Below are 285,938 nucleotides of genomic sequence, written 5' to 3' on the forward strand. Positions count from 1 at the left end.
TCCAGGCTCAGTTTTGAGGAAGTTCAGCCTGAGATTTAAGCTTTACAGCATCTCTAGATACCCCATCACTAGAGTGTCTGGGCACCTGACCAGCATCTGTGAACTAGGACAGATTAAGTGACATGCCCAAGGTCTCACAGGAAATCTGTATCAGAGTCACAGATCTGTGTTGTCTCGGTCCAGTGCCCCAAGTGCAGAATGCTCTTGGTGTGGAGAAAGTAAATAGGGAAATGTTATTTACCCCTTCACATAACACAAAAACCAGGGTCACCCAATGAAATTAACAGGCAGCAGGTATAAAACAAACATAAGGAAGTACTTCCCACAAAGCACAGTCAACCTGTGGAACTCCTTGCCAGGGGATGTTGTGACAGCCAAAAGTATAACTGGGTTCACAAAAGAATTAGATAAGTTAATGAGGATGGATCAATCAATTGCTATTGGCCAAGATTGCTATTGGACACAACCCCTGCTCCGGGTGTCCCAAAACCTCTGACTGCCAGAAGTTGCGATTGGATGACAGGAGATGGGATCACTCGATAATTGCCCTGTTTGGCTCATTCCCTCTGAAGCGTCTGGCGCTGGCTACTGTCAGGTGACAGGATCTCATTGGTCTGACCCAGGGTAGCTGTTCTTATATTCTTCCTCCATTTGCTTTTAGCTGAGTCTGACACCAACAGGATTTGAAGACTCTGGTGCCCAGGCCCAGGGAGCCTCAGCACGGTATTTGGCCGCCTTTCGTATTGTGCTGATCTGGTGGAGAGGTTGGACTTGGGACTCAGAGCTGGCACGTGCCTGGAGCGGAGGCCTCACAAGCCCAGCGCTGTCGGTGCTCTGCTCAGGCCTACAAGGCTGCTGCATCGTAGGTTTTGGTCTGGCTGCTGGGCTGGGCCTGGGCCTGTTAGCGCTTCGGGTGTCCCAGTAAAGCAGCCTCATAATGTTAGGCACATGGGCAGCTCCTCTCAATGGGCTATTTAGGAACGGGCATCCCCATTTTACTGATGGGGGAAACCGCATCCCAGCAGGATTTACCACAGGTCACCCAGCAAGCCAGTCAGCCCAGGCCTCCTCACTCCCATGCTCACGTTCTAGGCATGGCCATGCCCGTGTGCACCACCTGGGCTGGCATAGGGTGGCTGGCCCCTGTGAGTGGAGCAGGTCCTACGCATGCTCCCATTTCGGCCAAATAGCAGGGCTGCCCAGAGGATTCAGGGGAGCTGCGGTGCTTGTACTCACCCCGCGACGGTCCGGGTCTTCGGCGGCATTTCGGCAGCTGGGGGCCCTTCAGTCGCTCTGCGTCTTCGGCAGCACTGAAGGCCCCCCCCCCGCCGCCGAAATACCGCCGAAGACCCGGACCGCTGCCGGGCCAGGGCTCGCGGGGCCCCTGCAGGGTCCAGGGCCTGGGGCAAATTGCCCCACTGGCCCCCCCCTCTGGGCAGCCCCTGCCAAATAAGAGGGCAGGGCAGCCGCTGGGGCTATGCAGGGTTAAAGGGAAGTGGTCCCTGGTGAAAGGCTGACGGGTAGCAGAGGGGTCGGCCAGCGGATCTCCCTGAACTAGAGCCTGGGGGCTGGACTGAGCTGTGCACCAGGGCAGCAGGCCTCCCTGCTGGTGTCTCCATCCTGGAGCCAGATTGCTGAGGAGGAGGGGAAGGGGGCAGGGCCGACGGGCTGGCCTGCCTGAGCTGAGAGGCTAATGGAACAGGGGGACTGATGAGCGGATGAACTCCCAGCAGAGAGGCTGGGAAAGGCAGGGCTGCACGCCAGGGGTGGCTCTCCTGGCAGGACGGAAGAGGAGTGCAGAAGAGCCTGGGTGCGATGGGAGACGCGGGAGTGCGGCACGTGCTCGATGTGGTGGGATTTGAAGGCCGCTCTGCGCTGGGTGGTGACTAGACTCTCGGGACTCTTGTTACAGCTCATTTGCACTGTGTGCGTGTAACGAACCGGCCCCCAGGAGGGCGTTAAGGAGCCTGTTGTGGAGTCCTGGGGGGCCTGAGATGGGCCGTGGGCTGGTGGCATCCACCCTTAGGACCCCCACTTGCAACGGGGTGGGGCAGGGCTCGGGGCTGAGGGGAGATCAGTCACTGGCTGGAAAGCCAGAAGCTGCGAGTCCGCTGCAGGGCTGGAAGTGCCTGGGGCGAGCACCCTGGGGTATGGGAGAGGCCCGGCTGTCTGCCTGGAGAACGCGCTCGGCGCTGCAGGGCTGGCGCCGGGGCTGTTGTGACAGACCCAGGGAGTAGATGTGGGCGTCGCAGACCCAGCGCGTGAAACACTAACAGGATCTGCCAACAGCATTGGGGGTGGCCCTTGCTTCTCGGGGCGTCATTTGAATCCAGGGCCACTAGCTTTGGCCACACGGGGGTGCTGCAGCCTAAAGAACGTCGCCGCGGTCCAGCAGCTCATTGGCAGGGAGCCGTCCGCTCAACGTGCTAGTTCCATAAACAATCCCTCACCTTGAGACGCAGATAAACACATTGATGGCTCAGCGAGAGGCGCATTGTTCAGAGCCGCTGCCGTCTGCTTGTTAAGAAGATGCACGCGGCTCATTTGAGCCCTGCAAAGCTGCTGGAGGAAGAGAAACAAAATCGCCTTTTATAATCAAAGACACCTTCATGGCCCCTGGAAATTGCTTTTAGCAGCTTGCCAGGCTGTGGCCTTTCATCTCCTCCCGGCGCATGGCTCTAATCTCTGCTTGGGCATCCTCACGTGCCACGCTAAGCAGGGGTCGCCAGCGTGTTGCTGGGGAGCAGGCCATTCTCACAGCAGAAAGCTAATGCACAAAACCGTCTTCCCCACCAGTGTTTTCTGCCTCTGCAGTGTGTTAATATTCACCAACTTCCCGGGGGGATTTGGCTTGTTTATTGTTGCAATGGTAGCATGTTCCTGGAACCCAGGGGGTTCATTTGATTGTCTCCTCCAATTAAACCCGTCCGCCTTAGAGTTTAAGGCTAGAAGGGACCGTGAGATCATCCAGTCTGATCTGCTGGAGATCAAAGGCCATTCAGTTTCACCCAGTTCTCTGCATTGAGCCCGATAACTTGCGGTGTGGCTAACGCACGTTGCCGAAAGGCAGCCAGTCTGGATTCGAAGTCATCAAGAAATGGTGAATCCCACCACGGCCCGTGGGAGTTTGTTCCCACTCTCCCTGGTGTGTGGCTTCGGCTTCCAGCCACTGGGCCTTCTTCTTTCTTTGCTAGATTAATGAGGCCTTTAGGCCCCAGACTTTTCTCCCCAGGAAGGTGTCTGAGAGGTGATCGACTAAACACATCGCGATCATTAAGTCTCTCACTGTGAGACGTTTCCAGCCTTCGAATCATTGTAGTGGCTCTTCTCTGCACCCTCTCCAGTGTTCCAACATCCGCTTTAAAACGGGGCCTGCAGCTTGGGACACCGTATGCCAGTTCCGTCTCACCAGTGCCGAACCCAGGGGTCAAATCCCTGCGTACTCCTGCTCGCCTCCCATTTAGACAGCCAAGGATCGCATCCGCCTTGTCCATCCCAGCCTGGCCCTGGGAGCTCAAGTTGAGTTGCTGTGCACGGTGGCGCCCTAAATCAGGGGTGGGCAAACTACGGCCCGCGGGCCACATCCGGCCCATGGGACTGTCCTGCCCGGCCCCTGAGCTCCTGGTCCAGGAGGCCAGCCCCGCCCCTCCCCCACTGCCCCCCCTCCCCCGCAGCCTCAGTTCGCTCGCCCCACCACCGGCGCAAGGCTCTGGGCAGTGGGGCTGCGAGCTCCTGGGGCAGCGCAGCTGCAGAGCCCGGCCTGACCCGGTGCCTGTGCTGCGTGGCGGCAGCAGCGTGGCCCGGCTCCAGCCACCGGTGCTCCAGGCAGCGCGGTCAGGGGGCAGGGAGCAGGGGGGTTGGATAGAGGGCAGGGGAGTTCGGGGTGGGGGTCAGGGGGTGGGGGTTGGATGGTGATTGGGGGGAAACGGGGTTGAATGGGGGCAGGGGTCCCCGGGGGCAGTCAGGAAGGAGGGAGGGGTGGATGGGGTGGCAGGGGGGTCACTACTTTCCAGGACACAGTCCCCCGTGAGTAGCGGTGCTCTGCATCCCGTGTTCCTAGATGTACAACTTTGCATTTGACTATATTAAAATGCATTTTGTTTGAACGGGCCCCAGTTACCCAGTGATCCAGATCGCCCTGTATGAGGCCCTGTCCTCGCCATCGATCTTTGGGTCAGCCACAGATGTTAGCAGCAGCAATTTGCTATTTACTTCCAGATCCCTGCTGAAAATGTTGAGTAGCATCAAGGCCTAGTACCGATCCCACAGAGCCCCACTAGAAACACGCCCATTCGATGACTATTCCCCACTGACAACTGCTTTTTGAGATCTATCAGTTAGCCAGTTCTTAAATCTATTTAACCTTGCTCTACTGATGTGCTGTAGCGCTAATTTTTTATCAGACTGTTGTGCGTTACCAAATCAAACCCCTTACAAAAGCCTAAGTATATAACATCGACATATATTTATACAAGGTGTAACTAGATTTGTCAAGAACAAATCATGTCAAACCAACCTACTCTCCCACTTTGCCAGGGTAACAAGCCGCGTGGCTGTGGGGAAGCAGTAGATGTGGTATAGCTTGACTTTAGGAAGGCTTTTGATACTGTCTCGCATGACCGTCTCATCAGCAAATTAGAGAAATGTGGCCTAGATGAACCACTCTAAGGTGGTTGCACAACTGGCTGGAAAACTGTACTTTGAGAGTAGTTACCAATGGTTCACAAACAAGCTGGAAGGGCAGATTGAGTGCCTGCCTCCCTGGCCAGTATCTGATTCTGTTCAATATCTTCATCAGTGATTTAGGTAATGGCACAGAGAGGACACATATAAAATTTGCGGACGATACCGAGCTGGGAGGAGGGGGTGGGGGTGCAAGCGCATTGGAGGACAGGATTAGAATTCAAAATGTTTTTGACAAACTGGAGAAATGGTCTGAGGGGGCGGAACTGGGTGGGGAAGAGGTGGGGTGGGGCTTTGGGGAAGGGGTGGAGTGGGTCAGGGCTGGGCAGAGCCGTGGGGGGGGGGGAACATCCCATGGCAGATAGAAACTCAGTGCCCCCCACCCTCCTAGGGACGGCCCTGGGTGGAAGTTACAGGCACCGACTTCCCGGGGAGCCGGTCAGAAGCTGTCAGTTCCTGAGCACCTCCTGCAAGGGGCTGAGAGCCCCTTTCTCATGGCCCATGAGCCTTTCTCCTGGCCCTGGGCCTGCATCACTGAAGGCAGTGGGAGAGCTACCCTTGCGCCCGGCTGAACAGGGGACGTAGCAGTTCAGTGTCGAGCCACCAGCGTGATCTCTGCACCCACAGCCCTGGGATGCGTCTCCGAGGGCCACAGCGTGCAGGGAGCCACCAGGGATCTCACCCACATGCCTCCCCCTGAAAATTAGCTCCCTCTGTTCCTTTCGCAGGGGGACTCAGAGGAACAGAGAACTCACGGGGCATCGCTCTGAAATGCTGCCAATGCACAGACAGCAAGTGTGAAAAATCAGGATGGGGGCAGGGGAATAGGAGCCGATACAAGAAAAACACCCAAAAATTGGGATTGTCCCAATAAATCGGGACATCTGGTCCCCCTAAGGCCACCCACAAGCATTTGAACATCATGAGCCAGGCCTCAAAAAATCAGCAGCTTGGCTTAGAATCGTGAGGGTTTTTTTGTTTTTAAATAGTAAGTGTTGAGTCCGTTTGTTTGCCGTCTGGGTTCTGAGCCTTTAGTGGGTCGTGTTTTCCAGCTTTTTCCTTGACCCTCACAGGCCTGTGACTTCATTTTTGGCCTTAAAATGACAGCTATGGGGCTCACCTGATCACCTGAGTTTAAGGAAACCCTCCGGTACTGTGAGAGTTGGCAGTGCTGGCTTCCTTTACAGCCTCCCTGGACTAAGGGCCCAAAGGGAAACAGGGAAATTCAGGAAGCCTCTGACTCAGCATGGCCCTCGTATTGCCTTGGGACACAAAGCATTTTGCAAACGGGAAACAATACTCTGAAATGCAGCCACTTCTGGGCTGCTGCGGAACCAGTTTAACGCTGCCCAGCCATTGAGAACCCGAGGGGAAGGCTGTTAGCTCGTTGACGCTGCTGCAGGAATTCTGAGCTGGAGAAAATGGAGAGTGAACTGGGGATGCAAGAAGGCGCAGGGAGTTGTTCGTGCCGACAAGTGTTCAGGACCTTGGTTTTCTGTCTCGTCAGCAACCAGCACCTCCGACAACTCTGCGTAGCTGGGTTTGTTTGGCGATGACTCAAAGGACAGCGCGCCACCGATTGACCCAAACCCAAAGTCCTCCAAGCAAGGCTCCCCTCCCTCTCTCGTTCCTATCACCGTGATACAATACATTCATAGTGCACCTCTGACGGCCTCACCTACGCTCTGCCCATGGAACCCAGCTCCCTCCCTAGCCGAGCTGGGCAAAAAACACGGCAAAGTGCCTTTCGTCATCAATAGAGTCGTTATTGGTTGTATTTATTATTTTAATTTCCAAGGACTTTCTTTAATTCAAAAGAGCCTGGTGGTGGCAGAAGTGGGATGATCTGCCCCCACCTCCCCAGGCTAGAGAGCTAGAGAGCTGCTTAAGCCCTGACGAACGAGGTTTCATATCCCTGCCAACGCTTCGTAGCAACTCGGCGTACTCCTGCTCCCCCAGGCCCTGCTGGAATCTCGCTGCGTCCTTAACCTCAGCAGTTCCCTCTGTCCCAGCCCTGGCCCTACGTCTAGCCCTAGACTAGCTCACGCGACCCGGCATTACTGACCTGCTCTTCCTGGGGTTCGACTCCAGCCATTTCTAGAGCTTTGCTCCGCACGTGCAGCGGGGTAGGAGAGAAGGACGTCAGCGCCACCAGGGCTTGTCTACACAAGTTACTGCCTGGCAAGCCAGGGTGTGAATCCACACCGCGCTGTCAGGTCGTGCCACCGTGCGCCATGACGCGTTCCATGACTCCGCTGCGCTGCAGCCGTGCCCAGAGGGGCGGGCTAGCTGGGGCCTGTAGCTTCACATCCTGGCTCGTTGCATGGTAACTTGCCATGTAGACAAGCCCTAACCCCCCCCGCACCCATTTAAGGCCTCATTTTTCGAGGTTTCTAACACGCATTGGTTATAATTTTCCACTGCCTCAGGGGCCTGAATAATTGGACTTTGGGCGAGCGCGGTATTTGCTGTTACATACAAAGAGATCTATTGAAGAAAAAAGTCCCAATAAAATTTTTTTTATAACCGCTGGACAACATGCCTGAAAGATTTGTTCTCAAACCGACATGCCAGCTGCAGTGCGTCCCGCCTCCCGCCGCAGCTCCGGGGACACGGCTGTATTTCTCTTTGCCGGCTTTCCTTGGCTTGGATTTGTAATATGCTGCAAAGGTGCCTCGAGCCCTGGGTAGCAGGGGCTTTAAAGCTTTTGCTGAACTGCTGTAAAATAAACATGTAGACTACAGGAAGGGGTGGGGATGGTATAAAAATCAGTGCCTCGGTTTCCCCGTCTGTAAAATGGGAGTTAATAACACTTAACTAAGGCCCAGAGGGGAGAAATAATCTGCCCAAGGTTACCCAGCAGGGCGGAGCTGGGCATAGAGATCTGGTTGCCCTGAGTCAGTCTAGTGCACTGTGCCCTAGCCCCCATGGCCGCCCGTAAAGCTGCCCCCGTGTCTTGCCTCGAGAGACTCTGTCTGGCACGGGGGCTGCCTCTCCCCTTGGGGCTGTGCGGTGCCCGGCGCACGGAGTCCTGCTCTGTTGTGATACAGTTAAGAATAAGCAAAGCCGAGTGTCAGAGCTGAGGACACACCTCTCTTCTCACTGACAGACGCCGCCTTTCTATGGCTGCGGTGCACGGTGCTGGGCAGGCTGGGGAAACTCTCAAATCAGGGGCCAGGTGGGACATTTCCCTCTTCCCTTTAATGCTGCTCTGAGAACCTTTTCCCGTTTCCTTTCAAGCCGCTCAGTGTTCAAGGTGGCAGACGCGACGCCCCAGTTCAATTTACAAGGATCTCTTTGGGCTCGGTGAGTTTCCCCACCCTCCGAGCGTGCACGGCTGAGCTGATGGCATCCCCGTCCAGCAAAGCCGAACGCTGCAGCGTCTGTTCTACATCAGCATGGCTAGCATCTGCAGAGTAACATGGGTGGATCAGACGGTTTGGCCACGCAGGTCGGAGTCAAGGTAACATGTCTTCCTCCTCCGGGACACTGAAAACCACGTCACAGAGGGTCCCATTATATGGGGAGAAGGGCACTGGGCTATCTAAGTGGTCACTAAAGAAGTACTAAGGACCATGCATAAGCCATCAACATGATATAAACTGTAGCCCTACTTTGCTGTAGTACAGACCTCTACCGCTTGAGCTAAAGGAGTAAGTGTATGATCTGTTAGCAGTAGTAGGCTGTTATCCTCGGTTGGACCAGCCTTTCGAGGGAGGTGCGACGGTTGGCCATTGTGTTGTGTATAAGTAAATACCTTTATTGTGCTGACAGTGAAGCTACAACTCGGGATCCAAAAGCACAGTCCCTAGCACAAAAAGAACAGGAGTACGTGTGGCACCTTAGAGAGCTCTAATAAATGTGTTAGTCTCTAAGGTGCCACAAGGTCTCCTGTTCTTTTTGTGGATACAGACTAACACGGCTGCCACTCTGAAACCAGTCCCTAGCACCTGAGCATCTGCTGGTGGTAGTGGTGGTTGTGCAGCTTTTTTCTCCTTAAGACCTCAGCCACTGCATGACAAGTTATACACCTGAGTCTGTCGTCGACCCCACAGAGGCCAGCAGTGCAGGAAACACTCTGGCCAGATTTGGGGGGGTGTGTGTCAAGGAATGTGCAGCACTTGCCTGCTCCCTCAGAAGACCAGCACTGACATGGGAGATGCACCTGCCTGGGCAGAATCACTCCAGGTGGTCGATATGGAAACCTGGAATTCCCATTCGGTGGGACACGTTCCCATTAAACACAACCAAGAAGTTCTGAATTGTAACGAGGCCACATGGCTCACCGACAACGTTGTTTGGGAAAAGAATGGTTTGGGGGCGATCGAAACGTTTTGTTTGGATTGTGACTTTTGGCACTTTATTTTTATATTCTAGTTTAGAATATATGTTGGTTTTATATCGGGTGTCTAATTTGTTATGGGATGAGTAGCACTGCAACTGACGGTAAACCGAGTAGATTGCTAAACAAAAAGCTGTTTTAAAATTAAAGTTCAAAATGTTCCATTCTGATTATTCCCGCCCCCCCCCCACAAGGCATTTTGTCTATATCCACAGTTCCAACAAACCGACGTCGTCCGAGGGACGGACATTCCACTAGACAAGCAGCAAAGAATCCTGTGGAACCTTATAGACTAACAGACATTTTGCAGCATGAGCTTTCGTGGGTGAACACCCACTTCTTCGGATGCAAGTAGTGGAAATTTCCAGGGGCAGGTATATATATGCAAGCAAGAAGCAAGCTAGAGATAACGAGGTTAGATCAATCAGGGAGGATGAGGCCCTGTTCTAGCAGTTGAGGTGTGAAAACCAAGGGAGGAGAAACTGGTTCTGTAGCTGGCCAGCCATTCACAGTCTTTGTTTAATCCTGAGCTGATGGTGTCAAATTTGCAGATGAACTGGAGCTCAGCAGTTTCTCTTTGAAGTCTGGTCCTAAAGTTTTTTTGCTGTAGGATGGCCACCTTAAGGTCTGCTATTGTGTGGCCAGGGAGGTTGAAGTGTTCTCCTACAGGTTTTTGTATATTGCCATTCCCAATGTCTGATTTGTGTCCATTTATCCTTTTCCTTAGAGACTGTCCAGTTTGGCCGATGTACATAGCAGAGGGGCATTGCTGGCATATGATGGCATATATTACATTGGTGGACGTGCAGGTATTCACCCACGAAAGCTCATGCTGCAAAACGTCTGTTAGTCTATAAGGTGCCACAGGATTCTTTGCTGCTTCTACAGAACCAGACTAACATGGCTACCCCTCTGATACTCCACTAGACAATTATTCACCCATCCCTGCGAGAAGCACCTCGGGCGCCTGAGCCCCGGGCTCTCCAGGGGGCTGGTTCCTGGTCACGGAGCACTAAGCAGAGCCGGGCGCCTACCTCCAAGAGAGGATCAGGGCTTCACTTCCCCGCCCCCTACTCGTCAGCATCTCCTATGGGCTAGCTTAGGTGGCTCCTTGCCTTGGGACCTGGCTTTTCGACACCCCACTCTCCCCCCATTCATTGCTCAGGAGCCGGGCCCGCACTCAAGTTTTGTGGCTCGCAGTGTTGGGCCAGTGATTTTCTAGGCACCTGAAGGTCGGGAACCGCCAGGCTCAGGCGCTAGGCTTGCAACATCTAAGTGCCTCTGTGGATCCCACCCAAGAGTCTGTTCATGCAAATATCCCTGATCTAGAATCAGCCAGGGGAAACCATTGAGGAAACAACTCCTACCAGAGTTACCTCCTACCTCACCGCTTTCCATTGTGCACCACATCAACCTCTCTAGGGTCTGAAACAAAGATTATGAGCAGCTGCTTCTTCAGCCACAAGATCTGCCTAAACAAAGGGAACATTGGGCATAAGAAGAACTGCTACAAAACCCACCCTGAGATGTGCAATACCTAGAATCACCAGGCGGGGGCGCCAAGCCACTTATTTTAGCTCTTGGGGAAAAAAGCAGAAACCCTGAAAGCTTGGTGGGGAGAGCGCAGTGTGTGCATCTCCTCTGCAGCAGACCTCTGCGGCTCTGAGAACGCTGCGTGCAGGGAGTGCAATAAAGGTGCAGTATGCAGAAAACAAAGGGGTTGCATTTTCAGAGCTCCTGGCATGCTGGGGCTAGGTCAGGCCCTGGCCCTAAGCCCAGCACTGGGCTGTTTCCTCTTTAACGGATCATTGGTGTGGTTCACCCCAAGGCTGTTAAGGGACTTGACCCACACAGTGTGGATGCAGATCTGCCTGGGCGCACAGGTTAGGGACGGTTGGAGAGGAGGGTTCATGTCAGCCCCGGCTCCGGTTGGCATGTGTCTCAGTGAGGGCTTTCTGAGAGGGCCACTCATTAGCTGCCTCCTGCACTCGAAGCGCTAACCCCCTTGGCTGATAAATTCACAGCGTGATCATTCTCCATGCAGAGGTTTGCAAAATGAATGGGGGGGGGGAATCATTTCCACAGCCCAGGGGAGAAGAGCAACACAACCTATTAAGGCTCCAGCTCTGAAAACTTCATTAATGCTTATTACATAACGAGACTCTTCAGTTCATCGCAAGCTTTGCAATAACTGGAAATCCTGTGTTAAGCTCCCCACAGACACTGCAGCCCCTGCATCTCCCTGAGCCCTTCGCCCGGGTTTTCTGAGCAGGAGAACACGATGTGGCGTGTAGCTCTGTGAGGCTTCCCCTCGGTTAATTTGTCTGGATTAACCACGCACGCTCCTGTCTGTGCTGAAGGGTTTTAGGGAAAGCCCCTGCCGGAAATTGGATTGTTCAGCTTATTTTATAAGAGGAAAACTCTTGGTCCTGATTCCCCAGTGCCCAGCACCTTGCCCGGGTCTATCCACCAGCCGCTCTGAGCGCAGTGTGCTACAGCTGTTGTGATCTAGCAGTTTTCCACCCCCCAACGGCCTGGGTGCAGATGACCAGACACAGCTCAGAGCACTGGACCATTATTCTCTTGGTCCATGGCCTTGACTGCTAAACTCGCTCCAGTGGAGCAATGACCTGAACATGACGTTGGTGCAAGTGCAGGATAAATGCATGTGCCAGGCTGCTTCTCACGCCCTCGTGCGCTGCACGTTGGGATGTCTCGGCTCCTTCCCTTCCCTGGGAGCTAGCATTGTTTCAGGCTTGTTCCGTTACAACCAGAAGGCGTGAGCAAGCCACAACGGGCGCCTGCAAAGGCTGTGAATGTGGCAGATCTGCTTGTGCTGCCGGACGTGGTAACACTGGCGAATGCCCAGAGATAGTCTAGTGACTCTACTCACACTGCAGCACGGAGACAAGCCAGGACTGCTGGGTTCTTAACTGCAGCGCTGTTGCTGCTTGTACTGGGGTTGGGGGTAACTACACCTCTCTTGGGGGCGGTGTGTGTGCATGGCTTAACCCTTGGATGGTTATAAAGTGCTTTGAGATCCTGCTCTCTTAGTGGGGCGGCTGGATGCCACAATGCCTAATTTTTCGGCCTAGTTGGGCCAACGGATAAGGTCTTGAGAAAATCTGGCCTCTTATTCTGTTGCGTTTGGAAAATGCCATCCCAAATCCTCTTGTGTGAATGAAAAACCTTCTTCAGCTAAGAGCTGCCTCCTTCACACAGACGTCCTTAGAGGAAGAGAGAACCTTTTGCAGGGTGTGCGTGTGGAGGTCTATTCCAGCTCTGCCACTGAGTGGCTGTGTGACCTTGGACATGACACTTGCCTCTCTGAGTCCCAGGGCCAGTGCACCCTGCTTTGAGGTCCCCCAGCACTGCCAGCCCACAGGCTTCAACAATCGCCAGCTATTACCAGAATGAAGCGTTTGGGGTTCTCTTTCTTTGCCCTCTGCTGCCCGAGCCATCAGAGCGCCCTCACGTCACGCTGGGCAGCTGTTCTACCCACCAGGGCTAGAATCTTCCTTGTAAAAGAAGAAATGAAAGCAGGGAGTCCCGTGCCAGGAGCTGGCGCTTTTCAGAAAGAAGCCTAAAGGTCCTAAGGCTAGAAATATAATGGCAAGAGATGGAGCCATCAGCTCCTGGAGGGGGAGCTTGTGATCAGCTACAAAGGCCAGGGAAGCCGTCCTGCCGCCCCCCAGAAGCAGTCGGATAGAAGAGGACAGAGCAAGATCAGCTTTTACACAGACAGGGAGAGAGGACGCTGACCCGTGACCCCCAGGCCGAGCATGCTTAGCAATGTCACGCCCAGAGCTCTTCTGGAGGCAATTCAAACCTTCCAAGTACATCCCTACTGTCGCCCTCCTCCCCTGCACTGAGCCAGGGGTCAAAGAGCCTGCATTTTATAGGGCTCCAGGCTCCGCCCCCTCCCTTCCCAGCATGCTTTGCTAAAAGGAGGTTGACACGCAGCCCTTTCTTTCCCCCAAGAACGTGAGCCTGCTCTGCGCTGTGCCTTGGCCTGTTTCTCCTTATCTGGAGCACAGAGCCAGGGGCTGCTTCCAGGGCTCCTTTTCTGCCCCAGCCTGGTGACCAGACAGCAAGAACGAAAAATCGGGACAGAGTATGTGTGTGTGTGTGTGTGGGGGGGTAATAGGTGCCCATATAAGAAAAAGCCCTGAATATCGGGACTGTCCCGATAAAATCGGGACATCTGGTCACCCTACCCCAGAGAGAAGGGGAGCCCCAGCTCCTCCCCGCTGGGCTTCAGCTCTGGGGCTCTCCTCCGCAAACGGGGAGAACAAGCCGGGTTTGTTGAAAGCGCGGTCGCTCCTTCTGACTTCCCGGTGACTGCGCTCCGCCCCACGGCCAGGGCAGTGCGCAGGGGGGCTCTGGGAGGCATTGCAATGAATGAAACACTATCGGGGATTTGCCTCTCCCCACTCCCTGGCTCAGTGTTCCCAGGGCTCCCTGCTCCCCATCTCCCCTGGGCTCTGCTCCCCAGTTCAGTGTTTGGGGAGACCCCACCTTTTCTCTCCCTGCTTTGAGCAGTTTTTCTCAGCATGGTGGGGAGCGTGTGGACTAGATGCCTGCTGAGGTCCTGTCTGCCCGACATTCCCATCGTTCTGTAACTCGCTTGTTCTCTAGGTTTCCACTTTCATAGCTACGGTTCTCACACCTCAGTGCCCGACGCTTGGCTCCTACCTGGGACTGGCCAGATTTCCAGAGCTTCTGAGAACCTGCAGCTCCCACTGACTTCAGCAGGATCTGGGAGGTTTCAACACCTCCAGAAACCAAGCCAGTCTATCTCGATGCTCAGCTATAGGAGCCTAACTTCAAGCCTTAGGTTAACAGATGGATGGACTTTTAGAGCCAGAAGGGCCCATTATAATGCTCTAGTCCAGGGGTCGGCAACCTTTCAGCAGTGCTGTGCCGCGTCTTCATTCATTCACTCTGATTTAAGGTGTCGCGTGCCAGTCATACATTTTAACGTTTTTAGAAGGTCTCTGTGTCTATAATATATAACTAAACGATTGTTGTATGTAAAGTAAATAAGGTTTTTTAAATGTTTAAGAAGCTTCATTTAAAATTAAATTAAAATGCAGAGCCCCCCGGACCGGTGGCCGGGACCCAGGCAGTGTGAGTGCCGCTGAAAATCAGCTCGCGTGCCGCCTTCGGCACCCGCGCCATAGGTTGCCTACCCCTGCTCTAGTCTGACCCTGACGTAGCATAGGCCGGAGCCTGCCTCGAGTCCATAGGTTCTCGCTGAGCTAGAGCAGAGCTTCTAGAAAGACACCCTGGCTTGATTTAAAGATGTCCCATGATGGAGAATCCACCAAGTCCCCAGGGAAGCTGTTCCCGTGGTTTATTACTCTCACTGTTAAATTTGTGCCTTATCTCTAGTCGGAATTTGTCTAGCGTCCACGTACTAAGGTAAAGAGCCTTCGAGTTCTCACAGACCTTCTTCCCAGGTAGGTGCTTATCAACTGATCACCTCACCGTGTTTGGGGTTTACTTAGCAAAGCTTTGCATTCTAACACCATTTTCTTTTTTATGGTAATTGAAGGATATTTTTAGGTTTTCCCCAGAAAGTGTGTGAAATCCATTAGACGGAATTAGCTGTTTCTTTTACACATATCATTTATCTCCCTTGCCTTATGCTGCCAACTTACCACAGATTGTCACCTCCCTCCTGGACCCGTAGAAGGCAAATCAGTTTTTCTTCTCTTTAAACAGAGAACTATTGGAGGCCACCTGACAATGATAAGACTTGGCACTCATTATCCAAGGCGCTCCAAGGGCTTTGCACAGAGGAGTGAATGCGTTCTCACAGCTCTCACATCCATTTTAACAGATGGGGAAAGAAAGGGGCCGAGACACCTTTGATCTTGTAATTAAGATGCTGAACTGGGACTTGGGAGAGTTGGGTTCAATTCCTAACTCTTCCACAGCTGCCCTTTGTGACCTGGGGCAAGTCATGTGATTGTTCTGTGCCTCAGTTTCCTCATCTATAAAACAGGGATAATAATACTTCCCCCCACCACTGTTTTTGTCTCTGGGGTGTGGAGACTGTCACATACGTGCAGCGACTAATAACTTTCACACACTGTTAATTTAGCATCCCACTAGAAACTTTTCTTTTAACTGGCTTTTAAAAAGCAGGTGGAGGGAAATTCTGGTGGGAAGACTCCGGGCAGGAGGGAACACGAACAGTTACAGCAGTTGAGCTTCTGTCGGTGGAAGATGTATGACCCCTGGTGGGTTTGTGCCTCTCTCTTAACTGAGAGCCCTGGGTTTCCCCTGCATCTGTTGTACAGCTGCTTTCCAGTCCAGGGACTGTCGGGACACACATCTGAGACAAGGTGGGTGAGGTAATAGCTTCTGTTGGTGAGAGAGACAAGATTTTGGGCTCCACAGTGGGAAAAAGACCCGCGCCTAGCTGCAGTGTAGACGTACCTGTTGTGCGCAGAACCAATAGAGTCTGCATGGAAGGGAAGGGATCTGTAATGTAGAAAGAACCTTTCCCTGAACAGCGGGTGTGAGCCCTTAGACGTCACAGTGATGGGCCATGGAGAAAGCCCTCAAGCCAATAGCCTGGGGCCAGAATTCCTCAGTTGTGCTGCTGGGGCAGAATGTCCTAGTGGTTAGCACAGGGGTTTGGGAGCTGGGGTTTCTGGGTTCTAGTCCCTGTGTCTGACCTTATAACACAGTTATGTGTAGTGAGCAGGAGCTTGAAGGAGGCAGCTGCATCTAGGGAGCTTGTATAAGGGAAACATCTGGCTAAGGAGCTGCAGCCAAGCCCAGACAGCTGCATGTAGAGGAAAACAGCAGAAGCACTTGCTGGACAGGGTGAGGAAGGCTGCCTTGTGGGAAGCAACATCTCCCCTGGCACTACTGCAGAGTGGAGCAAGGAAAAAAGGCAGGGCCCCCTTTTTCTTTTTATAGCGAATAAAAAAGGCCTGGAACTTTTTTTTTTAAAGTTCTGCTGACCTGGTTTCTCCCAGAAGAGTCTCGGGAAGGCTGGAGAACCTGCAGGGGGTTCTGACCTTGCAGGTGTCAATGAACGCTGCAAAGGGGAAGCTATTTTTATTTTGAGCCATGAATGTTCTTTGCGTTCCCATTTAACTCAACCCCTGTGAATACACTTGGGAGAAAGATCTTTGTTACAGATCCTTTGTTCACACCCTGGCCCCTTCGATTAAGAGGAGAGAATCCTCATGCGGCTCCCAAGATGTCCAGCAAAAGGTGGCTTGAGATCCCTAATGTACAAAGTGAATGCACCTATTCAGGCACAGCCAGCCCTCTCTCTCCTCTTGCCAGACTGCCCGCGAACCTCACTTGTGTGGCCTCCACTTACACGTGTGCTGGAGTCTGACAGCCACAAGCACCCTGCTAATGAACGCTCCCCTTTCCTCACCCTCACGATGACCCAGCCGCGCCCCCTGCTCTGCTGTCTGATTATCGGACAGAGCTCAGGCTCCAACACTACCCTGCCAGCCTGGTGGGCACTGCATACTGGGGCATGATTCAAGGCCCAGCAGCAGCACCTCCCCCTCAGGACCCAGACCCAGATCTGTGCCATTTCCTGTGTCTTGCAGTGAGGTCTCTGTGGGTTGGACCCCTGCATCCATGGAGAGCCTGTAGCTAGAGCAGGGCCCATGCGTCCTTCCTCCCAGGTAGGTACTTGCAGCCCGTGTTCAGGTCACTCATTGATAAGCCCTATTCATAGCATTAAAGGCCAGTCTATTGCAGACCAGAGAACCCCACGTCCTTCTCCCGCCCGATACTGAGCCCCACAATTTGGGGTTGGCGCAGCTTCCATACAGGCAGCCAGCCTGAGCCTGGGCTGGACAATGGCAAGAGATGAAGAATCCAACACTTCCAGTGGGAATTGGTTCCGATGATTAATCACCCTCAGCGTGAACAGTCGGTGCCTCCTTCTCATTGGAATTTGTCTGGCTTCAGCTCCCGGCCATTGGTTCTTCGCTAGGTTAAAGAGCCACAGAGAGGGAGAGGGGGAGAGCCTTAAACCAGTGGTTCTCAACCAGGGGCCTGGGGCAGGTTTCAGGGGGTCCGCTCAGCAGGGCCGGCATTAGACTCGCTGGGGCCCAGGGCAGAAAGCCGAAGCCCCACTGCACGGGGTGAAGCCCAGGGTCCTGATCCCCACCACCCGGGGCTGAAGCAGAAGCCTGAGCAACTTAACTTCACGGTGCCCCCTGTGGCATGAGACCCGGGCTGGGTAATTGCCCTGCTTCTACCCCCTAACGCCAACCCCGGCTTCTATATGCAGGAAACCAGGAGCGGCGCCAGGGTTTCTGGCGCCTTAGGCAGAATTCGAGGGGCGGGATTTAGTGCGCTCCCCTCGGGGCGCGTGGGAGCTTCCGGTTCCGCTCCCGTCGCACCGCCGAAGAAGGACCCTCCGCCGAAATGCCGCAGGCGACAGCGGCAGTCATTGAGCTGCTCAATTGCCCGCCGCTGTTTTCCGCGGCACGTCGGCAGAAAGTCCTTCTTCGGCAGCGCGACGGAAGCGGAACCGGAAGTTCCCGTGCGCCCCGGGGGGAGCGCACAAAATGCCGCCCCCGAATCCTGGCGCCCGAGGCGACCGCCTAGGGTCGCCTAATGGAAGCGCCGGCCCTGCAGGAAACCAGCTGTGGCACAGGTGGGCGGTGGAGTTTTTATAGCACGTGTGTGTATGTGTGTGTGGGGGGATGACTCAGACAGAGGAAGGTTGGGAACCCCTGCTCTTAAACCCCGGGTTTCCAGACCGCGGATCATTCTCGTAGGTCCTCTCCGAGCCCTCTCCGGCTGTCCGCACGCACCGTACGCCCAGCTGGCCGCAGCAGCAGGCCTGTGGCCCGAATGGCCAGTGTGCCAGAGGATGGGGAAAGAGGGGGGGTCGTTACCAGAGCCAGTCGAGGGCGGTGCTGGGTATGGGGCTTGGGAGCCTTCTCCGCTGCCAGGGGGCTATTTTTCACACAGTCTCTCGGGGATGGGGAGGAGATTAGGGCCCCTGCTTAGGACTTTGGCAGTAGCACAAACCCAGCAGGGGGCTGACGGGAACCTCTCTCCGTGGGGAAGGGGGGTGTGGGTGATGAATTGTGTGGGTGTTGGATTCTACCACTTTGCGCCCATTTTGTATCCCCAACCTGGAGCCATGAGCTGTTCCCATCCGGCGCCAGGGGACTCAGGTTGCTGCTTCTCTTCGACAAACAAGCCGGTGGCGCCGTGTAGACACGGACCCCGCCCCGCTCCCTGCCCCCGCCTCGCCCCCCGGGGCCCGGCCGGGGGAGCGGAGCCCGGGCCGAGGGGAAGCCTACGGTAGGGGGCATTGCAACCCCTCCGTCCGCCCCGGCTCTCCCCTCTCTCCCTCCCCCCGCGCAGGGAGGGATGGAGGCGGATCAGGAGCGCACGCTTCCTGCCGGGGGACGCCTCTGATGCTCGCAGGCAAAGCCGGGGGCCGGCAGGCAGGAAGGAGACGCGCAGCCCGGCTGGACTCGGCGATCGCAGCCCCAGCAGCCGGGAGCGAGTCCGGGCTTCGCCCCGCCGCCGCCGCCCCGCTCCCGCCGCCGGCCCGGGCTCGGCAGCTGCCGGGTCGCATCGGGAACAAAGGAAACTCGCCCCCCCCCGCCGCCCCTCCCGGCATGAAGATGCCTTGGCTGGCGCCGGGGCCCCGGGCGCTCGGGCAGCTCCTGCCGCTGCTGCTGCTGCTCGGCCACGCCGCGCTGGTGAGTGACACCTGGCCCCGGGCAAGGGGGGGGGGCGTGTGTGTGTGTGGGGTTCCTATCCCCTCCCCCAGCCCCGGGGGGATCGACCCCTCCCCCGCCCACCCACCCCGCCCACCCCGCCGGCAGTTCCCTGCCCCCCGGCCCCCGCCCCGCTAGGGGATCATCATGGTCCCCCCCCCCGCGGGTGCGATTGTTGCATGACAAGGAATGGGTCCCCCCCCCCAGGTGCCAGGGCCGCGCTGGGACGTTGATGGTGAATGTTTGTGCCGTGGTTGGTCTCCCGCTGCGGTGCCCCCCTCCCCGGACCCCCAGGGGCTGCGGCCGGGCCGGGCTGCATTGCCAGGAACAAGTGGCTTCGCTGGCGGGTGTGGCGGGTGCATCCCCCCCCCCAGGGAGCAGCACCGGCGTGTCTGCCAGGAGCTGCGAAGCCCCGGGATGGGGGCGGGGGGGCGGCCTTGGCTCGTCCCGCACGCGGGTTTGGTGGAGGCGCTGGGGGGGGGGGGGCGCTGATGTATGCGGGGCCATTGGAAGGTCACAGGGAAGCAGGGGTTAAAAATAACCCTGCGGGGGAGGGGGAAGGGCCTGGTGCTGCCCCCCCCGGGGGGGACGGTGGGGGGAGAAAGTTGCTGGTTTTGCAGCACGCACCGGGTGGCTCCTCACGGAGCTGCTGCGGGGATGCAGGCGCCGGGGTCTGCTCTGTCCCGGGCACTGGCCCCGCCTCGCCCCGCGGCCCAGATTTCCACGCGCGGGGGGGGAGCGAGACTCCGCAGATCAACGCGCCCGGGCGAGCTGCGGCGCAGCCCCCGCGAGAGCCGGCTCCGGCTCCCAGGGGTGCTCCCGCGGGCGGTGCAGGCGCTGGGGGCGGGCTCGCCGGAGCAGCAGGTGGAGTCCGTGGGGCAGGGGGCAGCGGGGCGGGTTTTAGGGGCAGGATGTGGGCGCTAGGGGTGCGGGGAGCAGGGCCCCTGGGTGCTGCTTTAGTTATCCTGTTGCAAGTTGAGTTCTCCTTCCCCCATGGGTCAAAGTGATTATTGCCACACCCTGGGCCTCCTGCTGCCTGAAAGCCACAGGCCAGGTGTGGGTGTCAAACCCAACCCAACCCGCGCTTCGCAGATAGCCTGGCACCCAGCGAGCTCCAGGGAAGCCACAGGCTGGTGTTTTCCTCTGCATGGAGGCAAGTCACAGGGACTGGCTTCTTGCCCATAAACGACCCTGTCCGTCAAACAAGAGCCACCTTTCGCTATCTCCATGGAGAGTCTCTTGTGCAGTAACAGATTCTTTTAATGGGTCGGAGGTTGGCAGGCAAAGCTTCGTGCTCATTCATTCCTCCGATCATTGCAAACGCTGGCAAAGAGGGGCACTGGGGGAGACTGTGGGAGTCACAGAACTAGGGCTACTTGGAATGAATGATCCCGACTAGCAGAGACTGCCACTCCTCATCTCCACCCCTGGCGGTTGTTAAATATGGCCCCTTTGTGTGGTATTTTCCCAGTGCCTGTGTGGATTTCAACAGAGTTTCTAGCAATGATTTTGTTTCTCAAAAGAGACAGATGCAAGTTTTCCCCCTAATGAGGCCGGTGCGCCTGATAGTGAATATGCAATAAGGGGCATGATCTATTTGTGTGAACCAACCTGGGCTATAAATACTCCACACTAAGAGTGGTAAAGACAGGCAGATTCTTATGCTGAGTATCAATAATCTATTAAGTTGACCAGCACATTTTGCTATTGATCTGTGGCAGACTTGGTTAAACGAACAGCTTTATTATTTCACTGTTTACACACTGGCTAAAACGTTAGTTTCGCTCCTGGAGTCCTGACTACTTCTGTGTGTGGGTTATGGAAAGAGCTGGCTCAGATGTGGGCTCAGCACTCAGCTGAACCATGTTTGGGTGCTTGCATTTGACAACAGGACCAAGCGGTAGGTGATTGTAGCCATCTCAGAGTGGATTTTGTCAGCACAATCAGAGCCTGGTTATAAAAGATCTCACAACCTTTCCCCTCCCTGGCTCAGCTCTGCCCTCCAGTATCGCAGGAGCTCCCCCACACTCCCTCTCTGACTTTTGATGGTTAGTGATGTTTAGCTCCAACTTCTTACATGTTGTTTAATCCACAGAAAGCTCGTCACTAGCAGGAGACCGCAGACTCCAGGTGGTGGTTGCTCCATGTTTGATGGTAGCTCTTAAACAAAACCTGTTTCACACGCCTCTGGTGACCCACCTTAAGGTGTGTCAGAATTCTGACCTCTTTGCGAGAGCTTGGAGAGTCTCTTGTGGCTGAGGAGAGACAGGGCTTGGCTGTTATGGGGGATGCTTTCTGGAGGTTGCTGGGCACAGACAGACCCTGTGGTCCCCTCTGGCTCCCTAGCTCCCAGGCTGACTAGCACAATCGAGTGGCACCATTCGGTGCTTGTGAGCCTGGTCCAAAGTGCCGCTTGAGCACGTGTGCTGCCGCCATGGACCCAAGCAGTGGGTGCTGTCTCCCTGCTGGATATGCCGACACTCCTCACCCGCTCTCCGCAGCCTGATGGGGCAGATCCCTGCTGCAGGGTGGATCCGTCCGTGCCAGAGGAGAGCAGGAACCAGCCAGTCGCTATGGAAGCAGCTCACCTGAGTGAGCATGCTGGGAAATTGGTAGATTTTTTTTGGACGGTGAGGGAATTACGGGATAGCTCCCAGGGAATCATGGGACAGTGGGAGTCTGACCTCTCCTCTCCCTGCGGTCCCCAGAGGGCTGGGTGTAGCTGTCCGGATTGCACCCCTATTTGGAGCAGAGCTGGGAGCCGTGGGGCATGTGCCCCCCAGCCATGGCTGTTGACTCACAGGTGCAGCCTGGGCACAACCACGTGTATGGGTGCACTGATTCCTGTTAGCTACAGTCCAGAGACTGCACCTTGTTAAGCACAGAAGTGGTCACAGGGGCTCCCTAAATCCTGGCCTGGATTTCACAGGCATGGAAGAGAGGGCTGACTACACACCCGCTCTTCACCTTCCAGTGATATTTCCCTTTTCCCTCCTACCTGTAAATTTCAGTGCCCGATTTCTCCTGTTTGGGCTTTGAGTGGAAGGACAAAATGGCCATTTGCTGACATCAACCAATTAAAATCGGAACCTTTCAGGCCTAATTACAGTAAATGCAAGAAAGGATGTTAATGCAAGTTAGCAAATGTGTTAATGGGGTATTAATAAACCCTTCAGGTTGATGGTGCTGGCAGGGAAATGGTTAATTGGGGGGAGTTTCTCTTCTCCCTTAAATTCCAGTTCTGTAAGAGATTATTTGCCGTCTGTTGCCTGGAGCCAGTCAGTCCTCTTTGCCTGTCAGGAACGGTCTCTGTTATGGGCTCTGGGCTCCCCCATCTCCGGCTCCCCGAGGGGACTGAATCAGGGTTGCCGCTCTGGGCTGTCTGGTGAGATTTGAAGCTCTCGTGTCACTGAGGAGGTTGGGGTGGGATGTGCTGTCTTGAATCAGCAGCGTTGCATTGAATCCAAATGTCGTCACCCTGTTGTGACACAGGGTTGGGATGGGCCAGCATCTCGCTGGCTCTGAGACAGATTTGGGGAGCTGACTGTGGCCCCCGAGCTCCAGGCCAGGTGCATCCCCCGTCCCAGCACAGCATGTTCCTGCCGGATCCCCTAGCTAGCATGTGAGGGTCTGTTTGCATCTATTGTTTGCATGCGTTGGGAGCGTGGTAAGGAATGTCGGAGCGCAGCCATTCCGGGTTTGCTCCATGGGGGGGCCGGTGGCAGTGGGGGGCTGCCCAACAAAGCAGCAGTGTACTGGCTTCCAAACGCCTGCCACTCGCTGCTCCGGACTTTGGAACGACTCGTGTAGGCAGGGAGCAAAGATCGGGCCTGTCTGGGTGTTTGGGTGGGATGTCCTCCCTGGAGCCTTCTCTGGGGGTTACAAACAGGTCCCCCTGCAGCCCTCCCCAACCCAGCCCCTCCTTGGCACCGGAGCAGGGCTGGCTGTGAGGGGGCTGCTGTGAGCAGTGGCACCACGGGATGGGTTCTGGGCGGTACAAGGGTGGGGCACAGCAAAGGGGTCTCTAATGCAAAGCTCCAGGCGAGGGAGGTCCCTCTCCAAATGGGAGGGGACCCGCAGCGCATGCGTCTATCATCTTCCCTCCCGAGATGAACCCCAGAGCCTGGCACGCCCACCCCATGCCCAGGTCCTCTCCCTGGCATAAACACTGACCCCTGAGCTCCTGGGGTCTCACCACGCTAGCCTGCATGGGAGACAGTGCAGGGGCTGGGGGCTGCAGCAATCTGGGCTGCGGCGAAACCCATGCAGGGTGGGAATGGGGTCCAGAAGGGACAGGGTGTGAGGTGTCCGTTAATCCGTGTGTGAGGTGGGGCAAAGGATCCAGCAGCCTGGAGTGGGCAGGAGCTGGGGGATCATTCACACCTGTGACAGGTGGGAGGGTTTATGATGCGTCCCTGGCTTTTTTTAGCCAATCCGGAGCTCTTACTTGCGCTATGGCAGGTGCCGATGGGAATGACCGACCCTCCCTCCCCTGGGGACTGTGTAGCAAGGAGGGACGGTTCCCCCTCCCGCCCCGCCTGGCTGTGACTTGAATGCTCACGTTGGGCTTATCAGCATTTACTCCCCATGTGAAAATAGCTGCGGCGGCTAATCCATCCCTGGCCGCGCTCGCGCTCTCCCCAGGCGTCCGGCCGGTGCCAAGCGGCGCTGGGAGCAGAGGGGGGCGTGTCAGGTGCGATGCTTCTGTTCCCAGGCAGTTCGCCAGGCTCCCTCCGTGGGCTGGGAATGTGGGCGTTTCTGGGATTTCTTGCACCACTGCATTGGGGTAATGAGAGGAGCGCCGGGATGTATCCACAGGCATCCGAACACTCTCCCATGCCATCCAGGGCAGTGTGAAGTTGCATAGGACGACCAGCTGCACCCCTGGGTTTACCATCATTGCCCTGCACCTCAGTTTCCCCCTTCTGTCCCCCAGGGCCGTGGCCTATTGCTGGCTCTTGGTAGAGGGTTGCTGATGCCCTGCTAGAGAGCTAAAGGAGAATGGGCACCGCATTCTTGCCCAGGTGAGAAGATGCCAAATGCAGCATCTGGGCCGACAAGCCAAGATCTGGGCGGCGTGTGTGTCTGTCCATCTGTCTGCAGGGGAGAAGGCTAGCGGCAGCTGTGCTGGGGGGAGGCCTGGGGTAGAGTGAAGACAGCGGACGAGATGAGGGCTGGGTGGTACTGGGCTAGCTGTGACTGTGAGGAATGGGGGGACGGGGATGCTCCCAGTAGGTGGGCAGGGGAGTGTGCTGTCATAAACTCGCCACTTTTCCTGCTGTGCTTTTAAATTACCTAGAATGAGTCAATGTAGCTGGGAAGCCCCTTGCTGCTAGAGGGCTGTGCCGGGAGGGGAGTCCCTTGGCAGACTCGGCTTAGTGCAGAAATGGGGGAGAGCCTCTGCCAGGATTCTGCGCCTGTTAGCAGAGGCGTAGTGTGTGCACAGCTGCCTGGCAGCCCTGGGCGGTAGTCCCCCAAAGGAATGTGTTTAGGAGTCCAACTCTTTCCCACCGGGTGCTGCTTCCCCGGGATGCCCAGCTCTCTGTCCTGCAGAACCCCGGAAGTCAGTCTGGGTCAGATGGGGCCATCTCCCTCCCTGGGGCAGGGGGTGTTAGGTTGGAAATACTCGGTTGTTTTAAGCAGGCTCCAAATTCTCACGTATCCCAAACTTGGACTGCTGTCATAGAAATTGCGATTCTCAGTCAAAGCCATGGTCCATCCAGCCCAGAGTCTGTCTCCAACATACTGCAGAGGAAGGTGCAAGAACCCCACAGGAGGCGGATGTTCCTGCTGCAGGCACTTCCCGTCTGTCTCAACGTATCAAATTAGTAGCCACTTAGGACTGAATTGTTGCTACGTTGCAGTCCATGGGCACTTGGAACTTGAAGGCATTAGCTGGGGTGGATCTTGGATCCACCTCAAAAGCATGTAAGGGCTCTGCTCTTGAGTTAAAGGAGAATCACCACTAGCTGTTAGCAGTGTGGGGCCTATGGTGCACAGTTAAGCAGTTCTGGTTTCAGCCAGTAGAGGGCAGTGGTACATGAACACACATATACAGAGTTTATTATATATGCACAGGAGGGTCTTGAATCCTACCTTGTTTCTTGGAATACCCCCCCCGGACACTGATGCCCACCCTGCACTTGCTCTTTGGACAGGAAAAGGGAAGCTGATTTGTGTCCTGTTCTTCGCTACCTCTGTCAGGAGGAGACAGCAGCCATCCTGACAGAGGGGCACCTGCAGGGCTGCGTGGCTCCAGGGGCTGAGTCTGCTCCCTGGATTATATACACAGACGTGGCCAAGAGCATACAGAGTGATTGTTTCTGGGGGCCCAGCTTGAGACATCTCAAAGGGGCAGGCTAGTCAGAGAGACTGAGCACCCGCCCTCAGGAAAATCAGGCTCATTTCAGAGGCTTCAGGTTGAACACCCAGAATTGGTCACTTATGAAAATCCTGGCCATTGTGTATAGGGGGGAGAGTGTCTAGGCTTGGCAACAATACAAATGAGTATTGAATCCGAGGGACGTGTTTTGTAACACGGTGCCTAGACTCTAGTAATGAGCACGGCAGCAAGTGGGGTCTGGCTCACCCCAGTATCCGGTGAGACCCAAGGAGAGAGACGCGAGTCTGGTCCTGTGTTTGCTGCTGACCTGGCTCAGTTTCCCTGTCTGTGAAATGGGTCTGATAACGTGTGTTGAGGTTGCCAAGCGCGTTACTGCAAGGCGCAAGCGTTTCTCACCGCTGGGGGCTGCAGGCTGGTCCCTGATGCGGTGCTTTGTTTCCATTAACAACCCTGAACTCTGCAGTGAAAGCCCAGCCCGTAGCACTAACTCCAAGATAATCATACCTGGCTCCTCTATAGTGCTTTTCACCAGCATTTATCCTCACGGCACCCTGGGAGGTATGAAAATGCTGTGATCCAGATGGGGAGCTAAGGATTTTCAGTGGGAGTTAGGCGCCTAAATACCTTTGAGGTTCTGGGCCTGAGAGGCTAAGGGACTTGCCCAAGGTTACAGAGGAAGTTTGTGGCACTGCAGGAAATTGAGCCCAGGTCCTTGGCTAGTGCCTTAGCCACCAAGGGGGCTTGGCTGGGAGAGGGGACTGCGGCGGAGACATAGGTCTACAGTCCCCTCTAGGGCACCAGCTCCAATCCACCCGCCCAGTGTCACGTTTTGTTGCCTCGGCAGATTGTAACTCCAGCCTGCGGCTGGGAATGTGGCCCCTGTCCTGAGGGCTGCTGTCGCTTGCAGACAGGACAAGGGCCGAATGGGTCGTGGAGCTTGGCACAGAGGGGTGGGCAGGGATGGGGCCCGTTGCTGGAAGGGTGTGCGGGTGAAACTTGCTGTGGTGCTGCCCGGGAACAGAGGGCTCCAGCCGCTGGCGTGGCTGGCCTGGTCTCTCTCCCCATAGCTCCCAGGGGGAAGGGCAGTCCTGGGACTAATCCGTGAGGGGAAGAGCTGAGCGCTGGGACGCAGAGGTGTGGCAGTGACGGGGTTTAACAGGCGAGGAGGTTGGGAGAGCTCGGGGGTTCTTAGCCAGGCGGGACTATCGCCCGGTCCGCGGCCACCGCGTGGCTTGGGGCTGTGTGCGTGTGTGCAGCAGGGATCTGGCTATGACAAATCAGGCAGGACACAGGCAGGCTCCTCCTGAGATGCTGCGCTCCAGGGGCTGGGAGACAGGTTGCCTCCTGGTCAGTGCTGCCATCCGGCTCCGGTCTGTTGCTGTCCAGCTGCGAGTGTCTGTTGGCATTTACGCCCAGCCAGGGATCTCCACGCTCGCCTTGCTGCAGAGACGCTGGCGTCTTCTCTAAGGGGCGTTCCCGGAGTTCCCTCCCCAAATGGTCATTAAAGATCAAGTGAAATAATACCCAAGCTGCAGAGAACCGGGACCCCCCAGCAGCTCCTTGTAACACGCCAACGGCCCCTGGCGAGCAGGGTTATCGGGCTCTGTGGTCCAGCGGTGATGGAGAATGAATGCAGTGAGAGTCTCCCAGCTGAACTCAGGCCCTGCCCTTCTTTCGCTTTTTAAAACCGTTTCCTTGTGTTTCACAGAGAGGTTTGCGGGTGAGCAGACGGGTAGAGGGAGGCGGGCGGCGCCGAGGCAGGATGCGGGCGCGCCGGGCACTGCTTGCTCTGCGTGGGGAGCCCTTGGCTGGATTGTTCCTTTCGCTCCAGTCTGTGCTATCGACTCTTCACTCTCATAAGCACTAAACTCATCCAGCTTAAACAGAGAATTTCGGAAGCTCGATGTATGGAGGGGAGTGGCTGGGTTACAAAGTGCTTATTTATGTATTTTTAATGCCCTGTGAACCATGGTAGCTAGACACCAGTGTCCCTGCCCCCACTTAGCAGAGGCAGCATGGGGGAAGCAGGGGGAAATGTCCTTGCAATAACAGTGTTTGCAGCGGTGTTGGATAAGCATTCAGGAATCTCCTAGGGGATGGGTTGTTTTTCCTTTGATCTCTGTGGCACGATGGCCAAGTTCTCTCTCTGGCCCCAATTCAGGGAAGGTGCTTAAGTCTCATTGACTTTGTGCCGTGGACAAATAACTTCCCGTCTCGGTTTTCCCTCCCCCGCTTTGTGTGCTGTATCTGTTGGGATTGTAAGATCTTTGGGGCAGGGACTCTCTCTCTGTGGGTCTGTACAGCGCCTGGCACAACGGGGCCCTGATCCCACTTGAGGCCTCTGTGTGCTCCTGTGATGCAAATAATAATAAAGATGACATTAGCCAGCCCTTACGAAATGAAAATCAGAATCTCTCTCCCGCTCCTGGGCTGGTTCAGTTGCCAAGCTGAGAGCACTGGCCTTTCCGTTAGAGCAATGCCGTTCTCGCGAAATCCTCCCCAGTGCTAAATAAATCCTACCAAGAAACGGGCGCTCTGCAAAGGGCTGGCCTGAGTGATTGGAGTGCAGCCAGCTCCGTTCCCCCTAGGCAGGGGGAGGGGAAGTGAATGCTCCCGAATCCACACAGGGGAGTCTGTCCGTGTCTTCCCAGCTCGGGAGTCCCAGTCTGCTGCAGCCTCCTTACTCCAGAGGCTGTAACGAGTACCGGTGCTTGTCAGATGGGCCTTCTGTAAATTGAACTGGAAAGGTCACCGCTCGGCAGCACGGCTCCCCCCGGTTGGTGCTGCCACCAGTTTGCTCCCTCGGGCCATATCCAGTGAAAATGGTTATCTCCTTAATAGGTTTCAACTCCAGCATGTTGACTCTGCAGAAGCTAGTTTAATTACGCCCTGCTCTGGGGCCATTACTGGTGGCCGCGAGAGCTGGTGGGGGGAGTGTGTGGAACCAATAGCCTCTTGTGTGAAAGGAGAGTCGGCTAGGATGCATCGCCCAGCAGCTGAGCATCCTCGCCTCCATGGCTCCCTTCTCGCCGCGTCCTCTGTCTCCACGTTGCCTGGGAGAAGCCTCCGTCTAAAGCAAAGCAAATTCTTCCTAGCTGGACTCCCCGTCTTCACCAGAGCTGAATGTGGTTCCCTGCTGTTTCCCATTCCGGCTAAGGGAGCTGTTGGGTTATTTCAGTTTGGTTCTTCAGAGAGGATGGTTTAATGTTGCCTGCTGGGTGTGTGTCTGTCGATGGAACCTGGTGTCCTTCCAAGCTTTCCTGGAGGATGCCCTGGTGAATAATCAAAAGCTTTGGCCCCTTGGCGAGGAACCGTATAGAATATCTTAACTGGCAGCATTTTCCCTTTAAACATGCAAAACCAGGCTTTGCCTCCAGGGACTCGAGAAGGTGTCTTGTACCAGGGTGTGAATTTGTGGGGGTTGCTGCGTGGATGGGTGAGCAGCATTTGGGGGGTGACTCTGGAGAAGGACAAGACAGCCTCTGCCTTAAACCTGGAGATGTCTCTGCCCATGTCTGGGTTTTAGTGCCGGGGAAGGGTGGAGACCGAAGTCCCTTCTTTATCCAGGAACCACAGTCAGGCTGGCTTCCCTTCCGGCGCGTGGAGGGGTCAGCTCTGGAAGGATGGGGGATGTTCAGCCGCCGGGACTTGTTCGCTACTCGGCCTCTCCGAGTGGCAGCAAGGAGGCCAGTTAATGCCGACTGTGATGATGGTTCTTAAGATGGAGGCATGAGGCTGAGAACACCCTGCCTCCTTTCAGGGAGGCGATGATTTGAACTAGTGTCCGAGAGGCGAAAGTCTCTGCACCTTCCCATCCCCCCATCCCCAGAGCCATCCAGGGGCTGGTCTACGCCGGGTAACAAACGGAGCCGAATCAAAGCGGGACACTTCTGTACTGACGTAGTACAGCGGGTATGCACCAGCACTTTTCACCAGGATGTAAATACCGCGACGGGAAGGTGTGTCTGCTCCGGGTTGGAATTTAGGAAGACAGAGAGACCCCAGATAGCCAAGAGCCCAGTGGTTAAGGTACTTGCTTGGTGTGTGGGAGACCCAAGTTTAAGTCCTTTTTCTGAATCAGGTAGTGCAGGAACTAGAAGTTGGATCTCCCACATCCTAGGGGGTTGGACTAGATGACGTCCTGAGGTCCCTTCCAATCCTGATTCTATGATTCTAGGCAAGTGCCCAAATGGTGCTATTTGGGGTGGGGAGTTCTGTGTGTGTGTCTCTCTCTCTCTGCTTTATTTTATCACAAGAAATGTAGACAGTTCTCTGGTTTGTCCCCTTGCGGACCGGGAAAAACGATTGAAATCACACAAATGTTCCCAGGTCAGGAAAACTGTTTCTCCCCCAGCCCTAGAAATGTGTCTCCCCGTACAGTGTGAATTACACCCCCCTCAGTTATTTCAGTGTAAGTTTGCCTGAAGCCCCCTGCTTCCAGCTATAGAATTGCAGCATCGTCACCTGTCGGATGCCGGGAGACAAAACGGGGTGTAACAAGCCCCCTGTTGTTCCTGCACTGAAAGCTGCAATGTAGCATGAGAACCTTTGTAGGGATACCATCACCGCTGCAGTCCATCATGAAAAATGATGCTTTGGATTTCGTTAATTTCGCTCCTCCAACAGCCCTTTGCCTGGATCCTGCATGGTGGGTAGATGAAATATCCTTTAACTACCTGAGTCCCTGCTCTGGCTTCACTGATGATAAATCTCCGAGGGAATTTTAAATGATTATGTGAGATCTCAAACCAAGGTCCTGACCACTTTCAGGCATTAAATCTTCCCTGGCAGCCTTCCCAGCCATGGGCCACATTCCAATATGAGTAATTACATTCTCTTTGCTGAAATTTCCCCTGCACTTTAAAATGGAAACATTTTATTCTTCACTTCCCTCTCCTGAAAATACCCATTACGTAATGTTACTGTGTGCTGGTAAACAGCCGCTGTGTTCCATCCCAGAGAGGGCTGCATTTTTGTGATGCGTGAAGGGATTTATACACTTACAGCAGTGGTCTATCCAACCTTTTTACACACAGGATCACTTTTTGAATTTAAGTGCAATCCAGCATCTACCCCGTCCCATCCCCAAGGCCCCACCCGGCTCACTCCATCCTCCCCTCTCTCCGTCGCTCGCTCTTCCTCACCCTCACTCACTTTCACCAGCCTGGGGCAGAGGATTGGGGTGCAGGAGGGGCTATGGGGTGCTGGTTCTGGGAGGGGGGTCAGGACTGGGGCAGGGGGTTAGGGTGCAGGAGGGGGTATGGGGTGCTGGCTCTGGGAGGGGTCAGGGCTGGGGCAGGGGGTTAGGGTGCAGGAGGGGGTATGGGGTGCTGGCTCCGGGAGGGGTCAGGGCTGGGGCAGGGGGTTAGGGTGCAGGAGGGGCTATGGGGTGCTGGCTCTGGGAGGGGGGTCAGGGCTGGGGCAGGGGGTTAGGGTGCAGGAGGGGCTATGGGGTGCTGGCTCCGGGAGGGGTCAGGGCTGGGGCAGGGGGTTAGGGTGCAGGAGGGGGTATGGGGTGCTGGCTCTGGGAGGGGTCAGGGCTGGGGCAGGGGGTTAGGGTGCAGGAGGGGCTATGGGGTGCTGGCTCTGGGAGGGGGGTCAGGGCTGGGGCAGGGGGTTAGGGTGCAGGAAGAGCTATGGGGTGCTGGCTCCGGGAGGGGGGTCAGGGCTGGGGCAGGGGGTTAGGGTGCAGGAGGGGCTATGGGGTGCTGGCTCTGGGAGGGGTCAGGGCTGGGGCAGGGGGTTAGGGTGCAGGAAGGGCTATGGGGTGCTGGCTCCGGGAGGGGGCTAGGGGTTGGGGTGCAGGCTCCCAGTTGGCAGCGCAGAGGGGCTAAGGAAGCCCCGTGCGGCTCCCGGAAGGGGCCAGCGTTCCCCTGTGGCTCCTGGGGGGCGGGCACGTGGCTCCACATGCTGCCCCTCTCTGCAGGCACCGCACCCTGCAGCTCCCATTATCCACAGTTTCCTATTACGATCGACTGGGAGAGTCTCCAGGATCGACCAGTTGGTGACCAGGGACCTACAGGATAAATTTCTGCTCTCACAAAGACCGCAGAGGAGTTGCACTGGCACATTGGGGAACAGAAGTTTGGCCATGGCCTGCAAAGTGCGGAACGGAAGGCACTGCAGTTTGTCAAGTGCCATCACTATTATTTATGATGTCTGTAAACTCCGCTATTAATGAATAGTGGGAGACCCCATTCGTGCCCTGGGCTTGGGAAGGAGCCTTGCACAGGGCTGGGAGTTGGCAGTTCTGTACGCCATGTGGTGCTCTGGGAGAGAGTGCAGCCTAGCGGGTTGAACAGGGGAAAATTAAGTGTTCGGATTCCTGGGCTCTGTTCCTAACTCCCCCTCTCACTTGCCATGTCACTTTGTGGCCTCAGTTTCCCCATGTGTAACAGGGGAATAACTGTTCCCCTGTAAAGGGCTGTGAGATCCTGTGGTGGAAGGGGCTGTCTGAGCGACTGAGTGTTCTGTCTAGTGATGACATTTCATGTGGGGCACAATGAACGGCGCTTCTAGTCTTTTCTCTTCATTTTCCCTGCCAGAGCAAGGCTCAGAGCTGATACGATTCCCCTTCCAGATGGAGCCTTGGAGAGTCCCGTTGCCTCCCTGAGTTCTCTCAAGACTGGGCTCTGACTCTCCCTCCGGTGCAAATATCTACAGCCAAAACGAAATCAGTTGTGAACCTGGAAATTCGTCTGAGAGATCTGCTCCTGAGGTTGTCTGCTGCTTCTGGCCAGTGGCCAGACACAGGCTGTCCCGGCTGTTATTGAAGGAGCTGCAGTGAAATGGGGAGTTTCACATTTTTGTCTCGATCAGGGAGGTATTTGTGTAGTGTTTCGTGCCTTTCCGTTCTTTCCAGGCCCCGTCGGCGTTGCATTAGAAAGAGCTTGTTGATGGTGGGGGTTTGATTTGAAGCTGGGAATCCCCATCATCTGGGAGCCAGTGCAAAGGCATCTGCCCTTGGGTAGGGAGCAGGGGGCTGATTTCTGGTCTTGCAGCAGGTCAGGGCTGGAATGGAGCCCAGGAGTCTCCCTCCCTGCTCTAGCCTCTAGACCAGGGCTGGGGAAACTTTTTGGCCCGAGGGCCACATTGGGGTTGCAAAACTGTATGGAGGGCTGGGTAGGGAAGGCTCTGCCTCCCCAAACAGCCTGGCACCCTCCCCCTATCCCCCCTCCTACTTCCCGCCCCCTGACTGCCCCCCTCAGAACCCCTGATCCCTCCAACCCCCCTGCTCCCAGTCCCCTGACTGCTCTGACCCCTATCCACACCCCCACCCCTTGACAGCCCCCCGGGACTCCCACACTTATCTAACCCCCCAGTCTCCTGACCACCCCTCAGAACCTCTGACCCATCCACCCCCCAGCTCCTTGTCCCCTAACTGCCCGCTACTGGGACCCCCGCCCCTAACCGCCCCCTGGGACCCCACCCGCTATCCTGCTCCCAGTCACCCGACCCCTATCCACACCCCTGCCTCCTGACAGGCCTCCCGGGACCCCATGCCTATCCAACCCCCCCATTCCCTGCCCCTGACCACCCCCCAGAACCTCCACCCCATCCAACCACCCCCTGCTCCCTGTCCCCTGACTGCCCCTCAGGACCCCCCACCCCTTATCCATTCCCCCCGTCCCCAGCCCTGGCCCCCTTACCATGCCACGCAGAGCAGCCTGTCTGGCAGCCGCGCCGCCTGGCCCGAGCCAGACACGCCGCCGTGCTGCTCGGCAGGAGCGCGCCATCCCGCTGCCCAGAGCGCGGCCCGCGCGGCTGCGGGGGAGGGGGGACAGCGGGGGAGGAGCCGGGAGCTCGAGGGCCGGGCAGGACGGTCCCGCGGGCTGTAGTTTGCCCACCTCTGCTCTAGAGCCGCCTCCCATAACCAAGGAGGCCCAATTCGCAGGCCTCCTCCTTCGTTCCTCAGGACCCAGGAGCTGCGGTTTGCCGACTCCAGGGCAGAGCTGGGGATTCGGAGCCTTTTCTCCCCTCCCTGCCCACTCCTGGCGTCCGACTTGAGCGGGGACAGCGGTAAGGAGCAGCGTCCCGGCACAGAGCCTGCCGGGCCTTGCCAGAGAGGGCAGTGCCGGGTGAGCACTTCGGCAGAACTGGACGCCGGGGAAACGCGCTGGCTTCCGTGAGCAGGGAGGTGATTTTGTGCGCGCGGGCGGGCTCGCCTGTGCCTCGGGTGCGTTGCGTGGCGCTGGGTTTCGTGCGTGGGAAATACAGCCTGTAGTAAAGCAGACCTAGCGCTGCTGAGAGTTGCCATTCCAGGAACCCGAAGCTCTCTGGTTAGCCGCCAAGCAGGTGCAGGAGGGGCAGCCTCAGGGCATGGTTCTGTCACCCCACCATGGTGCCCTGACTCGATCCCAGGATGGGGCAGGGCGGGAGGAGAGATTTCCACCTCCTTGACCCGCTCAGTCTTTGCCCTCTCTGCTGTTCCGCCAACCGTGTGCCAGCTGGTGTGAGGTTGGGTAGAGACGCTGAGGTGCGGGGCAGAGAGTGAAGGTGGCTGACGGCGGCAAGGGAATGTGGGGGACGAGTGGGAAAGGAATTAGACTGGGATTCAGGGCTCCCGACCCCGTCTGCCAGCAGCGCTCGCTCAGCCGTTGCGCCCCTTGGGCTCTGCTGTTCCCTGAACCAGAACCTGGCAGAGTTTCGTGCTTGCCTGTCTTGTAGGATTTTTGTAATCTGAAGCCGGCAGATTAGCCAGGCCCCGCCGTACCTGTAACCGCATCTTTGCTTGTATTTAAAGTGACTGTGGATTTCGGCCACTGAGCAGAATCTGCTCCGTCAAGATTTTGCCGTCTCTTTAAAAGAGGCTAACGAGGTGTAACTGGAGCGCATGTACCCCTGGGACTGTGCTTGAGCCCTGACATGCAGGAACCCTCGCTGGGAGCCAGAGCACTTCCACGGCTTCTTCAAGCCTTAACCTTTTTGCTCAGGTTGCCAAGAAAGCGTCCGGGTCCTGCCAACAGATGGCCCCAAGGCACTGGACAGAGGCCACCAACCAACCATTTTGGAGCCACTACAAAGTTGGTCTGGGTTCAGCCCAGCCATTCCTGGTGCCCTGAGCCCTCCAGTCTCCCAGCAAAGGATGGGGGGAGGCAGTGGGGGAGGTTTAGGTTGGATAGTAGGAAACACTATTTCACTAGGAGGGTGGTGAAGCACTGGAATGGGTTACCTAGGGAGGTGGTGGAATCTCCATCCTTAAAGGTTTGAAGAGGACACTCTTACCATCGGGCAGGCAAGGTAAATCCTCCTCCACCCCCTTGTTAGAATAACCCAGGCTGGGCCAGTCTGCCCAGGGGAGCTGCCCCCTTCCTTGCTTCCAGGGGAGACAGAGAGTTTCCGTTTAATGCACAGATTCCCCAGTCCCTCTGCCCTGTTCTATCATGGGCTAAGGAGGAGGATGTCCCTGAGGTCCCCTGGCAAAGCTACTGGTGGCAGAGGCCTAGGGTGACCCACATGAGCCTTTCCAAACTCAAGGAGCTGGGAGCTGCAGGGCTCAGCCTGGCTTGAGATCTGGGCTGGATGCTTTTTAAGGAGCCTTGAATTATACATGTTGTTCTGTGCATGGCTGCGAGGAAGCAGAAGGAGCAGGCCGGGGATGGCCCATGGGAAGATGTATTATTTAAGAGGCAGTAATATTTTTATATAGATCTCGGTAGACTTCGAGCCAAGACCCACCCCCTTCTCCTTCACACTTGGACAATTCCAGCATTTTAGCAAACCTCACCCCAAAGACAAATCTTTGCACTGAGAATGAGAAATTCTGGCCTCCCAAAGATCTCTTTGGCTTTCCCCAGAAAGTTATAAGCACCTGGGAAGAGGATCTTGGAATGAAAGTCCCCCCAGCCCCATCCAAGGGTATCACTGTGATAGCCTAAGGGCTGTGTGTGAGATGTAATAGACGTTGGGCCTAGTTCTCCTCTTGGACTGGTTTTACACTGGTGTAGCTGCATTGCCTGCTACGGAGTCACTCCTGCTTGACAGGTCTCAGATCAGGATTGGGTTTGAAAGATGCAATCCAGATTGTAATCCAGATTGACTCTCATGGACCGTACTACCTGTGTGGGCCGGTGGGTTGGAAACCGGATGAGTTGGGTTCTGACTGTGACCTTGGGCCAATCACTTCCCTGCTCCTTGCCTCCACACCCTCCCCCACCCTTTATTTCGTCTGTAAGCTTGGGGGGCAGGGACTCTTACTGGGTTTCTACAACGCTGAGCACCACCTTGGCTGGAGCCATCCAGGCCCTACTGAAATGTAAAGCATTAGCCCCAGCTCTGTGGGCAAGGCACCGAGACGAAGCCCCTGCCCTTACGCTGACCTTAACGCGCCTGCAGATCAGAGAGGGGCTTGATTTGGTGGATCTTGGTCCAAAGACCCTCGCCACAGTAGCTTCTGAGGTAGACAAGTGCCCTGCACTCCTTTGGGATCCTGGTATATATTTGCACCAAATCTGCCGACTACGCCTATCGCTGGCGGTGAGGCCAAGTTGGCTGGTTGGGGGGTAGGGGTGGGGGGCGGCTGTGTGTACGTTATGTTACTAAAATGGGATCTGCCCTAAAATGCCAGGAATCAACCCCCTGGGCCTGGCACTGCTCTTGCTGGGTGACAGTTCTCTTGATTCTGCTCTGGGTTCACCCCAGCGTAAGAGGCGATGGGAGGCAGGCTGGAGACCCTCACCCGGTCCCCTTCCCATGGCCCCCAGCTGGGATTTCTCCCTTTGCACCGTCTGGCACCCATTGCAGACTGGCCCAGACAGGGGCTTAACTATCAACTTGTCACTTTAATTACTAAGAGCAGAGATTAGCGGTAACCTTTCCACAGGTCTCAGCTGTTTGCTTACATGTATCTGTTAGCGTTTGGCTTTAGACTGAGGGAGAGAGACAAACGCAGAGAGAGCGAGAGTGCCGGCGTGATTCCCAGAGAGGCAATATACCAGGGAAGGCCTGGGAGCGGAGGGGCAGTAGCTGCCGGCTGAACTCCCTCAAACTCCCCCCAGCCCATCCTACCCTGCCTCCTATAAGCTCTCCACAGTGTCCGTCTCAGTGCCGGCTTTGCCTGTTGGGCCTACTTCAGCGCGTGCAAATGGTGACTCCTGAACACAACTGCCGGCTCCCGGCATCCTCTCCAGGACGGGCGGGTTCTCCCATGACGAGACCCGCAGGGCTGCTCAGCAACTTGTCTCTAGGCATGGAGTGCGCTGGTCACTGGGTCTTCTCATCCCAGAGCCTGACCTCCCAGCTCAGCCCCTCAGCTAGCTTGGCCTTGGCCATGTGCTGCTGACGACGGGTCTCTCCAAGCGGCTGGTGCTTGCTACAGGTTCTTTGGTGCCTCCAGGTGACGACAGGAATTTGGTGACCCTCTGTGCATTGCCTGATGCTCCCTCTTGACGCCCCAGGAGCCAGCTGGGAGCTGGAGCAGGTCTGTCTGGCCCAAAGCCGTGCACACGAAATCCGCGGAGACGGGACTGTTACTGGGGCAGTGCTGATGCTGCTGGAAAGCGCATTAATTGAGTGAGATGAAAGGTAGACTCGGACCCCTCCTTTCTGGTGCTCTTGGGCAGTCTTGCTCAAGCTGGCCTGGCTGTATTGTCCACTGCAGCTGCCTTTTCCCATCCTGAGGGGTCACCTTGACCTGTTTCACCCTTAACTTTTTTGGGGTAAGTTGGAGCAATAACAGGTTCTATACCCAGAGTCCACCGCAATCCTGCGAAACCAGGGCGGAGGGACAGGCTAGCAGAGACAGACTGGGGCTTGGCTCCGCAGTGAGGGGGAGAAAGGCAGCGGAAAATGGATCTCCCTTTCAATCGTTTCAAATTCATCTTGGATGCAGTCCAGACAGGGCTATTTGAGACGCTGGTGTGCGTGCATGTGTGCGTGCGTGCGTGCAGGCTCCAGGAAGAGAGAAACCCAGAGCACAGGCTTCCCTTCATGTTGTGAGCTTTGTAGGAATGAGCTCGTCCCTTGCTGATGTGGAGAGCTGCGGGAAGGTCCGTAGGGTTTCTCTTGGACCGGGCGGAGGGCCGTCCATCGGCATCTGCATGGCTCCTTGCTGGGCAATAAGAATGATCCATCTACTAAGAAGGAACTGTCGCTGCCTGCTGCCCTTTTGTGTGGCAAGTGGAGGGAAGTCAGGTCAGAGCCGTCCCTTGGGACAGCTCCCCAGAAGGGGTCACCCAAAGCCAGACAGGCTGGTTTTGAGGAAGGTTCCTTTGGTGCCCTGTGGCTAGTGTAGTACTAAGGGGATGGCCCTACTGGGGCTTTGGGAGAGGGGTTTCTCTGCTTCCCCTGCAGCTCTGGACTGCTCCAGGAAACACCCCAGGGGCTCTGGGAATTGCAATCAGGTTTCTTGTCTAGCAGGACGCCTGGGTTATTACGATGTCATTTGCTTGCTCAGGGAAGTGGAACTTGTTCAGCAGTCGGGGTTTGCTGTGTACGCCGAACTCAGGGATTTGCCTCTTCCAAATGCCACGTCAGTGCAGCTAGGATCCTCGGCCGCTGACCTTTCCATGGGCGGTTACATTTCCTCCCGACACGCGCAGAGAGCAGGGCGACGGGGCTCTCTTCTCCACACCTGCCCTGCGTGTCGGCGAGCGCCGTAGGAGCCTCGGGCCCCGCAATCCGCGGCACTCATCCAGTGACTGCACACAACATAAATCTAAACCACACGATCGATACCAAGCCTCAGCCCAGGTCCTAGTGGGATGAGATTCCTCGCCACAAACACACTGTCCTTGCTGGCCCTCGCTGCTGGGTCAGAGCGATCAGCGACCCCCTTCTCGTCCCTTGGAGGGTGGAGATGAGCTGAGGTATGTGGAGGAGTCACCGCTGGGAAGGCTGCACAGCTGCCCTCTATCATGTGCCTGTTATGCGCGAAGGGGTGTGCAGTCCCCAGCGGGGTCAATCCAGCATGGCTCTGCCCTGGTGCTAAACTATTTGATAAGGAAACAGGGAGTAAAGGGAGACCGTGGTGGAAATAAGCACAATAGACTCATTGAGTCACTCACCAAGAGTGCCGGGGCCCTCTTAAATCCGTCCGGGTCCACCCTCTCCCCTGCCCTCGGCTCCTGGGGCATCTGCTCACAATGTGGATTAAGTGTAATTTAGTTTATCTGGCCGCTGATTCTTTCAAATCTACTCCATTTAGTTTAGGGCGTTAGACTTTTAATCTGGCTTTAAAATTTTAGCCAACGTCAATGTAAAAATGTGGTTTTTTGCAGGGCGGGGAGTGGGTTGGAGTGGCAGCTGGCTCCTAACGTGATACTGAAAAACTTGTCTCTGTCTCCCTGGTGTCTGTATATTGGACTGGTCAAGCTACGAGGGGCGGGATATGGGAACGGATGGAAAGTCTGATCCTTCGCTTACCACAGGCAAAGCTCAGATTGATTTCAGTGGGGCAGGATCAGAGCTAAGACCCTTGGACCAGGCTACACGGGCCTCTGTGTGGTTTCGAAGTGTCACGTGAGCTCCTCGTTTTCCCATATTAGAGATACTATTGTAATGTAATACGGTCCGGCAGCTTGGAAAACTACAGCTGTCCTGTCCGGTGGATCCCACTGAATAGCACTGACTCTTATTTAAAACAAATGAGTTCCCATTTCCCCTCATTTACACCCTATTTCCTGCAAGACAGGTGGGATTTTAAGGCCTCAGAACTCTCTGTGTTTACTAAATACAAAATTGCATCCAAAAAAACTATGCTAAAAGAATATCAAGTTTGCAAAGTGAAGCACTCACAGGCCAGGAAATTCTGCCCTCTGTGGGTATGCATGTCCTAAATTACACGACCACACGGTTGTTTTCTTGCAACCCCATCTTACGCAGTACACTGGCAGGATGGCAGACACCGAATGGGCAGCTGCTCAGTATTTCCTTATCCCATGCACTGTTCCCTGCACGCTATCCAAAGCCTTCTCTGAAGACAGAATTATTAATTTCCTCCTGGGCTTTTCTGCGGGGCTTTCATCGCAGTATCTCAGCGCTTTACAAACACGAAGGCATTTATCTTCCCAGCACCTCCGTGAGGAGGTTTTATTAAACCCGTCCTACACATGGGGAATTGAGGCCCAGAGATTAAAGCAAAAAGTGTTAATTAGCCTTGTGTGCCCAATTTTGAGATGCGTCAGACCTGATTTTTCAGAGTATTTAGCATTTTATAGCACTTAATGTGTTCCAAGCAGAATTCCCAGTTGCAGTTGTGAGTACTCAGCGCTTCTGCAAATCGGACGTTGCGTGTCTCAAGCTGAGTTCCCAGTAAATGAGGAACTGACAAGCCTCCGGGGAAGATGATGGTTTAACTGACTTGCCGAACAGCAAATGGGAACTCTGTGGCAGAGGCAGGGATAGCATCCAATTCTCCGTGCCCGTATTCCGTTATCCGAACCATGAAACCCGAGGCAGGAGCCGTACAGACAACAACCTTCACTGCCCAACCTTGATTCATTCCCAGAGAACACTCTGTCCTGTTCACCGAACAAGCAGTGTTCTGTGATCATGTAGTTAGAGACCGTGTCCTAATACAGATGCATGAGCTGGCTGCACGCAGGTGGCATTTTCCAACTTTTGGGTGCGTGACTTTGCAACTCTAATGTTCTTTTAATGGAATTTCCTAAATTAAAAAAAAACATTAAAATTGAAAAAACAAACAAATGTAATCAAGTGGAACTATGCTGACTCCTGACATGGGTCATCAGCGCGGTTGGGGTCTTTACAGACACAGCACAGTTCTCTGCTACTTGTAGCAGTAGAAGGCTGTTATCTCTTATACCATCCTTCCCCTAGAGCGACGTCCTGTGCCAGTGGGTTTCACAGCTACCGGCTGGCAGCAGAGGAGTGTAGGGACTCGGGAATAAACTGTTCTACACCTGCATCTGGAGGGTAGTGTTCTCTAGTAGTTACAGACCTTCCTGCCCCTGTCTGCCTGAACCCCATCCCCACGTTAGTTCGATTAGGGGCCTTAATTTCCTTGGTTTCCTTTGAAGATCTCAGCCTGGCACTCGAGTCCCTGACCCCTCTTTAGGGAAAGCTGGGGCGGGAGAGGCAGTGAACACAGAGCGCTTTTGTGGAAACACATAGATCTTCCTCTGTTAATTAATTTGACATTTATATAGAGCCTCTCATGCAAAGATCCAGCGTGCTTTGGCAGCCCTCGCAGGCAGGACAGCGTATGTAGGCAGGGTGCCCTTTGTATCAGCTAGCGATGCAGTGATGCTCCACAGACGTCCGGGCTGGAAAGGAAGAACAGTTCTGTCCCCAGCTCCAAGTGCAAGAGAAAGAGCAACTGAACGGGTGCGGCCGAGTGAAATCCTCGTGCTGACAGCTCGCACGCGCCTCTAGCACCGGGGGATCAGGGCGGCGGTTGGGTTCTCATCTGAAATACAGCAGCTGCGGCAGTCTGACCACGCGGGACTGGGTCAGTGCTAAAGCAGAGGAAAATGACCCCTTCACTGAGTCACTAACACCATGTTCAGTAGCAGGCAACTGCTTTCCCAGGGAGCGTTAGAACCGTCGGGTGAGAAGGGACTGCAAGAGTCACCTGGTCTAACCCTCTGGCACGAGGCAGGATTTGTTGTGTCTAAACCATCCAGCCTCCTTTGGAAAACCTCCCGTGAAGGAGCAAGGTGCCTCCCCCTGGTCTATCTGGCTGTGGTACTTAGATGGCTCCATCACCATAGATCTGGCCACCTCCTGCCCCCCTGTGAGATGGGGCAGGCTATTATCTCCACTTTACTGAGGGGGACACTGAGGCACGTAAGCCAGGGTCACACAGGGAGTCTGACAGAGCAAGGACTTGAACTGAGGTCCCCTACATCCTAGGTTAGCGTCCTGGACCATCCTACCTGTCTTGCGTTCGTTAACAGACCACACCTGCTCTGCCCCAGGCCCTGAAGCTGAGGGTCAGAAGCCCAGCAAGGTTCCCTCTCCAAGGCCGTGTTGTGTGATGCAAGATCTTTCTCTTCGGCAGACTAGGCGGGATGCCGCTTGATCTGTTTATGCGCGTGAATCGCCGCCATCCCCACAGTGTCTGAGCGATGCATTTAAAGATAACAATAACCGGCACAGTCGCTCTCTTTCCTCCTTCCCAGCCTGTCGGAGAAAGAGCTCCGTTCGTTTACAGGGGCAGTTTTAGGGCTGCTGAAGCCATTGCAGGGACGTAAAGCTTCCTTCCTCAAGTGAATTGCAATGATTGAGCCCGGGGGTCGCTCGGCTCAGGTCTTTACCTAGTAGGGTGGGGCAGGATCTGGGTAGGGGCCGGGTTTGTTGCCATTGCTATTTGGACACCGAGAGCATGGAGGAACCTTAGGCTGCACCCAGCTTAATAATCAGAGGGCAGGTACCCTCGTTAGTATGTCTGTGTGTGTGTGGGGGGGTTATACAGGAGGCTGGTTTTCTCTTTTCACCAGCATCACCTGGCCCAGCTGCTGCGCTGCACCCAGGTACAGATCTTAGCTCAGCATCGGGTCTCCAGATTCCACTGCAGCGGCTGTGACCCCTGGCTCCCTTCCCCCTGCTGTACCCAGCCAGGAGTGGGGGGAGCCCATCCCGTCCCCACCCCCACCTCGCCTCAACGCCCCTCCAAAGTGCAGCTGGAAATAGCTTTACATTTTAAAGCCGGCCCATAAATATTTGACAGTCCCTGCATCCAGCGCATTGAAGGGATATTGCCATCTGATGGCTTTTTAGCTGGTGTCTGTCCTGCGGCTGGTAGCTCTATAACGAGATCTCAACAGGAAACCATCTCGGTTCCACGCCATAAAGATTAATCAAAACAAGCTGAATGGGGGCAAGGGGGAGGGAGGCAGGGGCTTCTGCAACAATCATTTTTATTTTCCTGGTGTGCGGCTCCAAAGGCAGATAACTAGCAAGGAACGGCCAAGAGGGATGCGTGTCATGGGGAGAGCTAGCCCAAAACTCCCGTTGGGAGGAGCCCAGGAGCACTGCCAGCTCTGAGCGTCCAAGCATCATGATCGAGGCCCCAAGAAATCCTGAGATTGACTTAAAAATCATGAGGTCTTGTTTATTCATTTGTCTTCTTCCTTCTGAGCCTTTGTGGGGGGGGGTGTGTGTCTCATTTTCCAGCTTTTCTCTGCAACCATGAGGGCTAGAACCATTGTATTTAAATGAAAGCTGAGAGTCCCACATAATCACGTGACTCCAGGAGCTGGGCCTTTAAGGAAAAACAGCCAAGGAGCGGGAGTCCCGTGATACAATTGCAAGTGCCGGCAACACTAGAGGAGGGGATGGCGTGCCGGCATGGCTGGACAGTTGCAAACTGAAAGACTGGGAGCAAGATCTTGCTTTGCTCTGGCGCTTGTTTCGTTACTTGTTTGCCCTGTGGTAGCATCCAGAGGCCCTAGGGAAGATTGGGGCCTCGTGGTGCTAGAACAAAGGCATCTGAAGCCCGTGTCTGAACAGCTCTTCGTGCATTAAGGCTGGCAGCCCAGCCTCTGCCAGCACCTCGGGTGCTGGTTTGTGTGAAGCGATCCCCTGGCTGAAACGAAACCGGACTGAGAATCCCCCAGCTCATGTCGCGTGAGAGCCCTCAGACCGGAAGGGCTACCAGCTCACTAGTCATGGCCAGTGGGGGCTGGAACTGAAGTGACGACCTAGAGGGGGAGGCTGCATTTCCCCTCTTAGCCTCCTGAGTCGTGGGAGTGGGACATAGGCAGAGTCCAGGGCGGGTTGGTGAGCTGAGCAGGGCCTGCTGAGGCGTTAGCAGCTTGTGGATCCCCCTCTGTCTTCTGCCGTCCGTCCGTCCATCACTAGAGACGGAGGGAGGGAGGGCAGCTCGCTCCTCGGAGCGATGCTCAAATGAATCCAAGGCCTTGGCTCCAGCCCAGTGGAAAAACCCAGAGTTGCCAGGTATTTGTTGATGAAACAGGATTATTTTACACAGCAAAGCTTTAATCTGCTGCGGGGAGTCTTATCAGAGCAAAAAGTTCCCTTTTTTGGAGTTTGGAGTGAGCGGCCCAAGGCGGAGAAGCTGAGCACAGGGAGGAGTGGGCAGCCCAGGCAGTGGGGGCAGCAGCAAAGGCAAAAGCCCACGCTAGGTTTGATCAGTACCCAGCCAATGACGAAGGCAGGTCTGGGGCTGAGGCCCTGGCCTGGGGACCGGGGCTCAATTCTGGGCTCTGCCACAGACTCCCCGGGTGGCCTTGCACAGGTCATTTAACTGCTCAGTGCCTCAGTTTCTCATCTGTAACATGGGGATAATGATGCTTCGTCCAGCGTCCCACCTCTTCACCTGCCTGGGCTGGTCACACAGGAAGCTCTTCGGGGCAGGGATCCTCTCATTACGTAGCCCAGTGGGGGCCCTGCTCTGAGTGGAGGTCCGTAACAGTGACTGTAATGCAGGTTCTAGGTCTACCTCTGCCTTGTGCTTGAGGCCTGGTGCTTGGGGGGTCCCGTTGCAGCGGCGGGGTCCCGTTGCAGCGGTGGAGGCCCGGTGTAGCGACGGGGGCCCAGTGCTGCAGTGGTGCTTATGGTATATTTGAGGGGGTTAGTGGTGGGGGCCAGAGCAGGCTGGATACAGTAAAACTGGACTGGGGTTTATTGCCTGGAGGGGACAGTTCATGTGGCCGGTGGCTGCAGCAGTGGGGCTAAGGCCCTGGCTCTGCTCTGGTCTGTCTGAACCACAGTGACCTGGGCGAGGGAAGGGCTCGCTTGTGGCTCTGAGGTTTCGGTGACTCACCCACCAGACCTCCCTGCGCACACGCACGGCCGAGCCATCGCTTCCCTGCCTGGCACCCGGGGAACAGGATTCCCCGCGCTCCTGACCCGGCCGTTGCGACATGAAGCAGCTGAGCAGCAGCTGGGCACGTTGCGCAGAGCAGAGGCCAGTGGTTCTCACTCAGGGGCCCGGGAGCCACTGGGGGGCTGCGAGCAGGTTTCAGGGGTCCACTAAAATAAACCAGAGAGCAGGGCTGGCGTTAGACTCCCTGGGGCCCGGGGCTGAGGCAAAGCCTGGGGCCCAGCACCCTGGGATGAAGCCGAAGCCTGAGCAGCTTAGCTACGCAGGGCCCCCCCCGGGCAATTGTCCGGCTTGCTACCCCCCCTGGCTTTTATAGGCAGGAAAGCCGTTGCTGTGGCCCAGGCGGGCTGTGGAGTTTTTATAGCATGTGGGGGCCTCGGAAAGACAAAGGTTGAGACCCCGTTTTAGGGGCCGGCTTCGCTGCGGGTAACGCGACTCCTCTCCGCTTGAGTCAAAGCAGCCAAAGTGAAAGGAAACTCACGCTGCTGTGTCCCCATGGGCACCGCCCCGCCTCGGCGGGCACGTCCCCTGGGGCTTAGGCTGCAGTTCGCTGAGGTGCTCTCTGAATCCCTTCCCAGTGAAGGGGGCGGAGAACGTGTCTGGCCTTCCTGGCACACGGGGGGATTGTGGGAAGGCTCTGGAGGCAAATGGCGCTAGCCAGCATCCACCGGCAGCATGATTGTGCCAGCAGCTGACTAGCTGGGCTCCCTCGAGCGGTAGCCAGTAGCCCCAAGGGGCCAGACAGACAGGTAGAAACCTGACCCCACTCAGGTGAAGGGTTTAGTGTGCAGATGGGACTCGAGTTAGGGGCAGCACTTGAATTATAACTCCGGTTAACTTTGCAATGACAACAAGCCCTGGGAGGGGTCCCCCTTGGTCCATGATGTCTCCTGCCCTGCTGCCCCCAGGTAACGGTCTGCCAGTGACACAATTTACCCAGCCTTCCATGGAGCTGTGTCCTTTGTGCAGGGCTGGCTCCGCTCAGGGCGGCTGAGACTAGGGCTCGCCAGTCACTGTAGTGGCTCGTTTGCTGGTTGGCGTTTCTGTCTCTTCTGTGGATGCTTCTGAGCCTCTAAGCCCAGATCAAGCTACACCTTGGAACGCAAGGCCACCGCTCCCCGATCCTCGGGGTTTCAAGCTGGTCTGGCCCCTGTGCACTGAGCCGTTGAATGATGCATGGACAGGCTTGGCGAGGGGCGGGTTTTGCGTGCGTTTGCTTGGGCTGCAGTCAGCTAATTTGACCATGTTTATTTAAACACGCTCTGCAGCCCAGATCAGAGGAGCCTGTGGGCTTGTGGCTGGTGGAGGGGAGGAGAAGAAATTCTCTGGCATAATCAGGATCCTGTCTCTCCTTCCTTACACATCGTAAAAATAAACCCGCGGCGAGAGACGTTTTAGAACAATATTCCATTCAAAACGTGCGCCCGGGCCCCCATCCGCCGGCCAGTTCCTGGTGACGGGCTTCCCCTCCTCCACTTGCAGATCTCTTCCCTCCTGTCTAGTCTCGCAGGGCCCCCCGGCTTTAGAACCCAGGAGGGTGAGCTTGTGGGGGCTTGGATCATCTGGTTCTGGGGCTGTGCCCATGGCTGCGGCTCCTAGGTGCTACTGGAAACGATCCTTGGTGTGGATGGGTTTGAAATCCAAGCGCTCGGATCTCACAACGAGGGGCACTGTGTAAAGACTCGCATGCAGAGCAGCCTCCTTCTGTGCAGGGGACGTGTCTTGTTTGTCGCCCAATGCTGCGGAGACTCGCGGCTCCGGAGATCCCCGGTTCATCCAAGCTCGTGGTTAGCTAAGCACCAGTATGTGCTGGTTGAATGGACGTGAGGGGCAGGGTGGCTCAAGGAATTACTGTGCTCCAAGCAGAAATCAGCTGCTTCCTCCCCAGCTGTCTTGAGGTGTCCATCCAGAGGTTTGGTCAGAACGGGGCGGGGGTGATTGTAGCTAAGCCAGGATTTTTGCGTGGCGGGGCTTGGCACGCCCATTGCAGCTGTGGAGTCCCTGCAGTCCTGTCTGGCAGGTAAATGTTAGCCCCATTTTAGAGATGAGGCAACTGAGGCCTGGAGAGTGGCAGTGACTTGTCCAGAGGGAGCTGGTGTTAGGGCTGCAGCGGAAACTCACAGTTCCACTCTGCCATCCCTAACCTGGGGCTGCTAGAGCCTCTGGTGTCTTCACACCTCCGCAGCAGTGGGGGTGGGCATGTTGTTCGAAGGGTTTCTTGCCAGCTCGGTCTCGGAGGCTAGTCCTGTGTCGGGTTTGTGCTGCTGGCTGATTGCCGCCATCCAGGGGGCTGGACGGTTTTGTTCCTGTGGAGGCTTAGCCTGGCTCGAGAACAGAATGCAGCCCACGGGCACCCCTGCTTCCTCCTGCCCCACACTACACTGGCCTGAAAATGCTACTTCTAACTGCCTAGAAACAGCACCTCCAGCTGGGAGACCATCCCACTGCCCCGTCCCCGAACCTTGTGTTTCCACTGGGGCTTTTCCCAGTGCGCTGCCTCGCCACGATGGCGGAGCTCGCTTGGCCTCACCACCATCATCTCTTGGGGGACCCCTTCCCATCATGCACCTGTGACCTCCCCTACCTGCTCAGGCCGCCTACCGCTGAAAGGGGACCTTGGGAGAGAGGCCCCAGGAGTGCCCTAAACCAGCCCCTATTCTCATCTGCTTCTGGATCCCTCCCCGTTTCCTGTCCTAGCTCAGCAAACCCTCCAGCAAACCCTTTATGACCAGTTCCACCTGGAGGGCCCAAAACCACCCCCCTCCCTTCAGGGCAGTGGAGTTTTTCCACCAAATCGGTCCCCAGACGCGCTGAGTTCCTGGAGTTGGTTTACGTCTCTGATGACTCCTGGGATCCCCCCAACCCTGCAGCCCTGAGATCCTCTGCCCCCGACCTGGCCCATTTCATCAATTCCACAGAGTTTATGGCCAGAAGGGACCATTAGATCATAGTCCCTCTCCTGTCTAGCACAGACCAGGCAGTGTCCCTCAGATACTCCGGTATTAAGCCCAGTAACTTGGATTAGACTAAACCCTTTCAGCCCTCGGGAGACACAGTGGCTGTGTGCCACAAGCAGGAAGCAGCCGAGGGCCCTGCAGCCGCCAGGCGTCGATTAAGTGAGACGTGTCCAGGTGATGCCAGCAGGTGAGCCACCCCCCATGCTGCAAAGGGAGGCACCTCCCTCCTCTCCCCCACGCAAGATTCCTCCCCATCTGATCTGGGGGGAAATTCCTTCCTGACCCCCCCATCTGGTGATCAGTGTGACCCTGAGCATGCGAGACAGCTAAGAAAAAGGATTCTCTGGACCACCTCCGAGCCCGGCCCACCCCATCTCAGCCCTTGATCTCCCTTGGATTCTTTGACCATGGGATGTTGCTCCAGGAAGAAGGGTTGCTAGGAAGAGATGGAATTCGCCTAACGAAGAGAGGGAGGCAGGCTGGCTAACCTAGTGAGGAGGGCTTTAAACTAGGTTCGCCAGGGGATGGAGACCTAAGCCCGGAGGGAAGTGGGAGACCGGGAGGAAACAAGGAGGAGGGTGCAACAGGGGAGGCCTCTTAATTCATCCTGAGAAAGCAGGGCAATCGGCTAGTTATCTTAGGTGCCTGTACATGAATGCAAGAAGTCTGAGAAACAAGCAGACAGAACTGGAAGTCCAGGCACAGTCAAGGAACTCTGATGTGATTGGAATAACGGAGATGTGGTGAGGTAACTCACATGACTGGAGCACGGATATTAACTGTTCAGGAAGGCAGGAGAGGAAAGGTGGGGGAGTTGCACTGTATGTAAGAGCAGTATGACTGCTCAGAGCTCCAGTATGAAACTGGAGAAAAGCCTGTTTGAGAGTCTTTGGGTTCAGTTGAGAGGTGAGAGCAACAAGGGTGATGTCGTGGTGGGCGTCTGCTATAGACCACCAGGCCAGGAGGATGAGGTAGATGAGGCTTTTTTTGGAAAACAAACAGAAGTTTCCAGATCACAGGCCCTGGTTCTCACGGGGGAGTTCAATCACCCCGATATCCACTGGGAGAGCAATACAGCAGTGCACAGACAATCCAGGAAGTTTTTGGAGTGTGCTGGGGACAACTTCCTGGTGCAAGTGCTGGAGGAACCAACTAGGGGCCGTGCTCCTCTTGACCTGCTGCTCACAAGCAGGGGAGAATTGGTAGGGGAAGTAGGAGTGGGTGGAAACCTGGGCAGCAGTGACCATGAGATGATGGAGTTCAGGATTCTGGCAAAAGGAAGAAAGGAGAGCAGCAGAATACAGCATGCAGGGGTGTAATCGGGAAGGCCAAGGCACAACTGGAATTGCAGCTAGCGAGAGATGTTAAGAGTAACAAGAAGGGTTTCTACGGGTTTGTTAGCAACAAGAAGAAAGTCAAGGAAAGCGTGGGACCCTTACTGAATGGGGGAGGTTGCCACTAAGTGACAGATGATGTGGAAAAAGCTGAAGTACTCAATGCTTTTTTTGCCTCAGTCTTCACAGACAAGCTGGACGTGTACAAGTCCATGGGGACGGATGCAATGCGTCCAAGCGTGCTGAGGGAGTTGGCTGATATGATTGCAGAGCCAGTGGCCATTATCTTTGAAAACTCGTGCTGATCAGGGGAGGTCCTGGACGATAGGAAAAAGGCTACTGTAGTGCCCATCTTTAAAAAAAGGGAAGGAGGAGAATCTGGGGAACTACAGACCGGTCAGCCTCACCTCATGGAAAAATCATGGAGCAGGTCCTCAAGGAATCCATTTTGAAGCACTTGGAGGAGAGGAAAGTGATCAGGAACAGTCAACATGGATTCACCAAGGGCAAGTCATGCCTGACCAACCTGATTGCCTTCTATGGTGAGATAACTGGCCCTGTGGATACTGGGAAAGCAGTGGACTTTAGCAAAGCTTTTGATACGGTTGTCTTGCCAGCAAGTTAAAAAAGTATGGGCTGCACGAATGGACTATAAGGTGGATAGAAAGCTGTCTAGATTGTTGGGCTCAATGGGTAGTGATCAATGGCTCCATGTCTAGTTGGCAGCCGATATCAAGCAGGGTGCCCCAAGGGTCGGTGCTGGAGTCGGTTTTGTTCAATATCTTCATTAATGATCTGGAGCATGGCGTGGATTGCACCCTCAGCAAGTTTGCAGATGACACTAAACTGGGAGGAGAGGTAGCTACGCTGGAAGGTAGGGATAGGGTCCAGAGTGACCTAGACAAATTAGAAGATTGGGCCAAAAGAAATTGGATGAGGTTCAACAAGGACAAGTGCAGAGTCCTGCACTTAGGACGGAAGAATCCCAGGCGCCGCTACAAGCTGGGGACTGACTGGCTAAGCAGCAGTTCTGCAGAAAAGGACCTGGGAGTTACAGTGGGCAAGAAGCTGGCTATGAGTCAGCAGTGTGCCCTTGTAGCCAAGGAGGCTAATGGCATATTGGGCTGCATTAGTAGGAGCATTGCCAGCAGATCGAGGGAAGTGATTATTCCCCTCTATTCGGCACTGGTGAGGTCACTTCTGGAGTACTGAGTCCAGTTTTGGAGCCCCCCACTACAGAAAGGATGTGGACAAATTGGAGAGAGTCCAGTGGAGGGCAACAAAAATGATTAGGGGGCTGGAGCACATGACTTATGAGGAGAGGCTGAGGGAACTGGGCTTGTTTAGTCTGCAGAAGAGAAGAATGAGGGGGGATTTGATACCTGCTTTCAACTACCTGAAAGGGGGTTCCAAAGAGGATGGAGCTCGGCTGTTCTCAGTGGTACCAGATGACAGAACAAGGAATAATGGTCTCAAGTTGCAGTGGGGGAGGTTTAGGTTGGATATTAGGAAACACTATTTCACTAGGAGGGTGGTGAAGCACTGGGATGGATTCCCTAGGGAGGTGGTGGAATCTCCTTCCTTAGAGGTTTTTAAGGTCAGGCTTGACAAAGCCCTGACTGGGATGATTCAGTTGGGGTTGGTCCTGCTTTGAGCAGGGGGTTGGACTAGATACCTCCTGAGGTCCCTTCCAACCCTGAGATTCTGTGATTCTATGATTCAAAGCGCCGGGAGCCGTTCACAGCGGGTGGTGTGGGCTCCTGGCCGTCACTCGGCACAGCGCCGCCATTGAAGGTTTTCTGTGCTGTGTCACCGGAGCTCCCTTTGAAGTTGCCCTCGGTTTTTTCCTTCCTGCCCTCAGTGTGGCTGAGGCCGCGGGGCTCGGCAGGCAAGCGCAGGCCAGGCACACATGCAGGAAGGGCCGGGGAAGCGGAGGGAGGCACAGGAAGGGAAAGGGGGCAGGAGGTGTGGATGACATAGCCCAGGACTTTTACCGTCTCTGCTTCAGATCCCTGGCGAGCTGACGGGGCCCGGCCCCGGCACGGTGAATTTCGTCCGTTGGGAGATGAAAGGCCCTCAGTTTCGCTGGGGGTTGTTTGCTGACAGCTGCTGCTGTTGTGCTCGGTTAGGGTGAACCCAGTCCGTGCGGACTATGGCCTGGGGCTCCGTGTGCCACCAGTCCCACAGTGTTGGGGATCAGGGGGAGGCTGGGGTGGAATGAGTTTGTCTGGCCTCAGGCCAGTTCCTACTGGTCTGTGGGAAATTGCCCCCATCATAGCTGGTGCTGACTACGCCTCTCATGAGCTGTCTCAGCTGGGAAACCAAGAACTGGCCAGGCCAGGGAGACTGAGCTCCTCTCTCGGCCCACGCTGCCACTCCCCATGCTGTAGCTGCTCTGAGTAGGGAGAGGCAGTGTGCCTACTCAGTGGATAGAGCACTGGATGGGACACTGGAGAGCTGGGTTATGTTCCTAGCCCTGCCACTGGCCTGCTGGGTGACCTTGGGCAAGTCACGTCACCAATCTGTGCCTCAGTTTCCCCATCTGTAAAACGGGGATAATAATTATGACCCTTCCCCCCCCGTAAAGAGCTTTGAGATCCATTGATGGGCAAGTGCTACATCAAAGATTAATGAATAATTATTATAGGTCTCTGGGGCTGTCAGTCCAGCCCCTTTTAAATTCCCGCAGTGCAGCCTGTGGCATACAGGATGCAGCATCGTGGAACTTGCATGGGGCGCAGCCAAGCCCCTCCCTCTGGTGCTGGCTCCGAGGGGCCACTGACTCCTGGCACCAGGACACTCCAGGGTATTTGCTGGAAGTGTTGCAGGCCCAGCAGGGAACCTTCCTGCCATAGGGAGGGTCGGGGCAGAGCTGGGCCCGGCCCTAACATCCCGATGCACGAAACGTCAGCCCCCAGAAGACAGCAGCCTAAATGCTCCCTCGAGGGACGTCTCTGGCCTTGGTTCCAGTGTGCTCGCCCTGGGTTCTCTCTCTGTAATTACCTTGGCAGCACTCCAGCGAGCTCAAATTGCCCCCGCCCTGTCTGCCGTCTGGGCTGAGTCTATTCCCACCGCCTCCCCTTCCTCCCTCTGTGCAGCTCAAGCTGCAGAAGGGGTTCAAGGGATTCCGTGGCCCCAGGACACTGCACCAGCAGGCACTGCGCCCTCGGGAGTGAGGAGCCCCTTCTGGTCCTAGCTCTGTCCCGGGGCTGCAGGAATCCCTTCCCCGGCCCTGATTTCTGCTGCACCCAGGCTGATCCAGGGCACGAAGTCACCTAAACTCTGCCCCGACAAACTGGAAGCACGGCACATCCATGCACCCACACGCGGTGCTGCCTCAAGGAAAATTGATCTCTCAGCAGGATCATCGCTATCTTCCAATGGCGCTGGTGAGCGCTAATTGAGGCCTAATTACTGATGAGTGGTTGCTGATAGCAGCCAACTGCCCCACTGAGTTCTCTGCTGCTGCGCTGTCCTGTGCGGCTGCTCAGAATCCATCTGCCGCACCTGCTGACTGATTTCCCCAGGTGTTCCCGTTTCAGAGCAGGTGGCACTTCCATGGCACCCATCCTTGGAGGAATGCGTAGCTCTTCAGTAATAGCACGTAGCACTTGTGCAAAGCACTTTCCGGACATTAACCGGGCCCCGCAGAGCCCGCCCGTGACGCTAGGTCGGTCGTTATCCCCGTTTCCTGATCAGGAAACCGAGGCACAGAGAAGTTAAAATCGAATTGAGTCAGTGGCAGCGCCGGGAATAGAACCCAGGAGTCCTGACACCCAGTCCCATGCTCGCCCGCCTCTCAGCATGGCATGCTGGGGGTTGCAGTTCATCGGTGGTCTTATCTGCATGCTTTTCCTTTCTGGCCTGCTACTGAAACAAAGTTGGAAGTTCACTAAGGATCTTGGCTGCTTGAAACGAGATCGGGTGACCTTTGCTCCAGCTTTCGTTCCACCCCTTGAGCTCCTGCCACGCAGAGATTGTGCTCAGGCTCCACTCCCAGGGTGTGCAGCGTGTACTGTACGTCTGGCCCTGGCTGGATGGATCAAGCTGTCATGGAGCAGCACCATGGCAATGCGATGAATATGGCTGACCCTATACCTACCCACTAGGTATCGCTACCCATTGGGTGGAAAGAGTGAATTCTCTGCTAGGTGCAAGCGAGGGCAAGTGTGGGTCTGTTTGGGTTGGAATCAAAGGATTGAATGGAAGCCTCAGTGGCCGGATATCAAACACCTAACACATCCCAGGCAGCTGAAGGTGTGAACACAGCATGGTTGGAGCAAGAGACAAAGGGAACAGAGAGGTGTGAACAGATGGTACGTGAGGCAGGTGCTGGGAACAATGGACAGGGACAGAGGGAGCAGGGATCTGGGGCCCTGGCTCCTGCCAACATGAACTCCGTTTTAAGCGGACCGTGCCCATGTTCTCCGAAGGACTCTTGGAGGCTGTATTCACGGGGCTAATCAATGGCACGGTGCTTTGAGAAGGCTGCTGGGTGTCGCTGCAAATGCTGACTGAGGCGCATCGTGGCCTGCGCAGGGAAAGTCACTCCCAGGAATCTGACTTCAGCTGGACTCGCTGCAGGAGCCACAGAGAGAAATAGCTGTTGGCGCTTGGCGGCCCCGTTTTGGAGCTGTTGAGGCTGTGGTCCTGCCCTTGTGGGTCTCCAGGGTCCAGGTTACTCCCAAGAGCCTGTGTAAAGCCGGGACACAGCCCAGGTCCTGTGAATTCGTGACACGTGCTCAGAGGGAGATTTGGCTGGGGGAGGGGGGCGCTCCATCTTGCCTGGTGATACACGTGCTGGAGCAATAGGTGCGGAGGTGTTTCGTTCATCCCACTAGGAGCTCCGAGTCCACGAGAGGCCGGTGGGGTGAGCTCAATATCTCTGCTGCCCGGGGAAATCCCAGCGGAGTGTGTGCGCTTGTGTGAATGAGAGAGAGACAGAACCCCCGTTACCGGCGTAATTTGGCACCCGGGCCCAGGGCTCCTGACAAGCACAATAACAGGCTGTTCTCGGCACCCGGCCTCCTTAATTGGTTGTTTCTGTTTGTGACGGAGCTGAAAGGAGCTGAGCCTGCCCGTTTATCTGAAGATAATTGGTTTGGGTGCTGCTCGGAAAGCAGCAATTAGGAGCCTGGGAGAGGGCTGCATGCAGGCTGGTGGCATAATCACTCCCCGTCTGGCTCGGGGAGCCTGGCTGCACACCAGCCTTTCTTCCTGAAGCTTTCCCACCATTGCAAACGCCCGCGCGGGCGGGAGAGTCCACGCAGACGGGCCGCAGGCGTTTCAACCGCTGGGCTCTCCCCCTGCTCTGAGCAGGCCCAAGCTCTCCCACCAGTGGGGCTGCAGCATCTGCATCTGGGCTGGGAGATTTTGGGGGGGAAAGCTGGGGTGGTTACGGCCAGAGGGAGCTAGAAGATGGGAAACAAACCCCCCCCCCCCCGGTAGCTGAGATTTCTGCCTTACTGCTGGACGTGCAGCAGAGCTGGCTGTCGGCAGTGGAAAGCTCTGTCCCCCTTTGCCACAGCAAGGCAGCCTTGGGCAGGTTAGAAGGCAACGTGGGGAATAGATTCACACTTGCCTCAGATGGGGTTGGGCATTCATATTATGTATATCATGGTACACCTCTACCCCCATATAACGCTGTCCTCGGGAGCCAAAAAATCTTACCGCGTTATAGGTGAAACCGCGTTAGAGCGAACTTGCTTTCATCCGCCGGAGTGCGCAGCCCCGCCCCCCCGGAGCGCTGCTTCACCGCGTTATATCCGAATTCGTGTTCTATCAGGGTACAGCTGTCGTCCCGAAAGGCCCCATTGCCACAGCACCTAAGGAGAGGCAGCCCCTACCCCAAAGAGCTTCCAGGGTAAGGAGACAAAGGGGCGGAGAGAGGAAGTATCATTAGCGCCACTGCCCAGCGGGGTCACTGAGGTTAAGTGACTTGCCCAGGGAGGCAAAGGGAGTCTGTGGCACAGCTGGGAACGGCACTTTGGCTAATGCCTGGGCTCACCGTGCGGTGCGGGGGAATATTGGCATTGCCGTGTCAAGCTGCTGTGCCGCCGCGCAGCCCTACACGGGTACGAGGGGGAGGCTTCCCAGATCAGGGCGCTAAGAGGCTTGAAGGGGTGGGGGTGCTAGGGGTGTGTGCGGGAGGCGGGAGGGCACGGGGGGCTCTGAACGCAGGGCATCTGCGTGGGCGACATGCCGTAAAGGGGCTGGGTACGGTTCTCCTTGCCACTGATAGGAGAAAGAGCTGGCTCGGTGCACCCCACCCCCGCCTCACGGTGCCTTCTGCTTGCCCTTCATTTCCACGCCTCTTGTCCTTTCCTTGGTCTCCCTCAGGCCCCCCCTTTTGAAGTACACTTGTTGCCATGGGAACGGTGTCATTGATGCAAGAGATGCTCGGTGACATTCCCAGGTGCCGTGGGGAGCCGGCATCTCTCATCGCTTGAAATGCTGCACCCTGGGGTGTGAAGCGGGGGAGCTTGTGCCACAGATGAGGTCATGTGCGGGTGGGGGTGGTTCTGTCCCTCCAGGCCGCAGACACCCCCTCGCCCCCCCTGAGTAAGTGGGAGGGCACTTACGTGGGAATTGGGGTTGGGGAGGGTTGTCCCCCCCCAGTGCATTCATCATGCACTTTGTGAACTCCTCAGCCCCACACCCCAGGTCCCCACCATTATCCTGCAGAGAGCATGGCCTGTGCCGCGCTGCCATGGCAGCTCTAGGGCCCATCTTGTTTCCCCCACCCCCACCCCCACCCCCTCCCCTTGCTCGCAGTGCTGCTTTTCCTTTGTGGGAGGCAGCAGGCTTCACGCCTGTATTTGCAGCCCCCGGCTCTCAGCGGACAAGCTGTCCTCCCAAGTCACTGGCGGCGACTCCTCGATGAATCCCTTCCCCGTAGCCTGACGGACTTTGTGTCAGGGACTAAAAATAAAGTTGGGTTGTATTTTTTCCTGGGAGGTGGGTGAGGCTGAGTCACGCACGTGTATATGTTGTGTGTGTGGCTCTTGCGTGTGTGTATGGTACGTTTTATGGGTGAGGCATGTGTGCATTTTTTGCATATCTTGCGCACGTGTGTATTGTGTATTTTGTGTGCCTTGGGTGTGTGGTTTATGGGTCTCTAGCATGTGTGTCGCATGTGGGTCTCTCTCGCGTGTGTGTGTTGTGTATTTTGCATGCATTGTGTGTGTGGTGTGTGGCTGTGTTTAACATCACGTCCCCCGCCCCAAACTCTTAAAATGTTTCACGCTGCCTTGTGAGCCCTGCTCTCCATTTGGGCACCCGTCCCTGAGCATCCTGGGCACTGCCCATGGGCTGGGAGCTCGCTTTGCCATCGCCTGTTTGCCTGGAGATGGCAGAGTGCCAGGCTGGAGTGCGCTTTGGAGAAATAATTATGAATCATTGCCTTCCGCGCTGTAATCTGGTTCATTCAATTTGTTCTCCACTACTTTCCCACTCGACTTTAATTTGGATCTGACTTGCCTTCCTCCAGGAACACGCTTTCCTTGGATGACTCTGGGCTTCCCTCTCTCCTTTCCCCGCGTGTTGGGTTATCTGGGAATTATTGATGAAAGATGAGCTGCCCCTCGCCCTGCGCTGGTGTGGCGCTCGCGTGCTCGGGCCTAGCCGGGAGATCCGACAGCTCCAGGTTATACCACGTAATGAGATTAGGCCGTAAAAACTCCCTGGCCCGCCTGGGCCCCAGCAATTTTTTCTGCATACCCAGTAGATGAAAAGCCAGGGCTGGCATTAGGGGGTAGCAAGCAGGGCCATTGCCTGCGGCCCCACGGCACAGTGGGCCCGCAAAGCTCAGGTGCTCAAGCTTCAGCTTCCACCCAGTGCGGTGGGGCTCGGGTTTCAGCTTCAGCCCCAGACCCCTGTGAGTCCAGCGCCGGCCCTGCTCTCTTCCTGGTTGAGAACCATTCCCTACCCCCTAAATACTCCCAACCAGGTGCCTCCAGCGCTTAAAGGCACAGCGCTTTATAATCCCAGGGAATGCTCAATAGGCAGAACATTGCCGCAAGAGCTGGGCAAACGGCTTGTACCAAATCCCGCGTTCCTGATGGCTGGGCCGTTTCCTTGGGAGAGGGTGTTTCTGTTCCAATCAGTGCACACGGAAGAGGGAGATTCTGGCTTTTCCACCTGCTAGACTAATCACTGGCGGAATCGACAATCGTGAAATCCACAAGCGAAGCCCAAGGTTATCATGCCAACCGCTTTGCTCTGGATCTGAATGATAGAAAGGGTGCAGGTGGGTTCAGAGGCAGAAGATCCATCCTCGTCGCCAAAATATTGTATCAAGCAGGCACAGTACTAACAAACTTCAACAGGACTTTATTTTTAAAGCGGAAACCTCTTTACCAAGCTGCTGCTGCACCCTCTGTAACTCTCACTCTGCCTCCTCAACTCCTCCCACTCCTTCCTGTTTCCTGTCCTTTCAGACTCCCAACAGCCAGTGCTCCCAGTTCTAATAATCACAAGCAACATCTAAACACCACAACTAGCACTTTTGTTGGTAAAACTTTTGTCGGCCAGGGGTGAGAAAAAACACACCTCGACCAACATAAGTTTCACCGACAAATGTGCCAGTGTGGACAGCGCTATGTTGGCAGGAGATGGTCTCCTGCTGACATAGCTACCGCCGCTTGTTGGCAGTGCTTTAATTATGCTGGCAGGAGAGCTCTCTCCCACCAGCACAGAGCAGCTACACAGGAGACATTAAAGCAGGGCAGCTGTAGCTGTACAACTGCGATGCTGTAAGGTTTGTAGTGTAGACAGAGCCCTAGGTGATATTTACCTGTATCTTTATAAATGATAAAATGAAACTTGAAGGTTTTTGACGTGCGGGCGATAGCCTGCTCTTTTCTCTTAGATGTAGATTTAGGCTTGGCTTAGCTGAGGGTTAGAATCTTTCACCTCTTCATCCTTGGATGGCCAGTCCAGGAAAGTGAGCAGGATACAATTTTGGGTGTCTTTAGTCGTTGTTGCATGCCTCGCCCTTTACACGCACAGATCCAGCTTCCCAGGTGGCGAGATGGGTGGTATCAAGTTAGCTCCGGGGGGAAATGAGGCACAGAGAGATTGAATGTTTACAGAAGGTTAGGCTTGTGGCAAGGACACTGGACTGGAACTCAGGAGAGCTGGGCTCAGTTCCTGGCTCTGCCACTGATCCCCTGGATGACCTTGGGCAAGTCACTTAATCTCAGTGCCTCCATTTCCCCTCTGCACACTAGGGATCCGCCTCCTTTTCTCCTACTCTTGACATGTCCATTTAGACTGGAAACTCTGTCTAGGCAGAGAGTGACTCTTTGGCCCCGGGTTTAGTCAGGGCTTCTAGACGCTATTGTCAAATAAATAAGGAAATAATTGATTTCTCTCAGGACCCTGAGGGGCAACCGCTGTCCGAGATCAGGACTCGGAGCTCTCGGATCCCAGTCCGGTGCTCTGATCACTAGCCCATGCGCCTTCCTCATCCTGCATTAACCCTTTCCTGGGGGCCTGTTCAGGGGCACAGCTGCAAAGTTAACCCACAAAGGAGAAGTTTGTCAGCCCTGCCCACTCCATGCCTCCCCGGAGTATCCCAGACAGACTTCCCATTGGATTCCCATACAATCTGCCCACCCCCGCCTTTGTTCCCGTGTGGGGACTCTGTGTATGTCGAAGCATCTGCTGCCAGGGACGCGGAACGGCTGCACCTCGTAGAGTCACAGATTCCAAGGCCAGAGGGATCATGGGGATCACCAGTCTTGATTTAAACACGGTCAGTGATGGAGGCTCCCCCACGAGCCTGGGTAACTTGTCACACAGGGGCTGATCGCCTGCACGGAATGGACATAACCAGGCGTAGCAGACACCCTGCTCTGCAAACCGGGCGCCGGGACCCTCGTCAGCCCTAATGCATGCAGGGGCCGCTCTCGTTGCCTTCAGTGGAGTTGCACCCGCTGGGTTGAATCCAGCTGTGTGTGTGTCCCTGTCTGTCCGTCTTTGTGTCTGTCGCAGGATCTGCCCCTTCCACCGGGAGCAGCTCTACCATTCGAAGCAGGGATAGAAGTGGTGCTGGGCTGGCCTGGCAGGACGTCTCCTCCCTCCGTGCCCGGCTTGTGCCAGCTGGGTCCCCTCCCTCTGGCTGAGCCGCTCCCATCTGGACCTCTCCGAGTGCTGAGTTCAGCTGTTCCAGCTGCTGGCTGGGCTGGGCTGAGCTCCCGGCTGGGAGAAGAGTCAATCTGAGCTACCTGCGGCTGGGAGCCGAGGTCCCCTAGGGGGTCCAGGACTGCTGGGTTCTACTCCTGGCCCGGCCCCTTGTTGCAGTCTGACCTCGGGGAAGGCCCTTTTCTCAGTGCCCGATGTGTAAAATGGGGCTGATCCTCCCATCCGGGCCGCTCCGTTAACTTCTCATGAGGCACCTTTGGATGAAAGGTGCCCTGGGTGTGCCCAGTAGCCAGCAGGCCTAATGACCGTGTCCCCGGGTATCCACCTGCTGCCACGGCGGATAGCCGGCCCAGGCCCAGGCCCAGGGGATGAGGCCGATCAAAGCGGTGCTTTCAGAAAAGGAGCCAGGCCATCTTGCTCGCAAAGGCCTGTGTGTGGCAAGCCGGGCAGTGCAGATCTGCTCTGTGGGGAGGGGACACCCCTTTACTTCCTGCTCCAAGGTCTTTCCAAGTGAAAAGCAAAGGCCAGAGGAGGAGGAATATTCCCCCCTCCCAGCAATGTGGAGTTTAGGCGCGTGGGGGGGGGAATTGCATTAACAGAATTCATGCTGCCAGGCTTCAGCGGGAAGGGGATCAAGCTGGCAGCGCTGGCACTTACAGCAGCTAATTGGATAAAAGGAATTTTTCCTTGTTTGTTACATATAGTGATGGGGAAGGGGCTGGCTGCTTGGTGCCCTCAGAATGCCCTTCCTGGGCGCTCACCCGCCCTGGGGGAGTCTAGGTAGGTGGCTTTGTGACTGCTAGGCGGGCTAGCTCCCATGCGTTCCGGGCCACTGAAGGAAGTGGCTGCCTGTACTCTCCCATTGGCTTGCACAGCTGCATGGGCCCTGGTTGGTGCAGGCTACATCAGGGCATTGTGACCGGGCGATCTCTGGGCAGGGGTGGCAGCGTGTGTTGGCGTGTGGGGGTCTGGGGAGGGTGCAGGGCTCTATACAAACCCGGGTTTGTGCATGCGTGTGCCTCTCCCTGCGTGTCTGTGGGCGTAGCCGCCTGTCCCAGCTGGGCACTTGCGCCAGTTACAGCCCGTCTCCTTAGCCGCTCCAACGCTTCACAGCAGCAATGACCTGGTCACAGGCATGCGCCTCCCCTCCCAGAACCTGCCTGGTCCCTGGTGCCCCTGGGCCGGAGGGTGATTCTCCGGAAGGTCAGAGAAGTGCCAGACTCTGCCCTTGGCATCCCTCTGGCTCCCTGGCTGAGTCTCACTCTGGTTATGGCTGTGTCTGCATTATCACCGGCCACTGTTGGAAGCACACTGCCGCGCAGCCCCCTCCGCCCGTTAGCTGTCATCAGCCTGTCTGCGCTCTGGGGGGGGAGCATTGGCTGCCCTGGTGCAGGGCTAACGCCAAGGTGATGGGATGCCCTTAAAGGGACAGTCAGGACACTTCGCCTGCGCCAAGAGCCATGTAATCTCCCATCTCTCCCAGCTTGGCCTCAATTCCCTTGTGCGGCCAGCCACAAAGATGCTAAGAGGCTCCCTTTCAGGGGAAGGTGGCCTTTGTCGTTAGGACACAAGACTGGGAGTCAGAACTGGGTTCTAATCCTGGCTCTGTCACCGGTTCCCGTGGGCCCTTTAGTGAGTGTCTCAGTGCTTCAGTGCTACTGTAGAGAGCTGGTGTGTGTGTGTGTGTGTGTGCTCCTACTTCTCCTATTTGATGGAATGAGGACTCTGTGTGTCTTAAGCCCTATACTGCTAACAGCCAATGGTGATTTCCCATTAGATCAAATGGCAGGGGGCTGTGCCCCAGGGAAAGTTAGTTCTGAGTTGCATCCTCACTGTCATTGTGAAGTTCCGAGTAGCCACAGCATGTAGTGCAGGAACAGCTGTGAATTCCTCCACTGGCTGCAGATGTATAACCACCCTGGCCCAAAAGGGGCTGTGGGGGCTGGATCATTAACATCTTTTAAAGCCCAGGCATTCCGCTGTTCCCCAATGGAAGTTGCTAGGACAGGGCAGAATGTGGCTATGGTAGAGTTTGGGGATGGTTTGCAAATAAACAGCGTGTGTTTGTGCCAGCAACATCCCCAAACCCAAAATAGCCCTGTGAGAAATAGATCCTTTGCGCCTTAAAAATAACACGGCTAAGAAAACCCCGCCTCCCTGAACTCTGTCTGCAGGAACCTTGCTTCAAATGCACTAAAATTAGAGAGGAAATTGAAATGATCACTTCTGTGGAGGGAAAGCAGCAGGTGTGGAGCGGATGCGACTGAATCAAGTAATAACAGCCTCTCTGCTGTGCATGCCTCATTTCTCGGTGCCCCAGCCCTTCTCCGCTGAGTGCTTATTTAGCGCCTTTGGGTACACAGGGGCATCTGTGTGTGTTTGTTCTCACTCCGGGCTAGGAGAGCCTTCCTAACCAGAGAAGCCGCTCTGCCAAATGGACATTGTGGGCTTCCTTATTTAGCGCTAACACAGATTGGGGAAAAAGTGGTTTTCTCCATTTACAAATCCCAAGGGAACTTTTCTAGCTGCCAGTGGTTCCAACCCAGCCTGGGATCTGCAAACCCATCTGGGTTCATTCTGTCTGTACAAGGAGTGACAATGCCGGGGGAGAAAGTACGTTCTCAGTGTTAGAGCAGGGGACTCCGGACGCCTGGCTTCCGTGTCTGACTACACCACTTGCTCACTGCATGGCTTTGGAGAAGCTGCTCAGCTTCTCCATGGCTCAGCCTGTAAAACGGGGAAGTTGAAACCAAGCTCCCTGCGATGTAGAGAGGATTCATTTAGGGGTGTGTGTATAAAGTGCTTTGAGATCCTCAGGCAAAAGGATCGCTCGGGGGGTAAAACAATCTTCATTCTGTGGCTGGACTGTAACTGACCTGCCCGCTGGGACGTGAATCGGAATCGAATCCAGCTTCCATAGCTGTGTGGACTCCACAGGGCTTACAGGGGTAAATGTTTGTGCCAGTCAAATCAGCAGCTCCAGGATTCGGAGACACGGATGTGATGAGTCAGGAGGAGCTGTTGTAACACAGCGATTTTCCTGTCCATAACTGCCCCGGAGCTCTCCTTTGGGGGCATGGTGGGTTCCACACACCCCGCAGCCCAAGAACTCCCTGCGAGATGCAGGTCGAAGCCCCGGCAGAGCCGGGAGCAGCTCGGCGGTTGTATGATCAGTCGCTGAGGCCGGGGGAGGACATCTGTAGCACTGTCACAGGCAGCCCCATTAACTGGTCCTCGGGCCATCCATCCTTGGGCTCTAACCCCGCAGCTCAAAGGGGCTGCTGTGGGTGAGGAGCCAGGAGCACAGGGTCGGCCGGGGGGGAAGGGGGGGGAACCACTTGTTTTCATCAGGCAGGGGCTGAATGAGGGGTGCCCGGGGGTGAGGCTGGGAGGTCGGCTCTGCCTTCTCCCCTGGCAGGGGCTACAGGTGGCCACCTGGGGATTTTAGTGCCCCGCTCTCCCCACAACTGACTCTCATACTGCATCTCGGAGGGTCCTTCCAGGCCTCAAGGGCTGGGAAATGGCTGTATGCTGTGTCCACACAACTAGCTTCCCAGGCAAATGGGCATTCCCCCCCCCCCCATCCCATCCCCCCCCATCCCATCTTTCGGAAGTATTTTGTTCTGAGAATCTGATGGATTATAATAAATGGGTGCTGTAAAGTGGACAGGCTGTCAGCTATTAGTCTAATGCCAAGCTCCCAGATCCTCCGCGGTCTGCTCCTCTGCTGGGGGAGGGGTTCAGTTCGTCATTTGTGACAGTGCGGGGGGGGGGGGGCTGTCTCACAAGGAGGCTGATGCGAGTTTTCAGCTGGTGGATCTGGAGACAAGGGGTTATTTATTCGCAGTGTATTTCCCCAGGAAAGTCTTGTGGCGCCTGATTCAGAGTGGAGGGGTGTGTGTGTGTGTGTTGTATGTGTGCGTAAGGTTGTAGTTTATTTCCCCCAGGGAAGTTCAGTTCAGATGCCTGTCTGCTTTTGGTGAGGTTCCTGCTTTTTCTGCCAGGTTTCCAGTCAGAGAAATGAGGCAGGAGGTCAGGATATAGTCCCAGTGTCTGAGTGAATCACTGGGGGTATTACCCAATTTCCTCCCGGCCCCTGACCTCTGAGATCCCTGATCTTTGCTCTGAATTCCTACAGCTCCTAATCTGAGCATTTCGCCCTCCGATAAGCCTTTCTCATTACCACTCATTCCAGAGCAGAACGTCGAAGGGGATTTCTGTAACGTTTCCTTGGTCTGAATCTCATTCCTTTAAAAACTGCTCCTGGGGTTCAAATATCTGTACCTACATAATGGGCCAAATTCCCCCTTTGTGTCACTCCGGTTACATCAGTGGCATCACCCCAGGAATGGCCGCTGTGTGTGAGGCCGAACTGCGGCGGGGTGCTGCTGAGAACCCACTCACTAAACGATGTCTCCATCCCATGTGCTAATTTCCCTGCTGTAAGCAAGTGATGGTTGCTGGCTGTCTCTGTCCCAATATAGTCCCTGCACCCCAGCCTTATGCACTGCCCTTTGATTATCATCCATGGAGCGGCATCTGACCCTAATCCGGTTCCCCCTGCCTGGTGTGTATGGCTAGGCAGGTACCACAGGCAACAGGAACGAGTTAGGTTTTCAGAAGCTGCCTGCAACTATAAATATCTTGGAGAGCAGCAAAATCTCCCAGGGGTTTGGTACTAAACATCATTCTCTGCCGCATGAAAGCATCGCCATGGAGAACTGTTGGTTGGGGTCTCGCCGCTCCCTGCCTCCCTGTTAAAGAAAGGGTGGAGGAGGAAAAGAGGGTAGAGCGGGAGAGGCGTGCAGGAAAACCGTTGTGTACAGTAGGATCTGCAGAGGAGAAGTCTCTCTCACGTAGCCAGTGGTACGGCTGTGCGAAGGGCCGGGGATGTGGGGAGGGTCTCGCACGATGAAGGTGGAGACTCTGTGCTAAGCCCAGAAGAGGAAAGATGGTTTTACCTCTTCGCCAATGGAATTCTGGGCTGCTCTCGGGGCAGAGACGTTCCCCCGGCGTAAATTAGAGCAGCCACTGGGGTCTCTAGTTTACAGCAGCCTCCCAAGGCTCCACCCAGAATCTCTGTAGCAGGAGGCAGTATGGAGAACCCCTGCCCCGTGCCTGTCGCACCAGGACTTGTGATTGGCAGCCCTCTACTGTTCCTGCCCACTCATGGTAAATACGTGAGCACTTGGCAGGGCTGCTCTGCTCCTGCAACATCCCTTGCCTGTCGAGTCCTGGCCTGCTCCACATGGCTCTGTGAATGCACCGGGGTTCTGCTATTCCGGTCCTGGGGAACACACACACACGTGGATCTGACTGTGCATCTGGGACACACGCACGTGGATCTGACAGTGCACTTGAAACCTGACCCACCGCACCCCCGCCAGTGAAACTCCATTCCGACCTGTACCTTCCTCCCCAGCCGTTCAAGTCTGTGACCCCACGTGATACATCTTGATCCTGACCTGCAACACCCCCTTGCTATTCTGGGTTGGAGCCCTCCTTGCTTAGCCCTGCTCAGTCATGACCTGTTGTTCAGTCCTGGGCTTTTCCTTCTGGGTTTGCCACTATCAGTAAATTTACTGACTGAGAGTTTTTTAAAAAGAGACAAAAAATTTACAGCCATTGAAATCTGGCAGAGAAATTTATATCTCTGTAAAAATAGGAACAGTAAAAAAAGGAACAGTTAGAAAAATACGGTTTTTCCCTTTTATTCTGGTGTAAATTCCCAGCCCCTCTGAGCACTCTCCATATGCAGCCGGGATTCACAGAATTCTTTTTTTATTTTTTAATTCTGGAATGATTGAAAACAGTGGATTCTGTTTCTAAAAACAAACCCACTGTGACCAGAAGCAGCAGCCATTACAAATCCCCCAAATTGCTTTCGAAACTTAATTTTGTGGATTGCGTGAGCACTGTCAAAATGTAATCTGGGTTTAAAATTACAGGGCACCGGAAAGGGTCATTGCAAAACCAAAAAAGACTAGGATCAGCGAGCAAAAATGAAGCTGGCTAGTACCTGCTGAGTGGGATTAGCATGTCTTGTCTGTCTCTGAATAAGAAGTGTGTGCGTGTTTGACATTCATATAGAATCTCAGAGAGCACACACACACCACACACACACACACACCATACATACACACACACACACACACTCTCTCTCCCTCTCCACTACAGGCCCCATAAGTGAGAGCACAGGTTTTAAGACTGCCCTAGCCCGGATGTTTGGTTTTACTGCAGCATGGTTAGTCTGGTCCCTACTCCAGAGGATCGTGATTACTTTACTCCAAATTCTTTAAGGGGCAGAGCTTGTTGCCTCGTTAAATGACTCCTCTTTGCTGCCCCAGCTCAAATCGGCTTAGGGCTCTCTCTTATGATACAGGTCACTGCAACAGCACCATGGCCTCGTTGCGTATCACAGGGCTGGCGGTGTATGCAGCAGCTGGACTGAGGGAGGATTGCATTGTGGGCAGTTATTTGTATTGCGGATGGCAGCTCCTAGGGACCCAGGACTGTGTTGTGCCAGGCGCTGTACAAAGAGAACAAAGAGATGGTCCTTGTCCCGATGATCTTACAATCTAAGTATAAGACAAGAGATCGGGGATGGAGACAGACAGAGAGACGGATGGGGGAACCCAAGGAGACAAGGAGAGGGCAGCAGTGTTCCCTCTGATTTTTCCCACCCATGTGCAGAATGACTCATCACATAACAAAATTCATGTGGTGGGGGTGGGGCCAAGGGGTTTGGAGTGTGGGAGGGGGCTCAGGCAGGGGCGGCTCTATGTATTTTGCTGCCCCAGGCATGGCAGTCAGGCGGCTTTCGGTGGTATGCCTGCAGGAGGTCCGCTGGTAATGCGGATTCAGCAGCATGCCTGCGGGAGGGCTGTGACCGCCAGTGCTGCACCATCGGCAACCCCGCCGCCAAATTGCCACCGAAACAGCGGGACCGGCGGACCTCCCACAGGCATGCCGCCAAAGGCAGCCTGACTGCTGCCCTCACGGCGACCGGCTTGGTCGCTGATGCCTGGAGTCGCCCCTGGGCTCAGGGCTGGGGCAGAGATTTGGGGTGGGGCTCCGGCTGGGGGTTCGGGCTCTGGGGTGGGGCTGGGGGATGAGGGGCTCAGGGCTGGGGCAGAGGATTGGGGGCAGGGGGTGGGGCTCCGGCTGGGGGTTTGGGCTCTGGGGTGGGGCTGGGGATGAGAGGTGCAGGGGGGTGCTCCGGGGCTATGGCAGGGAGAGAAGGTTCCCCCCAGCGCTCTCTCCCTGCAGCAGCACCTGGGATGGGGGGTGGGGGGAAGGCGCCTCTCCCTGCCACAGGAGCTCTGGCGCTGCAGGATAGGCGCCCCTCCCTCAGTCGTGTCAGGTCTGGGCTGCAGGCTGAGTTGGGGAGGGGGAGGGGTGCCCCTCCCATGGCAGGTTGGGGGCCGGGCTAGGTGGGTCGCCCTCCCCTGGCTGCGGAAGGTCCCCGCTCTGGGTGTCCACACAGCTTACAGGGAACGTATCTGGCCAGCACGTTGGGCAGGTCTCAGAGCAGCAGCAGCCCAGCTGCAGTCACGTTTTGGGTGGGCATCACAGCAAAGGAGAGTTTGCAGGAGGAGAAGGAGGTGGATTTGCGGCTATTTACAGGAGCAGCACGGGAGAGAACCCAGAGGTGTTTGTGGGACATTTTCCGAAGTGGGCCATGGACACTGGTCTGATTGGCAGAGTGGAGGCGGGTGTTGACAGCTGGATAGTGAATGAGAGATGGGTGGGGCTAGCAACAGAGGCAGCGATTCCAGCCAGTGGTTTCTGAAGACTCCGGGAGGTGGTGACAAAGTATTTTGCAGATTGTCCATGCGGCTGCGTTCCTGCACTTTTGTTCAGCCGCCAGCCGGACAACAGACCTCCCTTGATGCAAGGTTCAAGACCAGCTATGCTTAGTGCCCTGTGGTCCAGTTCGTCTCGCTGTATGAAAGGTCACATAACTCATGCATAGCGTGATCTGCTGACATCAAATAGGACGGAAAGCTTGGTTCACTGGCTGGTTGTTACTTAAACATCACTTGGAGCCAAAAGAGGAACCTTAAAGGGAAGGAAACTGATGAGCGGAGTTGTGTGACATAGGGAAAACCTTTTCATGATGTGCGCAGTTCTTGCTTTAGGGAGATTTTGCATCTGTAAAATTTTTCCTTATTTTGCAATATTTTGTCAAAGCAAATGGGTGGTAGGGGACGTGTGGAATGCCGTATTCAGTTTATGGTGAAAATTGATCTTGGTCTAACTGAAATGTAGAAAATGTCCCCTTGAAAAATAGGGCCATTTATGAAGGCAAAGTGGCCTGTTTTGACCTGAAGATATGTGTGATTTAAACCCAATAAATGAAAACACCCTCAGCTTCTTGCAGCTGCTTTTGTCAAATTGGGCCATTTTCACAAAATCACAACGAAAAGCAGTCAAAGGCTCTGAGGTTAATCCAGTGTTTGCTTGTGACTATTTCAGTCTTGCCAAGCCCAGGCATTTCAAAATCATCAGTCAGGCCTCCCCAAATCATGAAACTTTAAGAAATGATAAAATTTGGGTTCCTTTTTGTTGGTTTCTGAGCTTTTTGGGGTCACATTTTCAAGCTTTTCCCTGTAATCTGGAGGACTAGAAACTTTAATTTTTTTTAACATGAAAGCTGATTATTCCGGCAGATGAGGCTTTAAGAAACCCCCCCAGTATTGTGAGACTTGCCATAAAATCATGAACGTTGGCACCAACTGCTATTTTGGCCTGGCTTTACATGGAAATCCAGGGCTCTTTTCAAAGGGGGAAGGGCCGGGTGTATGGTAAATCAAAGAGACCACTTTGGATTTCAGTGAGGAATTTGAAAATCAAGCTCCCAGAATCCAGCCTTTCCCTGAAATGGGTAAAAGTGACATTATCTGTACTTGTTACCAAGAGACTTAATTAAAAAAAAACAACCCAGTGACTTCTATATTCTTTCCAAGGAAAACTAGTCACTGCGCGACATCCTCCACTCCTTACCCAAGCGGACCAGTAGCCATTAGTGGAATGAGCTGTGTGAGAAAGGGAGAGCAGGATTTTGTTCAGCTCTCCAGCTGCAGCAGCAAGCCAGATGTGGTGGTTATTAAGCTGTCGTAATTTGGTGCCACCCACGTGCTGTGGATTTTGCCCCCTATAGAAATCTGGCTCCTCCTCAAACTGCAAAACCATGTAGCAAAGGAAGAAAAGACTTTACTTTCTTTCTAATGGTGCTAACAGGGGGCTTTGAAATGCTGCCGGTTGGATGCAGTGACAGAACTCCCTGACTCAGCCAGCCCCAGAGGACTGTTATTTAGGGGGGAGTTTACAGGCAGACAAGACGCCCAAGAGCTTTGGAGTAAATCTAAACATCTGAATCGCTGTTTGTCTCGGTCAAATTATGGCTCTGGCGAAGCCGACCGGCCCAGGGGAGGATGGTCACTGCTGAGCAGTGCTGCCTGGTGACGTAATGCCTACATGAGCCACAGGAGAGGCGGGCCTTGCTGTGCCTTTAAAAAGGAGTGGCCAGTGCAGCCAGTGTGAGGGAACAGGGCTCTGCTCCTACCCCAGATCCTCCCCTCTGGGGAGGAGCCGAGTTCAGGATGCATGAGGGAGGCTTTGCCCTGTGTGACTGCACCGCCCCTCCCCCAGAATCTTAGCTCCCAAGTTGCACTGGGATCCGCCACTGTCCTTACTCCAAAGCCTGGCCATGCCTCTGCTTTAAAGCTGGGTTTCATACTTGGTAGCATCTCAACCCTTTGCAAAAGTTGTGGGGGTGGGGGTGGGGGGAGTGTTATTTAAAGCTCCTTAGTGAGGTGCATAAATTAGCACCTGCCTTGAATACAAGGCACTGGCTGGGTATCCACACAGCAGGGGCTAAACTTCCCGCCATGCACAGGGGTCAGTGGGAGGATTCACTAGGTCTGGTCTCTCTAACATCTGGGTCAGGCAGCAGGAAGGGATGATGCCCAGCAGGTCGCTATGGAAATATTCAGGGCCACATGAGGCCTCGGGCATCAGCCAGCTGGAGTGTGTGAAGGTCGGGGGCGAGGGGTGTCTTCCAGGGACTCTGATGGAGCTGAGGAGGGATGTGTGGGTGGGAGATCGGATCAGGGAGTGGCTGCATCGCTTAGTCTCTGTTCCCGAGCCACTGACAGAGCACCCTGCTGTCTCCTTTGCTCACGGGCAGCATCTGGCAGCGAGGAGGCGCTGGGCCCGTCACCGCGTGCCGGGGAGATATGGCTCCCACTTGTCACCCATTAGGACTGTGTTTCTATTGTGCCCGAATAATGCTGAGGCCACTGCAGTCACTACAGCACGGTTCTGGCCCCGGGGGAGGCCCGGGCTGTGCGCTCGAGCAAGGCTGCAGGGAAAGGCTGCAGTCAGCCGCTGCTCTGTACCGCAGCCTTGTTCCTCAAGGACATGGGGACGGGAACGTCTCCCAGCTGCCCTCTCCATCCCCCATCCGCTCGCAGGCGCCACACGTCAGGCCTCGCTGCCTGCCAGGAGCAATCGGGCTCCACACAAGCTGCCTCCGTGCCAAGTCCTTCCTGCATAGCTTGGTCCTTTTTTCCTCCCCACTGCTCTCCGGGTCCAGATGTGCATGAACCACTCTCGCTTCTCCCTGCCTTCCCCCCTCCTCTCTCTCTCACACACACACACACACTCACACACACACGCTACTCCCATACCTTTGCACTACGCTGTTCATTTCTTCTGTAAATACAGCCTCAGCAGGCTGCGAACTCACACCCCTGTCAATCATTTGTGCACCTCTTACTGGTTTCCCATCTGATGGCTGGCGGCCGCCTGTGTGAAATGAGCTGGTGGGTCTCAGCGTGGTTCCCAGCGGGCTCTCAGTGTAGGGCCAGGGGTTCTCTTGGCGGTGTGGTTAATCCACCTCCGCGGGAGGCGGTAGCTGTGTCAGTGGGAGAGGCTCTCCGGTCGACGGAGCGCTGTCTGCACCAGGGGTCAGGCCGATGTGACTGCATTGCTCACGGGGCGGATGTAGTTACACTGATGTCAGTTTGTTGTGTAGACCTGGCCTAAGGTCTGAGTTGGGAATTGAACTCACACCACCGGAGGCCACGGCTGCACTATAAACTTCCATGGGTAGAACTGTGTCGCTCAGGGATGTGAAAAACCCACACCCTGAGCGATGCAGTTACACCGACCTAACCCCTGGTGTAGACAGTGCTATGGCAGCTGCAGGGCTTCTCCCATCCCCATAGCGACCAGCTCTCGGGGAGCTGGATTAACTGCGCCAATGGGAGAAGCTCTCGGGTCGACCTAGGAGCGTCTTCACTGAATCGCTACTGTGGCGCAGCTGCACCCGTGCAGCGTTTTAGGTGTAGACGTGCCTGGAGTGCCAGGCCAGCACCCTAACAACAACCAACCCTTCCTCTCTCTCTGCTTCACCCTGTTGTCAGATGCCTCACGTGCGATTTTGCTTTGGTCTTTTAAGGCTTCCAAGGAGCAAATCTAAATCCCCAGCTGGGGAAGGGGGTGACTGTCGTGAAACTCCTTTCAGCTGAGGAGGGAGATGGGTGCTCACGAATCGGAGCGTGGAAGAGGAACAGCTGTTTCACTATTGGCCGTGCAGGTTTGCACTGGTTGGAAGGTCTGACAGGCCTGGAGACAGAAGGTCTCTAGTCACAGGATAGGGACGGGATGGGGGAGCAGCAGGGGAAAATTGCCCCTGGCAATTGTTCAGTGATCACACAGTGCTGAAGGTGCTTGCAAGAGTTCTGCTTACTTCTGTATCTGGTGCCCTCCCCTTCTAAGTGGCTGGCGTCACATAAAAAAGAACTTCACAATACCCCCCAGGCCTGCTTCCTGGGAAGCTCAGCCCTTAAAGAAACAGTCCCCATTACCACATCAGGGCGCCCCACGTCCGTGTTGGAGGGACCACCTCTAGGGTGGAGAGGGGAAATCATTCTGGGACTAAGGCTGAGATTGTAGCTTGGATATTTTTATTAAAAGTCCTGGACAGGACCCGGGCAATAAACAATAAATCACGGAAGCCGGAGCCCCACCATGTGGGGCTGAAGCCCACAGCCTCTGCCCCACTGTGGGGGACAGAATCCTGGAGTCCCACTGCCCGGGGCTGAATTATTGGAGTTTTCAGGAACCCGCGAAGGTCTCATAAAACCACAGAATCCGTGACCTCCTTGAGAGAGTCGTAGCCTTACCCGTGACCCAGTCACTCCTTAGGCGGCCAGCAAGAAGGCCAGTAAGAGCAATCACGTTGTCCCGTGTGAGCGTGGGGCTGGTGTGGGACGTGGACATGACTGACCTGGACTGGCGTCTCCGTGATGAGGACCAGGCTCTGCGAGGAACTGGATTGACACCTACCGATTCTTTCCACGCAGGCCACCAGCCAGGCATTAGGAGCTATATGGTGACTGGATTCAGACCAGTGCCCTAGAGACGGAGGTCCCCATGGCTCCAGCTTTGAAGCCCCTGAGGCCTCAGGCTCCTCTGATGACTGCCCAGAACTGGAATAAAGTGAATGGGGAGCAGTGTGCTTGCAAAGGTGGATTTACTCCTTGTCCCCGGAGAGGCGAGGGCCGAGGGGGCTGGAGGTGTCATCCCTCCCCGGGGGTAGGGAAGAAGGGCCCAGCTCCCCTGGAGCTCTGGGAAGGAGGATGAGAACATGCACCAGCCGAGCCTGTTGCTGGCGCACAGTTTACCCAGCTGCATGGAAGCTCAGCTCCATTGACGAGGCAGCTGAGTTCTCCCTGCGCGGCCGCTCCAGGCGCCATGAAAGGAGGCTTCTGCTGTGAGTGGCATTTAAGTTAAGTGATAAGCTAGCTCAGGAGAACAGGAAATTAAGCCTTTCTGTTTTCTACCTACTCTGGTGACTCCACACCTGACAATGGGGATGTGGTTCTCAATTGCAGATTGCAGCCCCCTGGCTGCATGGAATTGGGTTTCAAGAGGCAAGTAAAATGTCTTTGGTTTGGTTTGGTTAAACGTCCTGATCTCGTTATGCTCTCTGCCCTGCCAAACCTGGGAGCGGCAAATGATTTCTCTCCCTCACCCTGCATGAGATTTTGTTCCCCTTTAAGCCAAGAGCTCCCGCCACCCCCAGAGAAAGCATTCGGGGACGGTTGTGGGCGGTAGAGTATTTTCCAGACCGGGAGCCAAATTAATTTGGAACCAGATGCTTCGGGCTCGATTCCCAACAGAGCTCGGCACCCACCCTGCTGAGACGCTCCGAAAACCCAGCGCCTTGTTTTAGTGCTTGAATTGGAGTTCAGCTCCTGACTTGGACAATACCTAGACCTCAGCCACCAGGCGTGGTCGCAACCCCCTAGCATGGAGCAGTGAAGCTGTGGCAACACGAGCAGTTGCCCAGGGCTCTGGGCAGGCTTGTAGAGTGCACGTTGAAGCTCCTGCTGCTGAGGCTGCACCATTCCAGCACCCTCGCCAGTAGGGTGACCAGACAGCAAGTGTGAAAAATCGGGACGGGGTGGGGGGTAATAGGAGCCTATATAAGAAAATGCCCCAAATATCGGGACTGTCCCAATAAAATCGGGACATCTGGTCACCCTACTCGCCAGCGAGATGAGTGCTAGCTCAGGTACGTTGGCTGGCACTGCAGTCGTACCCAGGGGTTGCAGGCTAGACATATCCACAGAGTTGCAAGGAAATTGCAGCTCCCATGGAAGTCATTTGGGCCTGTGGCCATCCAGTGCCTCTGAAAATCAGGCTCAACGTTTGTACATGTTCACAGTCTTGCTAACCTCCTTGCTCCTGTGGTGCCAGCCCCAGAGCAGCAGCTTAACAGGGGCAGAAGGATGGCGTGGGACTCTGGAAACCTGGGCTCAGTTTCTGCTGTGCCACAGCCTCTCTGTGTGACCTTGGCAAAATCACTTAATAGCTTAGAGTTCTCTATCTGTCCCATGGGGATAATAGCAGTGGCCTGGCTCCCCGAAAGGCTGTGAGGATAAATGCATTGGATTGTGAGGGGCTCAGATACCATAATGGAGGCTACGTACGTACCAAACAAATGTTGTGTTTACACTATTTGCCAGTCCTCTCCTGCCTACGTAGTGGAAACCATTGGACATTCACTGGGGGCTTCTCAGCCGCTGGTCCCTGGGCCAAAAGGGTGGGTCAGGAAATCACTGCACACTCTGCCAACTCAGAGTTCCTCTGGAGTTTCAGCTGGAGAAGTTCCTTGCCGCTGACAATTGCACTAGTATATAACGATCAACCGGTGAGACTCACTGCTGCAGGAGTCTTTTGGGACAACGTTTATAGCTGGGTTTTGAGAACAGCCTGGATAACGTTCATGACCATTAATAAATACACTCCTGCTAAGATGAGGGTAACAAAAACGGGTGCTGCAGGGAGTAAGCTCCTTGCTGAAGGGGTCAGGAAGATGTTTTTCCCCAGCTAGAACTGTACAATTGGCCGGGTGCATTAATCCCCCCACCCTCTTTCTCTGTGTTGGGACTGGAGCCCACATACTAGGTTATTTGTCCAGCTGGTTTGGCAATACCTGTGTCCAGACCCAGAGGCAGCTACATTTCAGTCCAGTTCATTATAAAAACTTTGCATGGTTCTAATCAGCCCTCCTGATCTTATTTCTAGCTCACTGTGTGGCTTACGGGGGTAGGGTCAGGTGGGTCCAGTGCGTAGGGCACCAGACAGAGTCGGGAGATCTGGGATCTAGTTTCAGTTCTGCCACTGACCTGCTGTGTGACCGTGAGCAATTTGCTTCACCTCCTCGTGCCTCAGTTTCCTCATAGAGGGAGTGATGTGGCATCCTTTATAAATGTTTGTCCAGTGCTTTGGGAACATCAGGTGGCAGGAGCTTCAGAAGGGTAAAATTAGGGCTGGTTGAAAGTTTTCCAGTGGAACATTTTTCCATCCGAAAATTCCAATTAATCAAAATCTAAACACATCCCAGGAGCTCATCAGTTTTGCCAAAACTTCATTGGGGGGCAGGGGGAATTGAAATGAAACATTTCAATAAGGTTGAAATGTTCTGTTTGGGCCTTACTGTGATGGAAGGTTTTTTCATTTCAAAATGACTTTCTGTTCTGAAATGTATTTCATCTTGTAGTATAAATGTTTCTTATAGTTATTATCAACTGTAATATAAAATAAACAAATGAAATTAAAAAAAAGTTTCGATTGACTTCAAATAATTTCATTTTGCGGGGGGGGAGGGGGGATTTCAAACTTTTACGTTTGGCTCCAATTCCAAAGAAAAACAAATTTGGAAATTGGGGGCTTTCTGTGCAATGATGAAGTGTAACAGTTATACAACAAGAAATAGATTCCAAGGCCAGAAGGAACCATTGTGATCACCTCGTCTGACCACAGGCCATAGGACTCCCCCAGAATAGTTCCTAGAGCAGAACTTTTAGACAAAGGAGGAGAGCAGAAAAGAATAGTCCAGAGAAGACAGCGTCCAGTCCCATCTGCAATATCCTCATCTTGTCTCGATGAGGCAGCAGATCCACCAACGTTTGTCTTTCTGGGACTTAAAATGCAGGGTGGAAATCTTAGACATTCCCCTGGAGGTGAAGCTTCTTCAAGACTTTAAATCCTTGCCAGTGCAGGAACCCAGAGCTACCAAACTCCTCCCTGCTCAGGTGCCTGCTCAGAGCTGGCTAGTGCAATGCAGACAATAGCTTGTGAAATGAATATTGGCCTTTCTCCCTCACCGGCGTTTCCAGCGCCATTTCTAATACAGACAGTGGAGTGAATGCTGCACAAACGCCTGCAAGTGAAATGATGCTAATTGGCAACGATTTATTATTTTTTTTAATGGAAAAAACTGTATGTGTACAGAAGCAAGTTGGCTCCTTTGGTTGTTAAAGGCAGTAACGTCCCAGAATCACTGGGATGTTACATCACCCGTGCAAAAAACCTGCTATAAATTAGAACTAGCGTGTGTGTGCGCACACATTGATACTGTGCCGTTTACCTTCTGAATGGCTTCCAAACATTCATTGCCTCGAGAACATCCCCATCAGTGTGGTAGTGAGCTATTGTTCCCTTCTTACAGGTGGGGAAACTGAGGCACACGGTGGTTACGGGCCTGCTTTTCAGACATGCTGCTGAGCAGCTGCAGCTCCTATGGACTCTACTGAGAGCTCTTGGTCCTTTGCGCTTCCAAGAAGCAGGTCCTGAGTTTGTCTGAGGCCACAGAGCACGTCAGCGTCTGTCCTGGGAGTAGGAATCAGGTGATCCAGGCTCCCAGTCCTGTGCTTGAACGAATAGATCTGTCTTCCCCCTAGACAAAGAGACAGTGTATAGAGCTGTCAACTCGCTGCAATGGCCGTGTCGCTGCTGTATGGAAAGTGGGGGATGCCCAGGTTGCTGCTATGCGTGAATACCCCGACTGTGCCGTTTTGAAAGCAGAGTGCTGCCTGCCGCTGGGCTCCCAGCTGTCTGAATGAAACTTCCGGCTGACCCTTGATCTGAGAGGGGTGGCCCAGACTGGCTCTATGCTAATCAGAGCTCTCTGGATTGCCTAGTTTGGGCCTGATCCTAGACTCATTGAAGCTGCTGGCGGTTTGGCCTTTTATTGGGGCAGGATCTGGCCCATTTTAAGCCTATCACCTAGTGGAGGAATGCAGATCCTGGACGTCAGCTGTCTCCCCCATGCAGGTGGCTCCAAGGGCGCAGGGAAGTTAACCACAATAGCGATTTTCTGGCTTAGTTTAATCAAGTTAAAGCTTAACTTCCAAATGAAATCAGAAAACGGCACTCTTACTCTGGATTAAATTTGTCTACACGGGGAGCTATTCTGGAGTAGCTACAGCACTGGAAGGCCACACTCTACATTACAATTTCCCCATGTAGATAAAATCACCTTCTCTGGTCCTGGATCCCAGACCGGTGAGCCCACGCAGCCTGCCAACAGAAGTGACCTACAGGGCAGCAAGTGCTCATTGGTGAACTGCCTAGACAGCCGTACAGACCCAGCCGGTCGAGCGCCTCCTCTCTACGCTCCCAGAGGGTCAGCGAATGCACCCCTTGCAGCTCCACAGTGAAGCAGGCTGGGGAAAGTAGGTCGTGTGGGCAGGCTTTGTCCTACATATGTAAATCACGTCTATTTACGGTCACTGGCGTGACAGCAGGATCTGGTCTCTCTCCCGGAGATGCTGCCCACTCCCTCGTTCCGTCTTTGGGTGCAAGTGGCTTGTTCTGTGGCCATCTCAGGCTGGGTGTGCCTCATGCTTTGCAGCGTGGTGCGTTCACCGTTCCTGTTTGCTAGCATTCAGTACTGAATGTCAGAGGATCAGCGAGCCGCTGTGCTGTGTGGTGTGAAACAAACATGGCACTGGGGTTGTGTTACATCCACATCACTTGTCAAGTGCAGCTAGAAGAGCCAAGGGAATCACTAGTGACCAGCTACCAGGGAAGCATCATTAGTGCTAGGGCCTGGGAGTCAGGACTCCTGGGTTCTGTTTATGCTTGTGCTATTTGCTCTCAGCGTGACCTTGGGCAGCTCACTAGAGTAGAGCCAGGCAAATGTTTTTGACTGAAGCTTTTCTTTATTGGGGGGTGAAAAAATGCAAATTCCAGTGGAGCGAAACATTTTGCAAATGTACGTCAATTGGGCAAATTGTGTCGGTCGAAAAAACCCCAAACCAAACCACCATTAATAACGTCTGAAAAAGTTTAAACAGTTTGCTGTGACATTTTGGAAATGAACTATGCTGATTGTGGGTTTTGTTACCTTTTCCATTTATTTTTTGTTAAAAGGAAAAATAAAAAGCTCAACATTGAAACAAAAAATTTAGTTTGACCTGAAACAATTCTTTTCGAATTTTCAATTTGCTGGTAATTTTGAAAAGTCTCATTTTCCTGTCGACCCCAAACCAAATCCTGTTTAGATTTTTTTTTCTTTTTCAAAATTGCCCCCAAACCAAAAAAGACATTATTTGCACAGCTCTAATTGCAGGGGAATGGAAGGCTCTGGGCTCTTGATTCACTATATAACCCAGGCGCCCTCTTATCTCACAACGGATGCCACCGTTGGGGTGGAGTGCTGGGGAGAGGATACAAGACCTGGGCTTCCACTTCCTGAGTGGAATGGGACCTTCTACCAACTTATTTAGATACTTACCGTGTATACTCGCTCATTAGCCTGTTCGTTTATAAGCCGACCCCCCCAAGACGGTTAGGTAAAAGTAGCAAAAACTGTATGACCCTTTCATAAGCCGACCCTATATTTCAGGGGTTGGCAAACTTTGGCTCCCGGCTAGCAGCTGGCAGGTCGGGACATCTTGTTTACTTGGAGCGTCTGCAGGCACGGAGCCCCTCAGCTCCCTGTGGCCGCGGTTCGCCATTCCCAGCCAATGGGAAGCTGAGGGGCTCCGTGCCTGCAGATGCTGCAGGTAGACAAAACAACAATGTATTAGATATTCAATTCAGTGATTCCATAGAGTTTAAAATCATCACATTTTGGTGTAGACCCGTTTGTAAGCTGACCCCCTTTGCTCTTTGATGCGTCACTTTTTTACCAAAAATATTCGGCTTATGAGTATATACGGTATATGGCCTCTGTCACCTCGCATCCTAACAGAGCAGCTTCTTGGTATCTCAAATAGCAATTACAATCACAATCATAATCTTTCTCCTGCCCAGTTAGCAGCTGAGAGCCTGTTTAGTGTATAGTCTCTCACTAAGAATGCAGGAAGACTTAGAACAAACTTCCCTCTGCTTTTCATAGCTGTGTTGGGCAGGCCACCTTTATAGCCCGATGATACATTTGTGACCACTTAGGACAGAGGGCTTCTCCACCGCAACACAGAGGAGCAATTCTGGTTCCACAGAGCTGTTGGCAGGCGCAGAGCCAGTGTCAGTTTTCCCATTTGTTGGTGTGGCTCTTTCTCCCGGCAACAGGGAAGAGAAAACCTTTAAAAAAAAAATGGCTGTAAAAGCAAGAAACTTGGCAGGGGGACTCGGCAGCAGATGCGTTATCTGAATTCATTCTTGGAAATTGACTAGATTTTCAAGTTGATGGTGCCCCTTTAAATTAGAGCAGGATCATTCAACAGACCTAATTCATAGTGGAGTCCCTCTGAAAATAACAGACGGCTCCAGGCTGCTAACACGTTTGAATTTGGCAAGCGCAGCATCTTAATCAACATCCATTAAAATGTCCATGACAGCTTTGTGGAGGGGGAGAAAAAAAACCATCTTCCAGCCAACGATATGTGAGCTTCAAAGGGAGTGTCTGACTGTCAGGGACAGGGGTTTGCAGAGCTCCAGCCTTGGCTAATTACTTGTAATTAACCCCAACAGGAGCAGGGAAAGGCCCAGCCAGCAAGGGGCTCCCCCCTTCCACCTCCTCCCCAGCACTTTTGGGGAATCTGCAATGGTGGAGGGGAAATCTGTATTAATCTGCAGCCAGCAGAGCAGCGCCCGGCAGCCACTAATGTATTCCTGATTAATCATTATTAGGAGGTTCGTTATCCAGTGCGAGAACAGATTGGGAGGGGCGAGGGCCCTCAAATAATTAAACTGCAAGTTTTAGGAGTAGATATTAGACAGTTATTGCAGCTTTCCTTGCCAAAGCAAATGAAAGCTTTTCCCTTTAATGCTTGTTAAATATGCTGCTAATTAAGCCTCCCTCTCTGTCTCACTCATTCTTATTAATTCCCATAATTTTGTACGTTTCTTTCCCTTTTTTGTCACACAATATGGCAATGCACCATAAATGGATTCTGTAGCGTGAGCACATTTTAATGAAACTCCCCATGCAGCTCTTGTGAAAGGGTTAAGTTGGGGATGCCATTAGGGTCACACCTGCACAGATTCACATGCACCTGGTACACCTGCCAAGCCTGTGTTTGCACCCGCATGTAGGCGGGAAGTGGTGGCTGCAATGGGCGTGTTTTGCTGAATGGGACTGTTGCAACCACAGCAGAAAACGTTGCTCTGTAATTCCACAGGAACAGCACTGTTTATAGGAGAGCAAGGAGGGCTTTCAGGGGCAGGCACTAGACTGGGACTCAGGAGACTGGGGTTCAGGTCTTGTCTCTGCCACAAAGTCATTATGGAATCTTGGGTGAGTCACTTTCTGTTTCCCGTCTGTAAAATGAGGCTGTTACTCCTTCCTTTGTCTTGTCTAGTTAAAAGCAGCGACTGACTGCTGCTCGCTACGCGTTTGTACAGCGCCTAGCGCAATATGGCCCTGATATCAGCTTGGCTTTCTGGGTACGACCATAAAATGATTAATAATAATGCTTCCAAATAGCCTCTGTGTGGGAGAGAGTGGTCGCGCTGTGGGGATCTGTAGGGGGAAACCAGGCAGTTGTGTTGGGCTTTGTGTATCATGCGGTTGCCAGGACCATGGAAATGAACCTTTGGGTCGCTTTAGACACTTCAGCTGACCCTGATGAGACTTCTTCATAATATTTTATGTTTCGTTGTTTATCATTTTAATTACAGTCTTGTTTTGTGGTGCTTGTTACTGTACAGGGCTTAAGGGCACTTGGTGATGTACTGTGTGAGTGAAACCACCTTGTGGAAGCTAGAAACTCAAATTCATTTCACATATGTGCACTGGCTTTGGTTATTGCAGGGCGGCTCCGGCGGGCTGGGGCTGCACCGACTGGTTTGCTCAGGAGCACTGACGGTGCTTCCCCACCCCCCACCCCTCTAAAGAATCACAAGGTCTTTTCCAGACGAGCTTTTAAAATGAATCGTGGAGTCATATGTTTGTAGGTTGGGAGCAGCCGCCTTGTCCCAAACTTTAAAGCTCTGTTGTTATCAAAGCACCGGTGTTTCTTGCAGATAAGAGGAATAATGGGGTGGGCAGAGGGTTTCCAGTAGGAAGATGCCTTCTCAAAGGGCTGTGAGAACGCAGGCATCCGGAACTGGCTGTGAACTCTGCTCCTTCTCCTCGGAGTCAGACTCCTCTGAATTTAAAGGTGCCCAGCTAGATTCCTTTTAGAAACCCACTGGGGCCAAACTGTTGCTCTCCAAACTGAGGGTATCTCTGCATTGCCAAAAAAAGGTGTGTTCTTAGCTCGGGTTACAATAGCAGTGACGGCAACTCGACTTGTAACTCGGGTCCGCAGCTTGCGTCCACCCCAGGCTGCCCTCCAGGCTTTTAACTCGAGCTGCAAACCCGACTGAAAAGCCGGCTCCAGGCACCAGCCCAGCAAGCAGGTGCTTGGGGCGGCCAAGGGGAAGGGGCGGCATGTCGGGCTCTTCGGCGGCAATTCGGCAGCGGGTCCCTCGGTCCCTCTCGGAGGGAAGGACCCGCCGCCGAATTGCTGCCGAAGAAGAAAGCGGCGTGGTGGAGCTGCTGCCGATCACAATTGCGGCTTTTTTTTTTTCCCCGCCGCTTGGGGTGGCAAAAACCCTGGAGCCGACCCTGCTTAAAACCCTGCGTCTTCACTACTGTTTGAACCTGAGGTAAGAGCATGTCTGTTTTTGCAGCATCAACATACTGTTAGTGACCTTCCTAATTGCCACCACTTCAGTGAACCCAGCAGAAAAAAACGGATTTCCTTTGAGAGCTGTCTCTGGCCTGAGTTAAAGGGGCAAAAACTTCTCACCATCCTTTGGTAGCCGCAATATGGAATGACTTGGTTAGCGTGAGCCCAGCTAGCACTAGAGCTGGGCAGACAGAGACGGGAGGGCTTGTGGATATTTTGGTGGCTCCCTTTTCCCAAAAGCACCAGGAAGGCTCTATCAGTACCTAGGTTAAGGTGCCAGTAGATGGTGCCCAAGAATATTAGCACAGTTCCTGGATTCTGTAGGACCAATAGCACTGGTTGTGCAGGGCAAATGCCTTCCTCTGGCAGCTCTCTCGATTTTCTTTTCACCAGTACGCTCCTGAGAGTGGACGTGGGTTCGCGCGATTATCCTGGGAAGTGCATTTCAGCAGAGCTGGGTGGGAAACAGTTTTCCTGTCTTGTGACTATTTCTGAGTTTGAGGGTTTTTCCCGTCGCGAATCGAGACCAAAAAAAAAAAATCAAAATCTCAAAAATAGTTGTGATCCGAACATTTTTTCCCTGTGTTTTGGGGATAATGTTGAAACATTTTGATTCGCTTTTGATCCTTTTTCTTTTTAACCCTTTTCAGTCTAATTAGCTTAAATTCTGAAAAAAAGTCATTTCATACCAGAAACTTGTTTCAACACCATCAGAACTTTTCCTTGATGTTTTTTTGAGTGGAGGAATTTGTCGAATTCGACCCCGTTTCATGACATTTCTGAACCACTTAAAGGAGGGGAAAGTGATCAGGAACAGTCAGCATGGATTCACCAAGGGCAAGTCATGCCTGACTAACCTAATTGCCTTCTATGATGAGATAACCGGCTCTGTGGATGAGGGGAAAGCAGTGGATGTGCTATTTCTGGACTTTAGCAAAGCTTTTGATACAGTCTCCCACAGTATTCTTGCCAGCAAGTTAAATAAGTATGGGCTGGATGAATGGACGGTAAGGTGGATAGAAAACTGGCTAGACGGTCGGGCTCAACGGGTAGTGATCAATGGCTCCATGTCTAGTTGGCAGCCGATATCAAGCAGAGTGCCCCAAGGGTCGGTGCTGGGGCCGATTTTATTCAATATCTTCATTAACAATCTGGAGGATGGTGTGGACTGCACCCTCAGCAAGTTTGCAGATGACACTAAACTGGGAGGAGTGGTTGATACGCTGGAGGGTAGGGATAGGATACAGAGGGACCTAGACAAATTAGAGGATTGGGCCAAAAGAAATATGATGAGGTTCAACAAGGACAAGTGCAGAGTCCTGCACTTAGGACGGAAGAATCCCATGCACTGCTACAGACTAGGGACCGAATGGCTGGGCAGCAGTTCTGCAGAAAAGGACCTAGGGGTTACGGTGGACGAAAAGCTGAATATGTGTCAACAGTGTGCCCTTGTTGCCAAGAAGGCTAATGGCATTTTGGGTTGTATAAGTAGGGGCATTTCCAGCAGATCGAGGGATGTGATCATTCCCCTCTACTCAGCACTGGTGAGGCCTCATTTGGAGTACTGTGTCCAGTTTTGGGCCCCACACTACAAGAAGGATGTGGATAAATTGGAGAGAGTCCAGCGGAGGGCAACAAAAATGATTAGGGGGCTGGAGCACATAACTTCTGAGGAGAGGCTGAGGGAACTGGGATTGTTTAGTCTGCAGAAGAGAAGAATGAGGGGGGATTTGATAGCTGCTTTCAGCTACCTGAAGGGGGGTTCCAAAGAGGATGGATCTAGACTGTTCTCAGTGGTAGAAGATGACAGAACAAGGAGTAATGGTCTCAAGTTGCAGAGCGGGAGGTTTAGGTTGGATATTAGGAAAAACTTTTTCACTAGGAGGGTGGTGAAGAACTGGAATGGGTTCCCTAGGGAGGTGGTGGAATCTCCTTCCTTAGAGGTTTTTAAGGTCAGGCTTGACAAAGCCCTGGCTGGGATGATTTAGTTGGGTTTGGTCCTGCTTTGAGCAGGGGGTTGGACTAGATGACCTCCTGAGGTCCCTTCCAACCCTGAGATTCTATGATTTCCATTGTGATGAATCAGCATTTTGGACCAAAAAAAATCCTTGAAAAATTCCTGATCATCTCCAGATTCCAGGCTTTTGCTGTGGCCCCTTTAACAGCAAAACTGTGAGGTTGGTTCCAGGAGGAACCAAAATGCACTTCAGAGGGAGGCAGGAATAGCTTGGAAAGGTGGAAGATGAAAACAATCCCATGTGGTTTAGCTGACCAATGACACAGCTCAAACATGGAGCGCTCATGATTCCAGTGACTTCTTCACCAAGAGCTGAGATTGGTTTGTTGCCCTAAACGTTCACTGATTTGTCAAACTCACAGTCTGTTCCCAGGTGATTGGCCAGTGGTGGGTGGAGTGGGGTAAAGAGGCCAAATAAAATGGTTCCTTGTGACTTGTTAGCCTTGCTGTCCACGGCACAGGGCAAGGGGAACGGTCTTTTCCTCGGTGCTGCACCTGAGCCACGGACTTCAGACCCGGGTGCCAGCACTATCTAAGCCTGTTCAGATCTGGAGCCCGTTCTGAAGTGTTGCCTTCAGCCCCTTCCTTGCTAGCGCCTGCTGGGACCCCTTACCTGTCTGCAGCACCACTTCCCCACGAGAACGTGGGCATGTCTGCAGCAACATCCTGTCCATGCCCTTTGAAGCCCAAGGGAATTCAGGGAATGACACCGAGTTCCTGCTTAAAGAGGCTCTCGGCCGGTGGGGAGAAAGGAGAGATTTTAAGGCTCCGGGATCTGTGCATTGCCCCTGTGCGTATCCCGAGTTCAATACCAGCACAGTTAATTTAGTCTGGTACCTCCGCTCCTGCAGGGAAGGAGCAGCTGGCTCCAGTCCATGGGCTTTAATGCCCGTTTCCCTTTAATTTCCAAGGCTGCAGGAAGGCTCCGTGTGCTGGGGAATGCATTTCCTTCGCTCCTGACTCTCAGCAGGGACCTTCCTTCCAAACCCTTTTCTCCTCAGCTCTCTGAGATGTCCCAGGCTTCCTCTCCTCTCTCGCCAACTGTCACTCTTCACAGCTCGCCGCTACCAGCCCATATGCCAAGTGCCACTACCCAGGGACCTTCCCAGAATGCCTTGTGTCCAGTCTCTTCGCACCTTCCCTGTTGGTTATGCTTTCCATCACTGCATTCTGGCTGGAGACGATGGGCGGAGGGACGGCTGCAGCCTTTGTCCCTGCGAGGGCTGCGTGGCTGAGACCCCAGCCTGTCCAGCTGAGGGGGATGGTGTGTGTCAGACCCGGACTGGAGCATCCAGATCCTGCACTGAAGGAACCACTCGCAGGGCTGGGAGGAGAGGCACAGGGGCAGGTGTCTCTGCTGGTCTCTTTGCAGCTGTTTTACGTGCAGCTCCCGTCCCTGGGTTTCCTGTGGGATTTGCTGGGGGTGGTTGGAGGTGTTAGAGAGATGAGAGGGAGACGCAGTCAGGGAGAAATGATGGGGCAGCTGGTGTCAGAGATGTGGCTTTGGGGAGCCCAGTTCTCCCTTCTAGTGCCTTGACCATGGAACAAGGGAGACTCGGCGCTCTGACATGTAGTGCCAGCCGTGTCCCAGTGCCGGCCCAGAGCAGGGTGGGCGGGAGATGGAGCGTGGGGTATGTGGCTCGCTCAGTCTGCATGCGTAATACAGAAAAGGTGGTGTGACAGGAGCAGATCCTGTCACGTCGGCTGGTGCCCTGCAGTGTTGTAAGAGATGAAGTGTGTGTGGGGAGGAGGGCAGGCAAGGTAAATCTCCCAAGGGCACCAGCTCACTTGTGGGAACACGGCAGCTACCGGTGCTAATCAGAGGCCAAATGGGGGGTGGGGTGGGGGAAGGGCACAAAAGGAGGAGGAGTGTCTCCCAAACTCCCAAACTCCACCAACCAAAAGCAGGCCCCCCAGTAGATTGTTCAGCTCTTCATATACAGCCTTCTCTCTCTCTCTTCTCCCACGCTTCGATCAGCAGTGATGTGGCTAACACTTGTGGCCTTGTTGTCATTAGGCTTCATAGTGAACATGGTATGAAAATGAGTGGGGGCAGGTCACACCCCTCCCAACCTTTGTTTCAGTCTGTCTGCAGACTCAGGCAGACATCAGTGGACCGGATAACCCTTGACTCAGGGTTTGAAGGTTTTCGTCACAACCGCGAGGGCTAAAAACCTTTATGTTTTTAAATTGAAATTAAAGTTTAAATTCTGGCGCAAGGAGATGTAGCCACAGTGGTGGAAAGCGTTGGTTTGCCAAGCCAGCCTTGTTTGACCCTCGGCCCCACTGTGGGACCCATGGTGTCTAAGGGCTAGATAAGTGCATAATGCGACTGCAAACGGCATGTGTGGTACGAAGAGGCGTGCAGTAGATTGGAACTTGGGGGCCTTGGGGCCTTTTGGTTGTTGTTAATGACGTGTATTACACTAGTGCCCTGACCAAGGGCGACGCCGAGTGTGCTCGGCGCTGTACGAACCCGGCCCTGCCTCCCAGAGCGTGCGTTTGACCCAGCGTGGAATCTATTCATGAGGCAAATGCCGGCGGTGGATGAGATCCCCGGGACTGGCTGGGACCGGGTGTACCCACGGCGGCGCTAGCCCAGAGGGGACAGGCAGGCCCAGCTACAGCAGAGCGGATCCTGTGTCCTGCACTGTTAGACGCAGCAGGGACGGCCGTACACTCTCCCATCCGAGTCCGGTGAGGCTTCCTCTGACCTCCCTCTGCGGCTAGTCCAGGGGTCGGCAACCTTTCAGCAGTGCTGTGCCGAGCCTTCATTTGTTCACTCTAATTTAAGCTTTCGCGTGCCAGTCATACATTTGAACGTTTTTAGAAGGTCTCTTTCTACAAGTCTATAATATAGAACTAAACTCTTGTTGTATGTAAAGTAAATAAGGTTTTTAAAATGTTTAAGAAGCTTCATTTAAAATTAAATTAAAATGCAGAGCCCCCCGGACTGGTGGCCAGGACCCGGGCAGTGTGAGTGCCGCTGAAAATCAGCTTGTGTGCCGCCTTCGGCACCCGTGCCATAGGTTGCCTACCCCTGGGCTAGAGGTTATGTGTGTGACTCCTTAGTCCTTCCGTTGCTCCCCCGATGCCTTCGGCTGCTGACGCAACAAGGATCTCTTGCATGGTTTGAGCTGACGATTAGCGTGACGGGGGCTGGGTTCCCAGGAGCTGCAAGTTTCTCACTGCCTCTTTCTTCAGCGAGTGCGGGGGGCGGGGGGGAGGGGGCACTTTCACACTGGCTGGCTGCAGCCCAGTGGATTTATGGGGGATTGATTTACACTTGCCTGGTTTGCAGTATTTTTCGGGGATGTCTGTTTTTCCCTGGAGTCCATGGGGGAGGGTGAGGAAAGGGGGAAGGATTGTGGAGTGGGGCAGCCCTGTGCCACACTATGCCCCCATTATACCCTCCATCTCACCCCCCTGCCAGCTGGGCAGGGAGCAAGCCCGACGCAGAATCCCTGGCCGTCACCTTCCTTTTGATAACCGGGTGCCTTGAACCTCGCGCCCTGGGTGAGCCCCCAGATGCTTTCTCACGCCAGTCCTGCTGTTGGGAAGAGCTGGGTTAGGAGCCACAGGGCTCCTCTCCTTAGCATCCCTCCCCCCACTTCCTTCATCCCTCACCCCACTTCCCACTCCCATTCAGCAGCTGATCGCCTCCTTGCCGAGATGGCAAGCAGCCAGCTTGTCCGTTGTTGGAACAAATTCTTTGAATGGGGGAGTCCAAGGCTCCAGACAACTGCATCCGGCCCTCCTTCCCTGGCCTGGCGGGCTCTGCGGCTTTCGGTTCCCTCTGACCATTCTCTCTGCCTCCCGGGACGCTCTGGGGCGTGGCAGTTTGGCAAAGCCCCTGGGATAGAAAGAGAGGGTTGGCTGCTGCCAATGAAGCAGGGTTGTAGCTCTTGAATGGGCAGGAGGGTGGCCAGGCCGCTGGGAGGGGATTAGGGGATTCAGTGCTGGTGAATGGTGCTGCAGACACGATTCCTCTGTCAATGGAGGGGGCATTGGCTCCCCTACGGTGGGCCCCCACCATGTCTTTCAGAGACCCCCTTGAGGGGAGCCAGGGAATTCAGTCTGGGCTCAGCTTCCCTACCATGACTGCCAATAAAGGGGCCCACTGTAGCAGCAGGCCCTGGTCCACCTGCAGCTGGACTGAGACCCACTAACTCATCTCCTGTAGAAAGCCACTGCCCAGCCATCGCTACCTACATCATCTGTGCCGGGGGGTTACAATATTATTCAGCAGTAACCTGTATGGGGGGAAGGCAGAGAGCCAAACCTGGACCCGCCGTAAATGCATTCGCAACCTCCAGAGTTCAAAAGTCATGAGGCAGGCCCTGAAAATCGGGAGAATTTAAAAAAAATAATTTGGGGGGCTTTTTCTTTCCTTTCTGGCTTCTGACTCTGTAGGTCACACTTGTCAAGCTTTCCTTTTCTCTGCAGCCACGTGGGGTAGAAAGGTCTCATGCAATATCTTGAGTCTGGGAACTTGCAGAAAAACACCAAATATCATTAGAGTTGCAATCAGATCACAGGAGTTGGCAACACTTGTTTAAACGGGCCCAACCCTATTCACTCCGCTGCAGCTGTGCCTGTTTACAGCAAACATCAATCTTCAGAGCACTCAGGGTTATTATTTAATGCTTCCTAGATTGCAGGACGAGAAGAGACCATTGTGATCATCTAACCCGCCTTCCTGTACAACACAGGCCAGAGAACTGCCCCCAAATAATTCCTAGAGCAGAGCTGGATTTAAAATGGTCAGTGATGGAGAATCCACCATGACCCTTGGTCAATTGTTCCAGTGGTTCATTACTCTGTGTAAAAAATGTAGCCTTATTTCCTGTCTGAATTTGTCTAGCTTCTGCTTCCGGCCACTGGGTAATGTTAGACCTTTCTCTGCTAGATTGAAGAGCCCAGTATGAAATATTTGTTCCCCATGTGGGCACTTACAGACCATGGGCAAGTCACCCCTTAACCTTCTCTGTGTTAAGCTAAATAGATTGAGCTCCTTGAGTCTATCACCATCAGGCAGGTTTTCTAATTCTTTAATCATTCTCATGGCTCTTCTCTGAACCCTTTCCAATGTATTAACATCCTTCTTGAATTGTGGGCACTAGGACGGGACACGGTTCTCCAGCCGTGGTTGTCCCAGTGCCGAATACAGCAGTAAAATAACCTCTCTGCTCCTAGTTGAGATTCCCCAGTTCATGCATCCCAGGATCGCATTAGCCCTTTTGGTCACAGCATCGCACTGGCGGCTCACGTTCAGCTAATTATCCAGCGCGACTCCCAAATCTTTTTCACAGTCACTGCTTCTCAGGGCAGAGTCCCTCACCGTGTAAGCGTGGCCTGCAGTCTTTGTTCCTAGATGTACACACTTACATGGAGCTGTATGAAAACGCATATTGTTGACTTGCACCCAGCAGATTGCTCCGAATCAGTGACCCGTTCTCTTCATTATTTACCACTTCCCCTCACTGCATGATGTAGCAGCTCCCATGTCAAGGTCTCCAAGCTCTTTATACCCATTCTGCTCCCGCTCCCAGGAGACAGGTTAACAATCATTACCCTGTTTCATAGATGGGGAAACTCAGCCCAAAGCGGTTTAGTGATGGAAAATCTGCATCACAGCCGCTAATCCCAAGGCGCCCGTCTCCCCGTCCTGTACAGCAGCGGCTCTCAACCAGTCCAGGCGACTGCACCCCTTTCAGGAGTCTGATTTGTCCTGAGTACCCCCAAGTTTCACCTCCCTTAAAAACGACTTGCTTACAAAATCAGACATAAAAATGCAAAAGTGTCCCACGACACTGCTACTGAAAAATTGGTGACTTTCTCATTTTTATCATATAATTATAAAATAAATCAACTGGGCTATAAATATTGTACTTACCTAGTATATGGAGCAGTATAAACAAGTCATTGTCTGTATGAAATTTTAGTTTGTACTGACTTCGCTAGTGCTTTTTATGGAGCCTGTTGTAAAACTAGGCAAATCTCTAGATGAGTTGATGGACCCTGGAAGATCTCTGCACACCTCCGGGGGCACATGTATCCCTGGTTGAGAACCACTGCTGTACGGTATGTTAGCAGCAGAACCACCCTTTGGTTACCCATTTTGGCCTTCAACACCCCGCTTCCCGTTTCTCCCACCCGGGCACCCTAAGCTGATCAGAAAGCACCTCCTGGCAGAATGACCCAAACCCTCCCTGCGGATGAAATAACAATTTGGTCAATAACAGGGTGAGAATTCAGCATCCCCATTGAGTTAAGGCCTGGGCAGGAAGCGCTCACCACACAGCATATCTATGAACGATCTCTCTCGAGCTAGCCGGGGGGGGGGAAGGGGGGCTGCTTTAGCTAGGAAAGGTTAAGAGCCCTGCACACCCATGCATAACAGCCTCTGCTCAGGGGAGTCTGCCAACCTGTACTGCACCAGATTCACTCTCTGTCAGATTGCCAGGGGCCACTTAGCTGGAACGGATGGAGAGGTGACCGCTGGAGTGAAAGCCTATTAATAGTCACAATAAGAGGTTGTGGGGTTTTCATACCATTTCATTCTCTGGGATCAGTTTAATTACAGTCATTTAAAAGCAATCAAAAGGTGGCAAGAGGAATATTGAAACTGTAATAGCTGGGAACTGATTGCTCCTGTGATTGGGGCGGGGGTGGAATTAGAAAGCCAATGCTATTTTCTTTTTTCACCCCCTGTCAAAGAAAGCTGGCTAACTAGCAGAGAGCTGCTTTTTTTGTTTTTAATGAAGTGGCTAGGACCAGATCCTCCCTTGTTCTCTTCATTTCAATGGGAGCTAGCCTGGGTCCCACCAGCTGAGAATCTGTCCCGCTGACATAGGAGGCAGAATGAGCTTTAGATGCGCAGAGCCAGCCAAAGGTGCATTGTGCTGCCTGGAGTCCTGTTAAGAAATGGCTGCGGAACGAGATCTAAAAGCCAGGTGCCCTTGTTTTTGTATCAGGAGGGGAAAGGAAGTCCTTAAGGAAAGAACAGGGAGAGGTGGAGCCGCTCTTGTGTTAGAGGAGAACAATGCACCAAGGCTTTCCCTGAGTCACGGGCTGCCAGAGATGATTCTGTTCCCAGCCACTTCCTGAAGGAAAGGTATGAAATTAACGGGGTGGAAACGCGCTTTGCAAACCTCTCTCACCTCATGTGACGCAGGCACCACTTTAATTAGTTCCAGCTAATACAGTTGGTCCAATTTGCAGCTCCCCAGTAGCTTCTTCGATCTACGTATGTACAGCCCACATCACCCCACGACATTGTTAATGGAGCCAATCCTCAAGCCTGCCCCTTGGTGGGAGGTAACAGTCTCCTCCTTTTGAAGGTGGTGAATTGAAGGAGGGTAGGTCCAAGGTCAAACCGTGAGCCTGTAGCAGAGCTGGGAACTGAGCCCCACTCTCCTGAGTCTGCTTAGCCTCCGAACCACGAGACCATCCTGCCTCAGCACGGTGGGAAAGGGCCCGTTACTTGACTAAAGTTACGAACTGTATCTACGCTGCAATCAGCTCTGTGATCCGCAGTCAGATCCAGACTAGCTCAGGTACTTCTAGACGTGCTGCAGTCACACCTCCGACGGCAGCGGAGACACGCTCTGAGTTATACCAGGCTGGGTGCGGATACAAGCTGTTTCGATCCAACGCTGTCTGTGACTGTAGTGTAGCCAGGGCCTCCGGGACTGGCCACGCTTGCCCGGAGCTGGGAAGAGGTTTCACGCAGTGCTTGTGAGGCATCCCATAGCCAGTGTCGGCAGTAATGATGTTTTCCTCCTCTTGCCGTGGGGTGGCACAGGGCGATTTTCAAGCCCTGAGTCAGTTCGCACATGATGGGGAAGACGAGGAGTCATGCGGGTGGAAGGCCGAACATTAAGCAAGTCCAGGTTTAAGGCTGGCAGGCTCCAGCCTAGTGAAGACACGTTATCCCGGGGCAGAGAGCTCTCTAAGGGCTCGTCTTCACTGCAGCGTTAGCCTGGGGTGTCTCCTTAACCCTTGTCCCATCCATAAACAACCGGCTCTCCCAAATGTGATGCTTTACACCTGAACTCAACTGGGCGAGACCCTGGGCTTTGCTTACCCTCAGGCTGGTGAGCCACCACTTTGCAGCAAGGACGCAGGCGAAACCGTTCAGACGCTGATACCCCTCAGTGCCTTCCCCCGGTTCCACCCATGTGAAGGACAGACGTGTTCTCCCACCGGGAAAGAACCCTAGAGCAGCCTCGTTTATTGCAGTGCTAAGAACCATGGGTCTTGCCCTCAGAAACCCGAACGACACACACAGCAGAGAGGACGCAGTCACTCGGGCAGGCTAGGCTAACCCGGCGTTCAGAGCCAGGTGCTGATCGTCCAGGCGCACTAACTGTACGACGACAGAGCTGCTGATGGCTCTAATTTCACATTTTTATTAAGGCCTCAATTTCCATAACTCTCAGAAATCCAGCGGCCTGAGACACGAAAAGTTGAGGACCCTCTTTTAGAGGAATACGGAAAAGCCATCTGAGCACTCGACAGAATAAAGGAGCCCCGGGCCCAGGCTGACTGTGACGACTGCGGAGGAGGGGGAGGATATAACGGTGACTCCCAGGCCTGAACCATGACGAACTCTGATGATGTAGGATCCCAGCCTGGATACATGAATCATTTCCGTTACCACTGCAATCCAGCCACTTCTGGGGTAGGACGTGGCAGCTGTTTAGGACACTGCAGCGCCACTCACTGGTGTAGGATAATCAGTGGAGAAGCATCCTGTACCCATCTGAAGCTGCAGGAGGAATTTTATGGACTCAGAAAAGAATATGCACAGCGTGGCTAGGACAATGGTATCTTGGTCCATGACGAGGTGCCCATGCAGGCCAAATCATTAATATTAATGATGTGCTCCAGCTGTGAAGAGTGGGGGAAAACTTTAGAAGCCCCCCTCACTGCTCTAACTGGCACCTTTATTTTCATTTCATAGCCCTTAGCTAGAGAAAGTCGTACACCTCCCCGAGCCTGCAGCAGCCGTCTGCAGCACTGATCAGTACAGTCCATTCCCCAGTACTTACCCCAAGAAGTTTTAAATGCCCCGTGCGAAGGAGCATCCCCCCTGCTCCGTTTTTCTTGGTTTATTGTTACCCAGTGTAAATAATACCCGGCTGCAATGACCATCATGGCAAAGCCACCACTGGGCATTTGAACTTGGGACATCCAGAACTAAAAGCAGGAGCCGCTCTATCTTGGAGAAGTAAATCCCATAGCTGAGAACTGTAGCAGAGCTGTATCTTTGGTGGGCCAGGCACAGATGGGGACATGTAACACAGTGCAAAGTGGGGGACATTTGTCTCTTGCGAATCCATCTGCTCCTTGTTCTAGGGCTAAATACAGAAAACGCGGCCACATGAGCACAATTGGCACTAGCTATGGGTTGCGGAACACGGCATGAGTCACCACTGGCTGTTTATAGGAGGGGAAGGGAGCCTGTAATTCCTTTAACACCAATCAGTCAATCCTTGGCTATTCAAGGTCTCCTTCCTTGGGGCTCTCTGGCACCAGGGGAAAATGCTTTCAGATTTCCCCTTTTTCTATAATTTTACTGGATGTTGGCCAGGTGTTTAATCATAGCTAAGGTGGCCTGTATTTTTTCACATTCTCCATACTGCATTGTAATTATTAGCCTCTTGCTGGTGCAGTAACGTCATTGTGGTCGTAATTAGGGAAGGTAAAACTGGGGGATTTTTAATACATAAATGTGGAGAAATGTGCAAATAAATGGAATCAGTGAGTGGGGGTCTGCTTTGCTCTCCGCCTGTGTTCTGGTCAATGGTCTCAAGTTGCAGTGCGGGAGGTCTAGGTTGGATATTAGGGAAAAACTATTTCACTAGGAGGGTGGTGAAGCACTGGAATGGGTTCCCTAGGGAGGTGATGGAATCTCCTTCCTTAGAGGTCTTTAAGGTCAGGCTTGACAAAGCCCTGGCTGGGATGATTTAGTTGGGAATTGGTCCTGCTTTGAGCAGGGGGTTGGACTAGATACCTCCTGAGGTCCCTTCCGACCCTCATCTTCTATGATTCTATGATGTCGTAAGCCAGGGATGTCTCTCAAGCTCTTCTGTGTCATGACTCCCTTTTCCAACCCTCCCATCAATGGCACCTCGTCCTGTTCGTTCTGCAGAGTGGCCACAGAGCCCCTGTAATAAGCTAAGCAAGGTCAGGCTCAGATGACCTGCTAAGGGTCACTCAGGGTATGTCTACAATGCAATGAAAAACCTGCGGCTGGCTGCAGGGGATACGGGAACAAGGAACGAGGGTAAAAATGTACAGGGGACATCAGCTCTCGTGCCTCAGATATAAACCAACCCCTGCTGGGTGGGTAAGGATGAGACCTCTTCCTGCATCATTGTCCGGCATGGGCATGGGGATGGGGATGGAGTTAACCCTTCCTGTACTGGTGGTCCTTCTCCCCAGTCCATGCATCAAAGAGCCCACTCCAGCCACTGGATTTCAGTCCCTTTCTCTTCAGGGCACCAGTTGTATTTCTTTCAATTAACACAAGTTTAACATCTCTGCTGTGTCCTTTCCCCCGACCCAGGGTCTTCTGCAGAACCTGCCTATTCCCTGCAGTTCTTACGCTTCACAGGCCATCTGTCTGGGAGCTACGGTGAGTCTTGTTACTCCCTTCTCCTTCCTAGCCTCCTCCCTGCAGGAGCACCCTTCCCGGGCCATCTGCTTGGGAGTCTGGTGTCAGCTGGGTTCTCTCCCCTGACTCAGGACCTTCCTGCTCCCCGCAGCTCTCACTAGCAGCTGAGCTACTCATTGGCTCCTGTGATGGCCTGAAGATCACTAGGACGTCACCCGGTCCCTGGTCTCATGCCATCAGCTGGGAGGCAGATGATTTGTCACACGTGGGGGTATCATAGCGTCTGCTGGTCACTGCTCGGCGGCGCCTCCCTATGGCGCATCTGGGGAATTAGCTCGCCGCTGTCCGTGCCCCGTCTGGCTGCCGCTTCCTTGCCCCCGGCACTCGCGCTGCAGCTGTTCTCTTGCTCATCAGGTGCTGCAGGGCCTCTCCTTCGCGGCTCAGCCCTCCGGCCAAGTCACCATCGTCCTCCCCTTCTGAGCTATTATCAGTGTCGCCTTCCTCAAAGTCTCCGGCAGCCTCCAGCTCCGCTGTGCTGACTGCGCCTCCCCCACAGTGGCTGGGAGGGGAACCTGGGCCCACCTTCAAGTCCAGGGACCCTCGACCCAGCAGCTCAGACCTTACTGCTGCTTCCTCCCCTGCCTCGTCCTCTCCCTCTCGACGGCAGGCTCAGCCCTGCTCCAGCCTCAGCTCCTCGGCTTTGCAGAAGCCCCACCCGTTCCTGCCTAGGTGGTTCTCCATCGGTCTCATTGCTCCCCAGTGGGTGCAACCTAAGGCTAATTGGTCTCTCCTGCTCCTTTAACCCCATCACCGGGGGCTCACCCAACTCCTGGGAAGGGCCCTCTCACCCTGCAGCACCCTCCCTCTGAAGGAGCTGGTGTCCGCGCTATCTGAGACCGGAGACCGGGCTAGATGGGCCCCTTCTCGCGGCAGTTCTGGTGCTAAGGAACCACTCGCTGCACACTCCAAGCTTGCTGGCCAGAGTACAGGTCTGAGCCAAATCCCTCTGAAGTCAGTGGAAGAGTCACTTTGACCTCCGGCTCGGGGCTGTTTGAGCGCATAGAACTGCCTGGGCCAGCAGGAACCAGCTGGAAGAGGGGAAAGAAGGAGTCTGTCAGGCTGGGGGAGTTCTCTACAGGACAAAGCCTCTTGCACATGGGCTAAGCTTCTGCCTACCTGCTTGGCCCCACTCTTCGCCGGCTCCCCGGTCCGGGGGATGATGCTCCGGCTGTTTGCCGAAAGTGACATTAAGCTGCAGCTTTAATTCCCTTTAATCCTTACAGGCAGGCTTGCGCTGCCAACTGGAAAACGCCGGCCCCTTCCGCCTCGGTGTTGGCGAGCCGTCAGCCGGACAGGAGGTTAAATGCCTGCAGCACCTCTCCGGCAGGCAGGCGCTAGGATCAATAGCAATTGGATGGGGGTTGGGACAGCGAACAAATGGGCCCTGGGAAGAATCGGCTTAAGGAGGAGCAGCCTGCAAAGGGAGGAGGAGGAGGAGGAGGGTGGGGATAGAAGGGGATAAATGGCCATTCAAGTATCTTGGCAAATAATAATTAAAGTCTGGGGCCTTCTCCGGACCCTGGGAGCTTTGATGCTTGAAAATGGCAACGGATTCCCAGGCATCGCTATTGAGTGTTAATAACCCCGAGCTCAGGATGTTTAGTGGGCTCTGTACTCACGGGCTCTGGGTTCAGTTCCTGGCTCTGCCACATACTCCCCGTTTGACCCTTGGCAAGTCACTTAGGATGAGAGTCATGGTGTGGAGGCACAGCTCGGGGGGAGGAGGTGAAATGGCTCCTGGAGGGGCTCTGAGTTATATCAGCCCCCTCAAGGCTGTCAGAGGCTTGTGGTACAAGCCACAATGGCCGTAGTGGGATGTTCTGTGTCCCCATCGCTTGCACAGCACAGGCCTGGGGTCAGGAATTCGCCCCTGGCCCCTATATACCAGCACAGTGTTATAAGGGGCCAGAACAAGGGACAGAATCTCAGGTCCTGCCTCCTTGGGCCTCTTCCCTGCCTTGTGCTGGTTGCTCCTGGGAGAAACTCCCCATCCTGCGGTGAGCCCCGAAGGCTGGATGTAACCACGGGTGGCTTTGGATTGAATTCTAAGCCTGCAGCGGGCAGGGGAGAGGCGGGCCATGGAGGACGTGCAATGGGTCCCTGATCTTGTCAGGGGTCTTCAGTTGCCCCAGTGCTAGCAGTGACTGATCATAAACCCCCAGAGGGGTGGTTGTATCAGCCCCTCCCTCCCTTCTAGAGCTGCTGCGCCTACGGGGCTGCTTTTCTATAGGAGGTTTTGACAAAAATGAAGAAAAAACGATTCATTTTTGTTGAACTTTTCCCTAGGAAAGTTTGAATTTTTGGTGAAAACTCAAAAACTGCCATAAAGTGCTCCAACAGGCGTAGCAGGTACATCGGTCTCAAGCTGTTCCCATAAGGGTAGGGGAATAAGCTACAGCACCATGAATATCAGTGTAACGGTGTCCACCGTCAGGGCTGTGCTGGTGTAGATACAGTGGTATAAAATCACCGCCCTAATCACCATGTCTGTACCAATACAAACACTGTGTGCAGGCCAGAGCTTAGGGTTTTATGCTGCCCATCACCATGGTATCTGAACACCTTCCATGTATCATCAGTAACAACAGCAAAGTCCCGCGTTGGCGTCATTGAATCTCTAGCACTTCTCCCTTTTCAAGTTTAAAAAAAAAAAAGAAATCAACTCTGCTTGGTGGGCAGTTTGGGGGTTTTGTTTCGATTTTATCAGTGTTTGGGTTTGGGGGTGGCAGTGTCATGGCGGACAGGCCTGTTCAAAGAGGGAGGTTTTGCAGTGATTCCCAAAGACAGCCAGACTCTGGATTTGCCGGATCCCCTCGGGAAGTTGGCGCCACAGCTGGCCTCCCCGACAGGCTATGCAATCTCTGATCTAACTCTGCCCTCACTGATGTTGTCGGGAATCTTTCCAATGAGAGCAGGCAGGCTGCTTGTTTTGGAGAAATTCCCCCTCTGCCAGAGCAGGGTGCTGACAACTGCTGAAAGTTAACCTGGGGTAGAGCTGCATGGAGAGAAAGGGCTAGGAATTGGGTAGTGTCCCTTTAATTAGCTTGGGGAGCCCTCGAGTGATGCATCCTATGTTCTGGGCTTTGGAAGCCACCAGAAGCCAATCAGCACGGGCGTGTGTTTGCAGCCAGGCCTGGCATGGTTGGGTACAGCTAGCAGGGGCGGCTCCAGGCACCAGCATGCCAAGTGCGTGCTTGGGGCGGCAAGCCATGGGGGGCGCTCTGCCGGTCGCCATGAGGGCGGCAGGCAGGCTGCCTTCAGCTGCATGCCTGCGGAGAGTCCGCTGGTCCCGTGGCTTCGGCGGACTTCCCACAGGCTGCCGCCGAATTCGCAGGACCGGGGACCTCCCGCAGGCAAGCCGCCGAAGGCAGCCTGCCTGCCGTGCTTGGGGCAGCAAAATACCTAGAGCCGCCCCTGACAGCTAGTCACCACGATCAGTTGGGACCCAGCCGTGTGGTTTCTGGCTAAGGACACAGCACAGAGAGGGCTGGCTGATCTGCAGGGAAGATGGGGGTGTTGGTCCTCCGTTTGGCTTTGCACACTTGCCATTCCCTTGCTGTCACTCTGGGATCAGTGTGTCACTTTTTTGCTTGCTGGTCACACCCCTTGGCGTGAGCTCAGGCTGACTTCCAGGGCCTGTCTCCCACTCTCCGCTCCCATCACCGCATGCAGATATATTCCGATGGGTGGATCCAATGCTCCAAGCTGCTCCCTGCCTCCAGCATCAGCCACGCACAGCTCACCCAGGGCGGGGATTGTTCTAATCCCCATGCGCTGATACCCAAATGATTTCTCAGCCCGTTAGTGCTGATTACCGTACATCGTGCTTTGCAGTCGCTCAGCGCTCTCCAACTGATGACCCTAAAATGCCTTGAGAAGGGCGGTCAGTATCATTCCTCTCAAGCAGGGAGGTGAAGTGACTTGCTCAAGGTCGCATGGCAAGTTAGTGGCAGAGCCGAAAATAGACTTTAGGAGTCCTGCATCGCTGGTTCGTTCTCTGTCCGCTGCCAGACCGAACTCCCACCAGCTGGAACTCCAGGGGAACTCAGGAAGACACAAATAGTTCTCCGCACTGAAACAGGCCAAGGACATCCCGACTCTTGCTGGGAGTTTTCAATGACCACAAGCAGCTAGGGACCTTAGGTTTATATTTGATCTGCAACGGCACACTCAGCAGCATAGCGCTTCCTAGCACTGGCTCGGTATTCATTTCTGGGGCTTTAGCATGTTGAAGTATTGGACTTTGAAGAAATCCACCCTGAAAATGTAAATGCGGACGGAGGGAGCAATGGGGTAGATTAATGCTCATCCCTTCGGATAAAATACAAGCTTGGGAAGCAGCCAAGCTGTTGCCCCGGGAGCTCCCTGCGCTCTGTAACCGGGATTCATCACCTCACAGACGTGTATGGCCTCTCTCAGCATGTCTGACTAAATCTGCGCCTGGGGAGAGCCGGGGAGTCACAAGCACCAGCCGGGGCATTGGGCCGGGAAGGCCGGGGAAGGGCTGGCATGATAGGCATGTTGGAAGAAGTGTTGAGTACATGAGCAGCACGGGGGGTCTTTTCACTGCCCTAGCGAAAGGAGGGAGGAGACCCTGATACACTCAGATGTTCTCTCCCATTCTTTATCCGTCTAGGCGCACAGAAGCCTGTTGTTATTAGCATTATGGTAACACCTAGGGGACCACCAACCATGAGCAGGTCCCCACTGTGCTAGAGGCTACAGAATGGGAGCGAGTCCCTGCCCCAAACAGCTTACAATTAAAGGAGACAGCCCAGAGAATAAGGTAAGCTGCAGAATGGGGACGAGAACCTAGCGCTCCTCATTACTAACGTAGTGCCCCCTCCCAGAGCACACTGCTGCCCCAGGCTGGTTGGGGATGGCGCAGTGTCAGGTGTGAAATACAGAGCTGTGACTCCCTGCAGTGTGAGTCTCCAGGCACAGAAGAGAGAGAAAGTCTCCTACTAATAACGGTGTGCAGATCTTTCTGATGAGCTGCAGGCTGCTCTTCGTGTACTAAAGAGACCAGCTGGCATTTTTATGAGTCAAGGTTTTCCTTAGACCAAAATTTCCCTCTCTTTCCAAATGTGCTTAGCTGCTGACCTCCACCCCAGAGTTACTGCGCTTTGGCGGTGCTGGGTGAAGCCTGCTAAGGTGGGATCCTTCAGCATTTAAACTCCTATATAACTGCAATGTAGCAATTACATAGTTAAGACTACAGGAGGAGTTTTTTCCTTCTGACCTCTATTTTTGACCCCTTTCTAAACTTTTATTACAAAAAAGGAGAGGAAAAAAAACCCCCAAAACAACCTTTGGCCTAAAATTTCTTCTGCTTGGTCAAAGGCCAGGAGTGAATCTTTCAGGATTGCTTGAAGTCAGTCGTCCCAGCCTTTGCACAGTTGCAAAGTTCAGGAAAAATGAACCCACTTCTGACCCACTTTCTGATCTGCATTAGATCAGAGGCTTTTGGATAGTGACTCGGAAGCCAGCCTGCTTCTAAGAGCACAGTTATATAAAATGTTACTGCATCTTATTAATTATCTGTTAATCAGGCTTTTGAGTCACCCACGCGGAGGACAGCTGTCCGGCTAACGGCAGTTTCGTGGGCTAGAACTGTGTGTATGAAAGCAGAATAAGAAAAATAGCCACCCTTTACATTTTCAAAGTACTGCCGACATTAACCAGATAATCCCCAGTACCGCCTGTGAGGTGGGGAATCAGTATTAGCCCCATTTTACAGATGGGGAAACTGAGGCATAACATTTGACAGCAACACTTCCAAAAGGGGTCTCTGTTTCTGGGTGGCTTGGTTTATTGAGCACCCACCTTGAGACACATGATACCTGATTTCCAGAAGAGCTGAGCACCCATAACTCTTGTTGTTTTCAGCTGGCGTTGTGGGAGCAAGGCACCTCTGGGAACAGGGCCCTGGGTATCTCAAACTGTGTGCCCCACAGTGGAGTCCAGTCCAATCTACTGTGAATTCACTGGCATGACAAGTCACACATGCATTGCCAATGTAGGAAAAACGCCGTCACTCACAATTAGAGGCCACTTGTGAAAATTTGGCCAAAGTGGCCAATGGCTACCCAGTGAATCACAGCTGGGCTCTAGCTTCCAGCTCTTTAATTTTCTCTCCCCTATAGATGCACAACACGTATGAAAGTATATAGGTGTGAGTGCACATACCTACATATGTATGGAAAACAGCTGGTTAAAAATAAGATGTGTTAATATGAGGCATAGACAGAAAGAATCTTCTCTGATGTAAAACAACAGAAGCAAAAGCACCTGGGATCCAAATTCAGCATGGTCGACCCCCAAGCAGTCAAAATTCAGCCTACAAAATCATGAGATCAGTTTAAAGATTGTGAGATTTATAAAAATAACCAAACATTTGGGTTCTTTTTATTTGCCTTCTGGGTTCTGAGCGTTTAGGAGACACTCACGTCATGTTTTCAAGCTTTTTCCCTGCAATCACAAAGGCTAGAAAGTTGTCATTTAAAAAAAAAATGAAAGCGACATTCTCATATAATCACCTAACTCCAGGAGCTGGAGCTTCAGAAAAAAACAAATAGTATCATGAGAGTTGACAACATGTCATGATATTCTCCTTTGCATTAGTGCTTTGCGAACCTCGGGAGGGTCAGAGACTGGCCTCAGGGTTGTGAAGTGAAGATTCTCCATCACTGGCAATTTTTAAATCAAGATTGGATGCTTTTCTAAAAGATCTGCCCTAGAAACTATTTAGGGGAAGTTCCTTGGTCTGTGTTATGCGGAGGGTCAGTGTAGATGATCACAGTGATTCGGTCTGGCCTTAAAATCTATGAAAGCCTGGCTGCTTGGAACCTGGTCTGTCTGTCTGTCAAACTAGGCTGGGGAATTGCCCGAGAACCAGCCAGCTCTCTCAGTCTTTCTGGTGTCCCCTGCACCTGAGTAAACCAGAAAGATCAGAAGTGGTGGCTGTGATGGGTTCCTGCCGGGATGCCACCTGGAACTGGGGTACCACTGAGCCCTCTGACCCCCCAGCCTGGGCTCCCTCTCACACTGTCCTGCTGTGACAAGCTGCAAAGCCCTCCAAGTTCCAGGCTGCACTTTCACCAGCATTCACACAGGTAGGGACACACCCAGCTGCAGTTTCATGCAGGCTCTCTAACCACCAGCTTCCCAGCCTAGGACTCCAGAGCAGCACCGTCCTGGTCATATCTGGCCAGTCTATGGGTTTAACACCCGGTCCCTCTTCTCCCTCAGTGTGAAGAGAACAATACACACTTGTGGTAACCTAGCAGATATTTTCCCCAAGCACTCCAGTCAAAGCTCACTGCTTTAGATAAAACAAAACAAGTGTATTAACTACAAAAGATAGATTTTAAGTGATTGTAAGTGATAGCAAATGGATCAAAGCAGATTACCTAGCAAATAAACAAAAATGCAAACTAAGCTTAATATACTAAATAGATGGGCTCTGACTAGCAGATTCTCACCCTAAGGGATGGTACAAGCAGGCTGTACTTGCTTACAGCTTCGAATCCCCAGGTCTTTCATTCACAGGCTAGAAATCACTTCAGCCCTTTGATCGTCACTTCCCCCAGTTCAGTCTTTGTTCCTCAGTTGTTTCCAGGAGTCGTTTTGTGTGGGGAGTGAAGAACAACAGGTGATGTCACTCCTGCCTTATATAGCTTTAGCATATGGCGGGAACCCTTTGTTTCAAAGCTTGGTTCCCAGACCAGTTTGTGGAAAAACACTGACATCCCAAGATGGAGTCCAGCATCATGTGGCCTGGTCACATGTCCTTGTAGCGTCACAGCAGCCATTACTTACAGGCTGTTTGGAGCGTTCTCAGGAAGGCTCACCCGGTGGGAGATAACATTAGAATGGCCCTACTGGGTCAGACCAAGGATCCATCTAGCCCAGTATCCTGTCTTCCGACAGCGGCCAGTGCCAGGTGCCCCAGAGGGAATGAACAGAACAGGGAATCATCAAGTGATCCAGCCCCTGTCGCTCATTCCCAGCTTCTGGCAATTGGAGGCTAGAGACACCATCCCTGCCCATCCTGGCTAATAGCCATTGACGGACCTGTCCTCCATGAATTTATCTCGTTTTTTGCACCCTGTTATAGTCTTGGCCTTCACAACATCCTCTGGCAAAGAGTTCCACAGGTTGACTGTGCGTTGTGTGAAGAAATATTTCATTGTGTTTGTTTTAAACCTGCTGCCTATTAATTTCATTTGGTGGCCCCTAGTTCCTGTGTTCTGAGAAGTAGGAAACAACACTTCCTTATCTACTTCTCTACATCAGTCATGATTTTATAGACCTCAATCATATCACCCCTTAGTCGTCTCTTTTCCAAGCTGAAAAGTCCCAGTCTTATTAATCTCTCCTCATGTGACAGCCATTCCATACCCCAATCATTTTTGTTGCCCTTTTCTGAACCTTTTCCAATTCCAATATATCTTTTCTGAGATGGGGCGACCACATCTGCCTGCAGTATTCAAGGTGTGAGTGTACCATGGATTTATATAGAGGCAACATGATATTTTCTGTTCTATTATCTATCCCTTTCTTAATGATTCCCAACGTTCTGTTCACTTGTTTGACAGCCCTTGCACATTGAGTGGCTGTTTTCAGAGAACTACCCACAATGACTCCAAAGTCTCTTTCTTGAGTGGTCACTGCTAATTTATACCCCTTAATTTTATATGTATAGTTGGAATCGTGTTTCCCAATGTGCATTACTTTGCATTTATCAACATTGAATTTCACCTGCCATTTTGCTGCCCAGTCACCCAGTTTTGAGAGATCCTTTTGTAGCTCTTCACAGTCTGCCTTAGACGTAACTCTCTTGAGTAGTTTTGTATCATCTGCAAATTTTGCCACCTCACTGTTTACCCATTTTCCCAGATCATTTATGAATATGTTGAATAGGACTGGGCCCTGTACAAAGCCCTGGGGGACACCACTATTAACCTCTCTCCAGTCTGAAAACTGACCATTTATTCCTATCCTTTGTTTCCTATCTTTTAGCCAGTTACCGATCCCTGAGAGAACCTTCCCTCTTATCCCATGGCAGCTCATTTTGCATAAGAGCCTTCGGTGAGGGACCTTGTCAAAGGCTTTCTGAAAATCTAAGTACACTATATCCACTGGATCACCTTCATCCACATGCTTGTTGACCCCCTCAGAGAATTTCCCTTTACAAGAACCATGTTGACTTTTCCTCAACAAATTATGTTCCTCTGTGTGTCTGACAATATTGTTCTTTATTATTGTTTCAACCAGTTTGCCCTGTATTGAAGTCAAGTTTACCGGCCTGTAATTGCCGGGATCACGTCTGGAGCCCTTTTTAAAAATTGGCATCACATTAGCTATTCTCCAGTCATCTGGTACAGAAGCTGATTTAAATGATCGGTTACAGACTGCAGTTAGTAGTTCTGCAATTTCACATTTGAGTTCCTTCAGAACTCTTGGGTGATACCATCTGGTCCTGGTGACTTATTGCTGTTTAATTTATGAATTTGTTCCAAAACCTCCTCTAATGACACCTCAGCCTGGGACAGTTACTCAGATTTGTCACCTAAAAAGAATGGCTCAGGTTTGGGAATCTCCCTCACATCCTCAGCCGTGAAGACGATGCAAAGGATTCATTGAGTTTCTCTGCAATGGCCTTATCGTCCTTGAGTGGCCCCTGCGGTTGTTTAGCAGGCTTCCTGCTTCTGATGTACTTTAAAAAAAAAAATTGCTATTACTTTTTGAGTCTTTGGCTAACTGTTCTTCAAATTCTTTTTTGGCCTTCCTAATTGTATTTTTACACTTCATTTGCCAGAGTTTATGCTACTTTCTATTTTTCTCACTAGGATTTAACTTCCACTTTTGAAAGGACGCCTTTTTGCCTCTCACTGCTTCTTTTACTTTGTTGTTTAGCCACAGTGGCTCTTTTTTGGTTCTCTTACCATGTTTTTAAATTTGGGGGATACATTTAAGAGATTTCACTTTTGGCACGGTACCCTTTAATTTCTGTTTATCTAACCTCCTCATTTTTGTGTAGTTCTGAAATTAATGCTGCCGTGTTGGGCCGCCGTGGTGTTTTTCCTACCACAGGGATATTAAATTTAATTATATTATGGTCACTATTACCAAGCGGTTCAGCTATTCACCTCTTGGACCAGATCCTGTGCTCCACTTAGGACTAAATCAAGAATTGCCTCTCCTCTGGTGGGTTCCAGGACTAGTGCTCCAAGCAGCAGTCATTTAAGGTGTCAAGAAACTTTATCTCTGCCTCCCATCCTGAGGTGACATGTACCCAGTCAAAATGGGGATAATTGAAATCCCCCATTATTATTGATTTTTTTATTTTATTTTAATAGCCTCTCTAATTTCCCTGAGCATTTCACAGTCACTATCACCATCCTGGTCAGGTGCTTGGTAGTATCTCCCTACCGCTATATCTTATTATTAGAGCATGGAATTTCTATCCATAGAGATGGTACATTTACGGTTTTTACTTCATTTGATTCTGCGCTTTCTTTCACATATAGTGCCACTCCCCCACCAGCAGGACCTGTTCTGTCCTTCCGATATATTTTGTACCCTGGTATTACTGTAAGCTGCTCCTAAGACCTGTTGTTTTTCCTAATGGTCCATTCCCCTGAATAGGCCAACCAGCTATCTAGACTGAAAGCATCTTGTCTAGTAGGTGTTACCCAGGGGTAACTACATTTGTAATACAGATACATAGTCAATAGTCATAACTTCGGATACAAAAATGATATATACATACAAATAGACTAATCATATTCAGCAAATCATAACTTTTCCAATGACATCCTACATGACCCACCTTGCATAATCTGCATCATAATTATGCCATAGTCATAGCATCATAATATCACTATGAAGATGATGGGGGACAGTGTGACAATGGCATTCTCCATCTCCCCGCCCCCTCGTGTTTCAAGCAGAAAAAAAAGAAGGGGAAAAAACCATAAAGATGGACCTGAACTGCAGTACCCTGAGCTGGAACCCCTGAACTTGATTTAGGGTGGAGGGAGGTGGTGGTTTGAAATCTGGGGCAGAATTTTGCAGCTGGTGCCTTTGTAACTGGCCACCCGCCCCCAGATCTAAATCCACCCGGGGTTTTGGATCTGGATGTTGATTTTATACATCTCCCCTCTGATACAAGGGGCTGCATGAAAACCGTGGGCTGGAGCTTATGGTGCTCCGGGTCTGGATTTTGTGGCTTGGGACCGTCTCATAATGTTAACTGAACTTTCCCCTACTTAAGGTTGAAGTGACAATGGCAGGAGGGTGAGGTCAGAGGTTTCGATTTTTATCCTAGTGGCTTTGCCACTGCCTGCCTGGCAGGGGCTTTTCCATTGCTCGGGTACCCTAGCAAAGTTACAGCTGAGAAATGAAGATACATCAAATATTACATTCCCGAGAGGGGATATTTACTGTTACCAGTCCCCAGAGATGCAGGATGCAACTTATTAAGACCTCTGGGAATAATAGAGTTTTTAAACAGCTCTCAAGGAGCATCTGTGCGTTACCCCGTCTGCTTGGTGTATGCACACAGCAAGCACACACACTGAAATTCCCAGCATTGGCAAAGTGCCTGGGAGCATTTTAAACTCCCAGGCAGCTGATCCACTTCCCTTCATGCTGAAAAACTCCCAAGGTTTTGTGTCTTACTCGTGTTTTTGCAATGAAGGCTTGAGGGCAAACATGTCTATGACTCGTGTGAAGGGCTGTGATGGGGCAGCATGTGTTTTCCATGTTGAACATACAGATAATGTAGAAAACACGTGCTTTCCAGAGCGGTAGGGCTGGGCCAATTTACAGCAATGCAGTATCTGGGGACCAAGTCATCCCCATTGACTTCCAGGAGTGGTGGTGGGGATGAATAATATGGCCTGTAATAGCAACACCTAGAGCTGTAGGTCTCAAAGCACTGTACAAAGGAGGTCAATATTATTATCCCCATTTTACAGATGGGGAAACTGAGGCACAGAGAGGGCTATGACTTGGACAAGGTTACCCAGCACACCAGTGGCAAGGATAGAACCCCAGTTTCCCACCAGCACACTATATACTGCACCCCATATTTATATTAGGTAGATAGCCATAGCTAGATACTACATGGATCAGTTCCTGCTACCGTTGACAAAACTCCCTTTGACTTCACTGGGAGCGTGATTTAAGCTTGGGTAGGAGCAAGAGTTGCCACACTGGATGAGGACCCTAATCCATCCAGCCCAGTATCCTGTCTGTGAGTGTAGCCAGTGCCACATGCTTCAGAGGAAAGTGCAAAAAAAAATAAATCCCATGGTGGAAAATTATGGAATAACCTGCCCATAGGGGAAACTTCCTTCTACCCCCAAGCAGCTAGGGGTTGGCTTATGGTCCGGAAGCACGTGGCTTTATAGACCTGTTTTTTAGCCTGCCTGGTTTTTAGCCTACCTGTGCATTCTTATCAATATCGCCTCATTTTATGAATACTTCTAAACCCCTGGCCTCAGCGGTCCCTGGTGGCAATGAGTCCCACAGGTTAATTATTTGCTGTGTTTAAAAATTAATCCTTTGATCGACATACATCTGTCTCTGCATTTATAAAATGGGCAGGATAAAGGGAGGATTCAGATCAAAGCGGATCACAAACTCTGGGACTGTTCTGCATAACCAAGTGGGTCAGGAAAACACGGTAACCTGCCTCACCCGAGGATGCACAAAGGTGGCATTGTGCTTCCTGGTGATTAAAGAGGCCGGGGCTCATGACACCTGAGGCCTCTGCCAGGATGTGTCTGCACATCTTCACTTCACTGCAAAGCTCAGCCTCTCGGGGGTGTGTGTGTGTGGGGGGTGTGTGTGTGTGTGTGTGTGTGTGTGTGCCAGGTGCCAAAATGACAGTGTGCTGCACACATAACCCAGGTAATACGTCCGTCAGAGAAGCATGGTCTGAGCACAGGGCTGGGAGCCAGGAAACTCCTGAACTGGAACATGTGGCTCTGTGCCTCAGTTTCTCTACCAGTAAAATGGAGACAATGATCCTCACCCGCCTTGACAAGCTGCTTTCTGATCTACACATGTGAACGCTTGATCATTCATCCTCAAGTTCTGAAATCTCCTTGGAGGAAAGGCGCTCCGGAGGTGCAAAGTTTTCAATCTGGCTGCTGCTGCTGCTCGTATTTATTTGCATTACAATGGTGCCTAGAGTGTCCCCAGCTGCAACTGGGGCTAGGGTGACCAGACAGCAAATGTGAAAAATCAGGACAGGGGGTGGGAGGGTAATAGGAGCCTGTTGTGATAAAGTTCCTCCTCTACCTTGCTGGGTCCAGGGGCGACAAGCCTGCTGGTTTCTGTAAAAGCGGCAGTCAGGCAGCCTTCGGCGGCGTTTCTGCGGGAGGCCTGTGGATCCCGCGGTAATTCGGCGGTGGGTAGGCGAAGGCGCAGGACTGGTAGACCTCCCACAAGCGCGCCGCCGAAAGCCGCCTGACTGCTGTGCTTGGGGCGGCAAAATACATCGAGCCGCCCCTGGGGGGTCCTGCGCTTATTGGCAGATTTTGCTAGCCTCAGAGATCAGGAGTTGGGAGGTTTGGGGGGAACCCGGGCCCGCCCTCTACCCCGGGTTCCAGCCCAGGGCCCTGTGGACTGCAGCTGTCTAGAGCTGCCTCCTGGTACAGCTGCACGACAGCTACACCTCCCTGGGCCACTTCCCCATGGCCTCCTCCAAACACCTTCTTTATCCTCATCACAGGACCTTCCTCCTGGTGTTTGATCACGCTTGTACTCCTCAGTCCTCCAGCAGCACAACCTCTCACTCCCAGCTCCTTCCACACACCTCCAGGTCCGCCCAGAGGATGCAGGGGGCCTGGGGCAGGGCCGGGTCTTCAGTGGCGGGTCCCTCTGGGAGGGAAGGACCCGCTGCCGAATTGCCGCCGGAGAATGAAGCGGTGGTGGTAGAGCAGCCGAAGTGCCGCCTATCGCGGCTTTTTTTTTTTTCCTGCCGCTTGCAGTGGTTGTACTCACCGGGTGGCGCCCGCCGCCAAAAACCCAGAGTGTCTACAAGCCCAGCACAGCAGGGGCAGTTGTGGGCAGGTGTATAGCACACGGCCGTCAGGGCAGGCATCCGCCTCTGCCTTGACCCCTTGGGCAGGAGGCAGCGGCGTTGACTCAGGTTCGGGAGCAAACGTTGGGGTTGGGGTTGGGGTTGGGTCAGGCCTAAAAACGAGTTGCAAGCCGAGCTCTAGCACAGGGGAAGCAGAGGCCGGTTTACCTCTCAGCCCCCAAGTGGTGCAGTGGGACTGGCTGGGTGCTGGACGCTTCTGAAAATCTGGCCATCTTTCTGTGCCTAAAGGGCAGCAAAGCACATTGAAAATTTTGCTCCTCCTGGGGTTCCCGAGCCCTTGAACAATGTGCCCCTAAAGTACTTGGCGGACTCATTCTCCCTATTTCACAGCAAGGAGGTAAGCATTGGTATCCCCATTTTACACACGGGGAAACCGAGGCACAGAGAGGCATGTGACTCGCCCCGCGGGCCAGTGGATGAGCCACTTCTTCTGAGTCCTCGTTCAGCATCCTGACCACAAGAGCACCCTTCTTATCTTTGCGAACCCCAGTGCAATTGTTAGTCCTTTTATCTATGTGCCAATCATCTCAAGCTGGAATCCTACAGACTTATTTTGCTGTGTAAAAGAAGTATTACACGTCTGCATCAGAATGGGGAAATGTTAGCACTTAATCCTCCCCAGGTAAATCCTCCATTTATTACGCACCCATCAAATCTATCAAATGCCAAGACACAGAAGATTTTATCCTCTGCTGTCCCGTCCCCCCCGTAAAATCTGCTGGACACTATGTGGCTAGGAGGGCTGAGTGTAATCTCTTCAGCTATCACATCATTAATCTCTTTCCTATCCCCTGCCTAACTGACCACATAGCCGGCGAAGCAAGCGCAAGGAGGTTTTCTGCACAGCGGACTGTCTGTTCTTATTATATTTGATTTAAAAAGAGCAATCCACCAGGGTAGAATTTTTATACAGAGCGCTTTGTAGGTAAAGAGAAGCAGTGTGACCTAATGGATAGGGCACTGCACTGGGATGCAGGAGCCCTGGGTTCTGGCCCCAGCTCTCGCCTGCTCAGTGACAGGCGGGCGGGCCGTCAGTCGTGTGCGTGAGTGTGCAGGGGCTGGGCTGATGGGGGCACAGTGACCTGAGCTGCCTGGCTGCAGGGCCGCCCAGAGGATTCAGAGGGCCTGGGGCAAAGCAATTTCGGGGGCCCCTTCCATAAGAAAAAGTTGCAATACTATAGAATACTATATTCTTGTGGGGGCCCCTGCAGGGCCCGGGGCCTGGGGCAAATTGTCCCACTCCCCCCGCCTCGCCCCGCCGGGCAGCCCTGGCTGGCTGGGGAGCTCGCTGCCCGTACAGCTGGCGTGGGCAAGCCGCGCAGAGAGCCCTGCAGCCACGCAGGGAAGGTGCTGTCGCTGCTGCTCTCCAGCCTTGGAGCCAGTGCAGGAGGGGGACGAGTGTCACCTCTGGAGTGGCGCAGCACATCTGCCGCGTGACTCTACATGTGAATATCTCGCTAGTCCCTCCAGGAATCCCGCTGCTGGCCCACCCCGCTGCTCGGCCATGTTCAGCGCCTCCTCAAGGGGCTCGGGGAGGGGCACCGGCCCGTCTCCTCTCTGTCCACACCTGGCCCCCTCCAGCCCGGATCTCTAGGTCACCCTGGGCGGGTGCTTTGGCCCTTCAGATGCCTTTGGGGGCCATGTTGTTGCCAGCTCTGGTTGTTCCCTCCACACCACCCCAGGAAGGGCCTGCTGGGGCTTTGAGGGATGTCTACGCTGTGGCTCACTCAGGCTTGCTGACTCAGGCTGAGGGGTTTGAGCAAAGGGGCTGTTTAATTGCGATGTTGCCTGGAAGGACCTTTTAGGGTCCTGGGCTCCCGCCCAAGTCTGAACATCTTAGCCCGAGCCCCTTAGCCCAGGTCAGCTGGCACGGGCTAGCCCCGGGTGTCTAACTGCAGTGTAGACAGACCCGTCGAGCCCTGACTGAATCTGCTCAAGCTGTTTTTGGCTCCATGTTTCCTAGAGCCCAGTTTGGCAACCTCTGCTGCCGGGTGGATCCCGGCATGCCAGCTGCAATTGTTTTTAAACATGGTTTTCAGGTGTCCACGCCAGATTCCTGAGCCGGGCTTAGGAACAACCAGAAATGCTGAGCCGAACTGGCCGGCCTTGTACCTGAAGGCTCCCTGCTCAGCTGTTCCCTGCCTACATTGATTAGCCCAGGGCTGCTCAGACAGCACCAACTGTTACTGGCTGGCAAAGCGCTGGAGTCGCTCATCTTCCTTTCTCGGCTCCGGCTGTCGAGGAATCTGCTCGTTAACCACGTTCTGCCAGTAACACAAGCGTGTGCTTCTGCATGGGAGGGTCACAAAGTCCTGAATTAACTAAAACTCCTGCACTCAGGGTATGTGTTGTGCTACCCAATTTAAACAGGCACAGAGAGATCCACCGACTTGTGTAACCTCACAGGAAGAGTCACAGCTGGAAACAGAACCCAGGAGTCACAAATTCCCTGCTCTAACCACACTCCCCTTGCAGGGCTGTGACTAGAACCCAGGAGTTTTGGCTGCTAGACCTGTGCTCTGGCCACTAGGCCACACTTCCCCCCTAGCCAGGACTGCAGCAATGAAGCCTCCAGTTGTGAGGTTCTGCGTCTCTCCTTTGAGCTGGTTTATTTTGCCTGGAAGGGGAGAAGGAAGAGCAAACCTTTTCCTTGACACCCACCAAACCTCTCCCCCCCCGGCATGGCCCAGCCTCTGCTCTTAGGGACCTTTTTTGCTTTTAACTCACCTGCACGTCGGTGCCTTTGAGGGACTCTGAGCCCTTGTAAGGAATATTCATTAACGAGCTTGCGAGGCGGAAAGCTGCTCTCCAATCGGGATTTATAAAACGCCGAGGCTAGTCTGACATAGAGGGTGTCAGCCGTGTGGTGCACAAGGGGCCCAGCCCTGCTAAAATCTCCATTCATAATGATATAATTAAGCTCAGCCTCCGTAATTGGATTGCTACCTGCAGTATTGTTTAATGCCGTCCCGTTCTGGCTTGGCAGCTGTAATGTAGGTCAGTTTCAAATGACACATTGCCCCCGGCAGCAGCACGGGCCAGCTCACGTGTGCGGTCCTTCCCCAATGCGGATTAAGCCGCCTCTTTCAGTTCTGGGCAGTGGCCTAGATTGCCCCTGGCCACCCACACCTGAGAGCTAATTACCATACTTCTGACTGCTTCCAGCAGCCGTAGGAGGTGACTAGCCCTGGACTGGGGCTGAGCCATGTGCTGTGCCTGAAATGGGATGGGATAGTGACCTGCAGATCAGCATAAGAAATTGGGACAGCCAGGAAGATTTAGATGATGGTTTCTGTTGTTTTTTTTTAAATGTTAATGTATTTATTTAGGGCTAAGCAGAGTTGGGTGAATGCTCACATAGTGTCACCTCTCTGCTGAGCAGGAGCACGTGGTGGGGCCTTGCAGGATGGGTTCTCTTTGTAGGAGAAATAATTGCAACAGAATTTGGGTGTTTCCTTAGGGTAAAGGTTTATTTACACTGTGCACAGCAGTCCTGGCACAGAGGCAGTCACAAACAGCATGCAGACAATCCCCTCTCAGCCCAAACACCCAAGTCTGATTGCCAGGAAGCGGCTCTAATTAGAGAGACAAGGGCAGACAGCTAACTCTCTCCTGCTGCTTGCAACAGCTCCCCACCAAAATCCTGCAACAAAAAACGAACAACAATGCAGCATTTCTTCGAAGACTGAACAGTGTCCACCCACTAAGAAAAAGTACTTGTATGTCTCCACTGCAATCACAGGGTGCAAATGCAGCTGATGTAGACGCAGCTAGCTTTGATCTAGCCAGGTACCACAGCACTGAGCTTCAAGGCAGGCTAACTATTCAAGTAATTACACAGGATCCCAGGCTGGCTTGTACAGCCAGCGTTGAAGCCCCTGGCTTTACTGCTTCAGGAGCTGAGTTAGCTAGAGTAAAGCTTGCTTGGGTATGTCTACGTGAGCTGCAATCACTCTCTCTCTGTAACAACTCCACCTGGGCGTGCCTGCCAGAAGATATCAGCTGTAGGAAGAGCTAGAAGTAACACCTAGACTTAGCCTTGGAAGAATTCAATTTGCATTGTTTGGATAATTTGGATGAATATCATCTATTTTTAAAAAGAACAGGAGTCCTTGTGGCACCGTAGAGACTAACACATTTGTTTGAGCATAAGCTTTCGTGGGCTCCAGCCCACTTCATTGGATGCATGCAGTGGAAAATACAGTAGGAAGAGATAGATATATACAGAGAACATGAAAAGGTGGAAGTAGCCATTCCACCAAGAGGCCAATCAAATGAGATGAGCTATCAGCAGCAGGAGAAAAACTTAGATTTCCCCATGTTAAGTATCCTCACGCCTTCTATGGTCATCTCGATTATCACTTCAAACTTTTTTTTTCTCCTGCTGCTGATAGCTCATCTCAGTTGATTGGCCTCTTACAGTTGGTCTGGCTACTTCTACCTTTTCATGTTCTCTGTATGTATAAATATCTTCTTACTGTATGCTCCAATCTATGCATCTGATGAAGTGGGCTGTAGCCCACGAAAGCTTATGCTCAAATAAATGTGTTGGTCTCTAAGGTGCCACAAGGACTCTTGTTTTTTTTGCAGGTACAGACTAACACGGCTGCTACTCTGAAATCTATTTTTAAGCAGTTTTTAAGATTTTTATGATTTTACATTTTCACAGTTGTGAAAAATTATGGATTTTAAGCATCTTTTTCTGCATTTATCGATTTAAATGTTCAGCGTTGTGGGATGTTACAGAGTGGGGCTCAGACAATGAAGAGGGTTCAAACAATAATTCTCTATGTCCCCGTAGACACTGGGATTAAAAATTGAAAGTTTATAACTGTTAAAATGCAAATTGTCAACATCACATGTCAAAATATACAAAGTAGGTCTCTCCTGAAATCAAACGCTAATCGTTTCTCCAGCAACATTTTTCTTAGTTCGCTTATCTGTAGCTTCAGTTATTATTGGTGGACGTATTTTTAAGTCAGTTTGTGTGTGTTTGGTGAAATCAACGTTTATCGACATTTATGGATAAAAATCTATCCCTTCCAAGCCTACCTGTATTTAAGGTTGAGTGTGTTATAAGCTTATATTGCCTACAACTTTGGCAAACTTTTAACGGTTTTGGCTGAAATTTTCAGTGTTTTGTGTTTGTCTCGGGCTTAACTCCTCCCCCTTCTGCATATGTATTATAATACAGCAGGGGTCCCCAACACGGTGCAGGAGGTTGCAAGAAGAGACAGGATGATCTCTTGTGTTTAAATCATTGGCCTGGGACCCAGGAGATCTGGGCTCTGCCACAGGCTTCCTAGGTGATGTTGGACAAGATTGTACCATAATTCGTATCCACACGGGGACCAAATTAGGATTGCACAGGCAGTTTCTTTCTGGCATTTCCTTACTTCGGAGCACTTGACTTTGCAGCCTTAATGTTCCTTTAATGGAGGGTTTTCTGTATGTAATTTCTCTCTCTCTGGAGCGAGTGTCGTGTGTGCTCATCCCATGTGTATAATAGAGTCACCCACCGCCAACATTCTGTGCATCTTCGTGTGGGTTATGAAAGTCGGTTGCTGCATCCCCACCCCTTTTGTCTCCTCCTTTCACAAGCACTTTGTAGGGTTGTGTTTCACTAGCAGGAAGCCAATTTTACGCTGATCACGAGAGTGTGAGGAATGGAACTGATCCCATTCCCCAGGGGCTGGGCACCTGCTGTGCTGAGTCTGCTGTTTATTGCACCCAATGCTGTCACGTACCCGGTGCCTTGTCCTCCCCTTGTAAGCGCTTTACGGCTGGGAGCCTCTCTTTTCGTGATGTGACTGTACTGTGCCTCGCACATGGGGCCTGGATCCCAGCTTGGCAATACAAATAATCCAATAGGAACAATATCAGGAATTTAGCTGCAAATCCCGCCTGCCTCCATACCGATCCCTCAACAGCAAATCTGCCCCAGCTCTGCTGCAAGAGGTTTCCCCACACCCGTGGAGGAGGGGGTGGGAATTGCTCCTTAAGGAGCAGACCATTGAGTGTATCTTTTCTAGTACCTCCACTTACCAGTCCACCCGTGAGTTCCTCTGAGTGTTGCTTGATTCTTTGCTGACCCGTTCTCTTCCCCAGAGGCCCTGCAGTTCCTTGCCTCTGGTGTCAAGCTGGGAAATGGAACAGAGGAAACCGAATCTAGTGCCCCTCTGGGGAATTGGCCGGGGCGCAGTGAGCTCTCCTTGTGAAATGAACAAGGCGATTGTCTGTGTGATCTGCATGGAGCCCCTGGGAGACTGGCAGGTGCCACCAAACCCTTTGCATTTCCCAAAAGAAATGGAGACATTGAATGCCAGGGTGCTGTCACAAATTGGTGGCAGGTGAGGAGCTGAACAGCCATGCCTATCCCATACACCACAGCCACTTAGGGCTTCACGTGGCTATGAGCATAGAATTCAAAACCTGTTCCTATGACACAGGCCCCCACTGCTTCTTAAGCTAATGCATCCAGGAATTATTTCAGGGAAGTTTTTTGGCCTGTGTTATACAGGAAGTCAGACTAGATGATCACATTGATCCCTTCTGGCTTTGGAATCTATGAATCTCCCTCAGCTGGTGACACTATAGGGCCTTTGACACACCGTTGAATAGCTCAGATTCCATCCAGCAGAGGGCACTGGTCTGTTCATCACAGCTCTGTGTCAACCCAGGCCTGATCTCATGGATTGTATCGTGAGCTCAAGATTTGTGCTGTGTCAAGACCACACATCAAGAAACTGACATGCTCTTTCCTTGGGCCCCGATATGAACTTCACTCCTCCTGCTGCCTTACACGGCGTTGGCTCTGTCCGACTTTTCTGCTGCGGCAATTTGCTCCCATCAGAAGTGCTGCATTATAAATGAAACCTTCTAGGAACCCGCTGGAACACTTAAGGCAATATTTCCACCATGCCGAGAGTTGCCTGTTTGATTGATTTTTTGATTTTGATCATTAGTCCGACATTTCTAGAGGATTGCCGGAGACGTCCACAGGCCTCTGTGGGAGGCGGGACGGGAAATAGCTCCCTCCAGGCTGAAGAATGACAGGCTCTGTCATTCTGGCCTCAGCCATAGTCCCTGCACCTGTGAGGTGCTTGGGGTAAGGGTACGGGGTGTATGCAACCTGCATGGCACATACTGGGCACCTTTGTTCTTGGGAGCCGGTCGAGTTATGAGCTATAGGGAGGTGGGTTTTCCAAAGAGGGTTTCCATGGAGCTGAAGGAAGCAGCTTAGCTACAGGGAGCACTGTTTTGGTATGTCAAAATCTGTGTGTGTGTGTGTGTGTGTGTGTATCTGGTTATACAGGATGGAAGTGTTTACATGGTATCTGTACAGTATGTCTCCTATATGTATGTGTTTGGTATGCACACTGTGTGTGTGTGTGTGTCAGTGTGTGCATGGCATGGCTGTATCTGGTTGTGCAGTGTGGGTGTATTTGTGTACCTAGTACCTGTATTTTGTGTATGTTGGTGTGTGCATGGTGCGGCTGTGTTGGGTTGTGCTGTGTATGTGTGTCTGCGTACATAATACCTGTGCTGTGTGTATGTTGGTGTGTGAATAGTGCGGCTGTGTTGGGTTGTGTAGTGTATGTGTGTCTATGTGCGTAATACCTGTGCTGTGTGTATGTTGGTGTGGCGTGGTGTGGCTGTGTCAGGTTGTGCTACGTCTGTGCACATAATACCTGTGCTGTGTGTATGTCAGTGTGTGCATGGTGTGGAGGTCTGTGTGTTTGTGTGGGTCTGTGTATCTGCCTGTATTTGTATGAAAACCTGGAACAGTCTCTAAGCTGCTGCATGAAGCTTTCCAATATCCAGAATTACCCTGCACCGCCTCCCAGCGCCCTCCCTCCCCGGACCCTTCAGCACCTGTGGAACCGCCCTGGACTAATCATCCCGCGTCCGGCCTGCAGAGACATCGGAGTGATTCATCTCCCACCAAATCCCCCTTGAAACCTTCAACTCCTCAGTTCTGGGAGGAGCCCTCCCATGGGACCCGTTACCCTCGCTCTGAGCACAGGGGCGCTGGGAGCTGGGGGAAGGGATGTTAATACATTCAGGCGGGGGGAGCCCGAAAGGTCACTTGCCAGGCCAAGCGATGGGGGGGAGGGGCTTTCGGTGAATGCCCAGGAGGGCTCTTGGGCAGCCACATTAATTTTCCTGCTCAGCGACAGCAGATGATACAAGTGCGCAGCCAGAACAGATGCTGCCGAGATGCTGGCATGTTGCTCCGTGTTTTGGGGAACTTCGAGGCATCCTCCCTCCCTCCCTCTCTCCTTCCCTCCCAGTGTCCCCAGTTGGGGAATAACGATGGAGTTTGGAAATCTGCTGCACAGCGACACTCCATTCCCCGTCCCTCGAGGACCCCACAGCGCTGGGCCATCCCTGGCAGTGCTGCTTTTCGGGGGTTGTCTGCCCCCAAAGTCAGGAGCCAGACTGGGACCCAGGAGTCCTCCTAGGGGTGGCCCCTGGAGGAGGGAAGGGACAGGACTGGGCTGGGATGACACCGACAGCCCCGGGGTTCTCTCTGGCTCTGCCTGACTGGGCACAGCTGGGGATGCCCAGTGTCTCTCCCTAAGTCCTGGCCCTGACGACAGGACGGTGCTAGCTGGGGATAAGCTTTTCCTTGTGCAACCTGAGCATTCGAAGCCGCGTCTGTTCATGTCCTGGGCTCAGGGGTTCAGGACCGACACGCTCCTCTGTCGTGCTGGGTTTGTTTCAGCCGCTCCTCAGAACAGGAGAGAGCAGATCAGCCGCTCTGTCTACTGCCAGGGCGGTGTTAGCTCTTCCACTGTGACCCCCAGCTGCAGGGGTGTTTGCTCTTAGCAGACTGACGGGGCTTTTCTCTGCACAAGCCGCATCTGTAGTCTCTGCTGCTCCAGAGTTCAGTGTGAACAGGCTGCCTTATGAGACAGCAGGGCCGGCCAGAGGCCACCGGGCCAGGGCTCGCGGGGCCCCTGTGGGGCCTGGGGCAAATTGCCCCACTTGCCCCCCCCCCTCTGGGCGGCCCTGTGAGACAGAGGGCAGGACACCTGGGTTCAGTGTGCAGCCCTGCCGCTGATTCACTGTCACTTCCTCTCCTCGTCCCTCAGTTTCCCCATCTGCACAATGCGGGTAACTCTCTGATCCTCCCTGGCAAAGCAGCATGGAGAGCCCCAGATGGAAAGTGCTCTATAAATGCGGAATATTAGCGTTTGTTGCCAGCGTTTGCTGCTTCCAGACGGGCCACAGGGTGAGATCTGCCCTTCTTGAGCTAGTCCGCTGCTTAGCCTGGGCAGAGCGGGAAGGGCAGAGGCCCGGGAGTTGCGAACAAAGGCATTGGGTGGCTAGTGTACAGGAAATTCGTAGAGCTTCCAAAGAGCATGTTCTGCACGCTGGGGCCAATTCACCTCTGGGCAGGGCTCCGTTGACTTCAGCGATATTGTACCGAGGAAGAATCTGCCCTGCTCTCTGCCATGCGGCTGAATGTCTGTTTGGAGGCATTGCTGGGAAAGCTCCGTTTATTAATACCCACCTGCATGGCTCTGGGGGTGGGGACCCAGACCCATCTGCCGTGCTGTGCCGCTGAGCCAGCATAGACTCATAGAACCACAGGGTGAGAAGGGGCCGCAAGGGTCATCTAGTCTAACCCCCTGCCCAGACGCAGGATTTGTTGTGTCCTAACCTCCAAGACAGATGGCTCCAGCCTCCTTTTGTAAACCTCCAGTGAAGGAGTTTCCATGACCCCCCATGGCAATTGCTGGGCTGCCTTTGTGGGCAGATGCATGCGGGGGGTTGCAAGTGAGTTGGGAATATTTGGGCGTGGGGCTGGATTGCCAGGCCAGGCTGACGGGGGCATCTGGGCGTCGGTTTTGCAAAAGAGGCCAGGAATAGCGGAAGGTACGTGGAGCTAACTGGAAACGCGGCCAGTGTGGGTGGGAAGGAGCAAGTGTGTGTGTGTATGTGTATGCACATGAGTGCTTGCAGATGTGTGTGTGTGTGTGTGTGTGAGTGACAGTGTCCTCTGTGAGTGGGTGTGCGTGTGAACATGATAGTATGGGAGTGTGTCACTGTGTTTTTTGCAGGTGTACATGACAATGTGTGTGTGAGCACATGACTCTGTGTGTGGACATGATGGTGTGATTTTGTGTGTATACATGTTTACATGACTGTGTGTACATCATTGTGTGATTTTGTGTGTGGACATGACGGTGTGTTTACATGCTAGTGTGTGTACAGCTGTGAGTGTACACACGACTACGTGTGTGTTGTCTGTCGTTACCATGCGGGCGAGATGTTATTCACGCTCCAGACATGGGTCTGTAACTGCCATGCAAACCCTCTAAGGTGGAAGCCGAGCCGGCCCCTGCCACTGCACAGCAGCTTTCCAGGCTGACTTGAATGCAGGCAGCTCCGCCTGGCTCAGCACTGGGATGCCAAGGACAAGCGTCACCCCTCGGGAGCATGCAGCAAAGCCTGGGCAGAGGAGTGTGCTGGACTGTGCAGTGAATTCCCCTGCGTGCTGCGAGGGGCAGCAGTGTGTCCTGGCAGCACGCAGAAAACAAGCGAGGCTGGAGTATCCATGCACACAGCCCGAGAGCGCGGCAGCTCCTGCAGACCTTCTTCTAGCTGATGGCAGGGAACGTCTGTGAGCCCCACAAACTCCATGGTGCAGTGCACTGGCGCCACTGCAAACGCACTGCTGTTCCCTAGCTCCTTCCCCCAGGCTCTCCAGCATGGCGCAGACAAGCCTACAACCCTGTGCTGTGTGTATGTGTGGGGGGAAACTGAGGCACGGCGCGGGGACTCGGTTTGCCCAAGGTCACACAGCAGGTCTGCGATGAGGGTATCACAGCACACAGCAGGGAGACACAGACAGAGAGGGTCACCCATGTTGGCACAATCCTTTCGGCTCCATGAAGGGAGGTCCTCTTCCTGCTCGCTCTCTACCTAGCTTGTGCCCCCCCTCCTCAGGATAGCGGGGGCCAGTTTGGGCTTCCCCCGGTTCCATGGGCCTTTCAGCAGCCCCCTGACTACAAGCCATTGATTGTCCCTGTTGCCTGCTCTCCCAGCAGCCCACTGATTTGCAGATGGCTCCTGGCCCTGGGAAACAGGCTTGGACTGGGGTGTACGGGGTGGAGGGATTTGAGACTGCCCCCCAGAGAGCCCTGCCGCTCCGTGCCACTGCCGCTCCTACACTGGCTGCTCTGTGCCCGCCATGCCTCACCGTGCGGCCAGGATGTCCCTGGGCCTGCAGCACCGGGTGGAGCCAAGGCTCCATTCCCAGCGCCGCCTGGGACCTGTAAGACCGTGGGCAAGTCAGGCCCCCTCTGTGCCTCAGTTTCCCCCTCTGCGATGTGGGGGTGGACTGAGGCCGGATTCGTTAATGTTTCTGGGATGCTTTGAGATCCTCAGATTCAAGGTGCTGGACAAGCCCGGGCTCCTGATTAGTGCTGTTAATTATGAATGTGCTCTCAGCCCCTTAGCACAATCCCACAGCCGGCCTCTGACAGCTGGCGCCTGGGGGATGGGCTCGTCCTGGGCTCACCCTGCTCTGCACCCCGGATGTGCTGTTCACTCCCGGCTGCCCACCCGGCCTCCCTGGAGAAAGGCCCCTGCGGGTCAGCTGCCCTTAGAGAGCCCTCAGGCGGCTCTGCCGATTACACACTGAGCAGATTACTACGGGGTGGCAGGCCTAGACGGGGTTTGTGTAGGAGCCTGGACCTGGTTCTTTAATTCAGGGCTGCCTGGCTCATTCAGGATCTCAACTCTAGGCGGGAAACCAGACCCGTCAGAAAAGTCTCTGGGTAGAGCAGGTGTTGGTAGGAAATGAAAAGAGCATTTTTGCCACCTCCCTGTATTTGCCTTTCTCCTGGTGGCTGTAGAATTCCCTGGTAGACACAGGCGGTTCCTCCGGTGCTGGGGGAATGTAACAACTGCCGGCTCAGTGTGGGTTTCAGCCGCCGGAGCTCCCGTGTTCCTTCTTCTCTGCTAGCTGTTCATGGCAGCGCGCTGGCCCCTGGTCCCGCGCCGATCAGCCAGCCGCACAATACAATTTGGAGGCTCTTTCGAGGGTGAAATTAATGTAAATCCTCGCTGGCACCAAACTGACCCCTCGTCTACGCAATCTGCATGCTCCAGGGCCGGCTCCGTTCTCCCGTCTCGGAGCACCGCGCGCCTCGCTCTGGAGACGGCTGGGGTGGAGTTTCCCCCTCGCCGTTTCTCACAGCGCTGCAGCTGTGCCAAAGAAACCCAGGCTTGCTGAAGAACATGGGCCCACAGTGCCCCCCACCTTTCCTAGCAGAAAGACCAGCCCCGCTCTAGCCCAGCAGGGACTTACACCTCTCTCATCACCATGCTGAGCACTTGACAGCTTCCCGGCACTCGGTATTAGCCCCATTTTACAGATGGGGAACTGAGGCAGAGAAAAGCTAACGGATTTGCCCAGGGTCACACAGGAAGTTTGTAGCAGGATAGGAAATTGAACCACTCGACCCTTCTTCTTTGCCCCCAGTGCCTCTAGTGGGCCGGCCCTGCTTGTACTTTAATCTGGCCTGCAGAGATCAGAAAAAGTCAAATTCATCGAGTGGAGCAGATCTGGGTTCCAGCCCCCGGCTCTTCCACCGACTGGGTGACCATGGGCAAGTCGCTGCCTCGTTCCGTGCCTCAGTTTCCCCCTCTGCCAGGTAGGGGACATTTACCCTCTTTCCTAGAGTGCTTTGAGCTCTGTGGGTGACAAGCACAATCCAAGAGCTAGGCGGTGGGCTTTCTAAAGAGGCAGGCCCCTGGTCTGCGCGTCTGCTGCTAATTCTACCTCTCTCCTGTGGAAGAAGAGAGGATTCCGGGCTGCTGGGCTGTCAGCCTGGTACTTTGTTGCAGCCGCCATTAAGCTCACATTCAAAAAATAAAAAAATAAAAGAGATAAGTACGAAATCCAAACAGCAGCAGCTCCAGCCTACCTCCTCTGCGAGGTCCCTGCTGTTCCGCTTCAGCTGTTTATTCCTTGACAAAATGAAATACCTGCTGTGATTATGTTAATATCACATGCAGCCCCCAGGAAAAGGATAAGCAGCGATTGGTGAGTTCCCAGGGGGTCTGTCTGTGGTTAACTCTCACCGCGATTCGGGCCAGGCGTGGGCATGGCCACAGGGCACGGGGGTCTTTAACGCAAGACAGAAATGAGCCTGATTTATTAGCTGCAGAGCTAATGTGAAATATGGGTGGGTGATTTTCCTGCTGCAGCTGGGGAATGTGCTAGGAAGGGGTGGGCAGGCAGGAAGGCAAAGACGGGTTGTTGAGTAACTTCCCTCATGAGCACAGAGATCAGGGCCTTGGTTTGCCAACTCAGCACCTGCAGCTGCATGGGGACCTGCCCCGCGTCCGCTGAGTCAGCACCGAGCCCCCCCGTGGAATCGTCCGCACCCTTTCTTGCAACGCGGAGTCCCTGTGTTTGGGCACGGGGGCGCTTCGAGGGGCGAGCGCCACCTTCTCCATGGGACTGCTGCAGGGGCCCATCCGAACACCGAACGGACTGGGCTCCGCTTTGGTTGAGATCCTAGTGAAAGCGCTTGGCGCTGTGCGTCTTCGAAGCACTTTGCGAACCAGCCTCATGCCCCTCCTATGCAACATGACCGGATTTCGGGAGCTGCACTGTCCCAGGCCTGTGCCCACCCTGAGCCGCTCGCCGCCTCTTCAGGAAGCCGTGTGTGATCGGAAGAGAGAAGGAAAGATCAGGGTATTAGCCTGCAAGACAGGAGGCCTGGCTTCAGTTTCCTGCTTGCTACAGACTCCCTGGATGACCCTGGGGCAAGTCCCTTAATTTCTCTGGTCCTCAGCTTCCCGCCTGTACAGTGGGCATAATCCAGGGCTTGGGAGGTGCTCAGCTGCCATGGTGATGGGGCCGTGCAAGCACCTTAGGCAGAGACACATGGAGCTGTAATGGCTCATCCTCCTCCCCCTTTGGAAAAAGCCACGTCAGGGACCCTGTGCAGCTTTTCGAGGGTGTGCGGGGGATCTGCTGAGAGCTCAGGCCTCGCTCCCCCCGGGGAGTTCAGTTTATTCCCATTATTCTCCGGCTGCTGAGTCACCTCTGCAGAGCACAGCTCCCTCCTCCTCCCACCCCAGCCCGGGGTGTCACCGTGAGCTAACTGCAGCCGTTCGCTGCTTGGGAGTGTGGGGCCTTCCTGCCACCCATGGACTTGGGACCCCGGAGAGCTCAGGGACAGATTTTCAAAGGTCTCAGCACACGCAACCAGGGCCAGATTGTCAGATGGCTCAACTCCCAACCTGAGAATGCAGCTGCCGGGCTGGTGCTGAGCTCCTTCGAAGCTTTGCTGGCTGAGCTGGGCTGGGCTGGGGCCGTTCAGAGCTGGGGTATTTCTCTGGCCTGCAGCAGATGTTTTGAGCTATGGGCACAGTTAGGTGGAAGCATTCCGACTCTTAACAGAATTTCCCTCTTATTAGCCTGCAAAGAGATGGAGCCACTGCCTGGCTCCCTTGGGTAGCTGGGAACCCCGGTGCAAAAAGAGAGAATATTCAAAAATCAAATCTATGTAGAAGAATGGTCTAGTGGTTAGAACAGGGAGTCAGGAGAACTGGAGTCTGTCCTGAGCTTTGCCTTCAATGCACTGGGAGGACTTGGGCAAGTTACCTTCCTGCTCTGTGCCTCAGTTTCCCCCATGGGGACAATACCGTTCCCCTCCCTCCTAGGCATGTATGAGCTGAGAAAGCTGAAGGATGGTCGAGCAGTTAGGGGGCCGGCCTAACCCAAAGAATCGCCCCAGGGATGCCTGACTGGAGAGGGGAGAACTGCTGCAAGCAGGGGTAGGTTCTGGGCCTGTTGGGGGGTGGTGCTGTCCCGGGACCCTGTGCCCTCTCCTGCCTCCTCCAGAGTGGGAAAAGCTAGACAGCCCCGAGACTGTGGCTTTCCCTTTTGCAAGGACACAAACTGGGGGAAGATTTCTTAGGTGCCTGGTGCACCCGCTGCAGGCTAGCAACAACCCGGCCCAGAGTTCGCACAGATCTGGTTGAAAATTGACCCCCAGCTCAGAAGGTAAAGTGGGCCAGGGCTGCATTGCTGAGACCTGGATCCCAAATCCTCCACCCCTTGGGGGGCTTGGATCTGGGGTTCTCATCTGGGCCCCTAGCCGCGACAATGGGATACCGGCGGGTCCAACACAAGAGATGCCACCTCTTCACAGACAAGACGTCAGCGGCTCAGAGATCCTGGCTGGTGGCACAATCCCAGAATCTTTCCAATAACCAGGGCACGTGGCAGGCCTCTCTGGCTGCCCCTGAGCGTGTCGCTTCCATGCAAACCCGAATTCCAAAGCTCCCAGAGCTGGAGCTGACAATTAGGAGGACACTGGGTATTTTTGCTTTTCCCAGGGTAGCTGAAACATTGCTGTCTGGTTTGCTTTATCCGCTGTAAATTTACAGCTGCAAAGGCAGGATGCAAATGGCTTGTTTAGTTACATTTTATTAAGGGACTTCATCCTGGGGCAGGCAACAATCAGAATTGCTCTGGGTAAATACTTGTAGAGAACTTTCCAGTATTATTTTCCCCACTCCGTTCCTTACCACTCCTCTCTCCCCCCCACAAACCTCTTCTTTTCTCCTACTCACGTGTTCACACACACACAGCTACCAGGGTGCCCCTTCCTGGTGGGGGTGGGTGCAGGCTGCACCACACAGCTCCCCTGCCCAGCGCCCCCTGGATCCACTGTGCCCAGAGCCCCCTACAATCCTTCCACCACAAATGCACAGTAGTGGGTGCACACACCCTGCCCAGCGCCCCACAGCCCCACCCCAGCTGCCCAGCACCCCACACAGAACCCCCCACTCACTGTTTCCCAATACAGAGATTTCCCCTCCCTCTCTCCCTGTGCCCTTCCCCAGAGCCCTTCCCCACAGTCCCACCACCACAACGACACAACGCCCCACACAGACCCGCACTGCCCAGTGCCCTGACACACACAGATCTCCCCCACTGCCCAGCACCCCCCAACAAGGCCCCACTGCCCAGCACCCCCCACACCCTCACAGCCCAGCACCCCCCCCCCACACCTCCCAGACACTCACTCCATCACACCCTGCCCCCTTCCCTGGCCGCACTCACCAGCCCTGCTGGGAGGTCTCTGGCTCCTCGGGTGAGAGCGGCGAGCGGAGTCTCCAGACTCTCCCCGTGCTGCGCCCGCCACAAGCGCGAGCTCCGTGGCTCCCACTGGCTGGGAAAAGCACCAATGGGAACTGCTGGAACTGCAGAGCCGGGCTTGCAGGCGCCAGCAGCACGCAGAGCCCCCCCACCCTAAGAGCCAGAGAGACCTGCCAGGGGGTGAGGTGGGGGGTCCTGGTGGTGCTCACCTGGGGCGGCTCCCGTCCTGGGAAGCATCCAGCAGGCTGGTCCCCTGGCTCCTAAGGCCTCGGGTCTGGTGGGGTTGTGGGAGGGGGGTCGGGGGGCTCTCTGCCCGCTCCTGGCGCCTGCAAGCCCCGCCCCTGCAGCACACGGCGCTCCTGTTGGCGGGCGGGCGCTGGGAGCTGCCCCAGGAAGTGGTGAGCGGCGGCGCCACGGCTGCGGTCCAGACGGTCCCCGATATCAGGACAAAGGGCGTCCCGACCAATTTAATATGGGGACGTCTGGTCACCCTACAGACAGAAGAGGCAAATCTTGTGCAGTTCTGGTCGCCCCATCTCAAAAAAGATCTATTAGGAATGGAAAAGGTACCGTGAAGGGCAACAAAAATGAGAAGAGGTATGGAACAGCTTCCTTATGAGCAGAGATTAAAAAGACTGGGACTGTTCCACCTGGAAAAGAGATGACTAAGGGGGGATATGACAGAGGTCTATAAAATCATGACTGGTGCAGAGAAAGTGAATAAGGAAGTGTTATTTCCCCCTTCACATAACACAGGAACCAGGGGTCACTCAATGAAAGTAACAGGCAGCAGGTTTAAAACAAACAAGGAAGTATTTCTTCACACCACGCAGAGTCAACCTGTGGAACTCCTTGTGAAGGCCAAAAGTATTAACTATCAGAGGGGGAGCCATGTTAGTCTGGATCTGTAAAAGCAGCAAAGAGTCCTGTGGCACCTTATAGACTAACAGACGTATTGGAGCATGAGCTTTCGTGGGTGAATACCCACTTTGTGGGATGCATGTAGTGGAAATTTCCAGGGGCAGGTATAAATATGCAGGCAAGAATCAGTCTAGAGATAACGAGGTTAGTCCGATCAGGGAGGGTGAGGCCCTCTCCTAGCAGCTGAGGTGTGAACACCAAGGGAGGAGAAACTGCTTTTGTAGTTGGCAAGCCATTCACGGTCTTTGTTTAATCCTGAGCTGAAGGTGTCAAATTTGCAGATGAACTGAAGCTCAGCAGTTTCTCTTTGGAGTCTGGTCCTGAAGTTTTTTTGCTGCAGGATGGCTACCTTTAAATCTGCTATTGTGTGTCCAGGGAGGTTGAAGTGTTCTCCTACAGGTTTTTGTATATTGCCATTCCTAATGTCTGATTTGTGTCCATTTATCCTTTTACGTAGGGACTGTCCAGTTTAGCCGATGTACATAGTAGAGGGGCATTGCTGGCACACGATGGCGTATATTACATTGGTGGACGTGCAGGTGAATGAACCGGTGATGGTGTGGCTGATCTGGTTAGGTCCTGTGTTGGTGTTGCTGGTGTAGATATGTGGGCAGAGTTGGCATCGAGGTTTGTTGCATGGATTGGTTCCTGAGTTAGAGTTACTATGATGCGGTGTGTAGTTATTGGTGAGAATATGCTTCAGGTTGGCGGGTTGTCTGTGGGCGAGGACTGGCCTGCCTCAGGGTACAACAAAGAATTAGATAAGTCCATGGAGGATAGATCCATCAATGGCTATTAGCCAGTGTGGCCAGGGATGCAACTCCACGCTCTAGGTGTCCCTAAACCTCCAACTGCCAGAAGCTAGGACTGAACACCAGGGGATGGATCAGTCGATAACTGCCCTGGTCTGTTCATTCTCTCTGAAGCACTCAGCATTGGCCACTATCAGAAGGCAGGGTACTGGGTTACATGGGCCATTCATTCGTCTGACCCGCTATGACTGTCTTATGCAAAAATGTTTGTGATAATTCCTGATGAATGGGGCAGATTCTGCTAAAATCAGGAGGGGATATTGGATTTTTTTCTCATGCCAAGTTTTATTTGTTTATAACTTTTTCAAGAGACCCTTTCATTTTGCTAGTGAAGTGAACCCTGTGGGTACCCGATGCTTTCTCTGTAAATCTGAGTGACCGGTAACCAGATACAGGGGTGCTTCCCGCCAGAAATATGCCCTTGATCTCTTATCTCTCAGGCAGACTTTAGAGAATACTTCATCTTTCTTTGTCTCTCACAACGTTTACTTTATTGGTACCATGAGATGTACAACTGTTGCCATTGCTAATGCACCAATCACCTGGGAATAGATTCGCCAGTGCCTCTGGTCCGAAACCCTCACAGAATGATCTTCTACGCTGTTAAACAGCTGCTGTGTTCCACCCGAGAGGTGGCTGTTTTTCAAGTAATCTTTGTAGTTGGTAAAAGTGCTTTGTGGGCCCTTTGTTTAGAGCCATGTTGTTTAGATATAATCCTTCTGGGGACAGCCCAGCAGAGGGTACCGAGAATTTGTAGGCTGTTTCTGTGCCTGGTGAATGCGAGTAGCAATCTGCTCCATCAGCCCACTGTTTGCATGTGGCAGGCACGAATTCCGTGCGTTCCTTCTGTCTGGTGAAGTTTCCCACTTCTGGCTCGGCAGCTCTAGGCAATTTTTATCTGCACTACTGGCCTTTCTTCCTTTTATCACAAACAACATACGCCGCACGCCAGCGCAGTTTGCAGAAGCACAGAGACGCGGGTGCCAGTGAGAACGTGGAGCGGGGTTGTCCAGCCCAGTCAAACCTTAGATTGGGTACGTTTCCAGATGAGTAACGGCGGCCGATAAAGTTCAGGGCAGATATAGACTAATGAGTCTGTCATCAAGGAATAAAAAGAGGCAATGCGTTTATAAATAGTGACGCTCTGGCAGCATTCCCACTGGGCCGCGAGACTGGCAGAGCAATCCCAGGCGCCGCACCCAACGAATTCCCCCCCCCTTCCCTCCACATTCACAGTGCCGGCCCTGTGCATTCGTCACAGCCCAGATCTTCAAACGTCTCGAGCTGCCTGCCCGCCACTGACTGCGGCGGGAGTTGGGTGTCTGGGTCGGTGCCCACGTGCTAGGCCTTAGCAAGAATGGATCTTGTCGGTGCACGGGGGCGGAATACTGAGGAAGTGCAAAAAAGGATTCCCAGGATCATGGTCTCTGGGGTTCATGGGCTAGTGGTCCAGGCATTGGGCCAGCCCGTGGCAGACCCTCATTCTGTTCCTGGCTCTGCTACTGAGCTACTCTAGGCAAGTGGGAACCTCCCTTGGTAGATTGGATGCTCTTGAGGCAGGCACTGTGTGTCAGGGCTGCGGGGTCCTAATCTCAGAGGGGCCTCCTGGTGCTCATGAATAATTTGTGCCGTGAGGGAAGGCAGAGGAAATTGTGTTAGTCTCTGTGGCAAGAAAGCGCTGCCGTGCGTGCAGTCTGGGAGGCCCCTGAGCTGGTTTTTCATGCTGCCTTGGCAGCCCTAGCACCTTGCTGCTATCTTTCTAACCAGCCAGCTCTCTATTTTTAAAGTGCTAATGGCTCTGGCATCCAGATGCCAACCAAATAACACTCAGCATTTGCATGTCTTTGTGGTGCTGCTCCGTTACTGACTAATTAACTCTCACAATGGTCCTATGAGGGGTGTCTTCTCCACTGAACAGAGCAGGAAACCAGGAGGTAAAAGGGCTTGTCCAAGACAACAGGCAAATCAGTGGCAGAGGCAGAACTCAGACCCTCCGGTGTCTTTGGCTTGTGTTGGTCCAGCTACCCCGCCCTCCCAGAGCTCACGAGATGCACTGGCCTGGGCGTGTGAACCCCGTCCTCCCAATGCAGGACGTACTGCTGGCGATGTCGATGGCATTCTTCCCTCTGAATCAGTGGGGGATCCATACCTAAACGTGGTCTTGGGGCCACCGTCCTGCCAGGGGGCCCATTCTTTGGCTAGGGTGTAACAGGGAGTCCCTGGGCACTTGTGGCTATTAGAGATCCCGTGGCCAGATTCCAAACTGGGTAATTACGTTCTGCCTCCTGCAATCCGCCCTGCAGTGCCAGCTGGAGCTGGGCGTCCTTCACTTCCCAGCCTCACCGGCGTGGCACCGTGTGCAGGCTGGCCGGCCCTTTCAGGGAAGCAGTTCCAGCTCCTCGGATGATTAAGCAGGTGCCCCCAGGTGGGACCTACTCAGGGTGGGGCAGCCCCCGAGGGAGAGGCTAAAAGGAGAGCTGCAAAGGGGTGGCCTGGAGGGAAGACGCTGCAGAAAGGGAGCTTCCGCAGGGGGCTGGCAGAGGAGCCATGGGGAAAGAGAGGGGCGTAGCCAGTGTCGTGGTTACCCTGGGGTGGGGCTGGGAAGTGGCTTGAACCCCTCTGGAATGAAGATAGGAGGGGGGGCAGGTCTGGCATGGGAGAAGTCTGGGGTGACCCTGGCATGGGAGGATGCTGGTTCGCTTGACTTTCATTTCGGGGGCCCAGGGAGGGCCCGTGCCCAGGCACAGGGAGAGGAGAGCCTGGAGCAGCTGGTGTGGAGAAGAGGCAGGTCACTGGCACTGCTGGGTTGGGACATTAAGGATTGCGCTAAGACTCAGGGTGAAATTATTTAGAACATTAACAAACAAACCTGTAGCGAGGGTGCTTTCCATATCAAGGTATTGGAGTAACTGCTTGAGAACTGCAAGGAGGGGGTTTAGTTATGGCTGTGGCCTGTCGGACCATACTAGGCCGGGGATCCCGGAGACAGCAACCTTTGTGATACAAGGTAACTGTGTTAAACAGTTACCTTGTTCCACCCAAGAGGTGGCTGCATTTCAGAGGTGGACAAAGTGATCGCTAGATACCTCGTTCTCCACTGGGGGTGCGTGAAACTGCCTTCATGATGATAAGGGACTTTCTGACCCTCGTGCTATAGAAGTATGAAGGGCTGATGCTGGCAAAGGGATGTAGCAATGAGGGGCTGGAAAAGGGCTACTGTAGTGCCCATCTTTAAAAAAGGGAAGGAGGAGGATCCGGGGAACTACAGGCCAGTCAGCCTCACCTCGGTCCCTGGAAAAATAATGGAGCAGGTCCTCAAGGAATCAATTCTGAAGCACTTAGAGGAGAGGAAAGTGATCAGGAACAGTCAGCATCTGGAGTACTGTGTCCAGTTTTGGGCCCCACATTACAAGAAGGATGTGGAAAAATTGGAAAGAGTCCAGCGGAGGGCAACAAAAATGATTAGGGGGCTGGAGCACATGACATATGAGGAGAGGCTGAGGGAACTGGGATTGTTTAGTCTGCAGAAGAGAAGAATGAGGGGGGATTTGATAGCTGCTTTCAACTACCTGAAAGGGGGTTCCAAAGAGGATGGATCTAGACTGTTCTCAGTGATATGAGATGACAGAACAAGGAACAATGGTCTCAAGTTGCAGAGGGGAGGATATTAGGAAACACTATTTCACTAGGAGGGTGGTGAAGCACTGGAATGGGTTCCCCAGGGAGGTGGTGGAATCTCCTTCCTTAGAGGTTTTTAAGGTCAGGCTTGACAAAGCCCTGGCTGGGATGATTTAGTTGGGGTTGGTCCTGCTTTGAGCAGGGGGTGGGACTAGATGACCTCCTGAGGTCCCTTCCAACCCTGAGATTCTATGATTCTAAGTCTTGAAGGAAGAGGACAGAAAGAGATTGTAGTCAACGACCTCACCCTTAAAACCCATTGTTTTAAGGATAGTTACGTAGGGAGAGGGGCTCTCTCTGCTCTGCGTTTGTACAGCTCCTAGCACAATGGCACTATGACTAGGGCTCCTAGATGCTACTGCAGTACCAGTTAGAGTGTGGTAGATGCCTGGCCAGGGGATTATTGAGCGCTCAAAGCAGCACCAACCAGAAGCCTGTCTCTTCTGACAGAGGCAAGGTGGATGAGGCAATATATTTTATTGGACCAACTTCTACTGATGGAAGGGAGAAGCAGTTGAGCTACCCAGAGAGCCTGAGCTCCAGATGGGTAGGGGTGGATTGCTGAGCAGGAGGGTTAATGCACGTTGGAGGTGGTCCCTTGGAATGAAGTGGGTGACCGTGGCTTGTCTTCTGCAGGTGATGTGCAGAGTTCCCTTCAGGACAAGCACTGAAAGATCAGATCTGGGGTGATCGCTTTGTGACAAGTGTTTGCCCACAACTGACAGGGTCTTTCTCTTACGTTTTTTCTGTGAGTTCATCCGCGAGGGTAATAGTCTGGTTTTGCGTCCCACCCCCATAGTAGTTGCTAGGGCATTTGATGCACTGGATGAGGTCCACCCCATGTTGTGATAAGCTTGTGTAGGACCCACGAACCCCGAAAGATGTGTTTGGGGCAGAGGGGCGTTGATTGTTGCAGCAGTGGCGATCTGGCTGCAGGTTTTGCATGTGTTCTGGCAGGGGCTGGGGCTCCTCTGAGTTGCAGGGTCCTGGGCTGGGAGGTCCCTTCTGATGTCAGTTTGGTGGCACGTGAAGTGAGATGGCTGCTGATGGACAGGCTCATCCTGGCGATTGTCATCGACTGGCCCCCAGTGGTCAGTTTGGGCAGGAGGATTGCATGGAGCCGTAGAGGCTGAACTCCGAACCATCCCCTCCAGGTAAAGGCTGGGGCAGGGGTGTAGGGGAAGCTTGCCTGGCTGCTGTCTGGGCTGATGCTGCACTGTGGGTAGGCAGGGGCCTTCACTCGCCAGGGCTGTAATGCCAATGGGCTCTGCCACTGACTCACGGTGCAGCCTTGGGCACATCCCTTGCTGCGAGGCTGATATTTACCCACCTTTGCAAAGCTCTCACGGGTACATGCACGCTGCGCGCCCTCCTACCCTAGGCACAAATAGCAGCGTAGCCGGTGAGGCACAGTTTAGACGAGTAAGGACGCTCCTGAACCCTTAGGGCATGTACTCCATGCGACTCTGCACGCCCAAGCAGTGCCTCCCACAGCTACGCTGATATTTTTAGCAGCATCGTGTCCCGCTGCGGAAACCTTTCCCTGCCGCAGTGAAAATCTCCGCAGTGTGGACACTGCCTGCTTATCGCCGCGGTGCGTAGCTACACGTTCCCCACACGCTGCCGCCAGTGGTGTGCAGTGGAGACGTACCTTCTGGGGCGCAAAGCGCCGGATAAATGCTGCTTAATAGCACACCATATTCAAGTGAAAGAAAAGTTCAGTCCTCAAGCAAGGTGACCCCAAGGGTAGAGTGTGTCGGGTGCTGAATATATATTATAGAGGATGCAGGGTGAAAACAGGCCAGTGACAAAGAGCATTCCTGTCCCCTTTCTTGTTCTGGATGGGGAGGAGACATATTTTTTGTCCCCCGCCCTCCCCAAACCAGACAATTCTCTGTCTCACGTGCATCCTAGAATCCCACATAAAAGGAAGCTAGAGTGACCAGAGGTCCTGATTTTATAGGGACAGTCCCGATATTTGGGGCTTTTTCTTATATACGCTCCTATTACCCCCTACCCCCTGTCCCGATTTTTCACACTTGCTGTCTGGTCACCCTAAAAGAAGCTCTCCATTCACTTGCACGGGTCACTTTCCTCATTGCTCACCAGGTTGCAGCGGTTTCGTTGAAATCGATCAGTGACGTTGAATGCAGGGAGCTGATGTCAGTGAAATTCCAAACTAAAGACCAGGTCTTTGCTAGCAGAGGTTGGCCGGGATTCCTATACCATTGTTGCTACAGTGGCAAACTCCTCCTAGCAGCGATGCAGTTTACAGTGGCGAAGAAAGTACTTTTGCCGGGATAGCTCATACCGGCTCGGCAAGCAAAATGAGCTATTCTGGTGGAAATACTTCAGTCTGTGATAAGTGATGCTCGGTCTTTTGCTGGTATAGAAATGTTTCAAAACACAACAAACAACCCCCTTCTTCATCGCACCCTTAACTGCCATTGCTAAACGATTTTAGTGTAGACCTGGCCTAAGAAACCCAGGTTCTGCCCCTGCCTGCTAAAGAAAGTGGTCGCACCCCATTATCACCCCAGCTAACTATAAACCCCTCCCCATTTGCCGAGCGCCTGTCTGTGTGTGTCACACTTTAGATTGCCTGCTCTTAGGGGCAGGGACTGGCACACTTTCTCTGATGTGCTGCCAGATGCCTTTGCTGGTGCTTTAATGAATAAATAATAGATGATAAATCCAGGCTGTGAGGGGGAGAGGATGGATCATTTCTGTTCATACCCGGTGTCCCGCCCAGCTGGGAACAACGGCACCAGTGTCTCAGTCCGGATCAGTCAAATGATCCTCAGCCTCTTTTCTTTCCCTTTTCAGCCACTGGAGCCTATAGAAAAGCTGCCCGTTGGAGCCCAGCAGAGAGGGGATCCAGTTTCCTCAGTTGGGCTCATTGTCATTTGATGCACGGCAGTGGCCTTTTCTCTGTCTGCCTCTTGTGTCCTGGATTTGCCTTGATGCAGGGTCCGCGGAGAAGAATGTTTTGGTTGTTTCGTGGCTGTGTAAATTTCGGCTTGTCCGTGTTTGCAGATTAAGGGGCCTGGGCGCGGTGCCATTTCCTGGAACCTTGCCTGCCATTGAGCTCCTCCAACCCTTTCTGGAAGAAGGGCTCAAATGATGCCAGGTCTGTGACCCATTTAATGTGCGAGTGGAGCCCGACGTGGTGCCAGCGAAGTGCACAGGGAGCCGTTTTGCTAGGTGAAGCTCGTCTTCCAAGCTGGGTGATTGGCTGGGGGAGGTGGGTGTGGAGGGAAAGTCTTCGCGGCTGAGGCCTGGAGAATAAATGTTTTCTCTGTGTTTTGTAGATGGTCTCGGGGCACTTGGGTGGCGTGGGGCTGGGGGAGTGTAACTGCAAAGCCAACCCCTCTGACTTGGGGGGTTTGAATTACACCGGCTCTAAAGTGCTAACAGAAGAACACAGCTCTGGAAAGGGGGCTGGCAGTCTGGGCCAGCAGGGCGGTCAGCATCTAAACCTTCACTAAGAAACCAAATAAACATCTGGCCCCCATGGCTTGTGACTGTGACTTGAAGCAGTATGGGCTGCCTTCCTGCGGGATCGCTCCGGTGCCTTTGGTGCTGCTCCTGCTGTTGCAGAATTTTCTGCTGCTCCTCAGCCACGGTGAAAGCTACAAGGATCACATCAGTTTTGCTCCACTGCTTCTTGAGGCAGGTGTTAACTGCAGCAGCAGAGGCAGGCAGACACTGGAGCTTATTCAAGACTGTGCAAAGGGGAGATGAAGTTCAGGAATTCAGCAAAAGAGTATCACTGCCCTCTGATGTGCCAATCTGGATGCAGCCATTGGCACAAGCAACCTGACTAGTTAACATTGTTCCAGACCCCAGTGTTGCGGACCACCTGACCGACACAACGCACTAGCTCTTTGCATGCTGTTTTATAGGCAATCATGAGCCAGGATTTCCTTTATCTGTGAACCAATTTAGTCCTTCTCAAAGGCTGTATCGTTTGAGGGATACAATAGGCCCACCCTTGAGTCGTTAGATTTACTGGTGGCATGAAACAGATAAGGGTGCATCTTTCTCAGTAGCTAATTCGTCCCCGTGGCCTAGATCAAGGACAGGGCATCAGGAGTGCACAGACAAATCAGCAGCTGTAATTCATAAGAGAATCTGTCTCCCTGAAGCGTGCCCTGTTTTGCTCCGTGACTGGGTAGAGCTCCATTGATGTCAATCAGCTGGGCCAGCAGAGAGTCTGGCCCCCGACATGTACAGAGCGGGAACCCCATTCACTGCACGCTCGCACTGGATTGGGGAACGGGAACGTCAGCCAGCAAAGTATCAACAAGTTGTTTAGCTGCTTGGAAAAGGCTTCCCTGAGGTAATGAAGCCTGGGAGAAGAGGCCCCTCTCCGGCTAGTGCCGACTCTGCCGCAGAGCCATGGAAGGCCTTCGTGCTGCATTGGTCTGTGGGCGTGAAGCCTGGCTCTTAGCAAAGCTAGTGGAGGCAGATTTCCTCCCCTCCTCCCCTGCTCGCTCTGTGCCTGGAGGGAGAGGTTCTCTCCGGAGATTCAAAAGCCCTTTCATCCCACATCCAACTTTCAGGGCAGCAGCTCCCGGCAGCAGTGCTGACTCTGCTTCTGGGCATCCCTGTGAAGAGAATCTACTCTCCCTGCAAACTCCCACTTCCCAGAACAGCCCTAATTAGCTTCTCTCTGTACGCGCCTCCCCAGCTGTAGGAATCGCCGTCCCCACCCATTGCATGTGCAGGCAGGAAGTCGCAGCAGCTCCATGTGCTTTGGCCCAGGCTGGCAGCTGATGTGTTCCTTGCCAAGGTTCCTTATCTCGGCCCTTCTCCCCGGCACGGGATGCTCTGCCCCAGCCGGGACTCAGCTGCTGACCGAGCAGAAGGCAGTTGCAGGCCGTATCTTCTTGACAGTGGAAGCCAGGGCTGTGAACGCTTTGGAAACCAGATGAGGCAAAGCCCTGGAGAATATTCTCTCTAGCAGGGTTCTCAACCTTTCCCTTCTGAGGCCCCCACAACGTGCTATAAAAACGCCACGGCTCAATGGGACCACAAGTGTTTTTCTCCATATAAAAGCTAAGGTTGGCATTAAGGGGTAGGAAGCAGGGGAAGTTGCCCGGGAGGCCACGCCACAAGGGGCACCGTGAAACTCAGTTGCTCAGGCTTCAGCTTCGGCCCCAGGTGCTGGAGCTCAGGGCCCCGGGCTGCAGTCCTGCATGGTGAGGCTTCAGCTTTCTGCCCTGGGCCCTAACGAGTCTAACGCCAGCCATGCTTGGTGCACCCTCAGAAACCAGCTTGCAGCCCCCCTCCCTCCCCTGCAAGCGGCCCTGACCCCTGGTTGAGAACCACTGCTCTATAGAACAACTGGCTTGGACCTGGAATGGGGAGTGGATTAGGTTTCCTTTGCACTATTACAACCTCCTGCCCAGGGTTGAAAGCATGGACCTCTTCTATTTGAGTGGAAGGAGTGGCCCCACGGAGAGAAGTGACTTGACCAAGGTTATCCAGCAAGCCAGTGGCAGAGCCACTCAGGGTTCCTGAGTCCCAGCGCTCTATGCCCTAGGCCACTCTACCTATGTTCTCCTCTGCTCAGGATGACCCCAGTGCGTTTACTTTATTCTTCCACGCGTTACGCTCACCATTCCCTCTCTTTGGTGTTTACTCCCTTTATGTACCTGTAATTAGCATCAGAGAAATCTTTGCAGTATGGTCAACCCCAGGGGGTCACAAATCATGATTCAGGCCCCACCAAAATAATGAGATTGAAAAAACTGAGGTTTTTCTGAGCCTTTATGATGCACTTGAGTCACATTTTCAAACTTTTCTCTGCAACCATGAGGGCAAGAAACTTATGTCCTTTTTAGTGAATGCTGAGATTTTCATATAATCACATGCCTCCAGGAGATGGGGATTTTCCTAAAGCCCCCATCATTGCAAAACTCCCAATAAAATCATACCCGCATGGCCCCACAGTATGCCAACATTTTCATGGCTGACTTAGAACAACGCTTCCTCAGCTCTCGTCCCCTAACGCCCCTACTCTACTTGTGCTACATTGATGACATCATCATCATCTGGACCCATGGAAAAGAAGCCCTTGAGGAATTCCACCATGATTTCAACAATTTCTGTCCCACCATCAACCTCAGCCTGGACCAGTCCACACAAGAGAGCCACTTCCTAGACACTACAGTACTAATAAACAATGGCCACATAAACACCACCTTATACCGGAAACCTACTGACCACTATACTTACCTACATGCCTCCAGCTTCCATCCAGACCACACCACACCACAGATCCATTGTCTACAGCCAACCTCTACGATACAATCGCATTTGCTCCAACCCCTCAGACAAACACCTACAAGGTCTCTATCAAGCGTTCTTACAACTACAGTACCCAGTACCTGCTGAAATGAAGAAACAGATTGACAGAGCCAGAAGAGTACCCAGAAGTCACCTACTACAGGACAGGCCCAACAAAGAAAGTAACAGAATGCCACTAGCCATCACCTTCAGCCCCCAACTAAAACCTCTCCAGCGCATCATCAAGGATCTACAACATATCCTGAAGGATGATCCATCACTCCCACAGATCTTGGGAGACAGGCCAGTCCTTGCTTACAGACAGCCCCCAAACCTGAAGCAAATACTCACCAGCAACCACAGACCACACAACAAAAACACTAACCTAGGTACCTATCTATTCCAGTGACACCATCATAGGACCTAATCACATCAGCCACGCCATCAGAGGCTCGTTCACCTGCACATCTACCAAGGTGATATATGCCATCATGTGCCAGCAATGCGCCTCTGCCATGTACATTAGCCAGTCTCTACGTAAAAGAATAAATGGACACAAATCAGACGTCAAGAATTAGAACATTCAAAAACCAGTTGGAGAACACTTCAACCTCCCTGGCCACACGATTACAGACCTAAAAGTTGCAATATTACAACAGAAAAACTTCAAAAACAGACTCCAAGGAGAGACTGCTGAATTGGAATTAATTTGCAAACTGGACACCATTAAAATTAGGCTTGAATAAAGACTGGGCATGGCTGGGCCATTACACAAAGTAAAACTATTTCCCCATGCTTATTTCCGCCCCCTACAGTTCCTCACATCTTCTTGTCAATTGCTGGAAATGGGCCATTTTCATTACCACTAAAACCAGTTTTTTTTTCTCTCCTGCTGGTAATAGCTCACCTTAACTGATCACTCTCCTTATAGTGTGTATGGTAACACCCAGTGTTTCATGTTCTCTGTGTATATATATATCGCTTCCTACTGTATTTTCCACTGCATGCATCCGATGAAGTGGTCTGTAGCCCACCAAAGCTTATGCTCAAATAAATTTGTTAGTCTCTAAGGTGCCACAAGGACTCCTGTTCTTTTTGCTGATACAGACTAACACGGCTGCTACTCTGAAATAAAATCATGAGTTAGCGACAAAACAAATCACAGCCACACTACAATGCATGTGGTACAGAATCCCTGTGGGCTCATCAGCCATTGGTCTAGTCTCGATCTGTTGATTGAGTGTCTGAGCACATTTCTAATCACCCAGCCAAGGTGTCAATTTAACTTCCTTGCCTCCTGAAGTGGCTACATGCTGCCCTGTGGAGGCTGATAAATTAGTCCCTGTGTGTGCACCTTGCCCCAGGCCAGGCCCTTTCTCAGTAGCTTGTGGAGTGTTTGTCACAGGAAGGGGTTTTTGTTTCTGATTTAGGATGAAATATCACATCCTTGCTCCCTGCCAGTTTCTCCCTGTCTGCCGCCTGCCCTCCACCCCCCAGTGGGAGGCAGCTCCTGGGAATGGCCTGGCTCCTTGCCTCCTGTCCCACCTGGTGCTGCAGAGAGCATCTCCAAGGGCTGGCTGTGCAGAGGTTTGCCAGCGCGGTTGCAAAATGTGAACCGGGATCTTCAGTGGGTGTGTTCTGTCCTTATCACACGTGCACCTGAGGGACCAAAATTCTTGACCTGAATCTGGATTCTCCAGCATGTGTGTCTCTCACTACATTACAGATTTCTTTCTTTCAACGTCTCTGCTTGTTCCCAAGCCAATTAAAAGCAAATAAGCAGAAGGGAAAAAACAAAACAAAAAACCCCTCTGCTTCCAGGTTGAGCCCTTGTGTGTCTCAGCGCCTCGTGGGTGTGAATTTTTACAGTTGAGTTATAAATACACACACACACCCTGAAATGAGTGCAGCTTTATATACAGAAGCCACTGACTGTCTTTAACCCTTTGGTAGGGACGGGCACTGTTGTAATTGCACATCTCCACCCCTATGCTGTGTGTGTGGCTGGGCAGTGCAGCCGCGGGTAAGGAGGATGAGTGTGTGCTCTGCTGGGTTGAGGGCTGTGTCTGGCGCTGGTTGTGTGGGCCGTGTTGTATTGCAGGCTGTAGTCAGGGCGGGTGAGTGGGGGCCTGTACTTGGTACCTGTTGGGTGACGCTGGTTGTGCGGTGGGGTGTACTCGGTGCCCGTTGTGCCGTGCTCAGTGGGCACGGGGTGGCGTGGGTTGGGTGGTGCTCGGTGCTGGAGCAGGGAGGATCCCAGAGTGGTTCCGGGGGTGAATCTAAGCAGTCCCCATTCAGCGCCAGGCAGGCTGCTCAGCAACGTGCCATGTAGCTCTGAGAGACGCTGCTGCCCGCTATCCACAGCCATCAGTCTGTGTGGTGAGCAAAGCCCGGGGGATTTCCCCAGTGCCCTGCACTGTGTGCGCCACTGACCCCAGTGCACCGTGGGGATAAAACCCTCCCCACCCAGAGGCTTCACAGCCACTGTGGACTGGTGTCAATGGCACCCCAGGCTCAGGGGAATGGCCCCTCATTTCCAGAGCAGCTGGTGGGGCACCAACCTGCCCATAGCTAGTGCTAGTGACATGTAGGGCTGTGTGCCTTACCCCCCCCCCACACCCCACTGTGGGGTAGGTCAGCAGCATTATCCCCATTGCACAGACACTGCCTGGGGAAACTGAGGCACAGATACATGGCAAAGGGCTGAGCTTCTGACCCGCTGCCCTGGGCTCATTAACTCCTTCTTCAGCAAGGGAATGGGCGGGTGTAGCCCGTCTCCAGGCAGCCCCTGGATGGGCGTCACTGATGGGCCTGTTGTGACAGGCAGCTGTCAGTTTTACCATCTCCATCTCCATGTTACCCCCCTGCACCAGAGCAGGGAATGTTTCTCCTTCCCTCACCCGACTCCCCTCCTGTGCACAGAGCCCCAGGAGGCAGGTGGCTACCACTAGGCATGGCGCTGGTAGCCTTCGTGCGTAAGGCTCTGCATGCACCAGGTGCAGAGCAGTGCTGAGGAGATTCTACTCCTGTCCCCTGGAGCCGGCTGGGCGGAGAGGAGAAGACCCTGGGAGCTGGGCTGGCTAAGGGGGTTGGAACTCTCCCTCCTCTCCGATGCTGGTTTTGGAGAAGATATTGCCCCAGGAAGCCCTGCTCAAGAGGAAAAGATGGCACCACACGTGGGCTCCCATCTGCGCTGGCCCCAGGAGTTTACCCCCCTTCTCCCACCCCCTTTGGCCTAGCAAAAGGTCACCTCTTGTCCCCTTAAACTCCAAGGACCCTCCCAGCATTGTGAGTGTTGGGGATTTGCCATCGGTGGGCTCCTTGGTGCCTTTGATCTGCGGGCCAAAGACAGGGACGGGGGGTGCGTGAGCCGCAGAGACAGCCTGCATCGTGCAGCCAGCCTGAACCGCCCCTGTCCCTCAGCCGTGATCAAAGGTGCGACTCCCCTTCCCCAAACAAGCCAAATTAAACCCAGTTCCTGGGCTCCAGGTGGTCTCTACAGAGGGCTTGTTTGCCTCACCTGGACTGTGGTTTCCATAGCGACAGCTGTCTGTGGTGCTCTGTGGGAACAGATGAAGCTTTTTATTCTTTGCTGCCGTTGGTCCCACGTGGCACCGTGAGCGCTTCTTCGGTGCCATGCCTGGAGCTCAGCCAGACTCCCCAGCATGGCTCTTCCTTCGCCTTCCGGCACGGCCATCCCCCGGGAGGGGTGGGGAGGGGGGATTTTGCAGCAGCAATAACCCTTTGCTCACCTGGATTAGAGAGATCCCCCGGTGCCCATCTATTCTCCTCCCCATCCATAGGATTCCCTTACACAGACACAGCCACTGTCTATTCTAGAGCCTACCCCCACCCCCATTTTACTCTTCCTCTGGGACAAACAGCAGCACCCGGGCGAATGCTGGTAAACCAGAGAGCGACGCAGATTAGCTCTCGCAGCCTGCGCCAGACACCACTGAACTCTGCACACGATCGGATCCAGATTCCGGGTCGGGCCCATCTCTGCCACGGATCGGAAGTGACGCTGGCCTATCCCAGCAGGGCGACACGTAAAGCACCATTAATGCTTGTAAATCTAATGGACTCGCCGAGCCCTTTCAGCTTTCATAATCCAGGGTGGCTTTGCTTAGGATGTCATCGTTTAAATCTGATTTTTTTTTTCTTGACAGTGGGCCCTTTATTCACTGAATTATTTGGATTTCTACTAACTGCACCAAGGAAACTCCTATCCAATGCTCTGGGCACCCTACAGACACTTAAAAATGCCCAGAACAACTAAACAAAGTGGCGCGTTCCCCATATCAGATCAACCCAGCAGGGTCCTAAGACAATATGACTCAATCTCTCTGCTGCCCTACCCAACGCTCATCCCCTTACAGACAGGGGAGGGAAGGGGTGTTTAATGTGTCTGTGTATGGGTCACTGTTTAGAAGGACATCTTAGCTGCTGAGGCTGTAATGAATTCTTGGCTGCCTGGGGCTCTGAACTACCTGCTCTAAAACAACTCCCCCCACCCCCATGTGCTGAAGGATTCCTAGATTCTAAGGCCAGGAGGGACACTGTGGTCCTCTTGTCACACAGGTCAGAGAACTGCCCCCAAATGATTCCCGCAGCAGATCCTATAGAAAACCCATCAGTCTCGATTTAGAAATGATCAGTGAGTGATGGAGAATCCACCTTGACCCTTGATAAATTGTTCCAATGGCTAATTACTCTCCCTGTTAAAGCGTAGGCCTTATTTCCCGTCTGAATGTCTCCAGCTTCAACTTCCAGCCATTGGATTGTGTCAGACCTTTCTCTGCTAGACTTGGCCTTTATTACATATTTGTTCCCCTTGTAGGTACCTAAAGACAGAAATCGAGTCATCCCTTAACCTTCCCTTTGTTAAGCTAAATAGATTGAGCTCCTTCAGTCTATCACTATAAGGTAGGGTTTCTAATGCTTTAATCATTCTCGTGGCTCTTCTCTGAACCCTCTCCAATTCATCACCATCTTTCTTGAGTTGTGGACACCAGCTCTAGACAAAGTATTCCAGCAGTGGTCGCACCAGTGCCAAATACAGAAGTAAAATAACCTCTATGCTCCTACTCCAGATTCCCCTGTTTACGCTGCCCAGAATTTCATTAGGAAAATCTCTGTCAACTGTATAGGGCTTCTGACACAGGCGCGCAGTGGTGATTCCATCCAGTAGATGGCAGTAGCGCATACACACCCAGTTTCTCTATCACCCGGTGCTTCTCCAGCTATTTCTCAGTTCCTCCTCTCTCCTCTTGATCTTTCTACCCTCCCAGTCCTGCTGCTGTGTGGACCTCGCATGATTCATTGGCCTGCCCACCAGGAAATGCTCTGCCAGCTGTGTGAGAACTGCTCCACTAGCCAGTACATTCATTGCAATATTTATTCTCTCTCCGTGTCTTCCATAGGAAACACACTCAGAATGAGATCTGTGTCTGCCAGCTGCATCGTCATCCCTAGGAGTAAAGATTCTGGAATCAGAGCGTAGCTGGCAATGCAGTGGCGGCTGTGCCTGGCACTTCCATAGCACGCTGCTGGGTATGACTGCCACCGGCTGGCTTCATAAAGCAGGCAGGGTAGTGGGGTTACCACTCATGGGCTTCGTCCTGGACACCTGAAAACTTTTGGCCCAGGCCAGCGAGTGCTTTGACAACTGGAGCTGGGCGAATCACAGATTTTTTTTGGGTCGCTGGCAGTGCTGAAAAATGGAGGGAGGGGAATCACTTGAGGTGGACCTGAAAATGATTTTTTTCCCCTGGATTTTTGGCGAACCAAAGTCAGGTTTTTTTCGTGATTTGAATGAAATGTTTCGTTTCGGTTTTGAGCAGCTTATTTTTATGCTTCTGCATTTTTTAAAACTTTAAAGCAAAACTCTAAGCAAAACACCATTTGACCACAAAAATATTGAAATATTTCATGTAGACAATGTCAGAAGAGAACGTTTTGACTCTTGCGGAATCTTGGTAAACAGACGCATTTGCAAAATGTCCTGGTGTTGCTTTTTCTTGCTGTGGGGGGTGAATGTTTTGGCCAAAAAATTCTGCCTGGCTCCGGGTCTCGCCCAGCTCTGTGTTCATGGCAGCAGAGCTTAGTGCCGTGGCCATGTGTCACCTCTGGGTTTTTTTGCACCTCCCTGACCCTCTCCCATATAGAAACTTGGTTACTTGCCTCGTTGACCCCAACTGCTCCCGCAGTGTCTGGCAAAGCAAACAGGAAAAGCCCAAGATCAAAGATGGCCCCAGAGGCCCTGGAACATCCAGCTGACCAGGAGGGCAATGTGGTGTTCCTGGCAGCTCTCCATCTCGGGGAGCAAGAGACGGAGAAGGGGCTGGGGGACGCCGGCCTGGGCTCTGGGAGTCAGCGTTTCCAAGCAGCTACACTCCTCAGTACAGAGGAAGGGAGCCTGCTCTGCTAATCTCTGTCTGGCTGAGGAAGGCTCCGGAGAGGTGGAGCAGGAAGTCAGAGAACTTTCTATGCAGCGAGAGGACTTCATTAGATGCCAAAAGCCATATGCTGCGATTAGTGCAACTGTTCCTGGGGTTTTGTTTGCTTTCTGAAGCTAAGCAAGCTTAGATCAGGTCAGACCTGGGAGGGGGGACCCCGTAGAGAGAACCTCGTCTACTGCAGGAAGTGGGATGGGGGATTCCACAAGGGGCATTCTTCTCTGTGTTGATTCTGTGCCAATGCCCCTGCAGGGTGCTGTGTCAGATGAGACTAAACTAATGCTGTCACTACGTGGGGGTTATTAAGGATCTCAAGGCACTTTCCCCAAGAACTGGGGACAGTGCGGGGAGGAGGAAGAAAGTGTGTGAACCTCAGGGTCCAATTTCCAATCTTGGATAGTTATATTCCACTTCCCTAAGTTACTGATTAATTGATTGATTTGTTTCACAGTAGGCTCCTGAGGCCTCAGTTAAGCCCGGGGCCCATAGCGCCAGGTGGTGAAAAAGCCCACACTAGCCTGCCCCGTCCCAAAGAGTTTAGTCTTCCCCCTCTCGCTTCACTTAGCTCTGTGACTTATCCCTTACTGTCTGGAACTGCTGTGTTGTGTGTTTTCTGCATGGCTAAAAGCTGCCATGCTCCACCCCAGAGGTGGCTGCATTGCAGTGGTGGGTTAAGCAGGTCTTGTATGTGTCATTTGTCCAGTACTTTGGGATGAACTGCAGAATCTTTTTTCGAAGAGCAGGCGGGAAAATGCAGATACGTGGCCTGGGCTGAGGAAACAAACATCCTTATAATCGAGCGTATCTATCTTAGGCTTGGTCAGTGCTTTAAAAGTTATGGTGCCATGGCTCCATCGGGCAGCGGAGGGAAGAGCCCACACCCCTGATCCACATAGTTATGGCCCCCTGCCCCCAGTGTAGAAGCAGCTATCAATGGGAGAGTGGTTCTGCCAACAGAGCTAACCTCCTTTGGGGAGAAGTTGTTACTGCACTGAGGAATCTCCTGTCTGTGGCCACTGCAGCTAGGCTGGCATAGAGTCCCTAATGTAGACATACCCTTAGGCATTTCTATGGCCTCATTACCAGAGTACGGGAGCACCCCACAATCTTTACTGTATTTATCCCTGTAGCTCAGAGCAGGGCTCTGACCCCCAGGTGCCGATGAGGAGCTGCAGCACATGTAGACAGACCCGAACTAGCTGTGATCTAACCAGCTGGCGTAATAATAGCAGCACAGACATTCCCTGTGTCCCAGGCCGGGTTGAGCTGCCCCTGCTGCAATGGCTACCCTGCTGCTAGACCAGAGCTAGCTCCAGTGTGTCTCCATGTGCAGCTGTGGCACCTCTGACGGCACTGAAGACAGGCTCGCCCAGGGTGTCACAAAGGCGCCTGTGGCTAGAGCAGGGCACTGAACCCACGTCTCCAACTAACGCTGCGACCACTGGGCCACGTGTCTGGTGAGCAGGGCTCCTGGAGCTGTGCTGAGCACAACCCCCCTTCAGTCATGTGCAGTCATTATCCTGTGCCTTCCCTCTGGCGTTGCCAGCTGACCGGCTGGCTGCTAGGCAGAATGAGTGCTTCCGGGCTCCGACATTCTTGCTGTCTGCCTAGGTGTTGATACCGTCCTGCTCACTGTGGGATTGAACCCCTTCTCCCAGGCTTCCCTGGGGCAGCTGGCAGCGGCTGTGGCATCCCTGCCTGCATAGGCTGAGTTGCTTAACTACATAAACAGACCAGGCAGCCAAGGGGATTTCCAACAGAGTCCTATTGCAACGTCCTTCCCTTTCCCTCACTGGTGTCTTGGGCGCGATTACTTGTCCACTGTTCAATTTGTGCTGTCTGAGGGACGCTTTGCCATGCGGCCTTTCCAGACCTGAGAATGCTGTATTCCAGCTCTGCTTGGAGGGGAAGTGAGTGATCCACCCTCAGGGGTTTTACGAGACACTTTGAAGCCAAGTTTGTGTTTCTGAACCCTGGCGGGCCCAGCCAGCACCCTCCTGAGCCAAAGGTCTTTTCTAAACCGCCGTCTGTCCTGTAGCATGCTTGTGGGCATTAGACAGTACTCGCCAGGCCAGGGATGTTACAGGAGCATGCTGCAATGCTGCGGCCGAGCACCTGTCAGCAGGTCTCCCTTGAGTCACTCTAACAGCTGGATACTCACAGCCAGAGGGCCTCCCCTTGAGCCGAAGGCCTGTGTTTTTGGTGCGCACCATCATGGCTTCGGTTCCTGCTGCTGCCCGGAGCGGGGGGGTGTTTGGCCGGGGATCCGATTTGTTGGCCCTGGCATGCAGGGCGGAATGTCAGAGGGAATCTGCTGCCTGTACCCCACCCTGGGTCCCATGACCGCTGCATGCAGGGTGGTAGGTGCAGGGGGGAGCTCTGTGGAGGAGTGTGGGAGCCTCGGCAAAGGTCGCGGAGCCCTGGAGAAGGTTAAAGCCCCAGGGGAAGCAGGGGCTGTGCAGCTGTTGCTGAGCAAAGAAGGATAAAGTTCAGTGAGGATGCAACTGTGGAACCAAATCAGTGCTAAGGAGGGGGCTGCTCCCTTCCCTGCCCCGCCCTCCAGCCACTCTGCCCATGTGTCTGTCTGGGAGGGGGGTGCTGTCTGTCTGTGACCCTTGGCACCAGGCCCCTGTGCACGCCAAGGGCCTTTCTCAGCCCTGGTTGGGAGCTCAGTGGTCTCCTGGAGGGAGGTTTTACGGGGGCATGTGGCCTGACCGTTGCCCTGGGGGAGGCGCACTAGGCCAGGGGAAGTGGCCGGTGTTGATGGTGGGGATCCAGCCGGGGCAGGTGGGAACCTTGGGGCCGAAGCCAGGGCCCCCCCTGAGCTCCGGGGGAGCAGTGTGCAAACAGAGCCCCCTGGGTCATAACAGGGACGTGAACATGCAGCCTCCCCTCATATCACAGGACTCAGTCACCAGGCTCTGTGAGGAGATAACGCCCGGCACCCGCAGAGCACCTCTTCCCTCGGCCCTTTCACGGGGCGTTCCCAGGATGGTTCTCTGGCACCAGCCCCACGGTAGAGATGGCCAAGCTGTGGCACAGAGGAGGGGAGTGACTTGCTGTTGGGAACAAGGACCCAGGAGTCCTGATCCCCACTCCTAGGCTGAGGGAGACGAAGTGCAGCTGGGACATGCTGCCGGGTTTGCAGCGGTGCCAAACCGATGCCGTGTGCTTCCCCTCCCCCGCAAACATTGCTGCGTTCCCGGGACTGGAGCTGCAGAGGCAGGCATCTAGGAGCTGGGGACCAGCCGCTCAGGAAGGCAGGAGAACCCTTCGCCTGCCCTCCATTGAATTGGTCCATCGATGACTATTAGCCACAACGGACAGGGATGCCACCCCGTGCTCAGGTGTCCCTAAACCTCTCACAGCCAGAAGCTGGGAGTGGACAACAAGAAATGGAGCACTTGATAAATTGCCCTGTTCTGCTTCCCTCGGCAGCGTCTGGCACCGGCCACTGTTGGAAGCCGGGATATTGTGCTAGATGGACCATTGGTCTGACCCACTCTGGCCATTGTTGTGTTCTCCTGTCGCTTCGCTGCAGCTCCCAGTGGCAGAGGTTCATCTGCTTCCTCCATGTCTGACGCCAGGAGTTAGCGATGGACACAGGCTCCCGAGCTGGCTCTGCACACGGCACTGGCTCCTCCTGGCTCATCAGCAGCCAAGACTCGTTAGAATAATCACTGCATGCTTTCCAAGAGGGGCTTTCCCATGTCAGCAATTGCTATAGCTTGCTTCGCGGGTGACATATGATGGGGGCAGGGGGGAGCAGGGGAGCAGGGCCGGCTCCAGGCACCCAGCCCAGCAAGTGGGTGCTTGGGGCGGCCAGTGGAAAGGGGCGGCACGTCCGGCTCTTTGGCGGCAATTCAGCTGTGGGCCCCTCCGTCCCTCTCGGAGGGAAGGACCAGCCGCCAAATTGCCGGGTAAAGCTGCCGCCGATCTCGGCTTTTTTTTTCTTTTCTGCCACTTGGGGCGGCAAAAACGCTGGAGCCGGCCCTGCAGGGGAGGCCCCCAGGGACGCTCTGTCCACTTTCCAAGCAGAGTCTGTCATCGTAGCAATAACCCGGGGGTGCAGCGTCAGTGCAGGTGATGCAAAAAGAGAACAAGGACTTTCTTTGGGCTCGGGTTGCAGGCGTCTCCCTGTTTATTGGCCCGGGCTAATCCCTCCGGAGCCGCAGACTGGCTGGTGATGGGGCCGGCCTCCGACACCTCCCTGTAATGTGCCGTCACTCCTCTTGTCCAGGGCAGTGGAAGAGCCGTTGCTCTGTGGCTTGGCACCATAGCAGTTAGAAAGTGCTTCGGTCCGACAGCCCCGTGTTCGTGGAGGATGGGTAGCGGGGAAGGGCAGAGGGCAAGGAAAGGTGGCTCCTCCTTGGGCGCTCTTCAAAACAAGCTGTCTGCTCCTGCTGGAAGGGCCGAGTCCGGCTCGCTGGCCCAGCTGGGCTGGCTGCAGCGCTGGGGCTGGCTGCGATTTCTCTTGCTTTCTGCTGATGAATTTAGTGCGTGTGGCAGGGAGACATTCCAGCCCTGGACCCCACACGGCCCCGTCAATCCCCCTCAAGCCTGAGCTACAGCACCCCTGCCATGCCAGCTGTGACCCGCGCCCTGCTCTGCCAGTGCCCCTTAGTCCTCACCCTCCCCCACCAGTGCTCTCCTAATGCCCTTCAGTCCTGGCCTGCAGCCCCTGCTCTTCCTGTCCTGGGCTCCCTGGCATTGGAAGATCTCAGGGCGGGAGGATAGCTCAGTGGTTTGAATATTGGCCTGCTAAACCCAGGGTTATGAGTTCAGCCCTTGAGGGGGGCCGTTTGGGGATTTAGTTGTGGTTGGTCCTGCTTTGAGCTGGGGGTTGGACTAGATGATCTCCTGAGGTCTCTATGATTCAAAGCACTTTAGAAATGGAGCTCAGGATCCCCAGGTCCCAGTTAGAGAAACCAGCGTACAGGGGAGGGAAGTGACTTGCCCAAGGTCACCCAGGGACTGCGTGGCTAGAGCTGATCCTTTAGCTGCAGTAACATCCAGCCATCTAAATGGGAGCAAACAGAGCTAAGAGCCCTGACCCTACATCTCTGGTGGGTACAGGGGTGTTATCCCAGCTCTTACGCACAGGGAAATGAAGCCACAGAGTGGTTATGTGATTTGCCCACACAGCACAACTCAGGAGTCCGGAAGTCCAGTCTTGTGCTCCTACCACTAGGCCTGCTTCCCATCCAAGAGCTGTGTATGGAACCAGACTTCCAGCCTGCGGCTGTGCCCACGGGACCAGCCTCCCTGCTTGCCGTTTGCTCCCTGCACATTGCGCAGGCGAGTGTCCGAGCCCGACCGTGGCTGAGTACAAGTCTGACCAGAGCGTCTTTGCTTCAGCTTTGCCAAGGAAAGGAACAAAAATCCCGGAAGGGAACAGCTCCCAGGGGACTCCTCTCAGCCTGGGAACTGTTCCGCTGCTCTCTCAGGATCACCTCTTCATGGGAAAGCCTGGCCTGAACAGCCCTGCGTGTTTTATTGCCCACCTCGAGGCCGAGGATAAATCCATGTGTGAACAGGCGGTGTCTCTGCTATAGCGACACCAGGCAGCGCTGCAAAAATGTGCCGCTGTCGTCACAGCCTCAACAGGGGAATGTGCTGGGACTCCACAAGTAGCCTGGGCCCTCTCGAAGCAGGCAGCCCGGGGGAAGAGAGCTGCTGATGCTGAAGAGACTGCAGGGGTTGCTTCCAAGTCCTGGCCGGGCGCCTGGCATGTGCCTGCCCCAGAGCGCTCGCAGCCTGATTCTACAAGGCAGGCGATGGAAGCATCACCCTAACTGTGCAGCTGGGGACCTGGAGAGATTAAGCAACTTGCCCCCAGGGACCCTGGTGACGTCAACTCGCCCAGAGGAGAACCGGGTCCAGTCCTTGGCTAGCCCTGTATCCCCGAGCCAGCCTGTGTTCAAAGTGCCCTGCAATAGCCCCCTCTCTGCAATGACCGAGTTCACCATGGAAGCACGCGGTCATGTGACTTTCTTCTTTTCCTGGCGCACCCCACGCCGCGGCGAAGGTGAGCACAGCCGCCTGCTCTCCTTGCGTTGCCTTTGTGGCACGGGAACAAATCGCATTGGATCCCCTCCTGGCTCTGGTTTTTCTCCCGTCCCACTTGCCGCTGGAGAACGCTGATGCGCTTCCTCCCGGCCTCACCATCCGACGGGAAGAGCTGGTCTCGGCATCGACGGCTGCTTTGTTGTGCGACGGCACATTTTCCAGGGGCGTTTGGCTTTCGGTGCCGCGGCTCGGTCCTTGCGGGTTTCAGCTCTGTTAATGAGGAGGCAGTTCAGAGTGGCTAATACCCTAAGAAGCTAGTGTAAATACAGTCCCCCCATCCCCTCCTCAGATGGCGAATGTATCAACATTAACCACAGTCCCAACTAAATTCCTGTGCAGAGAATCACCTCGCTGAACTCCTCATCGTGCAGTTTCAGTTGGCTAAACGCCTTCTTTTCACTTCCTGTCCTAACCTGCTGCGGCATGTTATACAGCTGGCTGTGCTCTGCTCCAGAGGTGGCTGCATTTCAGACTGGCACTTGCAGTGGGTTTGATTCCTAGCTCAACGATAAGCCTCAATTATGGCCTTGGGCAAGTCACTTGGTTTCCCTGGCCCTCAGCTCCCCATGTGTAATATGGGGATTATAACGCTTCGTTCCTCCCCCCTTTGTCTGTCTTGAGGCAGGGATGGTCTCTCACTATGGCTCTGGCTTCCTCTCCAGTGAGCCTAGCTCGAGTGAAATAACACTAGACCTGCTGTGTCCACTGGCACTGCGCCCCCGGGCCCCGTGTGTGGCACTCAGACTTCTGGGGGGACATCCCGAGGTTCTTAGCGCTGCAGGATTGTTCCCCGATGAACTGGGGGGAACTTGTCTGTCCTTTCTGGGCATGTGGGGGAGAAGCAGGGGAGGCATTGGAGGACTAACAGCTCTCAGTGGCGCTAGCCTGCATCTACACAAGGGTGGTTGTGTTAACTGCTGACGAGTTGAGCTAACCGGAGCTGTAGCCTGTACCCGTGTGGGCTCGCCAGTGAGCTAAAAGCACCCCCAGCCTTGAGTGAAGGGGTTTGTGTGTTGACGGGCCCTGAGTTGTAATGTAGGATAACTTTGCCGTGAAGACAAATCCTGAATCCACGTACAGCGCCTAGCACAAGGGGATCTCAATTGGAGCCTCTAGGTGCCACTGGAATGTAAAGACAATACAGTCGAGCAGAGTAGAAGGCTTCTGAATTCCTGAACTGAGCCCATTTCGGCACAGCAATTGCCATACTAGACCATGGAGCAGAAACGAACCATGTTTAAACTAGGATGGTGCAGCCAGGTATATTATATGGCTTCTTATGGCCTCTATGGACAATTCCCCCAGTCCCTGTCCATCCCCCAGCATCATATTAAAGAACCATGTTCAAGCCAATGTAGGAGAGCCCGGAACGCCTGACTTCCAGGGCCAGCTTTCCATAGTAATAGAAGAACTCCCGCCAGGCGGGGGTTGTTTCCACTATTAAAACTGAGAAGCGGGGAGAGGCAGACAGCGTGTGATTTATAAAGGCTGCCGCTTAGCCAGGTCCCACTGTAACGGGCGTATCGGGGATGTGTTTACCAGATACAGCAACAATCCCACTGCATGTCAAATTTTCTTTTAAAAAAAGGCCTTTGTTTCTGGCTGCATGGAGAGCGGATTCTCCACCCAGAGCCATGAAATACTCCTTTGTGAAAGGTGAGAAAAGCCCAAGACAGTTTTGCACATTAAGATGCGATAGGATTACACTGGACAAGTGAATTAGATCAATTCTGTAATGACTGAAGGTCCCACTAGCATCCTGTTTCTCCTCCTCCCGCCGCCGCCGAGCTGTGAGCCGTTCACAGCTGTGCAAATGAAACCGGTGGACCAAATTCTGCTCTCAGCTTGCCAACTACTAATCTTCAACCCATGAGAGCAGGATGTCTAAACTGCCAGTCAAATCTGCTCTCCTGCTTCACCTCTGAGAAACACAATCCTTTATGGACAATAAATCTGCAGGAGGGTAGCGTGGGTGGTGGGGTGTGCCTGGGTGTATGAATGTTAGATTTTAATCCACTGTGTTTCACGTACCGCTAGCTGGGTAATAACACGGGCTTATCAAACTAAACGGGCTCTTTATGAAGCACTAATGGAGTTGCCCTTTAGCTCCTGCCTTTGGTCCCAGGTTCGATCCCCGCTGATGCTCCATCCTGTTGATTCATTAAACTAGCCCCGTGCTAGATCAGCAATGAAAAATGTTAAGGAAAAGCATCTTGTAGACACCTAAGAGCTCACATAAATGGCTGAAGGATCACTCTTGTAGCTACCTGAATAAGAACACAACCGCTTGGTCTATACCTACATAGCTCTCCCCTCTGTGAGTGGGAACCTTGGTCTGCTCCATTATCTGGTAACAAATCCCGGGCCAGCTTGAGGTTTGTAGTTGTTGTTGCTACACACTATGCTCACTAGGAACTTGAGGTTAACATCAAGGAAAGAACTCATGCTCTTCTGGTTCCAAAGCATGTGTATCTGCCTCTTGAGCTAAAGAAGAATCACCTTTAGCTGTTAGTAGTATAGGGTTTATGACACACAGCTGAGCAATTCCATCCTGTAGAGGAGAACTGTGCACCCAACATATTCTAACAAACTAGTCAGTTAATTCATTCCAATATATTTTGAAAGATTGTATATGCACACTCATCCTGGAATTTTTATGGTGTGCAAGTGGTTAGGATTTTGGTTTGGCATGTTCTGCATCCCAAAAGCGGTGGTCTTATTTGGGAACTGCTCTGCAATAGACAGCCTCCTCAGTTCCAGCTACAACCGCTACAATGGGCTGGGGGAAGGAGCTGATTGTTGGCTTTATTTTAATGTTGTCTTAATCTATGTAAGCAGTGGAGCAAAAAAGATTTACCAGGGGCCAGGTCCCCAGCTGGGGTAAATCAGCACAGTTTGGTGGATTGACACTGATTGATACCAGCTGAGGATCTGGCATCAGGGATTCCAAGGATGCTGACTTCATTGTTGGGAAAATATAGAAGCAAATCTCCTTAGGATCACTTTGCAGACATGAATCTAAATGGTCTTGCTTCGAAGGTTTCAGTTAGTGATGGGCCTGAATTAGCCCCCCTGGCCCCTCAGATCTGAGTCCTCCCCACCGCAAATCTGAATCCGAACAGTGCGGCTCAGGCATGACTCCAGTGTGTTGTTTTTTGGTCTTTGCTTTTGAAGAGTTAGTGTGTAAATTCCAGCTGGGGAAAAACCAAAATCTGACTCCTGGTCACAGATCAGCCCAAGAGCCCCATGCCGAAAAACGCCTGAGTTCTAATCCCACTTGTTCACATGATCTTGGGCTATTCGGGGTAAGATTTCTGGCTCATGTGGCCTCTCTGCCCATTAGGAATAACACTCACCTCAGAGCAGTGTTTGCAAATCATTTGGAAGTCCTCTTCCTGGGTGGTGGTGCTGCACACGGTTAAACAGCTCGCCTGTTCCACTCTGGAGGTGGCTGCATTTCAGTACCACCTGAAGTAGTATGTGTATGTAGAGGCCATGTGTGTGTGCACGCGTACACACTCAAATTTAGATCTGGTGTCAATTGGCTTCCACCCCACTGCTTTCTCCACTTGTCTGAGGTCTTAATCTAGCCCGGAGCCTAGAGAAGGTCTCTGGAATGAAAGTCTTGGTGTGGTGCTGTTACAGAAATGGCTTGGCTGTGACTTTGCTGTGGGAGACCACTCCCTGCGACCGGGGGATTTTGCTGCGGGATGACTCTAGCCTTTAGCTAGAGTTGTGTGTTCCTGGGCCCTCAGTGCAGAGCTGTGGAGGTACCCAATGCACCTGGTTCTTGGGTTGATGATCCCTGACTTGTGTAGCTTGGTTCTTTTGTCATTAAAACCTCCAACCCCTTTTTGTTTCCCAGTGGCCCTGCTGGGTCTGTCTGGGGAGGGAGAGTAAAGCGACCCCAGGGCATTGGGTGCAGAGCCACCTACCTGCTGGCTGTGAACAATCCTCCCTCGGAGTCTGGGGCTGCACGAGCCCGGCTTGGCCGGCATGCCGAGGGAGGCCAGCAAAGGATGAACCGGGGGAACTCGCCGCAGGAGCGGGGAGGTGAGGGGGGAGGTTTTTCCAAGGCCTGGCTGTGTTGCCAAGGCGACGCACACTGCACGGTCCCACGGGAATTCATAAAGTCGGGAGTGAGTGGTAAATCTTTGGAGCAGAAATGAAATTGGCCTGGACAGGTGGAGCGAGGGAGCGTGAGGGAGAGGGAGAGAGAAGGAGTGACTGTGTGAAAGGCAGAAGAGAAATGGAAAGGGAGAAGCGGAGTAGGAGAGGAGTTTATGAATGAAAGAAGTGGATCAAGTCGGGGAAGAGCAAGAGAAGGGGGGAGCAGAACAGCGACGTGACGGGGAGGAGGGAGAGCATGGACACTATGTGTGTGGCAGAGGGAGCGGGGGAACAGGCACATGACACAGTTAGGGCCAGTGGAGAGAAGGGAATCAAAGCGGGTCCCCAGTGAGCTTAGACTCAAATGAGCTGGGTTTGGTTTCTTCTTTTGCTGGTGACTCATCGTGTGACCACGGCTAAATCCATCCATTTCGCCACCTGTGACATAGAGTTAATCATAGGTCCCCACCACTGTCAAGACCTTTGAAGTCTTTGGGTACAAAGCTCTAAAAGTTGAGCGTTCTCACGCCATAGAGTCACAACAAGAATGTGTTGATTGATTAATTGTGATTTACTTGTGAATCTTCTGCAGTCAGAACAACAAGGAGTCCGGTGGCACCTTAAACACTAACAGATTTATTTGGGCATAAGCTTTTGTGGGTAAAAAACCCACTTCTTCAGATGCATGGAGTGAAAATTACAGATACGGGCATAAATATACTGATACATGAAGAGGAGGGAGTTACCTTACAAGTGGAGAACCAGTGTTAACAAGGCTGATTCAGTCAGGGTGGATGTGGTCCACTCCCAATATTTGATGAGGAGGTGTCAATAGAGAGAGGGAAAATTGCTTTTGTAGTGAGCCTGCCACTCCCAGTCCCTATTCAAGCCCAAATTGATGGTGTTAAGTTTGCAAATGAATTGTAGCTCTGCAGTTTCTCTTTGAAGTCTGTTTTTGAAGTTTTTTTGTTGAAGGATGGCTACTTTGACATCTGTTATAGAATGTCTAGGGAGATTGAAGTGTTCTCCTACTGGCTTTTGTATGTTACCATTCCTGATGTCTGATTTGTGTCCATTTATTCTTTTACATAGAGACTGTCTGGTTTGGCCAATGTACATGGCAGAGGGGCATTGCTGGCACATGATGGCATATATCACATTAGTAGATGTGCAGGTGAATGAGCCCCTGATGGTGTGGCTGATGTGGTTGGGTCCTCTGATGGTGTCGCCAGAGTAGATATGGGGACAGAATAGGCAACGGGGTTTGTTACAGGGATTGGTTCCTGGGTTGGTGTTTCTGTGGTGTGGTGTGTAGTTGCTGGTGAGTATTTGCGTCAGGTTTGGGGGCTGTCTGTAAGCGAGGACTGGCCTGCCTCCCAAGGTATTTGAGAATAAGGGATCGTTTTCCAGGATAGGTTGTAGATCGTGTATGATGTTCTGGAGAGGTTTTAGTTGGGGGCTGTACGTGATGACCAGTGGTGTTCTGTTATTTTCCTTGTTGGGCCTGTCCTGTAGTAGGTGACTTCTGGGTACTTGTCTCGCTCCGTCATTCTGTTTCCTCACTTCCCCAGGTGGGTATTATAATTTTAAGAATGTCTCATAAAGATCTTGTAGGTGTTTGTCTCTGTCTGAGGGATTGGAGAAAATGTGGTTGTATCTTAGGGCTTGGCTGTAGACAATGGATCGTGTGATGTGTCCTGGATGGAAGTTGGAGGCATGTAGGTAAGTATAGCGGTCAGTAGGTTTCCAGTATAGGGTGGTGTTGATGTGACCATCATTTATTAGCACTGTAGTGTCCAGGAAGTGGATCTCTTGTGTGGACTGTCCAGGCTGAGGTTGATGGTGGTGGAAATTGTTGAAATCCAGGTGGAATTCTTCAAGGGCCTCCTTCTCATGGGTCCATAAGATGATGTCATCAATGTAGCGCACGTAGAGGAGAGGCGCTAGGGGATGAGAGCTGAGGAAGCATTGGTCTAAGTCAGCCTTAAAATGTTGGCATACTGTGGGGCCATGCGGGTATCCATAGCAGTGCCACTGACTTGAAGGTATAAGTTGTCTCCAAATCTGAAATGGTTGTGGGTGAGGACAAAGTCACAAAGCTCAGCCACCAGGTGTTCTGTGGCCTCATCGGGGATACTGTTCCTGACGGCTTGTAGTCCATCCTCGTGTGGAATATTGGTGTAAAGAGCTTCTACATCCAGGGTGGCCAGGATGGTGTTTTCAGAAAGATCACCAATGCACTGTAGTTGCCTCAGGAAGTCGGTGGTGTCTCGAAGATAGCTAGGAGTCCTGGTAGTGTAGGCTCTGAGGAGAGAGTCCAGATAGCCAGACAATCCTGCTGTAAGGGTGCCAATGCCTGAGATGATGAGGCATCCAGGATTTCCAGGTTTATGGATCTTGCGTAGCAGATAGAATACCCCTGGTCGGGGCTCTAGGGGTGTGTCTGTGTAGATTAGTTCCTGTGCTGTAGCAGGGAGTTTTTTGAGCAGTAGTTTCTTTTGGTAACCCTCAGTGGGATCGGAGGCTAGTGGCCTGCAGAATGTGGTGTTGGAGAGTTGCCTGGCAGGTAGTATATCCAGAATGATAAAGGGCTTGGCTGGGCTGCAGTATCATGAAATCAGTGTGAGGTTTCTGAAAAGCGGCTCTGGTTTTACATTTTGATAAAGTCGGGGTCTCCAAAGGCTGGCGGGAAACTCTACCCAGCTTCTGTTTGTTGTGCCAACCTCACTGCCGACAGAGCAGTTGAGCTAATCAATTATCCCCAGATAAACAAGCCATGGTGGGTGGAAGAGAAGGTATTTGGAAAACTGCGTCAATGCAGTAAAAGGGGGAAAAGAAAGAGACGCAACTCCCCAGGGAGGCCTGGCGCTTGGGGTTAGCCTCCATTCCAGCTCCGGAGCTGAGAATAAATCTCTGAGCCAGTCGGAAGCAATTTGTGCCGATGATCAGGACCACCGTGCCGTGCTCATTTGTAACTTTTTATTGTGTGTTTTATATACAGCAGTAGGTTATTCTCATTCTTTTTCCCGTTCCCCGGAGGTAGCAAACCAAGCAGCATTGCAGAGAAGGTGTTATCAACAATATGTGGCAGTTGGCTTGTTATTTCTCATTGCAGCCTTGTTTTGTGATAGTTATTGTGCAGCAGGGTAAGTGCTGGTGCTAATCCATTGAAGAATCTGGATAAAAAATGATGACGGTGACAAGCAATCCCAGGCGATAGCCTCTTCTCTTCCTGCCACGCTTTATTTGGCTAGGATGCAAGAATGAATCACTGCACGTACAGTGGAATTAATCTGTCTCACCTGTACCTATCTGGGCACATGGTGAGCTAGGGAATTGTCTCCCCCATTTTACAGAGGGGAAATTGAGGCACAGGGTAGACCACATGATTTTACCCAACGTCACACACCGAGTCTGTGGCTAAATCAGAAATTGATCACAGCTCTCGAGTTCTGTTCATTATCTGCTAGAACAGTGGTTCTCAACCAGGGGTCCGGGACCCCCGGGGGGGACCATGAGCAGATTTCAGGGGGTCCGCCCAGCAGGGCCAGCATTAGACTCACTGGGACCCAGGACAGAAAGCCAAAGCCCCACTGCATGGGGTGAAGCCCAGGGCCCTGAGCCCTGCAACTTGGGGATGAAGCTGAAGTCTGAGCAATGTAGCTTCATGGGGGCCCCTGTGGCATGAGGCCCTAGGCAATTGCCTGGCTTGCTGCCCCCTAACACCGGCCTTAGCTTTATATGTAGAAAAACAGTTGTTGTGACACAGGCGGGCCATGGAGTTCTTCACACAGCGCACAGTAATACCTGTGGAACTCCTTGCCTGAGGAGGTTGTGAAGGCTGGGACTATAACAGGGTTCAAAAGAGAACTGAATAAATTCATGGAGGTTAAGTCCATTAATGGCTATTAGCCAGGCTGGGTAAGGAATGGTGTCCCTAGCCTCTGTTTGTCAGAGTGTGGAGATGGATGGCAGGAGAAAGATCACTTGATCTTTACCTGTTAGGTTCACTCCCTCTGGGGCACCTGGCATTGGCCACTGTCGGCAGACAGGATACTGGGCTGGATGGACCCTTGGTCTGACCCAGTCTGGCCGTTCTTATGTTCTTATGTTCTCGTAGCATGTTGGGGGTCGGGGCTCAGAAAGAAAAAGGTTGAGAACCCCTGTTCTAGGGGGTACATCAGCTCCTCTAGATATTTGCCTCCTTTTTACACCAGGCTACAGAAAAAGCACTAGCGATGTCAGTTCAAGCTAAAATTTCACACAGTGTCTTGTTTATATGGTTCGGTGTACGGTACATTGTACAATATTTATATTCCAATTGATTCATAATTATAGGGTAAAAATGAGAATAAGCAATTGTTCAGTCACAGTGTGGCTGGGACACTTTGTATTTTTATGTCCGATTTTGTAAGCAAGCAGTTTTTAAGTGAGGTGTAACTTGGGGGTAGGCCAGACAAATCAGCCTCCTGAAAGGGGTGCAGTCGTCTGGAAAGGTTGAGAGCCCCTGTGCTAGGCTACCCTTCTTATTCTCGCCTTAACTGAGCTGTGTGTGAATCTGACTGTATATATTCGAGCAGATGTGGAGCGTGTTTGCACTCTGGGTGTGCGCATGTGCACCGGTGTATTTGCCGGTTTGTGTGACACTCTTACGCCGTGTGTCTCTCTTCTTCGCTTGTGGCTGACCCACACAGAGGATAAGAGCCTACTATTGCTGCTGTTTAACAGTCACTCCTTTGCAGCAAGTGGTTCATCACCGTGGCACCTTGCAGATGGAGCACCACCCAGATCGCTCTCTGCCAAGGTGCTTAAAATGAATATCCAGCCAGCCCCCCTTCTCTCCAGCGCTGGTGATTTTATTGCGCCGCCGACGCTTTTGGCACCCACGTAATCGCCGGCCATGTAGCGGCACCGCTTGGTACACGTGCTTTGGAGTTTGTTGGGCTTCCATTCTAATAATGTGTCCAGCTCCCTGGAGACAGGCAGTGCTTCATGTGGGCTCTGTGACCTGACACCAATACTCAACCTCACAAGCAGAGCGAGGCCTGAACCGCATTTTTCGTTTCGAGGGAAATCTTGCTGGTTGAAACTTTCCAATTGAAATGGATTGGGGGCTGGAAAAAAGGAATTGGAAGTTTCACATGAAATGAAACTCCCTCCCCAAAAAAGTGGGGTCAATCAAAACGATTCAGTTCGATAAAGCCAAAACTTTCTGGTCTGATTTTCACCTTTTTTATTTTTAATCATAGAATCATAGAATCATAGAATTCAAGATCAGAAGGGACCATTATGATCATCTAGTCTGACCACCTGCAAGATGCAGGCCACATAAGCCGATCCACCCACTCCTTAAGCAAGCGACCCCTGCCCCATGCTTCGGAGGAAGGCGAAAAACCTCCAGGGCCACTGCCAATCTACCCTGGAGGAAAATTCCTTCCCGACCCCAAATATGGCGGTCAGCTGAACCCCGAGCATGCGGGCAAGACTCTCCAGCCATACCCTCTAGAAAAAGGCTAACAATATCCTATCATTGACCCATTGTACTAATTACCAGTGTGGCACTTAATTGACCTATTGACTAAGCCCGTTATCCTATCATACCATCTCCTCCATAAACTTATCCAGCTTAATCTTAAAGTCATGGAGGTCCTTCGCCCCCACTGTATCCCTCGGTAGGCTGTTCCAGAAATACATTTTAAAAAAAAAGTTGTGTGGAAATGGAAATCTACCTGCTTTTTTTCAACTTTTTTGTTTGGTTCAAAATAAAACGTCATCAACAATTTTCCTAAAACATTTTGACAAAATGACGCTTTTAACAAAACAAAGGTTGTCGAAAACTTTCCAGCCAGCTGCCTGCAAGATACCCTGGGACCATTTCCTTAACCCTTCACGAAACCCCAGCTCTGATGGTTAATGTTACATGTAGAGAGTTTAAGAAAGCATATGAGTGCGTGCACGCACTGAACTGCTTAGGGAATGTTTCTGGGAGGATTAACAGCTAGGGTCTAAAAACAAGCCCGGGATAATTGCTACTACTCAGTAAACGTTAATTATTTCACTTGCATAAAACAACTGGCCTATTAAGCCAAAATGAATTCAGGTTTGGAAGCCTTGTTGTTCGTGTGATTGATTATGCTTTTTCAGTGCAGTCCAAAAAAAGAACTAGATCCTGCTAGCACTGGCATGAGCTAGTTATGACTCCGATCCTGTGCAAGACCCTTTCCCCTCCCAGCTCGGCCAGTGCACCTCATCCCTGTCCCTCATGCCAATGCACCCAAGTCTTGACCAGAACCCCCTCCTGCAACTGCAGTTCTTCCCCGACAACGTCGTCCATATTCCCACATTCCTGGGCAGCCTCTCTGCACCCTCCTCTTGCAGTCCTGCTCCCCCAGCCTCCCCATGCCCATCACCTCTGCCCTGCAGCAGCTCCCAAGAGGAAGCCAGCTGATCAGTGACTTGCTGTCCAGGGTTTGCTGGGCTATCCCATCCCAGCCCGCATGTGTTCTCATTCTTATCCTTCACCATTTGATTAGTGGGCTCATTGCACAAAGTCACACCTCATCTTTTTATCTATATAAATATAGTTAGAGCGGTAGGCTGGGAGTTAGGACTCCTGGCTTATGTTTCCTGGCACTAGCACTTTAGGGAGACTTTGGTCAAGTCACTTTGCCTCTCTATGCCATCTTTAAAGTGGGGATAATGATACTGACTCGCCCCTGTAAAGTCTTTTAAGGTCTGCAGGTGAACAGTGCCATGCCAGTACAATGTATTGCACATAGAGCTTTCTAATATATTGTGCTTATGGGTATTATTTTTGCCTAGTTTCATTGGGTCCATGTTAGGTTTCCTAGGTGCTTCCACACTAATAATAATCAATATAATTTGTACTTTATTAGCACCTCTCAACTGTGCTCAGGATTGCCCCATTGTGCCGGGCACTGTCTGAACCCAGAGCACGAGCCAGCGCCTGCCCCAAAGACTCGCAGTTTAAACAGAGGCGATAGCGAAAGGAAAGCGTATTTCACAGATGGGCAACTGAGCCATCCAGCGATGACCTGATTCCTCCCAAGGGCTGGTGGCAGGGGTAGGAAACCAACCCAGATTTCCTGAGAGCCAGGCCAGTGCTTTAACCACTGGATCTCCCTGCCTTTCCTCGATGGCTGTCTGTTTATAGTGCCCGTCACCGTAGCACCTGTGTGCAAACTATTGATGCTAGTCACTTATCAGTCTGGAGGGGCACATGGAGACCCTTGCATGATGGGGAGGAGGCCAAGGGAGGCACACAGCCTCTGTTGTGGGGGGCAGGGAGGGAGTCCCTGAGGTGGAGGGAGATGTACACAGAGTCTGTGGGAAGACTGACCCTCTGGGGTGTGCAGGGAACTTGGTCTGCGGAAGCAGTGAAGAAGTGGCTGGTAGATTGCATCCCGCCTCTGTGGCCGCTTCGCTTCTGGGCTTTCCAGCTTGCTGGGCTGTAGGTCTGGCAGGCGCCTCCGTGCTCTGTGCCGACCAGGAGAGCCTGAGAGCTACTGGCCATTCTGCTGTCCCGTCAGCTCAGCCCGTTGGCAGGAAATCTCACCCTTCCTGGCCACACGTCACTGGGGAATGGGGCACTTGCTGTTGTTTAGTTGCAGCTGAAGACACTCGGGGAGGGCGACTTCCCATCGCAGCTGGAAACAGGATTTCCATGTAAACCTGATGGTGCCGAAGGCTCCCAAAGCCCTCTGTAAATTAGGGCTCCGATCCCAGGCTGTACTCAAACAGGGTGTGACTTAGGGTCGATTCTGGCCTCAACCTGAACAGGGTGATGGTTCCCGGAGACACCTCACCACCACCTGTCCTTTGCCCGAGGGAGCCTCGTCTGGGCCCAGTGGGGGTCAGCCCCTGACGCCCCAGCCTCTAGGCCTCGCAGTCCCAGCTCCCTCTTTCCAGGACAGCGATAGGAACATGCCAGCCCCTGAGCCTGCTGGAGTGTCCAGCCCCTGCTCCACTGGGCGCTCACAGGATTCACGATCCACTGCTCCCAGGAGCAGGACACCCCAGCGTACCCCAGCGTACGAGCTCCACCTCAGATCCCTGCCCTGCTGCGCTGCAAGGGACGAAGCCGCTGCCCAGCCGACGCCCTGCTCACGGAGCTGCATAGGAGAGCCTGGGCAGCGCGTCGCATCCCGCGGGGTTAGTTTGACAGTAAGAGGAGAATGGTTTTTAGGGCACACGTTTCCCACGTAGCCATGGATGTTGGGTGCCTCCACGTTGCTGAACAGCACACGCTGGTGGGCCAGATTTTCCTTAGAGCTCGGGGTCAGGTTTTCAAGTGATCAGCACCTACTGTGGGGACCGCAACGCACTGAGCACCCATCATGCTGAGCCCCCGGGGAGAAAGGAGCCCCAGGCCTCTCCAGCTGGGCACCCCGAATCAGAGGTCGCTTTCGAACCTGTGTCTGTAAATATCTCGCTGGGAGGGAGCCAGGGGCTCCGCGTAGAGTGCGGGATATGGAGCCTTTCACCATTTTCCACACAGGCTGTTGGCTGAAAGAGGCAGTTTGGTGCAGAGCTGCTGGAACTAGGGGCTCGGGGGGGGGGAGGGGTTGCCGCACCCCCTGGCATCACATACAGAGGTTACAGTTTGGTTCAGTGCCTCTCAGCCCCCCTCTGTACCCACTGTCCCAGCACCACTGGTTTGGTGTAACGAGTTGCTGAGTCTCAGTCCAGTTGCTAGTGGAACATCATTCAACCCCCCAGCTGCCCTGCCCATAGAGCCCCCTGCTCAGCAGGTGGGGGGGGGGGTAAACGGGGCGAGTGCTACTGAGGATCCAGAGTGGTCTCTCTGGGGACAGAAAGACACGCTCAGTCCCAGCCCCGTGTGCCAGTCTGCTCCATGCTGCCTATCCTGACACCCTAATGGGGCAAACACACACCATTGGCTCCCCCCCGCCCCCGTGTAGCCCCGTCCCCTGCTAACAAAGTCACTAGCTCCAGCTAGGGGAGCTCCAGCAGCAAAGCTGGGCTGCCCGATGCCCTCGCGTGGGGGTACCCACAATGCCCTTCCAGCTACTGCCTGAGCTCTGGGCCAAATCCAACGTGCCATTGTGACCAATCACAGCCGCCCCCTCTGGCTCTGGGGAGACAGATCGGCAGCGCGTGCCCATGCCAACCTCCTCCTGGCTGCTGGCCTTGCTGAGCCTGGATCATAAATAGCTTTGCTGGGAGCTGGGGGAAGAGGAGATGTTGAAAACCAGGTTGTAAACAAGCCCTCTGCTCCCAGGGGAGGGCTGGGCGGGCGGAGTGACTGGAGATGCTCAAAGGAGATCGTTGCTCTGGGGGGATCTTTCTGCCATGGCCTGAACGAATGCCAAGGGGGCAGTTCTGCCCGCTGTCTCGCTGCACCAAAGGCTGCAGCTTCGCCAGGCGACTGGGAAACATGTGCCCGCCCTTCCTGCTGCCCCCACCTGCCCATTCCAGCCCTGCCTACAGCTCCTGTACACCTGTGCCCTCTCTTCCTGCTCTGGCCAGCTCCCACTCCAGTGCATCAGCCTGGGCCACTGGCATTAGCTCCAATTCCACTGCCCAGGCCAGCTCCTCCATACTGGCTTATCATGCCCCTCCCCAGGGCTAGGTCCATCTCCCGCACTCACGCCGTTCCTCTCTATTGTACGTCACGGGGGCTCCTTGGAATAGCTTTGCCACTGCCCCCTCTTGCCATAGCATGCCTCTGTCCTGAGTTAGCTCTCTGCTCCCCGCCCAAGCCCTGGTTCACTGACGAGTCCAGCTCAGTCCATCCCTCTCGGGGTGTCAGGTTCCCCCTCCAGCACTAGCCCTCTGTCCCCCCTCTCCTCCCAACCCCCCTTCTCCCACACCACTGAGTTCCCGTCTCGGCAGCAGCTCCCCTCACCAGTTGTCTGTGGCCTGGAAGATTGTGATCACTCCTGAGCTGATTTGAACATCTAGATTGTCCAGGGCAGGTTGTGTGTCCCCAGCTGGGCCAAACACACCTTGGTTCTTGGACTGGAGACCCCCGAAGGGAAAGCCAGAGTGCAGGAGGTGGGGTCGGGGAGTCAATGCTGGAGACCGACCGCTTCAAAGTCAGTCCCGAAGCATGTCTCAGCCTGGTGCGAGGGGGGTGCTCTACTTAGCGTGAGACATAAGAAGTAGCTCGTGAACACTCACGGTCATTAGCAGTCCTGTGGCCGTTTTCACGAGAGGGAGGGTATAGTGACTTGATGCCAGTCCCGATAATTATGTTCCTGCTGTACTTTTCAGTTGCATGTGAGATTCCTCACTTCCGGTCCTGAACTGTTGTGAAGCGCTGCTGTGTGCTGTTAAATAAATGCAGGGCTGCACACCAGAGACGGCTGCATTTGAGGCGCACATACTGTGGTACCTGCATGTATGGAGCATGTAAACCACAATTGTGTCCTTCAGGGTGAAAGACTTAAAGGACCCAAACTTGGGCTAAATTCATCCTTGGGGTATCTCCGCGGACGTCAGTGACTGGCACTCAGATACCATGGAGATGAGCAGTAACAGGATTTAGGCCATAATGTTCTTGTTTTTTCAGATATTTGATTTTGACTCTAGCTGAATTTTCATTGCCATTCTCAAGCCCAGACTCTTGCCCTGCCCTGAACCTGTTGTGCGTTTGTCTCCTGGTTCTCGGGGTACCTAATGAGATGTTAATTAGCTGCCCATTGCTGAAAGTAGATAGGACTCTAGGAAAAGAGACACTGCCTGAGGGGCTGCTGCCATGAAGAGGAAAGGCAAACCTGAGCGTGTAATGCAACGAATCATTCCCCAGGCCAGACAATCTCTCCGCAGCCAGGTTGTCCAGTGGTTAGGGCACTTCCATGGGACTTGGCAGAGCTGAGATCAAGTCGCTTAGTCTGTGCCTCAGTTTCCCAACATGGATAATAGTTGGCCCTACCTCACAGGCGTGTTATCGGGATAAATTCATTAGAAACTGGCCAGGGCCCAGATACAATGACGATGGGCACGATAGAAGCACCACAGATAGATAGGTATAAAATACTGCAAGTTTCTGTCTCGATAGGGTGAGGGCAGAAGTAGCTCTAAACGGGAACCCCATATCCTAACCACCCTCCGTTTGGGGGAAATTTTGGATCTAGATCCAAACTTTGCAACTAACCAGTGAAAAGGGGGTTAAACTGAGTTCCTGACCTTAGTCAATCAGTCAATATCTCCTTGCACTTTCCACAAGAATCACAGAGGTTAACCCCAGGACCCTGGTCTCCTTCTACCTGGTGTAATTCGGCCCCCGGCATTTCATCCTGCAGTTCTAACAGGCTACAGGAGTCAGTCTTATGCTGTTGCAGAGTGTTGCTGTGCTCTGTCAGGCAGCTCCACCCCAGAGATCGCTGCATTTTAGTGCTGGTGTAAACTGATCTCGAAAGGCACTGTAGAAGCCTTCGGTTTGGAAGTTGTGATCATTTATGTTGCAGTTAATGGTTTGCAATTCTCTTTGCAAAATATAGTGACCAGAACTGGGTTAGTTACTCCGGATTTACACCGGGGAAACTGGGAATAGAGCTGGGCTCCATGTTTGTGCCCAATAAGATTTAACATCCGGCATCCCCCACAAGTTTAAATCCCAGGCTTGTTTTGAACATCTGTCCTGTCTCATCTAACCCTGAGTTACAGGATCATTGTCCTAATTCCTGCTGTGTGGAGCCTCCCTAAGTCTCGTTCCCACATGGTGTTTACATTCCAGCAGCACAGCGGGATGGCTGGAGAGGACCCGTTCCTTCGGCACAGCTGCAGGGGGGAGCGGGCCCAGCTGCGATCACTGCCTTGCAGCCAGTTGCTTGTTTGCACGGTGGTTATCAGGGGTGCCCTGATATGCTGTATGCTGGCGCTGGGTGCTGGCAGTCTGATCTGAATGCTGGGACGGGCTGTGAGAGGGTGTCTCTGCTCCAGAAACAGTCTCACATGGTGTACACCAGGTTCCTGTCTGCTCAGCCATCCCAGCCTTTTTAGCAGGATTTAAAACCACCTCCCCACAAGCACCCTCCAGTGAGAAAAACACCCCCTTGGCACCACACAGAAATTAACTAACTGCAGGGCAAATTCGGCTTGTTCCCTCTGGTGGCCCCTTTGCCCTGCTCCACCCTGCTATGGCCTCTCCGGAGCTGCTTTCTGTGACTAGAGTGGGCACCACGTGGGATCAGTTTGACAAACCAGTTGAGAGAAAATAAGAACCGCTCCAAATCCCAAATCCAGATGCCTCAGGGACCCTGCACAGGTATTTTTCCTCTGTCATTTTTTTCCACTGCCTCAATTCTGACTGGAAGAGTCAAAATCTCATAGGGAGGTTTTTTCCCTGGTATTTCCAGTCCTGGTTGGAAGCAGGAATGACTGGGGAAGCTGGTTCCCAGCATCGCCAGCTCCGGTGTGCAGACCCAAGTGGTTTGGAAGCCTCAGACAAGCAGCATCTGTATGCATGGGGGGGAGGGTGGTTCCAAACCAGACCCCTAGAGCAGGTATGTTCAACCTTCAGGTCAGGGGCTGCTCGTGATTTTTGAGATTCTAAACCGTGGCCCTGGTGGTGACTGTGTTAAGAAGGATGGTTACGAAGGTATTTGATGGTGAATTGAAAAAATGTTTCCCCCTTGGCTTTTAAATGGAAGTGTCTGAATGAGCCCAGGCACTATGGGGAGGCAGATCTGGACTATTCCTCACCAGCGACCTCTCCTGCCCCAGCTCTGGGCAGCGGCTGTGTGTTGTGTTCTGGAGCTGCTCTCTGTCTGCATTGCAAGGGAGGGGAGAGGGCGCTGGCTGATTGGGTGGCTACTGGCGGCTTTCTGCTCCTTTTAAAACACGCAACCAATGCAAGGGGGCAGAACAGACCTGAGGCTGTTCCCCAAAATATTGATTGGGGCCCCTGGACCTTTCTGAAATAACACAGTTGAGCCTCAGGCTGAGAAAGTTAACGCTTGCACCAAGAACGCTAGTAATACCTAGCTCTTATCTAGTCTTTTCATCTTTAGGTGTCAAAGCACTTTACAAAGGAGGTCAGCATCATTGTTCCCATTTTACAGATTGGGAAACTGAGGCACGTGGACGGGACATGATGGTCACCCAGCAGGCCAGTGGCAGCATCAGGAATTGAACCCTCATCTCCTGAGTCCCAGGCCAGTTGTTCCAACATTGTCCAGTTACAAATCTCTATTCTTAAAACAAAAGTCCCCACCCATGTTGCAGGCTCCTCCTTTGCAAATGTTGACTTTAAAAAAAATGAGGTTCATTGCCAACTGCAAGCATTAAAAAACCAAACAAACAAACAAAAAACAAAAAAAACAAACATCTCTCCTCCCCCCCGCCCCCGCAATCCAGGTTCCGGCAAAATCATGGGACTGGCTAAAAATCACAAGATTTTAAAGAATAGGTTCTTTTTATTCATTTTCTGAGCAAAGATTCTGACATAATTTTGTGACTCTGGTAGCTGGGGCTTTAAGTACTTCACCAACTGCTGGGAGAGTTGGTAGCAATGAAATAAGTCCGGTCAGTTTCACATTCGTCTCACGACCCTTTTTCCGTGCTCACGCCCTAGCAGGAGGCCACAATGTTTGGGTTGCAAATCAACGGCAGAGGGATCTTCGTGCATTTAAAGGGACCCAGTTCCTTTTCATGTGTTTTGTTGGGGGGAAATATAATCAGGAAACATTTTAGCAAAAACTTGACTAGCTTTAAATCTTGGCGCCAACTTTGCTCTGTTATTGGGTAAGATCCACACCTCTGCTGGCTGAGGGGAGAAACCTTGAGTAGTTCCCTGCTGGGTGCTGCGGAAGGAAAAGTTCACCCCCCCCCAGCCCGCTGGCATCATTTCTCCCCTTCCTCTGGGTCCTGGCGGGAGCTGTGGGGGGCAGAGAGCCAACGTGAGGGCACAGGGCCGGTGCAAGGCTTGTGCGGATCCTGTGGGAGGGAGTTTGTGGGTCGTGGGGCAAATTCCCCTGCTTGTTCTTTGCAGTGCAAACCCCTCAGGAATGTTGAGAGTGAAACTGCCCTCTGGCGTTTCCAATCCTTCAGACATGTTGTTCCCATGTCAGAGAGAATCTCCGGGGCTGATCAATAATTCAGCCATCAGTAACTCTCATAGTAAATTAGGGAGTGGAAATGGGGAATCCCATGGCTGACCCCCATTGATACTTCTAGAAGATCCCCTAGGGTTTCTGTTCTTTGCTTGTTATTAAAGGGCCAACCATCTATTTGATGCTCCTTGTAGATTTCACCCTGCACCCGTGCACACATGCTGGGGGCTGCTGGGAAATCACCGATGCCTTGCTCTTTGTTTCTAAGTGAGGAAGTTTCAGAATGATCGGTGCATGCGGAAATGAACAGCGGCCTTTCCCGTGCTTAATTTGTAATGAAAGAGGTGCCGGGGCTCAAGTAATGTTTTTCCATTCGTAACTGATGCAGCAAGCCCAGAGGTGCCAGGACTGTGAACTGCCCAAGCGAAGAGGTGCCTGGCACAAATTAAGCACTGGCCCTTTTCAGGAAAAGGGAGCTATCCTCACCCAAATTGGCAAGAGCTCCCAGATCCACATCTTCAAAATGGTGGTTGATAGTCCAGTTGTGGTCAGTTCTTCTGTCTCTTTGCACATGTGCAGGCAGACCCGTGGCTGTTTGCGTCTGCACACTTGAGGCTCCGCATTTCACATACTTAGTGTGAAATTGATGCCCGTGTAGCACCAGGCTTCGGCGCGACGTAAGCAGCACCTGAGCTTTGTGCAGAGCAGACTCTCCGCACAACTACCAATGTCACCTGCAGAATCTTCTGCATTTTCTTTTATAAGGCCGTTAGCATGGGGGGTTGTGCAAGGTTTGATCCCGTGCTCTGTAGCTGGCGGTCACTAGGGAACGCTGCTTGTCTGGCATCACTTGCTTATTGCAGAGAGTTTCTATGTAACGTTAATAATCCTAAATGTAATATCCACAGGAATGTGCGTGTGAGTGCGTGTGCGCGCAGGCGTGGTATGTAACTCAAATGCAAAAAAGCATCTCACAGTGTCAGACCCTGTTGCTTTTTATCCAGGACTCACCCTGAAAGCTGATTTCAATAGCAGCCCGGTTGCTCCTTCTGAGGAACAAAAATGAAATAAAAGGAGCACCCCACCCCCCACCCCCAAAGCGGAGACTGGGGCAAAGTCCAGGTTGGAGTCAGTTTTTTGGGCCCCCTGTGCACCTTTATGGGTCCCCTGGAAATGGAGCCATGGGGAGCCCTGTAACCATTATAGCCCTGCCAGGTACCTATTGTATCTAATCCTTTTTTAAAACAACTCCCTAAGCCCTTTGCCGTGATAAACCAGCAGCAGGGAGTTCCATGGGTTGGTTGGATGCCATGTGAGAGATTCCACTGGGATCTTTTGCAGCCTTTTAGGTTTCCTCCAGTGCTCCCTGGACCTTTTAAGATGGGACCCAACAAACAGGGGCTCCCGTGCAGGCTGCGATATCATTAGTGTCGGACGCTGCTGGTGACTACTGCAGTAGTTTCTAATATTGAGGGTGTCTGGCAGATGCTAATATACCCGTTCTTTTTATTGTCCAACCCCCACCATCCCATCCTCAACAACAGCATCTTGGGGTCCCAACAAAGATCAGGGTGTGACGCTTCTCGGGGGGCCCAGGGCTCGGAGGCACCTTGCCCTTAGTGGGTAGACGTCTTGTCTGTGCCGGCTATGGGCCAGCTCCCCAACTCCACTGGCCATGGGCAACACAAGCACTGCCCCTCTCGGCCTACGCAGGGCTCTGGTGTCTCTCTGCGGGTTAGCGATAGGCATGCTCCAGCCCTCGAGCCCTCCAAGGATACGTCTGGGGTAAAAGACCTGTGGCACGGCCAAGGCTGGCATGGGTCAGCTGATTCGGGTTCAGGCTGCGAGGCTAAAAGTCGCTGTGTAGACATTCAGGCTCAGGTGGGGACCCGAGCTTTGAGACCCTCCACCCGCACAGAGTCCCAGAGCTCAGGCTCCAGCCAAGCCCAACTATCTCCACAGCGACTCTTCAGCCTCAGAGTGCGGGCCAGCCATGGGTTTTGTTTCCCTGTGTAGATGTACCCACAGTGTCTCCCTGGAGTGTCCAGCCCCTGAGCCACTGGGCGCTTGCAGTATTCACGATCCAAAGGCAGGGGCGGCTCTAGGGATTTTGCCGCCCCAAGCACGGCAGGCAGGCTGCATTCGGCGGTTTGCCTGCGGAGGGTCCGCTGGTCCCGCAGCTTCAGCGGGCCTCCCGCAGATGTGCCTGCAGGAGGTCCTCCGAAGCCGCGGGACCAGTGGACCCTCCGCAGGCAAGCCGCCGGAGGCAGCTCCTACGCTGATGGGAACATAAGAACGGGTCAGTCCCAAGCACGCGCTTGGCGTGCTGGGGCCTGGAGCCACCCTGTCCAAAGGAACAGGACACCCCGGCATACCAGCTCCACCTCAGAGCATCGCTCCGCTTAACTCACAGCACTTTGAAATTCTTATAGTGAAATCAAGTGTATGTTTATTTAACAGAGCATGAGAGATTCAAGGGGTAGCAAGTAGACGTTTTGGAAACAAATGGTCACATATAAAATAAAATCAGAACATGCATTCTAGAGCCTAGACTTAGGGCAGGTCCGCACTTACAATGCTGCAGCTGCGTTGCTGTAACGCTTAAGTGAAGACACTCCCACGCTGATGGGAACATAAGAACGGGTCAGACCCAAAGTCCATCTAGCCCAGTATCCTGTCTTCCAACAGTGGCCAGTGCCAGGTGCCCCAGAGGGAATGAACAGAACAGGGAATCATTAGGTGATCCATCCCCAGTAGCCCATTCACAGCTTCTGGCAAACAGAGGCCAGGGACACCATCCCTACCCATCCTGGCTAACAGCCATTGATGGACCTGTCCTCCATGAATTTGAACCTTATTATAGTCTTGGGTCTCACAACATCCTCTGGCAAAGAGTTCCACAGGTTGACTGTGTGTTGGGTGAAGAAATACTTCCTTTGCTTTGTTTTAAACCTGCTGCCTATTAATGTCATTGGGTGACCCCTAGTTCTTGAGTTCTTAGAAGGAGTAAATAACACTTCCCTATTTACTTTCCCCATACCCGTCATCATTTCCTAGACCTTCATCCTATCCCCCCCTTAGTCATCTCTTTTCCAAGCTGAAAACTCCCCTCAGTCTTCTTAATCTCTCCTCATACGGCAGCTGTTCCATACCCCTCATCATTTTTGTTGCCCTTTTCTGAACCTTTTCCAATTCCAATATATCATTTTTGAGATGGGGCGACCACATCTGCCCACAGTATTCAAGGTGCGGGCCTACCATGGATTTATATAGAGGCAACATGATATCTTCTGTCTGCTTATCTGTCCCTTTCCTAATGATTCCCAACATTCTGTTCGCCTTTTTGACTGCCGCTGCACACTGATGGGAGAGCTTCTGCCGGCTGCGTAGTTAATCCACCTACCTGAGAGGCAGTAGCTATGGCGAAAGGAGACGCCCTCCTGCAGACATAGCATCGTCTAGGAGCTAGGAGCTAGGAGCGGGGGTTAAGGGCAGTAGAACCACGTTGCTCAGAGGTATGGACTTTTCACACGGAGTTCTACCTCCATGGGTCTGTGGTGTAGACCTGGCCTTAATTAACAAGATACTCTGCTGTCTAATAAAATATTGCTCACCCCAAATCTTTGCAGCACTTTACAGCCAGCGTAGGTGGGACCTTTCTTTCATGAGACAAGCACAGTGTCAATTTGCCTTCTAGGCAACAGATTCCGTGTGTCTCTTTGCATTCCAAGATATACCAGAAGGATCTTTATTCATGAACAGGGCACCCCCCCCTGCTGTTTGCTTCTTCCTGCAGCTTTCCTCACTTGTAGATTTCACAGTCTCTCAACTCACACCTGGCTCAGCATGCAAATAGGGCTGCTTTCAGAGTAGCAGCCCTGTTAGTCTGTATCAGCACAAAGAACAGGAGTCCTTGTGGCACCTTAGAGCCTAACACATTTATTTGAGCATAAGCTTTCGTGGGCTACAGCCCACTTCTTCGGATGCATGCAGTGGAAAATACAGTAGGAAGGGATATATATACACAGAGAACATGAAACACTGGGTGTTACCATACACACTGTAAGGAGAGTGATCCGTTAATGTGAGCTATTACCAGCAGGGGAGAGGAAGAACTGTTTGTAGTGGTAATGAAAATGGCCCACTTCATTACCATTTCAAATAGGTCTGCGTGAGGCAGACAATACACAAATGGCCAGACAGGGAGACAAGTTACCTCCTGCCTGCAAGGAAATCTCCAAGGACTGTCACCTTCCGCTGACCTGCCTTAACTCTAAGACCTTAAGAACATCTTTTTTCAGTATAGATACAGAAATCCTTAAATATTATTCGTAGATACATTTTGCAATAATTATGGCAACCAGTCAGCAACTGGCTCTCAGAAGAGACCTCACATGCCCCCTTTGGTCAGCTATTATGTAGATATTTGACCCATGCATCCCTGTACCACCCCATGCATCCCTTATGCCTCTGCCAGTTAGCACCAAGGGGTCTCTGGGTCACACAGGGCCCCGTTGTGCTGGGCATCGCACTAACTAATAGCAAGAGACAGTCCCAGTCCCAGCCCCAGAGACCTTACAGTCTAAACAGGAGGGGGAAGGAAGGATAGCCGGGAGCCCCTCTTTAGCGATGGAGAGCTGAGGCCCAGATCCCTGGAAGTATCTACGCACTGGAGGCAATGACCCATTGCAACCAATGGTAATTAGGCATCTAAACACCTTGGAGGCTCTGGGCCAGAGAGACAAAGGTTATGTCAGTCAGTCTCACCTCAGTCCCTGGAAAAATCATGGAACAGATCCTCAAGGAATCAATTCTGAACCACTTAAAGGAGGGGAAAGTGATCAGGAACAGTCAGCATGGATTCACCAAGGGCAAGTCATGCCTGACTAACCTAATTGCCTTCTATGATGAGATAACCAGCTCTGTGGATGAGGGGAAAGCAGTGGATGTGCTATTTCTTGACTTTAGCAAAGCTTTTGATACGGTCTCCCACAGTATTCTTGCCAGCAAGTTAAAGAAGTATGGGCTGGATGAATGGACGGTAAGGTGGATAGAAAACTGGCTAGATGGTCGGGCTCAACGGGTAGTGATCAATGGTTCCATGTCTAGTTGGCAGCCGGTATCAAGGGGAGTGCCCCAAGGGTTGGTCCTGGGGCCGGTTTTGTTCAATATCTTCATTAACGATCTGGAGGATGGTGTGGATTGCACCCTTAGCAAGTTTGCAGATGACACTAAACTGGGAGGAGTGGTTGATATGCTGGAGGGTAGGGATAGGATACAGAGGGACCTAGACAAATTAGAGGATTGGGCCAAAAGAAATATGATGAGGTTCAACAAGGACAAGTGCAGAGTCCTGCACTTAGGACGGAAGAATCCCATGCACTGCTACAGACTAGGGACCGAATGGCTGGGCAGCAGTTCTGCAGAAAAGGACCTAGGGGTTACAGTGGACGAAAAGCTGAATATGAGTCAACAGTGTGCCCTTGTTGCCAAGAAGGCTAATGGCATTTTGGGTTGTATAAGTAGGGGCATTGCCAGCAGATTGAGGGATGTGATCATTCCCCTCTATTCAGCACTGGTGAGACCTCATTTGGAGTACTGTGTCCAGTTTTGGGCCCCACACTACAAGAAGGATGTGGATAAATTGGAGAGAGTCCAGCGGAGGGCAACAAAAATGATTAGGGGGCTGGAGCACATGACTTATGAGGAGAGGCTGAGGGAACTGAGATTGTTTAGCCTGCAGAAGAGAAGAATGAGGGGGAATTTGATAGCTGCTTTCAACTACCTGAAAGGGGGTTCCAAAGAGGATGGATCTAGACTGTTCTCAGTGGTAGAAGATGACAGAACAAGGAGTAATGGTCTCAAGTTGCAGAGGGGGAGGTTTAGGTTGGACACTAGGAAAAACTTTTTCGCTAGTAGGGTGGTGAAGAACTGGAATGGGTTCCCTAGGGAGGTGGTGGAATCTCCTTCCTTAGAGGTTTTTAAGGTCAGGCTTGACAAAGCCCTAGCTGGGATGATTTAGTTGGGTTTGGTCCTGCTTTGAGCAGGGGGTTGGGCTAGATACCTCCTGAGGTCCCTTCCAACCCTGAGATTCTATGATTCTATGTCGATGCTTCAAGTGGAGGTGTGATTGTAGCCCAGGTAGGTACACCTTGACCAGCCTTAATCTAGCTGCAAGCACTACTGGGAGTAAAGCTGTAGTAGCACGGCAATATAAGCTTGCCAGGGCCCGGTTGCTAGCCCATGCGGCCATTGTAGCTTGTGTGAGGTAGCACCTACCAGCCCACGCACACTTCCAACATACCCCAGCTGACCGACCCAAAGTCACCCAGTGACTGTGATGGAGGCAGGAATTGAACCTGGATCTCCTGAACCCCAGGCCAGGGGGCTTAACCAAAGAGATGCCACCCCTCCCTTCCTGACTGGTGCCCAAGGGAGATGGATCTGTTTTGATTCAGCAGCTGGCTCAGAATCCAACGCTGTTTTCTGCTCGTCGGTACCATGCGGCTGGGCTGGGCTGGAACATTAGCAGAGCTGGCTGACGAGGTCGTCTTGGCAAAAGAGAAACAGAACATGAAACTGCTGGAGGAAACCTCTTGACATCAAAGTGACGCGCTCTCTCTTTTCCGGAGCATAGCGGGGAGTTACACATCTCCGTCTTTAGGATGAAGGAGGTAGTTACCATAGTTACTGTTGTCATGTCAATGGCTACTGGAACAGGGCCTAATAGCATTCAGGCAAGATTCACCGCCGCATCTACCTGTGTTTAAAGACCGAGTGATTGATTTGTAAGTCTCTCTTCTCCCCTAGCTTACAACACTGTATTAAATCGACACACGCAGCAGCTAAGATCTCTTTGCAACAGCGGTAAATTTCATTTCTGACCCAACCTTCAGGGGTGGGAATTGGCCAGTTTCTTTCTTTGAATGCGCTGAGAGACTCTGAGGGGAAACATTTGTTATAAAGGACGGCGAATGTCCGAGAAATAGCTCTGAGATGACCCAGATCAATAACACGCCAAAAAATATACAACCTCCAATCCTTCCATCCTCTTCAGAGAGTAGCTAGAGTCTGGGCCCGATCCTCAGCTGGTGTCAGTCAGCGCAGTGCCACAGAAATCAGCGCAGCTATGGCAACCGACGATCCGACCCTCTGTGTTTTTCTGCACGTAACTGTCCATTTCATCACACTGGCTGGGTGCAGAGTGTATGTGTCTAAATATAATAAAAAGGTTGTGCGTATTGAAAAGTCCTATCAAATTTATCAGGGTCTCTTTGAAATTAACCAGGGTTCCGTAGAACTTACACTAAATACCTATAGGGTTTTATGGAGAAGAAATTACTTCCTGTAGGAGGTTTGGTGGCGGTGGTGGTTTAACCATCCTATAGGATTCTAGAGCAAGGCTAGAACTCGCTGTTAAATTCTGTAGGATGGGTCAAAAATCCAATCATCTCTTCAGTTCTATATGGCTCTTCCCTGCGGGGAGGTGGAAGTGTGTGGGGTGGAGGTGGTATGGGTATCTGTATGCTGCGGGAGGGGGTGGCACCATGGGTGTGGGAGGTGAGGGAACAGGTGGAGCAGTGGGAATAGGGAGGACTCTGTATGGAGGAGGGGTGACTGGGATGATTGTATGGGAGTAGCGGAGTGTGGGTATATGGTGTGTCGGGTGTGGGAGTGTGTGTCGGGTGTGTGCATGAATAGGGGTGCATGGGAAGTGGGTCTAAGGGGTACAGTGCTTGTGCAGGGATCCATGCTCCCTGAACATGTGCTTTTGCTGGGCTGTCAGCTCAGTCCCTGGAGTCTTTTCTCAATCCTGGCCTCCTCGACAGGGAGGAGTCATTGTCTAGTGGTTAGAGCAGGACTCAGGACTCCTGGGGTCTTTGCTGCTCTGCCAGGGATTCACTATTTGCTCCTGAGAAAGTTGCTTACTTTTCTGTGCCTCGGTCTCCTCATCTGTAAAATAGGGATGATAGTTCTGGCCTTCCGGGGGCAGGGCGCTTGGGAGGTGTAACTCATGCCTGCATGCTCACGTGGCAGACAATGGAGAGGGATGCAGCGCCGTCATTCTCGGAGCCCGGCTGTGCGGGGCGTGAGCCGAGGGGCTAGCCTGAGCCATTGCTAGTTTCCCAGCACTCTTGGCCGGGGATTTGGATGCACTCTGTGTTGCTGCTGGATTGACGGCCTTGGCTGTAGTTCCTGGTCATCCCACCCAGGGTCCAGAGGGGAGACACAAAAGGGATCATAAACAGCTGTGATTGACATCTGCTTAGGGTGACCAGACAGCAAGGGTGGAAAATCGGGACGGGGGTGGGGGGTAATAGGAGCCTATATAAGAAAAATACCCCAAAATCGGGACTGTCCCTATAAAATCGGGACATCTGGTCACCCTACATCTGCTTTTTGGGGGCGGGGGGGGGGGGTCTTTCCAAGCTCCATTAATAACCGGAGGACAGGGGGGTTCTTTGAGGTCACCAGTGTGGGATCTTTGTTGTTGGCTTGTGCTATTGTATTTAAAGCCATTAAGCCTGCACCCAGATCGCTTAGCTCCGGGTGGGGTTTGTCTCCGTCTCTCGCTAACAAACGTGATCGCTGCCGAGAGGCTGAAAACCAAGGCGACGAGGAGTCACTGGCTGTGGGATGATTCACCCTGGCGTTGGGGTTAGACCCATGCTCAGGCATGGCACAAGGCCGAGCAATAGAGCTGCCAGTGAGATAACTGAAGAGTGGCTGCATTAGGCGCTGGGCTGCCTGTGAGCACCTCACCAGGCGCTGTGATATTGTCAGCTTGCTTAAGCTAAACAGCAGCCGGCTGCTCTGTGTTTGCGGGGGAGACCCCCCGGGGCTGGTGCTGGTTACTCACTGCTGGGCCAGGGTGCTGTGCTGGGCCCATCCTTCAGCAGCGGGTGGTGTTTAAAGCCACTGGGGGTAGGTGGTTAATCCTGGTGACTTGGGCAAATCCCAGCTTGGCTGATCATTACTTTCCACCTTTCCCAAAGCTCCCTGTGCAATTGCACGGTAAGCCAGCCTGCAGCTAGGGGGGTGAACGAACAAGCAGCTCACTTTCCTCAAGGGGTATCCCAGCTCCCACACGGAGACCAGCTCTCCCCTTATTTTGGCCCCATAAATGGCTCCCGGAGACACAAACACCCCAAGCCCTGGAGCCCAAACACCGAGAGATTCTGGTGTGTGAAGGATCGACTGGTGGCAGCAAACTCAGCCCCAGGATCTCCGGTGAAACATGCACTCCTGGCAAGGAACTGGTCCCAGCTGGTGCTGGTCACTGATGCAGATCCTCTGAGGATCCCCCTATGCATTTTACAAGGATGGGAATTATTATTCCCATCCTTGCCCACGGTCACGGAGCCAGACAACGGCAGGGTCACGTCTGGAACCCTGCCTTAGAGCACAGCCACTGGCCTGCGGGAGCTGGGACTCTCTGGCTAGCACAGCCGACGTGGGGGAGCTGTGTTCAGGCTACTGCTCTGTCTTCTGCTGCTGGCCTCTCCATTCACAAAGGATGACAGTGTAGGGAGAAGCCGGGATCTCAGCTACCGTGAGCTCCAAGCCTTCGATAAAGCCTCCCAGAAGCCCTTGTCTCCTGCGACTGTATTGGCCCCAGATTCAATTTGTCTAACGAAGCCCTGGTCTGATGCGGGGAAGGCAGCTCGGTGCTAGTTAATGAAACCCTCTGCCAGTGAGATGTCGTTTTATCAATGGCTCGCATGGCTCCAGCCGGGTAATTGGCTCCCGTGTGCAGCTCTCCTCTCCATTCTGCGCGCCAGCACCCGCCAGAGAGCTGGGGGAGCACATGAGAAGTGCAGCTGCGCCTCACCCTGCTGCACAGGGGTATTGCATTAGGCAGCTGGGGCTGGGGTTGGCCGGGAGGGAACCGGGAGCTCGGAGAGCAGCAGGGGAGCTCGGTGCAGCTGTCACTTGGGAGGCCGAGGACTAGCGCCTAGAGCCCGCTCCTGCGTGTTGTTTAGCTGCTGAGATGAGCTGCTGAGGGGGTGAGCTGAGCTGCCCTGGCCTGCCAGGGATCCTACAGCGCTGTACGAGGCAGGGCCTGCTAGGTTGCTGCGCTCCAGCTCGATTGACGGTGGAGGTGACACAGGGGTGCACCGAAGCATCAGCTCTAGGCATCGCCATCTGCACTGCCTGCCCATCACCTTCACTGGCACGTGGGCTGGGGAACCAAGGGGTGAGACGTGGGCGTGTCTGAGGAGCCGGATTCATGTGACTGAGGGGCTCATCTCTCTGTGGGAGCCTGGCTTACCACGTGTGGTTCTGTCCCTCTCTGGTGCCTGGCTACAGCAGCCATAACAGGCCACTACCTCACGTGGACGAGTTACTTTCTCTTCAGTGAAGAGGGGTTGTGCTACTGAGACTGAATATCCAGGTCTGGTTCCTCCTCTCTGCATGCAAGCAGCCCTAAGTTTGTAACATATACAGAGAGCGAGTGAGCGAGCTGGGAAGAGAATCCAGGAGTCCTGACTCCCAGTCCTCTGTTCTAACCACTAGATCACACTACCTTCCAGAACCAGGAGAAGAACCCAGGAGTCCTGCCTACCCACTGTTGCAGCTACCAGCTCGCACTCTTTCACTCCCGGGTTGTGGCTGGCACACTCGTTGCTTGGCCGTGTGTATTATAACCATGCAGCCCCAATGCGCGGCACAGACAGGACATTTGTGATCAGAAAAGCATTGTCGCCTGGGCGTGGACTTCCCCCAGTTCTGAATATGCGGCTCAATCTGATCCCTCCCTCCCATGGCGAGACAGGGAAGTTTGGGGCATCCTCAGTCACTTCTTTGCTGAGACTTCTGAAGCTGTGGATGTTTTCACTTGCCTACCTAGCAGGAACAGACCTGGCTGGAGCTGAGCTTGGGCGAGCTGAGCTGTGGGAGGACAGGGGTTTCTTCAAGGTCAGTCTTGATTGAGCTACCAGAGAGGTCACTTCCCTCTCGTGGAGTGGGGTCGCTTGGCTTTCCTGGCCTCTCATGGCTCCCTTTGGTTGGGAAGCGACCTGCAGATCGGGGTGTGTTTAGCTCAGCCACCCTGGCCCTGCCCCCGTCTCCTTGGGGAGCAGGTCCAGCTGCACGTGGCCCTGCTTTAGTGGCTCATGAGTTGACCACCCAGGTGCCCCTTCCTGGGGCCAGCTCGGTAAGGAGGGGGGTTGGGGTGAGGCCCAGAATTGGGAGTCAGGTTTCTATTCCTCCTCTGCCAGGGACCTGCTGGGTGGCACTGGACAAGCTGCTGCCCGTCTCCGTGACAGTTCCCCTCCTGCACAACGGGGTGAGAACACGGACACGCCGCGGAGGCTGAGGGGAGGTTGAATCCATGGGCAGGTGTCAAGCCCTTTGAGATCCTTGGACGGATGTTGCTGCAGAGGGACAAAGTATTGTTGAGGAGCCAGCTCAGAGACCCCACTGGCCATCCCTCATCTGCATTAAACTAGCGCTGGAGCCCGCAGGAGAATCTCTTATCCACGTCCCCCTCTGCTTCCCGGGTGCTTTCGAAAAGGAGAGAAGGGGCAGAGAGAGCGAGAACTCTCCCCGTCTCTGGTCGCTCTTGTTTCCCGGTCTCTGAGCAGTGGAAGCGTCGCACAGCTCCGTGGCACTGGCAGCCACATGCGGTCATGCTGGGGGCTTGTATGGGCGCTGAGCTGACGGGCACCCAGCAAAAGCTGGGGCCATTGGCAGCTTCCGCCTCCACCTCGCCTTGCGATGGGCTGGCTTAGTCCTGGGTCGTTTCTGGTATATGAGCCACAGCCGGACCTACCTGGGGCTGGTGGGGAGGAGCTCACAGAGCCCCAGGTAGTCGGGGAAAGAACTCGGAGCTGGCGTTTGCCATCTCACAGCTTTCATCTGCGTGGCTGTCGCTGAACGTGGAAGGTACGTCCCTGTATAGTGTGCAGCCGCCCTGCGGCATCAGAGGCTCCCAGAGCCAATGCGCCTGCAGAGGCTGCAGCACATTGCTGGTAGGCCCCAGCCAACCACACCTGCGGGGTTTGTGCATGTCCCAGGTGTGTGCCAGGCCGGTGCCCTGGTGCCAGAGCATTGCTCCTAGGGAGAGACGCGCTTGTGTGACATCCAGCATATTGGTCCCAGGGCCTCGCCGCGGGCCAGCTGGTTCTGTCACCCATTGATAGGAGATTCCTGTTTGATGGGGGGACCCAGCCCCCAGTGGAGTCCGTTAAGGAGAGAACGTGATGTAAGAAAATCTCTGCTCCGCTGCAAACCGTAGCAACTAAAGACAGGACAAGGCACTTCTTTGAAATAGATCCTGGCTTAGCTACAGCGGTAACGTGGTGGAGAGAATGGATTCCCACCCCCACAAGGCACACAGCCATCGAAACACCGGGACCCACTGAAGGGATTGAGCCGTTATGATTTGTTTAACAAAAGCGCGTGGAGCCCCCGACCCAAATCCGAGCCCATTGTGCAAGGTGCTGCACGGACACCCAGCAGGAGCCAGTCCCTGCTCTAAGACAGGGGTTCTCAACCGTTTCTCTCTGAGGTCCCCCAACATGCTATAAAAACTCCACGGCTCTCTTGTGCCAGAACAACTGTTTTTCTGCATATAAAAGCCAGGGCCAGCATTCGGGGTAGCAAGCCGGGCAACTGCCCAGGGCCCCACGCCACAGGGGGCCCCGAAAGCTGAATTGCTCAGGCTTTGGTATCAGGCAGGTGGCAGGGCTTGGGGTCCTGGGCTTCAGCTTTCTGCTCCGGGCCCCAGCAAGTCTAGTGCTGGCCCTGCTTGGCAGATTCCCCTGAAACCAGCTCGCGGCCCCCCAGTGGGCCCCGGACCCCTGGTTGAGAACCACCGCTCTAAAGAGTTCGCAGTCTAAACAGACTAGGCGGGCAAAGGCAAACTGATTTGCCCAAGGTCACACAGTAGATCAGTGGCAGAGCCAAGAATAGACCCAAGGTCTCCTGAGACCTGATCAGCTGGAACAAGCAGCTGCATAGGGCAGTTGGTTTAATGCAGACGTTCTCCGGGTGCTAGCTGAAGCCCCGAGGAGCTGAATGAGTGAATGAATTGGTTGCTGTGGCTACAGGAACTCCTGGCACCGCTTAGATGAATAACTAAGAGCCTGGTCCTGGTCCCATTGAAGTCACAGCAAACCCCCTAGTGAGTGCGTGGCTGCGGGACCGAGCCCCGGCAGAACAATCGCATCAGTCTGTGCGAGTGAGCACGTGCACCAAGCCTGAGCGGCGTTGTGGGGCCCCCTGATCAGCTTCTCTCTGTCCCAGCTGGAGGGTGCAAAAAGGGAAAGGTCACGGTGGGGGTTAGTGGTTTCACAAGCATTCGCACCTAAGTTCAAGCAGCTCTTGGCTGACACTAAGGAGGTTAAGAGGGACCTCACCCAGCTTCTAGAAATCCAGTCTCCCTGGTCATCCCCTGTGCAGCAGCAATCACGGCTTGTTTACTATCATAACGAACGCACGTTGCTGTCAGTCTAGAGCAGTGACCAGTAAATCCCCACTCCCGGGTTCTAGTCCTGACCCTGCTACTAACCTGCTATGCAGCCTTGGGCAAGTGGCTTCATCTTTCCCTCTTTGCGCGTAAGGTGACCAGACAGCAAGTGTGAAAAATCGGGACGGGGGTGGGGGGTAATAGGAGCCCATATAAAAAAAGCCCCAAATATCAGGACTGTCCCTGGTCACCCTGCTTGCGCGATGAATGTGTAACGTGCTTTGAGATCCTCTGGTAGAAACGGCCGCTGACTCGGCGAGGGTGCAATGGGATGGCTCCTAATTGCAGAGTTCCGCTTTGCCCCATCGTTCGCCTCCTGTGCGGAGTGAGACCATGGCGTGTCGCCAAGTGCGGGCCCTCGCGTGCCACGCAGCGAGGAAGCCCCAGAGCCACTCCCAGCCCCAGAGCTGGTTTGACACGGTGCTGGTGCAGGATGTCCTGCTCTGTACCCAGGACCAGTGATCAGAGCAGGCAGCCCAGTACGGTGCGGGGTGGTGGGGGCGCTTTCACAGCATGCTGGGCGGGAGGCAATGAACCAGCGAGTCAGCCTGCTATGAATTTCACAGCTGCGTCCAGGAACAGAGCCAGGCTATGAATCTGTTTCCTAAATTGCCTTGCCAGTGTCCAGGCTGCCAGTCCAGATCTCTTCAGCCCCGGCTTTCCCCTGGAGCGGGCTTCTGCGGCCATGCCAGTGGCGTGCTCGCGCTGGCACCGGGGCGGGACATGCCAGTGAGCCGATGCAGGCTGACACGCTTGGCTGTGGCTCCTGGCTGGGTTAGCTAAGTGGCTTTGCTGGAAGGGCTGTGGTCATTCCGCTGCCCCTTGCAGCTGGCTTTTGTGGGGTATTTGTGAGCTGCAGACACCGAGAGACCAAAGCGCCATCCCCGAGAGATCAATGCTGTCCCCTGCGACCCATGGGCTGGGGAACTGGCTGGGGAAGTGACTTTGGGGACGATTCGTCTCTTGCACAATGACTCCCTGCCTTCCCCCAGCTGTACCATACCGTGCACACCAGTGCAGGGGCTCACAGGCTTCGTTATAGGGCCGGCCACATCTTAACACAGAGAGTGTCTCCTTGACGCCTCCCCACCTCTCGCCTGACCCCCAGTTCCCTGATCCCTTCTCCACCCGGCCTCCCACCTTCCCTCCTTTCCGTAGTGTCACATCTCTGGCAAGAGCTGACATGGCAAGTAACAGGCGGGACGTGCCTGACGTATTTTTAGCTTCCTTGGCTGCGGCGTAGCAGCTGGAAAGAGGAAGGAACCTGCACCGTGAGGTCAGCTGGCTCCGCGCCCCCCATTGTCCACTGCCCACAAGTGCAGAGCATCTGCTCTCGAGCTTCGTCCCAGCTGGTTTCCAGCGTCTCCCTGCCGCCTGCCTGCTCGTCGCTGTCACCGCTCTAACCTGCGATGAAACAGCCTCAGAGGCAGTATGGGTGAGGGCCACTGACTGGCCGGCTGGGATACTGATCCCCTGACATCTGACTCTGGCGTCATGGGCATTTGCCTGAAAGGGTTGGGAGAGCGAGAGGGTGTTTTGGCATCAAACCCTTCCCGCCCCCCGGGCTCTTGGGGGGTGTTTTATTCACGGTGAGCTGGCGCTTGCACCTGTTGGAAACTCCCCTGGGAGAGGGGCTGGGGCTGGGGAGCTGCTGACTGTTTCTCGCCCCCTGCAGAACGCAGGCCGTGAGGGTGTGAAGTGGAGAGAGGATGGAGAACACAGCAGGGAATTTGGTTTCTTGAACGGATTCTTTTTGTGGCACAGGGATGCTGGGGGGGGAAGGGGGGTCTAGTTCCAGACAAGCACAGAGCAAGGGAGGGAGTCTCTTGCTCCGTCCTTTGGTGTCACGCTGTGAGCACCTGGAGTGTGTCAGGATTCACATGGCGGGGAGAGGGGTAATGAAAACGCTTTGTCCTTCCATCCAAAGATCTCAAAACATCAATGAACTGAGCCCTGCAACCAGCAAGCCCCCCCCTCCCTGAGCTCCACCCCTATTATCCTGTCACAGCTGGGGAAACTGAGGCACAGAGGGGCTATCAGGGCCTGATCGTCAGCGGCGCTGAGCACCCACACCGCCCACTGGCTTCGGCTGGAGCGGTGGGTGCGTGTGGCTTCCGGAAATCAGGCTCTAAGGGATTTCCCCCGGCTCACCTGGGAGAGGCCAGGAGTCCTGACTCATGTTCCCATGAGCAGCACTGCCTCCCTGGTAGGGACTGAGGCTTCAGATGTTGTTGGCCTGCCTTCCAACCGCTGTGCGTGGACTGTCAATCTCTTTGGGACAGGGGAACGGGCTCCTCCCACCCCGCTAAGCTTAAAGGGCTCCCGTCTTCGAAAAGGGCGAACAGCAACCGAACGAGGATACAGAATTATTCTGCCTGGCAGATCACATCCGTGCACCTCTGTGAACTTATTCCTGCAGCTGGTTTTAATTAACACCTCTGCTCTTAGCACTGAATTCTCCTGAAGGTAGCAACACATTATATATTTACCTGCTGCCTTTACATTATCTTACTGCAAAAAGCGGAGCTTGCAAATCCCTTCTCTCCAGCAGGATGGGGCTGTAGTTATTTATTTTCAGCATGAAATCAGAGCCCTGGGATTTATCCGACGTGGCAGGAAAGCACTTAAGGACCCGTGGAATTTCAAGGCCGCGGGACTCAGTGGGTGTGCGTTTCTCTATGTATGAGAGCATATGCCTCGCAAAACTCTTAACAGCTCCCGCAGGGAGGAGATGTTGACTTTAGTTTTTGATCAAGTAAAGTATCATTAGGTTTTGCACTATCGCTGACAAAACGGTAAACGCCTTGTTTTTGTGCTGGGGATGGTCAACTTCCATGACAGTTTTGCAGGGCTGACTGTTACGGCGGTATCACATGTACTGGTCCACCTCCTTTACCATTACAAAGCTGGTAATAGGAGAAGAAATTATATTTTCCTTGCCCATCAAAAAATATTACTCCAAACACAAGTAGGCTGCTAGGATTATCTGTCGAATCTAATCTATCCTGTTAAAAAAATATCAAGAAAACACAAGTGGAGGGGGTGGGGTGGGATTGAAGCCAAGCGTGTAGGGACAAGAACTGCCAGACACAAAAGCAGTTCTTGATTGGCAGCCTGAGGGTGAAGATTAGAAATATTCCTGAGAATGGGCACATCCAGTTCTGGGCTTGTTAATGCTCAGGGCAGAATGTTACCTCTACCCAGGGTAGTGCCAGAGCCGGGGCTGCATAGTGTGGTGCCACTTAGACCCCAAAGGCACAGCCCTGCCCCTGAATCCAGCAAGGAATGAGCCCATAAAACACCCGCTGAGATGATCCCCCAACACTGCAGGTTGATCCCTAAAGGGAATTAGGTGCCCAACTGCCAGTTTAGGTGCCTAAATGCAAAATTTAGATCCCGAGAAACCCTGTTCAGCTGCTGTCTAGCCCTGTAGGCACCTAAATTCCTATTGTCCTCTGGAAACTACATTAGTTCTCTAGAACTGCAGAAAAGGTAAATGACTTGCTACTGCACCCAGCTGGGTCTGTTTTCCTTTAGTCCAAGGGGTAGATGTTCCATGGACCATGTGCTGGGTAATAACATGAGAGGAATCCACGCTTGGAAAACAAAATTGGCTATTTATTAGGAGAACTAATTACAGAGATGTTGCAACTGCAGCCAGCATTCCAGCCATGTGCACACAGACTGGCTTCCTGGTGCCTCCTCCAAAGTCTTCCATCTGGCAACCCATGCTCCTCCTTCATAGGACCCATACAGGTTGTGAGAGCAGAGACCTGCGTTGTTAGATCTGCAGATCCTGGGTTCTAGTCCTGGCTCTGGTGTGATTCATCTAAGAATTGTGTCCGCATGCCTGGATTCATTATATGCCTGTTCGCAGTGCAACCTTTTTGCCTTCTGCAAAATTGAGCATATACATAATAAAGAACAATAATTCAGAAACCAGACCTCCTGCTGCAAACAGCCTCCCAGTTGTTAAAATGTTGGTGTCCACCCTTCACAGCCAGAGTCTTGGCAGCCATGCAGATTCCCAGACCAAGCAGTGTTCTTAATTCTTTCTTTCTTTCCTAGAGACTTTGGGCACCTGAGAAGGGTTTGTCACTAGGGAAATACGGGCTGTGCTGGAGTCTGTCCAAGCCTGACATTGATCCTAAAAGCAACACGCTGTGAGGTTTGAAAGCAGCCATTATCCTTGTCCGTAGGTTTCCTTGCTTGTCACAGCCTCTGCACTTCCAAGTTCCTCCGCAGGCCGGAAGCGAGACAATCTCAAACAGGCTGTTTCTGTAGCATTTTCTGCCCTAGGCACAGGGGACAACTCTGGAAATCTCACAAGAGAGGAAGGAGGGTGTGATGGCTAACAGGCTTGGCAGAATGTGATTTTTATTTTGGTATAATTTTGACGGATAACGTCAATGTTTATTTTTTAGCTTTTTTAAAATTACTTGTATTGATTTTAAATTTTCACGGTGGCAGAAAATTCTGCTGGGGCGGCCAGGCGATATTTAGTGACAGACGAGATTCAGAGAGTTTGAGCTTTATAACTGTTAAAACACAAATAGGCAACATCGCATGTCAAAATATACAATGTAAATATCCTTAAATCAAACCGCCTGCGTTCTCAAGAAGTATTTGTCTTACGTTGCTGAGCTGGGCATTTTGATTACTGTGGATGGGAATATTTGTTCCCCACTCTGTGGCTGCACGGGGAAATTAACGTTTACTGACATTCACTGATAAAAGTTTCAACCTTCCAAGCCACATTTGGGAGAGGGAGCCGTGACCGTGGGTTCGATTGCCAGCTCTGCCCCATGACACACACCTGTCAGGGATGGTCTAGGACGGGGGCTCTCAATCTTTCCAGACGACTGCATCCCTTTCAGGAGGCTGATTTGTCTGGCCTACCCCCAAGTTACACCTCACTTAAAAACTGCTTGCTTACAAAATCAAACATAAAAATACCGAAGTGTCACATGCTGAACATTTGCTGACTTTCTCATCTTTACTATATAATTATAAAACTGGAATATAAATATTGTACTTACATTTCAGTGTACAGTAGACAGAGCAGTATAAACAAGTCACTGTCTGTATGAAATTTTAGTTTGTACTGACTTCGCTAGGGCTTTTTCTGTAACCTGTTGTAAAACTAGGCAAATCTCTAGATGAGTTGATGTACCCCATGGAAGACCTCTGTGTATCCCCAGGGGTATGTGCACCCCTGATTGAGAACCACTGGTCTAGGTTTACTTAATCCTGCCTCTGTGTGTGTGTCGGGGTGGGGGGTGGGGGGTGGGGGGGGGCTGAACTAGATGACCTCAGGAGGTCCCTTCCAGGCCTACATTTCTATGATTCTATGCAATCATGTCACTGCTCGGTGCCTCAGTTTCCCCCGCTGTGAATTGGGGATAATGCCGATCTCACAAGGGTGCTATAAAGAACAGCTGTAAGCACACTGAGGTCCTCAGAGGAAGGGGACACCAATGCTCTTTTGAAGGTCGTTTTTTGGTGGTCGGCAGTGATGTTTCTAGGTGCTGATGTCACTCAAGAGGCCCACGAGGCGCCCTGGTGTTGCAACGCTGCATCAGAACGCGGCGATGTCTTGATGCCATGGCCAAGCCTCCTTGCAGCCACTGCGTCGTTCTGCACCAGCGCAAGCCCAACGGGAGTTCATCCCCTTGGCTGTTCCTAGTGAGGCGCTGACCTCATGTCCCCCTTATGAAACCCCACGTGGTAACAGCAGCACCAAATCCCATCTTCAATGGGCTATTCCTGGCTGGTCTTTGAGCCCCGTGTTTTGCAGTTGCACCGCCTGGCCTCCCCAGGGGAGGGGAGCACCGTGGCGGTACCAGGTTGCTGGTGCTGGAGTGTTTCAATCTGTCGTGCCAGTGAAATGGATCCAGGGCCCAAGGACTGGTTTGCACGCGCCTCTCCTGGGTGGGGGTGGGCGGGACGCTGGCCACACGATGCACCGGCTCAGGAATTCCTGGAACGAGCGCTCCTTGTTTTGATTTCCCATTCCAAGCACAAGTAGCCAGTGAGTCAATGGCTGAAGTGGCCTGGGCTGGTTCCAGTAAGCAGGGAATGAGGTTGACAAAGGGCCTGGCCATCTGGCTCTCGTTACTGGGAGGTTGGAAGGTCAAATAGATGGAATGTGACCGTATATGGAACTGTGGAGTCTCTAATAACTAAACCGCCAGGATCTTCCGCTAACCAGCCAGGCCTGGGGGACAGTCACCCCTGTGCAGAGGGCCTGCACAAAGCAACTCTCGTGATTTTCTTGCCAGTCTTGCGATAGTTGGTGTAAAAAAGCTCCTGCTCCAGGAGGCACGTGATTAGGTGAGCATCTCAGTGTTCATTTTAAGAAAAAAAAGTACGGGTCTGGCTGTCAGGCTTGCAGAGAGGTGCTTGAACCTGTGACCTGAGTGCACCCTGAAGCATAAAAAGAACCCCAAAGGTATTATTTAAAAAAACCAACTCTCATGATCTTTAAGCCAAGCTCGTGAGTTTTTGGCGCCTGATTCATGTTGTGTCAATGCTTGTGGTGAATAGTGCTGGCTCCACTGAACGATGCAAAGAGGGAACTGGTGCCTGGGCCTTGGTCTCGGCCTCTGTGCGGGGGTGAATCTCACCCGTCAACTTTTGAAGTGACTACCAGGGAAGCCTGGGAAATCTGCCTTGTGGTACCGGGAGCCACAGCTTGGCTTGGGGCTTTTCACCTCTCCAGGGCATTTCCAGAGCGGCTTCCAGCCCATGACTGCAAAGTGTTTCCCCAACATTAATGAAGACTTACAACACACTGCGAAACAGGTTTCTCTTGTAGCACACGGCTAGTGAGTGTATGCGCCACTGTCCTCTACTGGGTGGAAGTAGAACTTTTCCGCTATGTGCCATAAGCCCTGTACTGCTACAAGCTGATGAGGATTCTTGTTTAGTCCAACCATCAGGGGCCTGGACTTACAGAGCAGGCGGACTGAATTTTATTCCTGCAATCCCTGTGGAGTTTTCAGTGGTCGTAGCATGAAGAGAAATGCCTTGAGCGCTCTCAGTGTATTACAATATTATTAGATGCACGATGCAAAGGGGGAAGCTGAAGCACGGAGAAGCTAAGTGGCTTGCCCAAGTCCACACGGCGTGTCAGCTCAGCAGTTCTGACACCCCACCCCCTGCTCTCAACACTAGCCAGACAGTCCCAGGAGCCAGGACGCTTGCACGCAGTCCCATTTCCCAGCCCTGTCCATGGGAGCCATTCAGAGGCACTGCAGGAGCCAGAGTTTTAACAAGACTGACGTATTACGCGGGCCGTTATAATCAGCGTTAATGTACTGGAAGGTCAAGGTACAGGAGAGTTTCTAGCTCCCGTACAAAGACCCTTGACCCAGTTGGGAGAAACCGGCATCATAATTGGACATCCCACTCCCTTGCAGAGATCATTAACATACCCCCCAGTAAAGCGCTCCAGACTGCAGTGGAGATTTTTGATGACACCCCGCGGGCAGCTGACAGTGCTCTGCCCGCTGGGGATGGACAGCAAACCCTCTCTCCTGGAGCTAGACTTGGCACCATGACGGACTCCCTTCCAGGTACAGCCAGCGCCAGGAAGGGAGACAGGGGCTTGTCAGTCAATGAGCCCATTGTGGGCAAAGCCCCACTGGCTGGGTCTCCGCTGTGGCTGTTGGAAACCCAAATAAACTTTCCGCGTATGCGTCTCGTGCGTCAGGCTGTGAAATCTGACCAGCCTGGCCCCCAAGGGCAGAGGGAGAGTCTTCGCCTGGGGGGGCCTGGCTGTTCAGATTTACTCAGAGGCTTTGACTCCGAATGGCGCCCAATGAGAGAGAGGAGAGTCCATGGTCTCTGCAGGGTAGGTGCACCGGGGATGTATTTGTCTGCAGGAATCCCACGTGCTGGGACAGCTGCGAGCCGGGTTTCCTTCCTGTCAATCTGGAAGTTTTCTTGATGTGCTGGATGCAGTTGCAGAGCCCGATCCTGCTTTCAGCTCCCCTGGTCTCCAGGAGGCATGGAGGGTACGTGGCATCCAGAGGGATGGAGCCCGTCTTTTGGACAGGGGCTTCCAGAGTCAGGGAGTTAAATAATGCAGGTTATGGCCAAAATGGAAGAAATGCGGGAGAGAGCAAGGGCAGGTCTGCACTTACTGCATTGCATGGGCGCAGCTGCACGGCTGTAGCGCCTTGGCGGAGATGCTGCTGTGCCGAGGGGAAAGCTCGGTGCAGTTAATCCACCTCCAGGAGAGGCAGTAGCTCTGTTGATGTGGGAAGCTCTCCTGCCAACATAGCTCTGTCTACCCCGGGGGGTTACGGTCGGTATAACTACGTTGCTCAGGAGTGTGGGTTTTTTACACCCGAGCGACAGTTTTACTGACCTAGGTCTGTAGTGTAGACCTGGCCAGAGAGACAAACTAACAGCTGCAGGCAAGGGAGAAAGAAGGAGTTTTAGCTGAGCTGGGACAGGGGAAAAGATCCAAGGAGGCTGTGCCAAGGCGCAGGATTGCGGAGGAGAAGGCTGTTGCACCAGCCATGGTGAGATCGCAGGGAGACGCACAGGGGCGGCTGGTGCCGGATAAGCAGATGCAGTGAGAGGAGCAGAGGGAGATTCGGTCAGAGGCAGAGACCACGTAAAAATGTACCAGCAATTGCTGACGTGGTTGCTAAGACTGCGTGTGGAAATGGGGCATTTCCCTGGGCATGTAGCTACGTAGCTGTCTGACTGCAGGGGGCGATGCCTGGTGAGCTCGTGCGCTTACTGCAGTCGTGGCAGCTAGGCGTGCAATTGCACAAACGCTTCTGCACATGGCCCTGCGCTCTGAAAATCCAGCTCTATAAGAGAATGACACGGACCCTCCCATAAGCTCTATGGGACTTTTCTGATTCTAGGTGCCCTTTAAGGGTATTTTTTGTGGCAGACCCTTATTCAAAGCCCTCCCGGCGATTGCGTCATTACCAATAAATCTGCAGCCGAGCCTGTTGGCTGATGGCAAGCAGAGACTCAAAGCGTAAAACGTAGAGATGGGGAAGACCTATTAGGCCGTCGTCTTAACTACCTCGTCAACTGTACCCAGTCCGGGCCTCCATCAAAGCGATGGATTCCGCCTCTGATTGAGTCAGTCCGAGGGGAGAGGCTCCCTCCACTTGCAGGGGATGGATCGAAGTTCTAGGAGCACTACGGGGACCCCTCAATAGATGGAAGAAAAGAAAGGCCTGTAAGATACACCTGCGGGGTCTAGGACTCCCTAACCCCTGCTGCACTCTGACCGCTGACATTGAGCTCTCCGGCGACCTCTCTATCTGAGATCCCTAGGTAGGGTGACCGGATGTCCCGATTTTATAGGGACAGTCCCGATATCTGGGGCTTTTTCTTATATAGGCTCCTATTACCTCCCACCCCGTGCCGATTTTTCACACTTGCTGTCTGGTCACCCTATCCCTAGGTGCTATAAACCTTCCGCCAAGCCCTCACTTCTCCCCCACCTGCGCCTGCTCCCCTGCTATCGCCTCCCCCACTCTGCATCCTGTCACTTCCCTGTCGGAAGGCTGGAGCAGCCTTCACAGGGAAATTGACCAGCTTTGGTAAGTTTCACTTAGCACCTTCTGTTCGCCTGCACTAGCAGCAAAGAGAGAGGTGTCCGGGCTGGCCAGCTTCACAGGACGTTTGTACAGCACCGGGGGACCTTGATCTTGGTTGGTGCCTCTGCTGTGATGTTCATAATAATCACTGCGTTTCCCTTTGTAAGTTAATACATTTCAAAGCACATCTGCCTCTCCTCTCCTCTCCCCAAAACGTCACATTCATTTTGCCTGCCTGGTTCTAGAGGGAGCTGGACTATTCAATCTTCTCCGCAGAGTGAAGTCCATTGGATAATACTGAGTTCCTCTTTGAAAATAGCGTAGCAGGAGTGTCATAGGTCTTCTCCCCCACTTGGAGCTGTTGGGTTCCAAGATGGGGACCTGCATGGACTCCTCTAAACTAAAATCCTAGTTTAGATCTGGTTCTCGCTGCCACCAGTCAGTTTTAAGTGTCTGACACACTCCCTGTTCCCCCAAAAACTTCCCCTGGGGGACACAGATTCAATCTCCCTGAATCTCAACACAAAGGGAAGCAGCCCACTTCCCCCCTCCCTCTCTCTCCTAGCCTACTCCGGAGAGATACACACCGATTCAACTCCGTGAATCAAACCCAGGAGGAACTCACTCTTCCCCCCTCCCCTTCCCCTGAATTTCCACAAGAGAAGGAATTAACCAAGTCCAAAGAAAAGAAAAGAATTTATTAAAAGAATAAAAAGAAGGTACACTATCTCTGTCATACCAGGATAGAACAATACACAGAGTCTAACTTATAAACCTGGAGAGAATTCCCCCTCCCCCTTCTTTCTCAGTAAAAGCAAAGTAACAGCAATCAGGAATAAAGAATTTATCCAGCAAACACACAATTGCAAATATAGAAAGCAACTCAAAAGACTAATCCGCCTTTTTAACTAATACTCACTATACTGGATAGTAGGAAATACTCCAGGAGAACTTGGAGACATGTCTGGCCTCTCTTAGATCCAAAGAGAGCACACAGAGCAAACAAGGAACACAGACAAAGGCTTCCCTCCACAGAGATTTGAAATTATCCTGTCCCTTGATTGGTCCTCTGGTCAGGTGTTCCTCAGGTTACTGAGCTTGTTAACCCTTTACAGGTAAAAGAGACTTTAACCCTTAACTATCTGTTTATGACAAGGAGGAATTTCAAAACTCTGGGACTGTGTATTATTTGTGGAGCAAGGACTGTGTCGTCCTCCGCGTTTGGAACGTGCCTGGCACATTTTAGACAGTACTGAGATAAATAATGGATGATAATAATAATGCACTCCAGAGACAGAGGATCTAGGCCCAAACAGAGACCTTGGGTCACATTTTCAAAAGTGCTTAAGTGACTTAGGAGCCGAAGCCCCATTTTCAGAAGTGACTTAAGCACTTAAGAGCTTAAATCCCATTGACTTTCAAGAAGAGTTAGGATCCTAAGTGTCAATTTTGAAGATGGGGCTTATGATCCTAAATCACATAAGTACTTTGGGAAATTTTACCTCTCGTTACAAGCCCTTCCAGTGATATATGGGCAGCAACCTGCAGCTCCTAACCGTCCCCGAGGGGGTTGTGTGCATCCAGAACATGGGCTGTAGGTGAGTGGCAGTGTGGTCCAATGGGTAGGGCACTGGACATGGCCCCATGGGTCCTGATCTCTATTTCCAGCTCATTCTGCTCCTCCTCCCACCCGTTCTCTATTGCAGTGTATTGCTCTTCAGTGTGGGGACTATTTCTAACTCGGTGTACGTGCAGCGCCTGACACAATGGGCCCCTGATCTGAGGCGGGGCCTTTGTGTGACAATATAATGCTGCTCCTAGTAAGTTCCCTGGATGACTCTCTCCTCTGCTTGATTCCAGGCACAGCGCTGGCGTAACGAAAACTACGAGAGGCCCGTGGACCTGGAAGGGTCAGGGGATGACGACCCCTTTGCGGATGATGAAAGTGACGACCTCTACTCGGGGTCTGGCTCGGGATGTAAGTATAGAGTAAAGGCCCCTAGGGGAGGGGATCAGATCAGAGCTCCCTGGCTGAATCCTGGGAGCTCTGCTGTTGCCTTCAGTGCTCGGCCTGTGAGGTGACTGGAGCATCAAGAGTGTCCTTCGTTCGGCTCCAGAGAAGGGAGTAAATTACAGCTCACCCATCCCCATGGGCACGTGCCCTCTCCCAGCCCCCAGGGGATTGTTTCTGCAGGGCGAGGTTCCCCGGCTGACAGCAGCTCTGGGGAGTTCTGTGCCTGGCCTTCGCATACAGGCCCTGCGGCGTTTGCAGGGTGCTGGCACGTGTCAGTGTTACAGGGGGCTCATTGCCTTTGTGAGGCGTCAGGGTGTCTGGGGTGGCTCCCGGCCGTGGGTACCAGCCGCAGGGCACAAACCCCAGACTGGCCGTGAGCTCCCAAGTATCAAGTGGGAACTCCTCATGCCCTATAACAGCCTTACCATGGAGTCACAGACAGTCCCTTTGGGCACGCTGATCTGTCTGGCCACCCAGGCAAGCCTGCCTTTGGGATAGATGGTCCCTTACACCAAACATCACAGTATTCAGCTTACTGCCGGTCACTTACCACAGGTCAATTGCACCTCAGATCTCAAACCAAAGACAACGTTTGTAGCCAATCCTATGAGAAACTAGCGAAAGGTTTATTGACTAACAAAAAGAAACGAGAGTTATTTACAAGGTTAAAACAGGTGAACGTACACACACAAATGAGGTTCTAAAAGCTAATCAAAGCTTGTCAGATAAGCAAGCTCTGTTGTCCCTGAGGGCTAACCCAGGCCAGGCCTGGGGATCTTTTGCTCAGGCTTAGACATTCTTGCCCCTCAGAGTCCAAGCAGCGTAGGATGCAGTTCCTTCCCATCGGGGATTTTTATTCCCTTCCCCCAGAGTCCACGCTGATGGGACGAGCCCACTCGCACGCCTCGTCTCCATGGTGTGGGGTGAGCCATCAACCAAGTCTTTTCTTCTCTGATGTTCTACGATGGCTCATTGGGTTCCCATGGGCCTTCTTGTGGGCAAGACCTGACACCTTGTGTGTAATCTAGTATTTCACACTCGGTAGCGCGTCTCTCCTGGCTGGGGGGTTTCCAGTTTCAGGGCAAATGTTTTTATAGTTATAAAGCAAACACTTGAATATTACCTCAGAGCCTGGGATACCGATCTGATCAGTGAGATTAATGCAGGTAGCAACTTCTAAGCATTTCTTAAAGTCCAAACACCAGGCACATCTCTGTAAAGCTAATCCCTGTTTCAGCAATACTAACACACAGGTGGGCCGGACTGGTGGCCTGCTCTGCATTTGGCAGTGTTCAGTGAGGCCTACGGGCCTGGGCACAAGCTGGCACCTGGTCTGCCAGCGTCCCCATGTGCACCCTTCTCCTCTCTATAGCTGGCACACTGATCCCCTTAACTCCTGCTGTAGGGCAGTCAGCCCCAAACCCTGGGCATGCCGGCCACCCCGATCCCAGTCCTGTGGCTCGTGACTTCTCGGGGAAATCCCTGCTTGCTTCTCACAGGGCCGTGACTCAGCCTCACTTTTGCCTCCGTTGTAGATTTTGAGCAGGAGTCTGGGATCGAGACGGCGGTGAGGCTCCGCGCGGACACGCTCCCCACCACCCCGGCCGTGCTGCCTGTCACATCCGTGCAGCCCGTGGCAACTCCCTTTGAAATGCTGCCTGCAGAGGAAACCACCCCTGAGCAGGCGACCAGCGTCCTGTACATCCCCAGGGTGACAGAGGCACCGGTGATTCCCAGCTGGAAAGCAACTACCACCAGTGCCACAGCCAGTGACACCCCGCCACCCACAACGGCTGCCGCCGCTGCTGCTGCCAGCCCCACCACTCCCACTGCCAAGCCAACAACCGTCCGGAGGATCCTGCCCCCCTTCGTCACGACGACGGCCACAACGCGGGCCACCACCCTGGAAATGCCGGCCGCAGCCGTGACGGAAGCCAGCACGGTCACGGAGGCTGCCACGTCCCGGCTCGTCACCCCCAGCACTGCCAGGCCCAGAGCCGGCCCAAAGTCGAGCACCTCCAGGACCGTGGTCGTCACAGAGAAAAACACTGTCTTGCCGCTGCCGGCTGCTACCTTGGCCCCCACGGACGCACCCCAGGTATGGAACAAGGGCAGATCTACCCTGGGTCACTGAAGGGGTGGAATCCTCTGCCCCACCCCCAGGCTTGAGAGCCCAGGCTCTGGCCTGAGCTGCAGTGTCACAGCAATGTCCACACAGCTCTGAGCACTGCGCGAGCGAGAGGGTGGGGGAGGGTGAAAGCTCGGGTCTACATAGGAATGGAGGAACGGCCAGACTGGGTCAGACCAAAGGTCCACCTAGCCCAGTATCCCGTCTTCCAACAGTGGCCAATGCCAGGTGCCCCAGAGGGAATGATCAGAACAGGGAATCCATCCCCTGTCGCCCATTCCCAGCTTCTGGCAAACAGAGGCTAGGGACACCATCCCTGCCCAGCCTGGCTAACAGCCATTGATGGACCCACCAACCATGAACTTACTGAATTCTTTTTTTCTGAGTCATTTCCTGCCAGACAGAGGAGGGCACCTCAGAGGGAGCTCCAAGAAGAGCAACAAAAACAACCGGGGAGGTGTAAGGATCAGAATGTAGGAGGCAAAAGACCCCGAGTGGAGATAGGCTAAGCAATGGCCTCGGAGGGGGTGGGGGGCGTAGCGCTCCATGGGTATCTGGTTGTGCAGGAAATGAGGAGAGGGGAGAACGGGTTAGGACAGCACAGGAGGGCTCAGCTGGCCAATGGGGTGGGACCGTGCAGCACAGATCGGTAAGCGAGTGACTTCCTGAGACAGATCTGCTGCATAGTGTCCTCACTGCTCGAGTCCTTTGAATCACACCCCTAGTTAGACTGGTCCAATTTTCAAGTGTAGACGAGGCCTCGGACTCCGTGCGTGCTCCGTGCTAGTGACATGCTGGAAGGTGGCACGTGGCCCTTTGCTGGACATAATGCCCGAAGCCACGTCACTCGCAGCCGGCAGGGGGGTCGACCCCGATGGGGTCAGGACAAGGGGTTCCAGCCCAGAGCTCTGAGCACAAATCCAAGGTGACCTTGTGGGGAAAGGGGTGGGGGCTGGTCTACACACACTGTTTGCACTGGTATAACTCTGTTGGGTAGGGGGGACATTGGTACAACCCAAGCATGGCCGCAGGTGTGTCAGTATAGTGGTGCCTGTGGAGGTATAGTTTATCCATGCTGGAAGAGGACTCGGATCACTGCATTCATGCTACGGTTAGTATCCCGGGACCGTTCAAGTGGTGAAATTTCTATGGGCCAGGTCCTTAAGCAAAGCAGCAAGGGACACAGGTGTCGGCTGGGCCTTGTGCGCAGGGGCGGCTTTGTAAAGACAAAGCCGGGAAGGATGGGATCGGGTCGGATCCTGCAGCCACCGCTTTGCACCCTGAGCGCTGGCATTTCCAAAGCCCAGCTCCCCTGGGCTCCTTTGAACGTCCCAGCCATGGTGTATGAATGGGACGAGCACCGCCGACCGTGCTCCTGGAGAGGCACAAAGCTGCATTGGTCAGAAACGGCTTCGCCACATTGAAATAATAATGCAAAGCCCCTGAGTGTCCCATCCTCTTATCCCTCCAGCCGCTTAATTCCTCTCTCCAGCATGTTCACTGTCTGTCTTAGGAGGAGAAGGGGCTTCGCTGAGGGAGTCAGCAATGTGAATTTTTCCGGGGGGGAGAAGGGAACAACCGACGTCGGGATGGTCTTGGTGGGTTTTTTTACCGACCTGAAGGTTTAGGAAGCATTGAATGAAGTGATGACCTAGCAGGACGTGGACAGAGCTGTGTGGGGTGCAGGATTCTTCTCACACCCAGGCCTGCCAACAGGGGGGAGCAAAGGGGGTAATTGCCCAGAGGCCCGGGCGATTTAAAAGAGCCCGGGGGCCCTGGCTGCCGTTTTTCACTGTTTTGCCCTGGGGCCCGGAATTGCTGTCGGCCCCCACCCCCTGCGCCTTCCATCTCTGCCTTTGCTTCTCACCCCTAATTGTTTCTTGGTACGTCTCGTTCCCAGGCCTGGCCCCTAAATTGCCTCGTTCCTTTATCGGTTTGCTTGCCGGGCGCGTGGGGCTGTGCAGACCGTAGCTGTGCGTGGCCGAGTTTGGGGTGGAAATGCTCTTGACAGAAGTACAGAGAGAATCAGGGCCGTGCCCGGGGCTGGTCTGTTCTTTCTCACTGGGCATTACTCTTAATGCTGACGGCTCAGAAATCCAGGTCTGTCCCAGCCTGTCCTGGGAGCCTTCCCACTAAAACAGCTCCCAGTCTGGCTGTTTGCGTGTCCTGCCCTTTGGGTCTGATGAGCTGTGGGTGATGGAGGGAGGAGCTCCCTGGCCCAGCCTGTGCCCATCCCATTGCGGGTGTTGAAGATCAGTGCAAGGACCTCAAATTTGTGCCAGTGCTGAGGAGGGCGCCAGTGTAGCGAGTGGTGGCCTGAACAGCAGGTTGAGTCAGCTGGAGGTTGAAGGCCATTGTATTTATTCCCAGGCACGGGGTAGTTCTTAGGCACACAGATTGCCGCTAGGACCTGGAGTAGCAGCGATGAGGCTACGAGCGCTGCAAAGTGCTGTGCTTGGAGAGCAGACGTCTTTTGTTTGGGGTGACCTCCGGGGCTGGCAAGACAAGCCGAGGTTTGAGTCAAGGGAAGGTCACTGCGGAGCAAGGGCAGATGGCCCCTGCCCGTGTCCTCAGGTGCCTGACACAACCTCAGGGATGGAGCTGGCTGTTGAATGATTGATCCAGAGACAGGCTCTCTGCAGAGGGGCAGCAGGCGGAGCACAGATGGGTGATCTGAGACCAGCTCCCAAGCCATGGCGGTGGAAGCAGTTGAGAGGAAGGCTGGCTTTATGGTCAGACACTCCGGGTTCGGTTCCTGGCTGTCCCTCTCGCCTGTTGGGTGACTGTAGGCAAGTCACTTCCCCTCACTGTCCCCAGCTGAAGAATGGGGCTAATGATCCTGACCCACCTTGTAAAGCGCTGTGAGATCTGCTCAGATCTGGGTCCAAGCTTTGAACTCAGGCCCTGTTTTTGCTTTTCTGCAAGCTGACCTAACCGGTCCCATGGGAGTTGGGCACCTAACCTGCTTAGGTGCGTTGGAAAATCCGTCAGGCACCTATCTGCATCTTTAGACACCTGAACAGTGGTGTGAATCTGGCCTTTGCAATCTAAGTGAGCTCCAATGACATAGGAACATAAGACCAGCCATACTGGGTCAGACCAAAGGTCCATCTAACCCAGTGTCCTGTCTTCTGACAGTGGCCAATGCTGGATACTTCAGAGGGAATGAACAGAACAGGGCAATTTATTGAATGATCCATTCCCTGTCATTCAGTCCCAGCTTCTGGCTGTCAGAGGTTTAGGGACACCCAGAGGAGGGGTGACCATCTTGGCTATTGATGAACCTATCCTCCAGGAACTTATCTAATTCTTTTTCATATCCAGTTATACGTTTGGCCTTCACAACATCCCCTGGCAATGAGTTCCACAGGCTGAGTGTGCGTTGTGTGAGGAAGCACTTCCTTCTGTTCGCTTTAAACCTGCTGCCTATTAACTTCTTTGGGTCATTGTGTTATGTGAAGGGGTAAATTAACACTTCCTTATTCACGTTCTCCACACCAGTCATGATCTTATAGACCTCGATCACATCCCCCCACCCCACAGCTGTCTCCTTCGGAACCTGAACAGTCTTTTTAATCTCTCCTCATATGGAAGCTGGTCCATGCTCCAAAATCAGCTTTGTTGCCCTTCTCGATACTTTTTCCAATTCTAATTAGGGCTGTCAAGCGGTTAAAAAAATTAATCGCGATTAATCGTGCGATTAAAAAAGTTAAACACTAAGAGAATACCGTTTATTTAAATATTTTGGGATGTTTCCCACATTTTCAAATACACCGATTTCAATTACAACATTGAATACAACGTGTTCAGTGCGCACTTTATATTTATTTTTTATTACAAATATTTGCACTGTAAAAAAACCAAAGGAATAGTATTTTTCAATTCACCTCATACAAGCACTGTAGTGCAATCTCTTTATCATGAAAGTTGAACTTACAAGTGTAGAATTATGTACAAGAAACCCTGCATTAAAAAATAAAACAATCTAAAACTTAAGAGTCTACAAGTCCACTCAGTCCTACTTCACCCAGTCGCTCAGACAAGCAAGTTTGGTTACAATTTGCAGGAGATAATGCTGCCTGCTTCTTGTACACAATGTCCAGGGCCGGCTCCAAGGTTTTGCCACCCCAAGCGGCGGGGAAAGAAAAAAAAGCCAGAATCGCAATCGGCAGCACTTCGGCGGCAGCTCCACTGCGTTGCTTCATTCTTTGGTGGCAATTCGGCAGCAGGTCCTTCCCTCCGAGAGGGACTGAGGGACCTGCCGCTGAAGAGCCAGACGTGCCTCCCCTTTCCATTGGCCGCCCCAAGCACCTGCTTGCTGCGCTGGTGCCTGGAGCCGGCCCTGCAATGTCACCTGAAAGTGAGAACAGGCAGTCACATGGCACTGTTGTAACCAGCGTCGCAAGATATTTACGTGCCAGATGTGCTAAAGATTCATACGTCCTTTCATGCTTCAAGCACCATTCCAGAGGACATGCGCCCATGCTGATGACGGGTTCTGCTTGATAACAGTCCAAAGCAGTGCAGACCGACGCATGTTCATTTTCATCCTGAGTCAGATGCCACCAGCAGAAGGTTGATTTTCTTTTTTGGTGGTTCGGGTTCTGTAGTTTCCACATCAGAGTGTTGCTCTTTTAAGACTTCTGAAAGCATCCTCCACACCTCGTCCCTCTCAGATTTTGGACGGCCGTCACATTCTTAAATCTTGGGTCGAGTGCTGTAGCTATCTTTAGAAATCTCACACTGGTACCTTCGTTGCGTTTTGTCAAAGCTGCTGTGAAAGTGTTCTTAAAATGAAAAAGTACATAAGAGGTTGTTGCAAGGGGAGGCAGAATTTTTTTTCTTCTTAACCACTGAAGATAGGACAAGAAGCAATGGACTTAAATTGTAGCAAGGGAGGTGTAGGTTGCACATCAAGAAAAGCTTCCTAACTCTCAGGGTGGTTAAGCACTGGAATAAATTGTCTAGGGAGGTTGTGGAATCTCCATCACTGGAGATTTGTAAGAGCAGGTTAGACAAATACCTGTCAAAGATGGTCTAGATAATTCTTAGTCCTGCCATGAGTGCAGGGGACTGGACTAGCTGACCTCTCGAGGTCCCTTCCAGCTCTATGATTGTATGATTCTATGTACTGGGTCATCATCCGATGCTGCTGTAACATGAAATATATGGCAGAATGTGGGTAAAACAGAGCAGGGGACACACAATTCTCCCCCAAGGAGTTCAGTCAAAAATTTAATTAACGCATTATTTTTTTAATGAGTGTCATCAGCATGGAAGCATGAACTCTGGAATGGTGGCTGAAACATGAAAGGGCATATGAATGTTTAGCATCTCTGGCCATAAATACCTTGCAATGCCAGCTACAAAAGTGCCATGAGAACACCTGTTCTCACTTTCTGGTGACATTATAAATAAGAAGCAGGCAGCATTATCTCCTGGAAATGTAAATAAACTTGTTCATCTGAGCGATTGGCTCAACAAGAAGTAGGACTGAGTGGACTTGTAGGCTCTAAAGTTTTACATAGTTTTGTTTTTGAGTGCAGTTATGTAACAAAAAAAAATCTACATTTGTAAGTTACACTTTCACAATAAGAGGTTGCACTACAGTACTTGTATGAAGTGAATTGAAATATACTATTTCGTTTATCATTTTTACAGTGCAAGTATTTGTAATAAAAAATAATCTCAAGTGAGCACTGTACACTTTGTATTCTGTGTTGTAACTGAAATCAATATATTTGAAAATGTAGAAAAATATCCAAAAATATTTAATAAATTTCAATTGGTATTCTATTATTTAACAGTGTGATTAATTGTGATTAATTGTTTTAATTGCTATTACTTTTTTTGAGTTAATCGCGTGAGTTAATCGTGTGATTAATCAAAGGCCCTGATTCTAATATATCTTTTTTGAGATGGGGCGACCAGAGTTGCATGCAGTGTTCAAGATGTGGGTGTACCATGCATTTGTATAGAGGCATTATGATTTTACCGTCTTATTATCTATCCCTTTCCTAATGGTTCCTAACCTTCTGTTCACTTTTTTGACCACCACTGCACATTGAGTGGATGTTTTCAGGGAACTATCCACAGTGACTCCAAGATCTCTTTCTTGAGTGGTAACAGCTAATTTAGATGCCGTCATTTTGTCGGTATAGTTGGGATTATGTTTTCCAATGTGCATTACTTTGCATTTATCAATATTGAATTTCATCTGCTATTTTGTTGCCCAGTCACCCAGTTTTGGGAGATCCCTTTGTAACTCTTCGCAGTCTGCCTGGGACTTAACTCTCTTGAGTAACTCGACAAAACACAGTGCTATGTCCTGATGTATCAGTGTCCATTGGACAAACTCTCCAGAGTGACAGCCTTATATTATTATGGTCTGGTAGCTCCTAAGGCTACCAGACCATAATAATAGGCACCGTCCAGATGCACTGAGGGATATCGACACTGCAGCCGGGAGCTAGCCGTAAACTGCCCATGAACTGGTCAGAGAGGGACCTCCCCGGATGCTCAGAAGTGTGACATACGGGAAATACTGCCGCAAACGAGCTCTGTACTTGAGCTCAGGTTTTACAGCAGCCCATAAACAGCCGAGGGAAACCCCGCCAGTGCTGCCGCAAGTGTGAATGGGGGCCCCCAATCAGTGGCGCCACACCTCGATGCAGCACGTATGGAGCGCGACCCATGGAGCTCGCAGCCCCAGCAGGCTCCTGAGGCGTGACTGCAGCCCCTGGCTCAAAGCTACCGCCAGCAGCGATAGCGGTGAAGCAAGCCCCAGCAGCGATAGCGGTGAAGCTACCCCCAGCAGCGATAGCGGTGAAGCAAGCCACAGCAGCCTGGGACGCGGCCCCTTGGCTCTGTACCCGAGGCCCTGGGCAGGAGGGGCCAGCCCGGGTAGCCAGCCATGCTGCGGTGGCTTCGCAGCTGTTGTTACTCGAGCCAGCTGGGTCGAACGTAGCTCCAGCATGTCTACACCTAGTGCAGTCACGCTCCCCATGGCAGTGTAGACACCCTCAGTGAGGGCTGCTCTCTGCAGACAAAGAGTGGGAGGGTAACCAGAGGCACCAAGAAATGAGGTGACTTGCCCCCAGGTCTCCTAGCCGCAGGCCCTGTCTGCCAGACAATGCTCCCCATGCAAAGGGATGGAAAAACCAGTGTCCCTGCACAGCTCCGGCATGGGTCTCATGTGGTTTGCAGGTGGCGATGGATTCGTTTCCCTGCATCTTTTACAAGTTCCTCATGCCGTCTCCTGCTCCCTCCCTGGCCAGCCCCACTGCTCTGCAGTTATTCATTTGTGTAGCATTTCCTGCCCCTTGGGTCGCGCAGGCAGTGGGCTTAATCCGCTGATCTCTCGGATCCAAAGGCCCGAAGCGTCTGTTTGAAGGAAGCAGTGACTGAGATGCGGAGTTACTTGTCTAAATGAGTTCCCCTTTCTCTGCATCACTCCGGGCTCCCTCCGGCCGTCAGTTAATCTCTGTCACAAAAGGAGGCAGACGCACACTCCCCGGGAGCCCGCAAGCCCAGGGGCTTGTTTTAAAGGCAGTGGGGCAAGGGAGAGGACCCACTGCTGCCTGCCGGCCTCGTCTAGCCTGAGAAGCAGCTGCGCTGCTCGGCAGGCCTGGAGACTGACTGTGGCATGGCAGGTCCTGATAGTGAACACAGGGATCGCGGTGACTGGGGAGCCAGGCATCGCTCCTGAGGGGCTGGGGACGGGAGGGTGCTAGCTCAAGGGGTCTGGCTCTGTAGCAGCTCAGCTAATGGAACTAAAGCTGGCGGGTAGGCTGGACTGTGGGGATCGGGCCCGCAGGTGGCTGGCGGGTCGGTTGGCCTGCAGGGATCGGGCCGTGGGGAGCTGGCCTGCAGGGATCAGGCTGTGAGGGAGCTGGCGGGTAGGCTGGACTGTGGGGATCGGGCCCGCAGGTGGCTGGCGGGTCGGTTGGCCTGCAGGGATCGGGCCGTGGGGAGCTGGCCTGCAGGGATCAGGCTGTGAGGGAGCTGGCGGGTAGGCTGGCCTGTGGGGATCGGGCCCGTGGCGGGCTGGCGGGTAGGCTGGCCTGCAGGGATCGGGCCGTTGGGAGCTGGCCTGCAGGGATCAGGCTATGGGGAGCTGGCGGGTAGACTGGCCCGCGGGGATCGGGCCCGCGGGGGGCTGGCGGGTAGGCTGGCCTGCAGGGATTTGGGCCGTGGGGAGCTGGCCTGTGGGGATCGGGCCCGCGGGGATCGGGCCCGCAGGGGGCTGATGGGGAGGCTGGCCTGCAGGGATTTGGGCCGTGAGGATCGGGCCCGCGGGGATGGGGCCCACGGGGGGCTGGCGCGGAGGTTGGCCTGCAGGGATCGGGCCGTGGGGAGCTGGCCTGTGGGGATTGGGCCCGCGGGGGGCTGGCGGGTAGGTTGGCCTGCAGGGATCGGGCCCACGGGGAGATGGCGGGGAGGCCGGCCTGCAGGGATCGGGCCCGTGGGTGGGGGAGGGGGGAGGTTGGCCTGCAGATGGAAAGCGAAACAGGCCCAGATGCAGAGTCTGGCTCCAGCTGGGAGCTGCCCTGTAGCTGAGGGATGTTGGGCTCAGGTGTGCGACAGGGTGTTGGGGCCACAACGCCGTCCCCAGCAAAGTCGAGCTTGTGACTCCAGCTCATCCGCCAGCAGCTCTGGGGCCAGGCTCTAAGTGTGGCTGAAGGGAGACAGGGAAGAGGCCCCTTGGGTCCCCTCGGGGCAGAGCACAGGATTGGACCCCGGCGGGGGAGCTTTCCGGCGCCCTCAAACGCTTGAATTTTGTTGTGACAGATGCTAGCCCGTGAGGACAGACCCTCCTGACGATGACTGTTCATCGAGCTCACTCAGCCCCGCAGTTCTCAGGACTCTGCCCCCAGCACAAGAGCAGAATCAGGGGCACTTACTGACCCCACCAGGGAAAACCATCAGGAGTGGATCCAAAACCGCCCCTGCCTCTCTGCCTTTGGAGTCTATCTCTGCAGGCTCTGGAGCGAGTGAAGTCCAGGGCCAAACCCACTGCTGGAGCTGAGCAAATCACTGACTTCTCAGTTCAGTGGCCTAAACCTAAAAATCACTTTGAGTAGAACGAAACATTTTGTTCCATATCAGTTGATTTGAAATTAACGTTTCTTTTATTTTTTGTTTTTTTCCATTTCCTTTGTGGCTGTTCCCCCTCCCCCTCCCCCTTCTGTTGTTGTTGGTTTGTTTTTAAATAGAATTAGCTAAATTTTGAAACAAACAGTTTTCTCATGCACCAGCTGTGGCAGGCAGCAGAGGAGACGCAGTTTGCTCCAGGCCCTGCGCCATGCACGCAGAGGGGAGGAGGTGACCCGAGTAATAGAGCCAGTCTGAATGATTAAACTGCAACATTTTCCCACTAGAAAATGCAGTTTTATCAAAAATGAAAAAAAAAGCAGGAAAATGGCATTTTCAACAACATTTTTGGATGGGAAATTCCAGAGAGAAACAAAACTTTTTGTTACATTTGGTTGCAAATTGAAAATTTTGCTTTGGTGTTTGAAAAATGTTCAAAATGTTGAAATTTCGATTTTGGGTTTTTCCCCGTCACATGCCTAGAGGTATTCCCCACCCCTCCCCTTTTTAGACACTGCAGCTTTTCAAATATCTCCAGTTTTGAGTGAGTTTCAGCGTAGGAGCGTTTCAGCATTTTTTCCCCTTTTGCCACTCGGTTGCTTTTGAAAGTTGGAGAAGTTGTGAAAAATTACAGGGCAGAGGAAAGAAAGAAAATAAGAAACCCGAGACATAAATGATTGTGTTGTGCTCAATGGCAACAAGGAAAAAATTAGAGTGTTTCAGAAAAATGTTTTGTGAAAAATGGCTGATTTCAAACCCTGTGAAACGGAAACAATTGCAGATCTTTTTGCACTAAATTGTCAGTCCGTTTTTCGATCAGCTCTCGGCCAGAAAGTCAAGTGATGATAAATCCTAGTGCTCTGGAGAAGCTGGGATCCAAGATTTCAGTTTGGTCCATTATGGAGACAAGCTATTTGCAAGATTCAGGTCCAGATCTAGGCTGGGATTTTGAACAGCTCTAAAACACTCAGGGGTATGGAGGAGGGGAGGAGGGGAGGTTTGGTTCAGGCCAATCTGGTTTTAAAGGCTGGGTGCTTATTGGTGTCAGCCAAGATAGAATCATAGCTCTGTAGCAGCTCAGCTAATGGAACTAAAGCAGGATCAGGCCCGCAGGGAGCTGGCGGGTAGGTTGGCCTGTGGGGATCGGGCCCATAGGGAGCTGGCGGGACCTCGCGAGGTCGTCTAGTCCAGTCCCCTGCACTCAAGGCAGGACTAAGTATTATCTAGACCATCCCTGACAGCTGTTAGTCCGACCTGCTCTTAAAAGTCCCCCAAGATGGGGCTGTCTAATGCTCCTTGCGATCTGGCGGGACAGTTCAAGGAAGCTGTAAGATGGGCTGGACTGACCCAGCTACCCGGCGCTCAGCCCCAGCTCGCCCGACTCGCCTGCCCCCAGGTGGTGCCACACTGCAATAGCTGCCTCGGCTCCCAAAGTCTCTCTCGCTGCCTCGGCCGGGGGCGGGAATGGAGCTGGGGAGATCTGGCAGGGGAAAGGCAGAGCGAAGCTCAAAGCCGCTTCTCCTCACGGTTTGTCCTCCAAGCCTTTGGATGACTGACTCTCTCTCCTCCTCCATCTCGTTCCCTTCCCCAGACCGAGCCGCTGGACGTGACCGTGTCCACGGCCCTCGACAACGAGCTGGAGGTCCCTGTCAGCGGAGGGCCCAGCGGGGACTTCGAAATCCGCGAGGAGGAAGACACGACTCGGCCCGAGCTCAATAACGAAGTGATCGCCGCGGTTACCCTGGCAGCGGGGCCGGGGCTGGGGAAGAATGCAGAGCCCGGCCTCATAGACAATACGATAGACTCTGGGAACTCGGCTGCCCAGCTCCCCCAGAAAAACATCCTGGAGAGGAAAGAAGTGCTAATAGGTGAGGCCTGACGCTCTGGTGCTGACGGGGAGTTCGAAACTCTGCAAAAGGCCCTAATGACCCCTCACCACCCTGACCTCCACGCAGTTGACTGGGAGGCGGGTGGGGCAGAAAGGGAGGTAGGCAAATAAAAAGGCCCCCGATTGTTAAATCTGTCGGGGGGGGGGGTGTTCAATGGTGATTTTTGGATGCCTGGGGTCAGCAGTGCTGTCGGTGGCCAGGAGACCCCGTTGTCCCGCTCACTGACCGGCTCTTTCCTTTGTTCTCCGTTGCAGCTGTCATCGTGGGCGGCGTGGTCGGGGCGCTCTTCGCTGCCTTTCTGGTCATGCTGCTCATCTACCGGATGAAGAAGAAGGACGAAGGGAGCTACACACTGGAGGAGCCAAAGCAGGCGAACGTCACATACCAAAAGCCCGACAAGCAGGAGGAGTTCTATGCATAAACAGAGCCCAGAGTGCCTCTCTCTCCGTTTCACTCGATTTCTGGTTCAACGTCCCTCTGCCCCCACCCTCCCCCAGCCAATCTCTCTCTCTCGCTCTCTCTCTGATGGGACTGTGAGTTGAACAAACAAACAAACACTATAATAAAAAGAAAAAAAAAAACAGCTTCAGTTAAAATATATACAAATAAAGCGTCACCGATTTAAAACGAATCCCGTAACCTTTCTCCAGCGGACGCAGCGTTTGCAGGGGACAGCAAGCGTGAGGAGCGAACGGGCAGCCAACTTTCAGTGCCTATGCGAACCCTCCTCGGACGAGAGCATGCTTGGGTGGTCATTTTCCTGATGATGGTTGGAGTTTCCTGGGTTTACCAAACAACACGACTGACTCTGAGATCTGAACACCTGTTACCAGAATTGGGGTAGGGGTGGGAGTTTGGGGAGCGGGAGGGGTTTCTTTCTTTCTGTGGGGTTGGGGATTTGGTTTCTTACTGGGACTCGCTGCTCCATGGCTCTATTCGGAAAGAGGATGCGACTGTCAAATACAATTTCAAGCCTTGTAAAAGCACAATGAGATGAAACAGCTAATGCTGCGGTTTGCTCTCGGAATGAAAACTGGCCAGTGGGCTGGAGCCGAGCTTTTAGAGCACCTCCTCAGAGAGTTCACATAGCTGCAGGGAGCCCCGGTTGGCAGTTTGGGTGTGGATCCCTTCCTCACACTGCTTCACTTCATTGCATTGCTGTGCACAGCCAGAGACCTTAAGTGTATAGAAACCATGTTTGGGGGGCTGGCCAGGGGCTTGGTTGAAAGGGACCTTGCTTTTGCTGGGTTTTCACTGTGACGAACAAAACTCAGCTAGCGCAGTATTCCCTGCTCTTTGCAAACAACCAGCGCTGGTGGTTTTAAGGGAACCAGGATAATGGGGGCAGGGGAGATTGACAAGAACAACAAGAGGCTAAGAGGTCTTCTGTGTTCCTTTGAATGTGATACTATTTCACAGACCTCACCCAGCCGTGATTTGCAGCCGTTCTCCTCAGATGTTGTTTGGTGATAGCTCCTGTCAAATTGCAGATACCCCAGGAAATTAAGAAAATAAAGGAGACAACGGTAGGTTTTCAAGGGTCACTGTCAGGTCACATTAGCTCCATGATGTATCATTTATTAAATCCAAGATTGATATGTTTCCATTATTTTTTTTTTTAGTTTTTAGTTTTAAAACTCCTGTTCAAACTTTACAGCTAGGACCTGATTGACTTCCAATGAGCTTTGGATCAGCTTTGCATGGGAGCCCAAAAGGGAAACCAACTAGAAGCAACCGTCAAACTGACTAATGCATTTTGAATCCTCTGAGGTGCGTTTAGGATGGAAAGGACATAAGTGGCACGAGGGCCCGATCCAGAGCCCAGGGATTGGGCCCATAGGGTGGAACATTCAGTGAGAAATTTGACTTGGCCGGCTTTAATAATCTAAAGGGCTGTTCACGATACAGTTAAGGAAACTGGGTTTTTAAAAAGATGATTTGGATCTGGACCACGTTCCTTTGAGGCCCTCACTTTGCTATTGTGTTTAATTTAAAAATTTTTTAAAAAGCAGTCAACATCTTTATGTCACCTACTAGTCTGACTCTTTGAACCTTTCCCAAGGCTGACTCGCGAGTGGAGGTTTATCAGTAAACTAATGGCTAACGTGGGCATTTAGCTCAGGCAGTATAGACACAGGCATTTACACATTCTGATGTGCTTGGGTCAATCCCCACAAATAACCAGCCCGTGGAACTCTCTCGTGGATCAGTGTGGGCACCCGTAATTGGGAACAGGATATGCCTTGTGAGGGACCTTGGGGACTCGTCTTAGTGGGCCATGCCGGGGACGAACTGCTCATGGAGCCAGAAAAAGTTTCGGCATAGCCCAGAGAACAAAGCGGCTCTGGCACGTGGATGGGAGAGGAGAATAGTGGCCAAAGCAAACATTCGGTGATACCAGCTGGTATCTGGTGAAAGGCACAAGAATGACAACCCGGGCTTGGTTCTGATGTCACGATGTCAGCAGAGTTATTCCTCATTGATCCCGGTGTAACTGACAGCAGAATGAGGCTGTCGGTCATATGAAAAGGCCCCTCCAGGGCTGCCAGGAGGTGAGAACCAGATGTTTCAAGGTTGGATGCAAATCTGGATGGAGGGTTTTTTCCCCACCAGCTTTAGGCTGAGATTTTTTTCAAAAGGGACTTTGATTTTGAGTGTCTTTATTTCTAGGTTCTGTATTGAGACCTTAAAGGGAGCTAATTCTCTGGGGTGGATTCTGAAAATCAAGCCCCTTAAAGGTGTCTCAGTTTGGGCACCCCAAAGACTGAGGCAACCAAAAATCATTAGTCCCCTTTGAAAGACAAGGTCCTAATCTTTTGAGACTATATTAAAATCTCCAAGCTTAATCTAAAGTTTGCTTTTCTCAGCTTCCTCATTAATCTGCTCCATTCTATTTTTTCCCTTACTAGTCTGAAGTACTGTAATACAACTTTTTCTTTTAATCCACGTTTGACCTCTCAGCTGGTATTAAGTTGTAATCCCGATACTTAAATCTTTTACAGGTTCGGAAGGGAGTAACGATCTCAAAATGTGAGTGTTAGAGCAGGCTGAAAAATCCTTCTTTGCTTTCTCTTAAAAGCATTTAAAGTACAAAAAGACAAAAATATAGTTAGTTAAAACACTGATCAGAGTTGACCAATGTCTTAATTTATTGTCCAGTAGCTGCTGCTACCAATCTCTTTCTGTGTCTCTCTTGGACTGGAAAGCAGATGTGATCTCAAGGAGATTTTTATCTTGGTTTGTAGCACACCTTTTCTTTAAAAAAAAATTAAAATCAGTCACCAATAGGCCCTTCCAACTGTCTCAGCTATCCAGAAGTGAAAGGGTAGATGTAAGACTAAACAGCTAGGAATAATCACTCCAGATGTGTTTGATGTCTGCTCTTCTGTGCATAGGCTGGGGGACTGGAAGTAGCTATACCATGAATGTGGCTTCCTGTATCTTAATTTGTTGGAGGAAATCATCCAAGAACTGTCAGTAATCAAATGCTGCAAGGATTTGATCCACAGCCCATCAGAATCATAGGAAAGACTCTTCTTGACGTCAGTGGGGTTAGGATTGTGGGACCCAACTGGAAGTCAATGGGAGTTGGAGGATTAACTCCTTTGGGTACTTTTGAAAATCCTGCTATCAACACATGAAGAATATGAGTTTCTCCAGGGGGTTTGGTGAGACTCCTGGTGTGAGCCGTGATCAAAGGGAGGGAAGGGTGGAAAGCAGGTGGTTTCCCCCAGCTATTGATCCAGTAATGAAACAGGAAATGCATTATGAAAATCAACTCGCGGTAGGTACCGTGCAAGGCAGCATCTTACCAAACCCTGGGCTTGTGTGGCTAGGGGACATGGTGCAAATCTTTGGTTACCTTCTCTGCTTCCCTTTCCTACCTGCTTCAAATGCTGATTGGTTTATAGGGCCTAATTCGGTGAGATGCTGAGTGCACTCAGCTCCAATGGGCTCGTAGTCAAGAAAGGAAACCCCCAAATGGGATTTCAGTGATTCCACATCTGCGCCTGCTGCCTCTTATCCCATGACCTGCAGTACAGAGCATGTCTTGATGGTCGCCTGGAAAGCTTCAGCAAGCCCAGGACGCAGCTGCCCTCCAGCCCCAGGGGTTCTGAATTCACAACGGCGCTTCTGACTCTGCAGTCACTCCCACTTCGAACCCGGGTGGTTACAGTCTGTCTCCCTGTTTTAACTGAACTTCCGATCCATGAAACTTTATTCTTCCAGGTGTCACTCAAAGGCTGGACGCTGCTGCTGCATGGTGGAAGGTGCAGGTATTTGTCCTGGCTTGTGGCTTAACACCACCTAGCCAATGGGAAGTCAGTTGGATGTAGCTTGTTTCCCAGCAGCATCAGCATTGGCTTTTAGGGATCCCGTTTTGGGTAGCCCACATGCTAAGGTGATGGGCAGTCTTTAACCACTGAAATCAGAGCTTAGCTGACAAGGCTCCGGCCGCAGAGGACTCCCTAGCCCGGGCTGTATTGGCTCGGCAAGGAGGTATTTGTTCAGCTGAGGTCTCGTTCTCAAAGCCTGTATCAATAGCTTCCGTCGCCTTCACCCAGAGCTGTGGGCATTCAGCACTTCGGAAGATCACATGGCCCTAATGCAAGACACAGAAGGAGGTGATATATTAAGTCGGAAAGTAACTTTTCCCCATAGTCACATTCGAATCCTAAGGCCACTCTTCCAATTCTGTCCTTTTCTGCTGCCTGGCTTTGTGAGAGGTTTTCTGGGTGGTGAGCAGAGCAGAACCTGAGGTGATGCCGTGACTGCAGGCAGAAGCTCTGATGTAGAGAAGGGCTCAAATCAAAACGCTGGATTCCCCCCTGAGCTTTGCAGAGGTTCCAATTCTGGATCCGCTTTGATGACTGACCCCTTGGACTTCCCTGAACCTGGGGTCCGCGCGCACAGGAATTTTGGAGCATTCAGAATCCAAATCTGCAGCTGCAGTGGTGGAACCAGGGCTCAGGTGTGCTGAAATGTCGGAGCCCTCTCTACACAAGGGCTAGCACAGAGACAGCTGGAACATTGCTGAAACCGGTTCCAATGTGTCCTAGCCTTGCTGGCCTCAGTGGTCCCGAGTCTGATTTCAGTGGCACTGGTGCTCTGCAGTGAAGCCACTTCAGATTTATACCAGTGTAAACACAAGCAGAATCGGGACCAGAGTCAATAATGGGCCCTGCCACAGGCTGCAGAGTTTCCTTGCACACACAGTTCCATAGGCTGGTCTTCTGTTAGAATGACAAAGGTCCCATCTATAGTAACCTGCCTTGCTCAGTTCGAGCCTTTAGCTTTTGGTATAATTCATAGGTAGCTAATCTCTAGCCCAGAATCTGATCCCTCATCCCGCACAGAGGCTTTGTTCCATTTAAAGTGGTTAGTTAAAAATGAAAAGGGATTTTTTTTTCTGCTTCTATTATTATAAATGTTCCTAGTCTGCAGCGCTCTCTGGGCTTCCAGGTTTTGAAAAGCTTTTGGCACTGAAACATTGATTAGAATAACTCAGTCTTGTCAGGCACATAGCCAGCTGCTCTGCAGTCCTGAGCAAATACAAACCCAGCCCAGTGTTTGGAGGGAAAAGCTAGCTGGATGGAGGTCTGAACTCTTAGAAGAACGTGTGTGTGTGTAATTTATACATATATACTCGTGTGTACACACAGAGAGAGCTTTAGTTCAAGCCAGCTACGTAAACGAAGAGGGGGGAACTATTGGCTGGCTCTGTAGATTTAAGGGTGCTAAATTCTGCAGAGCCTTTGGGGCCGCTCCTCGGCCATGGGAGTCAGTTGACATCAGCAGAGGATCTCGCCCCTTTTTCCTTCTTGACGCTTTCTCAGCAAGGGCCTGAGCCGAAGCCTGGTGAAGCGGATGCAAAGCCTCCCCTTGACTTCGGTGGGTTTTGTGCAAGGAGCCTGGAGGCAACTCAACACATCGTGCCCAGTTATTGTGTTAGGCCATTCAGAACCATTTTCAAGGGACTGTCCCTTTCCTCCAGGCCTTTTGTCCAGCGCAGGCACAGAGGAAGATCAGTCAGGTAAACGTACACAGAGCTTTCAAAGGCCTCTCAGTTATTCCCTTCTGACCCCAAGTGTCTTATGCCTCCAGATCCGTGGACATCCTAAATAGCTACAGGAAAACTCAGTCTGGAAAGTTTAAGATCCTGCCACCAGATCTTGCTCAATGCATTTCCAAAGACCCTCAAGGGTACCAGTGACTTTCTGAGCAGTGACTTTCTGTTTTGGCTCCCAGAGGTCTAAGTCATAAACGTACAGTCGACAATCAAACCAGACAAAACAAATAATAATAATATATATCTCCACATTGTTTGGTAAATCCGCTTTTAAAAATCACTTATGAAGCAATGTACTTATCGAACACTAACGTTCAACACCATGTCTCCGGGATAAAATGCCACCCATTGGTTATTCTGTAAATAAACACAAAGCCAACTTGTATACATTTAAAAACAAAACCAGTGATATACATCCACAACAAAAAAAACAAAAAACCCAACCCCCCCACCTCTTTCCAGAAGATTTAAATAATAAATCTTCACTTTCCTTTTTGGGGCTGATTAAAAAGCCCAACTAAGAGAATGAAAAGTCTTTGGCAGCAGTTGAAATTATAGTGTTTTACTATTCAACTACTAGGGGAGGAAAAAAATGCATGTAAATATTTTAATAGGAACCATATCTTAAACCGAACCTTTTTTTTGTATGTACGTAACTCTCCTAGAGTTTAGTACTTAAATTGCTTCATAGTGTCTGTTAAAAACGAAAATAAAATAAATAAAAATGTTTGTTAACTGTTTTTGTTCTGACTCAATGGCCAAAACTTTAAAAATAAAATAATAAGAATAATAATAAAGACTATAAAATAATCTTTGCCAATGGATCTAGCACTGTAATGGTACTGTCTATTTTTTTTAATGATTTCTGTGCTGTGCCCATTTATAAAAGGAAAAATAAAGTCATTTAAACATGGATCGCTGGGAGCTTTGTGTTCTGTGGCTTATTTCCGGTCCCTGGGTGTTTGTTGCGCCAACATGTGACGAGGGCTAAACACAGAGATAGAGCTTGTTATCCAGGCTGCTCCAGTTAGATAGCATCAGGCGAGAGGCTGTGTTTAATTAATGGTCTCCATAGCAACTCTTCAGCCACCTTAGAGTGACAGCAGCTCCCTTCTCCATGGGCTAGCCGAGTGCAACCCAATTAAGTTTTGTGCTCAGCACATCACAATTCCTTGCTCATCTTGCCACAGAAGAGACCATAACACCTGGGCATGGCAGCTGAGTCTAGGAAGGGCTGCGTGGTGGAAGGCTGCTGTTAATACATTTAGAATTGCATCTCGGGCTCCCTTCGCACACCACCGGGATGCTGCCACCACTGCGGTGGAACGTGACAGCTGTTTCATGGTTCACAGTAACACCTACAATAGTTAAGAAACAGGAAGTGAAGATGACTGCACCCCACTGAAAGCGCAGGAAGAATTTAATGGGATCGCCAGAGCTGGAATTTGGTTAGGTCTCCCGGGTGGGGGGAAGGGGCAGATGGTCTTCAAAGTGCCTTTGGTTTTGAAGCCCACGAGTGGTCAGCGCTTTGGATTTGTGACTCAGCCAGAAGGCAAAGGCGACGCCTGCAGCAGCGCACGATCACCTAGCACCACCAAGTCAAAGAAAACCCCTGCTAAAAGGCCAGTCCCACTTCCTGCAGTACCCTGGGATTTCCTTGACACTCTGCCATCAAAGATGGACCAGGACCAACCCTCAGAGTTTGTCAGAACTGATGGGACCTCAACCCAGGGTGGTATCTCTGCAGCTACGCTCAGTGCACTGTGCTAAGCAGACTCCTGCTTTCTAACAACCAGGTGAGAGGATAGCAGAGAATATAAATGACTATCCAGTAATTATTGAGCTCCTGTCTAAGTATCCAGAGAGCCTAATGGCAGCGCTCGCGGGGGATGCGACGGTTGTGGAGATGTGCTGAACTCCGCAAGGAAAGTGCATGGAGCATGAAATCATGTATAATTTACACAAAAGCGTCTTTAATGAGGCAGGCACTTTGCAATGCCTCTTGGATAACCGATCTTTGCACCGCCCGTCAGAGATCCTCGCATCTAACACCAACAGCATGTTAGGTGCTTTTCAGGCAGTAATGAGCTAAAGTCTTCCTCTCAAAGAATTACAGCAGCTGGTCCCCTTTACCGGTCCTAGCCAAACCGCTAGGCCCGTCTCTACAGATGGAGGATGGGTGAGGTGATGCAATGCCGTTGCTAACTGATTTGAATTCAGGACCCGAACGTGTGACTTTTCTAGCTAATAAGCCCAAGTGTTCACTGGCAGTTAATGCTGGGGAATGATTTGGCAGCAAATGCACTGTCTGCTTCCTAAAGGAGACATCTGGCCACATCCCACTGCTTTGTCACCAAGGCTCCCATGTGAGAGACTTCACAATTCCCAGGGGGCGGCTGTGTTCACGGCAAAACGAGGCTGAGGTGATGCGGCCTGATTGTTGATGACCCCAGGTGTCCAGACCTGGTTGCCGGCCAGAGGAGGAAGCCAGTCTGTTAAGTGTCGGTGTTGCTAACAGGATGTTGCAGTGCTGTGGTGGATTCTAGTGAAACGCTCTTTCATTGCTGGTTTACACTAGTGACATCAAACCCTTTCCCCTCTGTAATAACCAACTTTCCCACGCTGGCTCAGAAATGGGGCCCATTCAGTCCGATAGCTCCTTACTGCTCTCTGGGGACAGAGCGTTGCTGCATCAAGGCCACTATTCAGTCTCTAGCAGTGGCCATTGCATGATATTATCGAGGACGGCGGGCCCCCCTGCCCACTGTTCCAGATATATGGGGTGGGGAGTGGGCAGGCCCGGAGTCTTTCCTGACTACAGCAACGGCTTATGCTGCATGTCCTGAGATCTCGTTATCCATATCAGCACATCAGAAAATTACCCTTCAATGAGTGCTTGCTCCCGTCCGTTCCATTGTAGGTGCTCATGTGCCCACGTGCGCGGTCGACGGAGATTTTTGCCTTAGCAGTATCTGTACAGTCAGCTCTGGCGCCCTCTGGAGTGCCGCGCTCATGCGTCGGTATATCAGGCACCGCCAGCCCATGCCCTCTCAGTTCCTTCTCACCGGCAACTCCGACACAGGGGCAGGAGTGCAGGTAATGGAATGGACATGAGCAACACATCTCGAAGAACAACAGTTACGACTGTTTTTTCGTCTTCGAGTGCCTGCTCATGTCCATTCCATTCTAGGTGACTCGCAAGCTGTGTCAATGGAGGTGGGCTCGGAGTTCAGGGTCATGCGGCTTGCAGCACTGCCCTGCCAAAGCCAGCAGCGTCTTGAGCTTGTAAGTACATAATGAGACACAAACGTGTGGACAGACGACCAGGTGGTGGCCCTACAGATCTCTTGGATCGGCACCTGTGCTAGGAAGGCTGCCGATGACACTTGCGCTTTAGTCACGCTTGCTGGCAGAGGCACTTTTGCCAGCTTATAGCAGTGGTGGATGCAGGCCGTGATCCAGGATGAAATCCTCTGCTCAGACACTGGGCCACCTTTCACCCTGTCTGCCACCGCAATGAACAGCTGCGTCGACTTGCGAAACGGCTTTGTCCTGTCGATGTAGAAGGCCAGTGCCCTCCTGACGTCCAGGGCGTGCAACTTGCGTTCCTCTTCTGATTTATGAGGCTTTGGGAAAAAGACAGGTAAGTATATGTCCTGGCCAGTATGAAACTGGGAAACTACCTCGGGCAGGAACGCTGGGTGCAGCTGCAGCTGGACCTTATCCTTGTAGAATACCGTATAGGGCGGTTCTGAAGTAAGCTCCCTGTGGGCAGACGTTACTGCAACCAGGAACGAAACCTTCCAGGAGAGAAGAAAAGAAGAGCAGGAAACCAGAGGCTCGAAGGGAGGCCCCATGAGCCGTGACAGCATGAGATTCAAGTCCCAGAGAGGGACTGGATCCTGGATGTAAGGGATCCAGACCTTTCAAAAACCGGGACATCGTATCATGAGCAAAGACTGACCTGCCTTGGAACAGAGGGTGGAAGGCTGAAATGACGGCTAGGTGGACCCTACTGACAACAGGAACAATCCTTGGAGTTTGAGGTACAGAAGATAATCCAGGATCACCTGTAGCGAGGCCTGTTCGGCCCGGATACGTCGCTCTGAGGCCCAGCACGTGAACCTTTTCCAGCTGGCCAGGTAGGTCGCTCTGGTGGAGGGCTTTCTGATACCCAGCACATCTGTTGCACCCAGGCCGAGCATTCCTGTTCTTCTGCATTCAGCCATGCAGTGGCCATGCTGACAAGCGCAACGCCTCCAGGTTCGGGTGCAGGAGACTGGTGTGGTCCTGGGACAGCAAGTCTGGCCAGAGAGGAAGCCGCAGAGGGGTGGCTACCAAAAGGTCCCGCAGGGTGCTGAACCAGTTCTGTCGAGGCCACATGGGGGCTCTCAGGATAACTTTCACCCTCTGCTGTTTGATCTTCACGAGAACTCTGTGGATCAACAGCACCACCAGGAAGGCGTAAATCAGGGCACCTGACCATGGGAGCAAGAAAGCATCTGACAGGGAGCCCCTGGAGTGAACAGGACATGTGCCATTTCCTGTTCTGATGGGACATGAACAAGTCCACCTTGGGAGTTCATATTAGCTGCCTCTGAATGGAGCGACCACTCGTGGCGAGATGAGAAGGCCCTGCTGAGGCGATCTGCTAACGCGTTCCTGGTCCCAGGCAGATGTGCGGCTACCAGATGAATGGCCTGCCACACAGAGAAGTCCCAAAGGCAGAGAGCTTCTTGGCAAAGGGCCGACGACTTGCCTCTGCTCTGCCTGTTGAAGTGATACATTGCGGCGGGATTGTCTTTCAGGACCTGCACCACCTTGCGCATCAGGCGGGGCAAGAAAGCCTGGCAGGCCAGACGAACCACTTTGAGCTCCCTGATGCTAGCCCTTGCCAAGCAAGGAAAAGGTGCTCTGACTAACCACCATGGGCGAGAGGAAGGAACTGAGAGGGCGCTGGGCCGGTGGCGCCTGATATACCGATGCATAAGTGCGGCACTCCAGAGCGTGCCACAGCCGACTGTACGAGGGCACACGCGCATCTAGAACGGAATGGACGTGAGTGACCCATCTCGAAGAACAACGGTTACCGTTTTATCCCTTTGAATCCATCTCCGGGTCTGTCCACACTGCAATCAGAGGTACGACTGCAGCACATGTAGACATACCTGAGCTCACTTTGATCTGGGCACGCTCGCCCAGAGCCCTGGATACATACTTGAGCAAACCAGCCCATGCTGCAGCATCACGGCTGTATCACTATGTAGCATGACTACTAGCTACTGCTAGCTAGATCGAAGTTAGCTCTGGTATGTCTACACATGCTGCTGCAATCCCACTCTTGACTGCAGGGTAGATCGCCACGTCCTGCTGGGCCAAGAGCTCCATGGGTCATGCTCCATCCATGGTGCATAAAGGGGTGAATCCATTTATTGGGGCCACCCTTCAGTTTTCCAAACTGCTCTGAACAAACATACTGCCGGGTAATGACTTCATGATGCAGGCAGTCAGACTACCCAGAGGCTTGGCAGCAACAGCTGGGCTGCTGCCATTAACTGCTAAGTGAACAACTGCTTACAGGGAGGTGTGGGGAGTTTGGGCTGAAGGCTTGAAACCAGCTCTAATTATTCCCTCTCCCAATGGCTTAGTGATTTTCCCATTAGCAGTCCTGAGAATGAGCTGGTCCGGCATCAAAGCTGGCTTAGGAATTCCCGCTCCCCCTGACGTAGTAGATGAGTTAGAAGAAAGTAAGACCTCTCTGCAGAAAGCAATACAGTGAGACTGAAATGGCCGCCTGCCTAAGGAATGGGATGCAGAATAATAGGGAAAAGATGCTAACGCCGTGGCTTTCTGTTTGGTGTTTGTACAGCACCTAGCACAATGGGGTGCTGGTCCATGACTGGCACTCCCAGCTGGTGCAGTAATATCAATAATAACACTAATAGTAAATTAATATCTCACCTGAAGTACTGTGACTTTTTCTGGTCACCCCGGGTAAAATTCACTAAAGTATTTAAAGTCAAAGGCGCTTAGGTGCTTCTGAGACTGTTCCCCCACACCACAAAGGCTTTACAGAGCAGAAGTCAAGCAAGTTCAGAGCCTGGTGGCTAGACTGGTCAGGGGCCTGGAAAAACTTCCCCAGGAAAAGGGATTGAAAAGTCTGGCTGTTTATCTTGGAGAGGAGGCTAATCAGAGGGGAGATGATAATGATATAGAAAAACCATGACCAGTCGAAGGGAGATAGATCAGGTGCTGCTCTTCACTGCTCCTCCTATAATAAAAGTCAGTGAAACTGAATGGTGGCAAACTCAAATCTGATCAAAGGAATAAGAATTTGTGCATTGTTAACCTGTGGAACTCACTGCCACAGGATATCGTAGCAGCTAGTAGCTTAATAGGATTCCAAAAGAAGATTAGGCCTTTACATGAATAACAAGAACATCCAAAGTTATAATAACAAGGCTGAAAGACAAATCAGCAAACAATAAAATCCCGAGAGGTGCGGACGGGATCTAAATCCTCCTGCTTCAGGTCATAAGTCAACGTCTTTCTAATGAGGGTCAGGAAGCAACTTTCCCTGTGGGCAAGTTATTGCCTAACCTGCTACAGCGCTTGCTGCAGCTTCATTCTAGAGCAGCTGGGACTGGCGCCTGTCAGACGAGGCACTCGACCAAACGAGCCACTGGTGGAATCCAAGCTGGCAGTTCCTAACTTAGGGTGGAATGACTAAGTGTTGAAAGGGCGGGCACTGTGCGCCTTTAACAGTGCCCCGGTGCCCCCCATCCTGCTCCCACTGAAGGCCGTGGGAGTTTTGCCAGTGACTTCAAAGGGAACAGCACTGGGCCCAATGTTTTTAACTACTTGGTCCTCAGAAATTAATCCAGTCAGAGATTCATCTTGGGCCTGCTTTGCAGGGGTGCTGGGCCCACAATTCCAGCCAAGGTCAGTGGGCACCGCAGGTGCCCAGCACCTCTGGCAATCAGCCCCCAGGGGCCTGCTTCTCCATTGCCCTGCACTAAATGTTGCCATTTATACCCGTGTAAAGATAGAGTTAAATGCTGCCAGATCACACCGGTGGTGTTTTGCAGTCATGTCGTGCTGGCATAAATGAACACACAAAGTGCAGGGTAATGGCCAAGCAGGGCCCATATCATTTTCACGGTCCCTGACTCCCATGACCAATAGAGCAGACGTCTATCTGTACTGGATTTAGTCGCATCTGCACAACCCTACAGAGGGCCAGGGACAGATGCATTAGAACTTTATGAGCTGTTTCATTTTAATACACTGATTTTTATGTTTGGTCAGGTGGGGGTGAGATGAATGAAATGAATTACATTTGGGGCTGGGTATAACGGGCAGGTGGCTGCTGGGTAAAGATGCAGCTGAGAGGCAAAGTTCTTTGGATCTTATGTCTGTTTTTGAAAAAAAAAATCAAATACCAAACCAACCTCGTGTTTCCTTTGCTCGCTATTTATACTGGTTAGCACTTATCTAGCACTGACAGGAATCCACTGGTTGTGTAAGTGTGAGCAAGTGGTGGGGAGCAAGGGTCACGCTCGGACGATTATGCATGAAATATACAAGAGCATCCTCACCTCGGCCTGATCTTTGCATGTTCCCTGCATTACAACTTAGGTAAAACCGAAGATATTTTAATCTGTGGCTCTCAACGCACTGTAATAAGGCTGATCCTTAGTATCCATATTTTACAGATAGCGAAATCAAGGCAGAAAGGTGACCTGGCTTGCCCCACTTGAGCTAAGCTAGCTCATGCCCACCCACCTGAGCTGGAAATGACCCCTCCCGGGGCACGGGACAGGTACCTTTGGAGCGTGAGCTTCTAGGGGAAGGACTCTGGGGCCTGATTCTCCATTGCCCTGCGCCGTGTGCTGCCATTTACACTTGTGGGCAAAATGCTACGTACGGTGTCAGTGACTGGACAGAGCGTAGGACAGCAGGGGGCGCTGGAACGGGGGGACAGAGAGCCATGATCTTGGGGGGAAGAGGTGGCGCGAGGACGTGGGCTTGGAGAGAAGGGGCAGCATGGGGTGGTGCTTCAAGGGGAAGGGGCAGCGGGGTGGGGGGCATTCTGCACCCACTGCTGCGGCATCCACCCCAGGAGCTGAGCAAAGGCCGTTAGCAGAAGCAGCCTTGCTGTTTATGATGTCTGGCATAGCAGCTTCCAGGGGCAGGAAATCCCTTGGAGAGAAAACAGTAGCCTCCTATTGGAGAATGACCGGATAAAACTCCTAGCCCTGGTCAGAAAGGCAGGACCCGGGCTGCCTGATTTGAAACGCTGGGTCTGGCTGGCCCACAAACTGCGGTGTATGGGCTAGACTAGGCTTACAAGGCCACGCCCGTTCCCTTCCTGCTCTGCATGGCACCGCTTCCTGAGCACAGGCAGATATTAACAGGCCTCGAATAAAGCAGCCAGAGGGCTCCTATTTTTTCCCCTTGAGCTAACTGGCATCTCTGGCCATAATTAACCCTCCGGGATCAGTCACCTACAGTGGTGCTGGAACCAGGGACGCTGCTTGAAGCAGTAATGACAAACACCAAATACATGGCTTCCATCAGCAGCACCCCCACCATAAAAATATTCCAGCCCCCCGGTCACCCATGTAGCCCTCTTTTAAAAAGTCCCAAGAGCCATCTGTGCTTTCACATAAGGCAGGTTTCCCGCATCAGGCCCTGCCTTTCCTGGGCCGAGGGTGGTATTTTGCCCCGACTAGAGAAGGCCGTAACTCAGAACTGCCATTCTGCAGAATTTTTTCCCCCAAGATCAGAAGAAAACCAAACATTTCAATATTTCCCGCAGAATGAAATTTTGGAAAATTCTCTCATTTAGGGGGCAATCAAAATGGTTCATTGCGATAAATAGAAATGGTTTGTTCTCATTTTGACCTTACATTCTAATTTATGAGTGCAAAGAAAATATATTTCAAAAGGGCACATTGTTGCGAAACAAAACAAATAAAAAATCTAGAGAGTCCCTGCTGATAAGGTCAAATCACAATTTTATCAAATTTGACACATTCCCATGGAAGATTTCCAACAGATTCCACCCTGATGCTGTAACACTCTGAGAACAGAGTCTGGTGATTTTATCACTCCTCTCTCTGACCTTGGCCTCACAAACATCTGCAGGAAGCTGAGCTGGTCTTTCACACATCCTCAGCTTGGGGTGTTTAATAATGGATTGTTTTAGCACTGGTCTCACAACGCTGTACACTGAAATCAGCTATCTATTGAACAGGTATAGTATGAGCAATGGCAGGGCAAATAACCACGCACACATTCTCTCTCTCTCTCTCTCTCTCTCCCCCCCAGCACTCACAGCAGGGTATGGTACAGTAGGACTGGTTGGAAAATGTGCTTTTTTTTTTCCCCATGGAAAATTACAACTTTTAGGAGAAAAACCAAAAAGAGAAATATTTCAATTTGGAAATGCTGACACAGTGCATCATGGGAGGTGTAGGCCCAGTGCCTCATGGGCCCATTCGCCTGTATAGGCTGACCTCCCTCACTGAACTACTTCTCCCATGATGCATCATGGTCTCACTTCAATTATTTGGCAAATTAGCTCATTAAACAATTTGCCATATCACAGTTTTAAACTACTTAGTTACAAATATACAAATTAACCTAGTTACATTTGCATAATCAGACTGGAACTAAAGCATACATTTTTTAGCTGTGACGGTAAAAATACATTGGAATAAGTTACCAAGCATTGTGGTGGCTTCTTGTTCACTGACCATTTTTAAATGAAGAGGGGATGTTTTTTCTAAAAGCTCTGCTCTGGGGATTGTTTGGGGGAAGTTCTCTTCCCTGTGTTTTACAGGAGATCAGATTTGCTGAGCACAATGGTTATCTGCTGGCCTTGGTATCTACGAATCCATAAAGTGTCACACACAGAATGGAACAAAACTGATGATGTTGGATTATTTTTTTGCCTGTCACTCAGTCTGGCCAGTGAAACTAGACTGATATATTTCTAATCCGTTTCATTTGCAGGGTCTCATGCACTAGCATATTGTGGGGCACTATTTGGGTTGTGAACCATGCAAGGAGAATGGTATTGCTTGAACAATAATAATATCCAGCACTTAATGCTGCATCTTGTCAAAAGAGGATCTCAAACCTTGTATAGGTATCATTAGCCCTATATGACAGGTGGGGAAACTGAGGCAGAGAGAGGACAGCTGAGACCAGAACCCCATTCTTTTGAGTTTCAGTGGCATGTGCTAACCACTAGATAATGCTCCTTATTTTTGATTTTCTGGACAAATGCAAGGTGGCCTTCAGAATGTAAAACAACCCCTAAACTTTTCTGTGGATGTTAAGCTTTGTAAAAGTTTGTTTCTACCACACCTGAATTTGTGGCTTAAAGCAAGCCATGCCCTTTAATGTTCACTTTGAACCACATTCATTGTTGGAATCCTACATCAATAGAGCAGGGAGATGGTTTGAAGTGAAAGCGAGCTAAATAAATAAATGCAATCCTTAGCTGAAAAGCTGCAAGTGTCTTTCAAACTTTCCAGGAAGCCACTGCCGGGGGGGAGCAGCTTCTCCTTTGAATGATTATAATCTGAGAGACTGCAGAGCCCCTGAACAGCCTATGTTGGTTTCCCTGCCTTATTATTTTGGACAGCAAAAGTTCCCAGATGTAGCCCTGAGCTCCAGGAGCTGTGCTGAGAACTTCCAGCTGTCGGTACAGCCTTCACAGTACTTCAGTGGTTAAGAACTGCTGGCTCTAAAGAAGCCCCAAAAGAGCTGCTGAGGAGGGTGTGGAATGTTTTATTCAGGCGCCGTACCGCAAACACTTCCTGAATGCCCTTATTCCTGCATAAAATATCACAACCACTCTGCACTAGGGCTGGGCAAAGCAGTGGGATGAAATAGGAACTGATCTGAAAATCTGCCTGTAACACACACACAAGGCTTTTATTAAGATAAAAAGTAAATATAAAGTAACAACATGTAAAAACAAAAGTAAATACAGAAATTGCCATCTCAGATCATACCATTGGTGCAGTTAGTTCAATAGCCTGTTTCTGACAATGGCCAGCACCAAACGCAACAGAAGTAGGTGCAAGGAACCCTGCAGTGTGCAGTTTGGGGATAACCTGTCCCCAAGGAAAGATTTCTCCTAACCACAAATAGCTAGAGCAGGGGTAGGCAACCTATGGCACGTGTGCCAAAGGCGGCACGCGAGCTGGTTTTCAGTGGCACTCACACTGACCGGGTCCTGGCCACCAGTCCGGGGGCTCTGCGTTTTAATTTAATTTTAAATGAAGCTTCTTAAACATTTTAAAAACCTTATTTACTTTATACAACAATAGTTTAGTTCTATATTATAGACTTATAGAAAGAGACCTTCTAAAAACGTTCAAATGTATGACTGGCACGCGAAACCTTAAATTTAGAGTGAATAAATGAAGACTCGGCACAGCACTTCTGAAAGGTTGCCGACCCCTGAGCTAGAGGTTGGTCCATGCCCTGTAGCATTAGAGTTAATCTCACTCCCAAAACTCTAGGTTTTTTTGTTGTTTGTTTGTTTGTTTGTTTTTTTAATATATACTACTTTCGCTTTGGATGGTCTCCATGTAAATGTCCTGTCACTTTGGAATCCTTCTTAATGATACCTTGTGGCAATGCATTCTACAGTTTAATGATTGGGGGGGGAGTATATTTCCTTTTATCTGGTTAAAATTTACTGTCTTTCAATTTCCCCTGGTATCAAATGACAGGGCGAAGATCCGTGCTCCAAAAACACAGGCCTCTTAACACTTGAGTTAAAGCACAAACTCCATCAACCAACATGGGTAGCTATCTGCAGACCTCCAGCCGGTAGAGGGCTTGACAATCACAAATACACACAACGGTGCTGCTTCTGTCCAGTGGAGGGCACCGACACATGAGCAAATCTGAGACCCTCCTTAAAGATACTTGTCGCTCTGCTGCCCTGTGTCAAATTTTGGCCAAGCACCTTCCCCAGCCCTGCCTGCCTTCCTGCCACAAATTTAAAGAAACATTCCGATATCCTCACACTTGCTCCCTCCCATAGCTGTATATGTCACAGCGTCTCCCCTGTCCTGTAGGATAATGCAGTCTGTGCGCTTGGCTTGCTACACCTATCTGAGTATTTGTGTTTACTGAATGTTTTTCACAGACTCTTCCTTCCTCCCCAACTCACATACTTGGGGGCAACTTACGTGGGAAGATCTTGTCTCCTGTTGGTATTTTTGCCACCCAGGAGCTGCAGTCCTATGAGCTAGAGCAGACCTCAGTGCCAAGCAATAACATCAATGCTTAATAATAATAATTATAATAAATTACTACACATACTAATAATTAACACTCTTGAATTAGTTCTGCCTCCTAACGAGCTCCCTTGAAACCTTTTAAAACACAAATCCCAATAAACACAAACATTGGCACTCCCACGCGAAGATCAGAACCCGCTCCAAGCCCCTGCTCCTGCTGGATTGGCGACATCGGACAGATTTCTATAGCAACAGGCTGTGGTGTCTTAGACACAAGACTCTGACTTCCTGGCAGGAGCGGAGTGAGCCGCTGACCTGTGAAGCAGAGAGCACTTATATGCGCTAATGCCTTCAACGAAAGCAAGAGGAACACACTGCAAAATACCACCGGAGTGAATTCCTTGCTGGGTTGCATGTTCTCTTATTCCACATTTGCACCAGTGCAACCTGTGGCCACCTCAGACCCATCGCCAAAGCTTGTGCAGCTCAAATATGTTTGTTCCCAGGCTAGGTGAGTAGAGAGCTTAAAATGTCACTGGACTTTTGGTTGCTGGAGACGCCTGTTGCTAAACTCTCTGGGTATGTCTACACTGCAGTCAGACGTGTGATTGCCACAGGGGCTGGCTTATCTACGCAGTGAAGACATGGCATGGGCTTCAGGGCTGGCTGCACCAGCCTGCCAGGGCCATGGGTACGTACTTGCACTGCTAGCCCATGCTGAAGCCTGTGCTGTGTCTTCACTGCTATTTTTAGCTCTGCCAGCGAGATTAATCACACCTCCTGTTGCTGCGCAGACATAGCCCTCTGTGGCTGAGCAAACTTGACCATGGCCACGCTGGTGAAGCCCAGGCATTGGCACGATTCCTTTCAGGGTTGGAGACCATGGAGGAGGAGAGTTTCTCTGCCACGGAGCACTCTTAAATGATTGTTAGAGCACTGTAGCATACAGGCGGGTGTATATCATGTGCATGACTAGCCTCCACTCGCTAAAGGACCACTTCACCTGGAATGGTCCCTTGGAATATGTGCAGGGGTGAAAGTAACTTAAAGGACTTACCGGTAAGCCGGAGTCTTGAACAGGGGCGTGGCCTCAACCGGAAGAGGCGGGGCCTTTAAATCAAGATTTAAAGCTCCCGCTCTGGCTGCGGCTGGGAGCCCCGGGGCCTTTAAATCTGCCCCGGAGCTCCCAGCTGCAGAGGTGGCTGGGAGTCCAGGAGCTGAGAGGAGATTTAAAGGGCACGGGGCTCTGGCCACCACTACCGCAGTGGAGCTCTGGGCCCTTTAAATTGCCAACGGACCCCTGCCGCCACTACCCCGGGGCTCTGGCATCTGGGCTCGGGCGGCACTTTAAAGGGCTCCCTGCAGCGGCAGGAGCCCCCGACCCTTTAAAGCGCCACCTGAGCCCCGCTGCCTGAGCCCCAGGGTAGGCTGTAGGGCTCGGGTGGTGCTTTAAAGCGCCTTACTTTCACCTCTGACTATGTGTGAATTACTTAAACAATCTGTCCCACTTTGCAGAGTGTGTGTGTGTGTGTGTGTGTGTGTGTGTGTGTGTGTGTGTGTGTGTGTGTGTGTGTGTGTGTGTGTGTGTGTGTGTGTGTGTGTGTGGCTTCTTCTGGCCAGACCAGCTTCTGTGTATGCATGAGCCACGCCTCTCTACCGGACAGACCCAATCCTGTGGTTATCATGCCCTCTAGATCTGCAACAAGCCTCTGAACCCTAATTATTTTGCCTGTCAGCAGTGGTTTGCCTTTTTCTCAAGTGTTAGAGGCCTGTTTTCACTGTTGCCAAGGCAACCCACTGGTCAGCTTCTGTTGTGCAGCCCCTTCTGTGCCTGATCCACTGAGGACGTGAGGCTATTCCAGCTCTTACCTGGGGTGCCTGGCTCGTTAGCTCCAGCTGTAGTGACTCGGGCGTCTGGCTCTGTAGATGTCTGGTGCTGGCTGAGATGGCGGCTGTCAGACCCGGTCACATAATTGGATTGTGAGGCTTGTGCTGTTTCTCATGATGCTCACAATTGCCAGTCTGAGGCGCATGCAGGGAGGGAGGAGATGGGGTGGGGTAGGAAGAATCATAGAACAGAATCACAGAATCATAGAATCTCAGGGTTGGACGAGACCTCAGGAGGTATCTAGTCCAACCCTCTGCTCAAAGCAGGACCAATCCCCAACTAAACCATCCCAGCCAGGGCTTTGTCAAGCCTGACCTTAAAAACCTCTAAGGAAGGAGATTCCACCACCTCCCTAGGTAACCCATTCCAGTGCTTCACCACCCTCCTAGTGAAATAGTGTTTCTTAATATCCAACCTAGACCTCCCCCACTGCAATTTGAGACCATTACTCCTTGTTCTGTCATCTGGTACCACTGAGAACAGTCTAGAGCCATCCTCTTTGGAACCCCCTTTCAGGTAGTTGAAAGCAGCTATCAAATCCCCCCTCATTCTTCTCTTCTGCAGACTAAACAATCCCAGTTCCCTCAGCCTCTCCTCATAAGTCATGTGCTCCAGCCCCCTAATCATTTTTGTTGCCCTCTGCTCAGGGGCAGCTCCAGGCCCCAGCATGACAAGCGCGTACTTGGGGTGGCAAGCCACGGGGGGCACACTGCCAGCGCTGTGAGGGCGGCAGGCAGGCTGCCTTCCGTGGCTTGCCTGCGGAGGGTCCGCTGGTCCCGCGGCTTCAGCGGTCCTCAAGCAGGCACGCCTGCTGTGCTTGGGGCGGCAAAATCCCTAGAGCCGCCCCTGCCTCTGCTGGACTCTCTCCAATTTGTCCACATTCTTTCTGTAGTGGGGGACCCAAAACAGGACACAATACTCCAGAAGTGACCTCACCTGTGCCGAATAGAGGGGAATAATCACTTCCCTCGATCTGCTGGCAATGCTCCTACTAATGCAGCCCAATATGCCGTTAGCCTTCTTGGCAACAAGGGCACACTGTCGACTCATATCCAGCTTCTCGTCCACTGTAATCGCCAGGTCCTTTTCTGCAGAACTGCCGCTTAGCCAGTTGGTCCCCAGTAGGGTGACTAGACAGCAAATGTGAAAAATCAGGATAGGGGGTGGGGGGTAATAGGAGCCTATATAAGAAAAAGACCCAAAAATCGGGACTGTCCCTATAAAATCGGGACATCTGGGCACCCTAGTCCCCAGCCTGTAGCAGTGCCTGGGATTCTTCCTTCCTAAGTGCAAGACTTGGCACTTGACCTTGTTGAACCTCATCAGGTTTCTTTTGGCCCAATCCTCCAATTTGCCTAGCTCACTCTGGACCCTATCCCTACCCTCCAGTGTATCTACCTCTCCCCACAGCTTAGTGTCTTCTGTGAACTTGCTGAGGGTGCAGTCCATCCCATCATCCAGATCATTAATGAAGATGTTGACCAAAACCGGCCCCAGGACCAACCCCTGGGGCACTCCGCTTGATATTGGCTGCCAACTAGACATCGAGCCGTTGATCACTACCTGTTGAGCCCGACAATCTAGCCAGTTTTCTATCCACCTTATAGTCCATTCATCCAAGCCATACTTTTTTAACTTGCTGGCAAGAATACTGTGGAAGACCATATCAAAAGCTTTGCAAAAGTCAAGATATATCACTTCCACTGCTTTCCCCATATCCACAGAGCCAGTTATCTCAACATAGAAAGCAATCAGGTTTGTCAGGCATGACTTGCCCTTGGTGAAGCCATGTTGACTGTTCCTGATCACCTTCCTCTCCTCCAAGTGCTTCAAAATGGATTCCTTGAGGACCTGCTCCATGATTTTGCTGGGGACTGAATTGAGGCTGACCGGTCTGTAGTTCCTCAGGTTCTCTTTCTTCTCTTTTTGAAATATGGGCACTATATTTGCCTTTTTCCAATCGTCCGGGACCTCCCCCGACTGCCACGAAGTTTCAAAGATAACGGCCAAGGGCTCTGTAATCACATCAGCCAACTCCCTCAGCCCCCTTGGATGGATTAGATCTGGACCCATGGACTTGCGCACGTCCAGCTTTTCTAACTAGTCCTTACCCTGTTCTTTCACCAGTGAGGGCTGCTCACCTCCTCCCCATACTGTGTTGCCTAGTGCAGGACTCTGGGAGCTGATCTTGTCTGTGAAGACTGAGGCAAAAAAAGCATTGAGTACTTCAGTTTTTTCCACATCATCTGTCACTAGGTTGCCTCCCCCATTCAGTAAAGGTCCCACACTTTCCCTGACCTTTTTCTTGTTGCTAACATACCTGTAGAAACCCTTCTTGTTACCCTTCACATCCCTTGCTAGCTGCAATTCCAATTGTGCCTTGGCCTTCCTGATTACACCCCTGCATGCTCTAGCAATATTTTTATACTCCTCCCTAGTCATCTGTCCAAATTTCCACTTCTTGTAAGCTTCCTTTTTGAGTCTAAGGTCATGAAGATTTCACTGTTAGGACAAGCTGGTCAGTCGCCTGCCATATTTGCTCTTCTTTCTGCACATCAGGATGGTTTGTTCCTGCGCCCTCAATAAGGCTCTTTAAAATAAAGCCAGCTCTCCTGGACTCCTTTCCCCCTCATATTAACCTCCCAGGGGATCCTGCCCATCAGTTCCTTAAGGGAGTGTAAGTCTGCTTTTCTGAAGTCCAGGGTCTGTATTCTGCTGCTCCCCTTCCTTCCTTTTGTCAGGATCCTGAACTCAACCATCTCATGGTCACTGCTGCCCAGGTTGCCACCCACTTCTACTTCCCCCACCAATTCTGGCATTGAGGAGTTCTTAGGTGACAGAGGCTCCCACACACTCCAAGGGCAGCATCTTCCCATAGGCTCAGCCGGACAGTTAAAAACAAATTAATAAAGCAAAAACCAGAAAGTAAGTTCATACCCACCCAGCCGCAGCAAATTGTTATGATTTTTTTAAAAATCCTATGATTTTTAAGCCAATCTCATGATTTTGGGGGCCTGACTCATGAACCGTGAAGGCCTGGAGTCAATGATGCTGTGTTTTTGGGTACAGCGTTCTGCTCCTGAAGTCTCCCATCTGTGGTTTTACCGGGGGGTGTTCCTGAGTGAATTATCCCTGTGGCATCAGGATGCTTTGCTTTGGGGGGCTTGACAGGCATTTTAGGAGGAGAGGAGTTCGTGATAAATGAAGGGGGAGGGGTAGATCCCTTTTTTTGGACACCCAGCCAGCCAGTTAGCTATGAAGTCCCTCTTGTGGCTGTTCTCTGCTTGCTTTGCCTGTAAAGGGTTAACAAAGTTCCCCAGGTAAAGGAATGGGAGGGAGCACCTGATCAGAAGAGCCAATGGGAAGGCTAGAACTTTTTTAAATTGGGGGGGGGGGGAACCTTCCCCTTTGTCTCTGTTGTTTTCTCCAGGAAAGAGGGGAACAGGGAGCATTTATGCTGTGAGATGCTTTAAGCCAGATTTGAAAGTCAACAGATCACATCTAGAACTACTTTTAACAACCCGCAGATGTAAGTAAATCATGAATGTTTAGAAAAACGCAAGTAGGTTTATTTCTGTTTATTTCTTATGGCTAGTGGACTCCTCTGTGCTAACCCCAGATGCTTTTGTTTGCTTGTAACCTTTAAGCTGACCCCCCCCCCCGAAAGCTATTTTGGGTGCTTGATTTTTGGAATTGCTCTTTTAAAATCTAGCAAAAGCCTAAGTTTCAGATTTTTTTTTCTTTTTTGATTTTAATAAAATTTACCTTTTTTAAGAACAGGTTTGGATTTTTGGTGTCCAAAGAGCACATGTTTAATTAGCTGGGGGGCAACAGCTAATTTCTTTTGTTTTCTTTCTCAGCTCTTCCCTGGAGGAGAGTGAGTGGGCTTGAGGGTACCCCACAGGGAGGAATTCCCAAGGGCACCTTCCTGTGTTCCAAGGGGTTTGCATTTGGGTGATGGCAGCATTTACCAAGCCAAGGTCAGAGAAAAGCTGTAACCTTGGGAGTGTAATACAAGTCTGGAGTGGCCAGTATTAATTTTTAGCGTCCTTGCAGGCCCCACCTTCTGCACTCGGTGTGACAGAGTGGGGAATCAGCCTTGACATGGTGGCAGAGGGGTGAGATCACTTTGAACCAGAAACACAGACCTCAGGATTTTGAAAGGGTGCTACCTCCCCCCCCCCAACCCCTTCATTATCTCAAGTTGAAAGGGGTGAGGGAAGGCAGCCCAGGAGGAACAGGTGAGAAGGTCTCAGACAACACACCAGGGATCTCCAGAGTTAAAAGCACAAGCTGCTACAGCTTAACAACCCATGCTCCATAGGTGAGGTGTGCAATGACTGGTATCCCCTGTGCAGTGGCACAAGGATAACCTGCAATGCGCTCACCACTAGGTTACCATAGCACATTGTGGGTAAGTCTCCATTGCAGCTGGGACCAAGTCCCCCAGCCCAGGTAGACAGACATGCGCTAGTGCACTAAAAATAGTGTGTAGCCGTGGCAACAGTCGAGGCTCAGGCCAGCCATGAGCTCAAGCCCACCCTACACCCTGGGTTGTAGCCCAAGCCGTGCCAGGGCCACACAGCTGTTTTTAGTACCAGAGCATGAGCCCCACTAGCCCGGCCTGTCTACCCGGGCTAGGGGCTCGTTCCCAGCTGCCGTGGCGACACACCCTGTGATGTGCTGGAGAGAGAGAAGGGCAAGATGCGTATGATGAAGAGTTTTCCAGACATGGTGCAGGCTCTAGAAACCTGCTCTCATGAAACCTGGTCACTGTGGAGTTCGGCAGAGGGGGAGGGAAGTCCGAAGCCCAGGTATTAAGGTGGGTAGAGTGGGGATCATAAGAGGTCACTCCCTAAGCGCTCCACTGAAGTGAGTTTAAATTCATCTTGTCTCACTAATTCTGTGCGGGGGAGACCGCTAGTGGCTCAAAACAAGGTGTGAGGTTGGCAGCGGAGGTAGCCATGAGGATGGTGGGTCATGGATGAGAAGCTGGATATGAGTCAACAGTGTGCCCTTGTTGCCAAGAAGGCTAATGGCATTTTGGGCTGTATAAGTAGGGGCATTGCCAGCAGATTGAGGGACGTGATCATTCCCCTCTATTCGGCATTGGTGAGGCCTCATCTGGAGTACTGTGTCCAGTTTTGGGCCCCACATTACAAGAAGGATGTGGAAAAATTGGAAAGAGTCCAGCGGAGGGCAACAAAAATGATTAGGGGGCTGGAGCACATGACTTATGAGGAGAGGCTGAGGGAACTGGGATTATTTAGTCTGCAGAAGAGAAGAATGAGGGGGGATTTGATAGCTGCTTTCAACTACCTGAAAGGGGGTTCCAAAGAGGATGGATCTAGACTGTTCTCAGTGGTACCAGATGACAGAACAGGGAGTAATGGTCTCAAGTTGCAGAGGGGGAGGTCTAGGTTAGATATTAGGAAAAACTTTTTCACTAGGAGGGTGGTGAAGCACTGGAATGGGTTCCCTAGGGAGGTGGTGGAATCTCCTTCCTTAGAGGTTTTTAAGGTCAGGCTTGACAAAGCCCTGGCTGGGATGATTTAGTTGGGTTTGGTCCTGCTTTGAGCAGGGGGTTGGACTAGATACCTCCTGAGGTCCCTTTGAACCCTGATATTTTATGATTCTATGATTGCCTGAGATCATTAAAGAATCATAAAAGAGAATGCGCCGCTCTCTGTTCACTCTGTGCACTGCACTCAGCTCGAATACTGTGTCACGTCAGCGACCCTGCCTGGTTCTCGTGCTCTAGCACAATGGCTTTGCTCCAGCTGCAGGAGAATTTTTACCACCTGAAATGAAACGGTTCAGAATTAAATTGAAGAAGAGGGGCTGGAGGAATAAGCAAGACAAGAGTTGACTAGGGGGCTGGGCTACATTTTCAGGTGTTGGTAAGAGGAAGGGAGGTCTTCTGGTAAGGCCCTGGGGATGGGCCTCTGTAGGCCACCTGCACAGAACAATGATATGCCCCACAATGCTGCATGGTGCAGAAGGATGGGTGACAAGGTGACTGCAGATTCACTGCCTATAGGCATTCAAGAGGAGATGTCTTCACGCCATAATAGGTGTGACACAAAGAGACAGAGTTCGAAACGAAAGCATTAAGCCAGAAGTCTAAGTCTGGAACATGGCTGATAGAATCCAGGAATTCACTGGCTTGCACTCCCACAGCGGATGAATGAAGGGGATCTGGTGAAGACAGCATCGCAGGTGAGGGGGGGTAGGAAAGTCACTCTGAGGAAAGCTAAGGAAGCCATGGATGGATTGCATCAAAGAGGATGGTAAGCAAGTGTACCGTCGTGCCACCTCAGACAGACAAAGCTGGCAGATGCTTGCACCATGATGTGACCGTTGATGGGACAAGGGGAAGAAGAAGGTATCAGGAGACTGGGGTCCAGTTCTCAGCCATGCTACAGGTTCCTTACTTAATCTCTTTGTGCCTCAGTTCCCATCTGTAAAATGGAAATAATAGGTCTTCCTTTTGTCTACCCGCTGGCTATGCAGAGCGTGTGCGGTCTCTCTTACTGGGCTGGCTCAGTGCCGAGCACATTGCATGCCTAGGGTAAAAGCTTCACAAGCACCTATAAGACTTGGGTGCTTTCCAGAAGTGATTGAGGGTCTGTCTACACAATAACTAAACACCCATGGCTCCAGTGTCTACACTGCATTCGGCGGGCCTGAGTCCCAGATTTACTAGCCCATATCTCAGATTTACTAGCCCATATCCCAGATTTACTAGCGTCTTCTCAAAATGTGGCTGCTCTAGCCCTTTGCTCGTGGTGAAATGTTAGAAAATGTGACTGTCCACCATGGGTGGCGGGTGAACTGGCTGTAGAGGGAGGCTGGCCCCCAGTCCTTCCCCTTCTGCCTGAGGCCCCTCCCCAACCCCTCCCTTTTTGCCCCCTTCCCCACTTGAGCCCAGAGCACCACCACTGTGGCTGCCGGTGCCCCAGCCTCGGGCCGCCCGAGCGCCCGCAGCCCTGGAGCGCTGGGCAGGTGTCCCCCCCTCGAGCGCTCCGCCCACGACCCCAGCCCCGGAGTGCCAGGCAGGCACCAGCCTTCTCTGCGTCCCAGCGGCAGGCCATCGCACCCACCAACCCCAACCTGGGCTATGAAAGGGCAGGAAGGGCACTCTGGGAGCAGGCACAAGGCACTTCTGGGGGGCGGAGCGTGGGCGGGACCACCCCAGGCTGTTTGGGGAGGTTTAGCCTCCTCTGGCCTATGATCCCCACCACCCATGCTGTCCACAAACCTCACTGTCCGGAGGACAAAGGAAGTCCACCCATGGGATTGTGGGATACTTTTGGTGGAGTCCCAGAGCCCGAGTCCATTGGGGCCGTGTCTCCAGCAGCTAGTGCCTGGGCAGTGACAGGGCAAAGTCCCTGCCGGCGTACCCCAAAGCTTAGATGAAGGGACCACCTTCGACAATGAGTGGATTAGGCCACAGTGGAATTCACTGCCTGGCCTCTCCACTGAGACTGCCAGTAGGAGATCAGTTACATTAGTGATGTTTATAACCACCTGGAACGGGCGTGAGACTCCCCAAACCATTTCACATGGGCCACCAAAGAGAATCACTATCAATGTGAGCTAGATTCAAGCCAGTGACTTCTGCTGGTCTCCTGATCCTGAGCCATGTGGTCCCCACGGAGAGCTGCTCTTTAATCAGGCGTTGCTAACATGCAATGACAGAGCTGGCCAGGGCAGGCAGCCCTGAAGTTAAAAAAGGAAGCTGCAATGAAGTTAAAACAAGAGAACCAGCCTGTGAGTCTCTCGCTCTAAATTACCCGCTTCCCCAAGCAGCCAAAACCCTCAGTGGATCACCTCCCTCTAAATTATCCTTTTCTCTGCCAGCCCGAAATCTATATGCATCTCCTCCTCCTAAATTAGCCTCGTCTCTGGCCAGTCAAAAACCTCAGTGCATCACCTCCTACTAAATTACCTTCTGCTCTGCCAGCCAGAATAAATTCCTTCAATCACATTTTAATTCCCAGCTCCTGGCTATTTTCAAGTGAAATGTCCAGTGACCGGGCTGGGAAGAGATTTCGTGGCTATCCAGAGAATCTTTCAGATGGGAGATTCCTGCCCAGAGCTCCTCAGGCTGCTCCTTTAAAGCATCTTCAAATGCGCTGGTAGCTCTCGCAGACTGCTTTTTCCTATGAAAAAAGCTTCTGTTATTCATGTGATTTTTTTTTTTTTTGGAGAGTTCAGATTGGTTTTGCCTGAAAGAATTCAGAGACCTTGGCACAAACTTGTAACATATTTTGCTCAACCCAAATCTGTATTTTTCATCACCAAAAGGGTTTGGATGAGAAATTTTGCCCAGCTCAACTAAGATCTGTTGTGTTCAGATTTAAAGGGCCCAGTAGAAGCCGTGCAATGTAGCGTACGTCTACGCAGCCCGTGACAGCGAGACTCAGAGCCGGGGTTCGCAGACGGAGGCTCGCTGGGCCCACACTACCAGGGTGAAAATAGCTGTGCAGCAGTTGTGGCTGCTTGGGTGGAGCTCAGGCTCTGAAGCCCACTGCCCCGTTGACCTGGGCTCTTGGACTCTCTGCCACTCGCTGTGTAGACATACCCTCATCAACATCCCTGAGACCGCCTGGGTGAGAATCCATCATTGCACTGCCCAAGGAGGTGGCATGGGAATGAATTTGGTGCTCAGGAAAGTCACAGGGGTTCATCCCGCTGGCTTGAGCGAGGTGGAACGCAGGAGAGTGATGTGCAACCTGCCTCCTCCAGGTCTGCCAAGCAACCTTGCTACGATGTGCACCACCATGTGCTATCTCTATCCTGGATGGTCTTGTGGCCGAGGCACTGGACAAGGACTCGGTGGGTTTCTTACCTAGCTCTGCTACGGACTTCCTGTGTGACCTTGGGCAAGTCCCTTAATCTCTTGGGGCTCCAGTGATCCATCTGTAAATGAGGAGGAGGATGCTCCCCTTCTCCATAGAGGTGTTGTGAAGAGAATTCAATGAATTAATGTTTGTGAGATGCTCTGATAATGCAGCGACATGGACCGTAAAAGGAGATTGGCAGAGTTGTGCTTGTCTATGCCTCTTGATCGGCTCTGGCTACACCCCCTCCAATTTTCCCATCCTGGGCACCCCTATTGCCCTACCAAAGCATCTCCACTGAGACCTGCACGGGTGCACGACTCGGGGAGAGACTGCTTAACCAAAGCCAAAATGCATGGTGGTTCTGCAACATGTTGGCCACACGGGACTGGGCTGAGAAACCACCACAGTCGTTTTTCACTTGCCAGCGTCTTCATATAGGTCTCTTTGTCATGGATTTTCAGTGACAGCTCGCAGTGCATTTTAAACAGAGAGATCCCTTGCAGACCTGACCTGAAGCCTTGTATGCAATGATGAAGAAAAACTGCCTGTCACCAGCCTACAACCTCTTAGTTGCAGGACACTTCCAATCTTGGGCATGTGGAAGCACATTCAGTTACTAAAGATGTTGCTTGTTTTGCTCCTGATCTATGAATATAGCTGGCTGTTTCTTTTGTTCTCCAAGCAGCAGCAAATCAGTATTTCTGCTCTGTCTTCATTACCCGCTCGGTAATTTTCATTGTGAAATGTTCTGGGAGACAAGACGGAGGATGCTAACAGCTTTCCTTCCCCTCTCTGAAATACTCTCTGCTTCCAAGCTGGCAGATGGCAGGCGAGTCCCCTGGTTTTAAAGGGGAGGGATTAGGCCCTACATTTGAGTTTTTTGTGTCTGTGATTTGGCCTGATTGTGACTTTTGGTTTCTGGTTTGCTGTTTTTATATCAATGAACATGACCAGACAGAGAACCTGCCCCTTGGCTAGCCAGTAGCTTGGTGCTTAGGCTGCTCACCTGTGATAAGGAAAATCTAGGTACAAGAGCCTGATTTGGAGCAAGGGCTTGAACCTGAGTTTCCCACATCCCAGCTGAATACCCTAATCACAGGATTACTGGCTATTCTGGGGTCTCGCTCATAGTATTTTGTGTGTGTGTGAAAATTTTCAAAAGGTCTCATTTTTGTTTCAATCCAGAAATAAACCAAATCCTAAAAAGTCAAAATAAGTTGTAAGATGGAATTCTTGTTTCCTGGCCAGCCCTAATTTCGGACGGTGTGGAAGCACGAAGGAACCCTCGTCCCTGACTCCTCTGGGCCAGGTGCTAGACAAACACAGAACAAAAGCATCCCAAACAGCTAATGTGCTTACGTCGGTACCTTGCAGACATCTGAGTTTTGCATGAGCAGAGACCCACAAAGCCGGCTTTTCTATTCTGAAAGATCGGAAATCAATGGCAGTTTTGAAAAGAATTCCAAAAATAATATCACAATTCTTTCCGTCAAATTGTCCGAGAAAAATGGGCCAGGTGGAAGAAACACCAACAAGCTGCCGGGAAGTCTTTCGCTTTCTTCAAAGCAGCATTTTTCAACCCAATGTTTTGTTTGAAAAGTTTCACCCGGCTCCACTCCGGGCTGAGACAGCAGCTTGTGCTGCAATGCAGGGCTGAGTTGTCAGATCGGAGAGAGCTGAAAGTGACCGGAGATTTGACGTACATTGACAGAACTACTGGAGGGGGGTGTTTTGGGCGGAGGGTGCTCAGAACAGCTGGGAGGGGCTGCAGAGGAGGTTCATTGTCAGAGGCTTGCAGGAGACACTTGGGAATCATTTAGCCTCTTTAGGTCGGGCAATAGACACTGCCTAGCCTAGTGGGACCCTGATCCTTGATTGGGGTTCCTAAGTGCTATTAGAATATATACGATAATAATTACACTGAACCCTTATTTTCCTGAGTGACAAGGCCCCATCAAGCCTCATTTTTTTTTAAATCCCAGTTTTGCAACAATTCTTAATGCTCTAGCAGAGCGCACCAGCTATTTATATACATCTCCTCCACATCTAATAACCGCAAGCATAACTAACAGGAAGTGCTTGGAGCCCCTCTCAATTAGTCTGACGTTAGCAGGCTCCACTGCCTTTAGTTAATTGATAGATTTTAATGCAATTGAGTTTCAGAGGCAACGAGTGAGGAATTCATCTGCCTCCATGTGAAGCAGAACAAGCTCTGCCCACAATTCTCTCAGGGCAGGAGACTCTGACGCGAGAGCAATTGATGGCTGAATTGAAAGGAACCAGGTTTCCAAGCGTGGGTTGAACGGGTACATGTCTCCATTTGCATGTGGGCTTAACAAACAGAATTACTTACATACGGTATGAAAAGTGGGAGGGCTATGCATTCCCACTCTTTACTGGCCATAAGGGCAAGCAATGGGGGGACAGGGGTGGAGAGGAGTCAGTGGGGGGCAGGGTCTTGGGGGGAAAGGGCGGGGCCTTGGGGAGAAGATGCGGTGTGGGGGGGAAGGGGCAGCATGGGGGCGGGGACATAGTTCTGGCCCTGGTGGCGCCCCCCCGCCACTTTCACCCTCCTGCTCTGTCTAAGATGGGAGCCCTGCACAGACACAGAGCAGATACTGTTCGTGTCCTGAAGAGCGTGCGGTCTAAAGAGACAAAGGCAGGGAGGGGAAACAGGTGAAATGATTTGCCCAAGGTTACACAGCAGGTTAGTGGCAGAGCTGAGAATAGACCCCCCCGCTGCAGTCTCCTGACTCCTTAGCTTCTACACCACACCAATAATGCTAATGGGTATCTCACGGGTATCGCAGTTTAAATCTCAGAGTGCTTCACACATACCCGACGTCTTGCATCCCCTACAAGAACCACTTCTCCCATCACGGAATGCAGCCACTTGCAGAGCGGATGGTGCCTGAGAACAGAACTCAGCAGCACAGGGCAGGATGCAAAGAAGCATTCTGTCTCCAACAGAAGCTGCATGGGGATTTAAGGTAACTACGGTAGGCAGTTACCTTATCAGAAACAAGGCCAGGACACCAGAACTAATCACCCTGCTCTTGTGAAAAGTGCCCCCGATCCTTCATGATCACAAGTGGTCAGAACCATTGTTTTGGTAGCTCTCAAGATAACACAGCACCTCCCAGCTGAAGAGTTGGGTTCCAGATTGACATAGTGGGAAGTGTATGTCCTACATAGGCATTTGGTGCCTGTTAAGGTTTCCAGTGGCCCTTGGATAAGGACCCACCAGCACTTCCTAGGAAGTTCTTCAGAGATTTCCCTTCCCTTTCAAAGCCTCTCAGCTTGTGAAGCTTGACGAGCTCATTGCTGAAGGTGGTATGATTGCAAAAGAACTCTGCGCTGGGAACATGAGGCTTATTTGCCTTGGATTTATACTGACATCTCAAGAACCTGACTGCTGGGAAAAAAAACCCTCCAACTTCTGAGTTTGCAGAGCAAGAGGTAAGATGATAAAAAGGTGTGAAATGAAACCCTGGGGAAATGACCCAAGATTTAAACCTTCACATAAAAGGCCACTGAGTTGCCGAAACTTGCAGAGGCAGGTTATTGAAACAGCAAATAGAAGGTGAGGTGTGCTGGCCACATTCAATATTCTTAGTGGACCTTTCAGAGTAAAAAGCTGGGTATATAGATAAAGGAATTAAGAAACAGGGAGTTGTTGTCTTGATAATCTGAGACTACAGGAGTAAAGTAACACTTTGCACTTATTGTATTGTATATAATAATACTACCCAGCGCTTGATGACCTACTACCCTTTACATCAGTAGATCTCTAAGAGCTTTATAAAGGAGGTCAGTATCACTACCCCATTGTACAGATGGGGAAACTGAGGCACAAAGTGGTGACTTACCTACAGTCACCCAGTAGGCCAGTGGCACAGCCAGCAATTGAATACAGCTCTCCTGAGTCCCAGGCCGGCACTCTAACCACTAGGCCGCAATACAGCACCACTTAAGTAGCCATCTCAAAGTGTTTTACATGAATTAAGCTTTGTAGCACCTCCCCTCTCCCCACCCTGGTGAGGTTGGGATGTATTAATATCCCTCTAGTAGAGTCACAAATTCCAAGGCCAGAAGGGACCATTGGCATCATCTAGTCTGACCCCCTGTACAGCACAGATCAGGGCACTTCCCCAGAATAATTCGGAGAGCAGATCTAGTGGATAATAGGGGGCAGAGAGAGGTTAACTGGTTTGCCCACAGTCACACACAAAGTCAGTGGGAGAGATGGGAACAGAACTCATGAGCCTTGACTTCTCCCTCCGGCTCTAACTACCAGCAACTTTGCCGCCTCTCCTTATCACTAGATTAAAAGGACACTCCCCGCTCAGTTGCAGCCCAGATTTTTGCTTTTAGGGACTCTACGCTCAGCCACACTGATTCCATGAAATTGGAGCAGTTGAGACCTTTTTTTTTTTAATCATAGTCTTTTAATGAAAACTGGAAAAAATTTGGCACTAATTTTTTTCAAATTTCCCCTGCCCCAGATTATCTGAGCAGCACTCTAGTTGGTGAGAAAATACTTTCATTAGAAAACAGGTATGAAGAAAAAAACAAAACAAAACTGGGAACATTTCTGGCAAAAAAGCATTGACATTTTCCAAACAGGTCTATGGTAAATTAAACTCAGAATCCAATTGAAACATGACTTTGTGCAGATATAAACATTCCTTGGAAGCCTTTGCAACCCCAGCACTGCAGCATCTTGCACATCTCTCGTGAACAAGAATCAGGGAGCAACGAAAACTGTCAGAGAGGAAGGATGGTCTAGTGGTTCTGGCAGCAGTCTGGGATTCAAACAACCATGGCTCAAGTCCTTAATCTACCAGGCCTCCTGTGTGTCATCTTGAATAAATCACTTAGTCTGTCTGCCTCAGGTCCCACGTACAGAATGGGGACAATAGAATTCACATACCTTACGGGGTGTTGTGGTAATACCTACATTAAAGATAGTGAGGTGCTCAGAGACTCTGTTGTTAAGGGCCACGTAAGTACTTTAGATAGATAGAAACAAAGGATTGGATGCAATCATGGAAATTTCCTCCCAGTAACACAGCAGTTCCATGGAGGCCAGCAGATAAGTTTCTTTCTATGTCTTGCATCTTGCAAGCAGCTTCCTTCTCTCTGACTGATCTACCAACCTTTGGTCTGGTTTTGCACAAGCACCATTGTCAATGGAAAGAAACCAGCATGTTTTTAGCAGCTTTATCAGCACACGTTGGGCCTTCAAGAAAGATGCTTTGATCTATGCTCTTCATAAACAGACTCCTGGCCTGATGAGCATCAAAAAGATAGCAACGAGATTCCTTTTGTAATTTTTGTAAAACCATGAAATTGTAAATCAGCAAAGCCGCCTGCATCTGCTATCCCGATAGAAACATCAGCAGAGAAACTCTCGGTACTTACTAGCCTGCCAACTGGCAGCCATCCAGTCTGGAGCACTGCTACAGAAGGCAGGGGAGGAAATAGACGTCACTCTGTGAAGGCAACTTTCAGAGGGTCTGGAATTCAAATTTGCACCATACTGGGCTGTCCAGGCTGACAACGCTAGAGACAAAAAGGTCCTGGGTGCCGAACTTCAGCACTGGGGTTAATTTCTTCCAGACAGCGATGTAGGGAGGCAGTGGCTCTCTCTTTACACCATGGGCCAGGAGGTTGGCATGGTCACATTATCCCAGCCCTGTGCTCTGCTATGCCTCGTGGCCTCCATTTACCCTGCGCAGAGGGAGGAGAAGGCTCCGGCCTAGTGAGTCTGCTGCTCTAGCTGTATAAAAGACAATAACCGAGGTGAGGGAGAGCGAATGAGGCGAGAGTGGAACCCGTCAATGCTGAGCCAACAGGAAAGAGCCAGCCCTTCTCCTCCTGGCTCACAGATTACAGGAAAGGGGGTTCCCCTTTCACCTACGGGAACTAGTTGCCCAGATCCCACTGAATGCCACTGGGAGTTAGCTGCCTAACTCTCTCTGGTCCCTTTGAAAATCCCAGCCTTGCTTTTTATTGGGCCCTGCTGATTCTCCCACTAAGTTTCACATCTGCCTGTTTGAAAGCTTGTGAGATCAAATGCATCTATTCTAGCTGGAAACTTCCCTTTCAGATACTGCTTTCAGTAGCAACTGATGCGTAGCAGTGTAAAGCTTTCTCCTGCTCTCTTTCCTTCATGCCTTACTCTCCCCTTAACCTCCACTTCACACACGTCCTGCTTGCTTGATGCCATTCCAAAGACTTTCTTTACTTTGAGAGGCCATGCGTCTCCTTGTCCTTTGACACCAAGTTACTCTGGTCATCGCGGTTTATGACCCATCCCGTACTGTGGTGCTCAGTTATTCTGTGATTGAGCGGGGCATTCTGAAACACGGCTGTCTTGTGAAATTGCAAGGAATTGAATCGGCAGATATTTTGTAAGGTGTTTGTGAATTTTCTACCATCTCGGGTGACATTTACAAACCAAAGACACCCCACCAATCCGCCCTCACTGAACTTGATGACAAAGTCTTATGGGAGCAAGACCAAGCCCCATCTGCAGCCTGTCTGGACTGGATTTGATTTGTTGGGCATCGGTTCCTGGTTTGGTAGAAAATGTGGCAATTAAACGTTTGCTCACATGAATCTGGACTCCGGGAGTGAACCGAACGCATTGCTATCCTGGCAAACTAAGCGTCAGCCCCATGGGGACCCTAGTAGTGAGCCAGTAGATTATGTTAATAAGATAGACTGAGATGGAGTTCAGGAAGTAATCGATTCATTCTGAAGGAGTCGCTGAGAGGACATAAGCTCTTGTCACTGTGTTAATTCACAGTATTAGACAGACACTGCAATTTAGTTAACACGGCAGCAGTGGGACCATAGGCTCATGACCAATGTGTCCCAGGGGTGGGACATTAAGGACCCAGCGTCGTCCTTCGCTCCAGAGTACAGGAGCTGGCAGCGCTGCAGAGAAAACGTGTGTGGGAAGAGGACTGTGTCATAACACTGCACTTGAGTGGCTCCCTCAAACCAACCCAGAAGTAACACTGATGTCCTTCTCAGGGATCTTGGCCCAGATCCTCAAAGGTGTTTAGGCACCTGACTCCTATTGAAACCAACAGAAATAAGGAATGAAATACCTGTGAGAATCTGGGCTGCAAGGGGAGTTAGGCAACTAAATACCTTTGAGGATCTAGGCCCTGGTCTTGCTTTTTTTTAGCTAAAATATTGGGTTTGTTTCACAATGGAGGAGTGGACAAACGGGCAACAAACTAGAGGTAAAAAAAGATGTATGAATCTTTATTTAAAAATCTCCGTTTGATACAGTTTTAAATCATACATCAGTGTTATTTAATTGACAGTCGTCGTCATTTTGTATTGAACTTGGAAATGAGCCCCAAGCCATGAAGTTCTCCTCCAAATTTCCTCACAGCCTAGGTCCAGAGTTTTGGTTTGGTCCAATCTCTAATTAAGCCTAAATTAACATGGAAACATTAAAGATTGACTAAACCCCAGTATGATTAGCACAGTCCTCCTCAGGGTTAAACAAAGAACTAGGTAAGTTCATGGAAGATAGATCCATCAATGGCTATTAGCCAGGATGGGCAGGGATGGTGTCCTTAGCCTCTGTTTGCCAGAAGCTGGGAATGGGTGACAGGGGATGGATCACTTCATAGAATCATAGAATATCAGGGTTGGAAGGGACCTCAGGAGGTCATCTAGTCCAACCCCCTGCTCAAAGCAGGACCAATCCCCAACTAAATCATCCTAGCCTGGGCTTTGTCAAGCATGACCTTAAAAACCTCTAAGGAAGGAGATTCCACCACCTCCCTAGGGAACCCATTCCAGTGCTTCACCACTTTCCGAGTGAAAAAGTTTTTCCTAACATCCACCCTAAACCTCCCCAACTGCAAGTTGAGACCATTACTCCTTGTTCTGTCATTTGCTACCACTGAGAACAGTCTAGATCCATCCTCTTTGGAACTCCCTTTCAGGTAGTTGAAAGCAGCTATCAAATCCCACCTCACTCTTCTCTTCTGCAGACTAAACAATCCCAGTTCCCTCAGCCTCTCCTCAGAAGTCATATGCTCCATCCCCCTAATCATTTTTGTTGCCCTCCGCTGGACTCTCTCCAATTTATCCACATCCTTCTTGTAGTGTGGGGCCCAAAACTTGATGATTACCTGGTCTGTTCATTCCCCCTGGGGCACCTGGCATTGGTCACTGTTGGAAGACAGGATACTGGGCTAGATGGACCTTTGGTCTGACTCAGTATGGCCGTTCTTATGTTCTTATGTGCTCAGTACGTAATTCGTTGCTCCTGGAGTGAGCAGGCAACTTTGCAGTCGCACCATCCATCTGTACAGATCCTGACACTGAATTTCCATTGAGTTAAAGAAAATCTGGAACTGGACTTCAAGATAGGTCATTGGAGGGATGATTGGGCAGGGGCTTCAATCACAAAGCCAAAGGCAGCCCCAGGACTCTCCAGGGAGACTCTGGGGCTGGTGATTCCAAAAACAAATGCCCAGAACTGGACTCCTAAATCTGTAGTCACAAAATATGTGCCTGATTTTCACAAGAGCTGTGCATGCAACAGCTCTAAGTGTAGCCTGCTGGGAGCTGCTGGTGCTCAGCACTTCTGTAAAGCAGGCCGCCTCCGTCAGTGTATAAATATGGATGCAAGGGGGGGCTTTTCAAAAGCACCTACGTGACTTAGGAGCCCAAGAGCCATTGAAAGTCAGTGGGGCTTAAGCTTGGGAGCTAAAGATACTTTTGAAGTATCTCACCTATACAAGCCTAAAATTAGGCTCCTACTTTTGACAATTGGATCCCAAGTCTCTCTACATCGTCTGCCTTCCCTGTTGGGCTCAACTGTGTGTTCACAGACAGCTCCCTTGCACTCCCTCATGCAAGTTGTGGGCCACAGCAAGGCCGTCTGACATGCTGCAAAAGTCAGTTCTCAGCGACATGAACCCCCAGAACATCCTTGTGGAGGTTGGCTGGGTGTTTTATTTGGATTCAGTCTGGAACCAGAAATGGATCCAGGATTTGGAAACTCATGTTTTGGGCGATGTCCTGAAATTGTCCTTTGCCTTCTCTCTGTGGCTGGCTCAAGGGTTTTATGTAAGTTCAGTTTTGCTTTGACAGACTAAGCTAGAGCCGTAAACAGCCTCTGCTCACCACTTCCAACAGAATTTTGGCTTCCTCATTCCCATCCATGCAGGAAGCCAGGGCTAAGCCTGTTTAAATTGCTGATCTTTGGACTCCTTTGAACACAGCTGCAGTATCCATTGATATGGGTGTGCAGAGTAAAGATTTTAATGTCCATGAAACAAACCAGGCACTAAAAAAAAAAAAGTTCCAGACCATAAACATCTGGCCTGAGTTCGTGGAAGCAGATTATTTTCTTTTTTTAAAATGACAACACGAAAAGTCTTTCAAGGCTTTTCAGACATGCGCCTCTGAGATTTCCACATCTTTCAGTGGAGGCATCACTTCTGACACACTGTGTTGAGTTGTGCTCGTTCACTGTGCTGTAGAGCAACAGATGTTTATAATATAAGTGCAACCAAGGGAACATGGGATGCATCATGCTTTGCCGCAGGCTGACTTCCCCAACCACAATTCCAATATCCCACATGTGGGGCTGAAGGTCAGAATGCTGCAAACCCTACTCTTGTCTGAGCTTGTGCCCATGATCAGTGCGATGTTTAAGGTTCTATTCCTTTTCCTGGGACTATATTCTGCTCTCGGTTACATAGAGTGAAATTTGGAACAACTCCACTAAAACCAGCAGTTACCCTAGATTTACCCTGTGATTACTGTGGCCAAAATCTAGCCCGTTGAGCCTTCTCTGGGCTGCTTCTTTTTCCCATCAGCCTCTTGGTCATTCCATGCACTGGCAGGGTGTGATACTGTTTACCATATTGTTGGGCACAGCAAGAAAACTGCTTGGACAAACGTGGCCTTTTAAGAAAGTTGGGGAAGGATGATCTATAATCATTTCAGCAGAAAAGTTGATCTGCAATACGTGAAATTTACCTGATGAGGAGAGCTGCGGCAAGGAGTGGGTGACATTGTTCTGCAAGTGTCATCACCAGAGGCACAGCCCCCAACCAGCGATGCATTGTGCTGTCCCCTCCGAAGAGCTCACTTTCAACCTGCAACAATTCCACACTAGCTTCAGCAGAGCATATGAATTGGATCAGATGCAACGGAGAACTGGTACCCAAGCTAATGTCATGGGAGCCAATCCCCGACAGCTCTGCAGAAATTGTTACCTGTGGATGTGTCAAAGGGTGCATGTCACAACACCGTAGCTGCTGAAATGCCACAATGGCCTGCACTGGGGCCTGTAAATGCAAGGGGTGTATCTGCACATGTAGGAACTTTTACATTACGCTTGCCTAAACAATGCGCAGTATATATAGTAACTGTCTGTAGTGGAATAAAAACCATTGAAATGTGTGAATTTTTCAAATTTTACTTAAATTTTGAACTCCAATTTAGAAAGTAAAATATTCACCTTGGTAAACATTTTTTTCCCCGTTCCAATCCATAAGAACATCCATATTGGGTCAGTCCATAGGTCCATCTAGCCCAGTTTCCTGTCTTCTGACAGTGACCAATGCCAGGTGCCCCAGAGGGAATGAACAGAACAGGTAATCATCAAGTGATCCATCCCCTGTCGCTCATTCCCAGCTTCTGGCAATCAGAGGCTAGGGACACCATCCCTGCCCATCCTGGCTAATAGCCATTGATGGACCCATCCTCCATGAACTTGTCTAGTTCTTTTTTGCACCCTGTTATAGTCTTGGCCTTCACAACATCCTCTGGCAAGGAGTTCCACAGGTTGGCTGTGCATTGTATGGAAAAAGAACTTCCTTTTGTTTGTTTTAAACCTGCTGACTATTAATTTCATTTGGTGACCCCTAGTTCCTGTGTTATGAGAAGGAGTAAATAATACCTCCTTATTTACTTTCTCTATGCCGGTTATGATATTATAGACCTCTAACATATCCCCCCTTAGTCGTCTCTTTTCCAAGCTGAAATGTCCCAGTTTTATTAATCACTCCTCATACGGCAGCCGTTCCATACCCCTCATCATTTTTGTTGCCCTTTTCGGAACCTTTTCCAATTCCAATATATCTTTTTTGAGATGGGGCTACCACATCTGCCTGCAGTATTCAAGATGTGGGTGTACCATGGATTTATATAGAAGCAATATGATATTTTCTGTAGTATTATCTATCCCTTTCTTAATGATTCCCAACATTCTGTTTGTTTGTTTTTTTGATGGCTGCTGCACATTGAGTGGATGTTTTCAGAGAACTACCCACAATGACGTCAAGATATCTTTCTTGAGTGGTCACAGTTAATTTAGACCCCATCATTTTGTATGTATAGTTGGGATCGTGTTTTCTAATGTGCATTACTTTGCATTTATCAAGATTGAATTTCATCTGCCATTTTGTTTCCCGGTCATCCAGTTTTGAGAGAGCCTTTTGTAGCTCTTCGCAGGCTGCCTGGGGCTTAACTATCTTGAGTAGTTTTGGATCATCTGCAAATTTTGCCACCTCAGAATTGAAGTCCATTCAAATTATGAGAGAATTTGTTTAACTACTTTCCCTCCAAAATGCTTCGTACGTCTTATTTTATAGAAAACGTGCCCCGTCTAATTGTCATCATCTCTGGGAATTTTCCTGTCTCTCTCTCACTCTGGTGAGTGCCTGCCTTAAGGGCCTGAGCCAAAGCCCCTTGGAGTCAATGGGAGTCTTTGTGACTGCAAGTCCAGCTTTGCATCTTCCAGCTAGATCATAGTCTGAGATGACATCCAGTCTGATTAAGAGACCTTTGGATACTAGGTGTCAAAGTTAGACTCAGGACTCACAGTTTGTCAGACCACTCTGTTTTATTAGCACAGCGCTTCTGCTAATAACACCCAGATAATGTGAGCCCCATGCAAGACACAAACTATCTTATTTATACAGATAAAAGGATGAGAACTTAACAAGATAACAAAGGGAGCAGAATCAGATAAGTTTACCTGGGTTAGGCATGCATATTTTATTCCCTTACTAACTACTACCCATCTTCTGTTAATGTTTTGCCATTAGCACCATTGTTTATGCCTAATGTTTCTTTTCCTGGCACCTGTATTTCAACATTTCTTATTTCTGCTTAAAGGTACATACAACATTTCTTTAATCCATTCTTATTTTTACAATATAATTTATTCTACTTTCACAATCCCTCCTTTTGGTCAAGCTTACGCCATGACCAAAATTTTACTGGGTTTTACATATTAACCGTTTTTTTTTCTCTTTGTTCATTAGCAATATTTAAAATTATTGTATTAGCACTCTGTTCTGGGGCAGTTACCTGAGTAGCATGCCTTACACAATTTTGGGTACAACAGGAGACTAACTGAAAACATACAAAAATTTTGGATACTAGGAAACTATAAATTGCAGGTGGAGAGAAAAAGATGCCATTGGGTGCAACCAAATCATTATAATTGGGGCTTGACAGTGGCTGATAATAAAACAATAACCACAACAAGTCTTTGAAAAGAGTTAAAAAGGGAACATTTTACACCCCTGCCTCTTTCAAACTCCTGGGGAGATTTGCTCCAAACATTCCTGAAAAAATTCTACCTTGGAGGAAGACCTGGTGTATAAAATGTCAGCTGGATCACTCGGCATTTTAGTCAGGGTATGAGTGGGTTGAACTTCAAGTTTATAATGGAAAACTAATGGCCTCCTTCACTAAGGAGAGGCAATGGGATATGCTGCACTCACGGTGGTTGCCATTAAATAGTCACCATTTGCCAATGGTCACCACACAGTGGTTGAAGGGATTGCCATGGTTTCCCCAGCTATAGACTTAGACGTGATGGAGGCTGGATTTTCAGAGGAGCCTCCATCAAAGTCAGCTGGAATCCTGGAGGCTCAGTCCCTGTTAAAATCAGGCCCAGGTTATATTTATTCCAAGGGAAGCTGATATTTCCCTCAGGCGGAATCCAAGGGCTGACCCTGTGTATTGGATTCTGGATTAAGCCTCACAGGTGTCCATGTGAGGCTGGTATGTAGCATACAAGGAAGAGATGAGCCTTACGCTGCCAGGTCTCACCTCCCTTCCTTCAATCCCTCCTCAAGTCACTTCCTCTGAATTCATAAACAAGAAAAACCCACGATAGCCATTAAAATGCCAGCCTGAACTGTCCCCTCTCCCCACCACACCCCTTTCTCCCAGCAGCATCAGGGTGAGGAAAGGCGAATTTACATAATAGCATGTTGGCAGGGCTGTTTTGCATAAAGTCAGGCTGGATGGGCCAATGGGGGGCCAGGCTGAAGTCATGCCCTCTCCAGGAGCTGGCAGAAGAGGGGGCTGATCTGGAGTGGGCAGAGTCGAAGGACTTGGGCAGAGCATGGGTGGGGTAGCACCGTCTCCCATGTTCTCCAGAGCGGCGAGGGCTCAGGGGCCGAGCGGCGAGGGCTCAGGGGCCCAGCGGAGGCTGAGCGAAGGAAGGACGGGGAACAAGGAGCTGCTGAGGGTGGGGCTTTGCAGGAGGGAGCCCTGGAATCCGATGGGGCTGAGTGCCAGAGGTGGCGCAAGCGGGTTAGAGCAGAGGCGTATTAGACTAACAAAGTGGGGCCTGGGAATAACCAGAGGCCAGACACATTCCCTCCTGCGCTACCCTGGGAATCAAAACTCCCAGTTCCTCTGCTCCACCCTCTAGAGCAGGGATCGGCAACCTTTGGCGTGCGGCTTGCCAGGGAAAGCCCCTGGCGGCCCAGGCCGGTTTATTTACCTGCCGCTTCCGCAGGATTGGCCGATCGCAGCTCCCACTGGCCGCGATTCCCCGCTCCAGGCCAATGGGGGCTGTGGGAAGCGACGCGGGATGAGGGATGTGCTGGCCGCCCTTCCTGCAGCCCCCATTGGCCTGGAGCAGTGAACCGCGGCCAGCGGGAGTCGTGATCAGCCGAACCTGTGGATGTGGCAGGTAAACAAACCGGCCTGGCCTGCCAGGGTGCTTACCCTGGCGAGCCGTGTGCCAAAGGTTGCCAATCCCTGCTCTAGACAGACTCTCCAAGATCTGGATCTAGAACCCAGAGATCCTGCCTCCCACTCCCCTGGTCTCACTGTTATAACATGTTCCCGCCTCAACACAGTGACCCATATGGAGCTCCAGAACGGAACCGAGTAATTTCCAGCCATCTTTTCCATTTGGGCTGACTGAAGATGAAGGAATTTAGCTGAGGCAGATGGGGTTAACCAGCCCAACAAAGAGCTCTTCTGTTGTGAGATCAAAAGGCCCTTTGCAGACCCCTATTAGGAGTGGCCCTGCACTCTATGGATGACTCCATTGTATTCACTCTCACAGTGAAAGTATTGTGAAGAAGGGAAGAGATATACCACATTGTTGGTGAGAGAATGTGTCTGAGACCAGGGTAGTTTGACACATCTGGGATCTTTAAAACATGGGTAACACAAGGGAGAAAATGTCTTCATTTAAAGTCACCAGCTGCACAAAAATACGTGGGTGTGACCAATATTTTCTTGTGGGTACACGAATGTGTTTTCTCAGGGCTTTGTCCTTCAAATACAGCTCAACTCTTCCCCTGTAGTAGTGTAAGAAACCGGATAGTGTCTCTGTGCACCTCTGGCCCCTACTAGATGAGATCAGAACTGTATGATTTGGTGTCATTGCCTTCCTACTGCTAAGAGCTCACTGAGATTCTTTTGGAGCAGGAAGATCTCAGTTCTCTCCTCGTTGTCACTGGGATGCTTTGTGTTCCCTTGCGGAGCAGCGTAGTGACCACCAGGCGCTTCAAGATGTCTACATGATTTGTTATGGTGTTGCCATCACAGTTGGAGGAGTAAACGTGGGTAGCAAATTCTGGCCATCAGCAAAATCATACAAACTAAAACACTGGTCAGTTTTGCCTTTATTTCTTACATGTTTTCCTTCTCCTGAAAGATGGGTTTTAAGCTTGCTTCTTAGCTAATGCCCCAGATCCTTTTTTTACCACGACCCTCGGTGAATTATTCCAATGGTGAGTTACTCTCACTGTGAAAAATCCACACCCCCTGAGCACCAAGATTATACTGACCTAACCCCCGTGTAGACAGTGCTATGTCCGCGGGGGCTGTTCTGCTGACATAGCTACTGCCTCTTGGGGAGGTGGATTAACTCCACCGATGGGAGAGTTCTTTCCCATTGGCTTAGAGCAGAGATCCCTAACACGGTGCCCGCAGGCGCCATGGCATCTATGTGCACCCGCGTACTGGCCAGCGGACAAGCATCCGCCGAAATGCTGCCGAAGAGCGGCGTCATCAAGAGGCGTCGCCACCGAAATGCTGCTGATTTTCGGTGGGATTTCGGCAGCGGCGCCTCTTGATGTTGCCGCTTCTCGGCGGCATTTCGGCAGATGCTTGTCCGCTGACCACGGTCCTCGGTGGCTCAGTGGTTGGGGACCACTGGCTTAGAGCATCTTCATTAAAGAGCCAGAGCAGCATTGGTGCAGCATTGGTGCAGCATTAGACGATCCCAAAGTGCTTTCCTGCATTTTGGCCTAAACGAGCAAGACACAGATTGGGATGAAGGAGGAATTTTGATCACATGTTGGGAGAGGGCTCAGTGACAATTCATCTCTTTGAATCATCACGTCAGCACATCTGTCATTGCAGAAGGCAACTTCTCTTCTGGTATATTCCACTGCTAGCCCTAGGTACCTCCTTAATCTTGACCCAGGAGCAGAGTGAAATGGTGGCGGCAAAGGGACTCCCGATTCTGTTAGCTACTAGCAGCAGACAGACTCTCAGACACCGATGCCATTTAAAGGAGAGCTGTGAGTTATAGCATACGAGGTGGCAGGCAGGAAATCCTCTTCCACTGAACAAATCTGGCGCCTTTCCAGATACCATGTCATCACTTTTGTGTACATTAAAAAAACCTGACCTTCAGCTGCCTTTGCTTGCAGCTAGTTTAAATTACTTATGACTTTTTTTTCTTCTTCCAGATCCTGTTTTCTTAAATTACTGACTGAAAAGCCCAAGTCAATCTACATATTAAACATTCTGGGAATAGAACTCCAAGCCAACCTGTGCATGGCAGTGCCAGGAAAGAGAATCTCACTCCCGACCCGCCTACAACCCTCTCCCCTTCTCCTTCCTCTTTAGCTTAACGCCATAAAACTTTGAAGATGTAATCTAGACATTATCAGCCTTTTCAGACAATGTTTACCAGTAATTTTATTGTCGTCTTTATCTCCAAAACAGCTTCTTTAAATTCAGATGCTTCCTTCCCAGAAGCCGATCTGGCACCTATGTAGCAAATAACTCTCTGTACATTTCTTCCTTTTGCTTAGTTTTCTTGTCCTGGTTTATTACTGTATATTTTCTCCTCTTTGTCACATGCTTATATTTCTAATATTCTGTTTGGGTTTTATACTGCTTATCTATCATTAATGAAGACAAATGTATATGTTGCACCCTGTATAACAAAGGATCTCAAAATCACTTCCAGAAGTGACGCCTAAATTCCACTCCTGCCTTTCATTCTGACTCCCTAGAAACACAAGAATTGCCATATTAGATCATAACAGTGGTCTCTCTAGCCCAGTATCATGCAGTAGGCAGTTATGGGATAACCTGCCCCCAGCAAAAGATCCTTCCTGACCCCTATTAGTTAATGACTGTCTTAAGCCCTGAAGCATGAAGTTTTATATCCTTTGTTTTGTTTGATCTTTGCTATTAACTATGGATATTTGTGTACTCCATGTGCATGGCCAATCCTTTTTTTTTGTATCTTAGTAAACTCTCGGCCTCATTGCAATCTTGTGGCAATTCATTTCACAGGCTAATTGTTTTTATGTGGAAAAAGTACTTCCATTTATCAATTTGAAATGTGCTGCCTTTCAATTTCTTGGAATGTCCTCTTTGTTTGCTTAGTATGAGAGATGCTGAGTTAGCAGAATATCAGCACCCCATCTACCTTCTGTAGATAATTCCTTATTTTGTACACCTTCATCATGTCCCGTCAGAGGGAAAAGATGATCTAGTGGTTTGGGCACTAGCCTGGGTTTCATGAAACCAAGGTTCAGTTCCCTGCTCTGCTACAGCTTCCCTGTGTGACCTTGGTCAAATCACTTAGCCTCTCTGTGCCTCATTTTCCCATCAGTAAATGGGGATGATAGCATTTCCCTTCCTCACAGGGGTGTTGTGAGAGTAAATACATCAGGTGCTCAGATACTGCAGTCAGGGGGCCATGGAAGTACTTAACTAGGTCATGTCCCCTCTTATTCATGTGACTTTTGGTCCTTTCCCTCACACACACCCCTCTGTGATGTCTCTTGTGTGCCCATAGGCCATAATCATTTGAAAGGTCACCGTAGTTTCTGTCTCTTGCATTTTTTCCCGCGCTGAACCTAGCAAGTTGGGACACCAAACTGTTTTTTTTAACGTCAACGAAAATTCAGTTCACTTGGAGAGGTCACTGATTGGACGCGATCTGGCTCACGTGGTAAACTATGTGCAAGCCAACAATCTGCGTTTTAACACAGCTCAGTGTAAATGTGTCCATCTGGAAACAAAGCATGCCGGCCATACTGCCAGGGTGCAGGACTCTCTCCTGGGAAACAGGGACTCTGAAAAAGATTTGGGCTCAAGGTGGATAATCAGCTGGCCAGGAGCTCCCAGGGTGAGGCTGTGGCCAAAAGAGCTAATGTGATCCTGGGATGCATAAACAGGGGAACCTCGACTAGGAGGAGAGAGGTTATTTTACCTCTGTATTTGGCACTGGTGTGACCGCTGCTGGAATCCTGTGTCCAGTCCTGGTGTCTACAATTCAGGAAGGATGTTAGTAAATTGGAGAGGGGTCAGAGAAGAGCCAAGAAAATATTAAAGGATTAAAAACCTGCCTTACAGCGATAGACTAAAGGAGCTTAACCAATTTAGCTTAACAAAGGGAAGGTTAACGGGTGACTTGGTTACAGTCTCTAAATACCTACGTGGGGAACAAATATTTCATAATGGGCTCGTCAATCTAGCAGAGAAAGAACTAACACGATGCAAGGGCTGGAAGTTGAAGCTAGACAGATTCAGACTGGAAATAAGATGTAGTTTTTTAACAGTGAGAGTAACTCGCCATTGGAACAATTCACCGAGGGTCGTGATAGATTCTCCGTCACTGACAATTTTTAAATCCAGATGGGATGTGTGTCTCAAAGCTCTGCTCTAGGAATTATGTGGGGGCAGGTCTCTGGCCTGTTCTACACAGGAGATCAGACTAGATGATCACAGTGGTCCCTTCAGGCTTTAGAATCTATGAATCTTTGAGGTCTGCACTGATTCTTATTTTCTCTAAACTGATTCATCCTCTGTGGGGACATAGAATCTTTTCCTCCTCCTGTCTCTCTCTCTCAGAATCATAGAATATCAGGGTTGGAAGGAACCTCAGGAGATCATCTAGTCCAACCCCCTGCTCAAAGCAGGACCAATCCCAACTAAATCATCCCAGTTGTCAAGCTGGGCCTTAAAAACCTCTAAGGAAGGATTTTCCACCACCTCCCTAGGGAACCCATTCCAGTGCTTCACCACCCTCCTAGTGAACAAGTTTTTCCTAATATCCAACCTAGACCTCCCCCACTGCAACTTGAGACCATTGCTCCTTGTTCTGTCATCTGCTACCACTGAAAACAGTCTAGATCCGTCCTCTTTGGAACCCCCTTCAGGTAGTTGAAAGCAGCTATCAAATCCCCCCTCATTCTTCTCTTCTGCAGACTAAACAATGTCATGCATCCGACAAAGTGCGTATTCACCCACGAAAGCTCATGCTCCAATACATCTGTTAGTCCATAAGGTGCCACAGGACTCTTTGCTGCTTTTACAGATCCAGACTAACACGGCTACCCCTCTGATACTAAACAATCCCAGTTCCCACTCCAACAAATCCTTCAGCATTAGTATACTCCCTCAAATATATATTCCTACCACCCTTCTCCCAGGGACATAACCTGCTTCCAATAAAACTTCTCTCGTGCAGCTGGCTCTGGCTCTGACTTTCATGACTGAATGCGCTGAATTAAATGCCCTATGAAGGAAGTCATTTAGCAGATAAAGTCTCTTGTTCAAAGGGTGATGTGTCTATTCCAGTCTGATCTGTATCGGGCTCCCCCTTGTCGTGTGCAGTATGTGGCTCAGCTGCACACGACAGCTGAGCCACATACCTTCTGCCAGTAATATTTGTTTCATTCCCTCCCCCTCCACCAACATCTCTGCTGGATCAGCCCTAGAACGTATGAGGCCCTCTGCAGAATGACATGTGAAGGCAACTTTTTGGTTGCTTCATCTCAAAAAGGATAGAGTGGAACTGGAAAAGGTTCTGAGACGGGCAACAAAGATGATCAAGGGCATGGAACAGCTTCCATATGAGGAGAGACTAAAAAGATTAGGCTGTTCAGTTTAGAAAAGACTAAGGGAGGGGATGTGACAGAGATCTGTAAAATCACAAATAGTGTGGAAAAAAGTGAATAGAGAAGTGTTATTTTCCCTTTCCCTAAATACAAAAACTAGAATTACCCTGCTGAAATTAGTAGGCCTCAGATTTAATATAAACAAGAAGAAATGTTTTTTTCACACGACACACAATTAACCTGTGGAACTCCTTGCCATGGGATGTTGTGAAGGCCAAAAAAATAACTGGGTTCAAAAAAAGAACTAGATAAGTTCATGGCAGCTAGGTCACTGGCTATTAGCCAAGATGGGCAGGGATGCAACCCCGTTCTTGGAGTGACCCTAAACCTCCAACTGCCAGAAACAGCAAGAGGAAGACAGGGGTGGATCATTCCAACAGCCCTGTGCTGTACAATCCCCCGAATCACTGGCACTGGCCACTGGCGACTGGGCTCGAGGGACCATTGGTCTGACCCAGAATGGCTGTCCTTGTGTCCCTCTTCCCTGCCAGTCCTATGCTTTCCTGTTATAATGGGGTGTGTGTGATAGAGAGAGAGGGAGATGGGGGTTTGTCGGCCAGTGGCTGCCCCGGTGATAGACTATGGGCCATGTTACAAAGCTCTAGGAAGAGCTCTTGCTCAATTCATGCGGCAGATCGTCTTTTGGTGCTGAAGAAGCCGGGTGTCCTCCCAGCGCCCTCTGCACCTGAGATTCATAACCAGGTTGCTTGCTAGCACGATTTTGCTATGGCGTGACACCCCTCCACCCCTCTCAGGCTCGACGACAACAGTACCAGCGTGAGAATTCTGAATAAATCCTGCTCTCCACCTAAGGTGTGTGTGCGTTTGAGGGTCCTCTGCCCAGTGGTGGGCACAGATGGGGTTCCAGACAGGAGACTGGGTCACGCAGGAGTGGGCACGTGGTGACAGCTGGGTTTCCAGGGCCGTCTCTGAAGCCTGAGGAGGGAGATGGGTCTCAGAGCCTGAGCTGAAAAGTCTACACTGCTATTTTTAGCACCAAAGCCTGGGCCCCTCGAGCCTGATTCTGTGGGCTCAGGCAAGACTCATGGGTGGCTGCAGGTTTTGAAATGCAAAGTAGACATACCCTTGAAGGACAGACCTGGGGCAGCTGCTCCTGGTGCCCTGGCAGAGGGCTGTCTCGGGGAGGACTGAATTTAAAAGAGTTTTTTCAAAAAAGAAGTTGGTGCCCACCTGGCACAGAGGTTGGCAGGATGCTGACAAGAACCTGCACTGTTTTGTGTCCTTTCCAGGGATTAGTGGAGCAACTAATCAGCAGTAAAAGGCAGCAGTCAGTGGTGGCGCTAAAGCTAGGAACTTTAACTGTGTCGGGTTTATACAGAGCCCGTAATAAGATCCACAGCTCTGCTAATGCCACCATTTGCTCAAGTGTGGTATTCACAGGCTGTGTGCGGCCACATCCTCTTTGACATGTTCTTCTCTTCTTCAGCACGTAAAATACTCACAGCCTTTGGCAGAGACATTCTGAGGCTCCTCCGGCTCCACCCATGACATCCCTTCAACACTGATCTGTTATATCAATGACTCGTGGCAATGCACAGCGTGCGTCTCATTAAACCAACTCAACAGCACTTACCTCTGGGTTGATGGCCCAGAGAGGAATCCTTCACGGGTGGATGGGTGGAGTGGGGCTACATGGGTAGTGGGGGTGGGGATCATGGGGGTGTCTCGCCACTCGGCCATTATTAGGTGATGGGCGTAGAATGATTCCATTTCGGAAACAGCATTTCTCTAGGAAGTAGGGCTGTCAAGCGATTAAAGAAAATTAATCGTGATTAATTGCATGATTAATCACACTATTAAACAATTAAGTGTTTTGAGTTAATTGTGTGAGTTAACTGCGATGAATCAACAGCCCTACTAGGCAGGATGGTCCAATGGTTTGGGCACTAGCGTAGGAGGGCAAGGCACAGGCACTTGCGGGGCAGGATTCTGATCTACTTATCTACGTTCATCACCACGTTGTCCTAGCGACATCCCACCACTGTGCTTAAGCCCGGCCCTGGAGAGACCATCTCTGGGAATGGAAGGGGAGTTTGGTCTCTCTGGCCATTTGTTCCTTAACCAGCTCATCTCACGCTGACCACTGAAGAGTCACCAAGTGTCGACAACATGCAACGCTCGTTTGGGCAGGATTAAATGAAAGGCTCATATGAAAGATTTTTAATAACCCGCTACCCATCTTTGGAACTATCCAGTCTCTATTGCCCGGAAGGAATTGCTGGAAAAAAGGCAGATGACCCAACATGACTCTTTCTCTTCTGAGACTGTAGCCAATCCTCTCCCTGAGAAAAAAAAAGAAAAGGGGGTGTGTGCCTTACCCTCTGGGGCCAGTCCCATGTGACCCCAATCCCTGCGGTCACAGAGATCTCTTGGTCGTGGGGGCAGATAGCTTGGCCTGCCTGATGATTTGAGAAGCATCACATTCTTGGTTATGTCACAAGTATTAGCTACTTCTTTGATTAAGGACCATATCTGGAAGCAGAAATTGTACCTGAAGGGCTATTCCGTCAAGAAGATGCATTAATGCACCAGAGCAATTTTCTTTTGCAAGACCAGCACAAGCTATTCATTGTCCTTTAGCCTGGCTTGTTGTAATGTAACCGGAGTCCATATTTTAATGTGTTTCAGAAACACTGACCAGCAATATTAACTTTGCTCTTTTAATGATTGGTTAAAGGAGGCATATTTTAAAATTATTTATTAACTTAAAAAAAAAAGGCTTGGAAGGAAAAACGAGTTATCATAGATTCAGGTGAGCTGAAACTAGATCAATTTCATCCCCTCTCGGTCTCTTGAGTCATGGAGTTAGTTTGCTACTCTTGGAAAGTATGTCTTTAAAAAAAAGCTTAGGGAGAAATTTAACCTGCATCTTTGTGTACAATTCCTGTAGTTTCCCAGATGTTAAGGGCAGAAAGGACCACTGGGATCATCTTGTCTGACCTGCATAGCACAAGCCAGAGAACTGCACCCATGGTTGCTGCATCCAGCCCATAGCCTGTGGTTGAACCAGAGAACAGCTTTTAGAAAAACACATGCTATCTGCATTTAAAGACTCCCAACTGATAACAAATTGAGCTGGGTGAGATTTTTCAGATAAAACTTCCCACTCCCCCAAAACATGCATATCTGGGGGAGATGAATTGTAAAAACCAGACATGTTTTGTGTTGACATTTTCAAAATGAAACGCGTTGATTTTTCAATTTGAGACTTTTTCATTTTGAATTTTATAACCATTTTATTCAAAAAAGAGGAGGGGGGCTAAAAATCCTCAAAACCAAAATGAAACATTTCATTTGGGGTTGAATGAAATGTTGCGTTTGACTCCAAACAAAAAATCCCCCGATTTTTTCAGTTTGGCCACTGCACAGCCCTACTCGTCAATCATCCCTTGGTAAGCTGGTGCAATGGTTAATCGTCCCCACTATTAAATATTTGTGCCTTCTTTCCAGTTTGAATTTATCTGGCTTAAATGTCCAGCCATCAGATTTTGTTCTGTCTTTGTCTGCTGGATTAACAATGTGTGAAGCTCAGTTTTCTAGTTGGGGCCGCAATGTCATGCCTAGACACTCTGATCAGTACAGGGGGCTCATGCACTGATTTTTTTTCAGACACTAAGAGCAAAACATGCTGTATCTTAAATAACTTTTATTTTAGATTCTGGGTTACTGCAAAAAGAATGAATCAAAGTAAAGTCTGAATAAATGAGCGCAGTGTGTGTATTATGAGAGGAGCCTTTAGGAGCTTGGTTTGTTTAGCCGAGCCAAAGGAAGGATGAGGGGAAATATGACGACTCTCTATAAATACATCAGAGAGATAAATACCAGGGAGAGGGGGAAGTTATTTAAATTAAGGTCCTATGTTGGCTTAAGAACAAACAGATATGAACCAGTGATCAATAAGTTTAGTCTTGAAATTATATGAAGATGACTAACCATTGGAGGAGTGAAATCTTGGAACACCTTTCCAATGGGAGTAGTGGCGGGGGAAACCCTAGCTTGTTTTAAGATTGAGCTTGATAAATGTACGGAGTGGATGTTATAATGAGATTGCCTACAGTGCCAAATGGCTGGTCTGCACCAGCTATTAGCAAATATTTCCAGTGGCCCATGATGGGACATTACAGGGGGCAGGCTCTGAGTTACTACAGTGAATTCTTTCCCTGTGGTCTGGATGGTGGGTCTCACCCACATGGTCAGGATCCAACTGATTTGGGATTGTGAAGGAATTTCCCACCAGGTCAGATTGGCAGAGACCTTGGGGGGTTATTACCTTCCTCTGCAGTGCAGGGCACGGGTCACTTGTTTTTTGAACTAAAGGAAATGGTGGATTCTCTGTAACTTGAAGTCTTTAAATCAAGATTTGAAGGGAAATTTGAGAAGTCCTCGGTAGTGAGAGATGTCTGAGAGGTGTGATCTCTGGTCTTAGGAGATGGATTTATCTCTGCCTGCTTTGTCACAGCAAATTGCAAACCCGATGAGGTGCCGATCAAAGTTTCCAACCCCTGGTGCTCAAGTAGGCAAAGCAAATCAGCTCACCTCTGCTCCAAAATATCCATAATTCTGTAGTGTCAGCATTAATAAGGGTGAGAATCTGTGAAACCAGCTCCTGTGACATCTGTATCTATGTAATGGAGAGAGGTAATACACTTACCACATATCATAAATCCAACCTGGGAATCAGCGTCAACCTCTGAATGCGCGGTGAATGCAAATATGCAGATTATGTGTCTGTATGGTAATAAAAGTGCTGAAATGTCAATGTATCAACACATCACTCTTAACTTACATTCCTGGCATTATTTGGGACGAGGGTGCTATTGAGGTGATATTGGGGATGTCTGCCTGGATTTATGGAACAGCTACGGAGGTGGGAATCTTATCTGGTTGTTGTGGACTGAACAATCAACACCAGCTTTGTCTGAAGCTGGTGCATCCAAATGTAGAGAAACGTTGGGCTCTGGCCATTACTGAGTGCTCAGAATACGTCTCTCAAACTACCTGAATTCTACAGGGGAGTTCAGTCCTTCTCTTTATGCGGCCTGGGTGGGACCAGACCTGGAATACTGCATTGCTTTCGGGGCACTGGGTATCACACCGATATTGACAGACTGGAGAGTACTAAGAGGGGAACAAAAAAAGATTCAAAGGCTGGAGAGAGGGGAAAGAGAGCTCAAAACTGTGCCAGAAATTCTCTCTCTCTGGCTCCCAGCACATCACAATTTTAATGTATTTACCCTCACACACCCCTGTGAGGTAGGCCAATGCTGTTATCCCCTTTGCACAGACAGGGACCAGAGGCACAGACAGGCCGAGTCGCTCGTCCGTGATCACAGAGAAAGTCTGTAGGTGAGGAAGGCACTGAACCCATGTGTTCCACAACCCAGACTAGCATCCTCATCGCTGAGCCATCCAGGCTCTGCTGTCTTCTTCCTCCCTCCTTCCGCAGCTCATCGGCACTGCTGTAGCAGTGAACGGGGCTGTCAGCTGGGGGAGAATTCTCCCAGCTCTGGCATTTTGTCTCACAGACATAGGCTTCCCCACAAAAGTCCCCTGGGGGAGGAAGGGGTAGGGGGAACGCACCACTTGTGTCCCATAGGCATCTTTGAGCAGGATGGGGAGAAGGCGGCTGTAAAATCGAGCACTTCCTGGGTGAAATCAGTGGAGTCACGCCAACATAAAGACTGGAGTGTCACGGTCATGAGTCAGGCCCGTGGCCAGTAATTCTGTAAAGAGAGGACCCTGGTGACCTGACCAGGTGGTTCCAGCCAGAGGGGGCCAGAGGACGGAAGCGGGGAGAGGAGGCCCAGGCGACCCTGTTTACGACCCTGTTTACCTGGAGAGATGACAATGGACAGAGGGGGCTTGGGGCCGGGGATATCAGATGCCCAGCTGGGAAGCAGGGGGGCTCGGGGCTGGAGAGGGGGAGCAGGCAGAGCCCACCTGGATGCAGGGAGACTGGGATGTGCTGGGCTGAGGGAGGCCAGGCCTGAGGCCCTGAGAGTCTCCTGTGCTGTGTTCAGACGCTCAATAAACCCTCCTGTTTTACGCTGGCTGAGAGTCGCTCCGGTCTAGAGAACAGGGGATGAAGGCCCAGGGGGTCCAGAGCAAGGGGACTCCCTGAGGGGGCCCACGGCAGAGACAGACGTGCTAAGGCTCAGAGAGGTGCGGCTCCAGGAGATGGAGGGGCCTGACCCCAAGAGAGAGTGGACCCCCGAGAAGGGCTGTCTCACTGGAAGGGGCACCCCCCACGGACCGCATGGGGCCAAGAGTGGGCACGATTTGTGCATCCATGACACGTGTATTAATCTCACTGGTAATGTCTGTATTCCAGGCTATGAGGAAATATGTAAATTTTGCTTCATAACGTTGAAAATGTTTGCTCTGAACTTGTGAATCCAGGCATGGAAATCGTCCCTCCCACCCATTCAGGAGGCCTAACAAGATTAAAAGGGCCACTAAGGATCATCACAATTCAAAGGATTGGTGAAGGGTCCTATCACACGTTGGAAATGCTCCGTGCAAGGGCTGGAAGGCTAAATGCAAAAGATAAAACAGGGTCACAAGAAAATTTTCCATTTCTTTGCCATTTGAACCCTCACAGGGCCAGAGATGCTAAACTAAAGCAGAGATCCCCATGGGTTACCCCTGGTCTGCCCTGAAAGACATTGTGAACTGACAGATTACTACATCTCCGTCATCTTTAGGAACCATAGATTGTAACTCATTTGTGTGTATATACTTGCTTGCTTTAACTTGTAAATAACTTTCTTATTTCTTTTTCCTAGTCAATACACCGTTAGTTATTTTATTAGAGGATTGGCTACAGGCGTTGTCTTTGGTGTGAGATCTGAGATACAAATTTATCTGAGGTATGTGACTGGTCCCTTGTCCCTGTGACTTCATGGTAAGACTTATCGTGATCCAGGAGTTCACATTTGTTACTGGTTTGGTGAAATCTGATTATAGAAACACACCGCCAGGGCGGTTTGTCTGCCCTGTCCTCGCTTACAGACAGCCCCCCAACCTGAAGCAAATACTCACCAGCAACCACACACCACACAACAAAAACACTAACCTAGGTACCTATCCTTGCAACAAATCCCGATGCCAACTCTGTCCACATATTTATTCAAATGACACCATCATAGGACCTAATCACATCAGCCACACCATCAGGGGCTCGTTCACCTGCACATCTACCAATGTGATATATGCCATCATGTGCCAGCAATGCCCCTCTGCCATTTACATTGGCCAAACCGGACAGTCTCTACGCAAAAGAATAAATGGACACAAATCTGACGTCAGGAATTACAACATTCAAAAACCAGTGGGAGAACACTTCAACCTCTCTAACCACTCAGTGACAGACTTAAAGGTGGCAATTTTGCGACAGAAAAACTTAAAAAACAGACTCCAGTGAGAACCTTCTGAGCTTGAATTAATATGCAAACTAGATACCATTAACTTGGGTTTGAATAGAGACTGGGATTGGCTGGATCATTACACTGATTGAATCTATTTTTCCATGTTAAGTATCCTCACACCTTCTTGTCAGCTGTCTAAAATGGGCCATCTTGATTATCACTAGAAAAGTTTTTTTTCTCCTGCTGACAATAGCTCATCCTAATTAATTAGCCTGTTAGAGTTGGTATGGCTACTTCCACCTTTTCATGTTCTCTGTATGTATGTATATTTCTTACTGTGTGTTCCATTCTATGCATCTGATGAAGTGGGCTGTAACCCACGAAAGCTTATGCTCAAATAAATGTGTTAGTCTCCAAGGTGCCACAAGGACTCCTGTTCTTTGTACGGATACAGACTAACACAGCTGTGACTCTGAAACCTGCCCTGTTTTTGACAGTCTGACCTTAGGTTGGCACTCAGGGGCGTGAGCCACTCCAGCCTGCGTGACACTCTCCATATATATTGTCAAAGCTCCACAGCTCTGCCACTGCTTCATTTCCTGTCGGTTTCTCCTTCACAGTCTCCTCTGATTTAAGTCTCTGCATTCAGGGTAATATCACACAGGAAACCAGAGGGACATCTGATATTTATCTACTACTCATCACCCCCCCGTTCTCCCCTCATTCCGTGAGATCTCTTCGTCTCCCGTATGCCTGGTGGTTCATGGTTGCACAGGATGTTTGTTTGTTCACGTAAATATCCCTTGAGAAATAAAGAGCAAAAGAATCCAGCACAGTTGAGCCCAGAGGGCCTCGTCCTGCTCTGGGCTGGGTGGGTGCACAGGGAGAAGAAGTCTTTGGAAGCTTTCTGACTCTCTGGCCCCCAGTTGAGCAGCAGGGCAGGATCACTACAGGGCTAGGCTGTGGGTGGGAAACTGGCTTTATGCCGGTTTGAGCAGCCACAAGCTATATGTGGCCATGTCTGCAGCACATGTTCTATGATCTGCAGCACAGGCTAACCAAGATTGCAGCTCCTTCCAACTCAGAATGCCAGCTCCCACCCTGGCACTCTGAGTCACCCTGTCCTGTGACAACACGACTCCTCTCTTTGGAGTGGCTTCAGCTGGACTCGATTGTCAGACCATGGAAATGGTCAGCATTGGCCAATATCGTATCCATGGCTACCTAGGGCTTCTTGATGGTCACTATGCTGCCCTCCATGTCCACCCAGAACTTCGTGGTGACATCAAACTTCACAGAGAACTCAGATGCTCTGACTTAGAAAGCACAGGCCCTGTCACTAGAACTAAAAGAGAATCCCCACACACGTGCTGTATGTTACCCTGCATGCAAAGTCAAAAAGTTACAGTATAATAATTACAGAACCACGTGTGCTCTGAAGGGAAAAAAAAGGCACTAAACTCTAATGTCATTTTATTGACTAAAATGATGTAATCACCCATCTGGAAGTTAAATTTATACCTGCCATCCTTAGTCATAAATGTCTACATAAATATGCATTTTGCAAATCAATTAGCAAAGTTCAGAGGAGAGAAATATTTGTGTCATCTCCGAAGGCTACTCTTCTTTTCAACAGTCAAGGTTAGTAAGTCGGATACAATTTACTGGTGCTCTGGATAATATATTCTGCTTGTGACCCTGGCCCTGCATTCTTTCTGACATGGTTGTCAGCATCTAGTGTCTTAGGTTATGTCTACACTACATGGCTAAATTGGCGCAGCCTCCCCGCTCCCTCCCCTGCCTCCTGAACGCCACAAACCAGCTGATTGCCGCGGGCAGGAGGTGGCGGGAGCAGGGGGAAGGCGCTGATCTGCGGGGTCCGCTGGCGGGTGGGAGGCGCTGGGGGTGGGGCGTAGGGGAGCAGATTCGGGAGGCTGCCAGCCATGGACAAAGCAAGCAGCCAAACGACGTTATAGGGGAGCATTGCACAACTTTAAACGAGCATGTTCTGTAATGGAGCAGGGACATAACATCGAAACAACGTTAAGCGAGAGGACATTAAATGGGGAGTCACTGTACTTAAACTGAACAGGAGGACTTGGGGCACCTTAGAGACTAACAAATTTATTTGAGCATAAGCTTTCGTGGGCTACAGCCCACTTCTTTGGATGCATAGAATGGAACATATTTTTGAAACTGGCTGTACTGGGCTATCTTGAGTATCACTTCAAAAGTTTTTTTCTTACTTAATTGGCCTCTCAGAGTTGGTAAGACAACTCCCACCTTTTCATGCTCTTTGTATGTGTATATATCTCTCCTCAATATATGTTCCATTCTACGCATCCGAAGAAGTGGGCTGTAGCCCACAAAAGCTTATGCTCAAATAAATGTGTTGGTCTCTAAGGTGCCACAAGGACTCCTGTTCTTTTTGCAGATACAGACTAACACGGCTGCTACTCTGAAACCTGTACTTAAACTGGAATTAATGGATGCTCAATTAACCCACATCACAACAAGAGCAAAAATTCTGTCCTAGACATTCCCCGTGGCTATGTCTTCACAGCCCCAAAGTGTGGGCAGTCTTCTAGTGGAGACACTAGCTTTTACCATGATGTAGCTAGGTCAATACTATACTCCTCACCTGGCGTGGATCTCACCTAGCCACATTGGAGTAAAAACTTCAGAGCCTCGTCTCCCCTCGGGTTTTACGGCAAGATAGTTAACTCGAGTTAGTTATCTTGCTGTAAAAAACACACCTTTGAGGGCAGCCCTAACAGCCTAGCAAAGGAAACTAATGTAACCCAGTGCTTGTGTATCACAGAAGCATTTCCCTTCCTTGTGTTGAGGATAATTCATAACTTTGTATGACTGACCCAAGATATTTGCATTTTGGCACTCATTCAAGGGCTTTGTTCTACAGCTGAAATCAGTGTTTTAAAGGTGACCCGCAAAAGAAATGTTTAAAAATGGGAGGTTTGCCCTTTTTGGTTTCTTTGTGACATGTAAAGATGGCCCGAAAGATTTTTTTATGTTTTTTGTTAGTTCCTGATTGTTTTTTACCTTAGAAATAACAGGAATGGTGAGTCTGGTTTTGCCAGAAGACTTGCTGGAGGTCTCAGATGGGGAGATTTCTCATACCCTATTTGAAGGCATGTGTGGGGTGCTGAGTCTTTCACAAAGACATTCTTTTTCCCAAGTGCTTGTTAGTCAGGTTTAAATAGGTGTTAACAAAACCAAGCCGATCCAGCATTTTAAAATGTCAGCCTAAAACCCCGGTCCTGCCATTCAATCTCTTGTAATGTTGTGAGTCCACTAATTCTCTAGTTGTTCATAGAATCCTGGGTAGACAAGACCCGTATAAACAAACAGAAAAAGAACTTTAAATACCCACAGGCCTTCTTACATTTCAAAAGGAGGAGACCAATTTATTTTTCCTTGCAGTTCGCCTTTGGGTTTTACGTAAACTTGTCATTATCCTGGTTTCCCCATTAACAATGTCTTTTCCCTCTATTTCTTCCTTGTCCAATGGACCAGTGCGTCCAGGCCTAACCTTCTGCGGTCACCAAATTACTAAACTAAAATCTTTCTGTCCCAGTCAGTGAGTGCTTTGGACTCCTTCGCCATCCTCAGGGAAAAGTCTAACAGAATTTAATGGAGAATCCAAAACTTCCTATCAAATTTATAAACCTACTTATGGATTTTGAGAGCAGGGATATGAGCCTATTCCGTTCTAAGTCTTATTTGCGCTGGGGACAGCAATGGCCAGGGGAAACCAAGCCCTGACCCCGCCCATGCTCTGCCAAGCTGGTGAAAGGCAGGAGCTCAGCAGATAACTGGGGCTAGAGTGTGACCCAGGGCAATCCATGGGAAGTGGGGTTGTGCTGGACAGTGTCTGTCCCTTGAAGTTTGGGCGTTGTTAGGTACTGTGTAGTGCTTTTCTACATTTTTATAAATAGAACCCTCTGCGTTTTCCAGAGGATATGGATTATGCAGAGCTTGCTTTACATTTATACATGTGACTGGGTGTTTTCTTGAACCTGTGAGTTCCACGGTGCCACACATTTACACAAACTGGTGCTCTGAGTACTGCTTCTCCCCACAGGCCCAGGAGATTGAATAGGTCCTGTCTACTCCAGGCAGGAGCATGTCTGGTGCAAGGAGCCAGCAAGGTCGATTGGGCAGTTGTACACAACGAGGGAGAGCTACGAATTGTGCTCGCCAAGGTGGGCAATCAGGAAAAAGGATTTAAAAAATATATGGGGTGTTTTTAAGGGGTGTGGGAGTTGGCTTCCTGTCTCCGTGACCCCTGGGTAGTGGAGTTCACAATTGTGGCCAGAGTGGCCACTATGGCAGGGAATGGGGCATTGTGGGACAGCTGCTGGAGGACTGTTAGGGTTGACACAGGTCACGCAGTGTCTACACTCGCACTGCCTTGATCTCAGTAGTCGACTATGGCACAACGCTGTTTGGGGAGCCGGTTTTATTGCATTGCTGTGACAGCGTGCGTACATTGGCTGGAGACAAATCTGAGCACAGACGCATGCACAAATACGTCAACACGTATAGGAACAGTCCTGATTTTTGGGTCTTTTTCTTATATAGGCTTCGATTATTCCCCACCCCCGTTCCGATTTTTCATATTTGCTGGTTGGTTACCCTAGCCATGGTAATCCATGCATTTGTTACCTCCAGACTGGCTTGTTACCAAACACTGCTCCTGAGCCATGCTGTTTTCAGGCTTGTCTACACTAGCAAAATGTTCACCAGTAGACATACTGCATCAATGCAGGATGGAGTTTGCACCATTGCAACTTACCCTGGTAAACGACCACGGTGAATTGCACTAATGCGAACCCTATTTTACATGGATGCTTTGCAGCTCTGATGAGTTTGCATTGGTTGCCATTGTATAGACAGGGCCTTAATTATTAGTTAGCTTCCTTTTTTTCCTCTCGGTTTTGCATGGGAAAGATGATGAGCAAAGATAAAAGGAGTCTGTCAGCTGTGCTGGTAGCCAGTCTTTTCTCTGACTTGAATATCCTTTTCCTATCTAGTGATTTTCCATGTCATGACAATAGTGGAGGAGTTGGGCTGTAATTGCTCTGTGCCTGAGTTTCCCCACTTGAGTAGTGGGGATAATAAATAGCTTTCTAAGGGAAGCATTGCAAGCCTGGATTAATTAGTGGCAGTGATGCACTGTTAGATCTTCATATGGAAGGTGCCAGGGAAGTGCAGTATTCAGCCTTGTTTACACTACAAATACTTTACCAGTATAGCTACACTGGGATAGCAATGCCAACAGAACTCCCTAGTGTAGACACAGCTTCTGCAAACAGAAGGAGTTTTTCTGTCAGCATAATAGCATCACCTGTCTAAACAGCATTAGCTACACTGACCGAAGCAGTTGGTTGTCAGCATGGCTGGATCTGCACAGGGAGGGCATGGCTTGTTCACACCTCTGGTGGACACAGCTGTGCTAATAAAACATTTAGTGTAGTGTTTTAATAAACAAAAGTGATTTTATTAAGTATGAAAAGTAGGATTTAAGTGGTTTAGAGTAATAACAGCCAGAACAAATTAAGTCACCAAACAAAATAAAACAAAACACAAAAGTCTAAGCCTAATACATTAAGAAACTGATTACAGGAAATACAGAGATGTTCCAATAAGTTTCTTTCACAGACTAGACTCCTTCCTAGTCTGGGCCCAACCCTTTCCCCTGGTAGAGCCCTTGTTCCAGCGGACATTTTAGGTGGTAAACAGGGGTATTCTCATGACTGGGATCGTCTTTGTCTTGCTCCACCCCCTTTTATAGCTTTGGCACAAAGTGGGAATCCTTTGTCTCTCTGGGTCCCCACCCCTCCTTCTAAATGGAAAAGTACCAGGTTTAAGATGGTTCCAGTATCATGTGACATGGTCACATGTCACTGTAAGACCTCATTCTTCATTACCCACAGGCTGGCCCCCATGTACACAGGAAGGCTTGCAGGTAAATAAACCATTTACAATCAATTGTCCTAGTCAATGGGAGCCATCGAGATTCTAAACCACCATTAATGGCCCACACTTTGCATAATTACAATAGGACCTCAGAGTTATATTTCATATGTCTAGCTTCAGATACAAGAATGATCCATGCATACAAACAGGAGGAACATATTTAGTAGTTTATACCCTTTGTTATGATACCTTACAAGAGAAGTTTTGCATAAAGCATAGTCCAGATACACCATATGCATAAGCATATTTCCATAAAGCATATGGAGTGCAACATCACATTTCCCGTCTGGACCTTCCTCTCCCCAGCGCCACACCAGGATGTTGAACTCGGATGTAAACCTTCACAGTGACTGATACCTGCATTGTCCATTAAGTATTGGTGAATGGGGTTATCAGAAGTAATTATCTGTCTTCCTATCTACTGGTCACTTTTTCATGAAACACCCCATCTCATCAAGGTACCTTCTCAGTGCCTGGATGCAGAGTGTCTTTTTTTCCATCCTGTGCTCTACTGAATCAGTCCTTTGTCTTTATTCACAGACTGGGCCATCCCCTTTCTGCTGCGATGTTCCTTTTTACCTCCCAGGGGCTTCGATGTTTATAGTTGATCTCTGATGACTTTCCTGGGTTGTTGCAACGGTGGACAGCTGAGCGTTACATGACGGGATCGGCTAGCCAGGGAGTGGTGGCAGCGCTCTCCTGCTTGAATGGGCCAGCACCGAGACGTGTTTCCTTGGTGACTTGCTTTCACTCCAACACCATAAGGGCATATTGCTGTGACAGGGTGTCTGCAGGTAGAATGGGCCAGTTACTTCAGTGACAGGCTGCATGTGGAGGAGAGTCAGGGCTGATGAGTTCTAATGGATGATGAAGCCCAGATGGGCAGGGCAGGCTGGGCTGGCATATCGCTAGGAAGGGGCTGCAGGAAGGAACTGGATAGTCAGTCCCTTGAGAGAAGGGGAGTTGGCAAGAGACCAGGAACAGTCCTAGGGGAGGACTAAGCCCTGGGATCCTGCCTGGGAAGGGAACACAGACTCTGGCATGAGCTCGAGGGGAGTTGAAGTAGCGATAGGGAGCAGAGGACGCTCCAGTGGTGCCCCAGGTATGGGCCACAAGAGAGCACAGAAAGGTAGGAGGGAGTCCAGGGAGATAGTGACAGGGTCTGGGAGCTGGAGCGGACAGTGGGGACTGGGCATAGGGTCCCTGTGCTGGATCCAGAAGAAGAGGGCAGGCCTGGATTGCCCTGCCAGCCCCCGGGGAAGTGGCACAGTCTGGGCAGTGGAGTGGAAGACTTGCCTGGGACAGTCCAGTGGTACATTGACACAAGTGTGTCCAGAAAGAGACGTGGAGCGAGCAACCCAAGGAGGAGGCGACACACCGGTTGAGAGCTAATCCCTAGATGTGGCCACCAGAGGCAGCCCAGCAGCGAGTCGTGAACCCTGAGATGGTTACACATCTTGCAGTGCTTGTGGGTGCTGATAAGCTACAAGCTTTCACAAGAGCCCTCACATGATGCCCGTCGAAGATAAATCCCATGAAAGCGGAGTGAGTTTGTCAGGTCTGAGACGAGTTGCTTGTAAAGAGCTATCCCCTGCCTTCCCAGTGCCAGTGATACCGGGCTTGCTTCACCCCCAGCGCCACAGGGAGATGAAAATCAAATCTCTCTATTATAGCCTGGTTCCTTTTATTCCAGGGCTGATTCACTGAGAGGGTGGCAGTGTTTTCACTGGACTCCTTTAGGTGCTTTCTGATGTAATCAGTCTCTCTCCTTGTGCCCCAGGTCACGCCCCTTCCCAGTCTGACACCACCCACTTGCGGGGCTGCTCTGGCTGGCTGCAGTCCGGTAAGGCTGGAAGGCAGCAGCTAGCTCCAGCGGGTGGATTTTCTGGGGGTGGGTGACATGAGCAGAGCTGGGCAAATAATGGATTTTTTGGCTTGCTGATAGTTTGGAAAAATAAAAAAAACCCTAGTTTTCGGCCAAATGGGATTTTTTGAACATTTTCTCTGAATTGATTTTCTCTGAAGTTGATTTTGTGTGGTGTGCGCAGGTGCAATTGTAGAAATGAATCAAAATGTTCCAGCGTTCCCAAAATGGAATGTTTCGAGTTGAAAGGTGGATAAGGAACGGGTTAAAGGGGAGACTACAACGGGTTGTACTGAAAGGTGAATTGCCAGGCTGAAGGAGGTTAATAGTGGAGTTCCGCAGGGATCAGTTTTGGGACCAATCTTATTTAATCTTTTTATTATTGACCTTGGCACAAAAAGTGGGAATGTGCTAATAAAGTTTGCAGATGACACAAAGCTGGGAGGTATTGCCAATACAGAGAGGGACTGGGATGTCCTACAGGAAGATCTGGATGACCTTGTAAACTGGAGTAATAGTAATAGGATGAAATTTAATAGTGAAAAGTGCAAGGTCATGCATTTAGGGATTAATAACAAGAATTATTATTATAAGATGGGAGTTGGCAGTAACAGAGGAGGAGAAGGACCTTGGAGTATTGGTTGATCACAGGATGACTATGAGCCTCCAATCTGATGTGGGCATTAAAAAAGCTAATGCAGTCTTGGGATGCATCAAGCGAGGTATTTCCAGTAGAGATAAGGAGGTGTTAGTACCGTTATACAAGGCACTGGTGAGACCTCATCTGGAATATTGTGCGCAGTTCTGGTCTCCCATGTTTAAGAAGGATGAATTCAACCTGGAACAGGTTCAGAGAAGGGCTACTAGGATGATCCGAGGAATGGAAAACCTGTCTTATGAAAGGACATTCAAAGAGCTTGACTTGTTTAGCCTAATCAAAAGAAGGCTGAGGGGAGATATGATTGCTCTCTACAAATATATCAGAGGGATAAATACCAGGGAGGGAGAGGAATTATTGAATCTCAGTACCAATGTGGACACAAGAACAGATGGATGTAAACTGACCATCTGGAAGTTTAGACTTGAAATTAGATGAAGGTTTCTAACCATCAGAGGAGTGAAGTTCTGGAACTGCCTTCCAAGGGGAGTAGTGAGGGCAAAAGACATATCTGGCTTCAAGACTAAGCTTGATAATTTTACGGAGGGGATGGTATGATGGGATAGCCTAATTTTGGCAATTAATTGATCTTTGACTACTAGCAGTAAATATGCCCAGTGGTCTGTGACGGGATGTTAGATGGGATGGGATCTGAGTTACTGCAGAGAATTCTTTCCTGGGTGTCTGGCTGGTGAGTCTTGCCCACATGCTCGGGGTTTAACTGATCACCATATTTGGGGTCGGGAAGGAATTTTCCTCCAGGGTAGATTGGCAGAGGCTCTGGAGGTTTTTCGCCTTCCTGTGCAGCGTGGGGCATGGGTCACTTGCTGGAGGATTCTCTGCAGCTTGAGGTCTTTAAACCACAAGTTGAGGACTTCAATAGCTCAGGGGTTTGTTACAGGAGTGGATGGGTGAGATTCTGTGGCCTGCGTTGTGCAGGAGGTCCAAGTTCAAGTCCTTCCTCCACTGACTATTTATAAAAAGTGGAACAACTGCAAGAGGAGAGACTGAGAGAGGTCTGTTCCAGAATCTCCCATAGCCTAGGGTGTTCTCCTGCAATATGGGAGACTGAAGTACCAATCATTCCTCCTCATCAGGCAAAGTGGGAAATCAAACCTGAATCTCCCGCACCCCAGGCAAATACTCTAACCACTGGGCTAAAGCATAAAGTGGAAACCCTTCTTCTGGCTGTTTTGTGAATCCTTTGCTTTGCTTTCGTCAAAATGCCTGAAAACCGACAAGACATTGAAAAAAAGTGTTTTGTTTGGCCATTGATGAAACACTTTGACTTTTTTTTGTTCCGTTTTAAACCATTCGGTGAACTCAGTGCGAACGTGTGAAGTTTTGGTCGACCTCAAACTGCATTGCTCAGCGAATAAGCTTCGGCTTATGTGGCCTGCATCTTGCAGGAGGTCAGACTAGATGATCATAATGGTCCCTTCTGATCTTGAATTCTATGATTCTATGATAAACTACGTGTCCAAAAAATGTTGCCCATTGGTTTAAGACGGGGGCGGGCAAATTTTTTGGCCTGAGGGCCAGATCGGGTTTGGGAAATTGTATGGAGGCTGTGTCAACCCAAACAGCTAGGTGTGGCCCAGCACCGCCCCTATCTGACCCCCCCTGCTTCTTGCCCCCGATGCCCCCCCCCGGACTCCTGCCCCATCCAACTCCGGCTGTTCCCTGATGGCCCCCCCGAACTCCTGCCCCATCCAACCCCCCACTGCTCCCAGTCCCCTGACAGCCCCCAGAACCCCCCCCCATCCAACCCCTCTTCTCATTCCTGACTGCCCCCAGGGACTCCTGTCCCCATTCAACCCCTGTTCCCCGTCCTCTGACCGCCCCGACCCCTATCCACCCCCCCGCCCCCTGACCACCATCCCAAACTCCCCGCTCCGTGCCCCCTGACCCGGCTGTCTGGAGCACCAGTGGCTGGCGGCGCTACAGCCGCGGTGCCCGGCTGGAGCCAGCCATGCACCACGCAGCACAGAGCACCAGGTCAGGCCGGGCTCTGCAGCTGCGCTGCCCCAGGAGCTCACAGCCCCACTGCCCAGAGCCTTGCGCCGGCAGCGGGGCGAGCTGAGGCTGCGGGGAAGGGGGGACAGCAGGGGAGGGGCCGGGGGCTAGCCTCTCTGGCCAGGAGCTCAGGGGCCGGGCGGGAGGGTCCCGTGGGCCGGATGTGGCCCACGGGCTGTAGTTTGCCCACCTCTGATTTAAGACAACAGAAGGTAGGGTAAACGAGAAGTGGATTTGGTCTATTGAGGTGTTTGTGCAAATGCCTCTATTGAACACTAAAAACAAACAATACAGGCCTCTCAGCTGTTCCCCATTAAAATGTGTCGTGTATTTGTAATGCTGATCTCCAGATCCATTCGGCTCATGACCCGGGATCTCAGATGTTTCATTTGTTTATGCTTAAAACCATTTCAAGTCACCTTTAAAATAAGAACCCATCTCTCTCTCTCCCCGTCCCCCTTCTTGAGGGGTTAGACATATTTTAAATTACCTCCATCGGTCCCCTGCTGCAGCTTAGCCAGCTCTGTGATCTGGGTAGCTGTGTGCATGCATTATTGGCCGGTTGATAGGCTGGCTGATACGATAGCATTACTAAGTACCCTCGGCATGCTTAATGCTGCAATTGTTATTCCGGTGGGCGTCCCCAGAAACTTCTCGCAGTTGGATGTCTAGCTTTTTACCTCTGCTCCATTAATAAACAGCTTCATTATCCTGAAAGCGCTAATGGCCCACAACATGCCTAGCTCCTGGAGTGATCCTCCCCAACCAAAGGGGAATGGCTGGGGAGCTTTCTTCAATACATAGATCTCATCTAATGATAATAATAATAATAACACTTTGAACATTGAGGGCCCCTTCTATCGAAGGATCTTAAGATGCTTTAGTATTATTTCCATTACCTAGAATCACCCCTGGCTTTATTAACAACAATCAAAAAAAGAAACAAAAAGATTAGCTAAGACTGTTCCTCTAGGTTCGGCTGCCCCTACACTCCTCCTCCTGACAGCTCAGTCCACACCCTAGATCCTCTCGTAAGACAGCCTTCTCCTCGCATCCCACCTCCCCTATTTCCAGGTGGGATAATGAGTTACCTGCCTTGGTGAGTTAGTGAAACCCACTTAATCTGCTGACGTAGGGGAGTGTTTGTGCTGCAGCATAATGATGGGAGGGTGTTTGAGGGCTAATCCTGGCTCTGTCCATGACTTGCTGTTTGACCTTGAGCAAATCACATTCATGTTTATTCTTGTTGTTAGTGGGTCTGAAGTATGCTACACACATCCAAACTGGGGATGCTGCTTCTCCTCTGAGTGCACCCCATCATGGATCGCAGAATCCCACTTTGCAGGCACAATGGCGAGCTGTCTCCGCTGAGGTGTCTACAGACTCTGACCAAGGGTTTGGGGTGCAGGCAAAATCCACCCCAAGTCCTGTGGTTGGAGTTTTGTTTTATTTATCCCCTTCTCTGTGGGTGGTACCTGGCATCTTGGAAGAGGAAGGCTGGATGGCTGCATGTGAACTACCCCAGAAACCTCTGGGATTGGGTTAATGGCTTACATGGGAACACAGGGATAACTGTCAGACTGGATCATGCCCCAGGTCCGTTTAATCCAGTCTCCTATCTCTGACAGTGGCCAGATACTTCAGCGGAAGGTGCAAGAAACCCCCTGGTAGGTAGATGTGGGGTGTACTGCCCCACCTGAAAGTCTTACCCTAATAGTTACAGACTGGGTTTAAGGCTTTAAGCACAAGGCTTCCAACACTCCCTTTGGTTAGCATTAACTCTTACAGACTGGGTATTTGCATTGTTATAAACAGTTTCCGTAGCACTAAGGGAGGCAGGCAGAGTGGTAGGACAGAGATATTTGCTGAACTTGCAGAAAGGCCAGGTTAGGTGCTGAGAGCCCTGTGTTTATAGGTAGCAGCTTGGCCAGCAGGTTGCATCGCTGACCTCCAGGTGTCGCAGCCTACTAGGTCCCTCCTGAAACTTCACCTTCCTTCTCCAGTCCCATAGCGTCAGACTACACCAGGGGTCAGCAACCTTTCGGAAGCTGTGTGCTGAGTCTTCATTTATTCACTCAAATTTAAGGTTTTGTGTGCCAGTCATACATTTAAACATTTTTAGAAAGTCTCTTTCTATAAGTCTATAATATAGAACTAAACTATTATTGTATGTAAATTAAATAAGGTTTTTAAAATGTTTAAGAAGCTTCATTTAAAACTAAATTAAAATGCAGAGCCCCCCGGACCGGTGGCCAGGACCCGGGCAGTGTGAGTGCCACTGAAAATCAGCTCGCATGTCACCCTCGGCATGTGTGCCATAGGCTGCCTACCCCTGGGCTATACACATGTCCCAGTCCATCGGTTAATTATTATTGTGTATTATGGTAGCTCCCAATAAAGGGCCAGGCTTCTTCTAAACACATCTCTGCCCCAGAGACGTTACAGATTCAGTACATCCTGAGCCTGACAACTGGGGTGGAGGGAAATCTGGGCAAGACTTACGTTTGCGCTTCCCGTGAATGCTGCTGCCAGCATAACCCAGAAAACGTCCACAGGAAGCGAACTTGGGAAAGGCACGAACCCATTGGCAGCAAACTCCGGTTTTTACCGGGGTGACGAGTGTTACCCAAAATAGGGCCAGCTAGTGAGCTTAGGGAGGACTAATGACCCACCAGTTTGGCAGAAAGCAGCACGTTTATTATACTGACAGCTAAGCTCAAAAGAAGGGTGGACCCTCACACTCACATACTCACGCTCCCAGGACACTGGAGATGTTAGGATCCTTGAAGGTAAGTGTCCCACAGCGCAGCGACGGATGGTGTGATGAAGGTAAGTCTTCCCAAGGCAGGATGGAACGCAACGCGGCAAACCACTGGCCAGGCGGTCCAGGCATAGGGCCTTCAGGGGAGGTACAAGCTTGTGAGTGCACTGCCGAGCACGTGGTCCCTTCCCCTTTTAAGGACCTGCTCCTCATGGCCTGCGACTAGAGACGACTTGGCTGCGTCTGGTTGGTCACACTCCACCTCGGGCAGTGTCCATGCAGCGTCCATGCACTGGCTGTGTGATCGCTGCCTAATCAGAGTGCCATTATGGCCTGCGACTAGAGATGACTTGGCCACGCCTGGTTGGTCACACTCCACCTCGGGCAGTGTCCATGCAGCGTCCATGCAGTGGGTATGTGATCTCTGCCTAATTAGAGTCCCAGACACCTTGTCTACCTGGGAGCTCTTCTGATCTTCCAGCTGTTCAACCAGCCAGTTCATCCCCCAAGCATTGCAGGGGGGAGGGGGAGGGGGAAAGCCACTTCACAGGTATGCAGAGAGGGAGAGGAGACAAAGGGCGGGGGGGGAGTGTAACAGACCTTTTGAGCATACAGGTTATACGTAGCATACAGATCACTGGTGCTCCTACAACAACTATTTGAGGCAAAGGTTTTGCTGGGAAGTGACGGGGGCCAGGCAGGCTCTCGTTCCTCCCTTGCCTGCCTCGCTGCTGCAACAGCTTAGTCGTTGGGGATGGATTCATCACACAGCCTGAGCGTTTTCTGTTCCCCGGCTTGTTTTGTCAACTGAGCAGCTCTTGTTACCCCCAAAAGCAGCTTGGGGAATGACGTATGGGCCTGACAGCAAGATTAAACATCCCATTTCCTGCCCTGCTCAGCTCCTGAGGTCAGGCAGCAGAGGGATACAGAACGGTAACCAAACACAGCGAAAGCCCATGTCTTTGGGAGTCGGGCAGGGAGGATGAAGGGAAAGGAAGGGATGGAGTCGGAAAAGAAACAGAAAGGAGGGAAAGCAGGAGAAGAGGAGAGACTTGAAGGGCCACAGTCTGCTGCGTTAATTTAAATGAGCCACGGTTAGGGCAGCATTAACAGTACAAAGTCCCTCTTAAAACGGCAGTGGCTTAGCTGAGGACTAGACAAATGGGAGTCTTTTCTCCTGCTCATTTGTACTTAAGGCCGCCTGAAGTGCTTGTTCCTGACACGTTTTCCCCCCCTAGGAGCTGCAGCTGCTCTGAGTTAAGCAAGAGCTAGAGACTTGCAGGATGGGCTTGATGCGAAATGGGCCCGCGTGGCAGATACTCTGGGCGTTGCCTTCCCACTGCTTCTGCAGCAGATGGGAGGGAAATGGAGCCATTTTAGAAAGATGGGGCTGTCAGGATGGAGGGGGTGGGGGGGAGCTGGTCTGTGCCAGAAATCACTGAGTGAGGGCAATGGTGAAAGTAAGCTGGTCCGGTCCGGTCCCGCATACCGGCAAGAGCCAGTACACCGTGTCGGACTGGACCGGCTTCCGCAGCGGTGATTTAAAGGGCCCAGGGCTCCAGCCACTGTGGGGAGCCCCGGGCCCTTTAAAGCGCCGCCGGAGCTCTGGCAGCCGGGCTCCCACGGTGATTTAAAGGGCCCGGAGCTCCGTGGTGGCCCAAGCCCCGGGCCCTTTAATTCGCTCCTGAGCCCCGGGGCTCCCAGCCACCTCTGCAGCTGGGAGCCCCCGGGTGATTTAAAGGCCCTGGGGCTCACAGCCACAGCCGGAGCCCCAGGGCCTTTAAATCTTGAAAGGCTCCTCCTCTTCTGATTGAGGCCACGCCCCCGCTCAGGACTCCGGCGTACCGGTAAGACCTTTAACTTACTTTCACCCCTGAGTGAGGGGCTCTGGCCTGTGTTATGCAGCAGGTCAGATTAAATGATGCACACGGTCCCTTCTGGCCTTAAAACTGATCAATCTATAACCTGTGCCACAGGAGAGAGAGGACCTCATTCATCCAGCTCCAAGATGGTGGAGGACACAGCGCTGCTTTCCCACCAGTTGGCAACTGTGTCTGCACTGGCTATTTTTAAACCCTGGAGCCTCGTGGCTAGCACAAGGCCTGACCTTAGGAGAGCTGGATTCTAGTCCTGGCTTTGCTGCTGGGTGACTTGAGGCAAATCACTCCCCTCCCTGGACCTCACTGTCCCCTCCCTAACTGTCCCCTGTAAAATGGGCACAATAATTCTGCCCTCCTTTTTAGAGTGCTTTGCAATCTGCTGATGAAAAGTGCTACACAAGAGCTAGGTATGGTTATGAATAACCAGGGATTCTCTGTCTTTCTGGACCTGGCTGGCAATGAAGTTCAAATAGCTAAAAAGCAAGATGTAGAAAGGTCAAAGTAATAGTGGGCAGTTTGCCACCTAGCTCTTTGCTAATAAAATCTTGTTAGCGCCTTCCTGGCTTTTAGGGTTGGTCTCGATTAGATGAGGGAAATTTGCCCTAGTATATCTATAGCGATGTAGGCATACCAGTGCAAACCCCTTGGATAAATCCGCTGCACTGGTGTAAAATCAGGTTTACACTGGGACAGCTTACAAGGATAAATTGCACTGATTACAAGCCCCATCTTACACCACTGAAGCACATGGATTTTCAGTGGGAATTAGGTACCTGCAAAGTTAGCCAAGGCCAATCCTGCATCTTGACTAGATGACCCTCGTGGTCCCTGCCAGCCCTAGAGCTCTGTGATTCTATGCATTTAAGTTCTTTGCTGAATTGGGGCCATTGGAGATATGTGGTTCTGGGTCACCGGTTGGACTCTTTGTAAATCGTTACCCTCAGTGAGAGATGAGCTGGCAATTTCAGGCTAGTGGTGATTGGTGTCCACATCATAAATGGTGCTAATTGGAACCCTTGCTGTCATTCTCAGAAAAGAGTCAGAAGAGGAAGGATGGGCTAGAGGACAGAGCAGCAGCCAGAGGCCTGAGTTCAAGTCCCTGCTCCACCACAGACTTCCTGTGTGACTGAGGGAAAGTCCGTTAGGCTAGTGGTTCTCAACCGGGGGATGTGTACCTCAGAGCTCTTCCGGGGGTCCATCAACTCAGCTAGAGATTTGCCTAGTTTTACAACAGGCTACATAAAAAGCACTAGCGAAGTTGGTACAAACTAAAATTTCATACAGACAGTGACTTGTTTATACTGCTCTATATACACCTCTGCCTCGATATAACGTGACCCGATATAACACAGTAAAGCAGCGCTCCGGGGGGGAGGGGCTGCGCACTCCGGCGGATCAAAGCAAGTTCGATATAAAGTGGTTTCACCTATAACGCCGTAAGATTTTTTTGGCTCCCAAGGCCAGCGTTATATCGGGGTAGAGAGGTGTACTATACAACTGAAGTGTAAGAACAGTATTTATAGTCCAACTGATAGCTATTATAATGATTGGTAAAAATGAGAACGTCAGCAATTTGTCAGTAATAATGTGTTGTGATACTTTTGTATTTTTATGTCTGATTTTTGTCAGCAAGTCATTTTTAAGGGAGGTGAAACTCGGGGATAGGCCAGACAAATCAGCCTCCTGAAAGGAGCGCAGTTGTCTGGAAAGACTGAGAGCCACGGCCTTAGGCTCTCTGGACCTCGGTGCCCCATCTGTACAATGGGGATAATGGCTTTGCCCTCCCTTCCAGGGGTATTGTGAGGGTCAATACATTGCAGATTGTGAGATGCTCAGATACTGTGGTTATGGGGGGCATATATAGGGACTGAACCACCCTTACTGACCTGCGACTAGCTGACGCTGTTCGCTGTGCCTGAGCTGTGGTCAGGTAAAGAAAGATCTGAGCTGCTGAGGAGTCCTATAAATAGACTTTGGCTGGAGCAGTTCTTAAATCCTGCATAAGGATCCTTGAACTCTGGCTGTTTCCTGCATCAGGTGGCTAACCCAGCGGCCCAGACTTGGCTTATTTCGCCTCCTTTTCAAGTTAGTCATGGGTATGGCTTGGGTAGAGCTGGTGAATTTTTCATGGCTGGGGAAATGTCACAATGAAATGATCAGGACTAACCGCGCTTGATGTATCAGCAACAAAAAAAGGTCAACCCCCAACCGTAAATATTTCAAGGCTCATAAAATATTCATCACCAGCCATGAATATGTAGGAGGTGGGATTGGCAGGAACCCTCTTCTCCCTACCCCCATCCATGAGGCACAGCCTCTCCGAGAGCTGCTTCCTAATCATCAGCATCAGGGTGTCCTGCCCCAGAGGGTTTTTCAAACCCTCCCTCCTGGTTGGGTGATTTCTGTCCTGCAGGAAAGGGACAGACTGGGGATGCAATTGCAGCTCGCTCCAAAAACTCCTGCATTCAGTTCCCCATGTAAGAAATCTCTGTCATTTGGGGGCTGGATGGCTCAGGAGGCTGACGCATCTCTCCTTTAATGGAAGTGCAGCAGCTAGAGACAGGGCAGGTCTCCTCGGTCCCAGCTAGTGCAGGGTTAGTCCCCACGCTGTGCGTTGCAGCGCTCTGCCCAGTGTCGTTTGAAGTCTCCAGGGATAGCGCTGCTGCTACTTCCTTTGGGGGCTATTCAGCGGTATGACAGCGAGCCTGTCCTAACCCTTCTCTCATCCCATTCCTTCCCCAGCACCAGTTTGCCTCCAGCTCCCTGGGTGGGATTGAACCCAGCACCTCTAGAGCTAAACAGACAAGGCTGCATAGCCTCATTGACTAGCCAAGGGCCTAACAGGTGCATCAACCACTAGCTGGGCCCCAGCCAGCCTCCAGGGTATGTGGCACTACACAGCAGGGATGAGTTACTCCATGCTGAATAATCAGTGGGATCTGGGACATTTGCCAGTGAGTATGTGAAATTGACACACAGAGTGTCACTCAGAGCCCAGGTACCGGGACAGAGGCAAGTAAAGACGACAATCGATCTGATCCCAAACAGGGCAGGCAGTGCTGACACACCTGGCTCTGCAAAGCCTCCGCTGGCATTAGTCGAGCTGAATAAACACTAAGGCCCCAATTCTCATTCCTGTAAACATAATACAAACAATGTAACCCCCTCCCCCGAGAGCCAGACAATAAAAGTGGAAACAAAGTTCCATAATGAGAAGTTTCTAACCCTGACTTCCACCCACCCCCCCCCCCCCCCCCGAAATTCCATGTAGTGAGAAATTTCAAAACTATTTGGGTTTGTTCCAGATGGGAATGAAAACAGGTCTGGTCTACACTAGAACATTAGACTGACCCAGCTACGTCGCTCAGGGGTGTGAACGTAGCGGTGTAGTTAAGCTGATCTGAATCCCTGTGTAGACACCATTAGGTTGACAAAAGGATTTTTCTGTCAACCTAGCTATCACCCCTTGGGGAGATGGGTTACTTATGCCGATGGATGAACCCCTCCTGTCAGCATAGGTAGTGTTTACAATGAAGCGTAACAGTGCTGCCTCTGTACTGTTCAAGTGTTCACAAGTCCTAAGAATAAGATGGATACAGACAGACAGACAGATTATTTAGTCTGCAGAAGAGAAGAATGAGGGGAGATTTGATAGCTGCCTTCAACTACCTAAAAGGGGGTTCCAAGGAGGATGGATCTAGACTGTTCTCAGTGGTGGCAGATGACAGAACAAGGAGTCATGGTCTCAAGTTGCAGTGGGGGAGGTCTAGGTTGGATAGTAGGAAAAACTTTTTCACGAGGTGGGTGGTGAAGCACTGGAATGGGTTCCCTAGGGAGGCGGTGGAATCTCCTTCCTTAGAGGTTTTTAAGGTCAGGCTTGACAAAGCCCTGGCTGGGATGATTTAGTTGGGGATTGGTCCTGCTTTGAGCAGGGGGTTGGACTAGATACCTCCTGAGGTCCCTTCCAATCCTGATATTCTATGATTCTGTGAGATAAGGTATTATTTTAATAAACAGCAGTTTTATATCATAACAATCTCCTCCCCCCTCTCAGAACTATAATCAAATATCAATAGACACCACTACATTTGTTTTTACTGGACCAGTGTTTCAATAACTAACATTCATTCTCCTGGGATTTATAGAGACTACATGTCTCCATTTATTTAAATAAAACTTGGTTAATAATCAATAACCAATTGAACAAGTCGCATTCCCTGGTTCAACTTGAACTCATTTCTGCTGTGCTGTAACCTGTAATCTAGCCAGGCAGTTCGGCCTTGGGGGAATCCTGGTTCCTCTTAATTAGAAACAAGATAAAGACTTGTAAAATCACAGAAGGCCTTAGAAAACTCTCGTTAGAATCCTTCCAATCCTGTTCTCAGGTTTTTCCTGATCTATTGGAAAAGTAATTCTGAAGAAGCATCTTGGTCTCAGGAAACCAACCCAGGACTCTAAGCTCTTTGAGTCCGGGGCTATATTCAGTTTTTGCCTTGTCCAGCACCAGGCACATTGTCAGCACTTCACAAGTACTAAATAATGTAAAGCAGGGAGTAGGGAATTCCTGAGCACTGCTCCCTGCTCTGCTGCAGACTTACTGGGTGTTCTTTGGAAAGTCACTTTGCATCTCTGTGTTTCACTTTCCTCAGTTCTAGGAAGATGCTTAGAGCTAAGCCAGTAACTGAGATTTTTGGTTTGGTGGCCAAGTCAAAAAATCTCCCCCCCGCCCCCAAATTAATTTAAGGTCGACCCAAAATGGACACTTTTTCATTTTACTCACAGAAATAAAATAAAAATAAAAATGTAGTTTGGGGTCCAACTAAATGTTTTGTTTGACCCAAAAGAAAATTGTTGTTGTTTTTTTATAATTTAATTTTGGTTTTAGTTTTTTTAACTCTTTTAAAAATAAATCTAACTAAATTTCTAAACAAAACATTTCAAAAAGAAAAATCCCAATGCTTCATTTTAAAGTTAACAAAACAATTCACCCTTTTTTGGGGGGTCAGGGGTGGGCTGAAACTATTTGCTGCATTCAACCTGAATTCACAGGTAGCTTTTGTCAACCCCAAATTGCATTTTTTGGGTGATTAAACTATCCATCTGAAATATTTTGCCCCGCTCTAATGCTGGTATTAAAGCTACTTCACAAGGGGGCTTGGGAGGATTGACTGGTTAATGCTTGCACAGTTTTTCAAACAAGCAGTTAATAATAGTGTTCAATAATACTTAGTGTTATGAGAATTCTATATAATAAAAGCAGCGTGTCTATGTACGTAGATAGCGAGTCTATATGAAGAGTGCCATCTATTGGTATGTAAGTGTAGGGTGCATTGTTTGTACGACTGTATCAATAAAGTTGTTGTTAGGAACTGCAAATGAAGTTTGCACTTAGCACTTATAACGATAAGTAAAACTTATTAGCGCTTTCTACCTGATCTCTTTAAGAAATTACCCGTTGCATGAATAACAAACAAACTTCGCTCAGCTCAACAAATAACTTGCAGTTGCAATTCCTTTTGGCACAAAGCTGGAGAAAACCCAGTTGATTTGATTTTTCAAATGGTTGCAGAACCAGTATGGGTCAGTAAATAGGCTCTCACCTTGACCTCAGGACACCTGAGGTCTTTCCCTCCCTCTGTCGCTAGCCTTGTTGTTGCCTTGAGTTTGTTGCTTCACTTCTTACCCTTTGTCTATTTAGATTGTAAGCTCTTTGGAGAAGGGTCTGTCTTGCTGTCTGGATGTACAGCACCTACCACAATGGGATCTCTAGGTGCTACAGGAATATAAACGAATATATATAATATGTGTGAGGTGAGCACCTTATTCTGATGTCAGTGAGAGGTGAATCAGACCCGTATAAGGGGAAGAAATAAGCTAAAACATACCTAATCATTCAGTCTGACAGTGAGAGATGACAGCAGTGAAGGAAAGCATGTCCTGGAAATACCAAGGGGCTGACCATCCCATCAAAAATAATAAAAATCTATAAAGGTCCAGGCCCCATTGAATTTCCTGATGATTTATCTGTAGACACATCAAAATTAGACTCCAAGGCTGTGTTAGACACTGTGTGACAATGATCAACAGGAGTCTGATTCTATTCCCATTGAAGTCAAGAGCAGAATGTCACTATGCAGGTTTGAATTTGGCCATGACACAGTGCAGATGACCCTAACTACCAATCAAAAGTGCTCTGGGATCTTTAAAGTGCGGTTCTACTCTATGTCGTGGCTCTGTAAAAATGGCATCTTGGGGTCCATATTTCTCTCTCTACAGCTCCAGCTCAAATAGCCACAGTTTACAAGGGAAAAGTTTGGTTTTTTTCCCGTTAGCTGCCACCATTGCAAATGCCCCGTGATCAGAAAATCAAGCTGTGTTTCGTCCATCGCCTGCACCATCACCAGTGATCAAGGTTACAATGGATAAAAAAAAAGCCTGTGTTTAAACCTGGGCCATGCCATTGACGTGCGTCACTTTGCACAGGTGTAACTGATTGGAACATGGTTCTCACGTCTGTCGATGACACACAGGAAGGAACCGAATCTCATCGTGCCAGCTGGCTCTGCAGGGCTCATAGGAGTCAAACGGCAATAAAAGCTTTATTTTAGTGACTAAGGCCTAAAGGTGAGAGAGTGCCAGGGAGCAGAGCTGTTGAGCGAGGTACTATTTTTATAGTCACTTTTCTGAGCACTTTACTGGTCAGGACCTTGGTCCTATATCTCACCAGTTAAAAGACGGCTCTGGCAGCAGGCATGTCCCCTAAATCCCATGCTGGGCACTGACTCAGAGAGAAGAGTGCCACCTACTGACGCCATTTCCTGTAGCCCTCCGGATTATCCGTGGAGGTCTATCAGCCAAGCTCTCCCCACGCCCACGCAGGCTTGGGTTGTGTGGGAACCAGAGCAAATCATGGTTTACCCTGCTCACGCTTGGGCTTTGCACCGGGGCAGCTCTGTTGGTGTTTGGCCCTGATGGCTGAATTTGGGGCAAATCCCCACCAGAGAAGGTTTGCAGGGAGATGCAGCTAGGGGTGTACGTATAAGGAAGGTGCTGAGGGGGGTATTCTGGATGCTGGAGCCCACTGGGTCTCAACATGGGCTGAAAGGGATTGTTTGGAGTCTTTTTTGTCCTTACATTTTCCCTAACTGGATTGATCCAAACCCTCCGGCTCAGCGTTTCGTTGTGTGCGTGTAACGTTCCCTCCCCATCCCGGTTCGAGGGAGGCCGCTCAGGCTAGTCCTATGGGGTCAGGACCAGAGTCTGTAAGACAGGCAAATAGTTAATACTGGGCTTTCACCTGGACTGGGTCACCTCAGGTAGTCAGCCCTCACCTACAGTCTGTCAGGGCTGGCTGGGCCTGGGCAGAGCAAATAGTCTCTCAGGGGCTGGCTTTAGCGGGAGTGGAGCTCAGGCAGCCAGCAAACACACAGTCTTTCAGGTGAGTGGTGAGGGAGCTCCTCTTCTGGCCTAGAGCCTCCTTGCACCGGGTATGGGGTCCGCCACCTGGGGTGGGGTGTCAGGGGGATGCGGGCCCACCCTGCTCCACCACGTCCCAGCCCAAGGCCCTGGCAGGGGCAGGATTGGCTGCCTTTGCGTCAGCGGGGATCCGGCCGCAACACACCGACTGAGCCGCGTTGGGCTCTGCAGCTGGCTGCTCCGGGGCTGTTCTTGGGCTACTTCCTGCCTCCTCAGGGTTTAGTACCTGCAGCCTCCAGGCCTCTTCCGGCTCCTCGGGGTAAACCACAGCGGGGACTCTGGGCCAGTCCTCGTCCATGCTGGGGGTTTGGGAACAGCCAGGCGCAGGTTCCTCTTGGGGCCTCTGGAGAACAGGCCGAGCGTCCTCCTCTGTTGCAGAATCTCCCTCAACTGAGCTGCCGAGCCGGCCTTTTATACTTCCGGCCACACCCCGGTCCTTACGGCGAGGGGGGCGGGGAAATCTAGGTTCCGCCCTCCAAGGGGTGTCTAATGCTCCCTCCCACTCCCGGTCAGAGGGAGGCCGCTCAGGCTCACTACAGTGCCTTAACAATACGGGTGCATTTTTCCTTGCTGGTGTAATTGGCTATAGTTAAGCTTTGGAAGAGGTCCTTGGTTATGATTCCCAGGAGACCCAATTTGCGGATTATAGGAGATTTCATTTCCCCAACCAGCATGTCCATTGTTTCCCTCATTTAGCTCCTGAACACTTGTGCTGTCTCCAGCCCTACAATATGGGATCAACTGTCTCCTCCCCTTGCTGGGTAACAGCCCTTTGTATTCCATTTGAGGATCTCCGATTGCTTTGCACGTGTCAGTGAGAAACCTCAGGACAGCTCAGGGAAATGGGTGAGTACTATTGTCCCCATTTTGAAGATGGTAAACTGAGGCACAGCAGGGTCATCGTGGCCACAATCGTCAATCCTAGCTCCGGCAGAGTAGTCACAAAATGGGTGCAAATGAGTTTGTTTACGAGTTCCAGTGAATGTTTGCTGAGAACGTGCATTGCCTGGCTAGCTCTTGTCCTCATGGACTCATGGGTGAAAGAGCCAGCTACCCAAATGCCTGCACTTACATTCCTTTCCTGCAGCCCCTGGGTGGTACTTGTACCCCATCCCATCCAGATTCAAATTAACACCACCCCAGCCTGGATCCCCAGCTGTTAGGATCAGCTGCAAACCCTGGGCAGCCTGAGAAGTAGGGAGCCTGAGAAGGCTCCCTAGTTTGGTGGCATAGCTGAACTGAATCACAGCTCCAGCCCTCAGAGATTTGCCTAGTGCTTGGGTACCAGTCTCCCAAGCATGCGCCTACTACCATCCCTGGCTGCAGATATGTTTGCTTTCTCAGAAATAAGAGTGCAGCCTTAGCATCCCGTCACCGGCAGGAACTCAGCCAAATGTTGCCCCCTTCCTCGCTGCTTCTTGCATGCCCAGCTTTTTCGAATAAGACCCAGCTGCCCCTTGTCAACTTGTCCAAACACCCAGCGGCTGTGCAATGCTTGCTGAGCATCTGCAATCCATTAAAAGAAGGAAAGGGTTAGTGGGGTGAAGGAGAGAGAGAAAATCTGCCAGGCCTCCCTAACACATAAAATCTAATGATCGGGTAATAATCAGAAGGTCAGCCTATGAACAGGCTATAAAAACAATCACTGACACTGCCCTTGTGATCCACATAACCGTCCTGCTTGGGGTTAGATGTGAAAATCAACAGCCCTTCCCGAATGTAAATAGCCGGAGAGAAATGATCCCCACTGGGGCAGGGGAAAACAACCGTCCAGATTCCAGTGCTAGGACCCTTTATGTATAGGGGAAGCTGTTTCTATTTTTATACTGTTCCCTTTCAATCACACGTTAGGCTGTGGGGTTGGGGGTGGGTCCTGAAGCGTAGGGAAGGTTTCCAGTACTGCTGGATCTTTAGCTGTTCAAGCATCAGCGAAAAGGCTATCTAGAAATAAATAAAGCAGGAGGCTGGAGCCAAGTTTCCTGGGTTCTAGTCCTGGTTTGTCCCTAAGTAGGGCTGGTTCCAAATTTTCTATCAGAACCTCTTACAGTGGCAAATTGGATTTTTGATGGAGTGAAAATTTTCATGGGAAGTCTCCTTTCCTCAAAAAAAAATTCAAATTTTTGTCAGAAAACTGAACGTTGTTGGATGAAATTTCTGATAAAAAGTTAAAATTTTCTGCTGAAAATGTTGATGAAAACATACTTCTTTTGTTTTTGTTGAAATTTTGTCAGATTTGTGGGTTTTTTTTCTGGCTACCTCTGCCACTGAGTGACTGGCTGACCTTGGTCAAACCTCTTACACTCGATGTCTTGGTTTCCCCACCTGTAAAATAAGAATAATCAGATCGCTCACTCTCCTCATAGGGATTCAAGAAGCTTAATTCCCCTGTGTGCACAAAGCCAGCTCATGGGTTAGTCACCAAGAGAAATAGGGCTACATTTGTCAGTTCAGTGTTTGCCTGTGAATAGGTCACCCAGTTCTAATCCTCTCTCTGTGTTGTGACCCAGTCCAGTGCTCTGCACCCGTTGGTTTAAACAGACATTGGATCTTAATGCTCCAATAAAGGATCTAAAATTTTAACAAATTAATTTATTTTTGATATGTTAGCTGCTAGTCCTTGTATTGCACATTATTGGGGGGGGGGAGTGAACCCCTCCTCATATGGAATTGTGGTAGAGTAAAATATGGACTGTCCTTTGAATGGAAAAACTTTCACCTCAGGTACGTACACAAGAGAAACATCAAAATGATGACAGGTAGGTAGAAATGTGGTCACCCTTTCTAGGATGCTCACCAGAGGAGCGCTACCCAGGCAGCAATCCAGAGGCTGTGGCCAGGGTCTTTGACTAATAACCAGATCCTGAATAAGTAACGTGGAGTGTAGTAAGGTTAACAGTGTATTGTAACTTTGCCTTAATATAAAGTTTTAAGAAAAGTCCCCGGCTGTGTGAGAGCTCCTGCTGAATATGTCCAGTCCCTGCCTTGCCCTAACTCACCAGCAAGTGAAGCACTTTGTGATACCTGGAGTGTGAAAAGTGCTATAGAAATTCTTTCTCTGATGCTCTTCAGGATGCAGTTTTGTTTTCAACAGGAACATTGACAGCTCCAAATGGTCAGGGCAGTTGTAACAGAAAGCAGGTGCAGGGACCACAGAGAGGTGTGGAGGGATAGCAAAGGTTTTAAGGAGTCGTCTCGCTAGTGAGAATCAGAAGTGAGTCCATTGAAGTCAATGGAGTTACACCGGGCTGAGTCCAGTGTGAAATCAGAATGGAACCTGTTCTTTTCAGTCCGTCACTGACCCTCTGCCAAAATAGAATGGAAAATATCTGCCATGGCCTTTCTGAGCTGTGTCTGCATTGCACCCACTGGTGCAATGTGTTCTGATCATTGAATTGCCAACGTCACATGGGGAGTCTTTGGGCCCCAGGCTTCAGCCCCAAGACCACATTCCCCTTCATGTCTATTTACTCCTTCAATATGTCCAGCTCCACATGATTTCTGGGAACTGGGAACTCTGCAAGCTGATGCACCACAGTGAGTTAAAATAATGCAATAGCTCTGACCTAGGATATTTCACTTCAATGTTTCTAAGGCAAGCTGGACAAGGAGACTCCAGTTCAGAAAAGCACAGAAATCCGGTTCAGCTTCTTCTCTTCACAGCAAGGGACAAGCAGCCCTACTACCAACAATCCCAGGTTTTTAAAACTCATGAGATTTGCCTAAAACTTGTGAGATTTTCAAACAAGAATAAATGTGAGGTTTTTCTTATTAGCTTTCTATGTTTTGAGCCTTTTGCGGGGGGATCGGGTTATGTTTTGCAGCTTTTCTCTGCAACAACATGGGCTAGAAACTTCCTTTAAAAAAAATGAAAACGGAGCTTCTCACCTAAGCCCAGGAGCTGAAGCTTTAAAAAACCACCAAACATCATGAGACCTGGCGACACGGCTGCCCACAGCTACTGTCATCTTGTGTACAGCCCACCAGATGTGATGGAGCCCAGCAGCTCGCTGGGTGCGTCCTCTGTCTTACTCCGAGCCCCACTGATGGAACCGTGTTGCCGCTTCAGCCCATTAAATAGGAGGGGACAACAATAATCCTTCTCAAAGCACCGATGAGTATCAGTGAG

General features: G+C 51.7%; 1 protein-coding gene across 1 annotated transcript; it reads left to right on the forward strand.

Moving 5' to 3' along the window:
* The first annotated feature begins 18,426 nt into the window (after nucleotides 1–18,426).
* SDC3 (syndecan 3) lies at nucleotides 18,427–204,829 on the forward strand. The gene is made up of 5 exons (XM_044997671.1): nucleotides 18,427–18,741; nucleotides 189,964–190,081; nucleotides 191,653–192,215; nucleotides 202,930–203,206; nucleotides 203,482–204,829. Exons 1-5 carry the CDS (start codon nucleotides 18,451–18,453, stop codon nucleotides 203,646–203,648), a joined length of 1,416 nt encoding a protein of 471 aa, XP_044853606.1. The 5' UTR covers nucleotides 18,427–18,450; the 3' UTR covers nucleotides 203,649–204,829.
* Nucleotides 204,830–285,938: the final 81,109 nt, after the last annotated feature.

Source organism: Mauremys mutica, chromosome 23, assembly GCF_020497125.1.
Source record: "Mauremys mutica isolate MM-2020 ecotype Southern chromosome 23, ASM2049712v1, whole genome shotgun sequence".
NCBI classification, from domain to species: Eukaryota; Metazoa; Chordata; order Testudines; family Geoemydidae; genus Mauremys; species Mauremys mutica.

Coding starts and splice junctions, on each gene's coding strand:
- SDC3 (XM_044997671.1), top strand. CDS start 18,451: ATGCTCGCAGGCAAAGCCGGGGGCCGGCAGGCAGGAAGGAGACGCGCA. Junction 18,742..189,963: donor TGCTCGGCCACGCCGCGCTG/GTGAGTGACACC, acceptor GCTTGATTCCAG/GCACAGCGCTGGCGTAACGA. Junction 203,207..203,481: donor GAGGAAAGAAGTGCTAATAG/GTGAGGCCTGAC, acceptor TCTCCGTTGCAG/CTGTCATCGTGGGCGGCGTG.